Raw genomic sequence first — 278,694 nt, forward strand, 5'->3', positions numbered from 1 at the left:
AGGTATAGCCACCAAACCTGTGTGTTTGTGTGTGTGTGTGTGTGTGTGATGTCTTTGCCTTAATCAAAGTCTACATTACAGGAGGAATATGAGCAGTATACAGTAGTAGAGTTGAACGTGCAAAACGGCATCAAGACACAAAAATAGCTAAATATTTCACAAAGTTTCTCATTTTAAATTATAGTAATAATAACAAAAATAATAAGAAGATTAACTGATGGAAATTTATTTCTGACATCACATGGAAGGCACTGCATTACAGCATATTTTGCATAAAGGGCAACTTTTTTATTTTTATGAAAGGAACTGAAATTAAGGCAAATAAAAATTACAGTGACTTTTTTCTGACTTCCTATGCAATCTGCAATATCAAACTATCTTTACATCCACCACAGTACATAATCATTTCAATAATTGCATTATTATCAATATAATAAAATTCATGTAAAAAACAAAACAATTATTAAGGCATTACATTTGAAATCTTAACACTATGAATAAATAACAGTTTAACATGAAAAATCTGACAGAAATCCAGTAAATTGGTCATAGTTTTCCAAAACATTAAGCATGTTAGGAGAAATTATAATTAATTGTCCAGAGATATTCTTCCCAAATGACTGACCAAAAAAACGTAAGATACACATTTACATGTTTATAGGTTATTTAAACCTAAATACATTCCCTGGGTTAATGCCCTTGCGTTATCTGAAAAGGTAGAGCGATTTTTTCTCTCTCATTTAAGAATTCAAAATCAAAGCACCATATTTAATTTGAAGTCATTCTTGTCCAGCATTATCACAAACATCCTTTAAGACAGGTTATTTTTACTTGCTGTATATACAGTATATACTATAAATAGTGTATATGACTACACAGGATTTAACCTAAAAAGAGCCCAGTGCTATATAGTTCATATGAGTTTCTGAACTATTATTGCTATAAAAAACAATAGTTTTTTTCCTTTCCAGGGCTGTTTCCTGAGTACAGATTAACCATAGTACTAAACTAAATTGTACTGGCAGTGCAAGTTAGTTCACAACTAGACAAATCTATGACAGATGAAACTCATTTGCTCCCATTTTCCAGTTCACTCTGTGTACTGTATATAATATACAATGTTACTAATGCGTGCACAAATCTACAATTCATATTCTTGTTGCAAGATATTCTTTCAGATGTCCCATGCTCTTGTTGGATTATAATGCCATACTTCATAGTTTTTTGTCATGTCCTTTCTCTGAGGTTTTGTAATAAATAGGCGAATGTAACATATGGCACAGGAATAGTGGAACCGCACCCCCTGAAAAACACTGAAGTTATCCTTAAATCTGTGTTCAAGTCAATAAGGCAGACATCACTTTGAGTGAGGCAGTTTGATTGGTCACTCTTAAAGGTGCAGAGCTGATCGATGTAGCGCTCCAATGAGCTTCACTGCAACTCAGCTCTTTCCAGAAACTTCCCTTTGGAACCTAAAACACAATCATATAAAGTATTACTCTTTAATATATAGTTTTCACGTGACATCACACCCTTTAAGTAACACCCACCTAGTTTTTACTAGTAAGACCATGATATTAAAAGACCAGATTCAATATACACCTTATTACTGATGCATATATACAGGCACCCAGAATACAAACGCACTGTGCAGTTTCTCAAGTGTTTTCACATAGAAAACCATTATAAAGAACACGTTTAACCATTGAGCGCACCAGTCATGTGACTGAAAACTATGAGTTATTAATTATGACTATAAAAAAAATATTATTATTGCTAACAGTGTTTCTTTTCACAGTATAAAACTTCCTCCTGATGATTACCTGACGTTTTGGAAGTGGCCAGTAGGGGGCTTCAGATTGGATTTCCCTTTCTGCAACATGACTGGTGCCACTGGCAGGACATTCTTAGGCAGCGTCTGGATGAAACACAGCGAATATTTTATAATGTGCACTTGACATTCACATTTTTGCTCACCAGCCACTGTGGCTAGTGGTTTTCTAAAGTTACTAGCCACTCAGCATTTTCACTGGCCACAATTTTGACATCGATACCATGGGGAAAAACTGCCATATAGATATTTTTAATAGAATCTCATAATTTGATAGCAGGTATATTAGGCTGCCGTCACTTTAGGACCTGACGCATGGATCCATTATACCGTTATACATCCCACATATTATACATCAGCCCACTTTGTTACTTTCTCAACCTTTTACGTTCACAAAACATATCTGACTGTGTTTACATGAATACTCGCCAAGACTCGCCACATTTTGACATTATTTTGTGTGTATTTGACAGTTTAAATGCAATACGCAGCAAAGAAGAAATTCAAGCCCTGTAACATCAATTATATTCATTCATGTGTCAACTCGCTTTCGGGGAGCGGGGAGAGCGAGAAAGCGCAGCTGGTGTCGTGTCTATTCTGCGGAAAATGAGTATTGGAAGCTTTTCAGGTATTTTAGTATCGATATGTATCGAAAAATCACTATTTTTGACATTGCACTTACTGTTTATTATTTCAGATAAAAGTGGCTAGTAGGAGTGACTGCGTTACACGCCACTGCTGGAAATAATGTTAAGCCCTGGATTACACCTGCATTTGCTCAGGAGGACACATCACGAGAGGAAGACACTCACCTCTGCAGTCTGGGAGGGTTTGGTCATGGGACGGGGTGGAGGGGGTCGGTTGGGGGGTTGCGGTCTTCTTTTGGGAGGTACTGATGGAGACGGCTGGGATGGCTCTGAATGCTGTAGACTCTGCTTGTGTGGAGTGTAGGCTGGGACTGGAGGTGGTTTCTCAGTGGGCCGAATGATAGAATGTCTAGATCTCGATGGACCTGTAGGACTCGCCTGAGGACATGAAAAACTATTGTTCATATACATCTTCTGTCAAAATCAATTGCAAAAATCATCAGTTTCACTTATTTTCCACAATACTTTTTGCAAGTAATCAAGTCTGAGCCGTTTGTGTAGACGGTGCAGTCGATATTCTGTATTTCTACATCAGTTGCTAATAAATGAATGCCTGAAGAGACATAAGAGAGTTGCTGTCATCATGGAAAGAAGTTTTGAAATTCCACCAATGTCAATGAACATTTTTATTAAGGGTCAATGTTTAACTCCTGGAATTGATTTTTACACATTTAAGTATATTAAATGTTATTAATTTTCACTGTGTCCAAAATTACAGAAAAAAACGAATTGAAATCAAACTTGGCTGTTCAGACTGAAGTGCATTCCTAAAAATCTGATTTTAACTGGATTTAAAAACACACATGGATCAGTTCTATAGGATTGTTTGCATTATTATAGTATATATTAATATTTTGAATAAACTTTTATATTTTATGTTTTCAGTTTTCATTTCAGTTTGTGGTAATGTGCTTTTGTCATTTTTATTAGATTTTGTTTTATTATTATGTATATTTTTATTTTAGTTTTAGTAATTCAACTTAAACTTATTTCACTTGATTTCATTTTCATTTAAGTTTTTTAAGATGTTAATCTAATATTCATAATTTATTTCAGCTTTATTTCAATTAACAAAAACTATTTTCAATATTTTTACTTTTGGTTAACAATAATCTGGATGGGTTTAGGTTCCATGTGGTTTTTTGATGTCCAGACAACATTCAGCTAAACCCAGTGATGCACAGAACCGTGCTATTGGATGGACATGCTGCGAACACACGCTGACAACAAAACAACTTCACACCTGTTCATCAGCGTGAGGTTTCTTTGGCTGGAACACTGGGTTGGCGTGACCTGTCGTGTGACTTTTAGTCTCAGGGGTGTCTGGAACACTGACAATAAGAGAAATAACAACATTTTTAACACAAGAACAACCTAAATGATGAAGATCATTGTATGCGTTTGCATATAGCAGTTACTTGATGCATGTTTGAGTAGCAGGAAGGGCGGAGTCTTTGTTGGGGAGGAGCTTCTGTTTGCAACGCCACCAACAGACGCCAAGGATAACCAGTACCAGAAGAAAAAAAAGGATAAGGAGAACCAGTAGGGAAAGGCTGCCTGCACAAGATAAGACAAGAACATAAAATCAACAAAAGGACATATTTAAAACAGGACGTATCACAGATAACATTAGATGAAATATTCAGTTTATTAGGTGTCTGTTGACGTACTGTGCGCGATCACAGGCCCACTGTCCAAACTGCCTCCTGAACCCGTCATCTCACAAAATGGTGGTCCCCAACCCGGCTTACAATGACAGTTGTGGTTATTATTGCAAAGCTGCAGGGAAACACACAACAAAAAAACAAACATTTGTTCCATTGCTTAATTTTTTTTTCTCCAGTGAAAAACAATCTAAAGAAATAGATGATCTAAAAATGAAAACCTGAATTTTAATTCGGACATATTTCTTTAGTCACATACTGTCTTTCGGATGCAGCCATGGTCTTTAAACTAATTATTTAAACCCTACTCGCTATACAGATATTCATTCTGTATTGTAAAATAATACAATGCCTTATAAAGTCAGACATAATAGCGAATGCATTTAGTGGAAATGAAGTCACCACTGAAGTCTGCTGTAAGTTTAGCACATCCAAAAATAGTAAGGGATTTTTTCATTGACTGTTATCGAAAGTATATGGCCACTGCAGAGCTACTTCCTGTTTACATCATTTTGCAATCACTAGGTATCATTTTTTTACCTCATATGGTATCATAAATACTTTATGATACCATATGGGGTAAAAAAAATGTATACCTGATGATTACAAAATTATGTAAGCAGGAAGTAGCTCTGCAATGGCCATGCATGCATAAAGCTCAGCCAGCTCTCTGCAGAAATAAGCAATATGAACTTACCCCATGGCCATGACATTTGGCATTGCATTCATCTGCTTGCAGGAAGGACGCCTCGCGGCATTCCCCTTCGAAACAGATCTATTCAGATAGAAGTGAAATGAAGTGAAATGTGAATGTAAGAAGAGGTCCTCCTATACACTCAACGATATAAAGTGACTAAAAAACCTACCGCATTCTCCCCACATTTGGTCCCTGGCAGAACCAGGCCCGGGTCTAGGGTGTCATTCTGGTTGTGCTTATCTTGACCTTGCTGGTACACATGTGTCCCTCTGCACAGGACCTTCTGTTGACCAATATCGACATTGGTGTCTATGGCGACGGCGTTGTATTCTATTGGTTTGCTGGCAGTGCTTTGGCACTGAATCTTCCCACATTTAGCATTCCTAAACAGAGAACCAACAGCACGTATTTGGATGGCTCAAATGATGATTTCACACACCACTGGAATAATTTAAATTAATTTAAAATTATTATTTTTTTCGTGCTTTTCAAAGAAGTCTTGTATGCTCACTAGACTTGTAGTCAAGACCGCCTAAACCGAGACCAAGACACTACCAAGACCAGAGGGTATCGAGACCAAGACAAGACCAAGACCGAGACCAAGACAGACCAAGTCAAGACCAAGACCAAGTCGAGACCAAGACCGAGACCAAGTCGAGACCGGAGGGGAAAAAAACAGACTAGTGTTGAAGCTAAGCAATAACTTGTATGAATTCAAGAACAGCAGCATAGGGTTCAGCCGCAGTTTACATTCAATGCATATTAGATGGTATTACTTCAACTACACAGGCAGAACAATACAGAGACAGACCATGTCATGTGTGTGACTGTGAGCTCACTGTAAATGTTTTTGTAGACTGGGTGAGATCAACTATGTGTAGCAATTGCATGACGGCTGTTACTGCACTATTAGAGGATTGAGACTCCCTTAACTTTTGTGTACTGTTGAGGACTGACATGACTGGTACTGACTGGTTCATCTGACAAAACATCAAACACCTCCAACACCATCTTGCTCCTCCAACAACTGTCTAAAGAATGAGAAATATGTAACCAATTGAAATTATAATTAATGTGTAGATGAAAACGTATAACATCAAATTAAAGATACACAATTATAAACTTGGATTAGGCCTAATGTTTAGTCAACACAACGGAGATATGCAGATGATATTTAAAAGACCATTTATTTAGTCTAACACCAACAACACAACATACACACACACACACAGATATCAAAGACACAAATTCATCTAAGCAAATACCTGCCTATCTCTGCCGATTTCGGAGTCTGAGACTCCAAATGAACCCATTCTGCAACTTTTAAATACTTAATTACATTTTTAAAAACGAAATTATAGGCTTAAGTGCGGGATCCGAAAGTTGGTCGTTTTGTCGCTATGGTTACACACACACACAATACACACACACACACACACACACCGTTGGCGGTGCGCTCAAAGTCATCTGTCAGTTGTGTAGTTGTGCAGTTACCCAAAATGAATGACTCCTAAATGAAGTTAAAACCCATCATGTTACTGATATGTGTTTTTTAAACCAAGTGATCAAAGTGCTCATTGCCGCTGCGATCAGTGGCGCGGATAAAGTGTTTTCTCGTGTGGCTCGAGCACACGCCGCACTGTCAGCACTCGGACGCGCGCTTCAATCCGTTCCGTTGCGGATAATAATGTTGCATTATCGAACGTTGTGTCGTCGTGGATATTGTAGTATTGTATTGCTAAATCCCCCGACCACTATGTCGGTCTGAGACAGCGAGACCTAGACAAGACCGAGAGGTCCGAGACCAAGACAAGACCAAGACCAAAGACCGTCAAGACCGAGACCACGTAAAAGTGGTCTCGAGACCAAGACCGGTCTCGAGACATACATCACTAATGCTCACCAAGACTGCATTCTTTTGATAAAAAATACATTAAAAACTAGTAATATTGTGAAATATTATTACAAATTTAAAAGAACTATTTTCTAATATATTTTGATGACAAAAGCTGAATTTTCAGCATCATTACTCCAGTCTTCAGTGTCACATGATCCTCCAGAAATCATTCTAATATGCTGATTTAGACTTTTATGTCGAATTATTAATTTCTTTTTTAATGCAAATTATTTTCTTAATGTGTATCACGGTTTTCACAAATATGTTAAGCAGCAAAAACTTGAATAAATTACATTTTAAAATATACTACGATAGAAAACCTTTTTTGTAAAAAAAATTATTATTATTTGAGTAAATTAATCTCACCTTTCAGTGCATTTCCTGTATGCGCCCATGGGGTCTTTGCCACAGTTTCCATAGGAATCACCTGCTTTATTTACTTCAGTGAAGCAACGATCAGGAGCAAGACGAGCATCTAAGAAATAGAGACAGAAAATTTGCAGCTGAAACAGAACAGAATAGAATAGAAACATCTACTCATGTCACAAGTTACTGGTTGTGTGAATGCTAAACTCTCAGCTGGACTCGAATGATTTCTCTGATATCTGCAGCGAGCAGCAGATGGCATCACATTCGGAGACTGAGATCACAGCCAAGCACAGTATCTGTTCTACTGTAAACTACAGTACATTGCCAAGTGGATTTCCACTGGAAAATGTGATAGAAACATGGTAGAAAAAATAGCCAACATTACTCAAAAATACAGTAAAAACATTACTCCAGTCTTCAGTGTCACATGATCCTTCAGAAATCAATCTAATATGCTGATTTGCTGCTCAAGAATTCTTATTATTATCACAGTTGAAAATATTTTTGTGAAAACTGTGACTCACTGAATATTGGGTGCTTGGATTTATGGTGTTACATTTATATTGTGTTACTTTTAGCAGACAGACCTTTGCCCCAGAGAGAGATGCACTGCTGCTCCAGCGTCAGACACATGCCAGTGTAACAGTAGGCACTGCCACCCGCACAACTGTTGCCATCTATCAGGTAGAAGTTAGCAGGGCAGGACTCAGATTTCCCATCACAGTACTCAGGCAGGTCACAGGAGCCTGACGGTGGACGGCACATCACTCCTGGACTCTTCAGCTGGTCAAGAGTGGGATAGAACAAACTTGTATTCATTTAGTCACCTTTACTGACATAGCGCTTTATGAAATACAGATTGTTTCAAAGCAGTTTTACAGTGATTACAGAAAAACGATTTAATGATGCAAACAGAGTTCATTTCAGCTGTACAGCAGCTCTAAAATTGTTCAGCTGAAGTCAGTTCAGTGTTGATTCAGTTTCGTTGTAAAGATAATAAATTAATAAATTAGTTCATTTAAACTAAAGCCAGACACTTTCAACTGTGGACATTTGTGAGAAAAAATATCCTAAAATGCACATCTATGTTTTATTAATAGTATTATTTAAAATTAATAATCACTGAAAGCAAAACATTTAGCAGATATTTGAGTATAAAAGCTTTGGTGTATTAGTTGTCGAGGTGGATTAATAAAGGTAAAAATATATATATATTTAAAAATACTACTGTAAATTGCTTTTAATTTAAATTTAATAAAAAATATATATATTCATTTATTAAATTACACTTAAAAATAATGAATTTATTTAAACCTACCAATTAAAGGGTTGGTTCATCCAAAAATGAAAATTCGAAAAAATGATTTACTTATCCTCATGTCATTCCAAACCCATAAGACTTTCGTTCATCTTTGAAACACTAATGAAGATCTTTTTAACGAAATCTGAGAGATTTCTGTCCCTCCATTGACAGTCCATGCAACTACCACTTTGACGCTTCAAAAAGTTCATAAGGAGATGAATCCATATGAATTAAGCAGTTTAGTCCAAATCTTCTGAAGAGACTTGATCACTTTATATGATGAACAGATTGAATTTAGGCTTTATTCACATATAAACATTGATCAGCGAACATAAACAGAAGCTCAACCGAACCTGCTTGACGCACAAGAACAAACCTCATTGGTTCTTGCAGAAGCTCAAACATGCTGTGTAACACGAGAATGAACCTCACCGGCTTTTTCTGCGTCAAGCGAACATACTTGAGCTTCCGTTTGAATGTTTATATGTGAATAAAAGCCTAAATTCAATCTGTTCATCATATAGAGCAATCGAGTCTCTTCAGAAAATTTGGACTAAACTACTCAATTCATATGGATTCGTTTTATGATCTCTTTATGAACTTTTTGAAGCGTCAAAGTGGTAGTTGAGTAGCTGTCAATAGAGGAACAGAAAGCTCTCAGATTTCATTTAAAATATCTCACAGGTTTGGAAAGATATTAGGGGTGAGTAATGACAGAATTTTCATTTTTGGGTGAACTAACCCTTTAAAATCACCACTTTTTAAAAAAAATCCCATTTATTTATTTAAATTCAACACTTATTAATTAAATGAAACAGTTTTTCTGATGCCGCACCACAGGAAACAGGGTCGAGACAGAGAAAGCGTGAGATGAGTTTGGCAGGGATTCACCTTGCACTCATGACAGCAAACTCCGTGTGCACACTCGGCGTCAATCTTCAGCGTGCAGTTGTTGGCATTACAGCAGGGACTTGAGCACTCCTTTGTAGTAAAGGAAACAGAAACGGAAATGTAAGCGTGAAAGATGAACCAGGATAACAGCGTGGGAGAAAACGAGACAGAGGAAGCAATGAAACTCTCTCCTGACCTCCACTTCTCCACAATCACACTCTTCTCCTTCCTCCAGGTATCCGTTTCCACAGCGCTGGCCCCCGTACATGAGCCTGGTGTTGGGAGGGTTGAACAAACACTTCCCCCCACCGGAGCTCAGGTAGCGTTTCAGCTCCTTCTGATTGCAGGGGTTGAAGATACGAGGGAACGGAGCCCTACAGAACACGTTTGACTTTTATTTCATGTTGATTTTAAATGAAAATTCTGTCAGGTTTCATGCAGGTTTGTAATTATACAGTATTTTTTCTTTGGTTCTCACCCTGTGGCAGCAGCCATGATACAGCCTCCCTCCTCGGCCGGAGCACGACAGCAACCTTGACTGTCATGGCTCATCCCAAAGTTATGCCCCATCTCATGAGCCATGGTGGCAGCGATCCCCACAGCACTGTAAGAGTGGTCCTACAGAAAGAGGCAGACAAAACAAAAAGTGAGTCCAATAAAGGCAATAAAAACACAATGGAATAACAATGCAGGTGAATGTACCGAATTGACTCCACCAGACTGGTATTCAGAACACATGGCTTTAAGAGGTGCAAGACCAATGATGGTGCCATGAAACGACACTCCCCTACAAATACAAAAAAAACCTGTTTAAATACCAATAAAACTATGGCAGAATCAAATCAAACCAATGCAACCAAATGGCTAGATGAACAGATGTAGACTTAATGGGCCGTATCACACACCCGGTGCGATGCAGTGCCGCAAATGTTTTTTGCTCGTTTTCACGTCCTGCGCCACGTTGTTTAAACAGCAAATGCATTTGCGCCCATCTGTGCACCCATGGGAGTGCTGGTCTGAAAACCAGGTGTGTTCGGGCGCATTGATGGCACGTTGCTATTTTGAGGCAACTGAAATAGACTGCGCCATTGACCAACTGATACCTAGTCTAAAGTCAATGGTGCAATATTTTTTTTTGTTATTCGTTAGTAATATGCGCCTATAGGCGGGTCCACAACACACGTACACTTTGTCCCATTCTCGCTAGAGAAGCGTTCAGTTTTTCCGCTTGCAAATGGGAATGGGAGATGAGACTCTGATTGGTTTATTGCACGTCACGCCCAAAACACACCCATTACTCATTAAGAGAATAGGGACAACCCTTTTAGACCGTGTTCGCCAACCATTTTTCTACTAGCGAAAGTGTATACGGACACGCCCTAAGTGCACTTGCGCCGTGCGCTTTAGATCATGCGCTTAAATTGTTAAAATAGGGCCCATTTAAAGGGATATTTCATCCAAAAATGAATATTGTGTCATTAATTGGCGGGTTGGCGGGAGTTAAGGTCAAGCCCATAATTGCTACACTTGACAATAGACCATTTTTGACCACTGAAATGTGTTGCTCAGTTTCGGAACGTCAAGTGGGTGAGTGAATGATGACAGAATTTAAAAATGATCCTTTTAAATCCTTATCAGCGATCATTGTTATCTGCTCACGCGTTATTTAGGTGGGAGGAGCAACAGTGAGACTGACGTTACGAGCTGAGCGTTGTCATTGGGCAGCTGTGGCAGCTGTTTCCTCCTCCAGGCCAGAAACGCACTCAGGGTGCTGTAGGGGTTGTCGCTCACACTGATCTTGTCTTGATCGTTCCAGATCTCCAACCGGATCAGAGCCACACGGATGTTCAGTGTTTTATAATACTGGCAACATAAAGTCACATAATATATTAGTCCAGATGTGTGGTAAAAATGTGCGTTTAACGGTAGAATTCACAACAATCTCACCTTATCCACAAAGTTAGCTGCTTCAATCAGAGTCATTTTGGTCCTTTCAAGGTCCCGACCGTGATTCACAAACTGAAAAAGAGACACGATTAGGATGTATCTTTGATTTGGATGGCTGAAATGACCTTAGTGTCATGTAGGTGGTGATTAGAAATGCAGAGGACAGTCATGACAGGAAACGAGCCTTATCTGCAGAGGTACCGTGAAGTGAGTCTTCAAACAGACAAGACTCAAGACACTTTACAAGACACTTTTATCCAAAGAAACCACCTGGCACAAAATCTTGTTGATTTCTGTGATAATAAGAACGCGCTGCAAAAATATGCCTATAAAAACCAAGGACAGACTGTCTGAATCCTATAATCACAAAAATAAATACTGAGATTATTATTAGCGGTGTTTGCTAAAGAGCTGTTTGTTTTTTTTAAACACCTTGGCAAATGCATATCAACACTTTATGGTGGCAGCTTTTACATGGGAATGCACATATTCTTCCGAAAAAATTACAAATTCAGTTGCATTTATTGTTTAAAGATACATGACTATTCAAAAGTTTGTGTATTATACAGTAAACCTATTTATATTATCATAAATATTATAATTTTAAATAACTGTATTTTACTTGAATATATTTTAAAATGTAATTTGTGGTTGCAAAGCTCACATAATCCTTCAGAAATCATTTGAATGTGCTGATTTGCTACTCATAAATATTTCTTATTTTTATCAATGTTGATTTTTTGTTGTTGAAACTGTGATCCATTTTTCAAGAATCTTTGATGAACAGAAGGCTCAAAAGAACTGCATTTATTTGAAATATCTGAAATCTATTGGATTCTTTTGTAACGTTATAAATGTTAATAAAAGTATTAATCACTTTCCAAGGGAAAAAATCAGTAGTGTACATTTGTAAAGTATCTGTCAAAACTACATGGTGCAAAACACCAACTTCAGCAGTTTACTGAGTCTTGTCTCTTTTCAGCAGATACCTGAATTTAAGTGATTTTACCTCTGCATGGTCGGCCACCACCATCAGCTCCACGTATTTCATGCTACTGCTGACATCCCTTCTTTTCTGCAGGAAGAGATAGATAAGATATGACTAAGCATAGGCTAATTTGATATACTACAGAAGAGTTTATGAATATAAATGCTGTGAGACACTAATTGAGACATCCTGTGTCTTCAGTTAGGGACAGACACTCTATTCATGTATGCAAACGCAAAGAACAATGTGTCCTTAGTTTAGTACCACTTTAGTCAGCTCTTCACATTTATTTAAATAACAAGTTTTATTATCTGGTACTTTCCATGAATAGGGTACAAAATAGAGTCTGAACTCTGAAAAATAGCTATTTTATTTTCTTTCTTTTTCAACAAATTGTCAGTGAAAGGAGGTGAATAATCTTTAGGAAATGTTCACTGACAAGTTTAGGAGGTTGTACTATATTTTAATATGGGCTGTTTTATTTTACATTCATTTTAATAAGGTTTTGCAACACTTAGCCTATATCAAAATTGGGGTCTAAACACAGTTAAAAGCATGATTTTTTGCAAATTTCTAGCTAGAAACATTAAACAAATACAGAAAAAAAATTTACTTTAGGAAATACTTAATTTAAACCTTAAAAAGTCAAACATATTGCAAAATGTACTTCAAGGGCCAAATAAATGCCAATTTTGAAAGAAAATATATTTACATACATTAAAAATGTAAACAAACGGCCAAATAATATATATGGGAAAATATAAGTAGATAAAAACTCTCTGAAAAATATGTAAGCAAATATATTTCAAAATCCATTTTTGCTACCTTTCATGCTAGGTTCATTTTATGTTACATATAAGTTTCTCTAAAATACTTTGCACAACAAAAAACATAGGAAATATGCCTTCAATGCTTTAAAAAACACCATGGGCACCAAAATGTAATGTACCATATTCACACCAAGTGCTGTTGGAACTTTTTTGATGGTGAAGCAACAAAAAGTTAGACAATGAGCTTCTTTAAATAAACGTACACTGATCCGAGAGGATCTCTAGTTTGACTTTGGGTGAATTGTTCTTGCACAACAAAACCATGATCTCACCCTATTGGTCTGCTGAGGCTCTGCCATGACATCAATCAGCTCTTGAAGGCTTTCCGTGTGATTCCCGTCTCCATGGTGGTGTCCGCAGGTGCCCGCTGGCAGTTTCAGGCTCTGAGCATTGTAAACGGCATGTCCCTGAGAGTGTGTTTGGTTAGCTAGCGGTTCGATCATGTAGCTCACGCTGTTATTGACTGTTATCATGCCCCTGGGGATTGAGAAGACAACATGTCAATCACAAGAATCTTTAAACTTTAAATTTCAATGATCAGTTGGAAAATCAGAGTCATGGAAATTTAACCAGGCCTACAGGATGGAAACCTCTCAGATGGGTGTTGCACGGGAAGCAGCTTCACCACACAAAATGATCTTTATCCCGGATGGGAGGGGGGAGAAAAAAGGGAAGAAAACTGAATTGATAGCCAACTTGTGTTTATGCTGAACTGGTTTAAAGCAAAAACAGATTTCCTTGCTTCCTGGATATCCAAGTATTCTCCAAACACCAACCTAGTTACACACAAAACTTCACAGATGTACAGGGACGCCCAACTATCAATGAAAATGATTCCACTGCAGAAATGCACAACAATATGCAAGGCACAAAAAGAACCCAAACCAAATATTACGACGAACTAACAAATTTACAGTTACATGGCAATATTATGTGAATGTTAACTGTCTATGAATGGTGAAAGTTGCTACTTTCTGTAGGAACAGGCATCCTGCAAAGATAAAGAATACTCAAATAGTTCTTGAATGGCAACTAAAGACATGCAAACACATCTGTTATATGATACATAAAACTCTAGACAAAATGTTTTCATGGTGCTCATTTAGTGGAATTCATCTGGAAGGATGAATGAAGGAAGGATTCTATAAAATTCTCCCATCTCCAATCAAACCCAACTCACTCAAGCTGTGCTGGCTCATCGATCTTTTTGGATATCAGTCAATGTGTGTCTGTTCAGACAGGAAACGGAGTCTCTGAACGAACTGGAGCTCAGCAGGACTCTATACATCTACCCTCGGCCCACACAGAAACCCAGAGACCCGGCCACGCTGCTACAATGAACTCGCTGAACTCACTCCCTGGGCTAATAAACTGGAACTTCTGCGCAACAAAGACAAGTTCTCATGATGCAAAGTCATATCACTAAAGCTGAAGTTTCTAAGAGTCTGACAGAAAATGGAACTAAAAATGGTTTTGTGAAAGTCGCAATTACTAACCATAAAAGACAGTTTTGCATGATAATAATAACACTTTAAAATGTAAATTTGATGAACTAAAGAATAAAATGAAATATTTTTTAAGAAATCTGTTTTTGTTCAGATAAATATCATGAATTAATAAGACAATTAAGCAATAGCTCACAAGAGGCCATGGGTTATGATTTTACCTTGGTTTAAGGTGGAGAGTGTCATTTCAGAACCACTAGTGACACCAAAATGAATTGCAAAAATGTAAAAAACAAAAAAACCTTTTCAAACTCCCCACATCTTCCAATGATTGGAATTATAATAAAATAAGCCAAGTACTGTGCATTTACATGTGGCTCTTCCAATAACAATGTGTCTAGTTACAGTACAAGCATTACATTACAAGCCTCTAAATTAAAGATCCATTGAACATGCAAAATAAAAACACATAATTAAATAAATATATTTTTTCACACAATACACATGCAGATCTGCCGTGGTTCTTACCTGAATCCAGCACAGGTGCTGATGACGAGACTAGACCCCTGGATCCCCTTGACTGACCCATGATAATAACAGTGATCCTGAAACCAAGATAACATATTTATAACATTAGAAGAAATGAGGTTTTGAAGTACTATATACTATTTAAGTAATAATACTATAAATATATATACTATATATATAAATATATATATAGCATTGGAGGTTTCACACGTTTATATGCGTGGCCTCACTGGCCTGGTGGCCAATCTTCACTAATTTTACATTCCATCAGTAAGAGCAGCAATAGCACAGCTGTACATAAAATATTGCAATTCACACAACATAATATGAGTACAAAGAGGACAAATTGTAGGAGCGCGTCTCACTGGCTCATCTGTGACCAGGACAGAAAATCCCTGTGGTGTATCGAGAGCTATGTTATCCAGGGTAATGTCGGCATAACACCGGCACCAAGTAGGACAAACCACATCCAACAGGAGTGACTGTTGACGCAAGAGGAAGCTGTCTGAAAGGGATGTCTGGGTACTAACCCGAATTGTGTCAAAAAACATAAAACCACAGCTGCACAAATCACCGCAGAATTAAATGTGCACCTCGACTTTCCTGTTCCCACCAAAACTGTTTGTCAGGAGCTCCACGGGGTCAATATTCATGGTCGGGCTGCTATAGCCAAACCTTTGGTCACTCATGCCAAGGCCAAGTGTTAATTCCAATGGTGCAGCAGAGGAAATCTCGGGCTGTGGACAATGAAAAACAAGTATGTTCTCTAATGAGTCCACCTTCACTGTCTTTTCCACATCCGAGAGAGTTACGGTGTGGAGAAACCCCAAAGAAGCTTAACACCCCGACTGTTGCTGTCCAGAGTGAAGCACGGGGTCGATCACTGATGGTTTGGGCTTCAATATCATGGCATTCCCTAGGCCCACTACTTGGCTTGATGGGCACCGTCACTGCCACTACCAAACCATTCTGGTCATATAGTCACCAGATCTAAATATTTTTGAGCCACTTTGGGGTGTTTTGGAGGAGCGAGTCAGAAAATGTTTTCCTCCACTACCTGATCTAGCCACTGTGAGGAAAGAGGAATGGCTCAAAATCCCTCTGGCCACTGTGAAGGACTTGTATCTGTCATTCCCAAGATTAACTGATGCTGTATTGGCTGCAAAAAGTTGGCTCTACACTATGCTAATAAATTATTGTGGTCTAAAACCAGGTGTTTTAGTTTCATTGTGCAACCCCTGTATGTATATATGACAACATAGTTTATCATAAGATTACTATAACAATATGAACTATTCACATACTATTTAGAAGTGAATGATTCTGGAATGGCTCTTACACTCACCCTGTTGGAAGGCCTGGAAAACTGACGGTTTCCATTTGGATCATACCATATCTCCTGATATTCAGAGGAGAACAGCTCCCTTAGAGAAGAACACACAAAAAAGACAAAATAATTCAGCTATACATTTAATATGCACAGCTGGTAACCAGACAGTTTCTGTCACTTCCAAAAAGGAATAACATAAACACTTCAAACTTGTTTCCATTCCTTCTCTGGGGTCAAACATGAACCAGGATTTGGTACTTATCAGATGCAGGTTATTTGGAGAGAAGAAACCAAGAGGCCTTACTGGTTATATTGAGTATTTCAAAGGATTTCTGCGCAGAAAATGGCAGACAGTGTGAAGTCTCTTTCTCTTAATGACCTTGAGCTCATTAAAGATTCATCTAAAGTGGCTGAATGCTTTGAGAATCAGAGATCCACAGTAAGTGTGCTTACACAGTCTGTTTATTGTGTATACTCTTTCTCCTTAAAGGTTTAAACATGACCACTAAGTCCTAAATATTTAATTTCTCCCAAGTCTAACAAACAATTTGATGACTGCATCACACTGAAATCTTTTCTTAGCTACAGCGTAGCTATATACTATTAAGAAATAGTACTGTGTCATACAAAAAGAAAAGATTATGTTGATTTTCTTGAGTTATGTTTCCCCCACATCCTAATTAAAAAGGCACGACTACCCCTTCACAGACACCAGCAACAAATGTGTTCCTATTAGCATGATACTGGATATTGGATAACATGAAGTGGATACACTTTACTATTGTCCCATTAGTTATCATTAGTTAATGCATCAACTAAAGTTAACAAATAAAAAATTATAGTGCTACTACAGTATCATAAATATCATTACAGACACTTAAAAATGATTAATACTGTCTACAACCCATACATTCATATTCTGATTTATGGGTTTAACAAAGCAAAATACAAATACTTTCCTTCTCAGGAGAGTAAAAATGGTAAATGGTAAATGGACTGCATTTATATAGCGCTTTCACAGACCTATGGCCACCAAAGCGCTTTACATTGCCTCACATTCACCCATTCACTCACTCATTCATACACCGACGGCGGTGTCAGCCATGCAAGGCGCCATCCAGCTCATCGGTAGCAGCTGGGGTTAACCGGGGATTGAACCACCAACCTTTCGGTTTGTAGACAACCTACATGAACCACTGAGCCACTGCCACCCCTAAATTATATTTTGTATCACACTGACAAGTGCACTGTCATGTGTTGTCTGTGTTGTTTTGGTTCTTTCAGTTTAGTTTCATTACCTGTGTTTAGTTGTCATACTCATTTGTTAATTGATTAGCCTCACCTGTTCCTTGTTTTAATGCTCATTTTAGCTGCATTCACACCATGTCGCTTTGGATAAAAGTCTGCTAAATGATTAAATGTAAGTGTCGTAATTATGAGATTCCAACTTGTAAAGAGCGTTCTTCTCCTCGTAGAACTCATGACTTGTAATTTTCAGAGAGCTCCGACTTGTACCACGTGAGCGCTGTACAACATGACAGATTCATTTTTGCCATTGATAGTCTTGCCATAGAAATGCATAATTGGATGTGAGTGAGCAGCTCGGTGTTGTCATTTCACAATTAACGCAGCATTAGTCTGTGTATTTTACCCCCTGTTTGATTAAATTCTTTGTCTTTTCTCATTTTTGTTTGCTCTACTCCTGCAGGTTTAGAGTTTTTTGTTTTCATTTAATAACTATACTTCTTTGCAAATAGATCCACGCTTCAACTCTCCTTACCTGCAACCTGCAACCATGGCACGCACAAAGAAATTCGAAGTCATTATTTTCAAACGAGAATTTTCTAATTTCTGTCAGTGCGTATGTTCCAATAGTGTGTTTGCAACACCTTTTTTTTATCCTTTACATTAAAAAATAAAGTGATGCATTGTGAACACCAGTAAAATCATTTACCATTCAGTTAAAAACGGGAACTGAAACAGTCTGTTACCACTGAAAATATTTTTGATCTGACAATTTGACTTGCTCTATCTATATCTAACCACATAGATGGTCTCATTCTTCCTCTTCTTCTCTTTTCACACACACACACACACACACACACACACACACACACACACACACACACACACACACACACACACACACATAAATCTAAAGTGTCTGTCTCTCTTTGTTTACATTAGTGGGCCCAACAACACTTGCTCTGGACACAGTCCAGACCTACTGGGCTGCGACCTCCATCACCCCCCCACGCAGGAACACCCACTAGACTGCACAAGTCTGTACTGGCCCTGCAGGACCCTGGATCTCTGCCAGGGAGTAAAAGTGTCATGGACGCGAGTGCAAAGAGCCCCTCAGAGACATACCGGTCATACGGGCATTCTGATATATGTAGCCTTTAAAATAAATACACGCTACAAGTATAAATACTAGCACACAGGGTCCTTTAAGGTCATATGAACATATTTAGTAGCATCAACATACATTTTAACAGTTTAAATCCCATTTCCACTCTTTTAAACAGGTAAAGACTATTATAGACACAACATTTACTGGAGGCACACTCAGTTTTTGATAGACAAATGATGAAGGTGCACAATATGCCATGTCAGAACTTTTCATCTCACAGTGAACACCCGCAAGGCCATTTCTCTTCAAGATACAGTCCAAGAGGGTGGAAAAGCACTCAGGACAGAATTAGGGGCTGTAGGATAGGGGGTTCTTGAGTGTATCTGACACCCTCTCAAACAATGCATGCCTGTTGATCCAATCTGCCGAGTAGTCAGAGGGAACTAAAACAAGGCCCGCACTTAATCTGCCACACTGCCGCCCAATGACCCAAAATGTGTTGCTATATTAAACCCAGCCACAAACAGCCACTGGGCCAACCAGAAGACTCATACATTAACAATAAACTGACTCTGGCTGTGCATGACGCTATAGTGCCTTAGGCTCTGGAAAAATTGAGTGAGTGAGACAGAAATAGGTAATATTTTACAGAAAATAAAATTCTGACAGAAAGAAGGATGTTGCACATACTAGGTGGGCGATTAACAGAAATTTTAAGTGGCGTCTTGGCCACAAACACTACAGGAAATTACAAACACTTACGGAAAGACACCTATAAAACAAAAGCTGGCAAAAATAGACCATGATTAACTGTGGTCCAAACTAGCTAACTAACTATACAAGGAGTCAGTGAATAATGTTTCTCCTAACTTGCCAATGGTCGTGAACGCTCATTAATATTTCTTACCCAAAATGATATTGCATTTCACTTTATCTTTAACAAAAATATATTCTTTGTCCCTATGAAAATGGGATTATTTAACATATTGTTTTTATGCTGTGAAATATTTACTGATTTTTATAAAGCAACCATTATAATAACGTTTATAATGTCAGTAATATTTCAAGATGAACACTTACTGGACTAAAGCAACTTAGGCTTGCTTGATTATTCATCATTATTAAAAAATAATTTTAAGTATCGATACATCAGGCTTTTGAGGAATGTTTATTCTGTACATCTCTCAATCATTGAAATGCACTGCATAGGAAATGCACTTTGATTATAAAACAAAGCATTTAAATTTCATCTTACTCAGACATATTATTGGAAGATATAGAGCAACAACTTATATTTATGTGCATGAAAGTAGTCTGCTATACTTTTATAAGAATCTCATCGAAATTAAGAATGACTTTTTGGCCATATAAGCAACTGCATAAAATTGTTGATAAGTTTGAGACTCTGAATAAAAGTGAAATGTTTTTTCCTCCTCAACTATGAGCGACATATTCTCCTATATCCTACTAGTCATAAAAGCCTGATGTATCAAATATGATACTCACCAAAGGTTTTTGGGCTATTATTTCATATGTCAGGCTTTACAGGGTTAAATCCTAGGCTCAGAATAATAAAAGCCCTTAGAAAAAATATAGTGTTCTGGAAAAGCAACGTGGCAAACTTTTAGTGAAAATTGATTGAAACACGATTGTATGAAATTTAACATTTTGTTCCCTAACTTCACATTTATAATGTTAATAAATAATCTTTCTTTCTCTTTCCCTCTGTATAATAAGGGAAAATAATTGTATAAATTACCCCACAAAGATGCAAAATACCCACACAGAGCACTAAAAGCTTTGGCAAGAGGCCCGACAGATGCAGTGATGAAGAGCTGTGTGTGTGAGACACGGCTGTCTGGCAGCAGCAGAAACAAAGAGCTCATTTCAGTACAGAAGAGCTGCGTCTCAAGGGTCAGCGGGCCGCATTTTCTCATATCAAATGACATCACTATAGATGGAGGAGGGAGAGAGAAGGATGAAATAAGGACATCACGAACAGAAAAGAGAGGAGACAGGCCGGAGGGGAGGATGATGTAATTGGCCTCGGCCATTGCCGTAATGGAGGAGCATTTATTGCTCTGTTTCAGAGCGTATCAGAGCCTAAAAGCCTGTCTGAACGCTCTGCCCTCTAACTGACAGCCCGTCAGCCTCCCAGAGGGGTAATTTGAAAGTCAAACAAGCCAATGCATGTATAAGAAAATAAACAAAAGCAACAGAATCCAGAAGGCACACATTAGCACATAAAATCAACATTGACCCTATTTACTTGGCCTACTGTATAATATTTGATACTCAAATTTCTAAGGCCTCTAAATTATCAACATGATCAAAATTTTGCTGAAAAAATACTGTTGCACACAATCTAATACATGCCTTCATGCCTTTTTTTCTTTTTTTTAATAGATTTAGACACACCTGACACTGACAGACCTCATTGATATTTGTATTATAAGCTATCAGAATTTCTTCTTACTTTTCAACTATATAAATATTACATCTTCACCAAATTGCATATTTTTACTCAGTTTGGGCCTCTGATAAAACCTAAGATGTTTTTTCCCCTTCTCGAGTATGAGCTCCATATTCTGATATATATCTGATATATATGAGCAACAAAAGCCTGATGTATCAAAAATAATACTCATCAACAACAACAACAACAAATTTGTCTAAAGGTTCAATACTGTTTTTCTGACTATTATTTCATATGTCAGGTTTTACAGGGTTAATGCACATTCCCGGACTTGTTTCACCGGTGCACAATTGTTTGTCTTTCTAATATTTCATCAAAATAAACCAAACTGCCAATCACCTGAGTCAAATTTTTTACCTAACACCCACTTTTTATGATCCAATTAACTCCAGATGGATAAAATCAAGTCCTGCTCTAAATCATTTCCATTTCATTCAAAAATATGTCACATTACAGAAGTAAAATGGTTGTGAATGACATTTCATGTTGACTTCAAATTAATCACCACTAGTAACCTATAATCCCCTGGTTATGTATCATTCTGATGACACAAGCCAACATTGTGACTGAAAATATTAGGGAGGACATGGCGTCAGACTCAGACCATAGACTAATGTTTCCTCTGAGATCTGTTAGCACTCCGGAGAGAGAAAACGGACAGAAATACAGGAGGGATAGAGTAAAAGAAGCTTCACCGACAGGTCAGCAGACATAGTCTTGAGTCTGTCAAGAATCATGCTTATGCATATGAGTGCATGAATGAGGAATCAGTTGGGTTGTGGGGTTCCCTGCTACTTCAGAAAACCCTAAATGATATCTCCCCAAACAGTCCCCTGACACTCGAGTCACAAAACCCCAGTCTCAACAACGTCAGAAGACCTGAATCAGCAGTGCCCTGCCTGGATCTTAATCCCATTCCCCTCCTCTGGGTCCATTAGGGCAAACATTCATTAGGATAAAAGCCAGGAGTCTACGGCAACACACACACACAAGCTTTCTCCTTCAGACTGTGATGGATCTATCCTGGAAGACGGCCACTGACTACAGATGCCTAGAGACTCACAGCTGCTTTTTGAAATTCTATGCATGAGCGCTTTTTAAACAGGGAGAAGGAGAAGTACAACTAAACAAGAACGAGAAAAGCAGAAAATCACTGACAGCCAGCTATTCCCCTGAAATCAAACATACTACAGCTACAAAATCCTTAATAAGCCAAGAAACTCGTTAAGAGACCATTATATACACTCTCAGAAAAAAAGGTAGAAAAAGAAGCTGTCACTGGGGAGGTACCTTTTCACACTTTTGTTCCTTTTAGGTATACCAATAAGTACACTTTAGGTACTAATATGTACCTCTTGAAAAGGTAACGCCCAGTTTTTTCTGGCAGTGTATCAGCATTAGTAATTTAATAATAATAATTATAAGAAGTTATAACCTACATTATGGAGCATGTTTCAAGATTGTGGCTAAACGTGCTTTACAAACAAGTGAAAATTGAATTCTGTGTGATTTCTAGGATGTTCAACTTCTGGCTGGCTTAAACTAAAATGAAAACTAAAAATATAAAAACAAAAGCAAATTCAAAATATTAATAAATACTATAACAGTAAATCATTTTAAAACACTGGTTGTTTGTGTTATTGGTCTTTCTATGACATTCTGGTCTTTATGCAAGTACATTTGTTTTTAATAATACTTCTGAATTTAACGTGTTATTTGTAAAATACAGATATGATGATGAGTAATATAATATGCACATAAACATAAAAAAGTAAATAACTGGCTTTAACTGTTAAGATTCATCACTTCAACGTGTAAAAGATTATAAATGACTGCGCAGTGGCAGTTTGATGTGAGACAAGTGGAAATTTCTGGCAAAATTTTCCTATAGTCAAAATCATCTGTCAAGAAACCTAATTAGCATGGACTGTTTTTCCCACTGGGTGACCCATGGGGTTTAGACGGAGGTTAAAAGTGTAAAGAGAGGGAGAAATAACATGAGAAAGACAGAAAAATAATTAATGACTACACTTGACCTCAATTAGTATTAACCCGAGCCTTTGAACTGAGATGGATATCTTTGAAACCATTTTCCTTGCTTTTATCTTGTCCCACAAATACTGAAATTATCCACAGGAGACAATTAAACCCAGCTTGTATTAATATTCATTGCTCAGACATGAATGCAGGGTCAGCTATACCTCCCTCATCCCTGCATTCATGTCAATGCAATGAATTCATTTTACAACAGCCTTAATCGATAAACAGTCCACATGAAAGAAAATCATGCTCAAACCCCAGACATACAAAAATTGTGCTGTCGAGACACTGGGACCACAAAAAGAGAAATCTCATTTCAGTGCTACTTAAATACTGAATATACTCTTAAAAAGAAAGGTTTCAAAAGGGGGTTCTTGGAGTGATGCAATAGAATAACCATTTTTGGTTCCCCAAAGAAGCACTTTTTCTTAGTGTGAAGAATATTTTTTATAATTTAAAAACATTTTTCCACTATAAATAACCTTTTGTGCAGTGTAAAGTTTCCATGGATGTAAAGGTTCTTCATAGAACCATCAATGCCAATAAAGGACCTTTATTTTTAAGAGTGGTGGCTAACCTTTTCTTTACATATGCATGCATTTCAATGCTGAATTTCCAGTTAATTCTATATTTCCGAAGTACTATATACTAAATATAGAAGTACTATAATTACTATAGTACCTCCCACCCACACAACAGAACTGATCAAATATTACTTTGTATGGTCATCAACTATCAATACTACTGTTATTGGTCAGTCACCATGACTTCTGTTAGTTTGACATTACATCAGATTGAAATCCAGAAACAAAGTGTTTCTCTGAATTAGGATGTTGCTCAATATTATTTTTTGTGAAAATGACAACATTCTTGGGAAATATAAACCACACACTTCCCTAAAACAAACTGACACAGTGCTTGAGAAACGGTGCTGATTGTTTTCACACTAAAGGCTAGATCATAGTGACAAATGACCAGCAGGGTGCCATTCCCTAGAGTTATCTCTGTCAGACACCATGGAGTGGTGCTCTGGATGGATCCTCAGTTGGCAGCCTATGGCTATTCCATCTGCTCTGATTTCCTGATAGGACCTTCACTAATGTGACACCACTTAGACCAGTGTAGGGTTGCACCAGCCATTCGTAAGTTCTTAAAGGGTAAGTTCACCCAAAAATGTAAATTATCTTATAATTTACTCAACCTTAAGCCATCCTATGTGTATATGACTTTCACCTTTCATCCAAACACAATCAGAGTTATATTAAAAAATATCCTGGCTCTCAAGAACCAAAAAAGTGCATCCATCCATCATAAAAGTAACCCATACGGCTCCAATAAGTTAATAAAGATCTTCTGAAGCAAAGCGATGGGTGAGTAAATTATGGGATAATTAAATTTTTTATTGAACTAATCCTTTAAATTGGATTGTAAAGTCCACACTAGAGGCTTAGTAACCACTAGCTAGTTTGTAACTAACTCTGTACTTTATTCAGTTGCACCATTTGTTCTCTTTGTTCATATGATGTTAACACTCAATGATCCAATAGCAGCCTTCGAATAGGTGAGTGGAAGTTGTGTTGAGATGCCGGGAATTTCAGTTAACACTCGGTTAAAAATAACGGTTCTTTATTTGGCATTGATGGCTCTTTAGATTATTAAAATGCTCTTCACTGGAAAGCAATGGTCTTCTTTTAAGACCAGTTCACCAAAAGGTTCTTCTATGGTATGACTGCGAAAACCCGTTTATTTTTAAGAGCACACAGCTGGTGTAACCGGCTCCAGGAGGATTGTGCCGGTTGCACTCTGGCTTTTCCTGAGGCATCCAAAACAATCCTTGCCACAGAACAGCAAAGCAGGATGTCTTTTAAAGTCCTGTCACTAGCCACTTAATGCCAATGATACAGCTCAGAAATAATCAACCTGGTTTATTCGGTTGTCAACCTGTTATCATGTGCACTTATCCCCTAATGGCAATGCACTCCAGGGGCAGAAACTAAACCATGTGACACGCTCAGCTTCCTGTGTCCTGGAGCATGAGTATCAAATGTCATTCCCATATGGTTTAATGCTCGTGCGGTGCAAACGCTCTCCATCAACAGATGTACATATGCTTGTGCCAAAATGAAAAGGGAAACCACATAGATGTGTATTTTTGGTGCAGCGCTATAAACAGCATTTCATATATAACGAAACCTCCAGTTGTTAGGTGATATATGGCTACAGTAAAGCTGGACTGCAGGGGATGAAACTGAATGGAGATGGTTATTTATAAGACTACATGCACAAACTCACTCATTTCTCTGGAGTTGTAGAATCAGATCTTCTCCTCCCACAGTTATCTTGACCTCTGCCTCAGACGGATGCTGGGAAGGGAAATCAATCAGGTTATCTAGAATTACCCAATAATTTCCATTATGCAAAATTGGTGATTGGTGATATGCAAAATACTTAGTTAAAAAGATTATGAATTAGGCAAGTGGTATTATACATACAGTGGGGGCCAAAAATCTGGCTTCCATATAAAATCAAGATTCTCTTTCAATCTCAAATCATTCTTGATAACATGATCACAGGATTTTACAAAAAGCTATGGAGTTCATGTAGCAGTGCTGGGCAATATAGCAAAGACTTAAAAAAAGAAAATCAGTTCAACTTTTCACTGGAATATTACTTTATTGGATTAGAAAAGCAAAATGGTATTATAGGTTTGCTCCCAATATGAACAAGCCATTTGATGACAAATTAAGTTTGCAATGTGGAGTTTAAGAATATAAGCACAATTAACCTATTGGAGCAATAGCCTAGCCTACTACTATTCTCAAAACTGCATTTGCATTCGACATTACCTTAGTGGCCACATGAGATCTTCTGTATCTGGTTGGGCTGATCCACTCTGGATAAGTGATAAAGTGCTGCAGGTTGTCATGGATGCGATATGAGTCTCCATGCCAACGTTCATCTAATAGTACAATAAATCAATCACGTGATCAATAAATAATCAATTAGACACAATTTCCAGCGAACGAGTTCAAGCGCGCAGCATCTTCAATTCCACTGCTTAGAATCAAAGCAACACAATAACGGTATACTTTTATTGTGACTATAATATAATAAGACTCACCCGTCTGTATGTCGTCGCCATGTGCAGTGCATCTTAAAGAGAGATGTAAACATAAAAAACATAACAATAAAAACAAACGGAACTGCACTGCGCCCGCGACCATGCAGCGATTCAAATACACGCCCTGAAGCATCATACATTAAATTGAATGTAAAAATGCACGAAATAAACGAGCCGTGCAGAAGGAATTATTATCGATTATGAATAGCATTCATGATGAACAGCACCGGTATGTGTGACTGTAGAGTCCGACAGAGGCTTTGAGGACTGGAGCGCATCTTTACAGCCTTTATCACCCTGGTCCAAGCACCTCCCCCCTTACAGTGTGCCTCAATCATTCATAAAAACATATCTATCTATCTATCTATCTATCTATCTATCTATCTATCTATCTATCTATCTATCTATCTATCTATCCATCCATCCATCCATCCATCCATCCATCCATCCATCCATCCATATTCGATTAATTAGAAATTTGTTTAAAAATAAATTACCAGAACTAGTAGAAGTCACGTTAAACAGAAATAATATAAAAAAATATTTCAAGTACAAAATCTTGCATGCTTAATGAGCAATAATACTGACCTTTGCTAAAATAATAGTGGTAGAAAAAAGTCTTCGAAGGCATTTACAGTTGTTAGTGATGGAGTACATTCACTGTTATAATTTAAGCACGAAAACGAGGTCAGGGATACCATATTACACACTACACGCAACATTGTGTCACTGTGTGTAATAATATACACCTTGGCTCTAAAACAAGTGTAGCACCGAGAGTAGTGCAGAGGGAAGATTTGGTTTCACGATCAGCCCACAATAATTCTGTCACTACACATAATAGCATCCGACATCAAAGTACAGGAAAGACCAGCACACACACACCATCCTATGGGATGTTCAGATGTGTCGAAACTTTGATATTCATATTTGTTAAAGGAATATCTTGATCTCAGTACAGCTTATTCGCCAGCATTTGTGGCATATTATTGATTATCATAAAAAATGATTTCCACTCGTTCCTATTTATTTTATTATTTTCAATATGGGTTACAGTAAAGCACTTACAATTGATGTTAAAGGCACAATATGTATCTTTTTTGCTTTAAAAATAGCAAAAATCAATATATCTAAGTTATTTTTTTTTTTTTTTAGTTGTGTACTTACATTATCCCGACTGTTTCCAACAACTTTCAAACCAGGAGAAATTTGTAATTTAATTCAAGAAACGTCCCGTTTCTTTATTTCCGTTTTGTCGCCGCCAATGCCGTCATATCCGCGTTGTCCCTGGTTTCCGCTCGTGCTGCCATGGCAACCAGAGCTATGAACCAGAGCCCTCTGATAGTAACCAGAGCCATAGCAGAGCCCGTCTACGGAGAGCCTGCCCACTCCCTATTAAGCCCTATTGTACCGAATTTTGGTTGTAGTACCACCATAGTTCCACTGGGGGCGATCGCCATGAGTGCAGAATGAATGGGAGTCAATGGGGCTAGATGGCTAAATTTGTCTCTTTCACCCGATTGCCGTTGAGAAATCTCAGATCTGATTGTAGATTTTGCAAGTTCAACATGGGTTTTAGGTCGAAAGTTGAATGAACGAGTACTTATGTCGTTTTGATTTCTTAAAGGTTGAGTTGTTGTTGCCCATAACACGCTAGCATTCTGCTAATGACGTCAGCATTCTGACGTCATTGACATTTTGAAAGACTTTTTAAAGCAAATAAGTGACTCTAAAAAATCTAACACCCAGCAATGTGTAATTTCTTTGCATCTCCTTTCGAAAACAACATTCAAATTACTAGACAAAAAATTATATCCTGAGAAAAGTGGATTTTGAGGAGTATACCGCCATTGACCTCCATTCATTCTGCACTCGTCCTGTGAGCGCCCTCATATGGAATCAGAGTGGAACTGCAACCAGTTCAGAAGCCGGAAGTGTAGTGAGAGTGAAACTTCTCGCCATATTAGACATTCTCTGGCCATAGAGAGAGACGTTGACGACAAGATCCATAATTCTTAGCAAATGTTGCGCCATCAAACTACGCCTTTGTTGTAAAGAGGTTAGCGACCCCTAGTGGCGAAAAATTCCATACTGTACGTTTAATGGGGCCATTTTGAATACTGTTTTAAAAGTATACCAACATGAGTTTGTCAATAAAAATTACATGCTAACTTTTTCCATGTAATTTATATTAAATTTGTACAACTTTTGTCAGTATGACAATGTAACATTGCTTTTAAATTATCCAAAAACTGGCCCCACTCACTTCCATTGTAAGACTAACCTAGAAATTGGCTCTTTGTGATCAACATTATGAATGAATGAGGCATGAGGCATTATGCCACAAGTGCTGTGGATTGAGCTTAATTTGTATTGAACCCAGGATAGTTAACCCAAAAATGAAAATTCTGTCATCATTTACTCATTCTCAAGTTGTTCCAAACCTGAATTTCTTTCTTCTGCTGAACTCAAAAGAAGATATTTTGAAGAATGTAGGTAACCAAACCAAACACATTGACTTCCATGGTATTTTTTTCCATACTATGGAAGTCAATGGGGACCAGCAGCTGTTCAGGTACCCATATTCTTCAAAATTTTGTGTTCAGCAGAAGAAAGAAATTCATACAGATTTGGAACAACCTGAGGGTGAGTAAGTGATGACAGAATTTATTTTTTTTGGGTGAAACATCCCTTCAAAGTACTGATTTCATGAGCACGTCATTAAATGTACCCATGTTGATTCTATCGTACGGAATTCATAAAGACACTGAAATCTGGAGAAAACAGACTTTTAATGTCATCAGCACACAGAGGGGGTGAGGTAAAAACAGATGCTCATCCCTGCAGGAGAGAATAAGATCCCTCCTTATCTTGACTAGGAATCTTAGGGGGAAAATAACACGGCAACATCACTTGGAAAATAACACGGCAACATTGGCTTTCCGTCACCTTCTTTTCCTCCAAAAAAGACAATAAATATAAAACATTGAATTTTTTTTATTTTTTTTTATTAAACACCAAAAGGAAAAATAAACTCGCATTTTTGGTCAGAGTTTTTTAACAGTGTGATCAACACTGGTCACTTTCCAGAATGTCTGCATGTTCTTCCCAGAACTGATCTCCAATGATATCACAGGAATGACTTGTAACCTTCTTTCTGGTCCGTGTCACAGTAACTTCTGACTCTCCTTCATCTGGCCGCTTGATCTGTTTAGTTGAGGTTTCAGTCACCTGAAGGAAAGAGTTTGAGAAAGAAAACAGAGTTATTTATTTCATTAAAGAGATGAGAGAATAAAAAATAAATCCAGCTGCCTCTTACCTTTTCCCATATTAAAGTTGTGCCTTTTTTGTGAAATGACGATTCATTATTGTAATTGATATTGAACTCAGAAAACAAGATCTCGTTCTTATCCGCTGCTTGTGTTCCCTGTGTGTGGGGAAAATTATGCATCTTTTTAGTTTCTTTAAGTAAATTACACTATAGCTATAGAACGTAAATATACAAAATAATTGTAATAGAATTAGGCATGTTTAATTAAACTTATTAGTATTAAATATTGCAAGATTATGTATCTGGGTAAAAGTGCTTACTGGATAATATTCCTAAAAGAGATGTGACTAGACCTAGTCAGATTTAAATACTGCCATGTTTATATTGTTTTGGGTGGAAACCTTCCTTGTACTTTAGTGACAAGCATCCTTCAAATCTATATGATAACAAATGTGGAAAAAAAACTTAGAACATAAATATTTGAGAATACATTGAGTCTCTCTTCAGCCTGTGTTGTGGTCAATCCTCCTTTCTGCACCAGCGTCCAAAACGTAGTGTTGTACAAATTGTTAATGTGACCTGAGAAGATACAACACGTCAAAAAAATAAAAATAAATAAATTGTGAAACAATTCCAAATCCTTGTCTAGCTACATTTTCTAAAATCGATATTTTATGCATCAAAGTAAAAAATATACAATAGTATGACAATAACAAATAGCATGTGTACTTTTTAAAGGGATAGTTCACCCAAAAATGCAAATTCTGTCATCATTACTCACTGTTGTTCTAAACCTGTATGAGTTTCGTTCTGCTGTTGAACACAAAAGAAGATATTTTGAAGAGTGTTAGTAACCAAACATTTTCTGGTCCCCATTGACTTCTATGGTATTTTTTTTCCTACTATAGAAGTCAATGGGTACCAGGAGTTGTTTAGTTATCAACATTCTTCAAAATATCTTCATTTGTTTTCAACAAAACAAAGAAACTTCAGGGTGAGTAAATTATGACAGAATTTAGATTTTTGGGTGAACTATGCCTATAATGCAAGCAAGCAAGCATGTTATTATTACCATATTCTCACAAGGTTGTCATGAAATTCTTAGTTGTAGTTTTGGGGTGACAATCACAGTAAACTGCAGAAGTCAAAAGTGCAAATAATAGCCCAGATCTATCTAGTTCATCCTATTATACTGTTTTGTACATGTTACACAGTCAACCCAAATCTGCAACAAAACACATTAACTTACAGTCTGCCTGTCTCCAGCTTAGATAGTCTTTAAGGTTATGGTTGGTAGGATACAGCACCACCCTGCCATCAAAGCTGGGCGGGTACAGCAGCGGCTGCTCCCCGAAATACTCCTTCCAATAGAAAACAAAGCTAGATGAAAACTGGGATGTCACATGGGTCATCAGTTTACTGTAGAGAGAAAAGAAAACATTTAATGAGTGATTTTCAGGGTCAAGGAATGCCACAAGTGTTAGGGGGTCAATGGAAATGTGTATAAGAAAAAAAAAAGAAAGAAAAAAAACAGTGTAAAAAATGTTAAAATAAATAAATAAATAAGATTAAAATACACATTTGATATAAATAAATGAAAAATATAAAAAATATTAGATTAAATGAATTATAAGTTCAATTAAAAAACTAAATGTTAAAAAAAATATAAATAAAAAATACACTGTACAGTACTATAGTGATAGAACATTTTAAACTAAATACACTGATTATTTTAAATAGGCAAATACTTAAGAGTCTATGATTAGATCATTATTGCAGTTATTATTATGCTTCTAGCAGGTTATATGTTTGATAAAAGTTATTCCAACCCTAATTGATGGAGTGTATAGCTTCCTCTTGATGGAAATAAATGTTGTGATGTTATTTCCATCAAAAGGTACATCCGTTTTTGGTCAGGATCTTGTTTTGATAATGCAAGAGTCCAACACTCACATAAAATCTACTCCAGCACATCCCAAAGACTTTCAATGAATTTAAGATCTGGAATCAGAGGAGCCGATTCATTTGTGGAAATGATTCTTCATGCTCCTCCCATCCATTCTTTCACAGTTTGAGTCTGATGAATCTTGACATTGTCATCCTGGAATATGGCCATGATGTGTCTTCCTACATGGCTGTTTAGTCAATTAGTGTTAGAGGAACTGTTGCCAAACATATAACATGCTAAAAACATAATAATCACAGCAGTAATGATCATTTCATAGACTTAATTACTTTTAAGTAATTAAGTCTATGAAATGATCATTACTGCTGTGATTATTATGTTTTTAGCATGTTATATGTTTGGCAACAGTTCCTCTAACACTAATTAGAAACTATTTAAAGCAGTTGCCTATTTAAAGCCAAACAGCGACTTTCTTTTTTTTTTGGCCGGGCAGTGTATTTCACACATTTATAATATTTTCTTTTTCACATTATAAACTGAGTCTTTATACATAAAAATATGTATAGCTGCCTTTTAAATTTTAGAATGGGGTCTTTTGCATAAGAATGATCATATATGGAGGTTCGTGGCATCTAAAATCTTGAAAACCCCTGTCCTAGACTGCATTATCCTTGACAACCATTGTGGTGTTTGACATCAAGATGGTTTTGAAATGCATTGCACAGTTTCCAAGTTTATCTACGGCACTGTGTCAGCATATAATTATACCTTGCCCTTCTTTTGAACCAGGTGGTTGATCTTTTGAACACAAAGCTGAACTCGTCACTCTGTCCATAGGCTATAGTGATGTCCTCCAGATCCTCCATGACCGAACGGGCACTGCGGCTCATCAAACCCAGAGCTCTGTCATCATTGGGTTTAATGAAGTTATGCTGATCAGAAAACCTGCAATCAAGGGGATCATGTTGGAAATGCCTTCAGTCATCACGCATGTTCTACCCTCCGTGAAACACGGCCGTACAGTTAGTTAAATGTTTGACATTCGTCAGATATTCAGTTTCATACCCATAAAACTCTTTTGCGCATTTCATGTTTTGAGCCTGAACAAACTCAGATATAAACAAATGTTCCTTGCATAGCAAAAGGCTAAATTTAAGAAATGCATATATTAATTAGCACTATAACTCAAATAAACAATTTAACTATATGACATTATGGTATTAAACTAATAGTAAAATGTTCAGAAAAATATCCCTTTATAGCACAACGCTATGTCTTTAGAACTTATAATGCATGCAATACTGTAAACCACGAAACTAGACAGTGTTAGTGCCTGTACAGCAACAGCATGTCGTAACTGTACCTATTGCAAGCATTACAGAATCACTTACTTGTGGAAGTTGCGTCCATCTAGCCGAACAACAATATAGCAGTTTTTCAAACATTTGTCGTCAAGCTCAAAGTTTCTCACGTATTCAAATTTGCTTTTGGCCATGACTGATGATGTGCTAAATTTAAGACTTAAGAGTGTCTTGTGCTTTATAAGCCCTCCAAAGTTCACCGACAACAGTCTCAGCATAAGGATATCAGAGTTACGAGTTATTTAATTGGTTTAACTTAAATAATGTTGTTAGTTCTGAATATTTGTGAGGCGTAACTCGTTAGCTGACATCCAGAAAGCGCATTTTTAATATTCATGTCTCAGGAAAAACTTCAACGAGAGATTATTGGTATTAATCTTAAATCTCAAAACGCGTTGTATTATTAAATATGTAACGTTGTATTGTTTACACAATATTTATTTCTTAACCGGAAGTATGTTGTATCAGAACTCACATGTGAGTGAGCGGCACTGTCTATGGTGAGCGGTCATTGTATTGGTACGTCACCTTAAACAGTCCCTCAAAATACAGTTCTGAAAATTGTGTTCCGCCATATAGCCTACGAAACATCAGGCTGCTAAGATTTAAAAGCATAAAGCCTGGAATCTGATACAAAATGAAATTAACATTACTGTACATGCTATTTTGAATGGAACGAGATGTTTTGTTGGTAGTTTTGAATGAGAGTTAAAAAAAAAGATGTGCAAGAATGTGCAGTGTGTCCAGTGTGCAGAAACTTTTTGTTTCTTTTTCAGTATAATAAGTATGCTGCAAAGAAAAGCAAGACATAAATGAAGCTGGTCAACCTGTTTGGCTAAATATGTTTTTATTTTATTAGCAAAAAAAAAAGAAAAAAAAAAAAAGAAGTAAAATCAAGGTGTAAACGGTATAACACAGTTTGTCATGTCATCATGTCACATTTCCAGTTTTGATTTTTTGATTTTATTTTTTACATATTTAGAAAAATAAGCTGTAACTAAAAAAAATCACTCTTGAAACATTGCACTCTGAACAGTTCCTAAAAAAAAAAGAAAAAAAGAAGAAGAAACTTAATGGAAGAGCTGAAATATACCCATCTAACAAAAATATGTTCTAAGATGTTTTGCAAATGTTCCCATTAAGTTATGAAAACGTTATTTCTGAATGTTCACAGAACCTTCAAAACGTCCAGATTTTTAAATGTTTTAAAAACTTTTTTTCTTGGTTCGTGAACGTTAGAGAAAACATCAAGAGAATGTTTCCTCTATTTAAAAATGTTGCAAGTATTATGGGAACATTACTTTTGAATGTTCTCTGAGGTGTAATGTTTAAAAAGCATTAGACTTACATCCAACTAAAATTCATGAATGATGTATAATAACACTTTTGTGCTAATATTTTGACAATGTCATTTAAGACCAGATAACTTTGAACATGCATTCTATTAATGTTACTGGAAGAACATTTGTTCATAACTTTGAGAGAACCGTGCCAGAATGCTAAAGTTCTGAGAATGTTCCCTGTTATCTGGGAAAGAAAGACAGGACAGTTTTGATGTAAAACAAACTAAGTAAATAGAAAATCAAACACACTGCACTGTTCACTCAAAGTCACTTAAATGCGATAAACTGAAACATATTATTCACATCAATACTAGTATTTATCATTTTTAACATGCAGTAGGTTTTCACACATCTACTGTATAGGTATACTGATAAGTGCAAAACCTGTCTGGATGAGCATAGCAAACAACACTCTTAAACAAACATAGATATGAAAAGCGAAGTGATGATATCATAAGGTCCTCCACCTCAGCAGCGTCCGTCTTTCACAATCAAAATGTCTGCATTTGTGTGCCTAAAAAACAAACACCCTTTCAGTTATCCAACATCAATACTTGCTTACTAACAGCCCTTAACAATATGAGTAATTACAGGCAAGAATCATACTGTAATGCTGTTATCCTAACAGAAGCAAATGAATGGACTCACATTCTCTGCACACACAGGGTGCATTCATTGACGTATGTGATGCCATCATTACCGCACACAGGAGAGTAGTTGAGAGGACATGCTTGGTTGACACTCAGTCCTCCACATGCAGGCTGTCGGATTAAAAACACACGCAATTTACAGTAAATGCCTGTTATGCATCACAGTTTATCTTCTAATGCATAAATGGACTTACTCTGCGGTAGAGTCTTGATTTATCCTCTGCGCCTGGAAAAAATGGTTCTGCTGGATTAATCTCAATCCTGTTGTTAATTGCAAATGGCACACCTCAATGATTAAAACAATTACAGAGCTCTTTTAAAATGACAGATGATGAGACTTACCCACAGAGAGGATGAGGACCAGGCTCATCAGAACCACTGCTGTTCCAGTCATGATGCTCAAAGGAAGGAAGTCTGGATTTCAAAACAAAAATCTGGATTTGTAAGTTCAGGCTGAGAGCTTCTAACAGTGACTGATGACTTCTAACTCGCTTCTGAGAGTTGTATTGTTGATGACCCTCAACATATAGTTTGAAAGTGAGGAGGAGGAGGAGAGGTGCTGATATTTTAACGGCCATCCGCCCCACCTACCCACTATCCCGCGTCAACACCAGTGAGAACAGAGCCTCTCTATTGTCTCTCTCTTTATTAAGGGATAAACATTCCAGTCTGTCCAAAAATTGCTGAGCACAATCCAAAAAGCATTGGCCTGTATAATATCCCTCAAAACAGGTCTGGCTGGGGAGGTGTGTCCCTGTTTATTGGCCCCAAGTAAATGGAATTCCACTAAACATGGAATGCAGTAAACGATAATTATGTAATGTAATAATTAACTACATAATGCAGTAGGGAATATGGGCCTGAAGAGACTTTTGAACTTGAAAAAAATGTATACGGGTCATTGGTAAATAAAGCTTCAAAAAAGATCAAAGAAAATCTTTTCAAAACTGATGTCATGCATATTATTGTTATGAAAAATGTGTTTAAACAAGTGTCAGTTGTTAAATAACAGTGTTTAAAATCATTTTTTTGACTGTTTTTATGTCAGGCGGTACAACCAAATAGTTGTATGCATATATACTGTAGTTGTACCACATGACATGGAAAGTGTACCAAACCCATACTTAAAATTAGCAGTTTTTACCAGTATTTGAGAGAGATAAAGGCCTACAAACCTTTTCACTCTGCCACAAGGATCAGTTGAAGGATTCCTCTGGATAATGCATTATCATATTTACTGTTATTACCTTGTCTATTCACAATAAAAGAGCCATGTTTGAAGTTGTGCCACCCTGACATTTGAGAATATACAAATTGCTGGACAAAAGTTTTTTAATTGTCTCAACAGCTTTAAACTACTGATATGTATTAAATGTGTTTATTTGAAATGTTTCAAACCTAAAATGATACCATTTAGTTTTAAATTTTGTATCATTTAGACACAATTTTAAATAGTTTTCTTAGTTTGTTCATTTGTTCAGACATATTGCACCACATTTTGGGGGTTTAAGATAACAAAACATAAAATAATATGTATTATTGACATGGTCTAAATGAATTCAAACTAAATAGTTTTTATAAAATAAAGTGATACATGTCATGAATTTATCAAATTATTTTAAAAGGAAATGCACTTGGACACAAAAAAATAAACACATCATGTCATTGACCCATATAGAGAATTTTCTCTTAAAAATCTCAGTGCAAAGGGGAACTTTCCTTATTTTAACACTTGTCATGTATGTGTGAAGTGAAAACTCTGGCTTTGGGGAAAGATTCTGGCAAACCAAGCTAAAATTGCATTAAAGTAATTAAAGAGACATAATAAAAGTTTAAATGTATTATATTCTACTTGATTTTTTAACAACTAAATTTAAAGTAGTACAAATAGTAGGCTAAAATTATACAAGAAAGCATGGCATATATAGGAGAGCTTCATATCTAAGCTATTCAGATGTTTACAAAGGTTGAAAACCTGTATCTAATCTTTCTATCTATATATTTTATTATTATTATATAAGTAAAGTTTTAAATGTTAATAATTAATAAAAATGATGAACGCATACTTTCATGCAGCGAACATGAACGATACATTTCGGCTTCCGTACTACTGTCTCTGAGTGAACTTCGTGCAGGGTTGCACGTCTGATCTGGCACGTCAGTCAAGCTGCAGGTACAGTTGCAGATTCACGACGAGAAAAATGATTCAATTACGCGGTATTTTCCGGAACGCGTCATGTCACGCAGCAAAACACTGTCTGTCTGTGAAAAACCGACCTATGGTGAGTTTAATAGTCATTCACAAGTTTTGTTTAAGACACAGTGAGAAAGATTCATCAATGTAGGTTTACAAATTTAATGATATTGAATCTTTGTGACTTTTGAATGGAGTTAAAAGACAAACGCCAGTTTTTGTTTTTGAAGGTGCGTCAGTGGACGCCCCCATTGTCAATCAAATGATCATGTAACTCCACTGTTACATTGTTCAGGACTTGGCAGTGTTAGGAATTACAAAAGCATGAAATCACTGCAAAAAAGTTTAATAATCCAAATAGAAACTAAGAGGCCCATGTTCTTCATGCATATGTGGGGTCCAAAAGTCCCTCCTCGAGAATGAGCTCCATATTCTCCTATATCATACTATAATATAAGTTAAAAGCCTGATGTATCAAATATGACTGCTTCATTTCAAAAGAATATTTTTTTCTGACTGTTATTTTGTATATCATGCTTGCAGAGTTAATGACAGTAGCACTTCAGCTGCATAAACTCCAAAGAGTATCTTGTGAAAATTAAGAAAATCTGACCTTTTGTGCAAAGGGGTTCACATAATTTTGCTAGTATTCCATGTTTAAATGTCAAAACCAAAACAAAACACATTTCCAATTCAGACTTTTTGACCCTTCTATATTTATACACAGTGTATCTATCTTTTTAGTTTTTAACATGCCATTAATGTCAATTTCACTTTAAGTGTAGAGTTGTCTTGTTAAAAAATATATATATTATACAGTATTTGGGATGTATGGACATTATGGGTATAGGGGGGTTTGATCTTTGTACTTAAGTGGGAATCGGCTGGTCTGAACTTATAGAACATACTGTAAACATTTGTAGAGTTAATCTTTGACATGATTGACATGGCAGTTTCAAGGTTTTTAAAATGTGCTGATGGGTTTGGATGGGGGGATGTGCCTAAAAATGACTTGAATTGAAATTGAAATTGAAAAAGCAGAAAGCTCAAGCTGCCATTTCTCAAATGAGTCCGTTTCATGAAATCATATAGATTCAGACAAGTGTAGACGTAGAATATGATTTATAAGTTATATACATGACGTCACTAGCAGTTTGTTTTACATTTGCCGAGCAGCCCAGGGCATCGATCTCCACCGGACCGCAGCAGCAGCACAGAAACTTCTATGAGTTCCGCACATATTACATCAAGCCGCATCTCAACGCTGCCTTCCTCAAGCTGACCAATGAGAAGATCCACCTGCGTACAGCCCACTCAGAGCTCGTCGGATACTGGAGTGTGGAATATGGGGGTCTCAATCAGGTTTTCCACATTTGGAAATATGGTGAGAAAGACTTCCGAATTCTTAAATGTCCAATCTGCACTTTAAAAACTTGACTAATAAATAAGTAAAATGCAACAAAACATTAAAATTACTTACCAAAGGAAACTGACTCTTTACTTCTAAGGGTTGCGAGGTGTCCCTTAGTTGCTGGGACATCCTGTTTTTTTCCTTATATGATTTTTAGACATTCTTAGTAAAATTGACCCCAAGATGTTATGTGTATATTTTAGTTAAAATATCTACATGCATAGTGCTGCTCCACATACAACTCCACAACAAACCCTTCTTTTCTGTCTTTGCTATAATGTTGTTTAGACAGCTATGCCCAGCGTGCATCTGTGCGGGCAGCCCTGGCTCAGGACCCCAGCTGGATTGAGCAGTACATCTCTAAAGCGATGCCCATGCTGAGCACTCAGGATAATGAGGTGACGTACCTCGTACCCTGGAGCAAAATTCAGAAGCCACCCAAAGATGGAGGTGTGAACCATGTGCATTAACATGTCATGCATCGATTTTTTTTAAAGGGATACTTAACCGATTAGCATTAAGCTTTGTAGAAACCCGGTAGTATTTTCAAATGACCGTGCTTCCCTCCCTCATGTCCCCCTGAGACGAGAGATTTCTGTTATTGTGTGTCTGGAAAAAAACCTCAGATGATGCAAAAATCATCATTTTGGGTCATCAGAGGCTTTTTTGGCCAGAGGCGAGAGACTCCAGCCAGTAGGAGGAGCTAGTTCTGCATGTTTTCAACCCGCCCATAGGGGGATCTCACGATAAAACGGGATCTTTTCAGTTTCGAGTCAACTAAGTAGACTAGTTGTATCATTTCTTCTGATACTGCCCTCTGTAACTGGTAGGCGTGGCTTGGGAGTGGCCTCGTAGGGCAGCGAAGCAAGTGCATTCTGGGAGTTGTTGTCTTTCATCCACATTCTCCAAAAATAATTTTTTTGGCTTTTCTCAGTCTAGAAGGCACCAACTTCTAAAATAATTTCACATTTCTACTACATAAATGACCCAATTTAAATACACATTCATCTTTCTAGCGGTGAAATATCCCTTTAAGGGTCACCAATTCCTGCTCACTTGATACTATAGGAGATATGAGACATAACCAAAAAAAACATTCTTAACAACTTATTGATTTGATTGGAACTGCAATCATAATGGTTTCCTGAATATTCCCCCTTCTGTCATTACAAATATGCATAAATTGTTCACAGAAGAAGATATAAAGATTTAAAATACTCCAGGCGTACTTATCTGAACAGGTTTTGTTAAAATGTGTTGTTTTCTGAAGGAGTTTTCGAGTTAGCCACCTTCCAGATGAAGCCGGGCGGTCCGGCGGTGTGGGGTAAAGCGTTTCAGGCAGCAGTGGGCACCCACTCGGGATCAGGATACACCCACTCAGTTGGGGTTTTTCACTCTGAATTTGGACTGCTCAATCAAGGTGAGTTAGGCAAGAAAGCGATTATGTTTTAAAACAATTACCAAGTCATATCATTATGATACATTTTTTGAGTTACAACCTGTAATTTAAATATACACTAGCATTCAATAGTTTGGGGTCAGTACCTGTTTTTCTGAAAAACTTGCTTTCTATTCAGCAATGATACAGTAAAGACATTTATAATGTTATTTAGATCTCAAATAAATGCTCTTTTTTTTTAACTTTCTATTCATCAAAGAATTAAAAAGAAAATCAGCATATTAGAATGATTTCTGAAGGATCATCTCTCTCTCTCTCTCTCTCTCTCTCTCTCTATATATATATATAATATATAATATTATATTATATTATATTGTAACAATATTACTAATTTAATTGTATTTTAGATCCAATAAATACAGCCTTGGTGGGCAGAAGAGACTTCTTTTTAGATCATTAAAAAATCTTACAGACCCCAAACCTTTAAATGGTAGTTTATGAATAATACCAAACAGGACCAAGTGTATTGACATTGCTAAGTTTTAGAATTAGTAAAGATTTACTAACAGCTTGTACCACCAAAACCCTCTTTTGCTGTTAAAAAACTACTGTCAGGATTTACTAAAGACACGCTGTTGAAAAATTATCAAACGAAAAGATGTGGACAGGGTTTTATTTTTGCAGCTGAAAAAAATTATGGGTGGAGAGTATTTAAATGAATCATGTAACTTGATTTACTAAGGTCTGTGCTAGTCATTTTACTGGTATTTACCCGTGGCATTATTTAATGCCCCAAGTCTTAAGCCACTTTGCGCCTGTGTTGTTATTAGATCACACGCACCTGATTATCATCGGCTGTGCTTGTTTGCGACCCTAAGCGGATATGCGCTGATCTTGATAGACTGTGTTGGTCATTATAGAAATGATCTGACAGCGTCTGTGTTCTTTAATGTGCGCACTGTCAGTAAATCCCCTGCAGAACTTTCCGCTCCCATCAGCTCCCATTGTGGTTTAGTAAATCTGTTTTCAAATTGCTTTTTGTATATACAGTATATTCTGATATTTCTTTCCAATGTGCAGTGCATGTTTTATGGTGGTATGAGAGTGCAGACCAGCGTGCAGCAATACGCCATAAAGCTCATGGAGATGCCAGAGTAGTGGCGGCAGGTATATCTTACAACTTATTACAGCAGACAATATTGTACTGTGATTATGAGAGCATTTTGTTGTTTTACTGTTTGCATTTTTAAAATCATATTTCTTTTTTACTTTTGTATTTTTTTCTCCAGTAAGGGAGAGTGCAGCGTACCTGGTGTCACAGAAGAACAAACTCTTGTTCCCCTGTACCTTCTCACCTATCAAATAACATGGCCTCGAGGTTTGAATCCACAATCAGGGAAATGTGGAATGAGATTTAATTAATGCAGCAAATTAAATAAGTGGCCTGATAAACAGATTTAATTGTAGCAAGTTCCTGGAAGTTTTTGCAGATGATCAAATAATGATAGTGGGTCAAAATAATGCTTTGCATCACGTTAAAAGACTTCCAACCTCAGACTGTTGCATCGGTGTACATGTCAATTCTTTTCTACAATAAATTCTTCCATGGCAATAAAAATCATTCTAAATTCAGCAATGTTATGTTGCATTTTGCATAGATTAGATATAGTGATAACATTTATGGTGCCTTTTTTTGTTAAATTGACACTGAATGACACTGAAAATAATTCATACATTTAAATTGACGTCATAGATCAAACAAATATTAGGGTTGTAGATTGTCATGTTTTATTGTGTAAATACATACAGTGAATGTACAAGGCAAGTAACAGACATTCCACAGCCATAAATTTGAAATGTAAACAGGTATTAAATGAGGAACATCACTGGTACTAAGACTTTTTGTCCTTTTAGGTTTTTGTTTTTTAGTTCTATTAATTTGAGAGAACCCAAACCAGAACCAAAAAGTAAATGAAAAATAGCAAAAATATTGTCTGTGGAAAATCCAGTGCAAAGATCTTAACACATTGGCATTATATAATTTGTTTTAATTAACATAGCAAGTAAAGTGCTTGGATGAAAGGCGAAAATCGCTATCACCTATTCCAATGAGATCCAAAATACTGATTTAACAATCCAAACTGAATGCAGGGATAGTTCACCCTTACTGTACTGAACGGCTGTGTAATTCAGCTGGAAATTGTTTGTGGATTTCTGTATTTAATGGCCAGAGATCCAATGAAGGACAACCCAAATGCCCTTTTACTAAAGAAGGCACATGATCGGTATGTTTCAATTGATTTCCTTCTAAGTTGTTCATACGACTCTGAGGTATTTGTTACATAGTGTAACTTTACAGCTTACTTGTATAAACTTTATTTTATTTAAAAAAAACCCTACAAAATCAATCACCTTGCTTTGTCCATGCACAAAGATTCTTATATTACAAGAGAACGTGAGGCACTCTTGGATAGAACAGCCTATAAAATAATGCCCCTTTTTTAAACATCTAAAACAATCGCTTGTTTATAAATAGACATATTAAAAACAAAATCATTTTAACAATGTACAATTTGCAGTTTTGCAGTTCAGCCTTTGGCCACGCAAACAATTCTGATTCTTCAGCATGTGATTCTCAGTCTTCTATTCTTAAGAAAAAAGTACGAAGACACTGACCCTGAATTATTAATCATTGGCATTTTTCCATCTGCCCTATTATCTCACACAATGAAAATTAATCTCTGTCAACGACTGCGCAAAATACAGTCCATGCTGTCTATACCAGAAATTATGGCTTCAAGTTTAACACTGTGACTGACACGGTTGGAATTCAACCATGCTAGAAACACGAGAGAAGTCTTTTCAATTTCTTTTGCATTGACTTGCATTGAGTGTCTCGTCTGCAGTGTCTGCCTCTCAGCTGACCGGTGAAGACGTTTATCTTCAGACAGAGGTCAAAACAGCAGACTGCAGCTCAAAGGCCACAAAAACATTGTGAAACATGTGGAATCCACTGGCTCCAGTTAGCATGTAGTGTAAAGAGAGACTCCGGCTCAGACAAAGCTTTCCATTGGCTTCTCCATGTTCTCTTTAGTAGACAGAGGGCTCAGGAGGGCCATGTTGACCCCTGTCACATTACGACGAATGGAGCTGTCTGAGTGGTCGTCACTTTGGTCCTTGGCAAAGTTGACAAATACCTGTATATTGAGGAGAAGAGTACTGAGTAATCACATCATGAGAAAAATATACTATACTAGTTCATAATATTTAAAGAGGACCTATTTTCAACTTTCTTGAGTCATGAAATGTCGCTCCAAATGATTTTCTCTAGATCAGTAAGCACTGTTTCTAAACTCCCTGAAACGAATGATTGATTGATTGAACATATACGTCACAATATTTAAATAATTCATGACCAAGGCATATGAAAAAATAAGGGGGCAAGGCCTGGTTGAGTTGAGGAACAACACTTTTTTTGCAGAAACAGTTATTTCTGTATTCTGGTGGTTGGGGGCAGAGTGATTCAAACTAAATTGTAAAATGAATAAAAAATTTTTTTATATCATTAGGAAGTGTTGCTACAACTCAATGTTTTTCTCCCTCGACATTTATATTTAGAGATCACGTTGACGTATTGAGTTCCCTTCAATTTATTTCTTAAATTTCTTTTTACTTGGTCTTAAAAGGTCTTTAAAAAGTCTTAAATTTATCTACATATAACCCTGTATAACCCTACATATAACAAAAACCCTGTTTTTTTTTTTTGCATGAAAACCTATTCTAGTGCCCCGAAAACTAAATTCAAGAATTTCTAGAAGAACATATTGCCTCTTTAACAACAAAAAATTAAACATGAACTAAAAATGATTGACTTTATAAATAAATGTTCTTGCTTATATTGTGCACATTGTGTCTGTGTATGTCACTGTAAAGTTTGTTTTTAATCAAAATGTAATTCTTTACTTTTCTGTCAAAAAAATAATATTATATCAGGCAGCACACATTGATTGCACCAATAATGTCATAACACACTTTTCACAATCCAACTCCCGTACATTATTTACTGCTAAATATTCTCTTTCCCTCTTCAAGTGAAATGTGCTGTGAATGCCATGTGTTAACCGTTGACTGTTTTTTAACTTCCTCTTTATCTTCACTCCACTACATACACAAAATGTGCCTGTGATATTTGTTGGTTGGAAATGCCCTCTCACCTGGTCCAGTGTGGTCTGGGACACAGAGTAGTCCTCTATCCTGAGAAACTCTTTGTTCTTGGCGAGAATGCTGAAGATGTGAGAGAGGGAGGTGAGGGAGGAGGGAAGCTGGTATTGTAGCATGTTTCTGTGTTTCTCTTTCAGTGTGCTGCCCGGCAGCTCGCTCTCAATGAACTTCATCACCGGCTGCAGGTCAGGATCTGGCCCCGCAACCCTCAGAATGATGGTGTACCCATCGCCAAATCTGGAGGAAGATGAGCAAGTGATATGTATCAAATCTAGAAATGTCTAGAAACTAATGTTTGTTTTATTCTTAATGTTCTTTATTTCAGTCATTATGCATTTTGCGGTTCTGCTTGACACTGCTAGTGTGCAGAAATGAGACACTGTACTTTTAAGTAATTACTTAGCGATTTGTATATATTAAGTAACTTGTTTCAGTTCTCTGATTGGTGGAGATTTCTTTGCAGAATCATGGGTAATGTAGTTTTTTCTCTAGGAATTCCACTGTTAAGCAAAGGTTATTTAAAAAACATAGTTGGAATAATGTGGACTGATGGCTTTAAACAAAGCATTGATTAACTTCCTCGTAGCTCACAGTAGGTTTGTCTTTTATGGTTTTTAAGTTATCTTTAAAAATCAATTCCCCAGTGAAGAAATAGAATTGATTTTTAATTCTGGAACCTGACCTTTGCACTCTGTATTATTGGTGATCTTACCTGTTCTTCAGGTGCTGGACACTACCCAGACAGCGGAACCTGCCGTTCACCATGATGGCCATCCTGGTGCACAGCGCTTCACATTCTTCCATGCTAGGAGTGGACAGGACACAGGTTAGTATGGAGGGAAATCTATGAAATACTGCCTCCTAGTGATAGGTGGAAGTCTAACCTAAGCATGAATCTAAGCTAAACTAAGTAGACATTCAAATGAACACATTTTAGTCGAAAACAAAAAAGTATCAGCCCTGCTGTCTAGCAACATGTGTTCTTGTTTAGAACAGGAGTTTTCTGGTAATCTTAGACTTTCAATGGAGGGACAGAAATCTCTATTGACAGTTGAAAAGAGATCATAAAAGAAATTCAGTTAATGATTTAATCAAAATCTTCCGGAGATCACGCAATCCTTTATATGATGAACATTTAATTTAGGCTTTATTTCACATCTAAACATTGATCAGCAAACATACATGGAGCACTCAAATTTTAAACAGATGTTCTATGTATGTTTGCTGATCAATGTTTATTATGTATAGTTCAGAGCATCAGAGTTTTGGGTGAATAGACTGTCTATGGAGGGACCAAAAGCGCTCAGATTTCATTAAAAATATCTTCATTTGTGTTCCTAAGATGAAAGAAAGTCTTATGAGTTTGGAACCACATGAGAGTGAGTTATTAATGACAGAATAATAATGTTTGGGTGAACTATTCATTTTAATAATACCTCTATTAGTCCACTGTTAGTGTTCAGTTTAAGAGCATAACGTTTGATGTTATTAGGAAAATTCTGATAAATGCACCTGTGAGAGGTAAGCACAACAGAGCGTCCCTCTTTGATGACGCTGTGGATGCAGTTCCACAGAGCTCGTCGTGCTTTCGGGTCCATTCCTGTGGTGGGCTCGTCCTGTAATCAAAAGCACAGCCACACTCAGATTTGCCCACAGGTTCAACAGGAAACACACACTGAACAGCAATATAAGCGGGAAGAACGCATCTCTTCCTCGCGTGATAATATTCAGTATAATACTCGGTAATATTATTGATTTGATTGCACTGGCACTATTGGATCAGAACTGAATTGAACTGATTGACCAATTTTGCAATATCGAAATTCGACACTGTTATTGAACTGAATTGAATCAACATTGAACGGACTCAAAGTGAATAACACTATTGTCTTCTGTAGAGCCGCTTATAGCTCAATTGAACTTGGTTCATGATTGATGTACTTAACACAGTACTGAAAACTGAACTGAACACACACTGAACTGACTTGAGCTGAATAATGACCCGGTTGTCTTTTCAGAGCTGATTTAAAGCAGATTTTGAATTCCATCATTGATTCTGTTATTTTCTACTGTGAAGCTGCTTTGAATCAGTCTGTATTGTTTAAAGCGCTTTATAAATTAAGATTACTTGATGTGTATCGCACACTCAAGTGAACCAAAACGCGCCTGTTCTTACGTGATCTTTGTGTAATCAACCCCTTTATGAAGCCTCTCTGAAGGCAAAGGGAAAAGAGTTCAGGGTAATTTAACTCTAGGGGTGTTATAATCCTGAACTCCTTATACAACCAGAGCAAGAAAACCAGCTGAGAGAATAATCAAACAGTGGTCATATGATCCTGACTTATGTTGTTTTTGTTGATCAGTTTGCAGATATTCACCCAAGGAGGCACAAGACTTAGAGCCAGTTATGTAAGTGTCTTTGTGTGTAAGTGTGTGTGTGTGTTTGAGGAAATGCACATACCAGGAAGACCACTGGAGGGGCTCCAATGAGTGATATGGCGGTGGAGAGTTTGCGCATGTTGCCACCACTGTAGCTCCCTGCATTTTTGTCCACGTACTTCACTAGACCCAGTTTACGGATTCCCCACTCTGCCACCTGCCAAAGGTACAAAACATAATTTAAACCAATGACACTTTAATAGTTCAAAACATGTATATATATTGAGGTAAATCTAACCTCATCATTATTATATAATATGATAGAGGAACCAAAAGACCAAAAGGTTTTATTCTAAATGGTGATTTATCATTACTATAATACAGTATTTTTATTTTTTTCCTTTTTCATGTTTTTTTTTAAATCAGCATAAATTGAAGACCGTATAAATACTCTTTTATGCACAATAATGCGAAATGTGCTTAATTGTCATGCCAAAATGCAAAAAAAGTTTTTTTTCTTCTACATTTTCTTAATGCAAATAAATATAAATATTTGTATTGTAATTCACTTTCTTTTCAGTGGAGATTATTACTGTAATATAGTATTTCTTAAAAATGTTTATATTTGTGTACAATGTTTCTTTTTTTAAATTAGCATATACTGAAGGCTGTATAAATACTTTTAAAAAGTTTTTGCATTTTGGTAATGAAAATAAAAAACTTAATTGGCATGTCAAATTTAGGTATTGGGAGGGTGGAGGTGAAATATGGCCCGGGTGTGTGAGATTCACCATAAAGGTGAAATGAAATGATATAAAAAATTGTAAATAATTATTTAAATATGTGTGTTAGTTTATAAGCTCTGCCCACCTCACAGACTTCATTCTCAGGTACACCGCGCAGGATAGCGTAGAATTCCAGGTGTTCCCGTCCTGTCAGCAGATCATTGATGGCGTCAAATTGAGGGCAGTAGCCCATGTTCTGATGTACTTCATCTATTTCTCTGAGAATACTGAGACAAGAAAAAACAGCATCGTCAAAAATAAGCAACCACAGAAGTATATATAGACTAAGCTGTAATCAGTAGCGTCTGTTCTCATCACTACATTATTTGAATGTCTGTACTCTGTACCTTTTTCCAGCTAAGAATGCTTCTCCTTTGGTGACCACAGAGTCTCCGGTCAGCATTTTAAAAGTACTGGTCTTTCCAGCTCCGTTGACACCAAGCAGACCAAAACACTGAAAGTAGAACAAAACAGACATCAGTTTGTAGTCGTACTGTTGCTGTGAAGAAGAATGACTCGTTTGGATGAGGCTGATCATGAGGCGTCTGTCATGAATTACCTCTCCTGGAGGAATTCCCACACATAGACGATCGACAGCGGGCTTCTGTTTCCGCTTGTACACCTGGAAAAGAAAAGGATGAGAGATTGATGAGGGCACAATTTATTATACATCATTTTAAGTACTAAAATTGGTGTCTGTGATCATCAGCTGAGGTTTTCTGCTGACCTTAGTGAGTTGTCGGAGTTCAAGAATGTCTCCTTGTTTAGTTCCATTCATGATCCTCTGCCTCTCTCTGGCCACATCTTCATCTTCCTCTCCAATCGGGCTCAACTTAGCACTTAGAGACCTACAGAAAATGGACAACCCATCACTTTAGATCTTCTAAAATTATAAACTATGTTCAACCATAATTTCATTAGCAATTCATGAAAATGCAATTTGTTTCTTTCGGAATATCATGTTGTGATGATGCTTACTTGGGTTTAAAGAAGAAACGATACTGGATAAGGACTGTTATGGTGAAAAAGACCGCTCCTTCCACAGCCATAGCAAAAAGATTCTTGCCTACCATGTCCCATTCCAGTGGAGAACGGAAACGGTTCTCACCTAATGCAAGGAAAGAGAGCATTCAGCATCTATAACAATTACCCTTCCAGTAGTTACAGTTAAAGGTGCAGCAAGCGATTTCTGAGAAACGCTGTTAAAAGTGGACCGGACCGAGCAGCACAACACACTTGTAGCCAATCGGCAGTAGGGGGCGTGTCCAATCATGATGGGGAAGGAGAGAGAGTGAGCAAGGGGGAGATTTGAACTGAAGAAAGAGAGATGGCTGAGAGACATTACAAAAGCGAAAAGGTCAGAGGAATATAACTGGACAAAGAAGGGTTATGATCAGGCAAGAGCTTTAGAAAAGCTAAGGCCTGATGGGCGCAGAGGTTGCGTTGTTTCTGTTCCATATACGAGTAACGTCGTTTTTTCATAAACGTTTGTTTCACAGAACCAAGATATGGTGTTGTTGTAATGTTAGCTATAGTAACAGGACAGTTTTGAGTGTCATTGTTAGTCTGGAGCTGGTGTGCTGTTGGCAACTAACAACTAACTCTTGATTGTAGATACTCTTGTGTATTGTATGTTAATTCTTTGCTCTTCCTTGTCGTTTGTTTGTCAACTTCGCTTTATTTTCCTTCGCTTCAGCTATGATAAAGAGACATCCACTCTTGCATTGTGTGTTTGTGCATTTTGGGGTTGGAGCAATGAAGCGAGGGGTGTGTTTGTTTGGATTGATTTAAAAAAAATCAACAGTGTTTCTCAGAAATCGCTTACTACATCTTTAATACACAGACCAGAGAACTCATATACTTGTCATTTATCAAGTTTATGAGGTCAGACTATAAACTTCATTGATCTAATTCTCATAATCTGTCTGAAAAAATGTTTAATTTAAAGTGGAGCAAGCTACTTACCAAATCTCTCCATAGCGTCAGCCATGGCCTGATTCTTCACCATGTCGATGAGACCTCGACCCAGGCAGAAGTGTGGGAAGATGAGCAAAACGTTCTTCAGGATGTCGTTAATGCCTCCAATCTCCTGCAGAAGAGGATGAGAGGCGTCAGAATTACCCCTCAACAACACAAATAGCAGGACTGCATTGGGATGAAATCAAAAAAGTAATTTCTCACATTGTTTCCAAATAACTCCATGACAAATGTGGAGACGCTCCCATTGATCCCAATGAGGATGTTTACGCTAGTGAGTACCACATAAGCAGTGCTGGGGATTTTGAAGAGGAAAGAAGCCGGGTACATGAGAGGAGTGATGGACCATCTGAGGAGAGACAAGAATAATTATTTATCATCAGGGAAAATGCTATACACATTGGCAGTGTATTCTGACCCCATGTCAAGCCCTATTAGTCTATCTTAGAGACAGATTTTGAAAAAACAAACACCATTCACATACCTAATTGTACATTTATGTTTTATTTTTCTATTTTTTTATTCAATTTCTTCAGAAAACATACCTAACATAATTTCGTTCTACCCCCCCCCCCCAATGTTCTTCAAAAAAGTACTTACATTAAGGTTTTTTTTTTATTCTTTCATATTTTCATCAGATTTTTTTTTTTTTTTTTACTATTTTGTATTACATTTATTTCTTGTTTGAAATTTTAAGTTTATAATCCATTTTTTCCTATTTTTATTTCACATTTTCTCCTAAAAACATACTTTATAATTTTTATTAAATTTCAATGATGAATGTAGCTCATAGTCTGGTTTTTCTGTTTCTATTTATGTGATATTATCAGTATACCTATACATTATCGCCTTGTTGAGGTAATCAAACTAACTTCATATGAATGTCTTTATCTGTCTTACCCATATAGAAGCAAAAGAAGAGCAAGAACAGGCAAGTTGGTGGCGGAGACGTAGGCTTTTTGTTGGAAGCACACAAAGATCAGGATCACCAGAGTAGCAGGAACGACATAATTGCACTATTCCAAAAAGCAGACAAAAATAAGATAAGAGATTTTGGGTCAGCAGCCAAGTAGGTGAATGCATATGAGGGATATGAAAGCAAAACCAGACACTCACCATATCCCAAAGAAAGTTGGCCAACCAATAGAGGTATGGCTGAACTCCGCTGATAAACTGCATATGCTTGGCCTTATTCACTCGTTCCTGAATAAGAAAGACAACAAAGCTGGCGGGAACGAAGGACATGGCGAAGATCACACAAATGGAAACCAGCACGTCCACTGAGGTGGTCATCCTGAAATGGCATAAATTGAGATAAATTGAGAGATTAGAAAAACATTATCGTCCTTAAGAAATGTTATTTAAATGTAATCAATGTTTCAATGCTTACAGGGCCACTTGAGAAAGCTGTTCTTTGGTCAGATTGAGCGGATGGTTGAACGCAGTGATGCCAAACTGACGGGGGTCTTTGCCAGGTGGTAAGTTGGCACGCAAGATGCCATTGTTCATTACATTGAGGAAGGATCCAATACTGTGCCAGCCCTTGTTATTGAACCATATCTGAAAATAATAATGAAACCCCAATAAAGATCACTCCAAGTAGACTTTAAATATAAAATATATTGTCTGTAATGGATTTAAAATAGCAGTCGTCCAGCTGTCACTCACCTTGACATTATTCTTAGTGTCCAGCCCATTGATGAAGGCAGACAGGCTTTTCAAGAAACGGTCGGGAGCTGATCCGGAGTTCTAAAAGAGTAGGATAAGAAGAAATACTTCAAGCACTATTCCTGAAAGCTGTTTAATTAATATCGTAAGAATCAGCTTTTTGGTTTACCTGGCCCAGTTGGAAGATCTCCCTGACTCGAGAGATGGCGTCATCGATCTCCTCAGCAGGAGGAAGTACCTGAGTGCTTCTAGCGCCCAATGAATATCCTCCATACCTGAATTCGTTCACCCAGATCTTGTTCTTTAAGCTTTGAAAGAAACCATTTATTTACTCATTGAATGGCAGTATTGAACTATTTCAGTTCATATAGATACAAAATCAGCCCATACCTTTTTCCAATGATCTGTGCGTAAGTCTTCACTAGATAGTCTGAGATGTTTCGTCCTGTCAGGTTCTGGAGAGTCTCAGTTTCACTGATCTTAATCTGAGGAGGTGGCAGTCCACCAGCACCGGCAGGGCATTCTGGGAGCATCTTCTTTTTGCCATTACAGCTGCACTCACAAGCTGGCGATGGGTTGTCCATGGTCCAGTTTGTCATTGTGAAAATGTCCATCAAGCTTTCTTCCACTTCTGGTGTAGACCATTCCTCATCGCCCATTGTACAGGGAGCCTCACTAAAACCATGGGAGAAGCAGGCTTAGTTTTCTCCAGAGTGAAAAAAAAAAACTTTAACAGTTGCAAGAAAATCCTGGTGTTTCATATACTCGAAGTTACTTACAGAATTGGTTCTCCTTCCATGCATCGTGTTCCAAAGCCAGGATCACCTAATAAGGCGTTGAGTAATTTTTGTGTGCTTATATCATGTGGAGCATCATCACTATAACAAAGAATGACCGTATTTAATCTAAATGGTTCCCTGCAAGCATTTTAAATTTATGTTGAATAACACATGTTGTCCTTACGTACCTGATGAACATGATTTGTTCTTCATACATCCAGGGATTAAGAGCCAGGCTGGGATATTTTCCAAATGGCGGCACAATAAGACTGAATACTAGAGCGATGCACACAAACACAGCAGGAAGAACAATCTGCAAAGAGAATCAAAGTGAGTTGATCAAAACGGAACTTTACTGACATGGGCTGCATTTCGCAAAAGCCTAAGTAGATCGTAGAAATGGAAAGTTTCTATGATCTACTTTTGGGAATCATACAGTAGAAACCATTGACACCAATAGTCTCTATGATCTACTTAAGCTTATGTTGTTTTTGGGAAACAGAGCCCAGGTTTAGTTTTTTTTATTATATTTCCCATTCCTACCTGTCCAAAAAAGCCTTTCCTTGAGCGGCGAGCAATAAGAAATCTCTTCCATAATAATGCCACAAACTGCTGCCTCTTTAAACTCCAGCCTTTCACCTGATATGATCCTTTTCCATCAGTCACGCTGAAATAGTCTGTCTCTTTGGATTCTGGCGATCAAATATATCAACAGGAGTTGGCAACAACACATTTAAAAATATTAAGAAGACATTTGTCTGTCTCTAATCTAATGATACAGTATATATTTTAGGGCTTTAAAGTTTACCTGGATCACCATAAGATTCGGTACAGTCAAAGTCATCGTCTTCGGTCAGGGGTTTGAGGCAGCTCTTGTGGTCACTGCCAAATGCATGTTGTCTATGTCTGCGCACTGGCACAGTTCCATCTAACAAAGTTATAAATACAATATGAGATCTTAACTGGATTTTTTTTTTTTCTAGTGTTTATTCAGGTTTCTAGAGAGCTAAAAATTTACCAGAGATGATTTCTGCATCAACTCCACTGTCCTCTGCCACTTTAAGGAAAATCTATATAAAAATAGAAAGATCATTAAGAATAATCACAGCTAAAATCCTAAAGATTTTTGTTGACAGATAAAACACAAGACAAGCTACTCTGTACCTCTTCAAGTGTAGTATCTGAGACACCATAGCTCGAAATTCCAAGGTCAGCGAGCCGATCATCCAGGTCATGGAAGAGTTCAACAAAAGCACCATCTTTGGCAGACTCATACGGCAACACATATGTGATCTCATGACCGAGGTCTTCCACCATGCGGGCAGCGGGAACATACTTCAGGATTAGACTGGAGATGAGGGCTACATCAACAGGAACAACAGAAGATTCGGGCCATGTAGTTCCTGCAGAACATATAAGTGAAGATTCAGTTAGAATATGATGAAATCAACAGTTACCCATCATTTTAAAGTTTGAGGTCAGGTGTTGCCTTACCAATCGCTGTGGCAGCTTCACTCTCTTGGTCGCTACCAAGACCAGCATCTGAACTGCTGACCGATGCATTGTCTTCCTAGAAAACCAATGAAACAACAGTGTTTAGCTATTAGCTTACCAACAAATCAACGTGTTCACTGATTTTTTAAAAATGTTTGCAACCTGAAGTGTACTTACTTTCTTAACGAAAGACACTGTGCTGCTCGAGTTCCTGCAAGAACTGAGAGAAGGTTCAGAGTTTTTCTTCACCAAGGTAAGATAGTATCCGGTTCCCAGTTGAGTCTTCAGAAACAGCGAGGAACCCACACAACAAAGCTTTCCATGGGAAATGATGGCAATACGATCGCCCAGAATGTCTGCTTCATCCATATGATGGGTAGAAAGGAGGATAGTGCGACCTGAAAAAAATACCCACAGTCTTCTATGATTAATAAATGAGAGCTGGTTGTATTTTCTTTATATATAAATACAAAATGGACTCATGTCCAAATGCATAGGGTGGTTACCAGCACGGTACTTCAGAAGAAGGTCCCAGATGCCTCTACGAGCGTATGGATCCACACCAGCGGTAGGCTCGTCCAGAATGACAACCTTTGACCCTCCAACAAAAGCAAGGGCTACCGAGAGTTTCCTCTGCATACCACCTGAAGAACACAAAAATTGTAAATTTGCAACAAATCAAACAACCAACATATCAAAATTTCAAAGGTCATAATGCCACACACCTGACAATTGGCTGGTCCTGGATTTGCGTTTGTGTGGAAGGCCAGTATCGGTCAGGATCTGCTCCGTCTCAGCCTTCACTTCCTCCTCAGACAGACCCTTCAGACGAGCATAGAACCAGATGTGCTCTTCTACTGTCAACCTGAAATACCCCAGGCCAAGCAAGAGTGGATTATCTTCCACAGAACTGATCTATACAACCTTGACATCAATTAATATGTGACTTTTTTCGAATTATTTTCCTTGATCGTTTCTTGTAGGTCTGAGAAAGGCACTTACATGCTGAAGAGGACGTTGTGTTGTGGACACACTCCGAGGCTCCGCCTGATAGAACTCAGCTCTGAGCGAATGTCTTTGCCCATGATATACGCAGTGCCAGAGGTGGGAGGGAAAAGGCCAGTTAGGATAGACCTAAAAACATTGAAGGTAAATTGAAGGGTTAGATATTATAACCAAAATGTAAAATAACTCTTTTCTATTTGAATATATTTTAAAATGTAAGTTATTCCTGATTTGGTGCTCAAGAAAAAAAATCGTATTATTATCAATAGTGAAAACAATTTGTGCTGTTTAATATTTTTGTGGAAACCATGACTTTTTTCAGGATTTTTTGAAGAATAGACAGTTAAAAAGAACAGCATTTATATTTTTTTGACATTATAAATATCTTTACTGCCACTTTTGATCAATTTCATGCATCCTTGCTGAATAAAACTATTAATTTCTTTTAAAAATGAACGTTACTTTGAACTGTAGTCTATTTAACTTTTAATAGTAAGATCTTCGTTGACAATAATAATATTTTATACTAATTTCAGAATGTGAACTTACATGGTGGTAGTTTTTCCAGCTCCATTGTGACCTAGAAAGGAGGTTATCTGCCCCTCATAGAAGCCAAGTGTTAAGCCATCGACCGCTAGCTTTTTGCCGTGACGGTAGACTTTCACAAGATTCTCAATGTAAACTCCCAGTTCAAGGTGAGTGGGTTCCTCTTCAATGCAAACGGCTTAAAAAACAACAACACAAAACACAATTAGTCCATTTTGTTACTCTTTTTAGTGAATAATATGTCTAATGAACAAATTCCCAGCTGCATTTACATGCTTAATGTAAAAAATAAAAGTGATGCACAATATTTATTTCTCCTATTTTTACATTTAGATTACCTTTGCCATCATCCAACACTCACTTAGAGTTAATAACCCTATTACATTTAATCTGTAGCAAATAAATATAAACTTTTCATTCTGTATAATGTACAGTATGAAAATTTTATATTTATTTGCTATGCTGTGATGCCTAAATTCACCTGTACCATTTAAAACTATGATTATGTCTAGTATGTTTTATCTTTTTTTGTTGTTGACAAAATTAAATAGATTTTTATTATTTATGAGTAATCATTCATAACATGAAACTTCTCATCAGTTTCTCATTTTGGCCAGAATTCTAAAAAACGTTAGTGATCAGAAAGGTTTCTTACCCCCAGCATTGCCTTTCTTTCCATGTATTGCAGTATTGTTTGTGTTTTTCTCTCCAAACCAGTAAGATTTAGTGAAGGGGAAGTACCACGGCCTGGGAATGCCATACTGCCCTGGGAACACGGTCTCAATGTACCAGGTCATGACCCCATACAGGAAGGCATCAAAGTACATGAGGATGAGGCAGGTGGTGAGGTTGTATTTGTCGTCTTCCAATGGGCTGGAGAAGAGGTTATTCCATTGGATGCCCACACCCTGCTCCTCAAACAGTGCAAAATACTCACAGCCAAACCCAAACGCCACTGGAGACAGTAAGCTCTGTGGAGACAACCAAATTAGACGTAAGTAGTGTTCTGTTTTTTTCCCTCCTGAAGTCCACTTAAATTTTTAGTCAAGGTTTCTTGCACCAAAATAACTAATTTAGTTTTACCGAATAAGTTTCCACCCTCCATAATGCAGTTAAATTATATGGGTCTGTTAGTCTGGTGTTGCAAAAATCTGACTGGTATGATTTCTGTCGGATTAAATTGTTTACATTACTTTTTAAAATATTGTTTTAGTTCGAATGAAATCATACTGTTAAAGTCTTGATTTTGTTTTTGGGGTCTACTAGAATAGGTTTTCATGCTTGAATGTATAAAACACATTACTTTTAGCATATTTTACTTTGTTGCAGCACCTCTCTTCCCAGTCTGTCAGTTCCTGTCTCTATGAAGCCCCTCCTTCTGAAAAGAGCAATGTGCTCTGATTGGTCGGCTGGACCAGTGTGTCCTACAGTAAGTCACTTTAATTACAAGTAACTAGGTAACCATGCAGGATCAAACCACCCTGTAATAACCCGGGGTTAAGTGCCTTGATCAAAGTAATCTCAGTAACTCTTCACTGCTTGCTCACCTTTAACTGAACTCTTGTATTAGTGTCCCAGATCTTTATTCTATCACTTTAATCTAGTGTAGATTCCTTGTAATCTAGTGTTAGCCTACAATGGGTTTAAAGTGCAATTTTACAGTTAAGATATTGTCATCGCCCATGTAAGTCATTTTAGATAAGGGAATCAGTATAAATGTGTTTCCTTATGCAATAAGGAATTATGTATCCTTATACTGTACAATAACGTAATGCACTTGGCCCAGCACAGCAACAACCGATGGCGCTACACACACACACATTTGTAATTGTAAAGTTTAGTTATTTTCCATAGGTGGTCGTAAAACTCACAGCGATGACTTTGGCGGTGAAGCCCACGTAGTCTTGCCAAGCCACGCACAGCACATAAGGCAGGTACAGGGTGAAGTAGATAATGCCACCACAGGCCGCTGCCAGGTTGGCACGTGCGAACGCAGTACTGATCAGGAAACACTGCATGATGGTTACCACAGCGAATGACCCGAGGAAGAGAAAGACTACGCCAGGGTCACTGTAGGGCAGGAGATTTCCCATCTGAAAAGGTAAAAGAAATCAGGTTGAATTATTATTATTTAGTGTTAGTAAGATATCACTGGTAAATAAGTTTATTTGTTACCATTATCACCATTATTTTAAGGTGACGTAGTTACACATTACTACATAAACTTACTATAGAATTATGCATAATTACAAGTTGCTAACCCTAAACCAAACCCTAACCCTAATGGTGAACTCTATGGTAAGTACATGTAGTTAATTAATATTACTCAGTACTTATTTGAGTAAGTACAATGTAACTAAGTCACCAAAAAAATAAAGTGTAACCACAGATCTTAAGACAGAAGTGAGATGTAAATTCAAACTCTTAAGTCAAATTTTTAAGTCAAGTTGATTTTGAATGCAACACCCCAAAAAATGTAATGCCATCTAAGGTTAAACTTTATTTCGATGGTCCACTTAAAACATTCTATTAACTGTAAATAACTTTGCAACTACATGCCAACTAACTCTCATTAGAGTATTAGTAGACTGTTAGGTTATGGGTTCAGGTTAGGAGAATATATTGACATGTACGTAGTTTTAAAGTTACTTATAGTCAGTAGAATGTCTGTTGGATAGCATCAAAATAAAGTGTTAGCAGATATTAAGCAGACAGTCTACTAACACTCTAGTAATGACAGTTAATTGATATGTAGTTGCAAAGTTACTTATAGTTAGTAGAATGTCTAAAGTGGACCATCGAAATAAAGTGTTACCAAATCTAAATAATCTTTGATCATTAAATTAAGTTTTTTTTGTAGGGGAAAGGTATGCTTCTCAAAAAGGAAATAAGATCTGCTGATGTCTTTTTAGTACCTTGAGTAGAAGAACCAGCAGGCTTGCACTGACGAGAAGAGGGATGAGGCTGCTAATAAACCAGCTGAACCACAGGATTCCGTTGTCTAGTCCCATAATCCTCATGGTCTCTTTGAGTCGGGCCTCTTTCTCGTAGACGACGCCTTTGATGATGATGGCCACCGAATACATCCAGGCCAGAGTCATGAAGAGAGGCATGGAGCGGCTCATAATGCGAAGGAAACTATGAGAAATGAAAAGAATTTTCAATAATTGTTCCTGCTGTTATATAACATACTGAAAGGCAAGCATAAAGCAGTCAGGACAAGCATGCCAGACTAGCGCTTTGGGTTTTAGAAAAGCGCATTATAAAATGTATTATTATTATGCTATTTTTTTCTGCAGGAGAAGTAGTTTAAAGATGATCCTTGATAATTTGTCATCTCTGTAATTTCTCTAGGTTTATGTGCGGTGCAGTGGAATACTTACATATCATCTACATAACATGGATAAGGCATCTGCTGGATATAAACACCAGTCTTCTCTTTGGTCCCAGTAACTGCTCTGATGATGCTGTGTTCAACTACATCCTGAAGGTAAGAAAATCCTCCCCAAATATACCGCATATCCTCAAAGGGATCAGCCCTGGGACCAGGATCCCAATACCTGCCAACAAAAAACACAATAAGCACCTGATTTCATAGCAAGCATACTCGTTAAAATGGAAATTTCCATCATTGACAGCTGAGAAAAGCAAACTTACCCATCTTTAATCTTGTTTGTGCGTTCCACGTTGTCGATATCCATGCGGATCTTGTAATTGACGTGTGGTGGAAGTTCCAAGGTGTTGTGCTGTACGTCCAGGAACACAATTCCTGCCCAGAACTTTCTGTTATCCAGGAGACTCATGGACTCATTCACCAGTTTCTCCTCTGTGCTCACAGGTTCAAGTTTATCCAGGTTTACACACTGTAAAAAACACCATCATTTAGTCACAATGTGACTTTCTCTGTCTAGTGATAGTCAATTGATTTTTATTTGACCATATTAGACTGTAAACAAGCTGTTGTGTGCGGTTTAATCAATAACTTTTATAATAACTCAAATAATCTATTTGACCTGTAATAATCTTTGGCTTGTTTTTGTATTACTGTAAAAGGGAACTTTTGACCCATTAAAAATGGCGATGGCTAGGGAACAATGTCTTTAGCCTTAATAAAAGTTGATTTTCACTTCCTTTTTATCTTTCAGATCTCCTTTTGTCAAACTAACAGACATCAAATTGCTGGAATAGACATATAAAAACCCCAAAACCCACACAATTCATGCAAGAGGTCATCCAAGCATGTTTCGCACGTGCCTTTCTCCCAAAAAACTGGAAATCCTGGTGGTTGTGACATGCGTGTACTATTTAACTGATGATAGGTTGTTGACGTGTTTAATGTGAAAGTATGTATGTGGGAGACAGATGGATTATGAGATAGAAAGGATGTGTGTGGGAGGAGAAAAGAAAGGAAAAGGTAGTATGAAAGAGAGCTGTTCTGACCTCCATGAAACGGGATATGCTCATAATGGCCTGGTCCGTCTCATTGAAGACATCCCGCCACGTAAATGCCGTCCCATGGGGACGCGTGTCCTCGGAGTGCTTAGACAAGAAGCTGATAACATCCTCCACGTTCCACTGAGTCCCAGCCAACTGGGCACTAAAGAAACTAGCAGTGACGTTGTTTCGAAGAAGCGTCTGTGTTTGGAAGAACAAAAAGATGGACGTTGACATCAGCTTCAATATCAGTAATATTGACTAGTTCTAGTCCTGCACCGCAACCACCAGCCACATAGGGGCAGTAATGAGAGTAAGACATAACTTACCCGCATCAGATCCATTTCTTCACTATTCTCCATGAAGTTCCAAAACTTCGGTCTGGCTTCTTCCCACATTCCTCCTAAATCTCGTAGAATTCCGAGCTCCTGAAATGTCTTGTTGACCTGGGAAAGAATTAGGAAGTTGCTCCAATTACACTGCAGATTCATGCATGCATCATGCACAAGTTTTTTTCAATATGATTACCTCATGAATGATCTTCTGGGTTGCAGGGCTATGTGGCGTATAGAGGATCTTCCCCATCAGAAGAGGTTTCAATGCCCTCCAGATCATCCGAGAGATGGGACTGGCTTCCATGTTCCTCATCAAGTTGTTACAGTATGGAGCTAGAAACACAATGCATGAGAATATGCATTAAAGGACAATTTAGCATCCGTTTACTGCATACTCTGTATTGTATTGTATACTGCTAGTATGTTATTTCCAATGCAGTGCATGCTGTTTATGAAAAAGCATGTTAACTGCTGTTGTAGGTCAGGGTTGTTATTGTTAACTAAAACTACATAAAATTGTTTTTGTTAATTAAAATAATACTGAAATAAAGCAGAATATAAATATTAGATGAAAAACAAACTTAAACCTAAACAAAAATAGTACTGAAATCGCTAAAACTAAACAGAAATAAAAAAGCTAAATATAAAAATCACAACAACGACAAAATTACAATTTTTTTACAAAAATACAAAATTAAAATGAAAATTGAAAATATAAAAGCTAATTCAAAGTATTAATAAATACTATAATATTATATTAATAATACTAAAAAAGAAACGTACTGGTGGTATTGTCGTAGACTGAAGCCGATTCGTCATCACTGTCGTTGTGGCTGCCGAACAGCGCCTGGAAATTGCTGTCCTCGTACCAGTTGAGGGATTTAATCTTGAGGCCACCTCCTTCCGGGTGTCCACACACAATACGGGACACAGCCTGGTACATCAGACTCGGAGAGCCGGTGGCGTTTTCGGTCAGAAACAGGATCTCATTTCGCAGGTCAATCCAGCTCCTCATACTGGCCAGCTGAAAGAATGATGAATGTTACAATTTTAACCGAGTCAAGAAGAGTCTGATTGATATGTAATCACACAACAAATTTACTTAGTGGTTTTCATTAGTTTGTTAAACAGGCATGTCGTTTTCTATATTAAGTTGGTTTGTGTTTTTAATCAATTAGTTGACCCAAAATAGAAAAATTCTGTCATCTTTCTATCACCCTCATGTTGTTCCTAACCCATACGGTTTTATTTAAAGTCTCCCTCGGGTAAAAATCAAAGTTTTAATATTGTTTATACGTCTATGTGGTGTTTTTAATTTGCTTTAAGACAAACCATGTGTAAATTCATGTCAGTATTTTCTCCTTAAAACTGCAGTGACCGTCTCAAAAATGCGTTTTGAAATCGATGGTGTTTCTGACGTCACAAACTACCTTGTAACTAGTCATGTCAACATGTGATCGTCAACGAGTGGGTGTCTGAGCTGGTGTGAGTGAGTGGAGACGAGGCTAATTTGCATATTCATAGAACCGCAAATACTAAATGAGGCAAGGGTGTAGAGTTACATTCAAGATATTTTTTTTTCTAGGAAAAAACATTTAAATATGTAATTTTGCTGATCGAATATGAGTTTTAAGGGATAAAATGATTGACTACAGGCGGACTTTAAGAACAAATGGATTTATGTTGAAGAATGACTAGTCACTCTATCCTATGCAGTTTCAAGCATTCAAAAGCACTATAAAAGTAGTTAATTCAACACTATATCCAACTGAAGCCATGATAGCAATTTAAGCAATTGGTGTATGTAAATGGTTGCGACCAGATCACTGAGACTGACACATGAGAACTGGTTCAATCCGATTCATGAATTTATCATTCAGACATCATTTTTTATGATTTGAATCAAATAATTAACTGAAAACATTCAATTCAAAAGAGTGATTAGTTCACAAACCCATGAAATCCTTGGAACATAATGCACAAGTCGTTTGAACTACTATCATGATCCATGCTTTTGTGTCCTTTTTAGAGAACGAAAGCTCCAGTTTCTAGTCATTGTAATTGAAAAGAGCCTAAAAGAGCGACTCCTTTTGTGTTTCCTTGAAAGAAGTTATACGGGTTTGGAACAACATGAGCGTGAGTAAATAATAAAATAATTTCAATTTTGGGAGAACTATCCCTTTAACAGTACATCGAAGAGAAATTTGACAAGCATTATAAGGAATAATGTTAGTGTTTCATTATTACGCCAGTGCAGGCTATTTTTGCAAAATCCTTAAAAGCTATTGTCATTGTCTAACTCCTGTTTGGATGTTTAACCAACAATCCTGAATCCAGAGAGCAGATGCCCCGAGGGCCTGTCAAATTGAACACAACTATCATTAGACAAATAAACCCTCCCATGAAAAGCTGGTTCTGCTTTTTCAACAAACAAAGGATTGTCAAAGAAAATCTAACATAAATGCATGTCTAAACTGGGAGGTTTGCTTTTGGAGGGTGGCTGACAAGAAGAGAAATGTTATTCTGTGCTGGTCAAGATATTTCACGTTAAAGCAAACCCAAGAGGAAACTTTCATTTTTATTATAAGACTTACGAAAAAGTCTCCAGAGTGTTCCCATTTAATCTCATTGCTTTCTAAGAGAAGCAACTGAGACATTAAAGAAATCTCATTAGTGATTTTTCTTTCACACCTGGCTATGTTCGGATAAGCACACTATACACTTACTATTTCTGTAGTATATAGTATGTATACTGTGCACATAATGCATACATTTAATAAAAAAAAAATAGTAGGCAGTATGCAGTGTATACTGAATAATATGCAGTAGTTGGATAGTTTCAGGATAGGATAGTTTCACTGAGTAGAGAATTGTGTCTCCTGGTCACTCATTTTAAACCAGGTGTGGTGCACAGCATAAAGCTTTGCTGGTTGAAACCACGTGAGCCTTACGGATCTGACTCAGCAAGCATGCGAGTCACTTGCTGCTATTTTAGTGTAAAAGTGCCAAGAGAATGGAGGGCGGAGAGTCCAACAGATGTCTACCGCAAAAATACTCTCACTGAGGGAGGGAGGGATAATGTCCCCTCATGTCCCTTCTAAAACAAAGCTGTACAGAGAAAACTCCTAAATAACTGCACTGCAACAGCAAAAAAAAATTGAAATCAATATATATCATTTGAAACAAATGCATTGTAATGTATACAACTTTCAAGGTTTTCATATGTCTAATGTATTGTTTTTGCACTTTAATCAGCATTCATCCAGTCTCATACCAACACAGTAAAAGGTTACTGGAATTCACCATCCGTCTCAAACATGAGGGTGAGCCAGATTAGAGCAATGGGTTGAGTTTAGTGTTCCATTCAGTTAGACTTGTAGCCAAAGGTTTCCCTTTCAGTTAAGCAGAGAACAGAGAGGCTTTTGTATGGGCAAACAGGTCATGAACGCCCATCTCTCTGTGTAAAGCAAACGTCTTTATTGCAGTCTTTAGATACTGACTGCTGAGTAGATTGTGTGACTCTCTCTCTGGATGCTTGTTCAGCTGTGCTTGGTTGTATATCTGTCCAGCTGGGAGCTGAAACAACTTTCTCTTCCTCCCACTGTGCACCACTACAGCTGGCAAACGAGACACTACCGAACTCATCGACACATGCAAGCCCAATGTGACACCTTTACTCCTGCGTCACAGGCCCAGCAGTTGTCCTCGCCAGTAAATGTCACTTTCACTCTCATGGGACGGTTTAGAGCCTTACCGGGTTAGGTTTGAATTATGACAAACAACTCTCATTTGCAGTTGATGGACAGTTCACAGAACAGCTCAGGATTGGTTTACATTGCCTGTAGTGATAAACTCTTAATAAATAATATGAGATCTACCTCCACAGCCAGTGATCCCAGGCTCTCCAGAAGATTGTCTGTGGCTTTGGAAACTTGACGGACATCAGTGGCATTAGTCCTTATGTCCGACTAGTAAAAGGCAGAGAAAAAATTATTATTGTAATAAGTTGTAATACAGTTATTGAAAAATAATAGTGTATATATATATATATATATATATATATATATATATATAATTTACATGGAATATGTCTAAAATACATTTACATAGTTAAAAGTTTCATAGTTCAGTTTCAATCAGTTTATATGGGTGTTAAATCAAATCTAGGCGCTCATGTTAGTGCTGACTCATTCTTAAGGCATCTAATTTGCATGATTGTAAATGATCAAAGAACCATAAATGCTACACATGGTCACATTCATTCCATGCATTCTATATGCCAACAGCCAGCGAAATCAAACTAAGATGACCCATTCATCTGGGTTTCCACAATCCCAAGAACGTTGAGTCAAGATCATCTTTCATTAACCAACGTGATCTATGAGTCAACCTGACATCTTGACATTTTTTGGAAATCATAGGAAGAAGCAGAACAGAGGAACTGAAGCTGTCATGACGTGTTTTAACTTCCAGCCGTGCCTTCAGGTTGTATATTAAGGTAGGTGTGTAGGGCAACAGGCAACAACATGCATCCTCCCACGCTCTTCATAATCCGCTATCTCTTTCATTCTTTTCCCTTTCTCAGTCTCTTTTAGTTGACTTTTGAGTTGTTTGTGTCTTGGCACAATGCATGCCAATGATAAAGTCGCCTGGTTTTGTTTTTAAAACCACTATCAACAGCAGTGGAGGAGGAGAGGACACTATTGCACCGGTTTGGAAGATAAGATGATGACCTCTGTCACCCTAAGACACACGGTGGGGGTACCTTATTCAGCAACAGTTTAATTTACACCCTTTGCTAACAATAAAGCAACACCATCTGGACACCCCTCTTACATTAACATGGTTTAGAGATGGTGTCAGATAGTAGAGTGAAAAATGATACTTTGCATAAAGACAATGTAGTCTGTTTTAGGACCTTTTTTTGCACTGTGACATGTTGATAATTAAAAATCAAAAAGCATTCAGAGCTTTTTGTAATTACTCTCGATGATTGTCACAGCTGTAAAACAGTTTACAGTTAACCCCCCCCCCCCCCCAAAAAAAAATATATATATAAACATAATTGTAATATTTAAATACATTAACTAATTAATTGCACTGAAATAATAATATGTTATTGTTTTCATGTTTTTCTTTTGATTTTTGTGTGGAATTTTATTATTCTGCAACACTACAATAATGTCCCATTCGTTAACATTATAATTAATGCATTAGCTAACATTAACTAACAAAAAGGAATATATTTTTTTACAACATTTATTTATCTTTGTTAATGTCAGTTAATAAAAATACAATTCTTTGTTAATGTTAGATTACAGTACATTAACTAGTGTTAACAGATACAACTTTTATTTATAAAAATGTATTAGTAAATGTTGAAATTAACATGAACTAATATTAACAAGTGCTGTAGAAGTATTGTTCATTGTCTGTTAATGAAACCTTATTTTAAAGTTTTACCAATAGGTTTTTATTAGAATATAATAATATATACAATGGTACTGTTTGATTACCATATTTATATTCCATAGAAATTTAATAGAGTACTTCAGAGAATACCATGGTTATATCATGGTTCTTCCATTGAATATTTAAGCATAATGCCATGATTTAAAAAAACCCCAAAACAAATCTGTTCATTTTGATTCACTGTACTATGTTTCTTACCCTAAGAGGTTTGAGGAAATCCAGGTTGGACTTGAAGTGTCTCTCGGCCTGGTCTAGCCAGCTATTTGGAGACCTGCAGATGATGTCCTGGGTGAATCTCGCCACCCCTTTGTCTGGGATGGTCACAAAGTCCTCAAGTGTGGTGGAGCTGCACATATCTCTCAGATGGACGCCAAAACCTTTGATCAGCACCTAAAACATGAAGAGCATCGGTGATAACCGGTAAGGTTGAGGGCAGATAAGAAGGTGTTCATGTGATCCGTGAGGGGTTTTGGAGATAGACGGGACAGAACTGTTCATGTGACCCATGAGTTTATTATCAGGAGAGGGTCATTATAAAGTACTTAGACTAGATGCCTTGAATACACATTCTGAGGGTACATTAGGGTAAAACTATAGGCTGCCTATGGTCATTTATGAGGACTGTAGATTGTTTAATGCCCTGAGGGCACGTCACACCGCTAACAGCTGTTGATTTCCAAATAAATTTGAGATGCATGCTGGTTTCCTCTCTTTAACTGATTCCCAGGGGTAGTTTAGCAGCATGTGTGGTGTAAACTAATCAAAATGGACCTAGAAACAATGACCGTGCCCTACGTACTGTATGCACTGTAATTACTGTACAACAGATGTGACGTTTGGGTCTTTGTTTTAGCTTGAGCATGGAAGAAATGGGTGAACTTGGGTCATCTTATGGTCACCATTGTTTTTTTCCCCCTTCAAAATAATGCTTTTCGATGCTCACCTTTTCAAGATTCACATCAGCTTCCAGAATATTCTTCACAGAATTCTGGGGAAAGGAGGCATTTTGCCGGAGGAACGTTGAGAGGGTCTCGTTTTCACGCAGGAAGTCCTTCAGCTTGAAACCTAAGGACAAATATGCCACTTTAGTGTGTGCATGTTAAGGAATGCTTTAAAAAACCAACATACAATGGCTGTAGTTATAGGTTTTTCAGCAATTTGACCAGACTTTCAATTTGAGCAGATCCACCCTCTATTTTAGGATTAATTATTTTGGAAACGCACCCCACTTTCCATCAATTTACATTTACATCACATTCTTAGAAAACCTCAGACTTTTGTTCTGAGTACATGCGCTCACTTGCTGAAACTTAGCGCTGTTCATTCAGGCGTCGAGCCTTTGAGAGTGTTAACTACACACCCGTGTGCTCTCCTTAAATTTCATTCCTCTTTTTAAAGTTCAAGTACATGTCGGAGCAGGCCAGCGGTTCACCTGGGCGTGGAAAGAAACATTGACTGATTCATCGCGTGATTCCACAAACAACACACGGGGAGTCTAGTTGCCTAAATGTTCTGGAATCTACAAAAGGGGATGAAGTGGCCCACAAAAATCCATAAAAATGGAACAGATTTACTTAAGACTCCCATTCCTTTCTTAAATGTGTGACATTACACTACTGTTAATAAGTTTAGATTTTTTTTAAAGAATTTTTTTTATTCGGAAAAGATTAATCAATTTCTGAAGGATGATGTGACACTGATTAATGATGCTGAAAATTCAGCTTTGCATCAGAGGTATATATTACATTTTAAAATCAATATAAATAAATTCAGCCTTGGTGAGCATAAGATAGTGTACCTCTTTGATGATATGAATCTTAAAAAAATAAATAAAAAAAGTACATTTTTACATTATCTGATGGAAGTGATGAGTCCCAAACAAATCCCTATTCTTGATGGAAATACTTCAAGTCTGTAAATTTGGGGATCGCAAACAGTCGACACCCCCTCCTCCAATCCATACGCATAAAGCCATACCTGATGTGTTTGGGTAAAGTTTAGTCATTCACACCTAGCTAACAACTATCTGGGATAACCCTCGGCCAGAGCAGCCCTACTGTCTCCCTGTCTTCCTTCTGTGCTGTTCATGGAAACAAAGGCTGGAAGTGTGTCCATTGCAAGGGAGGGGCGAAACCCCCAGGAGGTGGCAGATTCCTGAACTATTCATTCGCTTCCACACTAATCAGTCTTTTGAAAAGAGGGTTAAGGGTGTAGAAATAGAGGAGTGCAATGGGGTCTGAAAAGACATGTGCACGGACCTTCTGTAAAGTCATGGCTAATTACATCTGTTAGGCCTTTTTAGATTGGACAGGTATATGCAAGCTCAAAATGAGAAAGTCTTAAAGAGTATAAACGAGGTGAAATCGGGATAAATTACATGTTGAAATCAGGATACTTGGTATATGTAATGCAGGGGTTTCCAAAGCCTTAATCCAATTCTTAGACAGTTGTAATTTATGTCTGACATTCACACTACCATTCAAAAGTTCGGGTTGATAAGACCTTTTTTTTCTGTTTTTGAAAGAAGTCTCTTTTGCTCACAAATGCTACGTTTATTTGATCAAAAATATGGTAAAAACTGTAATATTGTGAAGTGAACTATTACAATTTGAAATAACTGTTTTTATTTTAATATATTTTAAAATATAATTTATTTCTGTAATGCAGTTGTATTTTCAGCATCATTACACCAGTCTTCAGTGTCACATGATCCTTCAGAAATCATTCTGCTGATTCGCTGCTCGAGAAACATTTCTTATTTTATTATCAATGTTGAATTTTTTTTTGCTGCTTAATGTTTTTAAGTCATTAATTATATATTTTTCAGGATTATTTGATGAATAGAAAGTTCAAATGAACAGGATTTATTTGAAATAGAAATCTTTTGTAACATTATGAACATCTTTACTGTCTCTTTTTAACAACTGAATGCATCCTTTCTGAATAAAAGTATTCATTTGTTGCAAAAAAAAAAAAAAAAAATCGTACTGACCTTAAACTTTTGAACGAATGTTTTTTTTGTTGTTGTTTTTTTTGCAGGAAGTGCACAAACCATTTAAGTGCTATCAGGACAGCCAGGTATGTGAATATACAAGTCAACTAAACCCTCAATAGCCAAAGAGAACACCATTACATTTCAACAATTGGCGTAAATTTTTAAGCCTGAATGTTTTTAATGAACATTATAACCCATTATGTGGCTAATTGTAAAGCAGATTTTTAAAGCTCTTTGTGAATCCAGCATTACAGCTATGATAGCAAATGATCTAGGTGTGAATGAGTTTAAGCTTTAACTATAACCTAAACCCAACGAACTCAACTCTTTCATGTCTGTTGTCATTAGTTGAAATCAAAAGAGGAGAATAAAGACAAATGAATGAGATCGCAGCATGCGGATGTCACGATAAGCCCCACAATGACTGGATGGTGAGTTCAAAGCATTCCTGTTGTCATGCACGACAGCCGGAGACACAATAATGAAGCTTTAATTTGAACAGGTGGGCTGACGTGGCTCTTTTTCTTTAAGACTCTTCTACTTTGGGAAAACAGGAAGGTGTATTATGGTTACATATTTTAGCTCAATTTTGGTTTTATTTTATTCTCTGTCTGTATAGCTCTGAAGGAAGCAATTAAAAGTCATCTACCAATTTCACTAACTGTAAAATGTTACTCCAGACGTTCTATGATTGCGTCTGTACAACCTTTCCTCCATTAGGCAGAGAAATGCGATTAAAGCTCACTTAGCGTGAGAAGAGAAGTCTGTGAACAGGAAGAGACAGTTCACGGTGCTTACCCAGCACACGCTAAGTGAATTGAATAGAGAAGGTAATGCTAGAGGATTGGATTCTGGGATGTTTGTGCGTATTTTACACCCACACTAGCCCTCAAACCGACTTGCCATGGCTTGTATGAAAGGCTTGATCTTTCATTCAGCCACCCACCTTTTCCTCTCCCAGTGGAAAAAAATCACAATTCCAACAAATCCTCAAAGACTGATGGGGATCAACCTTTCACTTGTATATGTTTACAAGGATTTACTGATAATTCGAATGAGTCACTTCATGTTAGGAGAAGTATTAGGACGTTTCAAAACAAAATCTTAGTGCTTGCATCTCATTTTGGTCATTTGCATACTTGATACTTGATATATAAAAAAGTTAAGTTTATGATGTTAATGATGCTGAATGCCATTGGTTCTTGTGGGTCTCTAAACTGATTTTCAAAGTTTGAATATAAATTAATATGTTGTCATATTACAGCAATGCAAAGGTTATGGGTTCGATTTTCCAGGGAAAGCAAGGAAAAAAAAAAAAAAAAAAAAAAAAAAAAGTACCCTGAATGCAATGCAAGTCGCTTTGAATAAAAGTGTCTGCCAAATGCATAAATGTAAATATGGCTTTAGAAGACTTGGAGTACAGTGCACAAGTCATATCACTTTTATTGTACTATTATGTCTTTTTTTGTCCTTTAAGAGCTTGGTCACTGTATGCATTCACTTTATGGAAAAGAACAGCTCAGGCATTTGAAGTTTGGAATGATTAGAATTTGGAAAATTGACATTTTCAGGTGAGCTATTTCTTTAAGAAAATGTGAAATGTTTTTATTCTAGGCCACTGTACTGTACTCACCAGCTGTGTTTTTTTGCATGACTTTTACTGCACTGATAAGCTCCTTGAATCCATCTAAGCTCTTGTCATTTTGACTGTACAGTAAGATCTTCTTGGCATCAGAAAACAGGCGTGAGAGTCTAATAAAGAAAGCAGAATTATTACCAAATTGCACTCAATGTCTTATATTACATATGCTAGGTCACATTAGAGCTGACAACCCTGTTATTTCAAAGTCTTCAGCTGAAGGCAACAACTTACATGGAATCATTGAAGTTTCCAACGACTCCCGGAGATTCCCCAGGGGTTGGGTGTCGGAAGCACGGATTGTTGGCATTGCAGACAATGCCCTGGATCCATGGCAGGGTGCCTGCTGAGGGCATGGCTTTGTTGGGAAAGTGACCTGCAACAAATAAAGGGAGACGAAATGAACTACCTTATTGAAGAGGATTGAAAAGAGTTTCCACATTAAGGCTTTCTACAGAAGAGAAGAAAGTGTACACGATAAAACCAGCATAATCAACACAATGGCATAGAGTGATGATGTCAGAAAAAGTATATTTGTATTTATATTAGTATTCTTGTAAAATCATTTTTTTCCCAGATACTGCATCATTTGACTTCAAAAGCTCAACTACTTCATGCATGATGACTGATCATGATAACAGGGAGCTTTTAGATACGCTATCAGATTGACATCCAATGGCATGGACATGATGTGCTGGATGAGATTTTGATTATTTATACCTCCCAGTGCGGCCTGCGGCCAATCCCCATGCCCATATACACCCATATACAGATAATGGACAACGTGCAGCCTTAGACTTCCTTATCTTCCCAGACCGAAAAAAAATTGGCAAAAATAAGACTCCCCATCCCTGGAAGAAGCGTACTCTACGAGGAGACCTTATCAAGTGATTACCTAAGCAGTATATGTGACCTATGCCCCCCCCCACGCACACCAGAGGCTCACTGTTATTTCTATAATGAGTCAAATGTATAGGTCTGCTATCAGTCAACCTTAAGACTGCCAGCTGCTCCATTGCTGAGCACAGCAAAGATAAGATAATACTTTCAGCATGAAGTAATCAATTCAGGGGATATTTGTTCAATTCCATATAATTATTTAATTTTAAATAATTTATAAAAGGGTGAATCTGATGAAAAGCATATATGGGTCATACTTAAACTTAAACTAAAAAGAAAATTAAGAAGTTTTGTAACTTAAGAATATGAAGCCTATTTTTAGGAACATTAAAGTTTTTTTTTTTTTTCATAATAATCAAGCACATTTTCCCCAGTTCTCATGAAAGACTGAATTTTCATTATTGATATATGTGTATATATATATATATACATACACACATATATATATATATATATATATATATATATATATATAAACCATACAGATTTATTTTTGTATTTTGTTATACAATTAAGCATATTCTGTAAAAATACTTTAATAATGTATATACAAACATGTAATAATGTTAGTTCAGCATAAATTAAAAGACGTACAATATATACTGCCAGGATATATAAAAATGCAACTTGTATATTATAATTATGTATGATAATAAATGACATTTTTATATATCCTGGCAGTATTTGTTGTACGTCTTTTATGCTGAATTTAAAATGAAAATATCATGTATTACAGTATTTTTACAGAATGTGCTTAATTGTCATAACACAATACAAAAATTAAATTATTATTCATTTTTGTATAATCAATTTCTTTCAAAATAAAATGTTATTCATTTTTTTGTTCTTTTTTGTGGTGAAATATTTCTTGGAATTCATTTATCCACATAATTTGTCTACAGCTTAAGGGACTTAATACTGCTGGTTTTTGAAGTCCTAAAATTGATTATTACCAACATGATGGACATTGTTCTATGTCCATTTAATCACTTCAGCAGGAGAGGTTGCAACATGCCTGTACTCGCATATGACAAATCTACTCATCCATCCTCACACAAATCCAGACTTTAGGAGAAGTGAAATTCTGCTCAGTACCTCCTATATCCTGTTTAAACCAAAGCGGTAGCACACAGACACATTTGAACGTCAACAAGATCTCATGACCAAGGCTCACAGATCCACAAAAGAAGAACAGAAAGTTCACAATCTCACAAAATCGTATCCATTAAGATACTACATTTAATGTAGTATGTCTTTTCAAAGGCTAATAGCCAGGCATTGTGTTTTGAATTCATTAGTAGTTTACGCCCTGGCATGAGTAGCATTTCTTAGGTCATGGTGACACTCCTTATATATAAAATTTTGCTAATGAGTTTAGATAAACCATCAGGCACAATAAAAGCTCAGGTGCTATTAAACAAGATGTAACGATACACTGAACAAACCAGCTAATAAATGCGAACATCAATGTCACTGTACTATCAAATAACAGCTGATGATAAAATGTAGAACATTTTGTCCATGTTTAAATGTTCTCAAAAATGTTAAATCCCAGCATGCTCCTGATAACATCACATTATCTTTCTACATCTGTGACTGACAGAAGACCAATTCCTCTAGTTATTAGCGAGAACTCATAAACACCCTGCGAGCTTGACACATCTGATAATAATGCACCATAAAGAATCGTGCAATGAAACAACGTGCATTTTCACCCCTTGCTTACACCATGTATTTAGGTTATGCAATGCAATTAATATGCACGTTGAAGTGCAAAAGTTGTTTTCCGAGCAACACGTGCAAGCCATTTCGTTTTCCAATGGCAAGTTGGGAATTTAATGTTACAAAACAAGCTAAATCTTGCATTGTGCGGACACAGCACAACCGCATCACTTCTAAAAATGCTTTTCTCTCTATTCACAGGTTAAAAAGTCCACAACTGTGGAGTATACTTACATTCATGTTGTTCGTAAGGCGGGTAATTCAACCTCACGGCGATCAGGATGAAGAAAATAAAGAGAGGCCACACAATCTCCGTCAGCAGCTGGAGCTGCACAAGTCAAACACATGAGGACAAAAACAGTCAGCGTTTTCTGAAGTGCAGACATTAGAGACCAAACATGACTTATAGAGCCCTCAGAGAAAAAAAGCTCTCAGTCTCCAATGTCTAAAGTAAGGGCTACTGGTGAGTAATGTCATCAAGGGTAAGTTTTTATTAACAACATTTATTATTAATACATGACAGGGAATCGATCAATCCCTCCAGATATAGAACTACATGGCATGTCTGCATCGACCCAATAGGGAATGAAAGCCATCTGACCACTCTTTCTCCATTTAGCACTTTTGTAGGTAATGCTTATTTGTTTTAAAAAATACACTCTAAAAAATTCTGTATCAGTATTCTACTGTTTTAAACCATTAAACTGTAGAAAAGTAAATTAAGGACTGTATTTTCATGCAAGTCTTTAGATATAAAAAGTATCAGTTCCCAACATGTGTTTTTGGACATAACCATGTTTTAAAACATGTTCCATGGTAGTACAATGGTAATCTTGTGTTTAAATATTTTTATTTGGAATTTCACAAAAAATCCTTTGTAATTACCATATTCTTGGTAGTATCTTGTAAAAACACAAATTTCAGTACCATGTTATATCACAATACCATAGTATGGCATGTCACACTCTTAGGAAATAACCCTAAGGTTCTCGACACAATTTTCAAGAATGCTTTATGACAAAAAGTTTCTATAAAAGAGGAAATGTCTTAAATGATTGCATAATACTTTCATGTTTAAAGGGTTATTTCAATTTTAACTTGAGATAGAGTATGTTTGCAAGCTGTTTATTTAATACAATTTAATTAAAACAAAAAACTAATTAAAATGAAATTAATTAATTAAAATGAAATCATAAACATATCTCATGATGTGATCCCCGGCCTAAAAGGTTCTTTATAGAACACATCATGTTTTGTAATGGTTTAAAGAGTAAAATATCCTATTTTAAGGAAATTTTACTGTATTGAATTGAATTGAATCTGTATCACTTTTAGGAGAGTCACATAAAAGTGGTTTGAATTTGCATTGGCCTGAGAATATTTATGTAGCAGCATTCTGCATTGAAATGACGTTAAAATAACTGAATGTGGGTTGTTATGGGACATAAACGTCCTCAGATTATAGAACTTTCCAGAAATTAAAAGCTTATAAAATTAAATCTAAAGTGACTAAAAAATCTCAAGTGACAATTTTGATCTCTAATAGCAGCATGATGTTAAATGAATCATAACTGTTACACATTTTACTTTTACCTAAACATAATGCGTAACATAAATGATATTTGCATTCGAATAAATGTTATTCTTGTTAGTGAAAGCAGATGGAAAAACAACGAGAAAACCAGAAAGATATATACAAAATAAATCTGTTGTCCTCACCGTTTGTCTCCTTCTATAGGTGAAGTTCTTCCAGAGCAGCAGACCCAGCTGAGTGGAGACAGACATCTTCACTCGGGTCCCTCTTCACTCTCAGCTCTCAGCTCTCAACTGCAACGACACAACGGAGGAGCGCAGAGTGAAAAAGACATCCAGCAGCGAACAACAGAGCAGCTCAAAAGTCCAGGACAAAGTGCAGCCCTCCTATCTGACTCTCTGTTTCTCGCTCACGTCTTCGCTTTTCATCTCTCCCCTCATGACCCGTTTTAGGGAAGGCTAGCATTTTCTTTTTCCCATAATTCCTGGAAGTGGTGGACCTTGTAGTGTCAGAGTATCATCAAGCAAGGAATTTCACAGGCCATTAGGGGCTCTGGGGTAGGTAGCTTTATTCCTAATGGCCATGTTTGATCAAAGAGCTTCATTTAAAATGCACAGATTTGCTGGAAGTCAAGGAGAGAATCGGTGGCCTTGCTCTATGCTAATGATTCTATTCAAATGCGAAAAGGGTCCAGACATTCTTGAGTGATCTTCTAATGCTCACATTGTTTTCATTCTCTGTATCCTTTCAGTGATTTAATCAGCTATCCCCAAACAGATATGATCAGGTTTGTGTCAGATGGGATAGGATGGAAACAAAACTTAACCCTGTAAAGCCTGACATATGAAATAATATTTAGGGGGGAAAAAGCATGCATGTTTTTGTTGAGTATCATATTTAATACATCAGGCTGGTTGGCTCATATATTGTAGAGTGATAGTGAGAATATGGAACTCAGACCCAAGGAGGAAAAACACCTTAGTTTTATTCAGAGGCTCAAACTGAACAAAAATATGCAATTGGATGCAGTTGCTGATATTTATATGGCCAAAATGTAAGATGAAATTCTGATAGCTTCTAATGTAAATCAATGAGATCTTTGTAACAGTATAGCAGACTACTTAAATGCACATAAATATCAGTTGTCACTATCTATGTCTCCTAATAATATGTCTTAGTAAGGTGATATTATAAATGCTTAGTTTTATGATCAAAGGTCTGTAGTTTTTATTGTGAGGGGGGTGCATAATGTAATAAAAGCCTCAAAAGCCTGATGTATCATATTTGATACTCACATTTTAACATGACATATGGATAATCAAGTAAATCTAAGTTGCTTCAGTCTAGTAAGTGTTCATCTTGAAATATTACAAACAATATAAGTTTTTCCTATGTTTACTTTATAAAAATCAGTGAAGATTTCACAGCAAAAAGCATGACCTGAAGGAGGACATTTTTTGAATTGCACTAAAAGGCCTTTCGCTTGCTAAGTACAGTAGGATTTATAGGGTTAATCATCACCCTAAGGAAATAAAATACATCTATAATATCTCACTTCTTTCTCCTCCGCAGCAATGAGATATATTGGACAGTTTTACTTTAGAAAATGACTCTCACAAGACAAATCAGACATTTCCCATCAAATTTTCATTGAGATCAAATGATCTGACCTGCTATCCACATTAATTGTATAGCTCTATACAACAATTTACACATTTATATGTATTTTCATCTCTTGTAAGGAGTTTTAGGAGAGGCATCTAAGAAATTGTTATCCACAATTTTACTACTGATGCAAAACGCAAGTTTTAGTGTACTCAATACCTGCGTCCCAATTCAGAGGCTGCATCCTTCGAAAGCCACGAAGGTCGGACTGAGCGTTGTTAAATGGGACGGTCTAGCCTACAGAGGACTGTTCTTGTCACCAAGCAACTGTGACAGATGCCGTTGATGGCGTTTGTACTAGATTTTTTTTTAAAGTTATATTCAACTGTCTAAAAAAAATTGTTCACATATGTTCACCACGGTCCATTTCTGTATAATAAAGAGTACAAACTATATATAATCGCATCTTAGTAATATATAAGTCAAAATTTGAACTGCTTTAAAGGTTTTTTTCTTTTATTTCTATTATTGTATTGTTTTTATTTCTTTTATTGTAATTGTAATTAGGCAATTTCTCTCAAAAAAACCTCTTGTCACTGGCGTGCAATGAATTCTGGGTTGGGCAAGGCCACGAATGATCCATCTGTTGTATCCTTCATTGCACGGGAAACAAAGGACGCATTTGGAGGCCACATTTAAAGGAGCCTTCGATTTGGGACAGCCTTTGTCGCACCGCTGTGATGCAATCGGCCTTCAAATGCGGCCTTCGAAGGATGCAGCCTCTGAATTGGGACGCAGCTAATATATACACTTCAGGCAGATCCATAGAGCACAATGCATCGTGTTGTGACGGCACAGCAGATTATGCTTCATTTACCCCGACCCCACAAAACTCTTAGTGTATGGTATTGGAGTTATTTTGACATTTAAACACATTTTATTCTACCTTAAGCTGACTGTTTTTACACAGTTATAGTTTTGTTACACAGTTATTGTATTGTTATCATTTTCGTTTGTTAACTTCTTTATATTTTCTCTAACAGCCCAAACATACTATAGAATGGTGCATAAAAAAATTCAGCTCCTTTGTGGATTCAAAGTGATCAAGGGCTTAAGGCGTTCCATTTAAACTCATTGCAAGGTTTCCGCCAGTAGTGGGCACTGGTGCAACGTAAGCAATGACGTACAACGGCGTGAATGAGACAGAGGGAAGTTAGCAAGGAAAATTGGACTTAAAGGTGAACTAAGTAACTTTTTTACCTTAACTGAACAGCTTCGGAGTCATTGGAATGGTTACATTACTTATTTCGGGTTGAATGGTGGTCGTTTCGCACCCCCCTGGTGCCCGTGAGCGGAAAATACGCACTTGCAACTTTGAGCCGGCGGGCCGCCGGCCGCCGCGTCAGGAAGTCTCGCGTGATATCAGGTCTCGCGATGTAAACAATTGCTTTACGGCCAAAAGAAATCTGCTAAAATGCTGTCATTATTGCGCTCCCTCACGCTGTTTGAACCCGAATGAAGAAGACGTTTTAAAGAATGTCCCATCTGCTTTGATGTCGTTGATCTACTAGCCTCTGGTGTCCGAGAATCGCCTACGAGTTTTTACAACAGTGTTGTCAAATATCTATTCCGAAGCTGTGGGGGGAGCTCTAGAGAGAAACCTGCGAGCAAAGAGCGAGAATACAGCGAAGAAATCCCGAAGTTACTGAGCCCCGCTTTAAAGGTAGCCATTGAATTACTCGCTCAATCGATTCATTCGCTCAAGTCTCGGATTCATTCAGGAATGAAACACCACTTTGTGCGACTATGCTGTGAGTCAGTAGCACAACGAGTCAGTGACTTTGCTTTGGAAGTTTAGCTGACAGAGAAAATAAAACACACCGCTTTGAGTGACATCAATTAATACTCAATATCAATGAAACAAACTCTGCGCATTGCCTAAAAAAAGTTATGACTGCAGCAGCGACTCTTAAAAAGATACTAATGTAAATGTATACTAATACTAATACTAATGTAAATGTCAATGTACATTCAGAACTGCAATAATATACATAGAAAAACATACAGCTGGTAGGCAAGTAAATATATTAAACTAAGGACTCGCATGTGGATGACTATTCTGTTTGGTTGACCAATCAGTGTAAAGGGGCGTTTCATTCCCACCCACATATTTTGGATTTATTGTTTTTCCATTTGGGAAAAAAGAACAAAGTGTGATGAAAACAAGAATAAAAATATGAAAGAAAAAAAACATACACGAGATGGGATTCCCTACCTGGGAATCACTTCTCTTGTCATAAGGAAATTTAAAACTCATGTACGATTAACCAAATTAATCATGTATAAACAGTGGCATTGATTAGCTCTGTGTGTTCATGAGAAGGGTCGAATAGGCTATGTGATAAATTAACGGTGTAGGCTATTTGTCTTACCGTTTTGAAGACAAAAACGAGAAAAAATGTATCCGAAGGTAGGACCATGCACCTTTGTCTGTCTGGTTCACTGTTCTAATGTTTCTGTTCTCAAATAGCAATCCTGATCTTTCTGTCCACTGATAAAGAACCACAGGTTGTCACTTTTGCTATTTTCTGTTAGCCTTCTGTTAGTTTTTTACAGTTTCTTGTCAGATTTTGTTTCTGAAATTGTCATGTCACATAATTTCATGAAGCATTACTTCGATGGGAGGAAAAAAAAAAACTTGTACCAGTTGACTAAACTTTCATTCAACCATTTCTTTTGACAACTTTTACTCTCTCTCTCTCTTCATAAATTCAAAATTTTTGTTGTTATAGCGCTTAGCCTACTATTTGTATTGTTTTCAATTTCAATAATAGGCTACATCTAAAACGTTGCGTTTGCGTTCATTCATTAAAAAAACATAAACGTTGTTAAAGAAAACGAAGCATAAATGTATCTTACCCAGATGTATCTTCTTTGATGGACATTCGCTGTAATCCCTATGAATCAGATGTATATTGATTCACTCCGGTGACGCCGGTGGTGCTCGTGCGAAGAAGCATCTGAAGATTTTGAAGTGGTTTTATAGCGCATCCGCTCTGAGCGCCGGGGTTACTATCGGTCATCCAGCGTACTGCTCCTCTACAAGAGGAGCCCAAAACAGCTCTTAAACTGCATAACTGCTAACATCTGCTGTCGAATGAATGCTATGAAAACAATGCAGAGGGAAACGTGCCCTCTCCACTGTTTTTCGGGAAACTATGACATTTTGTTTGCTTTTTAATAGCCATTGATAACGGAATCCAATTTGAACTATTTATATAAATACTTTGCCTTCATCTGTATTTTAAACAATACAGATGATGGCAAAGTATTCATATATTTATATGAATGCAGGCAGAACACTTGGCTCATTCCCTTTCACTTTTCACTTCAGTGAGATCCATTTCTTTGGAAATGGTTGATGGGATGTGATACTCTTATGTAAAGTGTGTGTGTGTGTGTGTGTTTATGTATGTATACACCCCCACCCATATATATATATGTATATATATATATATACACACACACTTTACATAAGAGTATCACATCCCATCAACCATTTCCAAAGAAATGGATCTCACTGAAGTGAAAAGTGAAAGGGAATGAGCCAAGTGTTCTGCCTGCCTTCTTTTTCACATGACTATATATATATATATAGTCATGTGAAAAAGAAAGTACACCCTTTTTAATTCTATGGTTTTACATATCAGGACAATAAAAAATTATCCGGTCTTTAGCATGTCAAGTCATATCAAGTCAAGTTAGATTGTTTCAAAGCAGCTTTACAGTGTTAACAGGAAAATTATGCATTTCGGCTGTTTTTTAGCTGAAGACAGTTCTGTGTTGATTAACTTCCTTTGCAAAGATCATCTATTATTAAATCAGTTCATCTATAGTCATCGATAATCTATAAAGCAGTTCTGCAAAAAAAGATGTCACTGTCCAGCTCAGTTCAGTTCTCATACAATAGTGTATTAAGTGTCCCCTGCTAAGCAAGCCAGAGGTGACAGTGGCAAGGAACCCAAACTCCATCAGGTGACAGAATGGAGTAAAAAACCTTGGGAGAAACCAGGCTCAGTTGGGGGACCAGTTCTCCTCTGGCCAAAAATGAGGTACCTCAGATGAACAACACCACATGACATATTACACCGTGTCATGGTTTAACAAAAACTAGGCCAAAATGGAGAATCCATGTGTGACGAACTACACCCTTACTGTTTCTATAGGAATTAAGAGAGTAGCAGTCAGGCACTTCTAATGTCTACAAATGTCTTTGATTAATTGATTATCAGCGAGTGTGATCAGCTCTATAAAAGCAGAAGTTTTGGCTGTTTGCTGGTCAGGATCATGCATGTGTGTCTTAACAATGCCAAGAAGGAAAGACGCCATGATCTTAGAGAAGCAATTGCAATCTGGGAAGGGTTATATGGCCATTTCCAAACAATTTGAAGTCCATTATTCTACAGTGAGGAAGATTATTCACAAGTTCAAAACATTCAAGACAGTTGCCAATCTTCCCAGGAGTGGACGTCCCTGCAAATTCACCCCAAGGTCAGACCGTGCAATGCTCAGAGAAACTGCAAAAAACCCAAGAGCTACACCCCAGACCCCACAGACCTCAGTTAGCATGTTAAATGTTTAAGTTTATGACGGTAAAATTAGAAAAAGACTGAAAAATTATGGCTTGATTGGAAGGGTTGCCAGTAGAAAGCCTATTCTCTCTAAAAAGAACATGGCAGCACAGCTTAGGTTTGCAAAGTTTTATCTGAACAAATCTCAAGACTTCTGGAAGAACGTCTTTTGTACAGGCGAGACCAATGTGGAGATGTTTGGGCCATAATTCACAGCGCCACGTTTGGCAAAAACCAAACGCAGCATATCAGCACAAACACCTCATATCAACTGTGAAGCACTGTGGTGGAAGGGTGATGATTTGGGCTTGTTTTGCAGCCACAGGACCTCACAGTCTTTGAGTCGACCATGAACTCCTTTGTATACTAAAGTATTCTAGAGTCAAATGTGAAGCCATCTGTCTGACAGATAAATCTTGGCCAAAATTGGGTAATGCAACAGGACAATGATCCCAAGCACTCCAGCAAATCTCCAAAAGAATGGCTGAAAAAGAAAAACATCAAGGTGTTTCAGTGGCCTAGTCAAAGTCCAGACCTCAACTCGATTGAAATGCTGTGGCAGGACCTTAAGAGAGTGTGAGATACTGATAAAGTCATATGGAAAATTATTACTTCAAGTTATTGCTGCTAAAGGTGGTTCTAAAAGCAATTAAATCATAGGGTGTACTTAGTTTGTCACACATGGCTTCTCCATTATGGCCTAGTTTTTGTTAAATAAATATGTCGTGTTGTTGTTCACCTGAGATTGTTTTACCTAATTTTAAGACCCATTATTTTTTATTATTATAATTAAAACCATAGAATTCAAAAGGGTGTACTTTCTTTTTCACATGACTATATTTGGGAGGACATGTCTTCTCAATTTCTATGCTCTATCAATTTTATTCTAGCTATTTTATTCTCTCAGTACAAGAATGTAAATAAAACTGTACAATAAATGACATCAGACTAGACCAGACTTAGATGTATTGACCTGTTTGACACTTAAAATGATTGAGTTTATGTTCTTAATGCTTTGATCCTTATCTGGAAAATATTTTTTTCCCATAGAACATTTAAGTAATCTCAGCTATTCAGGTACAAACAAAGCAACAATATTGTGCCATGGCATATGCCAAGAAAGATGTCATTTGTGTGTGTGTGGTGTTTGTCATGGTGTTGCAATACAGAAGCAACCGATATTGTGAAATTCTGGGAAATCATGGCCTTGTTCTCAAGCCAGATCCCGTATTCTAGCATTGTGAGAAACACAAACACTGCCATCTTAATTCCCCAAAATACTACAGAGCTCATTTTCCAAATTAGCCTATTAATGATATCTTAATGGATAATATTAATACAATTGCATAATACTGGCAGAACAAAACAGACTATATTGAAGTTATACTTGACAACCCTCTGATGATATCGTTTAAAAATAATAATGATAAATGTCCCGCTTGCTCACGTCCATTAATGGTATGACTAGCATCAAGATTTTTAAAAAAGACACAACAGTATCACTGACTGATCCCATGAGACGTGCTGTATGAAAGAGTTTAGTGGAAAAACAAACCAAAATTGAATGTATTATTTATTTAACAAAATTCTTGACCTTGGCTGTTGGTAATCTGTGCACGGCTATGCGACGCCCGTTCGTGAGACTCATTAGCGCCACAGTTCACTCCATTTCGCCCAAAAAGAGCACAAAGCTGTGACATGAAATACAACGCATAGGAATCCCAGAAACATTATCGGTGTAGGCTACTTTCTTCACTGAGTCAAATATCACTCCTGTTTGTCTGATAACAGTTGACAGATGTGAACGCGATAACTTCTTGTAACGACGAACACACTAACGTAGCCTATATATTAATAAATGTAGGCTACATTTTATGTCGCGTTTTCGTTGATCATTCTTGATCAAGAATTTCGTTAAATAATAGGCCTACATTAAAAATGTGGTTTGTTTTTCACTAAACCCTATCATAAACCCCCAGAACACTTGGAATATACGGCACATGTCACATGGGATCATTCTGTGATATTTTGCATCTTTTTTAAAAGCTTGATGCTGATCACTATGGCTGAGCACGAGCGGGACATTTAAAAAAACAAACGAAAAAACAAACTCCTTTTGTGGTCCATAAAAGAAAGAAGGGCTAACGGCAGTAGAACAACAACACCAGGTTGAGTAAATGATGACATAGGCTAATTTTCATTTTAGGGTGAACTATCCCTTTAAGTAACCTGTGTGTGATCTCACTATCTGGAGGAAGGGTCAGCTGATTACCGCTTCATGTATTGCATCTTCTGCAGTACAACTGTTGGCACGTACAACACACACCGATGTCTGCTCCTCTGCTACGGGAAGCTGTGTAATATTTCTGTCATTTTTAGTGGAAGAGGGTGATGAAATAATGTAATACATTCCCAGAAACTCAGACACAACATGTTCTACACAATCTAATTATAGGCTATGTGAAGTTTCCTAGCAATTGCTAAGTGAAAATTGTTTCAAAGTATGTAAATGCAACACACAAAAATATATATATATTTTTCAGTGAGCATTTGAGTAATTGAAATCAGATTTTTAGGTAAATACACCTTTGGCATGCTCTTGCATGGTTTCACGTCCATAAAGAGCAGGTGTTATGCTTTCTAGAAAAAGAAACATGGAATGCTAGATGTACAGAGCTGGTATATGAAACACAAATATCACATTCCTCTTTGTCAGAAATAGAGTAAAGGCTCTTGTGGTACAATAATAACACCTAAGCTGAGAATTGACTGATGAACAAGGAAAACTGTGCAAATCTGCTGAATAAGGAAATGTGTGACAGACACGTCAATGCTGTTTTATCACATTTAAGGGGAAAGTTCAGGCAACATGGGTTTAAGGAGTAATAGGCCTGATTTGTTTATAAGAGCAAAGCCAAACAGCCTCCTACATATGTTGCAGAGACTTCTCTTCTAAAAATGTGTTGAGGCATTCTCTAAAACTGCTGAAGATTGCACATAAACATGAAGTAGGAAAGCAAATTGAATGTTCCACCCAGCTGTGAGAGATAATTTTGGTTATATGGCCCTTGTATTTACAGTGCCACGCACTTGGAGAGAGATAATAATACCTTCACATACTGACATTGACTACCCGAAAAAATAAATAATGAATACTTTAAAAAAAAAAGAAAACTCTGAATTGTATTATTTTATAATGTACAATATACTTCATGATATACAAAACAGGGGGTCCAAAAGTCACACCAAAATCTTCGAAAATCTGGAAATAAACAGAACGCAATGCTATTTTTTTCCACATTTTAAAAACTTTATTATATAAAATTATTAAATATGTAAAATTCTGCACTGTTAAAAGTTTTTTTTGTTTGCTCAAAAATACAGTAAAATTGTGAAATATTAATTTGAAATAACTGTCTTCCATTTTATCATATTTATAAGTGTAATTTATTCCTGTGATGCAAAGCTGAATTTTCTGCATCATTACTACAGTCTTCATATCACATGATCCTTCAGAAATCATTCTAATATGCTCAATTGCTGGTCAAGAAACATTTCTGATTATTATCAGTGTTAAAAACTGTTGTGCTGCGTATTTTACTTTTATTTTTTGTGAAAACCGTGATGCATTTGTACAGGATCTTTAGATTAATAAAAAGGTAACATAAAGAACAGCATAATCTGAAAAATAAATCGTATCATAAATGTATTTAACGTGCTTGCTGAATAAAAGTTCATTTTTTAAAGAAAAATCTTTGTGATCTTAAACTTTTGAACTTTTGTATAAATCTGAAATATAATGATACATGATAAAATATTATCTTGAAATTTAGCAATCCAGTAGAATTGGTCCGTTTTGATCAGACAGAATGGGTTTTGATTCATACTGTATTTGTTGTGTCTGAGCTCCCTCTAGTGGACAGACACATTAAAGTACAGTCAGTTTCGACAACCAAATCACTTATGTTGTTTACAGTAATCTGTGAGGAGTTTCCCCCTCCTCTTTCTTTGTCTTTTCTCCCTATCTCTCTCTGTGACACACACACACACACACACACACACACACACACACACACACACACACACACACACACACACACACACACACACACACACACACACACAATAAGTCACTATGTTCACTCTCTCCCTGGTACTACAGAGAACAATGGAACAATGCAGCTGTTCTGTGGCTGAGGCTTTACCCCTCAGACAGAGCGCTGTGATGAGCGAGGTGAGACGGTCAACATCCAGCTCCTATCGCCCGAGCTCCAGCTGGAGGATAAAGGTGGGACAAAGTTGTTATGATTGACGAGTTTAGAACTTCTAAGATTAATAGAACTTCTAAGATTAATAGAACTTCGAAAAAAATAGTTCCTCTCTGTTTTGTGCTAGTTTCTTCTAGGGGGGTCTGTCACACAGCAATACAAATTAATATATATTTGTTTATTAATCCTGTCACAATAATTTATGTCAGTTCTACTCGATTACGGAATCAACTCAAAGTGGTCAAAAAGTGTAATGACCTTGCAAAGCATGTTGTGACTTGCACCACTTAGATTTAGTGGAAATTAAGGCAGCAATTTAAAGTGTTGGGAAACTTTGGAAGTTTGTATAAAACTTTACTGGTTTGACATTTTCACAATATTGAGAGTTGTGTTTTCAGGAATTCTCAAACTATTCTTAAAAATACTATCAATTATTGCAGTAGGCTAATGGTAATTTACTATTATTCTAATAATGTTTATTGGTGTTCAAAGCCAAAATTGTGATAGGCAGATAGTCTCCAGTTAAAGTGTATGAAGAGTTTGGGTGTTAATAGAGTGCCTGTATTATAATACAGTGTGTGTTTTAGGGTAGTTTCTACAGTGACTAGCACACTGAGAGGCAGCAGTGACGCAGATTCCCAACTGGGTGGTGATGATGACCATATGGACTGACGTTTGTGCTTTTGTGCTGCTCATAGTGGTCAAGCAGCAGTGAGCTTTTGCTCCTGTTTTTATAGCAATCTGTTGGAAAATGCATTGAGGGTTGGGGCCACAGCCAAATCTTTTTTTCTTTTTTAATTTTCAGTCAAAGAGAAATATTTATATCACCAGAACCAGAATATATTAATTCTTATGATTAAATTTTTATTTTTTTTTGCTTACACACAATTTCTTAAACTAGGGCTCATTTTCTCTAAACTGCAAAAGCAAACACTCCATTCAAAACTATTTTATATTTTCTAAAAGTTTCTTCTAAAACATTGAGTTTTGATTTCTAAGTGATCAATTTATGTACAAGTGTTTTCACACGTGATCATGGGTGTAGTAGGTAATCGGGAAATGATTGTGGCATTTAAATGGCAGCGTTTCCTGAATGAAACACAAGAGCTGTTAGTTTTGAATCAGAATCAGATTTGGCTTTATTCGCCAACTGTGCGCAAACACACAGGGAATTTGTTGTGTTTTTCAGGAGCTCTTTGTACAAAAATACATACATACATACATTCATATATATACAAGTATGACACGAGAACAGAAAATAAAATAAGGAAAATAAGAAAGAAATAATACTAAGAAAAAAAAAATTATAATGAGGTATAAATCTGGAACAGAAGACTTATGTACAGATTTGTGCATTATGTACTGTATATACAGCTGTATAAATAAAAGTGTTTTTCAAAATGATTTATTAGAGATTGCACTCAAAGATCTGATAAAAATTTTGGTTGCACTTTATTTTACAGTACATGTACTTACAGTGTACTTACCTAAGGAAGTAATATAAGGTAACTACATGGGTTAAGGTTAGGGGTAGGTTCAGGGTTAGTTATTACCCAGTTATTGTAATTACTATAATAAGTACATAGTATATGCATGTGGAACAGGACTGTAAAATAAAGTGCTACCGAAATTTCAATGCCTTTAAATTTCTACAATTTTTTTCCACGCAGAAACCCCTCTATTACCAGGTTTTCCATGTGAGAACCTGTAGTAACTTAAAGAGGCTACATGCAACTTTTTCCCCAAAATAAACGTAACAATAGCCTTTTTATTTGACCATTTATGACTCAAACATCTCCTGATGAGCATACTGACACCTTGTCTATGGGTGCACGTGCACCTATAAGCCTGTATCCTATTTTTACTATTTTCTGTCGGGTCGGATTTTTCGCGCGCTGTCTGCGGATGTGACGTCAAGCGCGTTCACGTTAAACGTTTCAGATCACTCTGCCACCACCGCTAGTCAGCAAACAAACTTAGTTTCTCAAACAATATATGTATTTGACTTTTCTTACCTCTGTAAACATAATGTTGACTTCTTTGCAGCGGATGACTTGTGAAGTGTGCACGTACGAGAGCGAGCAGAAAGGAAGAGCAGTTCCGTTTTTTGCCCACAGGTGTCAGTCGTGAGTTTAACTATATTGGAAACATAATTAAAAAAGGATGAACAATAATTCTGAATTCATTATGATATTTTAGTTGTGCTTAAGGTCAGAAATGTTGGCATACAGTTTTGCATAATGTTGTATCATTATTTCTTAAAAATACGCAGTGAAGCTGTTTTAAAATATGATTAAGCTATTATGTGAATAACACAACATTAAATAAAAGATTATTAATAAAATACAAATACATAAATGTAAAAGCCCATAAAAAAATAAAAAATTCTGTATTCCCGAATGAAAGCAGCGCGGTTTAAAGTTCCCGGGTTCCTCCAGCATCCCTTCATTCAGCGCGCGTTCCGCCTCATCCAGCTCGTGCTGTGAATGGACGGCTGCCGTTCTTTTCCGGCTACACCTGCTCAACCCACCAGGAAGTGCTGGGCGATAAATCCTAAAGTAATAATCCCTTTTACCTGGAGCGAGAGGAGCGAACAAATATTATTATGCAGTGTATCCGGGGAAAGCCCTCCGATTAGATTCATGTGATCGACGCGCGCGATTAATGCAGGGTAAAAAACACCGTCAACTCCCTGCAAGTTGGGGTTATTGTTTTCCTGCGGTGTAGCGTTTAGTTTTTTTGCGGTCCTAACCTCCCTCCGGCAATGGGATGCTGTGAAAGCGCAGAGGTAAGCGATGCTGGCCGCGACAATACGCGATACAGTGTGTCGAATCTCGAGAGGATGTGTTGATACATTGTTCCATTGTTTCACGGCTGATCGCCTTTGACGGGCTAGTGAAGTGCTGGACTGTCTCTTGCGCTGCATGTAATCCTATTATTATGTCCTATGCGGCCGCACATAGCAATGAATACATTTGACCATGACATTTATATGTTGATATCGCCTGTGCGTGAAAAGACGAACCGTTAGACCTTTGTCAGCAGCAGCACACTGATGGTCTTCATGACACTGTAGTGTGTTATAAACATGTTTACAGGGACTGCTGTCCTTTACAACACACTGCTTACACAAAGGTACTTATAATTGGATATATGGCCGATGCTCGTTTTGTGAAATTGATTTTTGAATATGTACGTTTTGACAGGTTACATTTGTTACATTCATATGAAATGACTAATTAACATTTGGAGCGTGTTAAATAGTTATGTAAAGAAGAGATTGACTGATGTCATTTTTTATGATTCATTTTATGTTTAAATGTTTCATAACCGATAAATAATACAGGTTTTATTTATTGTTCTATTATTGTTTTTTGATACAACAATAGATGTATTATTCATTACTAATCTCTTAAGTATAGACAATAATAAGATAATAATAATCAAATAATACAATTATTATTAATCATAAAATAAAAATGTTCTTCCCAGTTTGGTAATGTTTTTTTTTTTAAAAGACTTACCAAAAGGCATGATTTATTAGTAAACACAATTTTTACTATTTAAACCATTCTTAATCACCTTATGTTTATAATTAATGTGAAGGCATTTCATTTGAATCATATGATAATCAGTTTAAGCATGACTGAACATGAAGCACTGTGTTTTTGTATTGCAGAGGACAAAAAGAGAATGGAAACCTTTGGAGGACCGAAGCTGCACGGATCTGCCGTGGTTCCTGTTATTTACGTTGTTCCTTGTGGGAATGGTAAATCAACAATTCACTTTATTCATAATTTATATACAATATTATGTTCGTATATGCATGTTATGAAGGTGCTTCTGGTCACACGTGTTCATGTTACTGTGTATTTCGGTATATGGGTACTAGTGCTGCACAATTCATAATTAAAAGATTGTGATCTCAATTTAATGAGGCTGTCTATTAAACCTTTTACATATAAAACTTTATAAACACTGATGTCTATGGTAGTGAGTAAAATGGAGTAAATCACCTTTTGAAAGTAACTTGACGTTTCAAATACAGATTGCATCAATTACATTGTTACATCAGTAAGTGGCGACAAGTGGCTGTTAAAAATGCATTTGTCATTGAATCATTCATTCCAAAATGCTGATTCATCCAGTAATGAATCAAGTCTTGATGAGTGACTCATTGAATCATGCATTCAAACCTTCAATCAAAAAATAAAAAATAAAAAAAAATAATCAAATGAATTAAACATGTTTTGAATAGACTTCATCAATTAAGATTTTGTCAGAACCTCAACCTACGTCATTTTGTTTTGGGAGAATCGTGATCTCTATTTTAAACAAAAGAATCTTTAATAGAATTAAAGAGAATAGAGTTTAATAGAATAGTTCAACGAGACGGTGTTTTCCGAAGCCACAGTTCCAACGAACATTCTCATACAGCATTGGTGTGGTTGGAAGTTGGAGTTTCTTGTTTTATGACATGTAAACTTAATAAATCCTTATCTGAAGCAAAATAAGCAAGCTGACATTCAGTACAATCTATCTTTCATTTCGAATAGACACAAATTTAAATTACGTCTTTTAGTTTGTCAAGAGATTTAAAGAGCCGTTTTTGAATGGTATGTAAGAACGAGTCTATGATTGAAAAAAGAGAATTAGTCCTCAGATGCCATGTCCGTAATTTAATTCATTCATTCTCAAACGAATCAATTAAAAAAAGTTATTAACCTGCGTGACGTTATTAACCAACGTGGTTGAACGGAAAAAAATCGCGACAGTCCGGTTTCAGGAAACAGTCATGACTAGTTGATCTCTTCAACGATGCATCATACTATGGTAGTTAAGCAGCGAGTTACATCGTTGTACAGGAACCCCTGATCGGTTAGTCATGGGATTCAACAGTCAGATGTTAATGACAGGTGTCCAGGGCACACGCCACCTACTGGTGTAACAATGAAATCGATACAATCTTTATTTGAAGCTTCAAGTTACTTTCAAATGGTCATTTGGTCTAATGTGCCCACTGCCGTAGAGATCAGTTTTTATATACAAACTATTAACTTTTATCCCAGTACTTCAGTGATAATGTTTGTAAGACAGAAACAGTGAGACTGTGTGGTTGAAAAAACTGTTTGTGAAGCCGTTTGGTATATATGTCAACTGCTCTCTCTGGGTCAGCAGCAGCAAACGCAGATTTGAATGTTTGCTGTGATCGTGCTTGTCAAAGGTTTAATAGACACAGGCGAATTGTTGTCAATTAGGAATAATATCGCGTGGGTGTTTGAATCGAGATTGCAATCTTTTAACGAATAATCGTGCAGCTCTACTGTATTTCATGCATGTATTTCTTATTTTTGATATAAGCAGGACAGTGTACAAGCAGATGGTCATTGTAACAATCAGACAGACAAATCAGGACTATGATGTGAAGCAGAAGTGGAGTTCAATATTCCTGGACACTAACTCGACAGTCTCTTTCTTCTCTTATAATAAAACAATAAAATTACTTAAAAATAGAATAAATAACTGAAAGCAATAATTAATGGCAATTCATTTATTTAGTAAATGGCCATATAATACAACATTCTACCATACTAATTCATTCAAGACTTTTTTTCAGGATGGCGCTGCATAAATATTTTACAGCCCAGCTTTTTTGCTTTAAATGACCTTTTTGATAATGTAGGGTTTTGTCACCTTGTGATTTTTTTTCTTTTTTAATTCATCTGGTCTTCACAAACAATTGGTAACATTATGGAAATTCATTGGGTTAATAGTATGGGAACATTTAGTTTAGCTCTACACGTCCCACATTGACACCGAACTAGATGTCCTAACCAGTGCAATGCAATAAAGCTATTAACGCAACATCTCTTCAAAATGAAAATCTGAGTTTTCATCCAAACCAGCCACGATGAGCGTCACTTGGTTTCTATTTTTGTGGTGTTTTGCAGTGTACCTCCACCCAGTGTGAAATCTCACTGCTTCAAAATCCTGTTCCACATTACTGTATAGTGCATCAAATATTTTCTGATTGGTTGCTGACTTTTGACCAAATGAAGAAACTCAGTGGAATCTCTTCATTTAGTGGTGAAACTTTTGTAGGTTTTGTATTTTTTTAGCCTTTGCTGCAAAGGAGCTTTTCCCACATCTTTGCCTGTAGTTCTTTTAAACAAACACTTTCCATGATTCCTGATAATTCACTCTCATTCCAGTGTGGCATCTGTGGGTTTACCATCGCAACTGGAGGGGCGGCGCGGCTCGTCTTCGGATATGACAGCTACGGGAACACGTGCGGCCAACGCAACGAGCCCATCGAAGGGGTCCGGCTGAGCGGTCTCGACCATCTTGACAGAAAGTGAGTCAGCTCGCCTTTCATCCCGCTCTCACCTGTTTTGTACACTTAGCCCGCACACACCATCCCCTCACCTCTTCCTCATCCTCAATGCACACCCGTTTTTCTCCGTCGTAAAGTGGTCAGCATTGAAATCAGAGCGCTCCAGCTCCTTGCCCTTTGATTATCACATCAATGCAAATGTCAAATGGCTGGCGTTTCACCTCGAGATGGCAGAGGACTATCTGAGCTACACACACAGTGCCTTGAATAATTCAGTACTGGCCCTGAGGACGGGTACTGTCACAGTGTGCAGCCCTTAATGGGTGCTAGCCTGCAGGAAAGACAGGTATTGCAGGCTATTTCATTTGTAGAGCTGTCAAATTACGTTTTTTTTGGGCTCTCCTGTGTGGTTGAACTGAATTGTATGTAGTTTTTTAGAGATGGGTCTGAGATCTGACTCATCACAAGGCAGAGTGATTCATTTGGTGGAGTATTCACTGGCTTGTCAGAGAAGACGTGCAGTTAATAATGGCTTGAAAATGTCTTGCTGGAGCTGTCAGAGAGATGGCTGTGGAGGGCATGCGGTTCACCTTTGTATTATAAGACGTCAAATGAAATAATTCAATTTTCAACATAAACTTCTATTCAAAAGTTTGGGGTCAGCAAGATTTTATTTAATTTTTTATATTTTGTATTCAGCAAGGATGCAGTAAAATGTACTTTATTCATGTGATGGCAAATCAGAATTTTCAGCATCATTACTCCAGTCTTCAGTGTCACATGATTCTTCGGAAATCAAAATTCTGAATTCTTTGATGTATAAAAAGTTCAAAAGAACAGCATTTATTTGAAATCGAAGTGTTTTGTAACATTATAAATGTATTTACGGTCACTTTTGATCAATTTAACGCATTCTTGCTGAATAAAAGTATTACTTTATTCAAAGAAATAAATCTCACTAACCCCAAACTTTATGAAAACCAAGTTGCAAAAAGTGCTTGTTTTATTATAATTATACCCATATTAACATGTCTTCCCATGTTTACATATTCAGACACTTGACCCGATATAATGAACTAAAGTGTGGACTGTGCTACACTGGAATTTGCTATCCAGAGGTCTTTTACATATATCTTATACAAGTCTTATGTACAGTTTTTTTTACTGTACTAAAGCACAAATTTATCATAATTTATATGAGATTTAGGAAACATGCTAAGTTCACATACTTGTTTCTCCGAAAAACAATGCTACAGCCAGTTATTCTACTTTGAAATGTGCGTTCCGTGTCGGAATGTCTGTTTTATTTTGAATTGTGTGATCGCTTGTTTCTGCTTCTCTTTCACCTGTATTTTGACTGGAGATTCTGTACTCTTTCAGAAGATGTGTAATAGCGCCCCCTACGGTATAACAGTTAAAACACAGATTGCCAGAAATTTCCATCAATGGCGGGGAAACAATGTGTCATAAATTATAGAAGATTCCGTAAAAAAGAGCCAATGTGTTACCACACACTATACTTGAGTGCTAGACAGTAGGAACAGCATAATAAGCAGACTTCCGGGATAAGAACAAAATATTAGACCTGTAAAATATATAATTTTCATGTAGACAACAGAGGAAACGAAAATAACCACTGAACCTAATCTAACCCAAAGCTTGCTGCACAAAAACTACTGACAACCTTTACAGCATGCAATAAACACAATGAAATACATGAGAGGAAAAGATGGGGAACCCCATTAAACAGAGATGTATAAGGGATCGTGGGTAGTGGGAGCGGCCTGCTGGATCATGGTATTAGAAGCTGAGAAAGTAAAATTAAACTAAGTGCATTAACCAGATGAACTTTGCACTGCAGTGCTAACAACATTAGCTTGCTAACTCAGTCTGTCTCCTGACACACACAAAGTCACATCCCAAGCAAGTACTTTAACCAGTACAGCAATGGTCTTTCTAGTAGGGTTTTTTTTTTTTTTTTTTTGAGAACCACTGGCCTAAGGTGTTCATTTCATCTGGAAACTGCAGTGAATTGTATGTATAGGTACGTTAGGTAGAGGCACGTATTTCCAATGAGCCTAGGTTGGCGACGTGTGTGTCTGTGTATAAAGAGAGAACGATATGGAGGGTATGTAGTGCTGCTCAAGGGTGATTGCACATCTCTAGTGGTTCTGTATTTTGAGCCAGAGATTAAGCTGTAATAAGAGGAAGATGAGAATAAATAAGCAGTCACACTTTCCTGTAGGAATAGCTCACTCTAGGTGGTATTTACCACATCTGTCTCTTTTAAAACAAGAATAAATGAAGCAATTACTCCAAGCTATATGTTGTAATAGGATACACAAACACCTGGACATGTGCTAAATCACCCTCATGAAAAAACTACTAATGTGAAACGGATACATAAATCGCTGCTTGTCACAAAAATTATTCTGTAAATCGGCAACTGACATAATTTTACTGTCCTCGAAGGCTATCATTTTTAACTCATATTTTCATCAAGGCTGAACAGCAAAGAACTTTTTTTTATCATAAACATAGAATTATCTATTCAAATGTGAAAATTGTAATTGTACCCCTGATGAATTGTGAAACAGACACATGTCAAAATGAGTTTGGGGTCTGTAACAAATTATCATGTTTCAAAGTCTCATCTTCACCAAGGATGCAATAAAAACAGTAATATTGTAAAATATAAAAATTTAAAATAACCTTTTTCTACATTTACATTTTTCAGCATCATTACTCCAGTCTTCAGTGTCACATGATCCTTCAGATATCATTCTAATATGCTGATTTGCTGCTCAAGAAACATTTCTTATTATTATCATCACTGTTGAAAATAGTTGTTGCTTAATATTTTTGTGGAAACCATGATACATTTTTTCTTTGCTGAATAGAAAGTTTAAAAGAACAGCATTAATAAATAAAAAAAGTCTTTACTGTCAATTTTGATCAATTTAAAATATATTCAAATAGAAAACAGTTATTTCAAGTTGTAATAATATTTACTGTATTTTTGATTAAATCAATGCAGCGTTGGTAAGCATAAGAGACTTCTTAGAAAAAAATTCTTACCAACCCCAAACTTTTTTTAGCGTATGTCTATGTAGTAAATTAAGCCTTTATTATAAAACAAGAAATTCCGTTTTTTCATGTTGTCCCTGTAAATTTTGTTTTATTTTCATGATTCTAGAAAAAAAACCTATAACATTAATTCTGTCTCCATCTATAATCTTATATTGTAAAATCTCAACCTGTTCTAGATGGCTGAAGTTGTAGTTGCATATCTAAATGCTATTCCTGTCAAATCTTTTCACATTAGACTTCCACGAGGACAGGTCTGAGCTCCGTACAGTAAACCTCTTCTGTGGCCAGGCTTTTTTGACAGGATCTGTGCTGATGCTGAAGTGCTCTTTCCTCAAGCGCGTGCGTCCCCTGCTACTGACAGTCTGTTTTTGTGCTGAGCACACAAGACAATGGGTCCCTCGTCCCCGCGTGGGCACCGTGCCCACTTCACACCACAGGAAAAGATGAAGTAAAGCCACAGCAACAGAGGAGGCTTGGCTCATAAACAAACTCTCAGTTCCCTTCTGCCAAAAAACTGGGCTGAACGGTCCTGTGACCAAAAATATCTGCTGTTCAGAGTTGATCTTTATCGCACAATGCTGTGTTTTAAGTCCCACTGTGGTCTCAGACTCCATGAAATAAACATCTTGTTTTAGTTTTTTTATTTGTCATCAGATTTGAGGTTATGTACTTTTCCTGTCTTGAAAAATGAGACTTTGTTGTGGTTTTATTCACAGCTTCGTCTTTTTCCTGGATCCATGCAACATAGACATCATTCAGAGGAAGATTAAATCCATGGCGCTGTGCGTGTCACAGTGTCCTACCGAGGAACTGGCGACTTACTACGACCTCAAGAGGTTTGCCATGATGAATGGTGAGTTGATCACCCAGTTAGCTATTGTGGGCATGTAACGTCATCGTCACAGATATAATGCCAGGACACTGACTGGACATCTACCCATGGGAAAGACAAAGGCGTTTATATATATGGTCATGACCCCCAGTGTGTGTCTTTTCACATTCTTCTTTTCTCAGGGGCTCCAACAAGAGCAACACACACACACACACACACATAGATTTAGACATATGTTCCTGTCAGGCATAGCCAGTAAGACCCGGTTGAGTTGCCTAAACAAAGATTCCACTGACCCATCTTGCTGTTTACAGTCCAGTCTTGCTGTCTGTAGGGTTTGACACGTTCCATCTGACACCAAGCGGGAATATGAATGACATCATTGTTTCCCACACAGAGACATGGACTTTCTCTGTCCTTTCTGTGCATCTGCTTATGAGGACAGTTCATTATGTATTTGGAGTTCACGTTCATATTAAATGCGTAGTGAGTTAACAGATTTAATTAGCGACCTTAATATCTCATTTCACATTCCTGCTGAAAACCATCTAAACCAATTTCTGATCATAGCTGATATTAGTGCTATTTATATACTGTTATATAGCACTTATTATTTTTTTTAATCACTTTGAACATTATAAATGTCTTTACTGTCACTTTTAATCAACTGAATGTGTCCTTGCTGAACCAAAGTATTAATTTCTTTCAAAAAAGAAAAAGAAAATGTTATTGACCCCAAACATTTGAACAGTATGTGTTACATCACCATATCTATTTTTTTTAGAGCAATGTTTATTTTATTTTTTTTGCCTGACCATTATGGTCAACCTGATTAAAGCTAGTCAGGTCACCTGGTGAAGCTTGCTTCCTCTTATTGAGAGTAATCTCAATTTATTGTTTCTACTTATTGTCCACCTTAAAGGGATCGTTCACCCCAAAATAAAAATTCTGTCATTATTTACTCGCCCTCAAGTTGTTCTAAAAAATGAATGGAAGTCATTGGGGGCCAGCAACTGTTTGGTTACCAACATCCTTCAAAATATCTTCTTTTGTGCTCAACAGAACAAAGAAATTCATATAGGTTTAGAACAACATGAGGGTGAGTAAATGACCATTTTTATTTTTGGGTGAACCATCCCTTTAAGTTAGCATGAGCTAGCATTATAGGGGTGATGTTGTGTGTATAATGCATCTTTTTGTTCTCTTTTAGGGTCTGAGCTTTGTTCGTATGAGTTACCTGGTCATAAGTACCCACAACTTCCCGAGCGCTTCGAAAAGTGTCCCAAACTTCCAGTACCAGAGAGGTATGAAACAAACTCTTGACAAACAAACTCTCCCTGTAAAGCGCAGCTCTTTTCCCCCTTGATCTGTCCTCTATCCTCTGGCCTTTTCTATCTCTGCAGCAAAGCTCTTCCAGTGTTTAACCGCTGCACGCCTGTGGATATCTCCTGCTATGCTAAGTTTGCTGAAGCGGTGGTCACGTTTGTCAGTGATAACAGCATGTTAAACAGGCTGATTGCCGGGGTGGCGGCCAGCAAAGAGATCATTGTTGGGCTGTGTCTGCTGGCGTTAGGTAAACGTCTACTCTCTCTGGCTGCTGCTGCTGCTCAGATTACATTTTCTTAATATGTTTTTATCTGTAAAATGAGTTGAAATGGATCATTACGGTCCCTGATATCCATATAAAATCAAGGATACTATACTATTAAGCATTAACAAACAAGCATCTAAATATAAGGCTCACTATTGTAATTATTGCAGTGTTCTGAGCCACTATCAGATGAAGGCAACATGAAACAACTTTTGCAACATAATACAATGTTTTAAGATTAAGAAAATCTGATTTTCCTCTAACGGCTGATCCTGTTTTGTGCATGCTGCAGTTTTGTCTATGATCCTCATGGTGATCATTCGTTACATCTCTGCTGTCCTGGTTTGGATCCTCACTGCAATGGTGGTTCTGGGTTCTTTGGGCAAGTCTGCTTTCTCTGATCTTTTCTCACCTCCTGAGCTGAAAATAACATTCTTTCTTTCTTCATTTGCACGTACTATTCCTGAGTGCAAAATAGCACAATAGTGCAATCTGATTAATTAAACAGTTTAGCCAGTTGTCATGGATAGTAGGGATGCACAGTACATTTGTGACCATAAGAGCATCACCCAAAGTTAGCAGTTTTTAATGATCATGTCGGTCTGATATTTTATTTTATTTTATTTTATTTTATTTTATTTTATTTTATTTTATTTTATTTTATTTTATTTTATTTTATTTTATTTTATTTTATTTTATTTTATTTTATTTATTTATTGTTTTACTTGGTTCTATTTCATTTTGTTATATATTATTTTGTATTTTATTAATTTGTTATATTTTTATATTCAATATTGCTATTTTACATTGTTCTTTTCTATTGTATTTTGTTTAGATTTTTATTTTATTGTTTTATTATTGTACTTTTGTCACATTTTAATTTGTTTTATTTTATTTTGTTATTGTCTATTTTTATTTTATTTTATAATTTTGTTATATTTTATTTTATTTAGTTTTCTTCGGTTTTGTTTTTAGTTATTTTTCTCAAACAATATATTCTTTGGCGGTTTCAAAAGTACTATTATCTATATCTATTATAAGTACAATTATCCATCTTAATACTGTAATTTACTTATAATTCTTATCGTTTTTGATGTCTGATTTTACTTCCATTTCCAAAATTTAGTGCGAGTTGACTTTAACGGTATAGATTTATAATATTTAATTATTATGAATAATACCAAAATTATTATGATGTATCTGTTTCAAAAGGATGCACAGTAATCTAGCCCCAAACAAAGGTGAATCACCATTAACACAGTGTGTTTTATTGTAGGCTTACACCTGTGTTTGCAGTGTTGAATGTGAATTTGGCATGCGTTCTTTCTCAGGAGGCACCAGCGTTCTGTGGTGGTTATATATAGACTACAGAATGACGATGAATGAGACCATGTCTAAGGACCTGAGGGAAACAGAAGAACCCAACGGTGGCATGAAACCCACCAAAGACCACGCTCAAGGACTGCTCATCTACGCAGTTTCAGCAACTGTGTTCACTGTAAGCTCTCCAAGAAAAGAGGATATGAAATATGGCTGGTGTTTTTGGCTGTGTCATGCTGCAAATTTCCCTCTTTCTGCTCCTGCAGGGAATTTTGTTGCTTCTGATGTTGTTTATGAGGAAGAGGGTTGCCCTGACCATCGCCCTGTTCCACGTGGCAGGAAAAGTGTTCATCCACCTGCCACTGTTGGCACTGCAGCCCTTCTGCACCTTCCTCGCTCTTTCTCTTTTTTGGGTTTACTGGATCATGGTCCTCCTCTTTCTCGGCACCACTGGTGAGATGAAGATGTCTGTGGGTTATTTCACAGAAAAAGTCATTTAACTACCCTTATTTTGCTCCTAAATTTCTTTTACATGCTTCTTTCTTCCATAATTTTTCAGTGTTTAGGGAAAAATCAGCATTAATATTGTTTTAACTTTTTCATTTTGTTTTCCAAGGAAGAAAGAAAGTTAAATAGATAATGGTATCATATGATTTGAGGGTGGGCAAATGTTGTCAGACTTCTCGGTTTTGGTTTAAATGCTAACTTGCAATGTACTAAAACCATTTTTATATTTTGCTCTGCTCTGTTCTGTTTTAATTTTTGTTTCTATTATATTTCTTTGGTTCTATTTTGTTGTTTTATTGTTATTTTACTTTTTTATTCTCAAACAATATATTCAAAAGTTTTCAAAAAGAACTAAATCTGATTTTACTTAAACAGATTCCATTTAGTTAAAATTATATTTAAGCTTAAAAACAGATTAAACAGAATAGATTTATACTGTCACTCATCATATTATTATACAGGTTATCCCTTTGAAAAGTATTAATGTGTACTTTGAACTGCAGATATGGAAAATGGCATGTTCATTTAATTTTACAATACATAAAATACAAAATACATCTTAAAAGTCATTTTGTACAGATAATGTGGGACATTTACGTACTGCTGCACAAATTAGCCGACTTTGCTTGGGCACCTTGTTTTCATTATGAAGGTGTGTTATTATTGCACAAAGTTCTTTAAAAGCAAAAATCTGTCCTGTCCACAGGGAACCCGGAGAAGAATGAGGATACTGGGCTGGTTGAGTTCAGGCTCACAGGAGGGCTGCAGTACATGACCTGGTACCACGCAGTGGGACTGATCTGGATTAGTGAGTTCATCCTGGCCTGTCAGCAGATGACCGTAGCCGGTGCTGTGGTAACCTACTATTTCACAAGGTCTGTATTTTTAGTGGAAAATGTTCTCAAATGCCACTGCTCAATATTTTGTTGTTAAAGGTGCAGCAAGCGATTTCTGAAAAACGCTGTTGAAAGTGCATCGGACCGAGCAGCACGACACACTTGTAGCCAATCAGCAGTAGGGGGCGTGTCCAATCATGATGGGGGAGGAGAGAGATTTGATTTGAGCAAGAGGGAGATTTGAACTGAAGAAAGACTGTAGAAAGAGAGATGGCTGAGAGACATTACAAAAGAGAAAAGCTCAGAGGAATATCACTGGGAAAAGAAGCTTCTTTAGAAGAAGAGCTTTAGAACCCGCGTTATTAGAAAAGCTTTCCAGCGCTGGAGAGACCCAAGTGGGAAAGCCTGTGAACAGACGCAGAGGTTGCAACTTAGCCATTAAAACAACAACTATTATTACATTATTTGAAATTACTTTGAATAATCTGGAATAAGTCTAAATCTATAATTGCATTTTTCTTCAACTAATCCTGCATTCATGGTGTTGTTCTTAAAATATCTCACAGCTATAACCTTGAGAGATGAGTCATTTATTTCATATCCATTCAGGGACAAAACCAAACTCCCGGTGACACCCATCCTGTCATCAGTGCTGCGTCTGGTGCGGTATCACCTGGGCACTGTGGCCAAGGGCTCCTTCATCATCACCCTCGTCAAGATCCCACGCCTCATTCTCATGTACATCCACAACCAACTCAAAGGCAAGGTAAGGTCACAGCTCACTTTACGTGTCCTTCATCTAAATTGCAAATCTCTGTTGTTGCAAGAATCTTAACTGATGTCATGCATGTTTATGCTTATAGCAGGCAGTTTTCATTAGCACGAGAAAGTGCTTATGTTGTGCTTGGGACGATTACATCGGTGAATAACAGTAAAGCCGGGTGCACACTGTGCGATTTATTATCGTCCTTTACGATTGCTGCTTGTCAGACTGTACGGACATGATCCTCGCTGTAAGCCATGTCACACTGTAAGATCTCAGCTGTCATAAATGTCAGACTGTACGACAGTCAAGACGCGTTAAAAACGGACGCACTCGTCCAGAGTTTTACATCATCAATCAATGACGCGTTCGGTGATGTGAGCTGCATTACACGCGGGATTGAAATGGTTGCTACAAAGAAATCTCAAATGTTAATTTTGGTCACAGGCTTATCTTGAATAACAAAGACAATTTGACGGTCGTCTTAGGAGAAGTCACACTACTGGACTGTGAGTCAAATCTTCTGACACTGTCAGAATTTCATCGGAGATAAAATTTGATCGCAACGGTCATTAATCAGCTGTCGGTGAACATGTCAAACTAACGTTCAAAGACTTCAGATTTTAGCATAGGATCAGAGGAATCTTTTAGGATTTGCTAAATTTGTCTCAGACGGCCAAATGGCAGCCAAAATCGCACAGTGTGCACCCAGCTTAATGTTGTCTAGGAGTATTATGCTAGTATTAAATACTAAAAATAGTAAAAACACTTTTTTGCATTTAAGTCCTTTCATGGTGTTCTTTCAGTTTTATTCATATACTATTATAGTTTTTGTTCATATTATTTTAAATTAGATTTTATTTTTATATTTAAATTTTTACTTTACTTTTAAAGTTTTTGCAATTTTGTGTTGAGGTTTTTTGTGTGTCATTTTTAATTAGTTTTTTTTTTTTATGTGTATATGTGTTTTTTTGTTAATTATTATTTATTAATTGTAGTTACTTCAAGTTAAACTAAACAAAAATGATAAATGTTGCCTTGGCAACTAGCTGAAATAAAATGCGTTTTAAAAAAAAATTGATTTTATAATTTATATAATTTTAGAATTATATTATATTTATTTTTATATAAAATTATATTTTATAATTTAATATTTTATAATTTAAATATTGTATTTCAGTTAAAGGGATAGTTCACCCAAATATTTAAATTAAGCCACTATTTACTCATCCTGGTGTTGTTTTAATGCTGTATACCCTTTCTTTTTCGGACCACAAAAGGAGATTTATGTTTTTTAAATGTCCTGCTCGCACTCGTCCATATAATGGTACTGAATAGCGACCAGCATCAAAAAGACACAAAAGTATCACAAAATGACCCTATGTGACACGTGCTGGATATTCCAAGTGTTGTGGGGGGTCTAAGTGTTAATTTACTGATAAATCATGCACAATAAAACCACTTTCGGTAAATATGCTCAATTTTGACTTCATGCAGTCTTGAAGATTACTAGTTATATACTTTATATATACTGTAGAATGGCTTAAACTGAAAAAAAAGTTTTGCTTTGGCTTTTTGAATCAGCAGTCAGATTACTTTTCTTGTCTGAAAATGTTTTTCTAAATACTTACTTTGGTATTTTCTAGTGTTTTGGGTGGGTATCTTTTGAAGTTAATGCTGCAAGCTATTTATTACTGTCCTCTCGGGGTCCGCTTTGGTGAACTATCATTTACTTGATATATGGCTAGTGATCTTGGGAATATAATGAACTCTAACAGATATCAGCACCAGCTTTATAGAGACAGATTTGGAGCATTAAGGTAGTGGCTGACAAATGTGAAACAGACATGCACTGTGGGTAACATCTGCGCTCGCCCTGATTCTGTTCCATGTTACGCGCCCCACAGGAAAACGCTTGTGCACGCTGCATGCTGAAGGCCTGTATCTGCTGTCTGTGGTGTCTGGAGAAGTGCCTCAACTATCTGAATCAGGTAGGCCAGTTAATGGATTACTGCAAATTGAGGTAGAAATTGTCTATGTGGTGTTTTTAATAAGCTTTAAGACAAACCATGTGCAAATCGGTTTGAAATCGTCCCTGTTCTCTATGTCACAAACTACCTTGTAACCAATCACTTCAACGTGCTGGCGGGCATTAGCATATCATTAACTATGATGCAAAGTAGGGGAGTCTCAAGACAAAATATTTTTCTGTTGAAATGAAAATCGGGTGAATTATATATATGATGTATATTACGATGTTATGATGAACTATATGCCTTTCTCCACTGACTCTCTGAGTTGTTCAAAGTGTTTCTAAGGATGCTGATTGTTAGAAGGCAGCTGTCTGACTCTGAGATGGCAAATTGGAACATGGTTTGTGTAACATTAGCAACACATTATTAGCTGTTTGATAATGTAGTCAAGCCGAAGGCTAATCATATTAGTTACCGTTATGTGTCTGACGTTGTAGAGAGCGATACATAAAACGCATTACTATTCTGATACATCGACTTCTAGAAGAGCCTGTATAATTCACTCTTCCACTTCTTCTTCTGAAACAGTTTCTGGTTCAAACATATATGGCTGAATTAAACTAGTATTTCCACTTGCCATTGTGCAGCGTTTACTACAGTAAAGTTGACCGAGTGGATCTCTGAGCTTGTGTGATTGGAGGCGGGGGCTAATTTGCATATTCATGGTTCCACGTATACTAAATGAGGCAAGGGTTTAGAGTTACATTCAAGCTATTTTAAGGCATGAAGAAATTATTTTCACAGGAAAAAACATTTCACTATGTAATTTTAGTGATCAAAGATGAGTTTTAAGGGATACTTTTTTTGACTCCAGGGGGACTTGAAAAGAAATGTGATCTATTAATTGTTGTAATCTGTTTCTAGAATGCTTATGCGGCGACGGCCATAAACAGCACCAGTTTCTGCACCTCGGCCCGTGATGCCTTCATGATCCTGGTGGAAAACGCTCTTAGGGTGGCGACCATCAACACCGTTGGAGATTTCGTTCTCTTCCTGGGCAAGGTGAAAGACAGATGAGTTTTGATAGTAGTAGTTGAATATTTAAAGAACTATAAATGATGCAAGATAAACTGTTTCATTCTGTGGTTTGAGGAGTGCCATTTTCTTTTGTATGTTGACATACACTACCATTTAAGTTTGGGGTCAGCAAGATTTTTGAAAAAAATGTATTTGTATTTGATCGAAAATACAGTAAAACATTTACATGTGTTAAATATGATTACAATTTAAAAAAAAAAAAAAATTTTTTTTTTATATATTTTAAAAGGCAATATATTCCTGTGATAAATTATTCAATTTTCAGCATTATTTCTCTAGTCTTCAGAATTCAGTGTCACATGATCCTTCAGAAATCATTCCAAATTTCCGATATGCTGATTTGGTGCCCAAAAAACAGTTCTTCTTATTATTAATGTTAAAAACAGTTGTGCTGCTTAATATTCTTTTTTTGTGAAAAGCGTGATACATTTTTTTTCATGATTCTTCAATGAATAGAAAGCTCAAAAGAACAGCATTTATTTGAATGCATGTAATAAAAAGTCTTTACTGTCACTTTTGATCAATTTAACGTATCCTTGCAGAATTAAAGTGTTCATTTCTTTAAAAAAAAAATCTTACTGACCCCAAACTTTTGAATTGTAGTGTATATCCTACATCCAGCATAACTCTTATTTATTAATAATAACAATTCAGTTAAAAAAAGTTCACTCATGAAAATAGTTTTAATAATGAGGCCAGATTTAGTTTTAGGTTATAATTCATTTTAAATTTTAATTTTAAATTGCTGCTAAAAGTTTATTTGTCAACTTTTATGGCCTCAAACAGACATGAAAAAAAAATGTAGATCTGCATGAATTCTCATGGTAGTTCAAGCTGGTTATGCTGGATGTGCTGGTGTGGATGGATATCCAATCCTGCTCCTGGAGGGCCACTGTCCTGCAAAGTTGAGCTCCAACCCCAAGTAAACACACCTGAACCAGGTAAACAAGATATTTTAGGCATACTAGAAACTTCCAGGCAGGTGTGTTGAGGCAAGTTGGGCAGTGGCCCTCCAGAACCGAGTTTGGACACCGATGGGCTGGACAGAATGTTATCGGTTAAGCCGTTTCACCATCTTTCTGGTGAAGCTGGTTTACCAAGAACGCCTTGATGGTTAAGCAACCCATGCTGTAAACCAAAATCTTTCCAGTAGGATTTCTTTCTTGGTTGTTATAGCTGCTAATTGAGCGTTTGGGTACCGTGCAGATCCTGATCGTGTCGTGCACGGCGTTCGCTGGGGTGTTAGCGCTGAACTATCAGAGGGATTACACCGAGTGGGTCCTGCCGCTCATCATTGTGTGTCTGTTCGCGTTCCTGGTGGCACACTGCTTCCTGTCCATCTTCGAGATCGTAGTGGACGTGCTCTTCCTCTGCTTTGCCATCGACACCAAATACAACAATGGCACACCTGGGAGGGAGTTCTACATGGACAAGGCCCTGATGGTGAGTCGACGCTGAAGAAAAGGTCGCAGACTATCTGTGCAATCTCTCCTTCTGTCACCATAAATAGTCTCAGTGTTGAGAGCGCACTTGCCATCTGAGTCACGTTTCTGATTTGTGTTGTAGCTTCGTTCGTTCTTTTGAATGCAGGCTCTCTGCTGGCCTGGATACGTTAATATTTTAAGATTCAGATGGTGTCCCAGATATTCTCTCTTGGACAACTTTCACCTTTTGTTTTGAAAAGCTGGTTGATTTTGCAAGGGGGAAAAAACTCACACAAGGCTGGTTTCTTGTGCACTCTTATGAAAGCGTTCTCCTTTTCACATAGTCAGCCAAATCGTGTAGCCAACAGCTTTGTGAAATCAAAAGAGAAGGCTTGAGCCTTGAGGTGCTGCACAGAATCACAGCCCTTCAGATATGCAAAGTCACTAACCGTAAAGGTTGTAGCACAGCAACTGACTTTGGAACTGCTTTCCTTCTGAGAGCTGCTTTGGTTAAAAATATGTGTTCAGTCTTTCAATCACTGGCATCAATTCAGAACGTTTTTATTTTTGGCTGGAAAGCTGTTTTCCAACTGCACATTAAGGAACTGTGCCCTAGTCTGCTTGAAAATGGTGTAAGAAATATGAAATACTATTTGCAGTTGGTTTGAAAACAATCTGACAATTCGTGGAAATGATCTGCTATTGGTTACACATCATTTACTTCACAAAATCGTCATTCAACAAGGTAAAGTGGAAATTATGATTAGTTTTACTGGAATGTAAATGTTTTTTAGAAGCAGAGCTGAGCTGGAAAACAACATTTTCAACAGAGATTTTCAAAAGTATTCAAAATTGTAAAAAAAAAAAAAAATGTAGGTCCATTATTTTGGTCCCATTTGCATTTGGATAATATTTTCATTAAAAAAAAGCTTTTTTAAACAAATTTTTAGTTGATCATGCATCCATATGTTTTATAATTAAATTATAATTCATATTATTCTCAGTGGTGATTCTCATTACTGTCATGAAGTAATTTTATTGTATTAAAATACTGTGAAGATATTTTTAAATCAGTATTATAAAGGCAGAACAACAAATACTGTGTAAATATAATTTATGTGTGTTTGTAGTATTTGTTGTTCTGCATTTAATTTACGCTGATTTAAATACAAAAATATTGTATGAACCTAATATCTATCCATCTATCTATCTATCTATCTATCTATCTATCTATCTATCTATCTATCTATCTATCTTTAAAATATATAAAAAGAGGACAGTAATGAGAATTTGGGAATTAAAACATGATAGAATGTCTTTGCTTCTTACATAAATCAAACATGAATTCAGACTGAGAAATCAAACCTAGAGTGAAAAGGCCTCTAGGTGTGCGGGACTGTAGTCTGACTTCTTGCTCTCATCTCCTGCAGGAGTTTGTGGAGAACAGCAGGAGGTCAATGGCGATGGAGGAGCGGGGGCGCAGCAAGCGCGCCCGTCCCAAGGAAGAGGTAGAGTTGACGGAGGTTAAGGCCATGGTGAGTGGTGACGTGGGTGAGGCAGGGGCGGAGTGGCAGGAGCTCCAGGAGTTCCACCTGTACTATCTGCTGCTGTGTGTGCTGGTGGACTGGGCCCTGACGGAGCACAATCTGGTGCTGTGCCTCACACAAGACATGATCATCTTCCTGTCTGTCTGCCTGCCCACCTCCACCCTCTTCTTCCTGGTCACATTGCTCCAGAACACACCCGTGGCTGTTGCTGCATGCTGACTAACGCTTCCTCCCCTCCTTCTATCATTTCATCCATCTTTCTATGCATCGCACTAACAGAGCATGAGCATCTATTTTTCTATCAGTGGATTATTATTTGATTATTTTTTTTTTTTTTCATTCCATTTTTGCCTCTTCTTTTTTTACTGACTGTCTTGAACTCATATGGCGGCTATTAACTCTACTGATATATCCGTGGCCTTAAAAACACCATGTTGCTCTTCGGAGGAAAGATAATTGAAACTGCCCGGCTGGAAAAACAAGAGGAGGAGAGGAAGGGAAAGACTTTATCTCTCACATATAAAAGGATTCTCCACAATTCTTAGTTAGCAATTTAGCTGGTGACACTTAACTCTTGGCTGACTGGATAAACCACTGCAAATCGTGAGTTTAAACACTAAAGTATCAAAATACTATTGGGTCAGTTTAGTTTGTTTAGTAAGATAATATTGGGACTGACTGTATATGGGTCGTTGACATGAAACGTTAATCCAGGTTCTTTTGTGTGACATGCTATTAAAGATTCTCAAAATCGACTAGTCAATGTGTTGTAGGATGACTAGTTGATGACTTTGTTTTTCTATTATTATTTGACATGCAGTTTTCCTGACACTAATTGAGAGATGGTACAGAATATTTATTTTAAAGTGCTTTTTCGGATATTCCCTTTTTTGTAGTGTGTAATATAACTGTTTGTGAATGTAAAAGCTCTGCAAAGTCTTAAAGATCAAAGTTATTGTCTCCCAAAAGAAAGAAAAAACGATTCTGAACTGCCTGTAACGAGTCGTCAGTAATTCCAGTCATATTTCATTCTCGAACTTATGTAGGTTTGAAACAAATTTGCATAATTCCAGCCTATGGCTTTCATTGGCTGCCCGCCGCGAACCACGTCTACTTTGACCTTCAAACATTGTAGTTGTAGCTGAGACTGGAAGAGTTTGGTGCGCGTTGTCGACATGTTTTCAGCACTGCGAAAGCAAATCCACATTCACTTTCAAAGGATATCTGACCAATCAGAGAAGAGTAGTCTCTCGGTAAGGCGGGTTTAGAGAAACTGAATCCTTTATCGAACCATTTCACTGTGAGAAATAAGGTGATGCTGCAATGTATATTATGAGAAAATTCAATTTATTTTTTATTTTTTTGGATTCATTGTATTGTAGGAGACCTCCAAAACAAAATTAGGAGCCTTTAAAATAGCATTTTAGGGGAACTTAAACCCCCCCCCAACTTTTTTAATACCACTAAAATATCATTTGTCACTCCACAAGATTATTTAAAGAGATAGTTGGCCCAAAAATTAAAAATGTCGCATGTTGTTCCAAATGTGTTCATATTATGAAAGTCTCTGACTGGGCAAAAAAACAAAAAAAAAGTACATTCAAAATGTTCGTTTTTGGGTCAAACATCTTTTTACATGTACTGCAAGAAAAATATAAACGTTTCCTTATAAATGTCCTTATTTAACCCTAAACTCTTCGCATTATATTTAACACTAAAAGTTTGCATTATTTGTCAACTACCCATATACTCTCTGTGTTCCTGAAATCTGTTGTTATTAATATCGTTGGTGTGTTTTAGAGGGGAGAATCTGGTTTCAAGACAGCCTTTACCATCCATCATAACACCCTCTCAATAAGCATGGCTTCTCACACCTGCTTTTTGCATTTTGCAATGCTATTTAATGGCATTCTGCTCCTTGAAAACTGATGAAGTGGACTAACTCCTCCAGATCCAGATCAGATGAATGGTTGTTGGTTTGTTTGGGACTAATGCCGTCTTTCTTTCCTGTAGGCTCCCGGGACAAGCTCTGCTTGACCAAAATCAGCCCATGGGACTTTTTAAAGACATTCCAAAATGTTTATTTTTACCAATGTGTAACATGTTTACTATGGTTTCACTCCAGGGAATACAATATTTTAATAAGAAACTGTAAAAAAAAAATGAAATAACAATGTAATGAAGCACTTTATATTGGAGCGCTGCATATTTTAAAAAGCCTGATGCATTTTTCGTAGTGATGTCCTTTTTATAAGACTAAAAAAAAAAACAGTTGCCATCTAGTGAAACACAGTATTAATAATGTCTAGAATCACTGTTTTTATTGTCAATTTTTTCATAACAAAATTTTCTTTGCGTTTATGAGAAACCCACATACTGCAGTGCAGCACTTGTTTTTTATTTTTATTTCTTTTAATCCAAATACTGAAGCATCTATGCTTTTTATTTCTTAATTTAAAAAAAAGAAAAAAAAAACAGAGAAAATGCTTGGTTGTGTTATTTTACTAAAATAACGTTACCATGCTTGAGAATGAAGTCTGAGGGCCTTTCACTTCTGTGTAAAAAGATTGGTTGGTTGCTTTCCCTCCAATGGTGGTGATTTTTAGTTTGTTTCTGAGTTGTGATAAAACTGGTCAAAAGGTCAATTTTTTCCTGCTGTGTCTGTTAGTACTGGAAGAAACTGGGTTGGGTTACCTTAAACTGGGAGGAAGATGTTAATGGTTTCTAACTACAATCCACAGTTGCTGTAACTATGAGTATGAGTGACATTTACAACAAAAAGCACATACAAAAACAAATATATTACACAATATGGTGACTTCAGTTACACTACCAGTCAAAAGATATATATATTTTTTTATGTTTTTGAAAAGTCTCTTATGCTCACCAGTGCCACATATATTTGAACAAAAAAATACAGTACAACAGTAATATTGTGAAATATTATTACAAGTTAAAAAAAACTGTTTTCTGTTTGAATATATTTTAAAATGTAATTTATTCTTGTGATGCAAAGCAGAGTTTTCAGCATCATTACTCCAGTCGTCAGTGTCACATGATCTTTCATCATTCCAATATGCTGATTTGATGCTCAAGAAACATTTCTTATTATTATCGTTGTTAAAAACGGTTGTGCTGCTTAATATTTTTGTGGAAATAGAAACATTTTGTAACATTTTAAATGTATTTACTGTAACTTTTAATCAATTGAATGCATTCTTAATATGGATAAGAGACTCATTTCAAAAACATAAAAAAATTGTAATGATTCCAAACTTTTGACCGGTAGTGCACGTAGAAATGGTTTGTTAGCTTAACGGCTAATTCAGAGCAATTCATCCTTCAAAGAAATGCAAGGCTACTCCTGTTCGTAAATCAGCAGTGGGGCTTTTCTGGTGCTGTAATGTGGCTTGGACATTGTCTTTGGTTGTTAAAGGTGTTCATTTGACTGAAATTGAGCGCATGAGTATCTATGATGGTGATCCACAGCATAAAGCACTGATCTCTCCTTGGGTGCAATTCCTTATCAAACCTGTAGGAGTAAAATGGCACAATGTTGCCTTTTCTACTTTGGGAGACATGTACTAATGTTAGCTTTTACATAGTTTTGTAGATTTATCTTTAGAACAAGTCATTTCAGTTGTTGTCTTTTGCTTTGCAACCCATGGAGAGTTTGGTCGCTTTAAGCTAGTGAGAGTTCTAGGGCCACCGACTTTCATATCTGCATCAAACTTAAGTCTTCCTACTTGTGTATCCAGAAAGGAATCTTGAGAGGAAAAGTATCTTGAAAGGAAACGTCATTTTATTTTCTGCTAGACAGTGGGAGAGGAGGAGAGTCACACAAAACTTGTATTTTGCCTTAACCAACTGAGTGAATGTCGCCCCCTGCTGGATCACATTGAAAACTCGGAATTGAAACGGTTCATAAGCCTTAAAGAGATCTAGATCTAACCATTCACAGTAATTTAACTAACCCATCGGATGACAGAACGTGGTAGATGTGGCTGAGGATCTGCAGTCTATTGTTTTTTTTTTTTCTAACAAATGTCAGATTTAGCAAAAATGTCTGTGATGTGTGCAGTTTTTGTATGGATGTTTTGAACATGTCATGTTACATATTGATAAATATTGACTGAGGAATAGTTTTTTTTTTTCTTTATTATTTTCATTCCATGTTTTCGTGTCTTGCATTGGAGGGAAATGTTGTGAATTGTGTTAAAATGAAGAGTTGGGTTTTTTTTTGGGAGGGTTCTGAAATGTACTTATGAGATTTTAAGAGCATGAATTAAGAAAAAAAATCTAGGAGATTTAACATTTGCCACACAAAACTTTATGCTGAAAGCATGTTAAATATTGCACTAAGATGGCATACATTAAACACAGAGATGAATTAAAGATATCTGTAAAACATTTATAGTTCAAATCGTCTTATAGCGCATTCAATATAGAGATGTTTCATAAATGTTTAAAGAATCTTCTCTGTCAACAAAATTGTCTTTTAATTTGCTTGACGTTGCAGTTTCTGGTTACGCAACCAACCCACAGTTTTATCAGGTAACATTAACTTGATGACTGAACAAGTAGGTTGTGATTAAAGATGAACGGTGGAACTTGCCTTTTAGGGTGAATCTCACAAAAACATCACCCCAAATAAAAAGAAAAAAGAAAAGAAAAAGAAAAAAGAAATGATTTTGCATGAAGAACATTAGAACCATTAAGGTTATTTGTAATTGTGACACTATTTTCATGAGAATTCCGAGGGAAAACGTGCTTAATTTTAATTTCTGTAATGCATCTAGATGTTTTAATTTTAAGATGTTTTGTTTTTTATTATTATTATTTTACAATAAATTTTTATTGAAATCAGCACAAGGGCAGGCATATGTGCCCTTATATGAGGTATAAATGCAATTTAGTAAACTTATTCCATTTTATTATTATTTTTATTAATAATTATCTTGACAATTGTGCTTAATTGTCATACAATAATGTCACAATGCAAAAAAATGTTTTGTTTATGCAAAAAAAAAAAATGTTTTGTGAGATGCGTCATAATTATTATTATTTTATTTTTTTTGGACTCAAAATTATTGAACTTAGGGATTTAGGCCAGAAAACTGACCTTACACTGGGCATTTACTGCCTGAGAAAGGTTTTTTTTTATGGATACCAGTGTCATAATCACTGGAACAGGATCTTTTTGGCCTCAAACATGGTCTTTGGCTCTCCACTTTATATTGCCAAATGTAAGCAGTGCACAAACTCTCTCTTACGCTTCCTGGTTGAAAACCAGTTAGCTTTTGTTTTTGTTCATAGCCTTTTTCTTTCTTTAAATCAAAGAAAGCATCTCAGTAACAGCTGTGACATCGCTAGTCCTGTCAGTGTGTATTAGAAAGAGACAGACGAGCTGTGCTTAGAGGCAAGCTAGTAAAACCCATAACCACTGCGCGCACACACACACACACACACACACACACACAGATGACCTGCATGCTCCTGACAAGGGATTTTTCTAACTCTTTAAAACAATGAGCCATTTTTGTAGGAACGTGAACTGTTTGGCATTAGAATACATGTGACTTAACACTGATAGAACAATAGCTTTATTATGCGACAAGCCACTGTTTTTATTTTTCGAGGTGAGATTGTGAGTGTTTCTCCTCTTTATTTTGGGAAACTGTGCTTCTGTTCTCGTCACACGGGGGAATAGGCCGATTCTGTTATCAGATACAGTCATGGATAGGCAATACATCAGTTTACTCTTCTGGTGTGATATTAGCTATTAGCTCTTACCTGCAGTAAAGTTGTTTGTAACATTGAACTAAGTTTTTGTTGATTTGTTTGATTTTTATATTTATGATTTCATATGTATCCTGTTTTTTAAAGTAATAAAATGGGGGAAAAAATGACTGTTTCTTCAGTGTCAGCTGATCAGACAAGACTTTACACTGGGTTTTCACCAAATATAAAGACAAACTGGAGTGACAGAAAAAACAGTTTTATATTTATTATGTGCATGTTTTCGGGATAATATCATTTTGGTTTGTAAACTATGCGTGAGGCTGAGAATATATGCATGCATGTGTTATATACAGTAGCAGCACAATACAAAATCTTTAAACAAAAAACATAAAAGCATCAAATTTAAAAACAATTCTTTGCTGAAGGGGTTACATATACGCTACTGTTCAAAAGTTTGGGGTGTTTTAATTAAAGAAGTCTCTTATGCTCAACAAGGCTGCATTTATTTGATCAAAAACCACAGTAAAAAAACAAGTAATATTGTGAAATATTACAATTTATTACAACTATTTCCCATTTATTCCTGTGATGCAAAGCTGAATTTTCAGCATCATTACTCCAGTCTTCAGTGTGATTTGATGCTCAAGAAACATCTATTATCAATGTTGAATTCTTCGATTATTTGAGGAATTGAAAAAAAAAAAACAGCATTTATTTGAATTTTTATTTATTTAAAAAAATGTAACAAAGTAAAACTCTTTACTGTCGCTTTTCAATTTAATGCATCCTTGCTAAATTAAATTTATTTCTGTAAAATTTTGACCCGAATCTTCTGAACAGTGGCATAGATATGCATCTGTGCAAATATGTAGGGCCTGGAAATGCCCAATACTGAGGTCAGCTGCTGATCGACTCCTTCGTTCAAGCCATTTGTGCATTGTCATTGTCGCAAAATGAAATTGTCATGATTTACTCACCTTCATGTCATCCTGATAAAAGCTTTTTGGTTTGTTCTTCATGCAACCTATTATATGACTTTTGAAGACTTGGAATATAGTGCATATAGAGTTTATAGAATAGAGTTTTATGATTACTTGTATGGTGCTTTTTTGGACAGAATCCATCTCCATTCACTTTTACTAAATGGAAATGGCTGATCATATGAGTTTGGAACAAAATGAGGGTGAGTAACTGATGAGTTCTTTTTATGTAGTGTTTCTCATTCAGCATTCAAGGCGTTTGCACATGCATCAAGAGCTTATGTTTGACTACTCTATACCTCCTCTTCATCTTCACTAGCCAGGGTGTCCAGCTCTTTGTCTTTGCACCGGACGTGTTCAGCTTTGTATGCTTTCTGTAAGTTCTCCAGCTCTCTAATCTCAGCGCGGAGGTGTTCCAGATGCACGGCGCGACGGTTCCGTAGCAGCTTCATGGGAAGTGGGTTCATGTCATTGAAGGCAATGCTTGTCAGCTTTCTGTGAAAAAGGAAGATGAGGTGTATCGACATTATAAGAAAACTATACAGTAATGAACTAGCTGATATGTTTATTTCCTGCAGAAACATGTGATTTGGAAAGACTCTCCCAAAGCAAGCTTTTCTTTGTGTTTTTTTCAACTATGCCATCCATGCACTAAAAGCAGGAATGAGCAGGTGCACGGCAGACATGCAGAGTATCAGGGGCGCATGTTTAAAATAGCCACACCACAGACGCATCTGACCCATATTCTGTTTCTATTTGTGTTACTGCTGCTCAGACAGATGCAGGCTGCTTTATTTTACTATGACTCAATGAATTGTATATATATGGTGATGTCTGACTGTAGTGAAAAAAGCTACACTGTCACTGTCTACAATACCAGGAGCTCTTTTGAAATTAAATGGAAGAGAGAAAGAAACAGACTATCAGTTTCACTTCACTTATCCCGTAGTCTTCTGGACCGTAGGGGCACCACTGAAGACTTGGCAACCAGCTTCTTCCATTCCTCCCGGTTCTCTGCTTTCCGCACTGTCACTCAGCTCTAGACCTGTCCACTCTCTGATGTTGTCTTCCCATCTCTTCCTCTGTCTACCTCTTCGTCTGCTTCCCTGTACTGTGCCTTGCAATATTATGTGGGCAAGTCCTGATGATCTTGTGGCAGACTATATAGCTCTCTAATCTCAGATATATTAGAGAGCTCTCTCTCTCTCTCTCTCTCTCTCTCTCTCTATACACATATATATATATATATATATATATATATATATATATATATATATATATATATACACACACACACACACACACACATAGTTACTTACATAGTTAAATATATATATACATACATACACTACTGTGCAAAAGTCTTAGGCACATTAGTATTTTCACACAAAAATAGTTTTAAGTCAGTAATTTATATATTTTGCTGTTGTGTGTCAGTAGCAAATATCAGTTTACATTGCCAAACATTTTGACATTAATTGTAATAATCCAGTGAGATTTTTGTATGCACAATGAGCCTGAGAACAGCAGGTATGATCCTCACAGAGATCTATTGCAATTAATGGAAAAATGTATGTTTGGAAATGTAAACTGATATTTCCTACTGACACGTAAAACCATTTTTTTGGGGTGAAAATACTAGCGTGCCTAAGACTTTTGCACAGTACTATATATATATATATATATATATATATATATATATATATATATACATATACACACACACACATTAAAAACAACAAATGTAATGGTATGTCCTGTGTTAAAATTCATCCTTAAAAGATGTAACCATGAATACTGTTATATGATATAGTGTAAGGCTTTATGAATACATACATTTATTGTATAATGTCTTAATACCTTTAAAATGCATCAACTACAGAAAATATTACTATTCTAAGCTGTAAAAGAACTTCCGTTGCTGTACATTACTCTATATACACACTCAGTTTATAGTACTTTCTTCTCTATCCTTCATCTCACCTTCCATCTGCAATGGTGATGGGGAAGATGCGGAGATACTGGTACATTTCGACACTGTCTTGAATCTTTAAGATGTCTTCCTCTCTGTATTTGAAAAGAGCCAGTGCATATCGGAATATCACCTATGAAAAAGATGAATTGGGGATTTAGTCCACAAAACTATAGCAGAATGTTCCGCAGAGTATTCAGAAACATCAAACTATTATTAGTCTGTAATCTGTTCAGTAATTCTAGAGAAACCCAGTACTGATCCATACACTATTTCTAAGAATGCTCTGTCATAGATCCAAGGTACCTTGATGCCCTCATACAGGAAGGTGTCCCATACTTTAAACAGTATGCGGGAAGGCAGACTCTCAACGAACAGCACCAGGAACCATTCAACAGTGATGAGCGACACGTCTACTTTTAGCGCTTCCAGATGGGCTGTGAGTCGAGGTAGTTTCTCTGACATGAGGTCCTTTAGTACACGCTGGTCAGCCTGGATAGATGAGAAGAAGAAAGATGGGTGAAGAAGTGTGTGAGAGAGACAGTAAAATGAAGACGGACCATGGGGCATTTTGAGGAATATACATTACTGCTTTGAGATCAGTTTTTTGTTGTTATTGAAAAAAAGAAAGAAAAATTCAGCAAGGATGAATTACATTGACCCTAAATATTTTTACATTGTTATAAAAAAAATTAAATAAATGCTGTTCTTTTGAACTTTGTTCATTCATTCATTCATTCAAAAAAAAAAAAACATTTAAGAAGCAAACTGTTTTCAATCGTTTTTTCAACATTGATAATAATTAGAAATGTTTCTTGAGCATCAAATCAGCATATTAGAATGAATGATCTGTGACTGAAGATTGGAGTAATGATGCTTAAAATTCAGCTTGTCATCACAGAAAAATAAAATAAAAATTAAACTTAAAATATAAAACAGTTGATTCAAATTGCCATAATATTACAGAAAATTACTGGTTTTACATCAAGTTAGGATTAAGTATTAAAGTAAAACAAGCGCATTTTAAGATTCACAAAGATATTTAAGATTTTCCAAGTTCTCACCTGACAGCCCAGCAGGTCTTTAGTGTAGTAGTTGTGAGGCATGATGTACTCCACAACCACTACCAGACACCAGAAGGCATCTTCCTCATCCTGCAGTACCAGCAGAGCGATGGCCGCCAGTCTGAACACAGTGACATAGATGCTGGTATTTACCTTTCTTTTTGCATAGAGGTGTCATGATAAACCTACCCCTAATCTGATGAGCCTGTAAAATGCCCTCTTCAGCAAGTTGTTGATCAACAAATGACCACTAGATGTCAGTATATAACATGACATGGTCAATATAAGGTCAGCATGATGTTAGTACTAAATAGCTAGTTGGCACTCAGTGTTCAGCATGGCAGACAAGACAACAAACATTTTATATGTAGATGGGGTGTTAAAGAGGTGTAATCAATTATGACATTAAATGTAAAATTAAGCACGTAAAAAAGCCTTTTCTTTTTATAAATGTATAGACATTTTTAAGTAAATCTGGCACTTTTTGGTTTAGTAACGTGTTATACACATTTCCCCATTTATTTAAATTTTTAGTGGCCAACATTCAGCTAAGAAATTGGCTCTGCACCAATTACCAGTTGTCGCTTGGATTGTGATTACCTGTTGAGTCCCTGCACGTAGCCGATGGTGGGGTTTTGCCATGAGAACGCTTGCAGAACTCTCTCCAGCTTCTGAATCAAGGGGCTCGAAGGAGGGGAAAAGTATTGATTGGTGGTCAACGTACGTTCCAGGTCCAGCTGTATCTGTCTGGGCACCAGGTGAGGTGAGGTTCTGCTCTTCTCGCACAGCTCCTGATAGCGGTCGGGATGACGCTCTCTTAACGTCTTGGTTCTAGTCTGTATCATAAAACGCCAAACCCTCACGCGGTACTCGCGTGGCAAGCCTGTCCGGAGTAGACCCTTCAATTCTGTTGATGAAGAGAGTTCAGCTTCAGGACGTCCGAACAGGAGCTGAGCGCAACGAGCCAACAGCGGCCCATCGCATTCCTCGTTATTCAGCAGGTTTTGGGATCGGATCTCCAGGGCCTGGATCTTAGCAAGGAGCTTCAGGTCCTCAACTTTGTAGTCTACCGCGATCCTAAATCCATATTCATCGTACTCACTGTAGAATGTTGGGAATTGTTATTGTACATTTATATGGCAAACTGTTGACTGTTTCCTCTAATACATGTTATTTAATTGAAGCTCCTTCTTCTTCTACTTTCTTTTAGCAGGGGCCTTATCTAAGCAACAACTGAGCTATTTCTTTGTAAATCTCAGTATGTCTATGAACCTGGGTCATTTATTTCCATCTAAGTCTGGAATGGTTTACTATTCCAAGTGTGAATGAGAATTGAGAGCTCCAAAGAAGATATGAACGGGTGAACTAATGGGACTGTGTACCTGATGGGGTTTATTTTGATGGCTGCTTTCAGGTCTGCCTGAACTGCATCTTTAAGCACCTTCTTGATTGCTTCCCTCAGCTCCGGATTCAATTCCTCACTCTCCTGGAGTTTCTGGAGGATTCCCAAATATCTGCTTTCCATCTGACAGTTATTGGCCTCTAAAACAGCACACTGACACACACACATAGTAAAGCTATAGTAAACATGGTTTCAAACACTTTTTTTAGTGACATTTACCAAACAATCATGTCGCAAGATTCATTTTCTAAAAATGGAATTTCCCTTAAAGTACACTCTAACACTCTCAGTTCATAAAGACCTATTCAGTGTTCAGATGAAGAGGTTAGCCAAGCAGAACAAAGTGTAAAGACGTCTTTAAAGCACAGCAGCAAGAAAATATGCCTGTTTTGGTGCAAGAAAACTTGACAGAAAAAAATTCACCTTTACTATCAGACTTTGCTCCTGTTCTGAACTTTTTCTCCAAAGAGTCGTCAGCTGGTAGATCTCAGAGTTTAGGTACTGGTTCTGGGTTTTATATGCTTTCAAATCATCCTGAAATAGAGATATGATCATGATTGTGTTTACAGTAGAGCTGTAATCATGCTTGGCACAGCCATTTCAGAATCGGACAAACTATTCATAAATAATGCCTTCAGAAATCATTCTAATATGATTCTTTGATGAATATAAAGTAAAAAACAAACAAAAAGTCTTTCCTGTCACTTTTGATCAACTGAATGCATCCTTGATGAATAAAAGTATTAATTTCTTCAAAAAAAACAACAACAACTTACTGACCTCAAAATTTTGAATGGTAGTCATGACTGCAAATCATAATGGCGAAAATAATTCTGCTTAATATTTTTGTGAAAACCATAATACATTTTTTTTCAAGAACATTTGATGAATAGAAAGATCAAAATAGAAAACTTTTGTTACATTGTAAATGTCTTAACTGTCACTTATATATGTGTGTAAATGAAAAAAAATATATATATTTACTATATTTTTATATATAGTAAATATATTAAAAAGTTTATTTTCTCACTTTCAAATGCACATTCTCCAGTGTTAGCTGTTTGAAGGTCTCAGTTTCTAGCCCATTGGTGCAATGCTGGTCTTCCCCACAGGCTGCTAACTTCTCAGATAGCTTCAGTATCACTTCCTGTTTGGCCTGGTTCTTGTGCATCAGGAGCTGGACACTCTCTTGGAGTTCAGCGATATGAGAGTCCCTCTGGTTCAGATCCCTCCGTAGGATCTCGTTCTCCTGCTGCAGGGACTCCAGATGGTTTCTCAGTTCGGCTGCACGCCGTTCACCGTGTCTGAGGAGCTCCAAGCGCTCCTGCTCTCCCTCCGCAGCTAGAAACTGAGCACAGGTTCGTTTCTCCAGCTGAGCATCTTCCAGCACTTTATGTAACAGCAACACCAACTCCTGACAAATGATACATATGCAGCTTTTAGTAGATTATATGAGTAATAAATAATCCAGCAGGAAGATGAAGGTGGTGGTTAATGTCCTCACTTTACCTTCTGTGCTTTGACCTCTTCAGCCAGGGAAAGTTTTTCATGTTGAAGTTGAGATCTGTCTAGTTCTAGAGGTTGGAACTTTTCTTTGCAACTCTTACTGGATTGTGACACTGTGGATAGACGATTTTTTTGCAGGTCCACACGCCTGGCATTAGAAGGGGATTCTGGGGTTTGAGAAGATCCGGGTGTGGGAACTGATAAAGCTAAGGAGGAAGGTGATCATGAGCATTTACATTTAAAACAATTGTTTATTTTATTTTTTCTGGTGAGAAAGTAGTAGCGCTTACTGTGTGTCTTAGATGAGGGTGTTTTTTGGGTGTCATTTTGGTCGTCAATATGGAAAACACTTTGTCTAATTTCCTGTGACTGCCGGTTACGGAAACTGTGCATTGTGTTCCTGTTAATCAAACACAGAGACACCTCTGAAGAAATTACTCACAATAACAACTACATTTTTTTGAAGAAAAAGGCCAGTGTAAACATTGCAACATGAAGCTAAGCGTGTTGTGGATGGTTGCCAGGGCATTGTTATGTGGTTGCTAAGGTGTTCTAAGTCTGGTTACAAGGATGTTATTAGGTAGTTTTTATGGTGCTCTGGGTGGTTGTTTACTGGATCAAATTAACAGAGCCCACTCAAGTATCTAGATACAGCTTGGATCCCTCCAATTTCAGTCTGAAGGGTTTCATTGCCAATTTAATCAACCATCTGGTGACATTTGTAAGTCAAATAACTTAAAAAAAGTAAAAGCAAAAACCTCATGATTTGGATCATGTCCATAGCACAGTTGGTGCAGGACAAGTTGTGCTGAAGTTTAATACTTATGATTGGTAAGTTTCAATATCAATACTAAGTAAGAGCAATAGTAAAAGATTGCCTTAGAATTTATTCAGATTCATTTATTAACATCCTCCTTTGTGGGTATATTATGTGATCAATTTAATGATTTTTGACATTTCAGATGATGATGAAACAGTGTTTGTCATGATGTGTTTTATTCAGACATAGAAGCAACTTACCACATCCTTATTGAGACAGACGTGAAACTACAATTACTTCCTAATCTCATATTAGATAGACTATACGTTGCAGTGCCTACATAATTCAGCCACCAAACAAGCAGAGGTGGACAAAGTACACAACTTCCTTAATTGAGCGAAAGTACAGATACTACTGGTCAAATATTACTCCGTTACAAGTAAAAGTTGTAAAGAGCGATTTTTACTTAAGTAAAAGTGCAGAAGTGCTTGTTTATAAAAGTACTTAAGTATCAAAAGTATATAAAAGTAAATGTCAATGCATTGTTTTATTATTGTTGCACTGTTGTATGTAATACTTACAGTACCTTATGCCTCTGAATCTATGCCTGCCTACCTACCCTCATATCAATATCAAATGTATTTCTAGAACACAGTTCCAGTAGTAGGATTGAATGTGAGATTGAATAAGTGCACTCAATAACGTCCACGATGGTTTCGGACACCCAAAGGGCTGTTCCCTCAAATACTGCCCTATTTAAAGTGTTTTGGCTTTTAGAATGAATATGTTAGCCTTACTGTTATCTATAAAGCTAGTCCAAAACAATGACAAAATTCACATTTAGAAGACCAAACCCAACGTTGAAAATGAAAATCAGGTTCTGACGTCAACCCGACATTCATTTCCAACGAAAATGCAACCCCTGCAACCAAAATCATCCCCTGACTGATGTTACTACTTTCTACTCAAGGACCTTGACAGAATTGTAGTGGAGTAAAAAGTAAGATATTTGTATTTCCAATGTAGTGAAGTTTAAGTAAAAAGTTTCCAGAAAAAATAATACTCAGGTAAAGTACAGATACTCAAAAAGTGTAAATGTACTTTGTTACTGTCCACTCTCATATAAAATGTCAGGAAGCGTATGTGTGTGACAGAGTAATGATAACTTCCCTAAAATAATCATTCTTGAGAAATTTAGATAACACCGCTTACTTGGTGCTGACGCAGATTTTCAGTGTGATGCATTTTTAATTTTACCCTAAAAATATGCCATGATGCCAGTGTCCATTTTGTGAATTTGGCAGAGAAAACATAAGTACTCACTGCAGCTCAATTAGCGGATGTTTGATTGACATATTGAGGGGGTTGTTTAATCCTGGTGCGGGCAGACTGGCAGCTTCTTCACCCACCAGGCCAGAAGGAGTCTTCACCATGGGCAAGAAGTTAGCTGTGTAAAAGAAAGCAGAAAGTATGTTCAACAAACCCATTGTGTTAAATACATCTGATAGTCCAGTATAACTGTCACGTGTGGTTGAAGCAGATGAGGGAGTAGGATCCATTTGCAGTATTTCTTTATTACACAAACTCAGACTACACAAACGTAAACTCAGACTCAGGAAACAAGGCGCAGGAACAGAACAACCAGCAAACAAACATTAAGGATTGACAAAGACTGAACTAGACACACAGGCTTAAATACAAGGGCAAACAAGCTAAACAAGATAACAAGGGGGTGTGGTTAATAGGAAGCACCTTTGAAGACTAATAAACATAACTGGGAGCTGCTAAACATGAAACAAGACAGAAACACAGACTAGACTTATGACAATAACAAGATGCTTTCAGAAAATGAAACTTGTTTTTTATTTGTTTTGTAAGAAATTCTTTCTTTCATGTTTTCGAAAGAAGTCTCATACTCAATAAGGCTGCATTTATTTGATCAAAAACAGTAATTTTGTGAAATATTATTACAATTTAACACAACTGTTTCCTATTTCAATTATTTGAAAATGTAATTTATTTCTGTAATGCAAAACTGAATTTTCAGCATCATTACTCCAGTCTTCAGTGCCACATGATCCTTCAGAAATCATTCTAATATGCTGATTTGCTGCTTAAAACATTTCTTGTTATTACCAACTGTTGAAAATAGTTGTGCTGCTTAAATGAACACGCAACTTTTTGGGACTTTAGCTTATTCACCGTATCCCCCAGAGTTAGATAAGATAAATAGGAAAATGTTGGCGTTATTTTGTCACTTATTGGGAGCAGTATGCTAGCTGGAGCCGTTTACCTCCAGTCTTTGTGCTAAGCTAGGCTAGCGGTGGGTGCGTCAGACAGAGTTACGGCACGCACGGAGATGAAAAGGGTATGTAAGGACTCATCTAACTCTGGGGGATACGGTGAATAAGCTAAATTCCCCAAAAGTCGGCGTGTTCCTTTAATATCTTTATGGAAACTGTGATATTCTGCTCTTTCTTGCTCCACCTAGTTCTTTTCTAATGACACAACCACACATTCTTGTACATTTACATGGTGAGGTACAAGTCTCAGCATGCCTGAAATTCCTGATAATAAAAGAAGTGCTGTTTAAAAGATCCATATGCTAACCATAGCTAGCACAGAGTGAAACAAACAAATATTATTTCAGTCTCTGAGAATATTTTTAGGTTATATTTGGCTGGTGGTGCAATATTTTGGATTTTCTACAGATTCAGCTGCTCAGACATTCATTTCCTGCATTTGACTCTCATCCCACAGCTGTTTCCTAATGCCTGGATTTCAGAGCTTGAGGTTGGAAGGGGGTGTCTGTGTAAAAGGAATGAAAGTGCTTTTAGCACAATGACAAGCCAAACCCTACTTGTATTCCTGGAAATAATGCATTTAAGCATTGTAAATTAGAAGAGATGGAGATAAGAAGAGAAGAGAGCAATTTGCAATATTAATAAGTCATATAGCAGATATACATTTAAAAGCAATTTTCCATTAAATTACTGCTGTCACACATCTACTGTAAATCCCAAAAGGTTTCTGTGCCTCATAAATCTGTTTAAATTAAATGTCAGACTATAACATATAACATATTTTTTGATTAATTTAAATGTTAGTACATAGTAGTTAAAGACACTTAATGTAAAGCTAGACCACTTTTATTTTTATACTTTCAGTTTTCATTTTAATTGTAACTTTAGTATATTTTGTTATGTGCTTCTGTCATTTATTATTTCATTATTTATATTTACATATTAATATTTACATATTAATTTATAAATTCTTTTTCTTTATATTTTCTTTGATTTATTCTTTATATTTTATATATTAATTTACATTTTATTCTATTTCTGCCTTATTTCAATAAATGCTAATGAAATCGTTTTAGTTAAAAATAACAACATTCCAGCAAATATGCCAAAAAGCTAATTTGCATATGAATATGTTATAAGTTTGTTATATGTATATGTAATATGTTATATGTTATAAGTTTCACTGGGGTTTTCACACAGCTCTATATTTTTGTAACTCAAGATGTACTAACGTTTCTGGTAATACTTTATAATAAGTATATAAACTATATTTGTGTCATGAATTAGGCCTACTGATCTGCGAAAGCATAGAAATAGAAAAGGTTTCTCTCACAGATGAGAGTGGATAATGGCTTTTTGCTCAGTCATTTAAGTGTCTCCTCTTAGGTTAAGTGCACATGGAAACTGAGCTCAGAAGTCATTTTGTGTTCAGCTCACTTCAAACCCCAGATTGTTAGCTAAGTGCCATGCAGCCCTGATATTGTCTGCAGTGCAAACCAGAGTAAGTTGCATAGCTGTCCTGCGACATAGTGAATAAGATGGATATCAACATCCATCCAACCATTTTCCAGAATTACTAAACGTTTAAAACATGCAGATGATTAACATTTCCTTTCCCGTCACACCCTCCTGCTGTGACAGATAACAGAATGAGTAGATCTGCCAGACATAGTTGACATGCACAAACATAGTTGGAGACTGTATGAGTCCTGGTTAGCATTCTACAAATAAGCCCCTTGGGCAAATGATGACTAAACTAAAACAATGCAACCAGCTGAGTAAAGTGCTATCTGACTGGTCGCTCTCAGCTGCTCCCCTTGTGCTAATCTTGTGCTTTCCTCCCTCTATACTTGGCTTTTCCTTTATCTGTCTCTGGCCTGTGCTCATGCTCAGAGCCTATGGTTTAGTAACATTGTTTAGAAACAATTGGGATGTTATCTTGAACACCAAATATAGGTAGCATTTAGTAACATATAATAGACCCAGATTATCATCTTACTGAAGGATTTATAATAGTTTGAAGGTGAAGAAAAGTTAAGCCAGTTAAAACATTATTTTGATGCACAGATTCCAAGCATTCTGTTCTGACTGGGCTGATCTTTCACTTTCTATTAACTTAGTATCACATGACTGGCCAAACTAGACTTTCCTTTGAAAAACGAAGTAAATTCTCCCTCAGATCATATTTCATAGTGTAATTTCCAAGGTGTAGTAACTGCTATTTAAATTTAACTGTTTTAAAATAAATGAGGAATTCTAGGTTTCGTATTGTCTTCCTCTTACCAGGGCAGTTTGCTGATGGAATGCTTTCCACAGTTAGGTTGTCTGGTCTTGGCATGGACTGATGTTCAGCATGCTGCTCCCTGAATAGGGCACGTTTCAACTGCAGCTGTTGCAACCAGTACATCTGGGTATCCCTGTTAGCGGCCTGAAAACAGAATGATGTTTGAAGACACACTGTTTGGGCCGGTTGCATAAACCTCTAAGACTCTAAGTCTTTACAAGTTACACATACATTTATTTTCTTTAAGACTGTTCACAGCTTTTTTAAATCAGTTAAACGTAGATTAGCCTAATTTGATATCGAAAACCAAGACTAACTGCTAGTGGGTCACACTAGAACTTAAGACACTGACATAAAACATAATGGCTGTGTTTATGCAACCGGTCACTATTAAGAGGAAGTTTTCTAAAGCAATGTTGTCTTACTCAAGATGCTCATCCGTTATTCCTCCACACTTAACCCCAATGTTAAATAATCAAATGCGGAGGAGAGACCCTATATCAGGGGTGCCCAATCCTGCTCCTGGCGATCGACTGTCCTGCACAGTTCATCTCCAACCCTAATCAAACACACCTGCCTTTAATTTTCAAGTGATCCTGCCCTGCTCTGAAGACCTTAATTGGTTGCTTCAGGTGTGTTTGATTAGGGTTGGAGATGAACTGTGCAGGACAGTCGATCGCCAGGAGCAGGATTGGGCACCCCTGCCCTATATGGAAGTACCACATTATTTAATATTCTGGCAGGCCATATTTTAAAGGAATCACTCTGCCCAAGTAGCAGTGCTTCGCCTTCTGAGAATATAGTTCCTAGTATATATACGGTTAGACGATGGCTGTGTCTCATGTGACCTTGTTATTTGTACACGCTGTGACTATACACATCACAACATGTAAATAGGAAAATGTTGGCATTATTTTGTCATTATTGGGAGCAGTATGCTAGCTGGAGCCATTTATCTCCAGTCTTTGTGCTAAGCTAGGCTAGCGGCGGGTGCGTCAGACAGAGTTACGGCACGCACGGAGATGAGAAGGGTATGTATGGACTCATCTAACTCTAGGGGATACGGTGAATAAGCTAAAGTCCCAAAAAGTCGGCGTGTTCCTTTAAAGATTTAAAAAATAAAATTCTGTTCAGAACACACTTTATCAAGGTATGTACAGCAAGCAGCCTTTTCTCTCTGACCTAGTTTCAGCACAATTGATACTCAAGAATGTGATGTGTAAGGACTGTCTGACTTGTTACTGATAACAAGCTTTTTGGAGACAAGAAAGAAAGAAACAGAAAGTAATAATATTAAGTAAGGCTTTATATTCATCCCTCATTTGTACGCCTGAAGCTTGTTATTTGAACAGCAACTGACCTTTAGAATCTCCAATGTTTTAAATCATGAACTGTCATTAGACAATGGTTTCACTTTTGTTTTTTTGTTTTTTATTTCTTTCATTTTAGTCCAATAGATGTTTTATGAACATTCCCAAGTCCTTAACCTAATAACATTTTATATTTAACAGAAGATAGAACAAATGAAAGGCATTGACATTTATTCATTATTTTCACAACCACATATTCCATATTCCAATTTCATATTATTTTCCCCCCTGTATAGTTGCCATGTTCTTCTCATTGATTTGATCTCAATTACCATCCCATCCCAAGCAGCTCATCCCCCTTTTTTTGCTTCAAAAATTACAGTTTATGGAAGCCTGTTATTTCAAACCAAACCATATGATAACATTACCTTGAGAATGAAAGTGCGCTCTGGTGTCTGTATATGAAAGGTTCCCTCCTCTCCCTGCAACGGGTAACTGAACGTGGCCCGAGACAGATCCGCCTTACCCAGAGGATTGATATCCTGTGCCATGCGGTAGTAAAACAGCTGACAGCTCTTCTCCTCGTAGGCAAACCAACGGGACTTCCAGGCTTTGAGAGGTCCACCCTGCTTGTTGAGGTAGCCACATAGTTTACTGCCGGACTGAACGGGTGTCCTTCTGAAGGTGGCAGAGGTCCCATCAGGCTGAGCAGTGTGGATATTGGTGTCCTCTTTAGCCTGTGCCCCATCTGACTGACCCAAACTCTGCTGTTGGTTCTCCTCAGCGCCGACACACTCATCCACAGGAGATACGTACATGTCTGGTGGTGGAGGTAGAGTGCTGGAGCTTCCCTTGCTCTCCATCTGCTTATCTCAACAAAGAGAATCAGTGACATCAGACAAAATGTTGTCCAAGTAATTAAATTATGTCCATCAGCATAGCCACACCAGAAGAATATGATCAAATAGAGCTTCAGTAAAATATATGCATACTATACTAATACACTAAACCGGGGTAGGCAAGTTTGGTCCTAGAGAGCCTTAGTGATCCTGAAGAAGACATTGATTAACTTGTTTAGGTGTGTCTCTGCAAGACAGCGGCTCTCTAGGACCGAACTTGCCTACCCCTAAAGAGTAAGATGTCCGCTTAGGAACAATGTGCATTAAGTGCATTTACTATTAAATTAAACATATTTAGAAGTTTAGCATGTGCTGGATGTTAATATATCAGCCTATATTTTATTAAGGGAAATACATAGAAACATGTGCTAATCTATCTATAAATTACAGGAACGTCTGTCTGTCTGTGTGTGTGTCTGTCTGTGTGTCTGTCTGTCTGTGTGTGTCTGTTAACCACATATCTCTTGAACCGTTAGTCCGATGGATTTCAAACTTGACAGGTGTCTCGCTATGGGCACGAGTAAGTGCAGTGCCAAGTTTGACGTTGTTTGGATGAGAAATGCTAAAGATATCGTTAAATATATCATTTTTAAAAGGTTGTGGTTTAAAAATAAACATTCTGACATAAACACTCTGTCAGCTACACTGTTTACTTCTGAATATTATAGTTTGGTTCCTTCTGAATATTATAGTTTTCTTTACCAAGAAACCAACAATTACTAGTAAAAACACACACAAAAACTGATTTTGCACGGGCACTTTGCACCGCTCCCTGAATCGACGGATGTGGATGTAATTCATATTCATTTGTGGATGTAAACTGAATCTGTAAGTCAGCTATGCTGTTTAGTGTTTACTTCTGAATATTATATTTAATTCTGGTGCGCTTAACGTTATCGCTACTGTGTAATAGTAGCCTATGCTATTCACCAACTAAACATATCCTATTCAATGCGATCACAGTCTCTTTCACGGGCATCATTTGTAGTTGCCTATTCACAAGCTGTTTGCTCAAGCATAAGCGTTTTCTTAAATATATCGGTAAAAGAAGCACTTAGAAGGTTGTGGTTTAAAAATAAACATTCTGACATAAACACTCTGTCAGCTACACTGTTTACTTCTGAATATTATATTTTATTCACAGCCATCATTTGTAGTAACCTAGCCTGCTCCCTGAATTCAATGCGTTCACAAGTCTCTTTCACGGGCACCAAACCAACAATTACTAAAAACACACACAAAAACTGATTTTGCACGGGCATTTTGCACTAGTTTAGTACTAATAGCACAAAATGTAAAATTATTTTTTTTATTATTATTATTATATCTTACCCCACTGTTGTCATTTATAGATTCTTATTAATATATACTTCAAATATATATAAAGAGATTTTCACATATGCATATGTTTAATTGCCAATATTATCATTGAAGATGTCATAATAGCAAGACAAATTGAAATTAAATCACTTACCTTAGTCTATAGTCTATAAGTTTTAATGAATTGCAAAGATGTCTGAAATGTACATCCAAGCATGGAATTTAATAATAACAACCCCCATTAATTACAAAATCTTTTTACTTCAAAATAAAAACAATATTTTTCTCCATAAATCTAAAAACATTAATGTGTCCATGAGTCCCTAATTAATACATAGACACAAAAAACGTTGATATTCAACATAATTCAATGTCACAGATCACTATTTTCCAAAGACAAAATAAATTAGATCAAATAACCATAAAACTGACTGAGTAAATCTTACAAATTTTTCTATGTATGGTCAAGGGAAAATATTAATGCGAGGAGGTCATCTTGGGACATCTTACCCCATCTTATCCTACTTCGAAATAATTATACATTTTAAAAAAGCATGGAGAATTGTTCGTCATACAAAATACCAGTGTCAAACGAATTGCACAATACAGTATACACAGCTAGGCTATCTCATTTCAGTTTCAACCTAAACAGATTTCACAATTAAATATTACCAGCATTTATATACAACTCTCGGTAAAGTAGCCTGTGTTAATAATGTATTAACAAACATTATGCTTCATATCAGTAAACCACATTAATATAGCAAATTATTTTAATGTACATTAATAGACTGTTAAACATTATATAATGTATTTTAATATTATTAATGAAACAATATATGGAAATGGCAACCCAGTCGTATCTTAGTCAACACCTGAGGTAGTTACACGCGCCCATTCGCGCTGTCAGTCGGAATAAATAAACTGAAACAAAACACACACTAACATATTACCCAACAATTGATAATATTCACCAACCTTGTCTTTAAAAAGCTTAAAGGTTCTTTAGTCCATGTGTTTGTCCAGGGCGCGTCTATATGGCACTATAGATAAACAACTCGCACACTGCAACACTTCCTTCGTGAATGATTCATATTTCTCAAAGAGAGTTCCAGCATTAAGGAAATCAGGAAATGACACACATCAGAATGATGTAAATGTAAATGTCGGTCGTATTGCAGACGTTAGGCAGGCGTGTCATGAGGCAATAGCATCCGCCTTCATACACTGATTTGAAGCACTGCTCCTTTCAGTCCAGGCGTTTTAGGAAAAAAGGGTGAACAAATTGCAACAGAATCAAACTCAACTGATTTTGTATCCTCCATATGTCCCGAGTAAGGAAAAGTATATACGGGAGAATGACCGATGTAAGACTTTAAATACAATGTTGTTTGTTTTGTACATAAAATACTATATATAATTTTACTCCAACCATGTCCGTCCGACTCGTAAACGAATCGGTTTGGTCGGATCTTTTCATATTTTTAATGAATCATTTGAACCGGTTCACAAAACCGCCTTTCAATCATGTACAATTAATAATTAATATCCAATTAATCAACCAATAAGTGATCTCATCGTAAGAGCATTTATATTTACGCCTTGAATGAATGACAGTTTTATCAATATTTATTCACAAACACACACATGATGCAATAGGCCTACGTTTGCAGCCAAAATAAATAAATTAATTTTAGTATTGTTTAATAATTTAATGGAAATGGAAACTGTATTATTTACTAAGATTAATCATGGCTTCAACAAACTGGCCTAGGAGTCATTGCACCCTTTTTTTATTTCACTAAATCGAATCGCTGGATTGTTTTTTTAAACGATTCTTTGAAGAGCACAGTTCAAAAGAACCGATTCAAGGAAATGAATCTTAAAAAGAAGCACTCAAAGCAGAACAAGTAGAAGTACAGGTTCCACTCAGCAAATCAGAAGTGAAAATAATAATTAAAGATGGTATTCATAAACTCTGGCAAGATAAATGGGATAAGGGGGAAAAAGGTAGGCATTTATATAATATTCAAAAGAATGTAACAGTTAAAATGATCAGCTCACTTTCACGACAGGAGGAAACCTGGTTCATCAGGCTAAGGTTAGGACATACAGGACTGAACAGCGGCGGAAACATGAGACAGGAATGTGCCCATACTGTACGGAAACAGAAACCGTGAAGCATGTACTTCTGATATGTAGGCAGTACTCTGAAGAGAGAGAAATATTTAAGAGGGTAACAAAGAACTCTGTTACTTTGAGAAACCTGTTGAGTCTACCTGGTACACAGTCTACAACTAAAGCAGTGATAGAGTTTCTAAAAAAAAACACAACTAGCAAGAAGACTTTAGGCCAATTTATTTATTTTTTTATTTTTTTATGGAGGTTTGAGCTGAGGTTGAAGCTGAACACGCAGCGCTAGCTGAAGCTTGGGCTCTGATCTTTTTTTTATTTTTTTATTTTTTTATGACTCCCCAATGTGATCACACCTCAATCCAGTAGATGGCGGTAATGCACAAAGATTGCAAGCTGCCAATAAAATTCATAGAAGAAGAAGAAGAATGAATCTATACTCTTTGATCTGACCCTATGGATCTGACGGATCTGACCAGCATCTGACACTGTTTCCTCCACGCCGCTAGGGCGCGCATCTGTTCATGTCACCGCATAGCGACACTTTTTCTACGATGTCAGACACTGCACTGACAACAACGTGCGTGTGTTGTGAATTGATATTCCACAAATGATAATTTACCTCATATAGAAAGAATAGATAATACAACAAGGTAAGTGTAACTTCTTTTAGACATACGCTGACTTGATTGTGTGCCATAATAAAGACAGACGTTTACTTTACCTTTTATAACGTTAGTCCTATAAAGTTATTTATTGGATAAATAAGAGCCTGTTGTCTATTTAAACATATCTTTTTTATCCAATTTAGTGACACTGCATTGAGAAATTATGATACAACCATATATTGTATTTGCACCATGACAATAACGTGTTTTTTTAGACATATACCATGTCCCGAGTTACCTTGTAACATGAATATAGTAATCACTTACCATGGTATACACTACCAGTCAAATGTTTGGACAGACTTTATTTTGTTAGTAAAGGGAAGGACCAACAAATCTCTAGCATAAATAGGAATGTGTTTTAAAAGCATTTCCAGGACGTCATGAAGTTGAGGTGGAGAGAGACAGTGCATTTTCCACTATGTCATGCTAGAACATTTCTTGTTATCAAATTAAATCAATCAGTAATACAAAAAAATGAACTATTGTTTCAGATCTCATCTTGTTGAAAGCATCCATCCAAAATGAGAAACCTCAGCCTGCTGCAGCGCTTCAGATGTGTGGATCTTCCTATCCCGGGATCCCCGCAGTGTTTCACCATCAGAAGCGAGGACGGAACAGTGCTGGTGGCCTCCGAACTTGCCATCACAGAGTACGACCCACGGACCGGAGAGGTATTTCTAGATTAAATTTAAGTTTCCATATGGGTTCAAACCCCAGAAGATTGAGAGACTGACTGACTTAGTGTCTAGTACCAAATAGCTATACATTAATCTTGCTGTATAATGTGCTTTTATAGGTTTATAAAGAGGTTTCACTGACGACAGATGACTATCTCCCAGAGGATGGTAGTGGGCTTGTGGTGGCAATACAAGATCTGCCAGATCAGGAGTCAGTGTGTGTGGCCACTGCCAGTGGTGATGTCATTCTCTGCAACCTCAACACCAGTCAGGTGATCATTCATTTGATCTTAATGCTCTTACATTAAAGAAAAAGATTTTATAAAACATATGTGCTCTAACTGTGCTTTAATAATTTCTCTCTCACAGTTGGAGTGTGTTGGCAGTGTGGACAGTGGTCTAACCGGTATGACTTGGAGCCCAGACCAGGAGTTGGTGACTCTGACCACAGGTCTGTATCTCTAGCAATGTTATTTTAGAATCATTGAAATACTCTAACAATGTTAACTATGGTTTTAGTTAACTATAATAACCCTACCTCTCATAAAATGTCTGTGTAACTCAATTAGTTCTGTTTAGAAGTGCATAATAATGACATTTTGCATTGTGTCCTTTTGTGTCTTATATGGCATATCAGGTCAGGAGACCATTATCATGATGACCAAGGACTTTGAGCCAATAACGGAGGTTGCAATCAATCAGGATGACTTTGGCGAAGGTATAGTTAATAAACGTTTTCATTTAACGCTCGGTATCATTAGGATTGGGTTATCGTTTAAATGTTAACAATCCCAATTCCGATTCTTCTTATCGATTCCTAATTTTGGATGTGAAAACAGCGGTGTGATGTTCTTGCACATTAAAATGACTTTTTTTGTGTGCGCTTTGGATGAAAACAGTGCACGGGTCTTCTTGCGCTTGAATGGTTTCAAGTCATTAAAATACACACAAAGGAGTCAATAAGAGGAATCAAAATTTTAATTTTATAACAAGTATCCAATTCCTGACCTTAAGTATCCAATTCTAGAATTGGAATTGATTTTTGATTCCCAACCGTGAATATCATGCTTTCATGCAGGTGACTTGTGTTCACTGCATATGAGCAGATATAGTGCCTGATTGGTTATTTTGCTTCTGTGCATCAGATAAGTTCATCACAGTTGGTTGGGGGAAGAAGGAGACTCAGTTTCATGGCTCTGAGGGCAAGCAGGCCGCCCAACGGAAAGCAGCAGTAAGTTTTTGTTCTGTTTAGTATTGTTCTACTTTACCAAACCAACCCACTGCAGCCAGCAAGTATGATACCGAGCTGAGGATCACCAGGAGACCATTGGCATTTCAACCTGGTTTGAATATGATCCTTCTTCTCACCTAGTTCTGATCCACTTTCACAGGAAGTGCAGCCTGCCCTGCCGTGGGACGACAGGAAGCCAAGGGTCACTTGGCGAGGCGATGGGCAGTTCTTTGCCGTCAGTGCTGTTTGTCCCAAGACTGGTGAGAATTTCCCTTTTTACGGTTGTTGTTGCATAAAAAAGTTTGTGACTGTTAAAATATAGCTGCATTTTTGTTTCAGGTGCTCGAAAGGTTCGTATCTGGAACCGAGAATGTGTCCTGCAGGCCACCAGCGAGGTCGTTAACGGTCTGGAACACCCTCTCTGCTGGAAGTAAGACATCCTGAACGTCTTTTAACTTTTCAAACTATTTACAGAAAGTGAAATTATGCCCTTTTACCCGTCATTTCCGTTTCTCTCTGCCTTATCATTATCACTTAAAGTGCTGTTAACATTGAAGTATATTTTTCTTGTAGACCCTCTGGCAGCCTGATCGCTTCCACACAGCGACACCCTAACAAACACAGTGTGGTGTTTATGGAAAAGAACGGACTGATGCATGGAGATTTTACACTGCCTTTTGGAAAGGACCAGGTCAAGGTAGATATTAACTCCTCTAGTGTTGTCAAAAGTACCGACTTCGGTACTATGTCGTAGAGGTCGACCGATATGGTTTTTTTCAGGCCGATGCCGATCTTTTGAAATCCGGGTCTGGCGAAATGCTGCTGATTTATTTCGGCCGATTATGTGCTTGTGTTTAATCTCTATTTGAAAGATAAAATGTAACACAAATAATTACTTAAGATAGACAAGATTTCTCAACAAAAACATTTATTGAACACTTGACCAATCTGCACTTGTACAAAAGTCAAAAAGACCTTGAGATATGTTTGGTAATTGTACCTGAATGAATTGAAAATTAATTTGCTACATTTCAGATTAATATATTTGTTTTCCTTAAAATTTTAATTAATAGTAACTTAAACACTTTGCAGTTTGAATGATGTCCTGTATAAACAAAATGACGGAGTATGTTTTTATGTTTCCACTGTTCGATCGCATCCGCGCCTCTCACACACACACACGCACACAAATATAAGTAAACACTTTGCGGCTTTAAATGCAGGCGACTTTTCAATCGCGCCCGCGCGTTGTTGAACAGATTCTTAAAGGGATAGTTCACTTTGAAATTAAATTTTGGTATGTTTTAGCTTACCTCAAGGGCATCCCAGATGTAGGTGTCTTTGTTTCCGCAGTAGTTTCAATTTTGATATTTTTACGTCAAACCGTTCTTGTCTGTCAGTCATATAATGCAGGTCTATGGTCACCACCTCAAAGAGCATGCACAGAGAAGTCCAAATTAAACAATTCTCCATCGTAAGTACACATTGATGGCCTAAGACACGAAACGAGCGGTTTGTGTGAGAAAACGAACAGTATTTATATTTATATTTATAATTTTTATATCGGAAACAAAGACACCTACATCTGGGATGCCCTTGAGGTAAGCTAAAACATACCAAAATTTAATTTCAAAGTGAACTATCCCTTTAAACACCTCTGATTAGACATTGTGTTCACACGCTCAACATATATATCTCTGATTGGCCATTGAAGTCGGTACTTTTGACAACACCAAACTCCTCTCTATATGATTTTTTTTTAATTTAAAAGATTCAAGCTATAAATCATGGGGAATAAATCTAAAAATGGTCTGTGTTTTTCAGGTGAAGGAGCTGCTGTGGAACAGTGACTCTACTGTACTAGGGGTTTGGATGGAAGACTTGAAGCCTGGAGAGATCAACCATCCCAACACATACAGTAAGATGCAAATCAAACTGCTCTGCATATTCAGTGATGGGGTGAGTAATAATCAGTGGTGCTGATTAGGGCTGCATGATTAATCAAAATAAAACCGAAATCGCAATATGGCTTTGTGCAATTATCAAATCACAAAGGCCGATATAATTAAATTAATATATGTGCTGTTTTTTCATGTTACTCATTATCCGCCAGTGTTTTCATTCTCACATCATCACTTTTGAGTCGCTTTTACATGCATTTGGGAAAACATGTTCCAATCAATCTTCCCATACTTGTAATGAGAAAAGTTGTAATTAACAAGAGTCAGATGTATAACTATTTGTTTTGTAATGTAATATAAAATTATTATTATTATAATATTTTTTTAAATACCGTTTTTTATTTTACAATAAAATATTATAGTAGTTTTTTTTATATTATATTTCTTTTGTTTTTATTTACTATTTTTATATATTAAATAATAATAATAATTATTATTATTATTAATTTTATATTATTGTATTGTTTCTTTATTATAGTGATATATAATCACAAGATTTTGGCCAAATTGTTCAGCCCTAAAAAACAAGCACAGCATACCTGGAATTTTATTTATTTTTTAAATCGCGATCGATTTTTTTCATCAGGAAAATCACACTTACAATCTCTCACCCCGTACCTAAACCCCCCTCCCCCCCCAAAAAAATGATTAAGTCCTGGTGGTCATACTCATTATCAAGTTTAGGGCTTTTGTTTTAAACCTGAAACCTATTTCTTTCACAGTTCAGCTGTGGACTGTTGGGAATTATCACTGGTATCTGAAGCAGAGTTTGCATTTCGGCAATGAGCCCCTCAGGGCTCCGGCGTGTGTGTGTTGGGATCCGGAGAAGCCCTTGCGTCTCCACCTCCTGACTCGAGGACGGGCCAGCTACACCTACGACTGGGGCTGGAGCACTCAGCGCAGCCATGGCAATGATTCCCATGACAATGCCAATGTGGCAGTGATTGATGGAGGTAGGTGTGGCCATTGTCCAACTCTTAAATAATTGACAAATCTCTGAAATGTTGTAAACAATGCACTATTTGTCATTTGTGTTGTAAGTAAGGCATTTTATCAATTGATGATTGAAGTGAATGGTTTCAGTGTTTAACTAATGTGTTTTGCAGATAAAATTCTGGTGACAACATTCCGCCAGTGTGTGATCCCTCCACCTATGTGTGCGTTTGAACTTCAACTTCCTGTTCCTGTCAACTTGGTCACCTTCCATTCTCAAGCCCAGAGGACCAATGAGCTCGCAGCTCTCACAGCCGATGGGCATATTTATGTATACGGGGAAGGTGAGTCACACTCGAATTTTAAACTTTTATCAGAATTTAAAACATCATGTCATGTAGGATTTAATCACTTGTGTTTCCTGTATTCAGGTGGTGGAGTTGAAAATGGAGGTGTACCCAGGGTTCTTGGCTTTAAAGTCATCTCAGCACCATTAGTCTTAAGAAAGACATACAGGTACAGGATGATTTTGAGTTTCTCCAATCTTTATTTAACAATAAGATGCCACTGAATAATGAATATTTTTTGATCATCTTTTATTTCTATGTAAGATAAGATAAAAAAAAAGATTTTGAAAGTCTCTTATGCTCAACAAATCTGCCTTTATTTGATTGAACATACAGAAAACATACAATTTAAAATTTAATTACAATTAAAATAAATAATAATTTTAATACATTTTACAATGCAATTTAGTGATGCAAAGCTGAATTTTCAGCATCATTACTTCAGTCTTCAGTGTCACATGATCCTTCAAAAATCATTCTTAAATGTTGATTTGGTGCTGAAGAAACATTTATTATTATTATCAGTGTTAAAAAAAGCTTTCCCTGCTTAATGTTTTTGTGAAAAAATTCTTTAATGTATTCTTCAATGAATAGACAGTTCAAAAGAACTGTCACGTTTTATCAATTTAATGCCTTCTTTGTTGAATAAAATAATTGTTTCTTTAAAAAATTGTTTTGATGACAAACTTTTGAATGGTGGTGCAAAATATATTGCATTTAATGTATATTTTAATGCAGCTCTAATAAAAACATTATTGATAAATTTATGTGAAATAACCTTTCAGAGCAAAAAAACCCAAATATATTAAATGTCTTTTTCACTGTTTTCTCAGAGACATGTGCTTGTGTAGAGTTTTAAGTTTAGTTATTTTCTCAGTCAGGCAAGCAGATTGATTGAGCACTACTGTGTGACTATGAAATGCAGCCTGTATTCGGTGTGCTGATGCAGATGTGTGTGCAGGGTCGTCGTGGATCATGGGGAACCTCTAACGCTGCGCTTGCTGCTGTGGTTGAGTGAAGATTTGTTTTTGGCTGTGGCCCACGGAGTGTGCTTGACACGCCTGCTGAAACTGACCCCATCAGACAGCCAGGACCCCAAGGACACACTGGAGATCAGGTACTGCCGCTAAAATAATGAACTCCTCCGGTCTTGTTCACATTTGTATTTAGTGTAGCTCACACAAAGACAGACTGATCTAACGAGCATAGACATGAGCTCAGGGGCTGAGAATTGTTCAAACTTGTGAATTTTTTAAACTCTGCACTTTTAGCAGTGTCTCTTTTTCTTACATTCTTGGTGTTGGTCATTTCTCAGGGCAGACGTTCCTGTGGATGGTCATGTGATCAGCTTGTGCCACAGCCTCAGAAATGGCACTGTGGCCCTGCAACTTGAAGATGGACAGATCCGGAAACTTCTTATGGGTCAGTCAGTTCATTAATTGTAACAGGAACTGAAAATGGCTACAACACAATGTATGTTTAATCATGTTTTAAGTCTTTTTTTTTTTCATATGACATATATAAAGGATATTAATGATAGAACATTCCATACAGACACTTCAGAGCTCAGTCTAACAGAATGGAAGGATTCAACTGGCAATACCATCAACTTCCCCCGGCCTTGTGTTCAGACGGCACTGTGTTCCCTCAGCGGAGAAGTAAATATATATTCTCCAGACAGAACTGAGTTGTCGGTCATGCTTTGCCCTTAAATTACAATAAATGCTTCATATGAATTTGTCTTTTAATAGGAATACTTGATAGGCCTCACTGAGAGATCACACCTCTATATCGGTGACTCACTGGTAGGTGTGAGGACCCCAAAAATGAGAACAAGGATATAAATGACATTACATTTGTTGTGTTAGTGACAAAGTCTTGGCTGTTATGCTCATTAGAGTTTCTCTTCCACAGGTGGCTTCCAATATATCTTCATTTGTAGTTTATGATGACTTCCTCTTGCTCACCACACACTCTCATATGTGCCACTGTCTCAACATCAGCACGCTCTCTGTTAAAGGTACATGTGAACGCATCGAAGACATTAAATATGTAAATATACATAATATAAATATACACTACTGTTCAAAGTTTGGGGTTGGTAAGATGTTTTGTTTTGAAAGAAGTATCTTATGCTCACCAAGGCTGCATTTATTTGATAAAAAAAATCAGTAAAACAGTAATATTGGGAAATAGTATTACAGTTTAAAATAAATATTTTTTTTTGTTTGTTTGTTTTTTATTGTAAAATGTCATTTATTCCTGTGATGAATTTCTTAGCATCATTACTAAAGTCTTTCAGAAATCATTCTAATATGCTGGTTTGCTGCTCAAGAATCATTTAAAAGTATAAATGTTTGGTAGCATTATAGATGTCTTTACTGTCACTTTTGATCAATTTAATGCATCTTTATTCATCTTTGATGAATAAAAGCATTAAATTAAGACCCCAAAACTTTTGATCAGTGTTTTATCTAAATATAGGTGTATATATAAATGTAAATATACATGTATGATGTTATTGGTGTCCCTGCATAGGTCTGCAGTCAGCTCTGAGCTCAGATGCCAATCAGAATGATGAGACTGTAAGAAAGGTGGAACGAGGCTCTCGTATTGTTTCTGTGGTTCCCCAGGACACCCGACTCATACTGCAGGTGAACAGAAAGTGATTAAGTAATTATCTTTCTAGGAAAGAAATAATTAATTGGGATCTGAGCCACATCCAAGCATCAGAATGACATATCATGTTCAAGTCATGTTGAAAAGATTGTATTTACGAGTTGAACTCACATAAATGCCGTAAATAAGTCGTAGATACGAGTGAGAAGCTCAGGATTTTCTTGAGTTGGGGGCATGTCAGTGAGAAACATGGTGGAATACCACAATATTTATAGGTATTTAGCAGTGACATTGTCTGGCTTTTTTATTTACAACAAAATAAGCTAATTCCCTGCACAAAATATAGTAGCGTTGTAATATATCAATACAATATGTAACAATAAAGTTTATTGTGGCAATGTGGCTTCATAAATTAATAAAGAAAAATGAAAAAGCAGCAGCATCCTGGCATTGTGGTGTTTTTCATAGGCAAGCACCATTCACATTTTCTCCAAAAAAAGTCTATTTGTATTGAATTTGTGGTTGTTTATTTCAGAATATTTGGTGGTGTGTGTTTATATATATCGTCACCTTCCTAAAATAATTGCCTAAGTCATTTCCTCATGATGCTGGCCACCTCTGGTAAAATCGCCCACATCCTCAGTTGAACAGATCATGCAATTCTACCTCTGTAGTATAATGGCCTATGTTTAGAGTGTGAGTTAGGCCATTTTATTTTGCCTAAGTCAAAAGACAACGAGACTAAAATCTACTCAACCTCTGAAGCTATTTTTCAGTTTTTTGTGTTTTCTGAGAAACCGGAAAAAATTACTTGGGCAATTATTTTAGGAAGGTGACGATATATATTTTTCGTTGTTTCTTTTTAGATGCCACGAGGGAACCTGGAAACCATCCATCATCGGGCTCTTGTACTTTCTCAGCTCAGAAAATGGCTTGATGGGTATTTTACATTTACAAAAACTTCAGACAGTGCTATGTAAACAAAAGGCATACTGATCTTTTTAAAAAATATTTGTATTTCCACATCGAAAAATGTATTTCATTTTTATTTTATTGTATTAGTATTTTAAAATGTAAATATATTTTATTTTACATTTCTTTATTTTCTATTAAAAAAAATAACTTCAGATAAAAAAGATAAATGAAGTGAACCTGGTTTGAATTGATTTGAATCATTTTAATGTGTTTGTTTCAGTCTCAGATTTAAAGATGCTTTCGAGAGCATGAGGAAGCTGAGGATCAACCTCAACCTCATTTATGACCACAATCCATCTGTGAGTGACCTCACTCTGATTTCATTTCCTTTTACAGTAACATCTAAATGCATTCTTCTACACCATGGATTGCATTTCCTTTCAGAGAATAGTACTAAATGAATAACACCACTGCCGTCCACCTCCATCCCATGAATCCTCTCACAGGTGTTTCTTGACAACATTGAGATGTTCCTGAAACAGATTGATTCCATCAACCACATCAACCTGTTCCTCACTGAACTTAAGTAAGTATTTAATGCAAAGGCATTGATTAAATCTCTGTTGATTTATCTATTAATTTAAGTATTTTGCCATTCTTAGAGAGGAAGACACCACCACAACAATGTACCCGAGTCCTTCACGCTCAGCCTCCAGTACAGCTTCAGGAAAGAAGGTGGACATCGTCTGTGATGCTTTCCGGTCCACAATGGAGACTCTCGACCCACAGAAGTCAGTTCCTCTGTTATAAATTATACATATGTTTAAATAAATTTCAGGAAGTATAGTATAGCCCTTCTACTTGCTTTTTTTCGATTACAAATAAGATTACCGGTGTACGCCAAGCCCTTTTCTTCCTCCCCTGACATGCTTTAATCTATACACAGATATTGTTTATGTATTCTTACATCACACGTGAGAAAAACTACACCAGAACTGGAAATCGCTCTACAGAAGGTCCATGAGTTACGAGGTGAGCCTCAATAGACACATAATCAAACATGTTTGTTTACTGGGCTTGAGTCGGTTACATCTGTGTGCTTTTGTGCCTAGTGAACCCCCCCAGCGGCTCCAACAGCGTGAGCGCAGAGGAAGCTCTGAAGTATCTTCTCTTCCTCGTCAATGTAAACGAGCTGTATGAGCATTCCCTCGGCACCTACGATTTTGACCTAGTGCTCATGGTGGCTGAAAAATCTCAGAAGGTCAGTCAGAAGATTCCCACTCTGATATATCTTACATGTTATATTATATCTTGTTATATTTTTTATTATATTGTAAAATGAACAATTCAATGCAATTCTTTAAATACATAATGAATAAGATTCACCTTTTCACAAATAAGCAGCCCTTTCAAATATTTGTATTACTACATTACATTATTTTATATTATAAGAACAAATTCAGTTATGTAAATAAATAAATTCAAATAAATAAATAAATACAATTCATCATTTCACATTTGATATTTATATTATATTATAGTCTATGATACTACACATAATGAATAGTTTTACCTTTCCATATATAAGCAGCCATTTCAAATATTTGTATTACTATATTATGTTTTAGATTATATAGCAGAAGCCATTTCACATATAATATTTGTATTATATAATAGAAAAGAGCAAATACAATTCTGTAAATATAATGAATAAAATGAATCATTTCATATATAAGCAGCCATTTCACATATTTGTATTATATTACATTATTTTATATTATAAAATGAACTAGTAGTTAATAAATACATAATGAATAATATAATATAATAATAATATATAATAAATACATATTTGTATTCCTATAATGTATCATATTGTATAATTTTATATTACATTTTATATTATAAAATGATGTAACACAACAGGCACTTCCAGCGTTTTTGATGATGAGATTGATCTAGTTTCGGCACACATCTGTTGTAGACGCTGTTTTGCAGTGGTTTATAGGCTTCTTCTCAAACATGTAGGACCCTAAAGAGTACCTGCCCTTCCTGAACATGCTGAAAGTCCTGGAGCCAAACTACCAGCGCTACACCATCGATAAACACCTCAAGAGATACAGGAAGGCCTTGCATCACCTCAGCAAGTGTGGTAAGGGCCTTGTAGGATGTCCCAAGTGAATACAACACCAAATATTCACTGTTGTCTCCATGTTTATTTCTCCTGTTCTACCTCATGTTTTCCAGATGAAGAACACTTCACAGAGTTGTTAAACTTGGTGAAAGATCAGAAACTGTACAGTGATGCTCTTGAGCTCTATCCTTCAGACAGTGAGCAATACAAGGCAAGTTTTACAGATGGTCCATATTTTTATATTTGTAACATTTTATTTTTCCCTGAAGTCCGTTAGTCAAGGTTTGTCTCACCAATATATATATACATATACAAAAAGTATCAAAAGTTTGGGATCGGTAAAATTTTCTCGGTCCTTTATGCTCACCAAGGGTGCATTATTTGATTAAAAATACCACAAAAAAAAAACAGTAATATTGTTAAATATTATGACAATTTCAAATAACTGTTTTCTATTTGAATATATTTTAAAATGTAATTTATTCTTGTGATGCAAAGCTGAATTTTCCGCATCATTACTCCAGTCTTCAGTGTCATGTGCACTGCATGTTCTCACTCTCTCACTCTATCATAACGGGGATATTTTGGGGATATTTAATTTAATTTAATTTTATCAATCAATTAATTCCACTAGAAACAAACCTTGTTGTATTATTTTAATTTAATACTGTGAAGCTGCTTTGATACAATCTGTATTGTGAAAAGCGCTATACAAATATACTTGACTTGACTTGACTCTCTCTTCTCTCCGACGGCGGATTGACACACACCCGCTTCCTGTCACTCGTCTCATTCGCTTCGGCTGAATAGTGCTTGTTGTATTGCGCATAATTGTAGTCATTCCCGCAGTGGACATAAAGCTTGCACATAAAGCCGCCTCTCAAACAGCTTGCGAGTACCAAATTGACCTTTTAAGCTTATTGTGCTTAAATGTTTAAATACATCCAAAATTATGTCAAATGCCCATCTTGCCAAGTATTCAGGTAAATACAGTCAGTTTTGGAATGTAAATAGAGAAAACGCACGTTGTGTAACAGTATATTAGATCTGTGCATAAGCTCTTAAAGTGACAGCAGCCTAATATAGAGAAAATCACTCGCTGCTCTTGACTGGATAACTTTTGTAACTTTAATTGTAAGCATTATGATTACTTCATTTCTGTAGTATTTCTTACCTGAATACTACTGCTAGACCCACCTGAAGAACTTAAAGCCATGTTTATTTCATTTGTTTCTTTATTCTATTGTATTTATTTGTGATATTGTTTGCAATTTGTTTATTTGTTCTTATGTTATTACTGACTGTTTACTTTTTTTTATTTAATTTTTTGTAAATGTAGTTCAACGATTCAAATAAAGCCTCCCTGTTCTGTGTGTAAGCTATTACAACAAAAGTACCCAACTTATCCAAAAATTCTGAGAAAATAACAAATTATCTGTATGGCGGTATATCGGGCAGTTTTCCCTATGGTATCGAATATCGATATTTTTTAAGGTATCGTATCAAAGTTGGAAATTCCAGTATCATGACAACACTAATCTGAATACTCTATTCTGATTGGCTGGAATGTATGCATTTAAACCTAATGCACAGGTAGTTCTAAGTCAGTTGAATCACCGTGCTGCTTTCATTGAAGCACACACAAACACACACACACACACACACACACACGCACACAGAGATCGGAGATTGTCAGACAGAAACAGGAGCAGAAACCCTGTGACTTTCATTAATCAATTAACTTAAAATAGCAATGTTGACATGATCTTGACCCTCGACCCCTGTGATGTCATCAGACCCTGAGCGTGGCCTATGCAGAGCATCTAGCTGAGCAGCAGCAGGCGGAGCTGGCGGGACTTCTGCTATGGAGATGTGGAGAGACGGCCCGTGCCCTGCAGGCCTTCGTCAGCTGTACGAGCTGGAGGCACGCCCTCGCCGTGGCAACACACATCCCGTTGCCATCCGAACAGCTGGCACTGCTCGCCAGAGACCTGGCAGGTAAGACCTTTCTGTTATGTATCTATGTTTCCTGCTGAGATTACGAATGTCCGTATGCCATCTTGTATGTGTGATGTTTTCAGAGAAACTTCTAGAGGCCAGAAGGCACACAGAAGCCGCCCTGTGTTTGGAGCAGTATGCTAAGGTACACTGCATATTTCATATTCGTCATAGTTCTGCTCTCCAAGATTGTGCTGTGCTAATGTCTGTGTGTTGTCAGGACTGTGAGGAGGCGATATCCGCTCTGATACAGGGATCTGCATGGGAAGAAGCGCTGAGATTGGTGAGCCTGTTCTTTTATGTGTCTTTCTTTACCTGTTATTATTATCAAGTTATAATGTTTATTATTGTTGTACTGGATTACTTGATTCTGATTGCAGCATTGTTGCTAAACTGTATAAAATAATCTTTGATATTCTACATAGCTGTAATTAACAACATACTGTATACCAACAAATAATAAATGAACTACATATATGCTCTATCATTCAAAGGTTTGGGGTCAGTAATTAATAATTCTAAGTTATTCAGCAAGGATGCATTAAATTGATCACTAAAGACATTTATAATGTTACAAAAGATTTCAAATAAATGCTGTCATGGAATCATGACACTGGATCATGTGACACTGAAGACTGGAGTAATGATGCTGAAAATTCAGCTTTGATCACAGGAATAAATTACATTTTAAAACATATTCAAACAAATTTAAATTTTAATAATATTTCACAATATTACTGTTTTTGCTGGGTTTTTTAAATCAAATAAATGCATCCTTGGTGAGACTAAGAGACTTTTAAAAAATCGTATCGACCATACTCAGTAGTGTACGATATATGAATTATATACTGTACACTACTGTTGAAGAGTATGGTCGATACATTTTTTTTTTTACAGTGTAAGTCTCTTATGTTTCTATGTATCATAACTTAATTTCTTTTTTATTTCTCATTTCAGATTTATTTGTACAACAGACAGGACATCATTGAGACAAATCTGAAGTCTGCTCTTTTAGATGGTAAACCATCATATTTTACCTGTCTTGGCATTGACCTGTTTATTCATATTATATTTTGTGCTGCATCTTAACTGTACACTTGGTTTGCCTTTAGCTCACAGTAATCAGACATCCTTCCTGGAGTCCCAGAAGACTTTGTTCATCCGCCACAAAAACCGTCTTGCTGTGGTCCGAGAACTTAAAGCCCAGGCCAGACTTGAGTTATTTGGTAAACAGAAGTTTTAATTATATCCATTTCACGTTTGATCTCATCAAACTTATTTTAATGAAGAGCTTTAATGTTAGTGTACATATATTTTGATAATGTTTCTGTCAGGACCACTATTGTCAAATAAGATTGACCATTAGCATAGAGTTTGGATTGGCGGTATGGTTCTGTTTGGTTCTGGTTCAGAGCAGCAATAACCCCCCTTAGGGTAAACAGAACAGAATCAACTTAAATGTATTGAATGTATTAACTTAAGATTTTAAGTACAACATAATTCGAAAATTTATTCTGATTCAAAGGGCACTCAGAAGGCCGAATACTGACTGCACGAGAGGAGGAGCAGGGGAGGGAGGAGGGCAATTAGCTCCTGAGAAACGCGATAGCTGCTGATAATACTCAAGTCAAGTCAAGTCACATTTATTTAAATAGCGTTTTTTACAATACAGATGGTTTCAAAGCAGCTTTACAGAGATAACAGGAAAATGCAACAAAGTTTGTTTCCAGAAGAAAATAGCGTCACAGTCCAGCTTAAGTTCAGTGAAGTTTCATTTTGTTGTAAAAAAGTTATTAATCAAAAGCCACTCAGGAGAAAACTGTAATGTCATCGTCCAGCTCAGTTCAGTTCTCATATAATGGTGTCAATGCAGGCAGATCAATATTATTGTTGAATATTAAATTAAATGTTAAATTTATTGTCCCCAACTAAGCAAGCCAAAAGCCAATGGCAACAAAGGTGAAAAAGGCGACAGTGGCAAGGAACCAAAGGTTCTCCTCTGGCCAACAAACAAACAGTGTATGATTTTGATTCAGGCAGCATTACAGGTCAGGGGTCAGATTAAAGAGTCAGAATAAAGGAGCTTATATACAGTGATAGATGTCGTATTCCTATAGGTAGACGTGGATCAACTGAGAGTCAGCTGCTGTGAGCTTGACTAAGGTGACCTGCCAGAACTAACGCTATGCTTAATATTCCTTAGTCACATGCAATGTTTATCAGTACACTTGGTTTTAAACTATTTCCTGTTGCTCACTGACAGTCTCTTCCTGTTCTATTTCAGATGAGGATGGTGCTGACTGTGCAGATGCTGAACTCTACTCTGAGGCCAGCAGCGTCCTGACCGGCAGCCATCTTGGCTCAAAATACTCCCGCAGCAACTCTCGCATTTCATCGTGAGTGACATCACTGCTACCACTTCACTTAAATTAGTGGTCTCAAACTCTGCCCAAACCTAATTAAAGAAACCTAACAGGAAAGATTACATGGAACTTCCAATAAAGTTTGAGACCACTGATTGAAATGTTTCATTGTCAAATGTCAAGCCAAGTCTGATGCAGAGATTGAAATTTGTCTGCAGGAGGTCGTCTAAGAATCGTAGGAAAGCAGAGGGAAAGAAACACAGTCTGAAGGAGGGAAGCCCATTTGAGGACATCGCCCTCCTGAACGCACTTATTCAAATGATCACCATTGTTGATGGGATGAGAGGTGAGCCGAAGAAAAAAACATTATACATGCATATACTGTATATGTGCATGGTTCAAGTAAAATCTGGCATAAACAATTGTAAGTCAACAACTGTAAGCAATACATATGCATATATGTAGTTATACATACATGCATACAATAAAAAACAGCATTCACACTAAAGTTTGTAAAGGAATTGTGAATTGTTCAAGTAAAATCAGGCATCAACAAATGTATGGGTAACAGTTTAATGCTAAGCTTGGCGTAGTTTGGCTCATTATATCTTTAAAATTGTAGAGAATTGACATGATTAAGATCATTTTCATTATTAAGCTGTATTCTGTGTGTGTAGAACATGTGATTCACACTGATGATTGTTGTTGTCTGACCCTGCAGAGGAAGTTCACAGCCTGCTGAAAGCTCTGGTGCTCTTCCAGTTTGACGGTCCGGCCAGCAGCCTGCAGAGAGACTACAGTGTCCTGCTGCAGCTCATAGAGGCGGCCCTTCCAGAGATCTGGAGTGAGAACCTGCAGCAGGGCCAAACTCCAGTGAGTCACACACAGGCTCTCCTTAACAGCTTTTTTTTTTTTTTACAGCTTAGCTCAGAATTTGTTTGTGTATTGTTTGAATACAAAATATTTTTGAGATTATTGGAACTTTTATTTTATTTGGAACTTGAGGTTATTGGAATATTCTGATATTCCGCAAAGAATGTTACATTAAAAAAAATATATTTTTAAAAATCTATTTACTATGTTGTTCAAAGTTACGTCTCTTATTTCTCTCCGACCCTTAGAATTGTGGTCTAAAATGTTCTTTTATTTATTTACAAAAGCCCTTTTTTTGCACTTGTGAATCATGTTTCTTCTCTCTCCAGCTCACGGGTCCTAACTCAACAGCCAATAGCATTACGGCATCATTTCAGCAGCAGAGACCCGCTGTGCCTCAGCAAGGTAAAGAGTAACTCTGTACTTTCAGTGAGGATGTTTCATTCATGTCACCTGTTTTAAATCTACACTTATCCTTTTCACTCCTCAGACACAGAAGCCCTGACTGCTCCCAAGATGAGAAACACCATCAAGTGGAAACTCAACATTCTCAAATAGTTTGCATGTGTCTTTAGGCCTTTTTTTGTTTTGTTTTAATTATTGTATTTTATTCAAATAAAATGTTTGCATTGTTTTATGGGATATTATGGATGAATTAAATATTATAAAATGTTTTTTTTTGTCTTGTGAGCTTGATTGGATAGCTGTAGTTATCATTTAACATAATTATTCATCGTTTACAATCAATTATATTTGGTCTTATTTTTGGTATATAGAGTATTAGACATATTCAGTATGAGAATCGGTGCAAATAATTTTTTTTATCATTAATACAAATCTACTATTTTAATTTCTTGTTATCAAGCCCCATAATCTATTCTAAACTAACCATTGTTACTTTTGTCAGGTTAAAATAAATTTGATCAGTTTGTATGAATCTGAAGACCTGGTTTATAATTTTCCTGTAATGTTGAATGGCTATAATTGCAAATTCTCAGTATTGCAATCAATGATACTGGCCTTCATCATGGCACTTAGAAAAACATTAAACAAATTTGATTAAAAATATCAAATATTTAAATTGATGTCTTTGTGTATTTCAACATGAAAATATTTTTATGATTACAAATTTTAATGTCACTTGAGATTAATCACAAATATTGGTTAGGCTATTTTTTTAAACAATCTACAGCTCTAGCTTTTCAACAGTCAACAGATACAGCTACTTGCAGTCAAATGTTTTAATGGACAGAGAAAAAAATGACAAGAAAAAACAATTGAAAATGATCTACTGTTGGATCAAAAAAACTTGTTACTATAAATTACAGATGGTTCCATTAGCCTAATTTGACACTGTAGAAAAAAATGAAAAAGTTATCCACTGCACTTAAAAAAACAGGTATATACACAAAAAGGGTTAAAAATAGGCAACGTATTCTATTTGTATTCTCCCGCCCCATCTAATCAGGATCCGCATCTCGATGCCACATCTGTTGTTATGGCTTCCAGAGTTTGAGGAGCCCATCCTCACTGTATGTGGAGATTAAATTCTGGTGTGGGTGGTGGGCAATGCCAATAACATCCTTCTCATGAACCTGTCAAGACACAGATCAAATAATCAGCATCTACAAATCCTTTTGTGCATGTTCAAAGTGATTTTTTTTTTTTTACATAAATATTTTTGAAATAAATATTAAAAATAAATGTTTTATACTTTTTTAAAGTAAATAAATAAATATTTTAAAGGTCCCGTTTTTCCTGTGTTTTTGAAGCTTTGATTGTGTTTACAGTGTGCAATATAACGTGTTCATGTTTCGTGTGTAAAAAAACACAGTATTTTTCACACAATTTACTCATCTGTATACCGCTGTTTTCACTGTCCTAAAAACGGGCTGATGACTTCCTTGTTCTATGAAGTCCCTCCTTCAGAAATACGTAAAGAGTTCTGATTGTGCCAGCTGTTCCTGTGTTGTGATTCGACAGCAGCTTAGCGCACGTTGCCCGGAAAGGTCACGCCTCTTACCATAACATGGAGATGCATGCGCTCAGTGTTATTGTAAACATGTCTTTAATATTACCTTATCAATTTGAGCCGGAATCAGACCCGGAGAACATAGATGAAGAGGATCGATTAGAACCTGTTCAAGCACGACTTTTGCAGGATGTGTCACAATGGTAAGCTGTTTATTTAGTAGTTGTCATACTTTTACGTTTGGCTGTTACCCTGAATTGGTTAAATTGTAATGTTAAATGTTACAAACTGTTACGAAAGCTTGTGGTATATGGTTTTGTCCGTCTGTCGAATTAACGATGGTGTTGTTGAATTTTTAAAATAAGTGCATTGTTTATTCCTACCTTAGTTACACGTGAGCAGTTTTGATTAGAAATATATGTTTTATAGGTGTACATGTGGTAACTGTGACAAAATGCCAATGGAGGTTGAAAACATCTGCTGCAAAGAAATACAAAAAGTACTGTAACACCTCCTAATTAAATAATTTTTTGTTGTGTATAGTTCTTTTGAAATTGTTTTCATCCAAACAACTTTGTATAAATAAATACACTTTATTTTCACCATGAATATAGCCTTAAAAGCTGCCATGTTGTGTAAAAGAAATCGTTGCCATGCACAATAATTTATTTATTAAAAGTTGAATGTTACGTGACTGCACATTAAATTATGGATGAAAATAACAGCGTCTTGACGGCATGGCGACAAACACACTCTACAAACGCAACTCTTTCTCTTCTCCGTGGGAGCGCAACAAGACCACGCCCCCTTTTTTTGTGTATTCCTGTGGGCGGAGGTTAGTCAAAAAACTGTTCTAGTGACGTCATTAAACGTACAGTATGGAATTTTTCGCCACTAGGGGTCGCTAACCTCTTTACAATAACAAAGGCGTAGTTTGATGACGCAACATTTGCTAAGAATTATGGATCTTGTCGTCAACGTCAAGCCGACCGATCTAATAATGTTTATGGATGACTGAATACATCGATGTTTTTATCATGACTGTGATATGAAGCAGTTCGGGATTGCTAAGAGACAGCTATCAGCTCCACACGCGACGCGATCCCGCGGATATAACAGTTAAAAGGAATATGGACATTTCATTCTACCGAACTACACGCAAGTGCAGAATTACAACTCACAGGTCAGTTTATTAGACAAATTAAACTTGTGAGGTAACGCAGCGCTGTTTCACTTGGTCTAACTTTACACTAGCACACTAAACTGCATTTGAATGTGTTTAAATGTATGTGTTAGTCTGTCTGTATGAGACTAGCAGTAAACTAGATCAACATTAGAATAACATACAGATCATATTCTGACATTTTATCATTGTTGAACTATATAACATTGATTAGTTTTATGTAAATGTGCTCACCTGTTTAATAAAGTAACGTTACATGTAAGTTAGGAAAGGTCGAAGTCTCGGACGTGGAGCTCTCGTTTATATGGGAGCTCTCGGCATCTCGAAAACACCGCGCTGATATTGATTCTCGTTTTAGTTCTCTTTTTTATCCAAAGTCTGCTTGCCATGGTCCGTAATGTTTGAACGAAACAACAACAGCGTGCAGATAGACATTGCGAACTACAAAGTTGTCCGCGTCAGTCGCTTTGGTTACTATCAGAGGGCTCTGGTTCATAGCTCTGGTTGCCATGGCAGCACGAGCGGAAACCAGGGACAACGCGGATATGACGGCATTGGCGGCGACAAAACGGAAATAAAGAAACGGGACGTTTCTCGAATTAAATTACAAATTTCTCCTGGTTTGAAAGTTGTTGGAAACAGTCAGGATAATGTAAGTACACAACTAAAAAAAATATATAACTTAGATATAGTGATTTTTGCTATTTTTAAAGCAAAAAAGTTACATATTGTGCCTTTAAAGAAGGAAGTAGAGGGATGTAGTCCAAACCGGCCGTTCGCTGTAGGCTTTGAAAGGGGACTTCTGTTAAATAAAATATCACGCTTGGCATTGAACTTTGAGCTTTATAATTTTACAGGTATTATTTATGCTCTAACAGCAACATTACACACTAACTAAAGTTTGAAAAATGGGATCACGAAGAACAGGACCTTTAAAACAATACTAATATACATATTACTAATATATTATTACTTTTTTTATTTTTATTTTTATGAATGACTGAAAGAGGGCTTACGGTCAAGGTTCTCTCTAGTTTGCCTGTGACTGTGCTGAAACAGTAAAGCACAAAGTCCTCTCCGACACAGTAGATCCACTCGCCACGTGGAGACAGAGTACAGCACACAAAATCACCTCCCTCTCTCTTACCAGAGCTGAAACTCCTCACAATCTGCAACAGGAAAAAACATAAGGAGAGTTCTCAGAGATTCATAATGCACAGACGGACACATAATTTCAATTCTGTCATCTCTTTCATTAGCATTCATGAGTCTTGACATCCTCACCTGGCCTTGCATGTTCATGATGACAACAGTGTTGGATCGGTTACACACAACAAAATGCTCTGGGTTTTTGGGGAGCTGGATGACATTGTTAACAGTGATGTCTGTTCCCGCAGAGGTGCCTAGAGACTTAAATGTGCTGGTGCATTCTGAGGTCTTCACGTTCCAGATCTGGGAGAAAGGAAATACAAAGCCAGAAGTTAGATATTCACCTTTACATTTTATGAGATCTTTACTTGAGAGATTTGAGAAAAGACTTGACTAAATAGGTAATAACTTCAACAACATTACCTTCACAGTTCCATCAGATGAGGCGCTAATGACGTGATGTCCGTCAGGAGTAAGTGTGGCTTCATTTACAAATGAAGTATGACCTCTGAACTCCTTCAAAGACTTGCCTGATTTTAACCCATGAATCCTATTCAGAAACAAACACAAGTCAATTTTGCTGTGGTTTTTGTGAAAGCTGAGGACAGTGATAACAGATGCTTACCTGATAGTCTGGTCGAAGGACGCGGAGAGAATCTGAGTGCTGTCTTTACTGAAGCTGAGACAGGTGACTCCTTTACTGTGAGCACGCTCAAACCGCCGCAGACACTGACCGCTCTGAATCTTCCATACCTGGACAAACAGCAAAATAATCAGTACATCAGCATTCCTACTGTAAAAACAAATTACATTTTCATCATGCTCAGAATTGGTTCTTGCGGAAGCTCAAACGTGCTGTGTAACAAGAATGAACTTCATTGGTTCTTGCTGAAGCTCAAACATGTTGCGTAACAAGAATGAACCTCATTGGTTCTTGTGGAAGCTCAAACGTGTTGCGTAACACGAGAATGTCTCGAGTCAAGCAAGCATGTCTCTTAAGACGACTTGGATAAGCATTAGATTCATATGGATCTATTTTACAATCTCTTTATGAATATTTTGAACAGTTAAGAGTTTTGGGTGAACAGACTTTCAATAGAGGGACAGAAATCTGTCAGATTTCATTAAAAATATCTTCATTTGTGTTTTGAAGACAACTGAAAGTCTTGTGGGTTTGGAACGACATGAGGGTGAGTAATTGATGACAGTAATTGATTTTTGGGTGAACTAATCCTATAATGATGGTTTTATTTATTTGTCCGATTTCAATAAAGTATGTACGAGACCTTAATCTTGCCGTCTTGGGCTCCTGTGGCCAACATCTCAGTGTCCCGACTGAAAGACATGCACAGCACTGCGTCATCCATCATCATGAAGTTATCCTGAGCCTGATACTTCAGATCCTGTCCAACAGAGACACATGATCCATTATGAAAAACATGTACATAAACCGTTATTACAAACGCAGATGAATAAGTCTCAGGGTAGATTCACAGACCTTTCTGATTTTTCCAGTAGTGAAGTTCCATACTTCAATAAATCCGTCCACAGATCCAGTGACCAGATACTGGCCATCAGGAGAAAAGCGCGAACACTCAACATGAGACTTCTGACCAAACTACAAAAAAAAAAGAAAAAAAGGTGAGAGACAAATTCATCTTTTGTCACTGTTGAGGACAGAAGCTGGTCAGTGTACCTTGATGTGTCTGGCCAGCTGTGTGGGGAATCGCTCCTCCTCTACATCCTTCACAGCTGCTTTACCTCTGAACAAATCAATGGTCATACCAGGAGGCAGAAGACCCTGATGCTGCTGCCACTTCAGAGACTTCAGAGAGAGAAACAGACAATTACCGTCAAATATAGTAATATAAACTATTCTTTTAAGTGTAATTCTCAGATCAGTGTACGGTAACACGATGAAGGGAAGTTTTGCTCACCTGTCCAAGCAGAGCCATCAGACGGGACGGCGGTACCACACTGACCTCACCAGCGAGAGCCTGAGCTATGGCTGCTCTACGCTTCTCCTTACTGCTGCCGTCAGGATAGGCCTACAAATAAACATAGCAGGTCACAAATCATCCAGAATGGAGGTGACTATTGTTGCTGTCAGGTGGAAACCTTGTATGTTCAAAACTGCTACTTTTCAGGAAATTTTTAATAATTAAATACTGTGTTGTTAAAGTTGTTTTTTGACCAGTGAATGTCAGACCTGTTTTTTTCTGTAATAAGAACGGCCGTATCTGAGGCTGTAAGTGCATCACATTATGTTTTCATCAACTTACAGGATATACAGCTTATTGTTGCTAAGTGGCTGCTCAGTTTTTAGTCATTTGGCCAAAATCTCATGTTGTGACTTGACAAATGATCAAGACACTCTTCTCCGCACCTCAAATACATAAAACATTAGCTTTATACAGTGAGGAAAATAAGTATTTGAACACCCTGCTATTTTGCAAGTTCTCCCACTTAGAAATCATGGAGGGGTCTGAAATTGTCATCGTAGGTGCATGTCCACTGTGAGAGACATAATCTAAAAAAAAAAATCCAGAAATCACAATGTATGATTTTTTAACTATTTATTTGTATGATACAGCTGCAAATAAGTATTTGAACACCTGAGAAAATCAATGTTAATATTTGGTACAGTAGCCTTTGTTTGCAATTACAGAGGTCAAACGTTTCCTGTAGTTTTTCACCAGGTTTGCACACACTGCAGGAGGGATTTTGGCCCACTCCTCCACACAGATCTTCTCTAGATCAGTCAGGTTTCTGGACTGTCGCTGAGAAACACGGAGTTTGAGCTCCCTCCAAAGATTCTCTATTGGGTTTAGGTCTGAAGACTGGCTAGGCCAGTGGTTCTCAACTCCAGTCCTCGGGACCCACTGCTCTGCACATTTTGTATGTCTCCCTTATTTAACACACCTGAACCAGATCATCAGCTCATTAGGAGAGACTCCATGTCTGTGTCAGATAAGATAAGATAAGAGAGACATACAAAATGTGCAGAGCAGTGGGTCCCGAGGACTGGAGTTGAGAACCACTGGGCTAGGCCACGCCAGAACCTTGATATGCTTCTTACAGAGCCACTCCTTGGTTATCCTGGCTGTGTGCTTCGGGTGGTCTTGGCCATGTTAGTAGTTGGATTCTTACTGATTGTATGGGGTGGACAGGTGTCTTTATGCAGCTAACGACCTCAAACAGGTGCATCTAATTTAGGATAATAAATGGAGTGGAGGTGGACATTTTAAAGGCAGACTAACAGGTCTTTGAGGGTCAGAATTCTAGCTGATAGACAGGTGTTCAAATACTTATTTGCAGCTGTATCATACAAATAAATAGTCATATATTGTGATTTCTGGATTTTTTTTTTTAGATTATGTCTCTCACAGTGGACATGCACCTACGATGACAATTTCAGACCCCTCCATGATTTCCAAGTGGGAGAACTTGCAAAATAGCAGGGTGTTCAAATACTTATTTTCCTCACTGTATATATATATAGAAAAAAAAAATAGAAATATGGAGATACAAGGTTTCTGCCCAACAGTGACAATATTATAGTGTACTGAAGAGAAGCCTGAGGCCCATCGGTTTCATAAAGAACCGAAAATATTTTTACAATTATCATAATATAAAAGCTCTCTAATGTTGTGTTTTTATCTGCTTTTATCTGTCAAAGGAACTAAAATTAAAATCTTGATATGACAGTGATTAAACAAATTGCAAAAGGCTGTCATTTAATGAAATAATTATATTGACTGTTGCGTGTTTCAGAGCAAAGTGCGTTCACACGAACAGCTCATGACACAGTGTTTTCAGTGCGTTGTTTCAGATCCATCACCTCTCTGGGGTCAAAGTATGAGCGAGCCAGAAGGTTCTCCAGGTGGATGTATCGCTCAGGTTGGGTTTGTTTGAGCATGATCATGGGGTCCGTCTGCCTCAACAAAGATCTGGCAGCTCCCAACTCTCGGAGCTCAATCAGCTCAAGAACGACCTGTAAAAAGACCAAAAAAACACTTATGATATGTCCAATTATCCACTGATCAATCAGGGTTCCAAACTTATAAAACTGACTTATAAAAGTCCTGATTTTCTCTGCCTCTCACCTGTTCGTAAAGGTCAACGAGGGTCTTGTCAGGGAGTTTGAGGGACTGTATAGCCTGAAGTACAGTGTCCCAGTGACCGCTATTGATATCGGCCACAAAACTCTCAATACTGTCCACCGTGTTGAGGGACACTGTCGTCTCCTCCTGGAGTGTCACTAAAGTCTTATGCAAGTTGTTTTCCTTCAGGTACTGCATGATCAGACGGATCACGCTGGAGAAACATGACAAAAAGAAGGCATTTCAGTAAGAGTTACTTTGAAAGACAGTAGTGAGTGTGTAGCCTATATATTAGTGCAGAGAGTTGAATTAACTAATGGTTTTGTCTGGAAAGTCATAAGCAATGCTTACATTGATATGTGAAGCGGAATTTTTCACCAAAATATAAAAAAACAGCACTGTCTAGAAACATAACATTATACATAACATTATATATATATATATATAATGTTATGTTTCTAGACAGTGCTGTTTTTTTTGTTTTTTTTTTTACATATCACTGTATTGTAATATTGCAAAAAAGACACATATGTTATCTACAATACAACACTAAATTGTTCTTCTAAAATCGCATAAATCAAGTGGTATTGCATATGGTCTGTTTGTTTCTAATTAAAAACAGAGAAATCTAGAGCTGTTTTTGCTACTAAAACCGGACAAAATACTAAGCAGGCTGAGCTTCAATACTTTAAATACCAAAATATAAAAGAGAAAAACTATCTAATATATAAACTTTGTGCAAAACCTAATCTCCTCATAATGCTAACACAGTTAGCCAGAGAAACAACCCAACACCTAAACGGTGCACAAATCAGCCTGCAAAAATGGTGCTCGTTTAAATTACACAATTATGCATTCATGTCATGTTTTGAAACACACAATTTTATTTACTTACTCTGCTGACTCTATTTCAATAGACATGATTAAAAAATGTTACTACTGCTGTGCGGAAAGAGAGAGGCTGAAGACACAGGAACGACACACACGTCTTCTTCTACGGCTCTGAGTTCATCTGAACTAAACTCAAACAGCGACACCTAGCGACTTCAAAAACATCCGTCACCAGATATTCCCATGGATTTTCCACAGACAATGACAAACTATTTGTTTTGAAATTATAATAAGATTAAATTTCATATTCACAAATGTTAATTTGATAATTAAATGTTTTATAGAGCGATTCAGTGAAACCAGGCAGTACATTAACACCGTAAGAGACTAATTTAATAACAATAATAAAAAAAACATAAAAAAAGAAGGTATATAGATAATTTATATAGGGAATATAGGAAATTGTAAAGAAATAAAGGGAACAGCACTGGTACATGACCCAGCTTGAACCTGAATTTGAACCTGAATCTCAATTTTGCAATTAACAAACAATCTCTTCAACATCAATCCTTGCCTGTAATTTGATGTGGGGCAAACCAGAGCTGTTTCATGTAAATTTATACAATTATTTTGTTTATTTAATTTTTTATTAATTAAATAACTCTCTTTACAATTATTATTTATCATGTATATACAATTAACAATATAGGCTACAATGTTGTTATTATTATTGTTATTATTATTATGTGGTTTTTTTACTTCAGTATCATCACCACAATATTTGACATACTGTATCTCAGTTTGTCCTTTACATACAGTGCCGGTCAAAAGTTTGGAAACATAACTATTTCTAATGTTCATCAAGCCTGCATTTATTTGATCAAAAATACAGAAAACAAAATTATTACAATTTAAAACAATGGCTTTCTATTGTATGAGAAAACGTTTGACCGGTACTGTATGTTACATTAAGGTTAAATGGTTATTGGGTCATTATGATGATGTCTCATCAATCCAATCCATGCCATTTAATCTTTCTTCCAAGCATAGTCTAAATTAGTCTGGAGTAAGAGTCCTCTATCTGAACACAGGCTCTAATGATTATAAGCACTTGAAAAATCCTGCTGTGATTGCATGTTTTGTATTCCAGGCTCTGTCTAGGGCCGGTGTGTCATTAGCATCCTCTCCACGCGTCGCTTCTGACTGTTCATGTAATGAGCTGCAGTTCTGTGTTTGTCTGTGGAGGGCGTCAAAGAGACGTCTTTATTCCAGATCGCTCTATGAGTGAAGGTCTCCCAAGGTTAAAGTGTTTATTGCTGCATCAGCCTCATATACTGGTCTCTTACGCCATGGGCATTTAACTGCCCAGATAAAGCAGCTCACTGCTGCAAATCTAATTGCCCACCACGAAACAGCACTTACTTGTTCATTCTTATTAATGTGCATAATTTGGGCCTACCTCAGAAAACAGACCTGCGTGATTTGCACCTAAGTGCATATGCAATGCGTTCATAACCGATTACAATTTCAATGCTTGCCATTAAACACAGAGACTAAAAGTAACAGGGCTCTGACATTTTGCAAATAGCAACAATACCTCAATACCATATTATAGTCAATTTGAGGTCAAATAGATTGAGGGCAACAAGCGGGCAGTTTTTTTTTAATTATGAACCAACACCAGAGGTGTTTCTAGCTAATATGTTATTCTGGAGCTTGTTCATCGTTCACATCCTGAGAAAAGATTATGTGTGGGAACGCAGACTCGTATATTATTGAGGGCCTATTGGCAGGTGTATAATTTCCATGGTTCATCAGAGGAAAAAGAGACATTAAATCTTAATTTGCTTCTACTATGAAATTCATCATGTGCTGTTTATGCTAAAAACATGAATGATAACTCAAATCGTGCAGCATCACTCTTAAAACTTTTTTCAGTTGGGTTCTATATAGAACACTAGGGTTCTTCACTCAATTTTAAAGAACCCTTTATGCCAAAAAGGTTCTATAAAAGGAGAAATGTGAATTCAGACATACTTCTTTTGTCACACACTGTTTTTCACCTACTGTATTATATTATAGAAGTATGAGATTATGGATGTTTAGCTTCTAGCATCATTTTGGCGACTTTTTTTCAATCGATCTTCACTTTTCTTGTGTAACCGGTCCTACTCAACTTGCTCCGAGTGGTATTCAAACTGGGGTCTCTGGCATGGGAGGCGGGCGCTCCAACAAGGAGGCTAAAGACCGTAGCCTCTAGCGTCAGTAGCTAGTGCGCCTCTTGAGATCAGGGGAGTGAGGTTTACATGCACAGCTTTTACTGGCCTCTCTTACACTTGCAAGAGTAACTAAAAAATCTAGCCAGCATCTTATTTTCGAAGAAGGTTTTGTTTGTAAGCGTGTGATAAAGCAGCTGTCTCATTGCACAAAGAGAAAGACAGAAAGTGTGTTGATCTTAAACTACAAGCACTATTTTGTCATCTAAACACATACATAAAAGCCTAAAACGCTGACACAAGCAAATGCTTTGCTCATATCAGGATCATTGTCTTGAGTGCTGTTATTCTTTAAAAGCAGGTCATGTGTGAGACTGAAGAGTTTGTGAACGTTACTACACTGTATCAGGTGGTTTACATGAGGACAATTTGTTCAAGATAAAAATGCTCTTGAAATAATGATTTATACCAGCACTGTTGAATTCTTGATTCTGATTAGCTGGCAGAGCTATTAAGTAAGAAATAATTGACGCTGGAACGTTGAATTGCTGAAAATTAAGTGCTAATTTAATAATTAAAGATTATTTAAATACTAACATTACAGTCCAGAGTCAGTTATTCCAAACATAAGCACGCTTTCTGACCTCACACATTCTTACAAATATCAGATATCACAGTGTGGCATTACAGTGGCACATACTGAAGGACTTTTCTCAGCCAATAACTGAGATTGCACTTTCTTTTTTTTCTTTTTTTCACCTCTCAACCACCATTTAGGGATATGCTAGTGGATATAACGGCCACCAGAATTTAATTACAGGTAATTGAGTTTGTCCACCAATTATGTCTGCTGCCTTTACACCTCTGTCATGGATATTGAGTTAGTCCTCTTCATAGACCCTGTTTGTCAGCATCTTGAGTCACTGTTTATTCCATTAATATTATTATTATAGGAAATTTAATATCCAGCATAAACTCATCAAGCAATTAGCGAACTCTGAAAGTCAGAATTTGAAAAATAACTGGACAAAATGTATAGAGGTGTGTGTTTAAGCTTTGAAATGTGCTACTTAAGAACAGAAGAAACACATCTTGAAGGTCCATAAATTAGCTGATGTCTTCTGGTTTTAGTATACATCAGATGTGTTGCCTTTTCCTTTTCCAAAGAGCCCATTGATTTCCCTGAGTCTTTCACACTGCACCGGCAGAAAGGCGATAATAACTTAATCCATCTTCCTCGGGCCTCGGTGGGAGCAGACGCCTCCTCCTAATGGGGCACTAAACAAAGCACAGCAGCCAATCTGGAGTGGAAAGGCTGACACATCACAACACTGCTGAGAGTCATTCAGCGGGGATGTTCAAATTTCAGACTAATCAAAGACCAGCGGTTATTATTTAAAGGGTTAGTTCACCCAAAAATAAAAATTCTGTCAGTAATTACTCGCCCTCATGTTGTTCCAACCCCGTAAGACTTTCGTTCATCTTCGGAACACAAATTAAGATATTTTTGATGAAATCTTAGAGCTGTCTCACTCCTCCATAATTGAAACTTTTTGTGCGCAAGAAACAAACAAAAATAACGACTTTATTCAACATTCATTTTCTTCTGTGTGGGCCTCTGATTGAGTTCACGTAGTGTAACAGCGCAGTGCTTCTGGGTTGTACATCAGAACGTAGGCTCATTATTGGCCAGCATCACACGCATCACACACATGACCAGCGTCGGCCAATAGTGAGCCTACATTCTGACGTACAACACAGAAGCGCTGCGCTGTTACATTACGTGAACTCACTCAGAGGCCCACATACTATTGGACTATATTAACAATGTTTTTACTAACATTTCTGGGATGGCAGATATCAATTACCTAGAAGCCTATGAAGGAGTGAGCCAGCTCTCAGATTTCATCAATAATATCTTAATTTGTGTTCCGAAGATGAACGAAAGTCTTACGGGGTTGGAACAGCATGAGGGTGAGTAATTACTGACAGAATTTTCAGTTTTGGGTGAACTAACCCTTTAAAGGAATAGCTCACACAAAAATGACAATTCTGTTACTCATCCTTATGTCTTGTTAGTGGCCGTTTACACAGAATGTATTTATTTTGACAGCATAGCGAGACCAACTTGGTTACATCATTTGCGGTGCTTCATGAAGAGAGGGCGATCCCTGTAAGATCTTTTGCCCCAATTTGCTTGCCGCAACTTTCTGATTGGTGGAATTTTCTGAACAGCATCATGGGTAATGTAGTTTTTTTTATCACAAATTCAGCTGTTAAACACAGTTATTTTTAAAAATAAGTTGAAATACAAAGTTCTGTCATGAAACTCCAGATGGTGCAGGCTGATAGGTCAACTCAACCTGCTTGCGTCGTTATAGGGCACTGCTGATTGGTTCCTGATCAGTAGCCAATGAGCTCACGTCCTCAACCTTCAAATACTTGTTAGCATTTGCCTTAGCAGTGCAGTGTGCTTTCAGAAACCCTCCACCTTCCCCAGCTCCACCTGTATAGATCTACTACAAGTAATAAATGTACGCTATATTGTACAGCAGCAGCATGTCTTACTTACTCACAGCAGTGTGTGTATTGGCAGTAGCAAGCGTAGCACATCTATTCCACCAAGACCAAATATATCAACATTGTCATATTGGCCATTTGCCATTACCAAGCCAAAAGAGTTGTCATGACAGAAATAATTTGAATGGATAGTCTCAACAAAAGCATATACCATCAAAAAATTAACAACTTCAGAACTCACTGTTGGTCTATATATAAAGGTTTATAAGTTATATTAAAAATCAATTTCCCTACAGAGAAAATGAATGTAGTTTTTACTTGTGGAACCGGAATGTTGCACTATTGTTTTTCTATGTAAACATGAACACGTTTTTGCGTTAAAAAACGAGAGGCTAGCAGTGAAAAGTTAAAAAAGCAAATTCTCCAGATGCGTTTTCTAAAAGATGGGCTTATTTTAACTTGATTTTTAGAACGATCATGTACAAGACGTTGCAAAAGATGTGAGATCCAAGTGCAACAGTCAAATATGTCCGTAGCGCATGTTTACATAGGAAAAATGGAATAGCAGGGAAGTGAAATGCACAAATGCGTTCTGTGTGAACGGCTCCAGCGATGTAGCCACATGATGTGCTCAATTGCAACTTAATACTTTGCATTTGTGTCATTAGCATTGTAATTTCCCATTATTTGGACATTACATCTTAATTGGTCATAACCTGTCCTTGAATGTCCTGATTTACTGACACCCTGTCTATCATTATATTGGGCACTATTTGCTTTTGTCGGATGATAGGCCTATTATAAATTATATCTGATTTATGTTTTGAGAATAATCATTGATAAACTGTATCTACATTAATACAAGTGTGATATCCTGATGAGAACAGTAAATGGGTTTCCTGGGTTTAAATATGAATTTAATCTTACTCTTTTTTTGTGTGTGCAATTCTTTGTGCAATTATGGTAATTATACGGTCTGGATGTTATATAACTTATTCTTTTTGAAAAGGAATTTGCCTTTTTTATTGCTTTGATATTTGATATATACAGCTCTCAATAAAAGTATGAAGAACTTGAAAATCAATCTTCATCTAAAACTTTGAGATTTAATTTCCTCTTCATCTGAGCAGCCGTATCTTTGTTCATGTGCAGCGTCTCCTCAAAACCAGGCCATCCAATCAAATCTGTGCAGGTCCCAATACACTCTGCTGTTGATTCCAGTAAATAGAGGATTGAATAACCACCCATCCCTCAAAACATCTGCTGGTTCTTGTGAATGAGCAAAACATTGGCATGCTGTCTCTGTGCTACAGTGCAGTAAGCAGCCGTATCGATCAGTCTATGGCTTTCTGGTGCCTTCTCACTAACATGCACTTACGATTTCGTAGGTTATGTTTCCATGTTCCAGACACAACAATTCTGACTTACAGGCTTGTTCCACACCGGCGTAGTCTAGAACCACTGATCCAGTCAATTAAAACCAATATCATTTTCTGCTTTACTCTGGTGTTTACTTGCACTAAAGTCTGATAGAATTCTTCTAGACATAAGTGAAACTAAATCCATCCATTATTTGGAGGTTTCCAAGAACATGTAATGTCAATAAGGGTGGAGAAACCCATTCTTTTAGAGCTGAAATAAAGTCACAAAGCGACATTATTTTCTGGTATAAAGGCATATTATATCAATCATGGGCTGCATTACGTAGGGTATGAATAAATCATTTTTTAATGTGGGCTTAAAAACGTCACAAAAGAGAATTATTCTTTATGAGAGCCAAGGGGATGTGTACATAAAAGATCATAATTTTATCGTTAAGTCCCATAACCATGAGACATACAGTATGACTGGGGCTATTTGGGCTGTATCTCTGTATCTCAAAATGCAAAAATGCAGTGGTTTTGCATGTTGGTTTCAAACACCTATAGTGCAAAACGGTCTTTAATTACAATATTTTTTTCAATGCAATTTTTAAAATCCAAACTAAAATTCCAATATTATCATATTTTTGCTATATCTGCTGAATAACAAGTGAATAAAAAAACATAAAAAAAACAGGACAAGTATTTTTCTATAACTGACAGGTCAGGGCAATTTTATTTGAAACCAACTTATTCCATGAATTTGACCACATATTGTTATTGCCTTTAGTTTATGTGTGTTCAATTAACGGCATCTTTTTTCTTGGACAAGCCAGATTTTAAGGTTTTTCCTGTACAGAAATTGACTTTAAAAAATAAACCAATTCTGAGAAATATTCATTGGAATTAAAAATTGTGGTTTCTCCTTTGGATGCCTTTTGGTTTGTTCCTAACCTCCTTGAAGTGCCACCAAAGACAAATCATGGCCTTTCATGTTCATTAATTTAGTATTTTAAGTTTGGTGGTGCTGCACTAACCACTGGCTCAACTAAACCCAGCAACACTTTAATTGGCGCGTTCATGAAATCACAGTGTGGAGATTGTTGTTGCTGCTCTACTGAACCTTCATAGACGAGAGCTCAGTTTCCGCAGCGCTCTTATGTGGCACACATTCATCCCGACTCCTCAGAATAGATTCTACCTGACAAAGAAAATAACAGTCCTCCACTCAAACAGATTAGTTCATGGTGTACATAAAGAACATCTCCGCCTGAGAGGGCAATGCTCCATACTTAGCATCTCAGCTTCACTTTGTGATAAAGGGTAAAGCAAGCTGCTCTAAACTTCATAGCATGTGATGTCTATACCGGGATGTATTACACGTGACTGGGTTAAATCACAGTTTGACAGAAGCTCAATAATTGAATTAGTTGATGGTAATGGCTTCAGTGTGAGAGACACTTTTTAGAGCCAATGACGATAAATTTATGAGGACGTCATGTGAGGAGAGTCAGATAAAGGAACAGACTGAATAGTAATTTTGTTATGTGCTTTCATCATTTAATAATAATAAAAAAGAATATATTTAATGGAAGCTTTTCCACCATGGAATAAAAAATAAAAAAGGTAACTGACTTATCTCACAATTCTGACATTTTTTTCATAATTGTGAATTTATATCTCACAATTCAGGGTGAAAAAAGAAAAGAAAAAAAGAGTCAGAATGTTTATAAATTCTGTGGCAGAAACAAGCTTCCATACTATAGCCTTAATTTTTTTAATTTCAATTTTAATAGTTTAAGTAGTTTTAGTACAACTCCTTTTATTTTAGTTAATTGCCAAAGCAACGTTTACAGCAATTTACATTTTTTTAATAGCTTGTTTTTATAAGATTTATATTTTATTCCATTTTACTTTCAATTAACAAAAACTATTTTTAATACTTTTTTTTCTTTTTAGTTAGCAAAACTGCAGAAGTGGGAAATGAGTGAAAAGTATAATTGACCGTTCGCAAAGACCCGCCCCCCTTAGTTACTGTCGCTATGTCCGACAAGCTACGCCGTTCTCATGCCACACCATGTTCTCATGCAGTGAAAAATACATCGCGGAGTAGAGAGGAGACTGACAACACGCTGACAGACAGGACAGAGCAGGTTACTTTTCGGTTACGTTTGATATTAAACATATTAAACAAAGTCTCACCTTTCAAATTTGGTCATTTTTAAAAAGAAATTTTAACAATAAATACCGTTTTGTTGCTCTTTAATGTGCCGTGACAGATCGCTGTAGAGCATCAGTTAAAGCTGCTCGTGAACCGATCATCTCTTCCTTCTAGTTAATTTATAGCCTCAAATAAACATGAACAAACACAAAAAGGAATGTTGTTTTAACCACAGAAAGGCGTCAGTACACTCCGTTTTTCAAGTTCAAATCCTCCTATGTTAATCTACTAACTCTCCTGACTGCTTTGTCGGACAAAATGGCGGATGGCGAAGTATGATTGGCCAGATCACCTGTCAATCAAGCTCCCTGCGAAGGGTCAATTGCCCCACCTCAAAAACTAATTTTTTTTTGCTTGACAAAATGGCACTCAAACCAATCAATTAATCTGAACTTGGGTTTTCGGAGTAAACAAGCCATTTTACATTTAAGTTAAGACATTAAGTAAAGGAACAACTGTTGGATTTTATTGCACTTGTAGCATAAAAATGACTGTTATTACGGTTGCACTTTATTTTACAGTATGTGTACAGTGTACTTACCAAAGAAACTACTGTAATATAAGGTAATATAAGGTACATGGGTTAAGGTTAAGTTTAGGGGTAGGTTCAGGGTTAGTACATACCAGTTTACTGTTTACTACCAGTTTATTGTAATTACTATAGTATGTACATGGGGAACAGGACTGTAAAATAAAGTACTAGCATTATTACTATAGTAAGTACGTGTAGTAACGTGTAATTACGTCACCTTAAAATAAAGTGTTACCCTTTGTGCTTATAAAGTGCTTTGTGCTGAAATCTATAATCTAATACCGGTCTCATATTCCTTTCTTTTCCATTTGAGACCTTTGAGAGTGTTTTTAATCTGTCTTCCTAAAACATACACCACATTACCTGAAATGTTTTGAGTCCTTCAGTCTCTGTCTAGTCTATCACCTGTACTGCCCTTTGCTTTGCTCTGAGAAGTGGGCCTATTTCCCACAAGCCTACCAAAAGATGACAAACAGAATTAAAGCGACTGGAGGGAATTTCGGGACACATTGCTGCTGATATTAAAGGCCACCAAATCTATCTCAGATGATCTCTCGCACTGAGAGAGAGAGAGAGAGAGAGAGAAAAAAGAGGGATTCGGAGATATCTGCTGCCCTGGACCAGACAGGTTTTTACCTACAGACTTCTGTCTCCTCTTTGCTTTGATCTTGATGTGTATTTAATTCATGTGTTGTTCTTTGAAGTGAACTTCCAAGTTCTGAGATATTTTGAGGGAAGATGCTGATTATATCCGCTACTTTTGGAAGTATTAGAAACAGAATTAGTTTTAAAAAAATCCCTCTTGTGTCATCCCTAAAGGCCGCAGGATGCAACGGGCCAGCCTACGATTTCTTCTGATCTATCCGTGAGATGTGGACTGCATTTTCAGTCCCTCTGTGGAGGAATATTAACAGAAATGTTTATTTCTCTGAACATCGACTGCAGCACATCGTACATTTACTGGGTTAAACTCCAGTTTTCTCACGGCCTCACAGGAAACAATCAATAGCAATTTCAAGACGCCTCAGTTTATGAGAGCAGACTGAGTTTTCATTGCTTTGACTGCTGAGTTTGTGTTTCAGGAGAGTGTCTGTTTTAGAAAAAAAAAAAGATGCTAAAAGACTCTAAAATGGATTAGCCTGAGATTTTCTTACTCTAAGAAATTAATGCAACGTAAGAAGAATGAAGAAAACGATGCAGTGACATTTAAAACAGACGATATTTTGCACAAAAAAAAAAAGAAAAAAAGTTGGCTAGAAAATTATTTATAAAAAAAAATAGAAGATAAAATATTTTAGGTAGGTGGTTGCCAGGGTGGTGGTTGCCAGGGTGTTGCGTAGGGTTGCTAGGTTATTCTGGGTGGTTGCTTAATGGACCAACTTAAAAGAGCTTTGAAGTGGAAATAATAATAATAATAATAATTTGTAAATGGAACAAAATGCACTTATATTGTCACAGCTGATGTGGTAGTTCTCAGAATGAAGATCAAATGTTAATAAACATGAAGATAATACACAGATGAAGGCACAGCAAATGATCACATCATAGACTACTCACACAGACGAGAACCAACATGAACTGGATGAGACAGGGAGTATAAATACACATGGAAACTTAATGAAAGACAGCTGAACGTAATCAGTAACCGAGGAGACTAACTTGGAGGTAATTAAGAGTAAAGTGAACTGAAGCACATAAAACAAACATAAAACACAACATAATCCTGACGATATAGATGATGCCGTGTTGCTTCATGTGAATGCACATGCCGTTCTAGTAACATAAACATATTTAATTTTTTATTTTCTATTTAAATATTTGGAAATTGATGATGACAATGATGATGATGATAATGATAATAATAAAAATAGTAAATAAAAAGATTATAACATGAGAAAGAGCTATTAGAATGAACAAACTTTTCCGCATCAGGTCATTAACACTGGTAAGTTGCTTCATTTTCGATTGGAAATTTTGTCTTTCGTTTTAAAAACAGATACATCGAAACAAAAAAAAATATTGAATGTTTTATTATATTAATAACAAAATAGCTGCTACACTGCATAATAATAATAATAATAATCATTTTAATTAATCATTTGATAATAATAATTATTATTATTATTCAGTGTGTCTGAAGGAAAAAATGGCTAATGCTTTAAAAATGAGAGTAACACTTTAAGGTTCCATTTGTTAACATTAGTTAGCCTAAATATATGAGAAAACTTGAATTAAGATGGAAAAATACTTCTGAAACATTTAGTAATCAACATTTACTAATACATTATTAAATCAAAAGTTGTATCTGTTAATATTATTTAATAAACCTGAGCCAAAATGAACAATAAATAAAATCTACTTTTATTACCTAACGTTAACAAAGATGAATAAATATTGTAACAAATGTATTGCTCAGTTAATTAATGTTAGTTAATGCATTAACATTAACTAATGGAACTTTATTGTAAAGTGTTACCAAAATTAGGCAGCAGTATTTTACCCCGTCAGTGAATGCTATAACCTAAAGTCACGAAGAGATCTGATGCAGAATTGTTGGTTCATTCTTTGGAAGATGCAGATTCTCACAGCAGGTCTGTAAATCTGCAGCACATTCTGTTTGTGTTCAGTGTTCCAGTGTTGTGCATTAGCCGAGCTTCTGAGAGCTCTTTCATGTTTCATACGCATCTTTTCAAACTACTCGAGGATGAAACAGCATTCACTAACAACAGTGGACGCCATGATGTCCTTGAAACCCATTTCAGATTTTTGAGTCAATTCTTTTGTGCACTTATTACAGCAAAAAAATACTATAAGAAAGACAAATCTTATAGATGTCTAGGATTGTTGTGTACTTATTCCATTGATCCAAACAGCCCAGAGAACAGAACACATGAAGAACATTTGAATATATTTATCATGCTGTTGTCTCTGTGTGTGTTTTGTAACATACAAATGGAAGATGGAATGCCGTGGGTAATTCCGCAGGCATGCAGCAGCTCTATCTGTTCAGATGTGCCCGTTTGATTGACAGCTCTTATATAAACAGAGACTCAACAAAACAAGGGTCTCTGAATGGTAAAGGTCAGCAGAGGTCAAAGTCATCTTTCAAATGTAGTTTTGCTTCCTAGGCATACATTGCGGTGTGTTGCTGGAAAATAGGCTGCCAGAAAGACTACATTCCCTTTTTAAGGGAATATCTGACATTAGACGTGACGTTTTGTAACAGGGAAAATACAACTAAAAATCACATAGACTATTAAGCAAAACTAAAAAATGTAGATTGCACAATAAATTATGCTTCGAATAAATACATGATACAAATTATGAATGTATACAAAAATAAATAAAAAATGTAATTTACATTAAGAATGCATTATGCAACAAAAATAATGATCTGCCACACTCAAAAATAAAGAATGACAAGGAACAAGGGAAACACAAAAGCTATATAGCCTACTGTATGTACACAAAGGAGCTAACAAGACAACAAGGGGCTAACATGAGACAGGTGAGGGTGATTAATCGTCATGTAAACAAACAAGGGAAACTATGGGAACAAACAATACACAAAGCAAACTGGAAAACACAGGAAGTGAACACAGAAAAAACACTTCAACATAAAAGTCCTTAAACACAAAAGCATAATCATGACAAAAATAAATTGTTAATTTGATATATATATATATATATATATATTTGTTCATGTAAACTGAACAAGCAAGCAAAAAGAGTTTTGCATCATATCTACTACTGCTGCAGATTATAAAACATGGAACTGACCAATCAGCAACCAGAACCTGCTAATTAATCCTTTTTTTCAATGGAAGACTTGGACACTTCCATTGTTCCACTTCCATTTGCACGGGGTTCTGTGTGATTTACAATAAAAAGACAGATAATTCACAGATTATTCACAGATAATTTGATGAGGTCCTAAAAATGACTCTATGCTACCACAGACCAATGATCCTGCCCTGATCTCTAAAAATAAAACCTTCATCAGTCAAAATGATTGATTGAAATTAAGACCTGGTGGAAATTACAGACGAAGTTGGACACATTTCCTGAAGAATGTTCTGGAATGTGAAATTCTATTAGCATAATTTAACATGTATTAATAATGGATCTTCTTGGGTACAAACGAGTTCTGATACTCCAGGGCAGAATCTGAGTTTGAGAACACTTAATCACAGACTTTGGTCCAATCTGTGCCACAGAACTGCTGGCATGGGAACTTTATAACACACCACAGACCTTTGACTGAAATAGTTTGGATGGATGTCACAATACACCATATTAACAGTGAACACAGTGGCCATAAAGCAGTTGGTCCCAGATATCACTGGAGCCAGAGCCAGCGGTGCTCATTCACGTCCTGGAGGAAGAGGTAGAATAATACAAAAGCTCTGTGTGTATGCTTGTGCCAGATCTGCGGTGAAAGGGAAAATGGCATTGTAACAAAGACACTGGTCTGCTTGGTAAGGTCTTTTATAGCTCGCTCGCTGTCTCTTCCTCTCTCCCCTCGCTGAGTAGTTTCTGCACTGCTCCAGGCTTTGATCAGAGATGCCATGCTGAAGGTATAATGCTGTGTAAAGTCTCTTCTCCTCAGAGTCCAACACTTTCATCTTGTCCTAACCTCCAGATCAGTCTGTCACCCTGCTATGATGCCTTTGCTGTCCGATGAGGGGTCTGATAACATGTACTGGGTCCTGTGATGTGATGACAGTCGGGCCATGTATCTGTTGTATATCAGTTGTCAGGGCTACATATTCCTATGACAGCAGAGTTGAGGGAAAACATATGTGAAGAATTAAATTCAAAAAGCCACATGCAGAGTGAAATGCACATGAAAAGTGTGTCAGAATTAATAAGTTCATACATTAAAATGCCGATAACCATCAGAAAACATTTTCTTTACATTATATAAACCAGGCAATGAAAAAAACAACAGCTTAATTTAGACAAAAATTTAAGTAGGCACAATCTTCAAAACTATTTTCAAGAATTTTAACATTTAAACCTTTTTAGATCAAAAGGGTTTATGTGCAACGTACATTGTCAAGCGTGTCTAAACTATTGACTAGAAGAGTATTTGTTAGTAGGCCTTGGTATTTCAAGATTTGATTTGAATCGATTCTTAGTCTTCTTTCATCTAGATTCTTATTCAATTTGATTGTAGTCTGATATTGATTTGATTAGGAATGTTTCAGCTTTGCTTAGATACAAAATACATTTTATCTGCACAGTCAAGTGTGTTGATTGTGAAATTTCATCTGATTTGTTTCTGTTCAAATCAAAGTGTTAATTTGAGTAGATTTTGATTCATTTGCTTTCAATTCATTAGAATACTGATATTGACTACATTTACATGCAGCCTCATAATGTGATTATAATAAAATTTAGTTTTTTTAATCAGGGGCAACACACAAAAATACATGAAAAGATGTCAAATGTGTCAAATTTAGCCAGATTGGCTTCATTTTCATTAAGTTGCGTATGCTGAATTTAAATGACAAAACCCAGGCATGTAAACACTAATTGCATGCATTCCACTCTGACCAAAGTGCGCATATGCTTGTGGCGTACATGGATGACGCTGTCAGACGCAGATTCGAAAACATAGCATTAAAGAAGGCATCACATTTTTGGGTTGCACAACATGAATATAATGCATGGTCAAAAACATCAAAATGAAGAACTTTTTAGGAGCGCCACCCCAAAAAATCACATTATTGATTTCACATTACCAAAGTTTCAGTAGTCTGTAGCAATTCCAGATTGTGAATGGTTAATAAACAGAAAGCTAATAATCACTAAGTCTGTCAATCTCTAAAGCGCAAGCTCACTGAATTTTGCAGTCTTGCGAAAACTCTCGTTATAACAAAAATGAATGTAATAATCAATCTTTAATTTACATCATGTTTACGCTTTGTTGGTTATAACGAAAGGATTTGCAAGCGTGCGGCTCGTGTTGAACAAAACAAAACCTTTTCAGTGTTATACATGCATGTTCAACTTTTATTGCACCTCTTTGATTTCTCATTATATGATAGCATTATATATGTCTCATAAATCCTGCATACAAAGGTTAAATTCACCCCACATGTCATGTGAGATTAGTTTATATTAATGATCTGGGAATCATTCTGTGAGAATGCGGACGGTTATATAATCTGGTGTAAAGCAATGCAGGGTTAATATTCTCTGTGTAAAGTTATGCACAGTAAGTTCTTTCACGTAAAGTTATGGAGGGTTTCCTCTGCCTGAAGTGATGAAAATCTTCTTATGACATTTCTAGATGGGGTTAATTCTATATCCTTTTAGTATTACCTTCTAGGTGGAAAGTTATAGAGCTTTCAATACTCAGTTTCCTCAATACACTTTATGAAATAAGGAGAATCAGGTGACTTATTCTTTTTTTTTTGTATTACTGAAGAATTATATTGAATAACTCACCATATGTGTATGCAGCACACTGTTGTTGCACAATGTCCATCCATTTCTAACTGAAAAGGAGAAAGAATGGATGATTAGAGAGAGCATTGTGGGATAAATGAAATGGGCTCGCTTAATTAGAATACAATTAACATGCTAATTACTTTGCTTTCATCTGAAGAAGGCACAATGATATGGAGGGAGAATGGCCAGCAAAAGCCACACACAAACTCACACACGCACACACACACACAAATAGAGGAGAACAGAGGTGGGTTTTGCTTGTCGGAGGTTCCCCGGTCAATATCTGTGGACACTGCTGGGATAAATAGTCACTCAGCATGGAAAACAAACCCACACATATTCATTCAGTATGCAAGACACATCACACACACTCAACATGCAAGACAAATCGATATGTCAGGAACAGCCTTTAGCAGTGTGCTAAATCAGATTCTCTCTCTCTCACACACACACACACACACACACACACACACACACACACACACACACACACACACACACACACACACACACACACACACACACACACACACACACACACACACACGTTTGCTCTAGCATGTGGAAGAAATCTTTAAAGGACAGCTGAAACCATGTCAGTTTTGAATGTTGGATGTTTAAGTGCTCCATGCTTTGAGCAGTCTGTTCAACAGACATGTAGTGCATCACCTAAAGAACACACAAAAGAACACATGCTTTGTTCAGACATGTCAACTAATGATTGGCAGGCTCTACTGAAGTACATGATTCTGGAAGTAGGAACAGAGTTGGTTCATTAATTCTCTGAATCACTAATGACACACACATTTACAGTTTAGAAGATTTACAAATGTTTAGAATGTTACGTGCACTTAAAGATTAATGAATGTGTCACAACACAGTGTATCGCACTCTGCTGTATATGGGGCTGCATGGCCGCAGACCAGTCAGAGTGCTTAAGATGACCCCTGTCCATCATTGAAAGTGCCTACAATGCAATGCGGGCATCAGAACTAGACCTTGGAGCAGTAGAAGAAGGTTGCCTGAGTACCGTTTTCCTGTACATCACATGGACTGCCGTGTACCTGGAGAAGAGATTGCACCAGGATGCACTGTGGGACGACGACAAGCTGTTGGAGGGAGTGTGATGCACTGGACAATGTTCAGCTGGGAAGTCCCCAGATCTCAATCCAATTGAGCATTTATGGGATGTGCTGGACCAACAAGTTCGATCCTCTGCCACTCCACCCTGCAACCTACAGGACTTGAAGGATCTGCTAATGTCGTTGTGCCAGATACTAAAGGACACCTTCAGGGGTCTTGTAGAGTCCATCCAATTCCAGTTCTGACAAGTCTTTAGAGGGAGATTCAGTTAAAAAAATTGTGTCTCTGAAGTGTAAAAAAAAAAAAAAAAAAACCTGGAGCATTCTGGGAAAAATCTGAACACAAATCTGCTGAGCAGAAACCAGGAAGCTAGCGGCCACAAAAAAATTAAATCCTTTACACTGCTCTGCTGTCCAGCCTAAATGCAAGCTGGGTTGATCCCCTGCATATGCTGAAGTAGAGGCAGATAAATGCTTACCCATGCATGCAGCAATAGCAAATATGGTGCGTGGGAGGAGAGGTTCTGGCTGAGCACAAGTGTTTATAACCCAGCGTGGATAAATGGTTTGTGGGACGAATTCTGCATTGAGAAATTCTGCCCTTTGACATCATTTTATATTGCACATTCCTGGTTAGTTACTCCGGTTTTCATTTTGGCTGTATACTCTCAGCAATTAAATGTCAGCTTACCAAACCACCGAGCACCTAGAGAAGTCTTTGCATAATTTAAATCCCATTTTCTGGCATCCAACCATTTGTGAATTATGTGTCACCTTCAGTTAAATATGATGTGTGGCGATTCCTCTTTAAGAAAACATTTATTCACAAGGACAATTAGGAGCAAATGCACGGATGCACGATCTCTCCTAACACGCAAATGAAACCAAACAGAATGTCATTCTGACAGGCTTCCCGGCATCACCCTCAATCACATACACAAAGGAAATCAATTTGTTTTTATGCAATATTTTATGACAATGAGACTTCAAATGAGTAAGCTCTAGCAATTTTAATATGTAATTTGCTTGTTCTCTTTACACTGGGACTGACTGCAACATCCTCAAATGAAGATCAAACTTAAGTATCTTATTTGCAAGCTGCTTCTGCAGCTGATAACCCCCTTATGGTAAACAGAATAGGACCAACATAAAGGTATTGCTGACATCATTTATGTTCTTCCTATTCTGTGTCCATATAACCGTAACACTTATATAGGGATGCTGTGATAGGCGTCATATTCCTACAGGTGTAGATCAGCTGATGTGAGCTTGACTGACATGACCTGCCAGAGCTTGAAAAATAAAATAACAAGTTGAGTTAACTTAAACAAATAAGGCAATGAAGCCGCAAAGCATTTTTGAGTTTACTCAACTACAGTGTTCAAAGTTGTGCCAATTCATTTTTGAAAGTTTGCTAAACTTACTTAAGTTAATTATACCTTCCTCAGTAAGTACATCTAACTACCAGTCTAACAAAAAAACAACAAAAAAAAAAAAAAAAAAGGAGTAAGCACAACTACTGAGGCCTGAAATTCAGTAAACTAAAACAAACTTTGCAGCTGGTTGCCTATATTTTTTAAGTTGATTCAACTTACTTTCTCCAAATATTTCTCCCAGATACTTCTATTGCTCATCCAATGGGAGAACAAATCATACTGTAAATACAACACAGTACAAAAGACATTGCCATCATTACTGAAATGATTTAATGACAATTCTGCAAAACAGCACATTTTCTGTCTGCATGAGGTACAGATACTTATTTAAGATTTATATAAAAAGATTATGCACTTAATTAGAGTACACACTGGAAGAAATAAGTGCTCAATCTTGGAAGCGGTTAACGTGTCATCCCTCAGTAAGAATCAATGATGCCACAATATTGCGCAGCTTCTGGCCGTGAAACCACCCAGATTTAAATTCCTGAAGAAATGGTATAACCTTTCACAGGAATGTGTTGTTTTGAGTTTTTTTATGTATCATAAATACATAAAAAAAGGGGTGGTGATGGCGCAGTGGATAAGACACATGCCTTTGGTGTGAGAGACCCGGGTTCGAATCCACTGTGAGACACCAATGTGTCCCTGAGCAAGACACTTAACCCCTAGTTGCTCCAGAGGCGTGCGACCTCTGACATGTATAGCAATTGTAAGTCGCTTTGGATAAAAGCGTCAGCTAAATGAATAAATGTAAATGTAAATGTATCAAATATCAGGTTTTTATGGTAACTTTTCAATGTTGTGTTAGCCACGCCTTTGTCTTGTTTATTGTGTAAGTTAAGCAAAATCACCTGCTGAAGTCTATTGCAGATTTAGATAATAATCATACATGCGTCTAACTACGGTTGCAGACGCACAGTCTTCGACTGTTCCAATATGGCGGACGGCTTACGTATCGTGCAGAAACAGACGCTAATGAGTATATTTCAATGGTGCTTGATTAGTGTGAGCTCTCCAATTGGGTCAGTAACCCAAGTAATGTTCTCAGAAATTTGGGCAAGGTTGTTTTAAAGTTATGAACAAACATTCTTCCAGTAACATTAATAGAATGTTTGGTAAAAGTTATAATAATTATATTTTAATAATTAGCGATTAGCGCAAAAACATTATTTCTCTATTGTTAATACAATGATTTGTTCTGAAACGTTTAGTAACACGTTACTTATTTCAGAATGTTCAGAGAACATTCAAAAGTAACTTTACCATAATGTTTGCATTATAATAAAATGGAACGATTGCATAACCAAGAAAAAAAACGTTTTGAACGTTAAGAGAACATTCACAAAAAACTTTTTCATAACTTAAACAGTAGCGAAATATTCTTAGAAGATATTTTTGTCAGCTGGGAAGCAATCACTACATCCAACCTGAACATCCTAGCAACCACACAGCACCACAAATTAAATATGAATTCATAAAATGACAGATGCCTTCCCAAATATGCAGTGAAACTAAAGAAAAAGAACAAATGTGATGTATTACTGAATCTCAAACAGCCATCATTCACATTTTAATGCAAAATATCTAGGTAATTTTCGACTCTTCGAGTGCACAGAGAGTGTGTGCAATGAAAGAGACAAAAGAATTTGTAAATATAAGATTATGCTGTTCCAGTGCTGTATTCAGGTAGAGATGAGATAAGGTAGGTTGACATGTCTATGTTGAGTCTGAGTAGTTTTTATAACAAGCAAAGTACATATAAGATTGTAGTGCTGAATATAGTGTGGGAAAGTATAAGCAGGATAAATCATCAAAGAGCTTTTATATTTTTTACTTATAATAAAAGTGTTTTCAAACAACACCTACAATGAATCAAATGTGCACAGAAATATTTGTACAGAGCAGTGGTATTTTTCTGCCTGTCCTGCGGTTCAGCACGCGTCCGAGCATCAGGGCATCAGCAGGATGAGAGATGGCAGATATCCCAGGAGAGCTGCCCTTTAGCAAACATCTCAGCGTCCATCTGGGTGGACATTTCGCTGATCCTAGACCAGCGTCAGACCCCGTTCCACCCGTCTTAAAATATCACCACTGCTATAGTAACAACAGCATAAAACTGATTTCATATCAGCATCAACAACCTCTGCCCACATTGACATGCTGTGACATTTTCTGACTCCTTTCAAAACTGTCACTATGACAAAAACTAAATGTCACTGATGGAGAAAATAAAACAGAAAAGTGACTTTTGTGGCCTGTAGTTTTTTCTGTTAGATTTGAGGTCATCTAGTGTTCTCCTAAAATTAGAAAATGACTTATAGCTGAATTAAACTAGCATTCAAATAGGGTTGTAAAGATTTTTTATGTGTTTGAAAGAAGTCTCTTATATTCACCAATGCTGCATTTATTCAAGCAGATTTTTTATTATTATTGATATACTATTATACAGTAGTTTTTATTAATATTTTATTTATTATTTATTTTAATTTTATTTTAAGTTTTTGTAATTTTATGCGTTTCTGTCATTTTATATTCAATAGTTTTTATTTAAAAAAATATGTATTTATTTTTATTTTATTTTCAGTTTTAGTTATTTCAGTACATCAAGTTAAACTAAATTAAAATGAGAAATGTTATCATGGCAAATAGCTGTTTTTATATTTTATTTTATTTCAGGTAATGTTTATTTTATTTCAAGTAGCAATTTTTTTTATGGTTTTACTTTCAGTTTTAGTTCATTAAAATATAATAACCCTTTCAAAAACAAAGTAAAAACAGTAAAATTGTGAAATATTATTACGATTTAATATAATGTTTTCTATTTTAAAGAATTGTAAAAATGTAATTTATTCCTGTGATGGCAACGTGGAATTTTCAGCATCATTACTCATATACACATATTAGAAATTATTCTAATATTTTCAAGGAAACAGTGAGAATTATTGGATTAAAAGTAAAAAAATAAAAATAAAATAAACATTTAATTTAACTAAATATTTTTTAAGCTTTAAATTGTATTTGGCAGCCATTTAAAAAAAAACACAGGCCTTCAGAGAAAATGCAAGAACAATTACCATCATGCATTATGAACACATCTCTCCTTCTCTATTATGATTTCAAGCAGATGTTTGAAAACAATAAACCATGACCTCAACGGGAGCCAGTTCTTCAGGGGATTCAGCGCTGTATGGTGGACTGTGTCTTTAAAGGGGAGATCTGGATTCAACAGCTCCTCCATACACACAGTCACAGGAGAGTGAAAGTGGGCCATATAGGCTACGGAGCGGGAACATAACGTTACTGCAAAGGGAAAAAATAATGAATTACAGCCCACATGCTTTCTAAAAATAATGCGGCTGAGGTGAAGAAGCAAAGAAACAGAAATATTAGTAAATCATGAGAGAATGTAATTACATTTCACCTGTATGAGAGAAAAACAAAAAAACTGTCTCAGCATATAGAGTATTGAATTTATTACAGCAATAAAAAACACTCATAAGATGTAAATTAAGAATGCGTAAAAGGAATATAGACATATGAATTATTTGAAGGAATAAAGAAAGCAGCTGTTCACACACTTTCATGCTGTGAATTAATTAAATGAAAATGTGCCTGCTTTGAAAGCACGTCTATAAAAGTCAGCAAACGGAAGTTAAGATACTCCTTTCTTCCCTTTGTGACATGAGTGAAACGGCTTCTCGAATAAGAAAGAAATCAGGAATTGACTGGATGGTTAATGTAGGTTGTCCCGCCCTCACGCTAGTCAGAGAAGAGATGTCACTGCAAGAGAGAGGGGAAGTTATTTTGGTTAAAGATTGATTAAAGAAGGGCACACACATTTAATGCTTAATATTATGATATTATGATAAATGCTTCAATATTTCATAACAAACAAGATTTATCTATTTGGATTTCATGGTGAATTTAACCTAACCTGTATGATAGGACACAAGTGGCACAAGAAAAGAAACCCCACAAATTGCATGAATGTCATTGTATCAGATAACAGAATGCCACAAAAGTTTGCTTTTTTAAAAGAAAGATCGCATAATCGTATTTTTCAATTAACTTTTCCCTAAAATGTGGTTTTAAGTTTTCAATAAAACGACAGATATTCTGTTCACAGTGAAGAATTTGACTCATCACAATGGTGGATAATGATGTCAAACTTGCATTGCAGGTACGTATGTTCTAAGAAAAGATTTTTCAATGTTTTTTTGTTGTTGTTGTATAATGCAATAATTTATTCATATAATTTTAAATGCAATTTTAGTGTTCGAATATTTTTCTGGGGGGCACTATGCTTGTAAGCCTTATTAGTGAAATTCACTTTTGTACACTCACAATTTTTCCCATAATGTGCATTTAGGTTATTGTCTGTTCCTCTGAGTGCAAGCCAATTTTGTTTGCTGTTCATGCCATCATTTTAATTGCGTGTTAAAAGCAGAATTCTCATTCAGACGCGCTCTTCTAGCGTGATGCTGAGCTCGGGGGTAAATGCTTGTGTGTGTTTTTAGAAAGTCTGCAGACACTAGTAACAAACTTAAAAAGAGGCTAAGGAAAAAAGACAACTGTATTAGGGTGCAGAGATTACAGTTTATAGCTATGAGGAGGTGATGAAAGAGGTAAAAGCAATTGTAGAGGAACGATTCCCGGGCGAGAAACATCTTAGAAGGAGTAGAAGAGATCACTTTGATGCGAGATGCGTAGCCTGTTTTATTAATGCATCAAGAATGTGTTTGCATTATTACGTAAATATTCAAAACATGATCTCATTTAATTGCCCTGACCACAATATTTATTTTACATTTATCATACACACAAGGTTCTACTCCAAGGTGTTTTAGTCTTTATCATATTGTCCTTCTTTTATGTGATCTTTGCACCTGTGCAGAGTGAAGTGACCGCTGGTGCAGTAATTAGCGAGCATATGTATTTTGACAGGTCTCCACAGGTGGTTCTTCTGCTGCTGATGTCCTGTGGGTGTGAATAAAGGGCAGCATATGATCTCTAATTCCCTCCAGCAGACTTTTAACCCAGCAAATCATTACAAACTTGCACGCGTAAAATTAATGATTCTGCCATTAGAAAAATGGCAAAAAATTACTCTTGTGTTGCGGTTGACACATCATTTTGCTAAAGTGTCAAATCTCTGAAGAAATTAAGCAATTGTTTATAAACGAGAATGTCATTTTACTGAAGCATGACAGTGTGCAGATGGTAGAATTATTTTTTCTTATAAATTTTTGACATTTTCACAAGATACAATTAATTATTGGAGCTTGCTAAGCGCAAACATCACTGTTATTTTAGCTTTAGTCTCCCATAGCCAGACATTTGACTTACAGAACAAAGGTCATCACTGCAGCTTTTTCCTAACCAAAAACTGCCCACTTATATAGGACGAGAATGTTTTGTGTTTGTGTCTTGTTTGGGTTAAATAGACATTTGATCTAAACCCCAACCCCAAACTTTAATTTGTAATCTGTTCTGCATTTATGGACGTTTATCATGCATCATAAATGCTGTACCTCTCTAAGCAATCTCATATGATGTGACGGGCAACAACAAAATTCCCATAGACTTACACTGAAGGAGGGATCTGAGCCATATCTAGATATTACAGAGGTATAGCAACACTCTCACAAACAGTGTTGGGGAAAGTTACTTTTAAAAGTAATGCATTACAATATTGCGTTGCTCCCTAAAAAAGTAACTCATTACTTTTTGTGGAAATGAATGCGTTACGTTTCTTTGCGTTACTTTTTCTCACCTGGGCTGGGCTTCCTTGTTTGTTTTTAATACAAAAATAAATAAATAATTAAAAGTACTGTGTATATATACATTGCAAATGTAAAGGCCCTTTCAAACCAAAAGTGAAATGAATAAGCCTCAGGCTGACAGAAATGCAAAATTCATGCATGTACAGTAAATCTTTCAGATGTGCTGCTATTGTGGATTGCATAAGAATGTGAGACAGGAGAAGAAGGTTAAACACTCTTAATTCAGCAATAAATAAAAAAAAATGTAAACACAAATGTGATGTTTATCTAAATTATGGTCTAATTGGACCATCGAAGGTCAGCGGCAAAGTCACTGGATAATAAAGTGAGATTAAATACATAAAGTATATACGTATGGAGTTTTGTGTAATAATATCTGTTTTGACTGAATCTTTTTTGTGCAAGTAAGATGAGTAAACGCATGTTCACATTTAGTCTAGAACTACAATAACCATAATGTTTACACGCAATGCCTCGGCACACACTCACGATTTCACTCAACGTGGGGACAGGAGAGCTGTCAGTCAATAAAACTTGTTGTGGGAAAACAAAGTAACTTGCATTACTTATTTGAAAAAGTAACTTTAGTATCTTGAAAAAAATAATCTGATTACATAACTTGTAATGTGCAACTACATGTCCTTGTAACCATCCACGACACTCTAGCATTGTTGCTAGGGCATCATTCATATATTTTTGGAAAATGTAAAGTTTTAGTTTTCATGCCATACCACTGCAGCCAACAGTGAGTGTCTTTTTTATTGCAGATATAAAGGTAAATTGTAGGCTGATAATCTCCTGCAATCATCCCTTCATAAAAATCCCAAGTCGGAGATGAAAGTTAATATCAAATAGATTTTCTGTTCCCTGTTGTTCTAAAACAGCCCTCACCTTTCACTCATTAAATTTTTCTCTAGCAAAGTCGTGTTGCAGAGCATTTGAAGAGGAAGTTTGAGGTCAACCACTCATAAAGTGAGTTTCACTTTTTTGTGAGTTCCAGTTACATGGATGTAATTCAAGTTGACAGCATCTTATAAGAAGCCACTAGTTGGATTGGCAGAGGGACACCCAAAAGCATTTTAGTTAGATACACACTGCTGCGTTGTTACATAAACAGCTTTACACTGCAGAATGCACGAGCAATAAGTCATTAACTAAAGTTGACAGTGTATGATGCACCAAATATTCCCATATATTAAAGCTAGGAAAATAATTAGAACATTATAACATTTATACAAATCTATCTTTACAATCTTAACTCTCTTAAACTCACTATTCTTAGCAAGCACAAATTTCTCATCTCCTGAAAGCTACCACCTTTGTGGCACTTCCAAGAATAACAAATAAACCCCACCTAATTGTAGCCTGTCTGCCTTAAATGATTCACTGCAACCCTACATTTCCTCACTCAACTGTGAGCCGACAACACCGCAAGCTCACCCGACTGCTTCCGTTACCAAGGGACAACCTGAACTTCAGGAGACAGGGCAGAGATAAGTGTTTCCTTATATGTGCTTAAATCAGTGAACATGTTGAATGGTGACATGAAACTTGATTCCTTACTCTCTGGAGTTCTCAAGCACATGCAAAAAGTCAAGGAACCATGAGAGAATATCCCCTGTGCATGCTCTCAAAGGGTGGGCTGCGACACAAAAACAACAAGTCTGTTAGGTCATAGACCATAGCGAAAGCAAAGATGCAAACAATACAATAAAATTAACCAAACATCCACTCTTAAAAATAAAGGTTCCAAAAGGGAGTTTTCATGGTGATGCCAAAAAAGAACCATTTTTAGATTCCTCAAAGAATTCCTTTAATAAATCAGTTCTTAAAAGAATATTTTTTTCCCCCTTAGTGTTAAGAACATTTTATTATTTTAAAGAACCTTTTCCATTCCAATGAATGTTAAAGGTTCTTTATGGAACCATTAAGGGCAATAAAGAGATTTTATTTTTAAAAGTATAGTTAAAACATAAAGGCTCATCAAATTGAAGGAGAAACGCTTACTACATATTCTGTTGCTAATGTCAAAGTTCATGGGTCTAATCAAACAAAAGTGCAAATTCACCTGGCAAAGAAACAGACAGGTTCTGTGTGTAACACTGTATAACTCTGTATATAACACTGTAATATTCAATTTTTTCAAACACAGCACATGACAACTGATTAGTGGTGGGAAACTAGAACAAAGGAAACAGTAACTGAAGAGAAACAAACTAAAAGTCCATGAAAATACTAAAGCTAAACGGAACATATGTTGACACTTTTCTAAATGGATGAACTTCTAGTTATTAGCCACCAATATAATTTTTGAATGTTTATTTACGAATTTATGAATGTTGTCAGTACATCAACAGAGGAACGTCATGCACCTGTCCTGGTGTCAGGTAAATACACAGCAGATGCTTTTGTTTAGACCTTCTGGCTGGTTTTTATCATCACACAATATTAACATATGCAGACAACTGGAAGGAGAACGACATTTGATCTCCGCTCAGTTTAAGGACTGTTAAGATTACCAGATGGTTTACATTTAATTGTACAATTCACAGAAAAAAGACTTTTACCAAAGATGAATCTCTTCTAACTCACTCTTTTCTATTGATGTAGTTTACATGCATGCAGTGATGAATGGCAGGTTGTTTATTCCCCTATGTGTCGAGAAACCACTGACACCACAGACATCGCTGATCAAATGTAGCAGAGGAGAAATATTAACTGTTGAAAGCATCTTCTACTGTATATATATATAGCTGACTCTATAGCAGAATTACAGTTGCGCTCCTGCAATCATGTGAAAGCAGTGACTTGTTTTGCTTGCACAGACATGAATTCATGATGTGTTTGCGTATGTGTAATCCCTGCATATATCTGAATTAATTCCATGGATTGGGGTGTCATAGTTTGACTTGCCTTTGCTGGAATACAGCTGCACTGGACTGCTGCGAGACAAGAACTGTTTTAGGGTATGGTTACATGACAGCAATGTACTAAAAAAAGAAAAGTTTTTCCTTTGCGTTTTTCACGTGACGACAATGTTGTCAAAACGATCATCATTCACAGGAATCCGTGTAAACAATTAAAAACGCTGTATTATTCATGCCAGGCCAGTAGTTGGTAATGTCACTTTGTAAAGATACATGCACCAATATCCTGAACATGTAACATGCATGCACATTTCAAAAACTTGCACTTTGCAACCAGTTTTCAGAATTTTGAGTTTACAGGCCCCAAAATGGCGTTGTCGTGTAAATGAATGGCCAAAACATACAAAGTTTTCCATTTTCAGTTGAAAACAGCATAGCGTAAACAGACCCTTGAGTAGTATTCTACCAACTCAAAAGTTATATATATATATTGAAAAATATGTTCCATGATTTTGTCCATACAATAAAAGACCAATCCTGGGAGCGAAAACATGCTTTTTAATATTAAAAAAAATTTGGATCTTTTTTCTTTATGTTGATAATAATAATGATGATGACACTACTAAAAATAATAATAATTGTTTTAACATTATGTCGTTACGAAGTTCCATTTCATTAAAAAATAAAAACAGCAACAAGCAAAAAACTAGTAAACATAAAATATTTAAAATGAACAGTATTGAAACAAAAGATTCAAAACAAGCAATAAAGTACAAAATGGGAACAATGGCATAATGGGATGATATATAGTGTCAAGAATGGACACCACTCCATGTTATGGAGAATGTACACTAACTAGTTTTGCTAAACCCTTAAATGACCAAGAACATGCACAATACAACAGATTTATGTTTGATGTTAATGTTCTCCAACAGTCTATGGCTCAAATAATACAAATTAATGCCAGTAAAGAAAGTCCAAAAATACTCCAAATAAGATGTCTATTAAAAGTTTTGGCACCTAAAAGACTCCATGAGCTTTCGACTCTCCTGAAAGTAAAGAAAAAAGATAATTAAATGAAAATAAAAAAGTCCTTTTATAATTCTGTCATTACCGTTGACAACCTCTCAGTGGATGCCCTTCAAACCCAGCGGCTTGAATGAGAACAGAATAATCGCCTTTCAATTTGAACAGCGTCATTTTTCATCCTATGTGTCTACTAGAAAGTAAACACTGTTAACCCCAGGGGCCGGGGCCAAAGCTCCCACCAGCAGCTGTCAGCAATTCACAAAATTCAATTATGCATCATACCTTCACTTGTAATGGAGATGACATGAAAGAAAGGCCCTTGACACTGTAGAGACTGTCAAGTAACCCTGTATGTATTATCCACCCCAAGGACTTAATTGCATAGCAGCACATCCTCAGTTACGAGGATGAAAATGCCCTGAAATCATGAGTGATACTTTAGAGTACTACAAAAATACAAGGATTATTCATTCTGTGACGTATTCGTAGAATGAAGCCTGATGTGTTTATAAAGACTCTAACTATACATTTCAAAGCACATCTGGATAATGTCCTGTCTGTGCGCAGATCACATGGTTTGCAGAGGCTGTATTACATTTATTTAGGAAAGGAAATGGCACCTCTATCTCCATCAATCAGTGGCTAATTACAGGCTGCACATAATGGGCCACCATTGCTGGAAAGAGTAGAAAACAGATCTTTTGAATGATTTTGGCTCTCATGGCTGCAATACAGGGTGTGCGTCTTCCCATGCATAGAATCAAACAAAAGCCAGAGAGTGGCAGCAGCTGCAGAATATCTGCCCGGCCATTAGCAGGTTTGTCAATGCGCTCACCATCTTCATTACAGGAGCGGGGCAGAAATCAATATATGATCCAAGCTGCTTTTCTTTCAGCTGTGTCTTGAGATGCCACTTCAGATTCAGCTCACACATGGACGAAGCACCATTATCAGACGTTACATTATTAATATCAAAATGTACGATGGAAAATGAAACTGAAGGAAGTTGGTTAGGCCTGTTACACACTGGAAGCATAAAAAGAAGTTGCAGCATAAATACAGGAGACACTGAAACTTACATGATTTGCATGAGTTCCCATTTTGAAAATTGCTGCCATGAATTATGCACATCGACATCGTCTTGCTTGATGGCAGTTACCAAAATAACTCAATATGTTTTCATGAAATATTGATTTGAGTTGAAATTACATTAGAATTTTAAATGTATATTATCATGAAGCCTCACTACGAAAAAAATAGTATGTCGTCCTAATATTACCTCTTATTTCCAACCTGACAGCTGAACATCTCCAGCGCTCAAACATCAAGTCAGTCACTAAGAAGTAAAAAACAACTGAGTCCCATAAGAGCAGCCATGTACTGATAAGCTATAAGAAGAATCTTTTCAGACATTCTTTCCTTCAACCTGTAGAAACAGAGACAGAACAAATGACACAAAAGCCCGACGGCGCCGCTCACCTCACCATACAACTACCGCAGGGAGCGTCACCACCCACGCATGAACCACCACTTTAAACACAAGATGGTTCTTACAAACAGGCACAACCTCCTCTAGTATCGAAGCACATCACATACACAGCAAATCCTCAGGTTTATAGCTGTGGCAGTGAGGTGAAGAAAGTTTGACCTCATTTGCATTTATCCAAAGCGATTGCATTAGGTACACATTTACATTCTTATCAATTCTTACTTTCCCTGGGAATTGAACCCATGACCTTGGCGTTGCAAGCGCCAACGCTCTTCTGTTTGAGCCACAGGAAAGTTTACGCTTTTGTCAGCAGTGTGTTTCACTGTAGTTCTATTGCTTGGTCTGACTCTGAACTTTAGTTTAATTACACCGCTGGTATCACAGCGTATTCTAGGGCATTAACTGTGTTCTTTTTCATTGTGCCACCGCGATTTATGACCGATTGCGTTCAAACCAACTGCGACCTCTAGATGAGTTCACATAACAAGTGATGGCAATTTCGATTCATTTCCGCGAGTCCGTTCTTTCGAAAAGTTATTTTCTAACTAGTGTAGGATTGAAAATAATCCAAGATATTTGAAATGAACCAAGACATTTGCTTTACTGTTTTCCGCCCCCTTTTTCTACCACAAGGACCATTTGGAGTTCCAAGGCACAGATGGGCTGATAGTGATCAAGACCTGTAGGCCAAAATGTTTGTACTTTGGGGGTCTGAATTATCACACCTTTAGTACAATGGGGGAAGTTGGAATTATCTGATTGGTCAGTTTGAACGTCTTACATTTGAGTTAAAGTCACATGGTCAGGGAAAGGATAAAAGAAGATTGTAACTCTTGCTCTGTCTTTTTGGTGCTCTGGCTCTCTTTCTTGGGGCTCTCTTCTTATTCTTGGGCCTCTCTTCCTTTACCTCCTTTTTTCTTTCTCTCTCTCTCTCTCTCTTTCTCTCTCTCTCTCGGTATTGACTTTGAAGTGCTACCTCTTGCTATACAATATTGTCACTCTCTATAGCAACGCTCTCCCACATATTAAGCTATTGTAACTGCGTTTATTTCCGTCGTTGGTATAAGTGGCAATGGGTAGAATAGAAATGTACAGTTTTCTACCATCTTGCTGACAACTTTTCTTTAGTCATTAGGCAGTCTTGCAGACTGAACCGCTGCAGGAAATCCACCCTTACACTAGTTTAAAACACGATTCAGCGATCTTGGTCGTTACCTGCACGACTCTAGCAATGACATAGATTTATAGCTTAATTTTAATTGTAATTTTTGTGTGACCATGAAGTTCTTTGTTGAAGCCACACAAATTTTCGTCCAAACAATCAGCCAAATCCACGGTTCACTCCAAATGCTTGCTATTAGCACACTGCGAATCAATTCTCGGTTCAAAGAGTTGGTGAGCCAATCAGTCAATCTGATTCAGTCCAATTCGTGAATCGTTCTGGCTGGTTTTATCAACCGATTCAAATGATTCATTGAAAATGATTCGAGTTTTATTTTATTCTTGGAATATTGCAGCATTCATTATAAATCATTTGATGATGTAATGATAAATGATGTAATCGTTAATCAAAATTTTTAACCTTACTAACCTGAAGTCTGTCATCAAATGGACTCAGGTCCACCCTTTTGTGGAGCTTGTGAAAGCACCTGAGAATATCTGCATGCAAATGCATCAGTGATTGCTGGTGGCTGGCTTCTCTTGCTCTGTCAGACTCAATTCTGCAGAGTAAAAAAGCACTCCCTCCCAGGCTCACCGTGGTAGATATCTCTGCCTCGAAATAGAACTGCACCCTTTATCACTTTAATATACACTGTGCATTCATATATTCATTGACTGCTTTTCCCTGGAGTAATTTCAACAGAGCTTATTGATGTTTTTCTTCCTAATGCATTCACATAGACATACATCAGAATTACCAGCATTTGAGTAGATGTGTAGTCATCTTCAAAAACCTGTCTTTTCTCTTTCATGTAGATCATGCAATCGGACATTAATTAGCTTAATTTTTAATAATTAAATGATGTGGAACTGAAATGCACTCAACATATCTAAAGACCACTTCATGTCAATGCACTTATTGAAAATAAATCAACACTTTTGAACCTCTGTCAACCAATCAGAATTAATAATTCAACAATGGCATGATGTAAGAACAGGCCTGTATGGAACTTAAACAATACAATATCTTATACCATCAGTTATAGCATGCATTTAAATAATATTGTACAAAACTTTCATGTTTTACTAGACTTTGCTCACAGTTTAACATAATTGAATTGTAGCATCTCAGAATATTTTTTGATGGCACAAATGTGCTAGCATTCCAGATTTCTGTATGTCCAGCTTTTTGTGTTTAACTCTGCTATTTTAATGCTTGTGGTGCTCATCTTTTATCTTTACTGTACGAGTTCAATCTGACTCAGATTCCATGACTTTGGCACAATGAGTTATTTGTCAGACAGGGAAAAGAAGAGAGACACAGAGGGAGGGAGAATGAAAGAGAGAGGGAGACATGGGTCAGTGATCGATAATTTTCAGAGGAAACGAAGGCCAGTGTGATGAGCAGCTCAGTGTTCGGCCGATAGACATATGAAGAGCCCTGCTGACACTTCACTCAGCCTACACAGATATGGCATTATAAACTATAAGGGAAAAGTTGAATTATAACAGCTTCATCAAAACTCTGCTCAGTTGCAAGAGTATAAGATCTGTATTCATAAGCTGCATTTTTAGGTCTGCAGATGTTTATTGTTTAACCTAAGAAACAATCAGTTCTGAGAAGAGGCAAAAGGGATGTAAGAATAGCAGAAGGAATGGATAGAAAGGCAAATCTGCCTAAAGCAACCGACTAGACTATAAAAAATGAGTCATCTTTGAAATGCACAACATACATACATCTACTGTACACAGCTCAGCTTTCACACAGTTCATGAACATAGATGCATACAAACAAAAACATTCCTGTCTTTTTTTACAGAAAAAACACTGAAATAGACAGAAATATATGCCTCAATGTTAATATAAATAAATAAATAAAAATAATTGACAAGCCCTTCGATATGTCAAACCATTTTATGGGATATTTTAATATATGGCACTAAAAAAGAGGTTTTTGTTTTGTTTTGACTGTATATTTCCTGACATATTACATTACTTACCCAATAAAAAAAATAGACATGAAATATGGCTTTAAATTGAGATTATTTTATTATGTGTAAAGAAGGAGATCAGTTCTCTGGAACAAACAGAATCACTGTACAAAAAATAAGTGACCACAGATTTACCAGAATGATCAGAATAAAGTATTGCATGTATGTGGGAGATAGAGGAGGCAACTTTCTAAATCCAACACATCCACTCAAGGTTCTCAGTCATCAACACTGTGTGTGTTTGTGTGTGAGGGGAGAGTAGGAGTTGAATGTTGACGTTTCTCAAACAAAGCGGAGGTCTCCCCATGAGATTCCAACCCTCCTCTCTATCTTCAGCAGTGCAGAATGAAAGGTTCCAGGCCCATTTTCATCTGAAAACTTCTGCATGTGAAGGCGGTGTTGTCTAACCGACCACAGAACACTGACACTGATAAAGAAAAGGCACAGCATCAAAGCTTACGAGCACTTACATAGGGAAGCAGAGGAAAGATATGAATTCATGATGTAACATTCATGGTTGGTTTCTCAAAGTAGAAGAGCTGAACCAGAAAAATTAAATTATTAGAATATTCTACGTTAGTCTGGCATAGAAAGTCATACAAGAACTCAGAGACCTTAAAATATACATGCTCTAGTATAACTTCTGCTTAAAGGTTTGTCAGGATCTCTAAAAAAGATTTTGCGTAATGACAGGCTGTCAATGGGATTTTGTGGCTGAGAGACTATATTAATAACTGGAATGGAACCACCACATTTAGGTAATTATGGGTTCCATGCTTGTATGAAAAATAACGTTATGCATAATGGCTATGAACAGCTTTATGTCACATATTGTTAAAGGGACAAAAGGTTTCACCTTTTTATGTAACCCACTAATAGAACCGAAGAAAATTACCACATTCACAGAGATCTTAAAGCTGCAGTCCGTAGTTTTTCCCTCTTTGTCGCCATCTCTGTTCGAAATCTGCAATTGCAGTTATTCGCGGAATTATCAACTTTACGTGGGTTGTGTCTCGGTACGGCACAGCGCGGATGAATCCGATGTTTTGAGAAGAATATGCAGCTGTTAGTCACCGGGCCGGTGTGGATACTGTCATTCGCAATCACAGATTCTACTTTTTGGAAGTATGACCAACATAAGAATTTTCACCGGAAAATGTCGTCTGAACAAGTAAGTAACATCCACTTTTGTTCTGACCAACTAAGGGGAAAAAAGCATTGCAGTAAATTGCGCTGATTAAATCTAACGATTGCTTATCATATCACGTCAAACCGTGCAAATTATACTTTGTTCTCAAATTGTTAATGTTAACAACATCAGCATTGCATGACTACATTTAATGCCCTTCCAGTCTCTTTTTTTCTGTAGCCACTCCAAAGTCCGAAGTCTTTTGCATTTTACAACGGATGAATCTCTAGTTGTCAATGGTGATTGTCGTTTGAACCTTTCTTGTTCCGCCATCAAATTGATAAGTTTAATTATATCAAGTGCTGTGAGAAAAGGCTATAAATCTCCACCTCCAACATTCTCAAACGCAATATAGTCTACACTCTAAAAAATGCTGGGTTGTTTTAACCCAATTTTGGGTCAAATATGGACTAACCCAACGTTGGGTTAAAAATGCAATTTAAAAAATGGACAAATTGCATTTTGAACAAAATCAAAAATGGACAAAAATGTAATTTAAAAATAGACAAATTGCATTGGTTACATTAAAAATGTAACCCAACGGCTGGGTTTGTCCATTTTTAAATTGCATTTTTAACCCAACGTTGGGTTAGTCCATATTTGACCCAAAATTGGGTTAAAGCAACCCAGCATTTTTTAGAGTGTACTAGCCGAGACACCTTCTTTATGTGTACATATGTGACGTAATGACGCAAAGACACTGCTCGAATTTCCAGCGGAAATCCACCAGTACCACTGGAATTAAAAACATTATTACAAGCTTACCGTTTTGAATCGAGCTAAGGCACGCAGATAGTTTTGAACACTGGCTGGTTATGTAAAGTTACGGACTGCAGCTTTAAATTTGGACGTTGTTAATGTGAATGTGAAATTGTTTGATACATGAGTTAAGTATCGCATCCAGAAGAGTTGAGTATGTTCTTTAACAATAGCATGTTTTACAGAATAAATAATGAAACTTTTCATTTTGGCTGAACTATTCTTTAAAGTGCCCCTATTGTGCTATATTAAAGATTCCTAATTTTGATTTGGAGGTCTCCTACAATATATTTTTTTTCTACATGCATCCAAGAAAAAAAAGAAAAAAAAAACACTTTAATGTTCTCATAATATACACTGCAGCATGACCACTTTTCTCACAGTTTCTGAAACAGTTTGATAAAAGATTTTGTCTCTCTAACCCACTCCTTTCTGAGAGCTTACTCTGCTCTGATTGGTCAGATGCAATATCTGAATTTCAGCCGCGGAGGCTTCCTCGGCACTTGAATTCAGAATGAACCATATGTACTGTATCAATTCGAGCCCAAGTCCGAGAGCTCCATTTATCATGCACTTTGATCTTTGAAACTTTGCAGACTTTTTACATTCACAAACAGACAAATTTTATACACTACATGAAAGGCAATGTCCGAAAAAGCACAGCCTAATAGGGGCACATTAAACTACAAACAGAAAAACCTTGAAACCAAAAACTAGAGTTTTCATCTTACCCAAACTGAGAAACGTGTGCAATGTCTGTCTCAAACTCAGCATTGAACTGCAGGATGTGAAGCCAGCAGGAGTTTCCCCACAGAGCCAGTGTTGCTGTAGAGCTCCCAGCACAACTCATACTGGACTAAACAAAATGTGAAAATCAACCGGCTCCCAGAAAAGCAAAGACTTTGCTCATTTTCAATAAAACATTTGAAGCTCAGGCAGTAATATGATAACCAGACTTAATCAAAAAAGTAGGAGGCCCCATAATGTACATGTTAGCTCATGATTCCTGCATTTTTAATGCTGATGTGACTCTTACTAAATATAGCCCTCATGCTCTTGATATTCTAGATTTCTACATATTACACGAGACAGTGAAAGCACATTAGTTAAGTGCATTAGCTTTTACCTTGTCTTTTTTTTACCTTACCTTGCCTACAACATACAATACACTACCATTATACTCTATCTATCTATCTATACAGGGTTATACAGGTGTTACTTGTTACGTTAATTATCTCTGTGTGTACATTAGCCCTCAGCTGATCCAGTTCTTTGTTACGTGTCGTCAGTATTTTCGTGGTTGTGTTCATTGTATCTCCTGTGTTATATTGCATATTGTAGCTTATTCTGCAAGTTGAAAGCACATTTAAATAAGGATGGAGGTGTCTATTCAGATATCCCATATCAGAACTCACAGACAGGGAAAACACTAGTCTATTTCACAGAATTATTTGAGCCCTCTAAATAAGAGAGGACTATATACAATGAGAAAAATGCATAACTTTGGGCATGAGGTTGAGAGGTTTTGTATACTGTAGCTCTAGTAATACGGAAAGATTTCCATCATAAAATCAACTCCTCATTGATATAACATTTTAACATTTATTTTAAAGTGTATCATATTCTAGTATTACTTCAGAGGATGGCCCACAGATGTTTGAGCTGAATATGCACTGACCCTTGAACTGCCTCTGGCTGTCATTAACTGAAGTGTAAAACTCTAATGCAGCCAATGCAGATACACAAGCCACTGCTCACCAGACGCCACAGGCCACAACTATGAAGAAAAATAAACTGAGCTTTGGAGTTTTTCTTTATTCTGTTCCGTTATCTCGCCTCTCATCGGAGGCTTTGTTTTCATTTGACATGATCCGTATATTAGATTTTCTGTCTGATACCCTGTGGCTGCTCAGTGTCATAAGAATGACCACTCTGAGATATTGTACAATAATACCAAGCTATCAATTCTGAATATTATTGTTACTAAGATTTGTTTTTAAAGGCTTCTTCAAATCAAGCATGATAAGATCAAACTGTTGATTGTAAAGTCAGTACAAACCTGACCTCAGGACTGTGGTGTCGATTGATAGCATCATGCTAAATGTGACGAATGTGATTTTGGCTGTAACAAGACGCCAATAAGCAATTTTAAGCAGACCCATAATGTGTTTGAAATCCAGAAGACATTATGCAAGTTGAGAGGATCTGATCCTTACATTTCATTTTTTATGATCCTTATAATGTATTGCATCTAAGCATAGATTTGTATTCATAAGCGTGAACACAATGACCGCTCTAGGAAATTCTACACCAACAACAATTTATTCATTCTAAATTTATTTTAAATTGCTGTAATTTGTTTTGTTTCTTTTAAAGTCCCCTAGAGGAACATTCCGTCCTCTTCAACATTACAGCAGGCAGCAGTACCCTACAAATGATTTCTACAAAGACTTATAGTGTCAATAAAAATGTAACATTTTCAATGAAACAGAGACTATCCAAGCCTAAATAAGCTACTAAACATCGTTGAGAGAAGAAGGAAAGCACTTCTAGAACTAACAGCAGTCATACTTAACCTGCTGTGGTAGAAGCATGGCACTGGAGGAAAACCAAATGACAGGTTTGAGTCAAGTTCTGACAATTCAACAGAAGTATTTGTAGTGCACTCAGGATGTTGTGCTGTAGATGATTGCAGGTGGGTAATAATAAACTGTAAAGATAGGTCATGGATGAGGTTGGATATCGAGAACCACTAAAAAAATGGAGCCAAATAATGTTCGGTTGTATTATTGGTACTCGCACTTAGGCCTAATAATCTCACACATGCATTTAGGACCAAATTGCCTCTAAGGCTTTTCTGCAATGATTAGGCTATTCAACGCAACACAGCTACTGAATACAGCGCGAAACTAGCATAACCAATGTCTGTTTCCCAAACAAATGATTTTAAAGAAACGGTTCTTTTATTTAATCAAAACATACATCGTGATCAGTGTAGTCCGATTCCCTAACAAATTATTTTTTACAGTCGCATCTTTCCAGCATAGTCTAATTCCCAAATGAATAACTCCAATGTTCAAAAACATGTAGTGAAACCAGTAGCTATACTGTGGTGCGTTTCCTATACAATGACATAACTCGCTGGTTCACTACAATTGTATGATGCATCATTGAAGAAATCGACACTGAGAGAGTTTCCCGACACCGCATTGTCACAAATTGGTCGTTCAACCACGCTGGTTAATGATGGAGTAATAACTTTCTTTAATGAATCTGTCTGAGATCGAATTAATGCTAGATGTTTTGCTATAAATTACGAACATGGCATCTGATGACTATTTCTCATTTTTCTATTTTTCTTTATTTCCAGATTCAATCATAGGCTCGTTCTACACTCTCTTAGTCTCGTACATGCACACTCTTCAAAAACAGTGCTTACAGTAAAATCTCTTGACAAACTAAAAGACGTAAATGACATTTGTATGTATTCTAAATAAAATATACAGATTGTAATGAATGTCAGCTTGCTTATTTTGCTCAAGACAAGGATTTATTAAGTCCACATGTCATGACACATGAGTTGTATTTTATCCAAAAAAAAAATGTAAATTTTTTTTGAATATATTTGTTTGTTTATTCTTGTTTAATAGGTTAGGCCAATTGGATTGCATTTGTGCTGCCTTTAGAAAGACTGTGAAATGTCGATGTAAGTCTACAGTAGGCTATGTAAACTTTATCTTACTGGAATAAGCCTATCTCATCATTTAGCAATGAAAATGTATTTCTTTTTACATTGGTTTTTATTTCTTATTGTTTTATATTCTTATTGTTTTTTATTGTTTTAAAATTCTTTATGATTCCCATCATTATTCAAGATACAACTAGACTGAATTAGTCTGGTTTGTTAAAGGTGCTCTAAGCGATGTTGGGTGACATCACTTCTTGTTGACGTTCGAAGTATTGTCAAACAAAACGGAGGCTAGATCGACCCTCCCTCTTCCTCCTCCTCCTCCTCCTCCTCATCCTCCTCCTCCTCCTCCTCCTCATCCCATCCCCTCCCCCTCCCTTCCGTGCTTCCTGAATCATGAACCATTTAGAAACACCAAACTGGATTTACCCACCTGTCCAGCAAAAACAGAGCCACCTGAATGTCGGATTGGAAGCCCTTCTGCCGGCGGAGTTCTCGCCACCTTTTGAACGCTTTTCTGATGTAAATTCAGGACTTTGCGCGTTCCTTCTCCTTTTCCCTCTTCTTAATTTAAATTTCTTTATTGGTTTTTCTGCTGGGAACATCAAGTCAACGTATAATAACAATGATTTTATAAAGTAATCGTTCCACACTGTTAATACCCCATTAAAACCCTCCCTGTTAATACCCCATTAAAACCCTCCCTCAAGTAAACAACCTACAGCCTCCAATAAAAAAAAATAAAATAAAATAAAATAAAATAAAACATATACATATATAATAATAATAATAATAATAATAATAAATAAAATAAAAAAATAAAAAAAAAAAAAAAAAAAATACAATATTGATATCTTAAAGCATTTTCAAAATAAAATAAATAAATCATCAGAGGATGCTCAGCTTAAGTGTCTTGAGAATTAGCTAGTAAATAGTCTAAAAAGGGGCGCCACAGTTTATCAAAGGTCCTTAAAGATCCCGTCTGTGACAGTCTGATTTTTTCCAATTTAATGCAAGTGAACACTTCTTTCAGCCATGAATCAAAAGAAGGGGGTGAGGCATGTTTCCACTTCAGAAGTATGAGACGTCTTGCTAGCAGAGTAGTAAAGGCTAGAGCCTTTTGAACCGTTACAGAAAGGTTAACTTCAACGGTCATCCCAAAGATGGCCAGAAGAGGATTTATGTTAAGATCTATGGCGAAGGCTTCTCTCAGAATTTTGAATATTTTAGTCCAATAGTCATATAATTTAGGGCATCCCCATAACATATGAATGAGATCTGCTGGTGATTGCTTGCACCTATTACATGCATCGCTGACAGATGGGTATATTTTAGCAAGTTTAGCATTTGTATAGTAAACCCTATGTAGAATCTTACACTGTATCAGGCCATGTCTTGCACTTATAGATGATGTGTGTATGAGAGCAAGAATGCGCTCCCAATGTTCATCAGAGATTTCAAATCCCAAGTCTCCCTCCCATGCCGCTCTGGCCCTACTTGTAGAGGCTGGATTATTATTGTGAATCAAATTATAAATTACAGAAATACTTTTCCCTCTTCTTTGTTATTTGTTCATCAGAACGTCGTCTCTTTGGTCGTGTGTCGGCCATATCAAAATTCTCAAGAATATACATTTTTAACGTTAGGACATCTCTGCTCTAGCTAACTTCCCTCTTCATGCTTCTCTCTCCTCCACTCCCCACACCCCCCCTTCATTTGCACGCGCACTAACCCCCCAACCCCCACCCCCAAATCATTCTTGTTGGTTATTGGCTGGAACACTGTTCCAGTGTGTTTGTGGCCAAGGCTGGGCCAGTTTGTTTTTCTTGCCGTTTGTGGAGCCTGGGCTGTCTACAGAGATGGCGTTTTTTTACAGTGTGTTCAGGGGACAGGCAGCTAGCGGATAGTGAGGAGATGTTTGCTGGATGTGACAAAAAATGTTTTGGCCTAAAAAACGTGTGACATCGCTTAGAGCACCTTTAATACAAAACATTGGCAGCATGGAGTAGCTTTCAATTGTCAATTGGTTGTCCAAGACTTACATGTTTTTTACACTCTGAGAGCCAGCAGCAATGGAGATAGACCTATGGGGGAGATCTTGAGTAAAAAGGTGAGTATGCTGCACTGAGAGGATATACAAGCTGAGCTTTCAAGCTGGGCTCTTCACTTTGATCAGAGAGCTGTTAGATGTAGAGCTCAACAGAAAAATGTATGCATCTCTTATGCCAAGTGACACACATGTGATGCAATAAAAGTTAAGATCAAGGACAGGATCTTATATAGCATCGCATAATTTCCTATAGAGAATTTCATAGTGTGAAACCCCCATCTGTTCTAGTATTTAACCAGCATTAATTTGATAAATAATAGAACCTCCTTGTATGAGAAACATGGGGGGAACAGAATCCAATAGCGAACAATCCAGCTGTCAGAATCCGTTCCCCCATTCCCATGATGAGAGATGTATAGTGGCTTAAAATATGCTGATTCTATCCTCTATGTGGATGGAACTTAATGGTCCTGTATAAGGATATTAAGTCTAACTCGCATCTGCTGTGTTGAATTTAAGTGAAAGTTTCTTCTACATTTTAAGATGTGACAAAAACACATCTTCTTCAACATGATACGTTCTCTCCTTTCAAGGACAGCGTTTTATTTTAATTGATTTGACCTGCTGTGGATGCTGTTCTTATTTTGTGAAGCACAGTGAATCAATAAGTAGATTACTAGTCAGAGTCTGTTTGGTGCACAGATTTCACAGCCTTAATTTTTTATATTATTTATAGGGAGGGAATGGTGTAAAAGTTAAATTACCAGTTCAATGCCATCATGCAATATGTCTAGTACTTTTTAAGTAATACAAATGCAGTATATTAACACATTAAGTATCTAAAAAATATGTATACATTTTTTAAAAATAAAATATTTGGGAATTGAATTAAACAGCAGACCGTTTAAATAATTATGGAGTCAAGATTATTTATGATTTATTCATACTTTTTATAAAAAAGCCTTATATTGTTATGCATTTGACAACTGTTTTATCATTCTGAAATATTTTAGAGCATTTCAAGCTACTGTAGTAATCTGTTATGCCACTGAAAATCTTCTGCGGAAATACACAGAGCAATTGAATAATATTGTATTTTTTCCTGACCACAATCCATTGAAGTATGACAGCACTCGCTTCTGTCCTCAGGTCAAATGCTCATTACAGTGTCGATAGAAATGTGTCATTGTAAACCAGCGTTTAGATACTGTTGTTTGTAACACAGGTCTGTTTCACGCACCTGATTCCTTCTAGGAAAAGGCTGCAAGTTGCAGGAGAGAGTGACAAGCTCATTAAACTGGTCATCAGTGTCTGATCCCATGGTGAAACCATACGAGGTGTCCCACTGAGACCGTGAGAGTCTATCACACAGACCAATTTCAGTCCTGAGAGAGGTTTCCTGCTTATCTTTGTCTCAGCGAATGTGTATGTGAATGAATATGCAAAATAAGAAGAGGAATAGAGAGAAAAGGGGAGTGAGGAAAAGAGCATGTGTGACAGGCCCTGTATGTGTCGCAGAGAGAGAGAGACAGAGTGCCAGACTCTGACTCTCTCTGAGGCTTCAGGCTCTTCTCTCCCTCATTAGAGAGCAAAACACCATCATGTCCTGCTTCTCAAATCAGATGGAGCTTTGTGATGACCTTGAGGCTTTTAACAAGGTTTTCTGAGAAGTGACCCCTCCATTGTTTTCCTTCTTGTGAGTTTTTTCACTCTCTCGCTTTTTCTAACACATGGGCTCTTTTCCGAAGTCCCATGAGCTGCTTTGCTGTTTATCTATATGGGCAGTAACTAAAATGCAACCTCATACATAATTTAATTCATAGGAAGCAACTTCGCTAAATGTTGCTAAGCGAAATAACATTACTCTAAAATGAATACAAATACATCAGACACATATTTATTAAAATATGTATTTATTTTCTATTTTATCTTACATTTTTAATTAGATGTAACTATATGTATAAAATATGTATATGTATAATGTATAATATTTTGGTAACACTTTGTAATAAGTTCCACATTGGTTAGTGCGTTAACTAAAATTAGTGCATTAACTAACTAACTTCACAAGCGATACATTTGTTACATTATTCATTAATTTTTGTTAACGTTAATACAACTGTTTATTGTTAGATCATGTTAGCTCAGTAACTTAACAGTAAATTAACAGTAACTTAGATTAATAAATAATTTAGATGTATTTTTCATTGTTAGTTTATGCTAACAAATGAAACCTTGTTATAAAGCGATACCAATATTTATATGAAAAAAAAAAATGTAACAGGACAAAACTTTCAGAGGCCAAAATACTGACATTTTTCCAAAAACTAACGAGATGCTGGAGCATCTTTAAGTAGCAGGTCATTATTTCATATTGGGAATATGCCTGTGTCTTCTATATGATGCACATGAAATGACTTTTTGAATATGTTTTTTTGGATTCTGCCAATCTACATCCTCGTTTTCTTCCTCTTTTGAGAACAGAGATGAATGGCTCACTATTTCTCGTTGTTCTGTTTGATCTCATGAACCACAGTTTTAGCCATGCAGAAAATGAGCAGAAGGCTTTTTCCTTTCCACTTTTCCTCAGCATAATGATGGCAGCTGCACTTTTATGGTAACTTGTCATCACCCGGACATAATATTGCCAGGAACAGGCCTATTTCCCCACTAGCCACTTGCTGCTCTAAAAATGTATCAACTATTCATTATCCTTGAATAACTTCTGAACATAATTAACTTTTTTCCCCTGTTGGCCTTGATATTTTTAGTCTTGCTCATATACTACATTGTAAAGCCATCTCATCTTAACATTTTACTTCTTCTGGGGAAAGATAATTAATGTTACACCACTGTGAGTGGGTCAACTGGCCACCAGTCTAGATCACACTGCCAAATTTAATTTCAGCACCTGTATTGGAATTAATAAACCACCCTCCTTAGTCACAGTTTCCTTCTCTTTTTTATTTGTTGAGTTAGTGCTATATCTGAAGTGTTGGCAATGGCAACCCAAATACCATCTGGATGGAATTATAGGCTAGTTGGTGCTGGGAAAACAGCATGGCTAAACTGGTCCACCTGATATACCAGCACTAACTAACATAAACCAACCTGGACCTGCATGGAAATTCAGAAGGATTTGGGAAGTCAGAAATTCTTTAGTTCAGTTTTACACACAGACCAAAGAAGATGGACTCTCCTCTTAGCATTTTTAGCTTAAAATCTTTATATAAGTACACTAAAAATGAAGTCTGCACTGCATGTGGTCTTTTGCTCTGCTAAAATTGAGATTATGCTTGGCTTGTGTCCTCAGACTGCTACTACACAGAAACAGAATTAGACATTATGGTGCGCAGCGAGAGGGAGTCTGCTGACGTTAACTGAAAACGGCACTGTTAAAGGTTCCTACGACTCCCCAGAGCAGTGATTCTTATTCTGATTATGTAATTACTTTCAACAAGCTGCAATGCCAACAATTTTCATCGACAAGTGCAAGGCACTTGGTCAACTTATTTTGTTATTTTGTTATTTACAGCCTTTTTCAATACTGCATTGAAAAATATTTTATAAAAGTTGTGCAACAATGTTTTTTTTTAATACATATTATTTTAAATAAAGTAATTATACTGTCTTTACTCTGTGCATTTACTTGTTCTGGTTTTGCTTTTCACAATGAACAGTGTGACCCAACACAGTACCACCAACACTGTTTATTTGGCAAAGACCAATGCTCAAAACACATAGGCTCTCATTCACTAAAGTGAACAGGCACATATTTGTGCCTAAAACAAATGTTTTCATGGATAATTCATGATTTAGGTGGCCTCAGAAAAGAGGATTAAAAAAATATTATAAATTGAATAACTAAGTGACAAAAGTTTAAATTTTATACAGAGTACACTCTCGGAAAAAAGGTACAAAAGCTGTCATTGGGGTGGTACCCTTTCAAATGGTACATCTTTGTACCTAAAGTGTGCATATTAGTATCTCAAAGGTAGGCTACATATTGGTACCAATAGAGTACATATTAGTACCTAAATGGTACATATTAGAACCTTTTGAAAGGGTACCATCCCATTGACAGATTTTGTACCTTTTTTTTTTGAGAGTGTAGCAATAAATAAATTAAAAATAGCATGACAAAATGCAACCTGTAAGTATATGTGTATATATAAAGCTGTCGAATGAGTGGTTGAAACTGTAATCGCGTGAACTCTAGACCTATATAAAAACCGTTATGAAAATGACAGTCCTTTTCTCAATGTTGCTGAGTTCAGGCATGTTTTATAAAGTTTCTGTGTGCATGGACATTTAGAATCATTTAGAATATAACACAGATTAATCTTCATTAGAATGATGGTAAGCAGTGCCGGTCCTAGATTTTTGGGGGCCCTAAGCAAATCTTTGTCAGTGCATTCATAAAACCACCAAAATAACCCTCAACCCCTTAATCCAGGGTTCACCAATCTCGGTCCTGGAGGGCCGCTGTCCTGCAGAGTTTAGCTCCAACCCCAATTAAACACACCTGAACCAGCTAATCAAGGTCTCACTAGGCATACTAGAAACTTTCAAACAGGTGTGTCGGAGCTGGTTGGAGCTAAACTCTGCAGGACAGCGGCCCTCCAGGACCGAGATTGGTGAACCCTGCCTTAATCTGTTCTTTCAGAGAACAACACTGACTACTGTATGAATTAAATATACATTGATTCTTATTAAAGTTACTAAAATTATTCAGAGCAGTGAATTATTCTCTCATTTTCTTGAGATTGTTGTTTGATTAACATTAAATGAAAGAGACAGCCGGTTATTTAGGCTGCTGTCACTTTAAAACCGAATACACAGATCTAAGCATTCATTAGTTTTCCAACTGTTTATGTTCACTTAAGTCATAACTGACTGCGTTTAAGTGACGGACATTTTGACATTTTTGTGTGTATTTGTCTTTAAGCACATGCTTATATAAAAGTATATAAGCAAAGTAGCTCATACTTGTCTGTGGGTTGCTCTGTCTCGGATCGCACACACAGAAAACAGCGTCTCTTTCGCAGTTCAACTTGCTTTTAACTCTCTTTTTTTTTGGTGTGCTTATCGACCACGGCAGGAGACTGTTGGCTATATTACGACAGTCATGTTACAGGATTTGACTGATTTGGATGGGCGACAGCGAACAAAGCAAGGAAAGTAAAGGAACGGAGTGCGGCATCACGTTTTCATAATTGTTGGAAGCCAAAATCAAAAACAAATTTATTTATGAATTTTATTAACCGCACAGCCCTTCATTAGATCATATTTGAGAGCAATTTGCCCCCCTGGTGGTTCAGGGGCCCAATTTAAGGAGTATAGGGATGGCAATTAATAAATAAATATAAGAATGCACCTGTTGTGAATCCCGCGTATATTTTGCTTGATTTTTTTCTGCACACGTATTGGCCCATTGTTTAATGTTCTTCAGAGAACGTACATTCTAACAGTAGAATCTGCATCAAAGCAACATTGTCTGCTCGAGGTTTAGCTTGTTTAAAGTTTCATATTATAGGCTGCTTAGTTATGACAGCATAAATGAAAACAAATGGCGGTTTGTGTCACAAGCACAGCCTTGATCCAGATATAATAAGTAAGAAAGAGAGAGAGGGAAAAAGAAAATAACTGAAAAAAGAAAAAGACACAAGACAGCAGAATACACTTATTATCTCGGGACATGTTACAACAAAAACCATGTGAAGCTCAACACTGTTGTATTTCACTATTACAGAGATAAAAAAAAAAAAGTTGTAGCAGTTGTGAAACCGTATATTGTTTCAGTACATAGCAAAGGGTGCACAGAAATGTGTTCACACTAAAACGTTTCAACATTAATATCTTATGATAAAATACTGTATTCAGAATTATACATCAGAACTGTTAATATAAATGATACAACTTAGAAAAATTACTGTATAATTACAGCAACTATAGCTCCAAAATATAGGATTGAATGTGAACCGATCAGGCTTGTTCTGAGACAGAGAGACACAAAGCCACCTGATCAGAGAGTAATGTTCTGTCCTGTTGTAAATAGATAGCCCAATTTTGTGTGATTGACCTGAATTGGGTTCTATCAATAGAACCATTAGTCATGACAAAAAAAAAGTAGAGAGAGCTAGATATTAGGGTCTATACTTAGACATTGTTATCTGAATAGCTGCCTATGGAAGAATGACAGTGTTGTGTGGCAACTGGATCAAACAATTCATTGTTAAAACCAATTCAATAAACTGATTTACTATGATTTAGATTTTGCTATATTTCTTTCATGAACTCTTATATACAGTTTTGATAAATAATGACTTCAATTTGGCCTATCAAACAAAGCTCTCATGTGGTTTCAGAAAACTTGGAGTAAAGTGCCTGGGTTTATGTACTTAAGTTTAAAGAAACAGTCCACAGTTACTTCCATTATACTGTAAAGAATGAACAGGGCAATCTTCAAACATTCCACAGAAGAAAGAAATACAGGTTTGAAAATGGCACGAGGGTTAGTAAATGATGACAGAATTTTCCTTTTTTTTTTAAGGTGAACTGTCACTTTAAGAATTAGTTCAGTTGACAGTCAGCAAGTTGATGCATATCACAGATAATTTCCATCCTCATTTCATTTATTAGCAAACAAAGTTTTGACGGTTGACAAGTTTCCATCCTCTTGAAATTGCAGGTGGATTCAATGTGCATCTGAAGACAATACATACTGTACATCAGTTCAGAGTAAACTAAAGGATTGTCAGCACTGTCAGGGTTCTGTCACTTCTGTTCACTTTATTCTTGGTTTGGTGACGGAGCTCGGACACTCCTATAGGCTGTGTCCGAAATCACATACTCTCTTGAGTAGGTACTTATTTTGAATAATTACCTTTCGACCGTTAAAAAGTATGTTCTGTATAGTATGAATGAGTGTAGTATGAATGTTGTCATTATCATGTGACCGACCATCATGAGTTATTTCGCTTCACTGCCATTCATGGCCTCATGGGATAGTAAAGTGCACACTTCAGAATCTCGCAGGACGTAGTTGGTCACCCAGGTACTTTATACCTACTCTTTTATGAGTGCGGTGAATTTGGACATACTTCTTTCGTCACATACTGTTTTTCACCTACTATATTAGGGAAGTATGCGATTTCGCATGCAGCCTTTGTCTTGTCATGGTGAGGGTGCGGATCTGAGTTTGCTCAGGCCGTGCGCTCCTCTGTCCATGTGTGTGTTCTGTTCTGTGTAGCACGCAGTTCGTGTTTGTATCAGCCGTGTGCTTTCTTGTTGTCATGTTTTGTGTGGACATGCAGATGAGTCGGTGAGAGCTCTCATTGCTGCATGTTGGTGTTTTGTTTGAGTGCATGGCTTGTGATTGTGTCTGCTGGCCATGTGCTCTTGTTTTTGTTTTGTTTGGTGTGAGCACATGGCTTGTCATGTTTGTTTCTTTGTGCCATGTGCTCCTGTGTCTATTGTCTAACCCCGCCCTTCTTGTTAACTGAATATTGGTTCAATTGCCCCAACTGTCCTCCCTCATTACCTGCTTTGTTTGCTGCCCTATCTTTTCTTCATGTGTTTTCAGTCCTGTGCCAGTTTGGCAACATTCAGACTGCAAATGTGGCCCAAATCTGTTTTTTCTTTTGTTTTTTTTGCTCATATGTGACTCAGATCTGTTTTTCTCATGACAGTGTGAACAGCACAAACCACATGGATTCAATTCCAATTCGTGCCACTTCCATATGTGGTACTAAATCCGATACAGGTCGGATGTTTTGCAATGTGACCGTAGTCTGAACAGTCATATTGGAACTCATGCGAATGTTACATATCTCTAGATCAACATTCGTTACAATTCTGGGTTCATGGGAGTCACTTCAAAGATTTTACATACCCGAAAGTTATCAAGACAGTTGATAAAGGTAGTCAGTGAAGGACAGTGATGTGTCAGCTTACAATATTACAGTATTACAGTAGCCTGGTTTCCATTACAGATTTGCGCAAAATGTTTGTGATTATTTTCTAAATAATTTGTTTCCATTAACCAATGTTATGTGACTAAAACAAGAAATTTTCCCCTCTCGCGATAAGTCATTCCCAAAATCATGGTGACGGATGTTGGTAGGATTACGTATATCGCAGCCACCGCACTAGCCATTATTTTTAATCAAAGGAGACGTAGGCGTGTTATCCAAGCATTAATGTAGGTGAAATAAAGGTGAAAGCCTTATACTCTGGAGCGGCCACGTGTTTCTGGGAGGTTAAACGTGATTTCACAGAGGAACTGTGTCTTTGTTGTTTAGAATCCAGTATTCCAATAATTATTTTCTTTTATGAGTTTAATAAAGAACTTGCCCTAACTTTTTTGAACTTTGTTTCATCTTCCGTCCAAACATACCACGCCATCTTGAATGATCATGTGACTTTTTTTTTTTACGTAAGCCAGGTGATCTGTAAACCTCTACCATTGCAGTTTTGCAAAATATTCCTTTTTAGAATTGCCTGAAAAACCACCTGATGCGACCGTAAAAACTTTTTTGCGATAATGTGAGTTTTTGCAAAATTGACGTTTTCATTGGTCGCATTTTCAATTCGCAATTTCAATTTGCGCAATTTGAAGGTTAATGGAAACGCAGCTAGTGACAGCTCTATACAAGCAGAACACGAGGGCTTGCATCATGAATGTTTAAAAACTCTGCCAGCCGAACTTAGCCCCGCCCACAACATTTTTAGGTCGGGAAGTTCGGTCTGGACTCGATCCGTTGAGGAGCTATTATGCCCGAACAAAAATTGTTCGGACCAATCAAATTGTCAGGGCGGGCTTTATACGATGATGGACAGATGAGCAACGGTAACGTAATCATCCACGTCATCAACGAGCGCTTGGGTTGAATTCAAATGACTGCCGCTGGAGAATTGAGATTTCACGAGTTCACGCTTACAAATAAGTCAGATAGAATAAATGCATATTTGGCGTGCTGTCCGAGGAGAGGCTTCAGGATCGGTATTCGGCCCGAACCCAAAGTACTCCCCTCGTATTCCTGGCTGTGGAAGAACAAGCCGAGAGTGAGTGGAGGGATGCTGAAAACTGTCAAGGCATGTTAGGTGAGTTGACAGACTGAACAAATATATGCTTCCTCTCATGCTGATAGTGTAGACCGTAGACGGTAATTGTTTGATGACAAGATTGGATTGATTATTTGAACGTGCTCCTCCCGAACTTTGTTTATGAAACATTCCGCCATCGCGTCTGTTATAGAAGATATCAACAGCGCATTAATTTTAAAAGAGGAACAGAGAACCGCGATCAAGGCATTTGTCGATCGGAAACATGAATGAAGAACATACGTCACTTACTCCGTTGCTCTGATTGGTTGTAGGTCTATCCAATTGAGTGCAGAGGCATTTTCTTTCCTGGTTCGGATGAAACACGCCCCATAATCAAAGCTCAATGGAGCAGTATCAGACTCACATTCTGACTAGAATCTGAGTATGACGACGTCAGGCTATAAATTAGCTGGCTTTCGCGGCAGATCACACTATAAATAAAGCGTAATCACTTACTTTAAAGGCACACTATACCAGATTTGTACGAAATCATTTCGATGGTAAACGAACTCGTAGTAGGGCGAATCATCCCGATAGCAAAGCGGGGGAGGGGACGCCGCTGGCAAAATCAGCAATGCAAGTTTGAGAGGTGGCGCCCCGTCCAAATCTCGCGAGAATCACGACTTGATTTACAGCACGACGTCACATACATCAACAACAGATGAAGCAGCCTCTATGAACGCATTTCAGACGTGAATCATGGCAGAGTCGACGAAGAAAACGAAGAAAGCGCGGTCGGAAGAGAGCGGAGACGGCTCTGCGTGAGTGCTATTTACGACAGTACTCCACAGCGACTCTAGGGGTCGCTGTTTGAGAAACTGCATAGTATGCCTTTAATGTTCTCCCGTATGACTCGCAGTGTGATCGTAGCCTTTGTCATCGTTATATACCTACTATTGTGTTCTGTCCTGCCTTGTCCAACTGCCTGTCCTGTTTTCCCCTACGGGGTAGATTTGGTTTGCTTTTGTTTTATTTTTTATTAATAAAGCTCATTGTTTCTGAATATTGAGTCCTCGTCTCTTCCCTTAACCCCAACCCATGACAATCACAGCCTCAAGGACGTGAGCAGGTTTGTTTACTACATCCTTCATATTTACCCCAGGGGGTTTAATTGAACATAAGATCTTTCATAATTAAAGCAATTTTTACTAAACCCTTGAAACGCTCCAACTTTCATAAACGCCTGGAATCCAAAGGAAAGTGCAGTGGGGATTTGTATCTAATTATCTCTTACCTTAAGGATACTGTTTTACATTACATGACTTGATAAATGTTTAAATTCATGGTCCAACTTGTTTTTCTGACCACGGCGCTTGATGATGCTGTTAATGAAAAAAAAATCAGTCTCTCAATCAAACAGGAATCTTATCACATTATGGAGTTGTAGCCTGGAGGCAAATTAAGGAAAATGACCCTTTCTTACCCATTCCTAATGACGTATAGCTCTGAAATCCATCCTCCCGGAGAGCAAATAGAAGACACCGGGAGGGATGGAAAATTATCCTATTTAGGGGTCTCTCAGCGTCCACTTACCCATGGTCATTATTGCAAACCTGCACACCGACTACCAAGAAATAACAACGAACACAAGCGCAGATGGAGTACAGTGCTTACTCAGGGTAATTCAGTTCATTTTTGGAGCAAGAAAATTGCTCTGTATACTTACTCCTCACTGTGTGTTGGTTTGTTTGTGCTACATCCTGTTCTTTGTTGGGATTTTTTACATTTACTTGCAGGGTACCATTAGACTGCTTGTTTGCACGACACATTACGTTCATTCGCATGGTGCATGAACACATTTAGTACAACCCCAATTCCAGAAAAGTTGGGACATTTTGTAAAATGTAGGCTAATACAATCAAGAATTTGTGATTTTGTTAATTCTCTTTAACCTTTATTTAACTGACTAAATACAAAGAAAAAAATCACGTGTTCACTGGCCAAATTAATTAAATATAAACTAATTTTGATTTTAAAGGCTGCAACACACTCCAAAAAAGTTGGGACAGAGGCAAAATAAAAGTGAAAAGATTATAGAATATCGAAGTTAAACTGTTTTGAAATAATCCACAATTAACGGGTGAATTGGTCATAGGTGAGGGGATCGTGTTTGGGTATAAATGGAACATTCACCGAAGGCTCAGTCAATGCAAGCTAAGATGGGTCATGGGTCTTTCATGAGAATTGCCTGGGGTTGTAGTATATTACACTGGCACTGCAGACACAATTTCATATTTAGGACACAGAAGACTCAGAAGACTGTTGAAAATATCCTGAGTATTAGAGCGTTTTATAAAAGAGATTAACAGCCAGGATCGGTGTTGTTTCTTTGGAACGATGAGTCAGAACGTCCATTACTTCAGTAAACACTTTTGTCTTTTCTGCCTCGCTCTATTTTTCATTTTCTCTTTGAAGGGTGAGGATGCGGTACCTGCCATAAAATACGATGCGTGGGTGTTTGGGTTTCTACAGTTCATGATTCAGACAATTTTGCAGCCTAGGATCTTTGTTAGTACCAATGTAAGGTACAGGTTGTTCCCTTAAGCGTGATTAAAAAATGAAAACAATACAGCGGGCCTGGCTACGGCTCATGATGAAAGACACGAGAGCTTTAATGAAATGATACTCATGTTGTTTACCCAATAATGAGTTAATCCTGGTTACTTTTCCATTATTTGGCCATGGATTGGGACATTGAATAGATGCTACTACTTATTAAAAATGCTACATTTTAAAAATGAAATGGATTTAAGGTGGCAAAATCAATTGAATGCTGGCTAAAAACTAATTCTGAATTCAATCAGGATTAATATCAGACTATTTTCAGTGTCTGCTATGAGAAAACGTGTGTCGCTGAAAAACCATCATCATTAGACAAAAACGACAAAGATGGATGGTTTGGATAGTGACTGTAATGTCACAATTTTCAAAAGCCATCTCCAATTCTAGGTAGCAATAACTCGACCAATCGAGACAAGAAATCAAAGGCTGCTAAAGTGTGACAGGCTGTTTTTATAATGCTACTCAATTCAACCCCAAAGCCATTTTACATTTTAATGTATTTAGATTGAAGTGAGAGAGACAGAGCCAACAGATAAACACAGATGTGGGGAATAAATCTCTAATTTAAGCAGCGGATTTAAGCATGCAGCATTCATTAATTCATTAAAAAAACAATGCAAAAGCACAGCTGTTCGCAAAATAAAACCACATAGCTTCATCGTCATCACACTGCAATAGTCCCAGTCACAATTGTTTGCTTGCTTTTGGTCAGAAAGTGAAGTATTTAGGCAGTGTTTAGCATTTGTGAGGTTCTTGTGTGGGCGACAACGCTGATTGAGGCTGAATGCTCCTTCACTGCTGTTTGTAACAGCGCGGTGGGAGGCGAAATGTCTCAAAATGTCAAATTTAAAATTCCCAGGGAATCTGACACCCACTGCTGTCTGTAATCCAGGTTATTACCAGCCTTCACTCCCCCATATGTGAATCATTTTCTCTTCTCGCATCAGTACAAATCGGTGTATTTGAATACAAAGCTAAATAAAATATTGCAGTGCAGAAGGGCAGAGAGGAAGGTCAAATCGTAAATGATGATATATCACAACTGCGTGCGCTGTAAATTCTGCTGCGATATGTCACTTTACCTGTAGCCTTCCGGATCAAGTTTGCAGGGACGTTTTCAGTGTGAACAGATATAGCCGTGACAATCTAATGACAATTTCAAATTCACGTCTGTGTACTTAACACTTGATGCAGTTTGTTTGCATACACATTTAAGATTAGATGGAAGAATGGATTTTCTCTCTTGTCATATCATGGAACAAAAGGCAGTGTGACTGATCTAACAGTCAAAGCTTCACTTTAAACCTTGGATCAAGCTTCACCCACCTCACTACTTGTTCTCGGGTTACATGAATTAAATGAAAAACTTTTCTTGCTACACACCCACAGATGCCCACTTTCCATTTACTGACTGTCTGATGGAAATAAATCTGGCAAGCCGTTTCAGATCAGCCGTTTCAGTCGAATTGGCAAGAAATTGGAGAGAATTTGAGTGTTTATAAGTTATGTTTATAAGGCATTGGGTTGATACAATAATTTTGAGGGAGAACTGTATTCACTGAATTTGTAAAGCATGCCAAATCTATTACTGTGGTCTCAAATATTTCAGCCCCTGCTAGATGCCACAATTACACCATTTGGACACAAACGGCATCTTTCTCCATTGATGGCCATATACACAAAATATATACATATAGGTTACACCTTTCTTAGATACTTAGCTGGATATGGTTCTGATTTCATATTTTTACAGAATTTACATTTTGTTGACCTCACCGTATTTAAGATTTGTGTGTTGACGTACAGTATATGTGCATTTTAATTTATTTATCCATCAGAGTAATATGTTTGCCTCTATAGTTTTAAGAGGCAAATAATGACTTGCTCAGCTTTGAAAACCAAACATAATGATGGCAGAACAAGGTTTGTTAGCTCCTTGCCTTGCTAAATACTAAACAATCTTTAGTCGTCTAGACAAGAATTTTTAAGTTCATTAGATGAACAAAAGTTTTTAAATTTTCAGTTGTTAGATGAGTTAACTCAACAAACAGACTGTAAAATAGGTTGCTTTATTTTTTTAAGGTCAACCTCTAATGGCGAATGTGCTTCTGCTACTGTGTATTTTGCAAAATATTCCCAGTTACTGTTTTAATAGTTAATCAAGTCTATATAAACATAATACCACCTCATATATATATATATATATATATATATATATATATATATATATATATATTAGTATATAGATATAAGATATATTATGGTTTATTAGATATAGATGGTTTCATTAACTATTATGTAATTGCACTCAACACAAACTGCTAATTGAAGCCAGAAGCACATCTGTACCACTTCACCAGCACTCATAACGCTCACGGGGTAAACATATCGGTCACACTTTCTTAAATAATTCTTCAGGGGAAACACAGAGAGTCGCATCCAACAGCTTCAAGGACGAATCGAGGTGAGGCCGAGCAACCGGCGGCTTAATCGTTCAATCATACTGTAGCACTAAAAGCATTGCACCGCAGCCTATATACTGTACGTAACCTTCCATGCATTTTCCATTTGCATGCTACAAGACTTTTGCATCTTAAGGGAAGGTGCTTTAAATAAGCTCATCCCAGCTGGAATAGCTTTGGGATTGCACAAGCATATAATGGGCACATACAGCAGGACACCTACCCACGACGACCACAGTCGTTAAAAATTGATCGCTCAGAACATGGGACGCTTCAGATGGGAGCTCTCCATGTGATTCGGTGAGTGCCTTTATCAGCAGCAGCTGCAGTTCCCCTCACAGACACTCACACACTCACACTGCCTCTCTGAACAAGAGAAACAAGGACGTCCTTCTTTTGCCTGGAAACTAGAGATGTTAGGAACGAGCAGTTAAAGCCTCGCTGTATCATCATTACTGCTCAACTTTCATTTCTGAGGAGTTATTCAGCTTCTCGAAACATTTGAATTCGCTCGTGCAGGTAATTATGACCTTTATGTGTGTGTGTGTTTGAATGTGGAACGCGAGCGTTGGGCTTTTGCTCTATGTGGGATGGAGCGGGAGCTGTCCGCCAACAATGGTGCTGAAATCAGCTTCAATGAACGAGGAAGTGATTTTGTTTTCGGCACCTATCGGGAAAGGGAGTAAATACTAAAGCGGGCTATTTTAACGCATTTATAAGCGTACGAAGATACTAGGAGCACAGTAACGTACGAGATTCACCCGGACTCTTATCAGCCGATGAGTCGGTGCATTCGGACTATAAGCGTGTGGGTTTCGATTCGGATGGACGAGGGAAAGTTTACACACAGATTAAGGGAACGGGGCCATGCGTTGGATCATGATATTCATTAAATTTACATTCTAGGATTCACAGTCTTAAACTCTATCAATTAGAGAAGATCATCACAACACGGCTTTTCCTCAAATGTTATTTGACATTCAGGTTGCAATGTAATGTTGTCATTCCCCGCGAGAAGAACAAACGCTCCCTGCAGATTTATTTCAAATGTACACGATGTATGCTTGTCCCGGAGCTTGTCATTAACGCTATTCTTCTTAGTGAAGATTAAGTTACATGCAGGCACCGATAAGCCACTAATGGTAGCCCGTGGTAATTTTACAACTCTGCACTTTGTGTGAACTGTATGCGAGGTATATTGACCTTTACTGTCCTTCATATGTCGCATCTTGAGAATTGATCGACTGGATATTATTGTATATGCCATGCAGTCATTGTTATTACAGCCTTTAGTAATGTTTTGTCGTATAACATAAAAATGCATTCATGTATAACAGCAAAGATAACTGGTTTTAATCAATTCAAACACACTATTTAATGACAAAATCGCTATATTATATATATTGAGGTACACTAATAATTTTGTTGTTGCTTTTTTATAGTGAATATCTCTTTATACAAACTAAGGTTGTTTTTTTGTTTTTTTGCAATTAAGTAATTGTCTGTTTCACATTGTAGATCTGGCGACGAGGAACTACTTGAAAAGCTTAACCTGAATGTAATATTTGGTTGAAGAAGGCAGGAATAAAAAGCCATCATCATGAATTTTGTTATGAAGCAAGCGTTGGGAGGTAAGTTTCAGATTGTCCCGTTTCTCCAAACATGACACACACACACACACACACACACAGAGAGAGAGAGAGAGAGAGAGAGAGAGAGAGAGAGACAGAGAGAGAGAGAGAGAGAGAGAGAGATGACTAGGAGCAGTTTAGTTTTACCTAACCTATACACTCATGTATGCTTGCATAGCAGTACCAATTATGTTTAATCGTTTTATACATTACTTTTCTCTTGCTTGTCATGCGCTGCTTTTTATTTTCATGCACATATAGAAAGAGAACCAAGTGTTGCTTTTTCCTATACCTATCTCAGTCTAGCATAACTTATTTTATAATTCAAACAATGTAATTTCGAATAATCTTGTGATGGGTTGGAAAGCAGTTGATCTGTTGGGCAAGTCAGTATCATCACAGATAGAGGTCGTGAGTCTTTGCGCATTTCAGAATCTGCCGCAGCACCCGCACACTGCCTGTTGTTTTCTTGATAAAGGGGTTTGTTTTCTAGCTGGAGGTCACTTATGTTATTTACTATAACATTTTGTTGATTAATCTTTTTGCTCATTATTATTATTTCCATTTTAATTATTCTTGCAAGACATATTTTATGCAGACCCACTAAAATCACTATAACTAATGACAATGCGCTCTGCCTAGCCTAATCAAAAAGATAATAATTCCATAAATATTGGCATTAAATGTCCAAACAGAACTGCATCTAAATGTGGTTCATTAATTTCCTTTGCATTCTTAATGAGGATTGTATCCGTCTCACACGGACTTCCGCTCGTCAAAGCACTTAGAGATTGTCCAGTCCCGAGGGATGTCAGGAGAGCAGGACTGATGGTTTATTAGCATGGATGTGCTATAAAAAGGTGGCGTACGACCTGTTTCATTAACCAGCTGCAGGCTGCTTTGCCCATGAGGGTCCTGCCCTAGTCCACTTGCTCCGTCGATACAGAAAATGAGTGAAATCCACTGAACTGTACGGAAAGGGATTTCACCCTTGAGAAGAAAGAGTGGTCCCTGGCTTCTTGTTTACTCCCAACTTTCCTCTCTCATCCTCTCACGTCCTTTTCTAAGAGTAGCAGTGCGTGTCTAATATAAATTGATCCTGGCTTCAGATGTTTTTGGATTATTATGTTTTAAAGATTTGAAGTCGCCTATAACTAGATTTGCATTTCCTTCAGGAATTACCAGTACTTGCAAAGCAGCAAGAGAATAAGTCTTAGATAAGCTTAGTTTCAGGCTTCGGTTCTGCGCAAATGATGATGACACTCATAGTTGTTTTCAGTTGGCTGCACAGAAGAATCAGATATAAATTGCTAGTGCCCATTTTATGCTCATTTACAAGTTAATCATTAAATTTTTGGGGTCTGCTAGAATACATTTACATCATTAAAAGTTTGAAAAACACATTATTTTTCTCTTCTGTACATAGACACTAGCCTGGCAAGCCAGACCTACATCAAGATGTTAGGTCTGGCAACTCACCATAGACACGGCTCAATCCGAGGGGCGGGATAAACGGCTGTCTTTCAAATTCCCTCTGCACGCAATAGGACAGCGCTTCAACCAACCAGAGCGTTTTCCCAACAGCGGAGCTAGTTGATAGATTCAACTTTTGCCATATCTGGCCGGCAAAATTACGAACACATCTTCCTTTTTTTAAGAATGACTTAAGTGCCGTTCTTTGCTCTTTTCTCAAAGAAAAGCTTAACTCCAAGTGCTCCAGAGTCGCGGCCAAAGCCGTTTCGAAAGACCGCTGTTCTCCAGCAGCCGCCATTCTTTGTTTTCAAGTAGCAGGGAACCGTCACAACTCTGTCGTCATTATGTTAAGCCCGCCCTGCCTACTCTATACACGACGTGATTGGCCTGACCAAATTTAGGTTTTTGCAGCTCCGAAAGTCAATGGAGAGTTGCTAGACTACCCTGGCTGCAAAATACATTTTGCTGCCGCTAGGGTGCGTCTAGATTTCTAGGCTACATAGACACACCATCTGCAGGAAATGCTCTGCTTTAGTTCCTGTCTCTTTAAAGCCCACCTTTCTGGAACACTCAGTCTGCTCTGATTGGTCAGCTGGCTCAGTCTGTTGCGATTGGTCAACTGCTTAGAGAGTGTGTCTGAAATATAACGTAATCTGGTTTCCGCTCCCAAGACTTTATGAGCAGCTGTAAATGTTATCATGTCTGTGGTAATAATGGCGTCGATATTGGCTTCTCTTTTTTTTGTCTTCGCAATGAAAAAAAGTATCTCCTCAACATGATAAATCACTTTTCCAACTGTTCTTTAACCCTTAAAGGAGCTGTATGTAGTTTTCAGCGGCCTCTAGCGGTGATGTTTCAGATTGCAACCAATAAGTTTACAAGCGCGTGCTCTTACGCGTGCTCGAATTTATGAGCGAGCACTGTGGGTACTGGCCAGACTGAGACGCAACACACAAAGCATCCCACAACATGCTGGAAACTCAGGTAAACTCCCACTGCAACGTTACAATAATAGGCTACTTTTATCAGCTTGACGTTGAACTAATGCTCCATGCTCGTACCATGATAAGTATGGAACCCTATCAACCGTGCCGAACTTTGCCACTGCAAGCACTAACGTTACTTCACATTTTCTTCAGGAAATGTACATTCTAGGTTTGTAGATAAGGTTTCTCCATGATTCAAATGCCCTGCCGATGTTGATCCGTGTTTTTTACCCGAAGTTCATCCGATTCACGTCTGGCCTTACGAGCTTCAGCAGAAATTTTTTTTTTTTTTTTTTTTTCAATATGTGGAGTTTGTGTTGGAGTCGGTGTTTTGCTGGGCGCAGGTCGTTTCTTAGTGTTATCAGACATGTCATAAGTTGCATAAGTCATAAGTCCATGTCATAAGTTGCAGTGTCGTCACTGTTGAGTGCAAAGTCAGTAGGCTAGATGAGTCGAGAGGTTCGGGAGCGCGCATGCAGGTGACGTCACTGGCGGTAAATCCGACCCGGGACCTTCACATAAAAATAAGAATACTTGCTTTCAGAGGTAATAGCAAAACCCGCAAAGTGGCTAATTTTAATGTGAGATTACAACCCCTTCACACACAGGCAATAAAAAAAGGATTCGTTTTGGTAAAAAAGCTACATACAGCACCTTTAAATGCATGAATGTTTCCCCAGTCATTATTACAAATTCGGGTCTTTAGCGACCCGGATCTATATCTAACACGGATGGATCTCTAACTGCCGCAATAGTATAAAACTCCCCTGATATTTGAATAACAATTACAAAATAATAAAATAAAGCATATTTTATTACCTTTTGAAACTTGGAAGGGTTCAATTTGAGCAGATGCTTTTAACCATCATCACTGTCATCATCAGAGCTCTTTTTCCCAGCACATTCAGGATCTGGCTCATATTTGCGATCTCAACCAGATTCTCAAAACTATTGGTTTCAACGTCTTCAAAATTAATATTTTGATCGCTGACAGTTTCTTCACCAGATCCATCATCAAGTGATAATGACACTAATATTTGATAGCGTTCAGTACTTGCTCTGGAGTAAATCGCTGAGCCATTGCTAAATTTTGCTGATTGTACTACTTGTATTCTTTTAATTTATGCCTGCGGTAATTATGAGTGAAACATCACGTCATCATTGTGTATCAGGCATTGAGGAGAATTGCACTTATTGAGTCATCAGAGATTCAATTATTGTTTCCCAGAAAAAATATACTTGCACTATTAAATACGTTGGGTTGCTAGTGACCCTATACACTTTTTACCCCAAAAATATTAGAAAGAATACATTCTTTTACAATTTTTTTCTTGTTATATTGTTATAATAAATAGATTGAGGATACTAAGAAGGTTGATGTCTAACTTTAAAGGGGACTTATTATACCCCTTTTCACAAGATGTAATATAAGTCTCTGGTGTCCCCAGAATGTGTCTGTGAAGTTTCAGCTCAAAATGAGAAGATTTATTAGCTTGTCAAATTTGCCCGTGTTTGGGTGTGAGCAAAAACACACCGTTTTTTTGTGTTCCTTTAAATGCAAATGAGCTGCTGCTCCCGGCCCCCTTTCTAGAAGAGGGGAGAGCCTTTATAGCTTGTGTTCCGGGGCAACAACAAAACTGGAGAATGTCACACAGCCAAAATGTCCGAAAATGTCAGTAGCAGTGTTCAGCCTTAAGTGTTCGAACCAGAGTCAGACACTGAAGGAGAGACTCCTCCAAGTTACAGTTTAGAAGTTTAGAATGCAACTGAATCTTTCTGAATGGTTAGTGGATAAATGTATGTAGTTGTTGCGGAGTTAAGTTGATTCAACTCATCGACTTGCATGTACCGTCATGTTAATAAAAAAAATCTTTCAGAAACAACTATTGTGCAAATCCAGTGTTGAACTGACCCTCGTTTGTGAAGCAGTCCGGCGTAAAATGATTTGCACAAATATATAAAACTTCCTTCATAAATGAAATTCAACCACAGTGTTCTCAGTGGCTCAGATGCCTGGAGTCTATGGAGACTTATGTCCAATGGTACATCCAATAACAGAACATTTGTAGTGTTTTTTGTGTGGTTTTTTTTTGGAACAGACAGTATATCTCCAGCTGCTACAGCAAGGAAACAGAAATGGCAAACTGCTGCGGCTCACTCAGTGCGGGATCTAACAGAGCAGATCGTCACCAAGCTTCCGCGGTGCTTCCGAAATCAGTGACTGTTTATGATTTATGGGGATTATAAAAAAAGAAGTGGGTGGTTTACACACACAGTGGACACACATTTGAATTTTGCATAATAGGCTCCCTTTAAAAATCAGTGAGAAGGAGGGTACAGTGAATGGCGTCCCAGGGGCAATAAAGACCCAAGGTATGTGTTTAAGGGTTAAGAGCACGCCAAGGCAGCCAGAAGTCAAATGTGCAACGTGGTAACATTGCTACATTAAGTCACGGAAATAATGGCAGGACTACAAAGTTGTAACTGAAACAGAGATTATTGGAGTACATTTTACAAGAAAATTATAAATCAGTTTTTCTATTTCAAATGTCTTTTGCATATATATATATATATATAATTTACATAGAAAGCTATGCTACACATTAAAGTCCACGTGAAACGGAAGTTGCAAACGACTTTTCTCCAGTGTTGTGACGTATTTCCCAGTGAAAGGGAATATTGAACAGAGGGGTTTTACTCTAGCGCTCCTCCTCTCCATCTCTGCTCATAGCAGACTAACGGTTTGAGGGGAGTGGTTAAGCGTTTCCCAACCCAAGCCGTCAAACCTACATCATCAGAGAAGGAACGCCATTCCAGACCGGAAGTAACTTTTCAGACTTTGATTACGACGATTACGACGGCAAACATTTTTTTTCTGTGTATTAACTTGCACGGATTAATTTTTCACCACAAGACTAATATGTGCTAACAAAGTAAATAGGGTCAATTTTGATTTCAGTTGGACTTTAAAGGAAAGGCAAAATCGAAAAAGCATTTAATTATATGCAAGGAAGATGAGGACAATCACAATTTACTATGCAAATGGATGCTGGAAAGAAAAACCAATCACTTGCAGCATCTTGGAATACCAAATAAATGGAAGTGGTTGTATGTATTTGCTCTAAAGCTTTTATTGTTTCCTTTGGATGCATACATAAATGCATCTATAAATGCTTGGCTATATTGGCCCAGTGAATGTGGGTTTATTGTGTGCTTGGAGTCTCCACTGTTGATTGATCCTGTAAATCACAGAACAGGCAATCTCCATTTGCTAGCAGCCGTTTTGACAGGCCCCCCACACACGGTTCTGACCGACATTAGATAATAAAGCTCAGGCTGAAGTGAAATAATGGGCCTGTCTGGCTCAGTAAGAGATTTAGAGGCAGCAGGTCAGCATGTGGTGAGAGAGTTCGGTACTAAAGCTCACGGATGTAAGACTAATCACGGTTATGTGAGAGAAATCTCCTGGGCATCCCTGCAGCATCAGCCAGAATGCAACCGGAATGGGAGTTTACCCTTATACACACACACACTCTCACACTTACTCATCTCACTTTCCTGCTGAATTTCACACACATTTGCTCTGTCTTCTTTTCTTCCAAATCTTTTGCTCAGTATCGCTCACATGCACTATACACATTTGCAATGTTTCCTTCCACTTTCAACCCTGATATTCTTGACCACTTCCTCCCTTTCTCCCTCTCTTTGCGACTCTCCGGCTAAAGCAGCTTGTTGGAGTGGAAAGAGAGTCCTGCGTAGAGTTGGTCAGCGTTGTTAATAAGCTCGACATGCCTGGCTGTGCTTTAATTTTTAAAATTCATTGCCAGGTTTAAATTAAGACAATCACAGATTTAAATGTGCTCTCAGACCTCACTGTATATATATAATTTTCATGATTAAATGGGATGCTCTCATTTGTGTTAAATTAACACCTGTTGTCATTAATATGCAGGAGCTGCTCGCCTGAATCCAATTTTAACAACTGCATGCACTGAGGCGTTCAGACCTGAATCAGATCACCTTCACACTAGCGCCAGCGCTCTCGCACCTCCTGCGGGGGGGCTGGCGGGCCGCTCAGACAAAGGGTCACACATTAACATAGGTCGTGAAAATGCTTAATCTAATCAAATGTCCCTAATCAGAAGCACAAAGCAACTTCAAGTCAACTGAAATTAACTAAATTGAGTTCTATTGAATTGATGGCTGTGCAAAACTGTGCTGTAATTCCACATCACGGCTGTCACTGGGGTTAATTAGATTTGCATTAATGACAGAACAAATTAATCACGTGAAAACAAGCTATTACTTATGTCATGTTTTCCCATTTTAAAAAAAGTCCTGTGTTGGCAGGGCATATCAAAAGCATCATGCCTTATAGCCAATAAATTAGCATTGCGGTTGCAAGTGGTGTTGAGGGAGTGACTTAATTTACTCATTCATTCTGTTCAGAGCATTATTGGACACAAATGAGTCAAAATCTTGTCTGGGCCCTTGCACTAGCATATAGATGACCTAAGTCATGAGATAAAAGCCAAACCTTCAAATGACCGCAGTAACAATTTGCATCAATGATAATGAAGTTTGTCTCTCTATATTCCTGTGTATCTTATTAGGCTAGGGGAAAACAAACCCTGTGACGCCAGGACGCTCAGCTCGGTGCAGCACCAGAGCTGATGCCTATTGATTTATGTGCTGACCTAGAAACAACTGATCACTTGCGCTCAGTCGGCATGATTTTTAACTATGTAATGAGAAGGACGGTAAATGCAGTGTGCTGAAATCAATACAGCAGCTGAGATTGGGCCAGGGGCCGATCCCTCTGCAGGGAGGAACGAGGTTAGCGGCCAGAATCAGACAAACTTTAAATTGATTATGAGGCTTTTAGGAGCTCTTAGAGCCGGACTCATGGACTAATCTGACAGTCGTCAAGTTTATAATTGTAATGTGAGCCTCTAAGGTTAGCGAAGGGAGGGAAATCAGGGGCTGAACTATATTTATGAAACGCCCTCAAAGGGATGCTTTGCCCAATTTTGTTATATATTGTCATTTTGTAGTTTACTGTAGTTTACAGCATGCGTTTTCAAACTCAGGTCGGCAGAAAACTTGAGAAAGGTTAACATTTACTGAATTGTATATAATTACTTAATATTTACATGACATTTACCTAATATTTCGTTCTGATTTTTAAAATTATGAAAGTTGTTCAAGTTATATATAATATTTGCTCATACAGAATAAATGGGTCTTGATACGTTAAATAATAAAGCTGCCTTTATATTTTAGAAAGGGGGGTCTCGCACAAAGGTCACATCAGACTCTGGTCTACAGTAAACCTATACACACACATCCACAGACAGTAATGACTCACACACTTTCACACCTGTTTTAATGGCTCTCTAGGACAGGATGCAATATGTTCTCCTGTCCCTCCTGTTGCGTAAGAAACAGTATTGCTGAGAATCGTGCCTGACCTTAGGGCACCTTTGAGTGGAGCACAGCGCTCTCTCTGTTTCGTTCTCTCTTTCACTATCTCAATTCATTTCTCTTTTGGGTCAGCAGATGACCACATGGTAGGACACATGGGCAGGTTTTCCGGCTGTAGGTTTCTGGCTCTGAGCTGCAGGGACTACATGTGTGCAATGGCCCTTTCAGTTCCACACAGAGAAAACACCTGCTATCATGACACACACACACACACACACACACACACACACACACACACACACACACACACGCGCACACACACACACACAATGCACCAATGCATGCATCAAATTGATATTGTGATCTGCTCATCTGCAAATGATGCCATGTGGACACCTTGTCACAATCGATGTCCTTTAATTGCCAAGTCACATGCAGTGACACATTTGCACACGCACTATATAAGCACACATACACACACAGACACAGCACAGATGGGCTCTGTCCCCAAAATGACTGCCGGTTCGATATCTGGTCAAGCTGAATCCATTCATGTGTGTTATAAATGGATGAGTCATGACTTTGGACCGGCCCATGGACCTACATGGTGCCATGTGGCTTCAGAACGGCTTTGCCAGTTCGACATGGCAAAGCGCACTTTACTAGAGAAAAAACTGGAAGTGAAATTATCTTCATTAGCAAGCAGGGTTTTTTTTATTGTTGTTGCAGGTTTCTCTAAAACCAAATTCCTTCTTTTATTTCTGCAAAATATGAATTCTCCTAAAATAATATGAAATATGAACTCCTAAACTAAAATTCTACCCATCCCTGTTTTCAGCTACACTCTTAGTAATAAGGTTCCAAAAGGGGGTTTTCGCAGCCATGCCATATAAGAACCATCTTTAGTTCCCCAAAGAATGTTTAGTGAAGTTATATTTTTTCTTAGTGTGAAGAAAATTTTTCTAAAGAACCTTTTTTCCATTATAAAGAGCCTTTTATGCAATGGAAAGGTTATATGTATGTTAAAGGTTCTTTAAGGGATAGTTCACCCAAAAAAGAAAATTAGCCCATGATTTACTCACCGTGAAGCCATCCTAGATGTATATGACATTCTTCTTTCAGACGAAAACAATCGACAGTTAACTAACAGTATATTAAAAAACGTCCTGGCTCTTCCAAGCTTTATAATGGAAGTGAATGGGTTTTTGTTTTTGGAAGTCTATCAAAGCGCATCCATCCGTGATAAAAGTGCTCGAAAGAGCTCTGGCCTTCTGAAGTGAAGTGATGCGTTTGTGTAAGAAAAATATCCATATTTAAAACTTTATCGACTAAAATAACTAGCTTCCAGCAGACGGCCGTACCTAAGTCGACCTACGCCAAATGAGTAACACTTGACGATGTATGACGTAGGAGTAGCGTAAGCTTTGACACCTCTCGCGGTTCAAACAGGGCTGGGCAACCGCGTTCGTCATTACATTGTGCGGCAAGTTCAAGGGTTAGTCTTTTGCCGTAAACCGATGCGTACAGCCGTTTGCTGGAAGCTAGTTATTTTAGTCGATAGTTTTGAAATGTGAATGTTTTTCTTACACAAACGCATTGCTTCACTTCAGAAGGCCTTTATTAACCCCCGGAGGAACCACCAATGCCATTAAAGAACCTTGATTTATAAGAGTATACCAATAAGACTGCAACACTTTCATCTTAGTAAAAATTTTCTTTCTGCAGAGTTTCCAACCAAGTAATCACAGAAAATGCAACAAAAAAAAAGGCATTACATAGATTCCATCTCGGCCTAATGATGATCCTGCTGAAAAGACCAAGATTAGTCAGCTTAGACTGGTTTAGACTGGTGCCAGTTACACCAGTTAATCCTGCCATGCTGGTGTCGTGGGTGGGCAGCATCTCATGCTGCACTGCTAGAAATGTCTTCTCAATGAGTTTTTAATTATTCTTATTTTAAACTTGTTTTGCAAAAAAAAAAAAAAAAAAATTAAAACAAAATAAATTAAATTAACTTTTTAACTTGTTTATCTTAAAATAAGTGAAAAAAATCTGACAGTGTAGTAAGACAAAATTTACTCGTTTCAATATGCATACTCTGAAAATAAATCTTAATATCTTATGAAGTCTTGCTTCTTAAGTTAATTTATCTTGTTTTAAGGATTTTAACTGGAAAATTTTGGGGGGGCCAGCTATCCTGATCTATATATTCAACAAGTTCTATCTATCTATCTATCTATCTATCTATCTATCTATCTATCTATCTATCTATCTATCTATCTATCTATCTATCTATCTATCTATCTATCTATACGTCATCCTTCTCCTCGTCCTTACATTTGTCATGGCAACTTTACAGCATCATTAAACATTAAACCATCTCTACTTACAAACTGATATTTGATAATCAGAACTCAATTGAAAGAGTTTTTACTTTTATTTTAACTACATTTTATAAGAACCTGTGTAAAAAATAGCTAATTCTCTTTTCCCGATGCACTCACAGTCATTACTTCCTCGCCCGACATTAAAAAGTTAAATTAAGGGGAAAAAATGATTTAGTACCTACTGATCTGGCTCGACGTTGTCCAAATGGCCCTATTAAAACCTGTTTGACATTTCATTTCTTTGATTCATTACAGGCAGCTCTCAAAGCTCTCTCCTCAACTGTTCCTTTCCTCCTGCAGTCGGCCTAATATTAATCCAGTGTCATGATACCATTGCGAGGTTAATCTCAGCCATAAAACAGCCCCGGCCCAGGGAACAATTATCATACGCAGCATCCCAGAGCTCCTCTGTGAAGATTATTATATGTCTGCCAGCATGACAAAAACTTTTTTAAATGTCCTTGTTTAAGATTATTTTTTTTAGCTTCGTGAATTTAGACGTCTGACCTAATTTAGGAATATTCATGCGTAGAAATAGATCCAGACCCAATAAACTCTGGATGTCTCTTGAGAATTGAACAGGCTCTAAATAAAATCTCAAACTAATGAGTGAAAGTTAACTCCTTACACCCTTAATGTTCTCATTGCGATGCAAATTACGTAAAGGAACCTCGTCAAGCAAAAAATAGGTTGCTGACGTCAGCTGTTAGATAACCTTGACGTGCCACACACTAGCGGTTGGGTCTCCGAGCTGCTATCCGGTATCCCTGCGAGAGAACTCCATCGCTCGCTGGCACGGGGCAGAGGACTTTTGGCCGATACAGTGCTTGCCCTTGACCGCTGTCCAAAATGGCGGTCACGGCCCAGCAAGAAACTCTGGCAAACTTTCTATCCCTAGCAGAGTTGATCCTACAGCAGGGCTGGAAAGGTTGTGAGCCGATCCCTTTTCGTGACTGCGGTCACAGATGCTACTTTCTGTCTACTTTTTCTCTAGCGCTAATCAGTTATGACCCACAGGCTGGCATGGAGGTCTATTAAGCAGTCTGGTGCTTTTGTGATGAACTACTAGACCATTTGTCAGTTTGTGTGTGTTCGATACAGAGTGTACGTGTGAACGTCAGTGGACGTTTGGACTGCTGGCAGTGATGTGATCACACTCTTTAATGGGATGTCTATTTCAGCCTCATTACCATAGAGATGAAGTCAGTCCTTTTATGAACAATACAGAAACATGCTACCAGAGTGAATGCCCATTAATGTGAATTATTCGGTTGAGTCTTCTGTGTTTGATCTCTTTGGAAATCCAATCTGGTCTAGTTGCTTTGGATTCTCTTTGGGTGCCATGTTCAAGCGAATACATCAGCAATAATGTGGTAACACATTACTTTTACCTGTAGTATTTATATCTGTCAGGTCAGATCCAAGTAGCCAATGTTAAACAGGTTAGCATGCTTCAACCCCTGCTGGTTAATGTTGTAACTACACCATTCTATGGGTAAAAAGCATCTTGCAACACATAAATCATATAAACATAAAAGTATCACCTCTAATTAAAACAGTATTTCATTAAATCAGTATTTCATTATAACCGATTATATTTAGATTTCGAGAATATATATTGTTAATAAAAAATATAGAAATTAATTATTTTAGTAAGCAAGGACAGGTTAAATAGATCAAAAGTGACAGGGAAACATTTATAATGTTACAAAAGATTTCTATTTAATATAAATGCTGTTCTTCTGAACTTTCTATTCATTGAAGAATCCTGAAAAAAATAAAAAAATGGTTTCCACAAAAATATTAAGCAGCACATTTTTTAAACATTGAAAATAATAAGAAATGTTTCCTAAGCACCAAATCAGCATATTAGATCAGATTTCTGAAAGATCATGTGACACTGAAGACTGGAGTAATGATGTTGAAAATCCACCTTTGCATCACAGGAGAATAAATTACATTTTAAAACATATTCAAATATAACATTTATTTATTTTTAATTGTACTAACATTACACAATATAACGCACAATATGTTTTTGATATATAAATATTAAATGCAGCCTTGTGAGCATAAGACTTCTTTCTAAAACCTTTTAAAAATATTATCGACCCCAAACTTTTAAACAGTATATTGTGCACACTGACAGGTCTTGATATCTTATTTATTGAAATATCATCCCACAATATGCCTATATGGACTCTTAAAGGTGAAGTATATGATTTCTGTGCCACAGCCCTATACCTAAATGCTAAAATAATGATCGTTTCCAAACAGGTTTCCCAAAAACAGAAGCTGGTATGTCAAATATAGTTCAATCACAGGTTTTGTAAGGGCCACGGAGCTGCAGTGTTCATCAACCTATGAACGGTTTACTTATAGTTGCCACTACACATCAATGCACTTTAACATCAGAATAATTACACACTTCACGTTTACAGTCAAATAGAGTATAATATAATGTCACCAGCAGTACATATCACTCCAGATTTTAAAGGCAGAAAACCATGATGCCTTCAGTGGATTCAGACAGAACTGGATCCCAGCATTACCCCAGCTTCCACTGGTGCACACAGCAGGCTACATCATTCACCATCTGTCACGGGGAAATTCCTTCCCCCTCTTGTGAAAGTTGTAATACATTTTTTCTATGCCTTAAGTGGCTTAAAGGAGATGGGCTGAACTGAACAAAGGCGAGTATCTACAGTACGTTTTGATCATTGCTAGCTATTTTTGGCTTCACGTTTGCTGGCAGATGGAGTCCAAACCACTTCAGAAAACACTCCCTGAAATACTAAAGCAGTAGTAATTCATTTCTATTTATGTTTACACTGCAAATCCTCAAAAAAGTCAAACTCACTTTTTACTAGATTTGAAGATTATTTTAATATAGGCTATCTGAAATTAAGTGTATGGGCCAGTTTTTGCTGTTTCAAATGTGAGACGCAGGTCAGTATAATGAAAAAACGCGTGGTCTAGAGATGTGTTTTTAAAAGTTGAACTTCTTGCAGTGCCATGCGCAAACGCTACAAAGGATCGGACGTAAGCGCAACGGTCAAATGGTGTGTTTACATTGAAAAACAATGGAAATTTAGTGCAATGGAATGGAAAAACATTCAATTTGTTCTTGTGTTATGCTTCAATATAACAAAATGACCATAATTTCGTACACCTAAATAAATCTCAATAGCTGATGTAATTTTCTTAAGTTAATTTATCTTTTTTAATGAAGTTTAGATATTTTTATTGGAAAAGGCCAAAGCCTTGAATCCTAAAGCACATAAAGAAATAATAAATAAAAAAACGTTCTATTCAGCATCTCTCACCACTTCCTCACCTGGCCCCACACACCCACTAAAATCTATTCCTGGAGAGAGAGAAAGCGGCCTTGCTTTTAACAAACGGTGTATATGAAATTGTGCAGCATATGCAGTCACTGTGGTCTTCGTGACACTGGTGGAAAGTTATGGCCTACGGTGACACCATTTTAAAATCATTCATCACAGTGAGCTTTGCGCTGTGAGCAACCTTAGGAATATAAAAGGGGAGTCCATGGCCTCCAAACGTGGTTGTGTGTACAATGATAACACAGCTGCAAAAGGTTGCATCCTTCCAAAGCATGTGCCTTTAACATTCTTTCATACTCTTTCAAAGGCCAAACAGTTATTCACCAAACTTTTCCATTTGGTGAAAAAATAAATGTATGTGATCTTTAAAATTACTTTAAATACTTTGATAGAAAACGCTTTTTGTGTGATGGAGGTTTTTTTCTCCATATGAATTGAAGTTCTCAGAAGTAATCTTGTGTTTCGGTATGCTTTTGGAGCGGTACCCACATGGTGAAGGTAGGCGTCAGAGAAAAAGGGGGTAGTGGGCGTCTGGAGAGTCCTCTGCTGACCCACCAACACTTTACCGAGTCCCTGCAGAGCCCCGCCAGAAAGCACCACCTCCATCCAAACAAACACATTTAGCCAGCACTCAATGCCAGGGAGAGCAAGAGCTGCCAAACACACTTCTTCACTTACAGCTGACTTTTTCTTAATGCCTGTCTTCTGAAATCTAAAACATAAAATGCAAGGAATTCTGCATGTGACATTTAGTTTTGTTCAAATAAACTATAGGAAACTAAAAGCAGAGAACTACTGTATATCTTGGTTAAAATCTGGATAACTGTAAGGATATACAGTGGGTTCAAATGAACCTACAGGTTTGAGCTGTGAACTATAAGCATTGTGCCCTTAGACAAGGAGCTTGTGCCTGTAATAAATGTGCTGTATGTTGCTCTGGATAAAAGCTTCAGCAAAATGACAAATTAGTAACCAAAATAGGAAAACACACATAAATCCCCAGTTGTGGCTGCAGCTGGTGTTTTGATGAAGCTGCAGATTTGCTCAAATATATTGGCTTGCCAATTCAATGTGTTTTACTAATAAGAATAATAAATCTGAACACACCAGCCTTATTAGATCTGCAAGTTTACCTCATGCCACAACAGCACTTATAGGTGCAGAGTGTTAAAGGGATGGTTTGCCAAGAAATCAAAAATATCTTTCTTCTGTAGGAGACAAAAAAAAAAAAAAAAAAAAGTATTCTAAAATATTTTACCCATAAAGTGAGTTCAATGGGGTCAAATGTTGTTTGAACCTCAAAGTTATCTTATCTCTTAAAATATCTTTTAGAACAGGTGAGTTTTAGGAAATAATTTACATAATTTTAGGTTAAGTGTCACTTTAAGCGTACTGTAGTACTGGGAGATGATGGGACTTGTTTTAACTGATTCACTAAAAATGAACTGGACTTCGCAATGCTTTTTATGGGTGAGAGAATGAACATGTTAGCCTACTTTTGTGTCACACTAGCATTTGTACAAAGTATCTTGTTACTGGAAAATCTATTCTGAAATGCCATTAAAATGTAGTTAAGTTTGTAGCATTGCACAAAAAAAGTGATAATTCATCATAAAAAAAAAAAAAGACAATTCTAAAAATGTAAGAGTGAGTAAAATATTACAGAATTTTCATTTTTGGGTGAACTATCCCTTTAAATGGATCCATCTGAGAAAGAAATTGATAATTGTCCAAATTCTAAGATGCAAAAGCTTGGTGAATCGCTTTAAAGCGATTGTTTTCTGACAAGCTGAAATAAAGAGAATATTTCCCAATTGATCAGAGATGCCTCTAAAATATTAGACAGGCCTGCTTCCAGGAAAATAAGAAAGGTGGGTTCAGAGGGCAAATGAAACATAGAGAATCAATCTTGTGTCTACAGTTCCTTCCATGACCATAATATATGAGTCCCTGAACATTTTTAAAAACTAAAAAATATCACCTTCGAGAGGGTCAAACCAGCACACGCAGCTCAGATCAACTTGATTTCAAAACTCCAGTCTGTGTTTTGGAGACGACAGGGTGGTTTGTGTCTTTGTAAATGCTGAGCTCATCTGGATGGCTGGCAGACAGGTGGACTTCTGGGACTGACATCAAACGGTGGCATTGTCCTTGAAACAACAGCTGTAGTGATATCTGTCTCGTCCATACACTCCAATGCACAAATACATCTGACTACACGCCAAATCCACTGGACAAAACTGACCAGTCCTGGGAAAGAAAGATAACATGGGATCTGAAAGGCAGAGTCGATTCATTTGAACCTGGAAATAAACAAAAAGTTTTAGAAATGCTTAAGATTATTTGATGCACCATGGTTTGTGTTGCATTAGATTATCAAATGAGTATGACAGAAGGAGGAACAGGTGGATGGATGGAGATAGAGAAAGACATAGACAGATAGTGTGACTCCTATAAAATAATAATGGGAGCAAAATCAATTGCAATCTACCAATTCTGCAGGTGAACAATTCCAGAGTCATGCATGGCTACACATAGAAAGGTCAGAGACGTGAATGGAATTGCACAGCAATATTGTAAACGGCATTTACGTTGAAGGCACGTCTTAGGAAGTGCACGACAGAGTACTCTATGAAAGAAAACATCAGCAGAGGGCCGAGCACCAGTGTCATTTGCTGTTATTGCAAGTCACAGCAGACAGTGGACGAGCAAAGCTAATGTAAGAATGTAATTAGAAACCCATTTGTGGCTAATGCACAGACACAGCTGTGTAAGAGCTGAAAATGGGGGCCGACACAGACACCATCAGCTGCATAATAACAGACCATTCAAAGGGGAGGCTAGAAGTTCCTCTGTTACTTTACATTAACAGGTCAAAGGTAACTGGGTTAGGATTAGGGTTAGCCAGAAAATAATGCAACTCTTGCTAATGGTGGGTAAATCAATCAATCAATCTATCTATCTATCTATCTATCTATCTATCTATCTATCTATCTATCTATCTATCTATCTATCTATCTATCTATCTATCTATCTATCTATCTATTCACGTTTAAATAACACAGACTATTCACGTTCAAACAACACAGACTATTCATGTTCAATCAACAAAGCAAATTATACTAAATATAAACTAATATCTTTATAAACTGATATCTTTTCAGTGCATGAACCAATCTTAAATGCTAAGTTTACACACTCTTTCAGCCAAAGCATTTACTATTAGTGTTTTCTGAATCAGTCCACAACCTAACCAAATGCTCCACTCTTCTCCACAATGGTAACCCCCTGTAATTTAAATGGTTCTAATAATTTGAATGTAATTGAACATTAAACACAATTACACACTATCAAGTCTTCCCCTTTTCTAATTTTCTCAAAAACACATAAAATAACACTTAATTTCAACATTTATTCTCTCTTAATTCAGCCATATGCAAAGCATGCTGGGAACTAACAAGCACCGCCCAGTTTCAGTTAATGCAACACAAATCATTCATGTAATCCAACACAAATGGATTAAGTAAATTTAAATTTTACCTATATTTAAGCAGATTGAACACAATCAAATTATGTTTGGACAAAATGTATAGCAATTGTGTTGCTTAAGCTCATTTTAATCAAGCAATTTGAACAAGCAGCAAAAATCATTTTTTTTCAGTGTAACCTAGATGACAATTTAATTGGAAGATTAAATATAACAATATTTTCTGGAGATCCTGTGATAGCACTGTAACATTTCTGAGGAATTACAATTTTCTTGTTTTCCTCTGCAAGCTGTCAACATGTTTACATAGCATTCGTAGTGATTTATGTCACTATTACACCTCTGCCAGGGATGATTAATTATTTAAAAAAAAAAAAATTAGCTCATTTTGAGCATGAAAAAAAATCACCAAGTTGAATTATCACGTCAGAATCCACAATCAACGAGAAGAGGAGGTGGTTCTGGAAGTGCATTCATAAAAGCAAACATTATCTATAGTACAGAGGCTGTCCCATCACAGGGCATGATGTCACCATGGGCTATGTTCCATGTCGAGCTGACATCATGCTGAGCTTTGTTAATGAGGGGGAAACCAAAATGATATGCTAGGCTTCAGGGGTGAGACAGGGACAATAGTGGTGCATGCTTGAAGCGGTTAATTGCTAATGATGGAAGAGGGATGCTGGAATGCAATCAGGGTGAAGCTGATTAATTAGAATCTGCTCATTACATGATAAGATCTTAAAATAGATTATTTAACCAGGAATGTGGGTGTAAACCCAAAATCAAAGCTACATGTTTGTAGTTCCCACAGTGCTAGAATCTCTCATTTACGATTTCCCACATTTAAATCTTCTACACACTGCAGAAAAATTACTTAATGAGTTAATTAGTATTTTTGACTGGTTTTCCAGGACATCCTTCAAACTGAACACATTTACTTGAGAAGCAACACCGCATAAGATATTAACACTTGATTGTACCTTCACTATAAAGTGTACTTGCAGATTTTTGCTCTTGTACACACTTAAAACAAGTGGAAAAAAAAATCCACCAGTGCAGTAAGAAAAAATGCATTGTGCCACCACTTACCCATCATGCATTGTAACTGGGTGACCCTGAGCGCTGGACAGGTTTGTCGTGCACTTTGAATATAAAAACACTGATTCTAGGTGTCCAAAATCTTCTAAAACGTGAACAAAAAAACAAAATGCAAAGGATAATTTGCCGTCACTGTTGGACATTTCAGCTGAGCCATTGAAACTAAGCACAACACATGAAAGTTTCTGCGACTACAAAGCGCATGCATAATTAATGAGGCAAGCGTTGAGGCATTTCATGATCGGGTGTCTTTTGCTAAACAACTCGCTTTAGCATTCTATCACTGCATTGTTTCTGTATTCTCTTGGCACAGCAATTTGGGGTTAGCGCTGTGACATAAAAACACAAAGCGTATAGTCTGAAAAGCCCTTAAGATTTCCAGAACTTTCTTGACACATCTAGTCGGACAAAAAACAGATGCACGCTAGTTTATCGCCAGTTGTCCTACTGGTGCTGTGACTGTTGTGGGCTTTTGTTTGCATTGATTTGAGCCTACTTTTCATTGTACGGTTCGGCCCCAGGCTTTTTCTACAAGTGTGCGTACAACCCAAATGGTTCTGGCACCAGATAAATCAACGTTCATGTTCATTCTTGCTTTCTTTAGCATCTTGCACAGAAAAACACAAAACCAGGCCAGTCGCCAGTCTCCCCTAAAGGATAAAAAGGTTAATCTTCCAAGTGAGCAGGTCCTGTCAGATGCATTACAGTAATGACAAATGTAATAGATCCAGACAATGGTAGTGTGTACACTGACTGCATCTCTACAATGACTGTGTGTGAGTCTTTGAGCAACGGCCAGAGGGTCAACACACTCACCGTATGGCTCATTGAGCGTTGAGTCAGATAGCTTTCCGGGCCTATCGTGATGTACAGTAAATGCGGTGTGTAAGGCTTCCATCACTTAATGTGCCTGCAAGACTGAATGAAAAGTGAGTATCTCTGGTTAAACAAGTCACGAGAGGTTCATATACCACAGTAAGTGTATTATTTTATCCATATATAAAGCATTCAATACTATCTTAAGTACATTCCCTGAAAGACATAGATAGAAACATAGATAGACATAGACATAGACATAGACATAGACATAGATAGAAACACTTCATTCAGAAAAAAATAATAATAATTTCTTCCACAGTATTTTAGTCTTGTTATCCAGTACAAATATCTATCTTTCTAAACACTCTTGATACATTTACTTGAGAAGCAAAATAACATAAGATATTAAGTCTTATTTTCTGAAGAAGAAAATAATATATTATAATGAATTGAGTTAATGCTTTTAAAAAATCGGTCAATGTGGGGTCAGAAAAATAATCTTGTTTTCTCTTTAAATTAAGTTTATTTTTCTGTCCCCATTGGCAGATATTGGTTCTTGTTTTAAGCATGAAGTCTTTAAGCATTTTACTTCTCAAGCAAATGCATCTTGATTTTAGGATGTTTAGATATTTGTACTGGAAAACAAGACAAAATGCTGAGTAAGAAAATCTATTTTGCAATGTAGAGCCTTCGCTAAGCTCCGCCTTAAAACATTACTGACCAATCATACAATAGCAGCTGTTGTCATCTGCCAAAGAACCACTTGCTCTTTTCTAATGCAAGTCTATGGAAGTTCTGTGTCTTTGTTTTATTTTAAATGATATTTTACAGAAATTATACAAAAATATCATAAAATTTATGTGGCTGCACTTTTATAATAATATATGACAATGTGATAATATGATATATGATAATATTTTTCCCAAATCGTTAAATAAATTATATTTGATTGTAATTTTACTGCACAATTTAACGATTTGTTTAAAGAAAAATGCTTTGCATTGCCTCAATTCATTTCAGCTCACTTAAGAATAATAAATTGTTATCACTTTATGAACATATTTTGTCCCTTTTGAACATTCTGTTGACTATAGGTAACTTTGCAACTACATGTCCTCTTATTTTAACCCTAACCCTACCAGTCTACTAATACTTTACTAGCACTCTAATGAGAGTTAGTAGACATGTAGGTGCAACGTTACTTATAGTCAACTGAATGTGTTAAAAGGGACCATCAAACTAAAGTGAAACCCATACTTTACCGGAAAAAAATCACACTGTTGATGGAAAAGATTCCGAAGTGACAGTCTGTAAAACTTGTCTAAGCTAGCAATAGTAACCAAGGAGAATGGGTCTTAGCGAAACATCAGTTGCCAGATGTGAACATGTTTTGAAATTCTTGTCAAAACATCTTTTCAAGGACATCACCAATAACATTGGCTAACAAAGGAATGAAGTCTGCAGTAAAGTTTTTGACATTCTCCTTAAAACCTGACAACCTTGAGAACAAAGTTAAAGTCTGAATACAAAAGGGGAGAGCTGTTAAAATAAGACCTCCCTCTTGTGCCTTTTGGGTATTCCTGTACCATTGCTGCAGTCCTTGTCTAAAACATTCTGTGTGAAAGATGAGCCAAACGAGGCAATAGCAAACGGAAGCTTGGAAACCTGGGAGAAGTAAACAGCCTGGCACTGCAAGATACAGCTATTGATATTTCTGGGCATGCCGGGAGAAGGTCGTCATGGTGAATGAGTCAGCATATATCAAAACCTTCAACGTATTGTTTGGCTCTCATTCTCATTGGGGAATTCTTGATATTTAGAACACCAACGCCTCAGAGTCTTGGCAAACGGTTATAGAATCTTCACTTTCAACTCGCTTAAGCAATGAGACATTTGAAATAACACTGAATAGCTGTAAGGTCACCAACTGTCCTTGAAACATTTGAACATTTTGTACAATTTGCAGCACAGCTCGACACATAGAGAACTGAGATAACACTAGTGCATGATGCGGATAGATTGGCTTATATCACCTATTATATTCCATTGCATTATTTTGTTGTTCTACCATAATTTCTAATTGTCTACTTTTTTAAAGCAACTTGTGTGTCTGATGTCCATTAGGTTTTGAATACAGGGTTGAATTCTTGAGTTTAAAGTGAGGTAACAAACAGAACGCATAAATATGCATATTCAAATGTGACTTTAAGTTGTAGGTTTTAAAATAAATTGAAATTCAAAGAAATTCTACTTTGAAGTTTATATCGTTCACAGGCCTTAAAAATATTTAGAGTTATATACTATTCAATATATATTCACATTTATATATTGTCTGTAAGGCCTGTGAACAATATACATTTTCAATTTATATAATGTAAATATGATAAAATAAGATATGAAAATAGCATAGCTTAAACAAATTGCTCTAAAATTTAGTTTAGACAGAAATTCATCAAGATACTTGACATTGGGCTAACTGCACATTTTAATAGATTTCACATCAACAATACACTCTAGAAATGCCCTTTGACCCTACACCTAACTGCATCTCGATTGTGTAATTTGCACTTAGATTCAGACTTTCAATTCAACATCAGGCTAAACACTTGTTCTCATCAATTGCTTCCACAATGTGACAGTGTCACAAAATGCTAAAAACAACTCATTATCACCAATCAAACATTAGACATACTCTTCTAAAAAGTACATGCTATTTAGAGAACAAGAGATTCTTTTGATCAACATGCTTGTGAGATGTTTGTCCATTGCTGTGATTTCAAGGGCTAGATTGGCTGACAGGACAGACCTCAAACACTATTACTGTCATATTAACACTAGATTAATGGACTCAGAGAAGAGCGACTGCTGAATCATGCCTTCATTTAATAGCTCTGAATCATAAGCAAACAATCAGGACAAGTTCCCGTCCCTCTGCAAATACTGGACATCTCAGATGGATGAATACATGAACACACTGAAAAGAACAGAAAACCAGCACACAAAAGTGCAATTATTTCGACTTTTTAGAGAATTCTGGGTTGACCATCTTCACCAGATTATTTACAATGGCAGCAAAATATAGTTGTGCTGTGAAAAAAAATGGTTGAAAAACCTTTAACAGATTTAAAATTGATATTTAAAAAAAACTCTTCAAGGACAACAGACCAAAAATGACTCTGACCTACACATATTTTTGTCCAGTCAAACGCCCTCTTGAATGAGAATGCCCCGCCCCAACATGCGACTGACTGGAAGTACTGTACCAAGTCATGGTCGCTGTGACTTAATTAAAAAAACATCATGAAAACAATAATCAATACATTAAAGAAACAAGCTCATCAACTAATGATCATGAATTTCATGCTGGTCTTCCAGATAAAATATACACCTGTAATGTAAATATAACTATAAATACCATTTATGCATTTGGCACAGACACTTTATCCAAAGGGAATTACAATGCATTAAAGGTACATTTACATTTAATCAGGGGAATCGAACTCATGACCTTGCTGTTGCTAGAACCATGCTCTAATGTTGAGCTTCATAAATATAAATATAAGTTAAATATGGTATAAATTGGTATAAACTAGCTGATTGACAAACAAAGCCACGCAATTCACCTGTCAAACTGGTGATACTGCATGTTTCTTTCTGGTTATGAAGCCAAGTGGTGACCAGCTATCCTGATCAATTCAGCAGGGCAAACAGCACAGCTTCACCTAATGGTGTCAGCAAGATAAAGTGAGTCTAATCCTCTGAATCGACATATGACGTGACCTGCATGGAGTGCAGTTGTCCTTGAACTTGGCTTATTGGCTCAATGCATGCTTCAATGTCTCGCCGAATGGCTTTTTTTTTAAGGCTGCTGGGAGAAAAGCAAGCCGCTTAACCAACACTGTGCATTTGAATAATGTATTCTGATGAGACTCACTCGAGAGCGTTTGGTGTGTGCCTCTGACCCATCCGTAGCGTTCTCATGAGCGTCATGCTGGGAATGGGATTGTCCTTGAATGAGTTTTCATAGATCTCACGATTAACTGAATACAAACAAATTCCATCACACACTGGCAGAGGCTGGGAGGGACGTAGGCGAGCCCAAATTTGAATAATGTTAGTTATATTGGGAATCAGAACGGCTGTGAGATCGATGGCTGACCTCTGGGAGTCACAGTGATGAGGCTGATATGTTTACACAGAATAAGAAAAGGCGTATTTAGACGGCTAATACTTTACCATGCCAAGTCAAGTGCCAGTGAACAACAGAAGAGAATTTGAGTGCTTAGATTTTGCTCATTTTATAGCTCATGAACATACATGGAGTTCTCAAACCTGTTGCATTGAACTGTTTAGGTATCAACTGTTTCAGATGCCTCTCCTAAAACTTCTTAGGGGAAATAAAAACAGAAACAAATGAGACAATTGTTGACATGCAATATAAGAAAATAACTATAAAAATTGGCTTTTACAGAGTGTCTATTTACACTAAGTGCAAATAGCCCACCTTGTTGGCAGAGGCTATTTACACCAGGCGCACTAACGTCTGGTTAGGCCTTTTCTTCTCCCTTTTCCCATCACATATCACATCGGAAAGGCCTTTATTTTCAATTAAAATGAAGAAAATATTGGAAAAGTGGAAATAAAGTGTCTAATGTGTGTTTAATAATAGTGTTTATCGGTTAGGGGTAGGTGTAGGGAGGGCTTTATTGTTCCTATAAGGCACAATTAATTTAATCATTTTAATAAATATAATAATTTACACTCTGTTATTATTGCATATTGTTTATTTTGTACAACAACACTGAGGTGCAAATACTATCTGCCGCTATTTACAGTATAAGTACAAATAGCATCTGACTACTACACTTATTGCACATTGTAAATAGAATCTATATTATTTCTATATTTACACTGACACAGTGTAAATAGCATATCGCTAAGAAAATGCTTATATTTTATCTATTGCTGTTGCCTTAATTTTAATAGTATAATCTTTTTATTGATCTTTGACAAATTTGATGAGAAATTTTTATATTAAGGAAAACTGAGCACATTGAGACATTATTGAGATCTCTTATGTACCCTCCAGCAAATCAGGACTACTGGTGAACATTGCCACCTAATTAATATGCATGAGCCAGGCTAATAAGGTTTAAACTGTGTCCCTCCCCAACCTGGAGGCTGGAGGAAAACACCTGTAGTGTGATGAGGAGTTTACACAGCAAAAACTTTTTGCAGTTTATGGATAACCGTCTTGTATTGCTCCCGCATCATATTATGTAAACTGTATTTATAAAATACGGGGAGGAGCCGAAACTTAAACCTATACATTTTAGCACATCAGGACTACTCGGTAAACATTATGTCGGCTAATTAATATTCATGAGCCAGGCTGATTTATTCATTTATAATGCATCCCCTTCCACACATATGAGATTTTTTAGTACCAGAGAGGCTGGAGGAAAATAAAATAAAAAATTGCTTCACATTTAATTTCACATTGCTACCTCAATCCCATTTAATCCCATTAAATCAATCTCATTTGTGATTTTTCTTTAATACGATATGGGAAGGAAGTCGTGGCATTTACATAGAAAATATGTGTGATGTGATATGGTGCTTATGTCAGTGTTTGTGTGTGTACGTGTTATGCCTGGAATCACATACCAGAGAACAGAAGCCGATAGCTAGTCTTGCTTTAATATCAGCACCATGGTGATGGTTTCTTTAGGGCTCCAGTGATTCTGTCCTAATGGCAGATCATTGAGACTGACCTTTCTCTGTGACCTTTATTTGTGTCAGACAGTGGACCTTAAGGCTGACCTTATTCAAGCTATTTTGACATTTACCAGGCCCAGTAATGAGCTATCAGTCACTCTAGCCCAATACTGACGTGACAAGCAGTGTTGGTTTAATATTGCAGATAACTTAAGACAAAAGGCCATTTACTTAAAGCATTTATGTATAATGCTTTATAAAGGTATTCATAATGTACGTTATAATGCATTATATATTTTCATAAGCAATTGCAACCAAAGTTTAAATGCATTAAAACATCTACAGATTCCTTGTTACATCTGAAATTGGTTGTCTGTTGTTTTTTTAATGCATTATACTTTCTAAAGGTGTATTATAATGTATTATAACTGTGGTTACAAATATTCATGAGACCACACAATGCATTATAAGGTGCATTATAAGGCATAATTGATGCATACAAAATACTTTTATAATGCATTATACAAAAAGGGTTTATGTAAAGTGTTACCAAAAATTCTGCTGCAAAATTAAATTAAAAATGGGTAAAGAAAAAAACAAAAAAAACAAAACATGGGCCAGTGGCCAGAGCTAGAAAACAAAATTGATTTAGTGTGATTTCTGTTTGAATACATTTATGCAGCCTACAGTATGTGCATTAAAAAGCCAGTATAAATGCACAGTGATATTGCTTCTGTACACCTGTTCCCCAGCCTTTCTTTTTCCTCAAAACACAAACGTTAAACTCCCTCTATGATAAAAAAGCAATTTCCCCAGTACAATTTTGTATCATTTAGAAACCATAGGTTAATAATGCAATCTAATATATTCCAGGGTAGAAATAAGAGCTCCAAAAAACAGAAATGATAAAGGACAGAACTCAGCAGAGAAAAAAGCAACACGGCCTCCAGTCATGAGGAAAATATGATTTTAGTATATGCCAATCAGATGCAGAGAATAGAACTGGCACTATTGCTGCTACAGCACACAAACCTACTGTAAATCTGCCGAACACACATCAGTGTGCTTTATAATGCAAACTCTGGTTCTGGTTCTGTTAAACGCTTCATATAGACATTTTTCACAGGATCCCATCATTTAGTTTTAATTAATTGTGATTAGTTTTTGTTTTTTTAAATTCTGATTACATTTTATGAATTAAACAGCTTGTAAGCATACTTTATCACTAGAAAAAAATAAATAAATAACCCATTAAAGTATTATGCAATCATTTAAGACATTTCGGTAACACTTTATTTCAATAATCCACTTTAGACATTCTACTAACTTTAAGTAACTTTGCAACTACTGTACAGTACATGTCAACTAACTCTCATTAGAGTATGTGTAGACTGTTGGTAGACAGTTTGGTGTTACGTGTTAGGGTTCTGGTAAGTAGAATAAGTTGACATGTAGTTGCAAATTTACTTATAGGCTGTATAATGTCTGTTGGGGAACCATCATAATAAAGAATTAGCAGATATCAAGCAGATAGTCTACTAATACTCTATTTAGAGTTAGTTGACTTGTAGTTGCAAAGTTACTTATAGTTAGTCTAAAGTGCATCGAAATAAAGTGTAACTTACATTTCTCCATGTATAGAATCTAAAGGGTTCTTTAAAATTGAGTCAAGAACCCTCGGGACCCCACTGAATCTTTTTGAGTGTGAGACAAACTTGATACCTAAAACATAAATGAGAGCTTGAGTAAGTTTATTAAGGGGCATCCCTAGTGAAAAAAACCTACTGTATACCAAAATGTACTTAAAATACATTTATTTCAGAACCACAGTGCATGTTATTAGATGACATAAACCTGTCGCTGGGCTTTTAGCACCACCCTGTTGCACTTAGTTTAAAATATTCCAATTAAAATCTACTCTAAAATATCAGCAGTTGTATTTTACAGCATATATGTGCAATTACAAAAGGTGTACGTATGTCAGGACAAGCGCACGCAGACAGTGCAATGCACAGGTATGTGTTAATTTGCACATCTGAATCTATTCTCACAGTGTGTTAGGTGTCAGCACACCACACATGAACACTCACACCACAGCACAACACTAACGAATAGCTGTTTTGATATTTCCAAACTTGTCTTTTCACTCTTTGAAAAGACACCCTATTAACACTTTACCAGCAGCGGAAATAAGAAGTCTGAAAAGAAAGTTGAAAAACCAACTTACAGTAAACACTTCAGACTTAAAAGTCCAAATAGCTGGTCTAAAGAAAAGTTTTAATTGCATAAGACAAGGACAATTAAGAGACCACACAATGCAAACATGCAGCATGTAATTTGTAAGCGAGTCAGAACCAGTTCCTGGTTAGCTGAATGCTAATGTGTAAATGTGTTAGAGTAGGTGTTAATAAGCAGCGTCATCTCTGTGACCCTGCCAGAGAAGAGTTTTTAATTGGCTGCCGAATCCACAATTAGGGGTATGTGTAGCTGCACCTGATATGCAAATGTAATGAGCCTTATCTCATTATAGTTCATTTGCATGGGTTTCTTTAAATTATAGAGTAAATAGGTGAGTTAGATACCTTAATTACACTGAGTAGGCTGGCTTATTTTATTTTTCAAATTCCTGTTTTGTTCACAGATGTGGAGAAACATCAGAATGCTTTCAGAAGATTCTGTGAAACCTGTTGCTAACTGCAATTATCAAAGCACTTTTAATCATACTCTCACTTTAATTTCACATTAAAATGCACTTAACAATTAGTGCTAACTCTCATTTATGTGGCATATCATCTGTTCAGTGGTATTTATAGCTACAATTAGCTATAGTTATGATTAATACAGGCAAGTGTTACATTTATATTCCATTTTTGCATTTAATCATTATCGAACAAGGAAAATCACAAAAATCATGTGCGCCCTCTTCCTAAAATTCCAATTATAGTCTGTTTCTTCAGTTAAATTCTTAAAGCAGAGCTCTGTTTGACGGCATTGTACATTGTAATACAAGACACAGGCACAGCTTGCCTGTGTGTGTAAAAATCTCATGAAAAAAATAATATCTTATGAAAATGCTCAAGGTCACAAATGACAGAAACATGAAAGAAAATGGCATAATTAACCAGCTCCACATGCATTTGGCGTATCCAAGGCAACATAAATAAGAATGTGGGTGTCATCTCATAAATGTTTCTCTCTCGCGCTCTCTCTCTTTTTTCTTTTTTTTTTGGAAAAAGAAAATGTGGGTTTTTCTTTGGCATTTGCAAAGTTGGTCGAGATGCATTACTCTAGTTCCTAAACATCAATGTGTAGGATCTATTCTTACAACCTCCTCGGGAGAGAAGCAAGTCTTTCATATTGAATTTCAAGACCCTGAGACCCTAGAATGTAATTCAAGAATGTAAATTTTTAATCTTGTTCTGTACACTTTCAGGGCTTCCATCATTTATCTGAGCAGACTATTTTTAACCCTTCGAATCTAAAATTAATCAGCTTTGACATATCCCCCTATGCCTTTAGACACCAGAACAGAGGACACTAGGTAGGAAGTGTCATTGAGCTTCTTGGTAATTGGCATGCAAGGTTACCACACTAGATTTGTATTACAAGCTCATCATAGACCCTCCAAAGAATCTTCAAAGTTACAAGAACATAAGCTCCTCTGATGAGACTTCCATTACTGAGACAAAGTAGTGTCCCTGAATCCTTCAGCTGAAGATTAAATAGGCCTATCCCATGGATGCCAGTCCCCAAAAGCAATCCTCTCTCTCCACTTCCTTTCATTTCCCTTTGCAGTGCCTTTACGCATGACACAAGCATCTGCGGTGAAGGGTAATCAGTGGGCACTTTGAATTTCATTGGAATAATCCTTTCACCCCAGGTTAAGATGCTGTGCAGTGGTTTCCGTCTGTTTCTCAGTATTGAGATGGTCTCGCCCTCCTGCTATAACTCTGTGCCCAGCAAGATGAAAGCCCTGGAGTGTGAGAGAGGCGGCTGCAGTCGTATGATTTCTGGCAGCCCGAGATCAGCATGCTGAGCTGCCCAGGACTGCAGTATTCCAGCACGCACGACTAGAGAGGTGGAGGATCTGCACGAGAGAACAGACGCTACAAATATGGTTTACAATGCAAGAAAGCCAGTAATTCTCCAGGCAAATTCAATTGACAGTCAGACAGGCAGATAGACACTGCAGCTATTAAATAGGATCAATAGAGTGGTGCAGGGTTGATGCCAGAACCCGAAAGTTGAATTTGCAGCTTGTTCCTTCGAGATTTTCCTGTAGGGATTTATATTGGGTGATTTATGTATAAAATAAAGCCTGTGGTAAACATAACTTGACTATACTTTGACGTTTTGTTCTACAACATAAATTACATACACCCATAGTGAAAACATTCATTTTGAAGCAGTCGTGTTCGTTTTTTAAAACGTATGTTTCTAATAAGTAACTATATGGGCCCTATCTTGCACCCAGCGCAATTGACTTTGTACACCGACGCATGTATCATTCCTATTTTGCACTCGACGCACAGCGGACTTTTCCCCCCACAGACGCACGTCGGTAAATTAGGGAATGAACTTGCGCTCCCGGGGGCGGTTCAGCGAAAAGAGGAGGCGTGTTCCGGTGCAAACGTTCCCTGGTGCTATTTTGCAGTTTCAGAAGACAATTCCGCCACCGACCAGGAAAAACCTAGTCTAAAGTCAGTGGCACGTTATTCATTACGCTATTTTAAGGGCGCATGCTTGGCCATAATCAATGTAGCGTGTGCACAACGCACATACACTTTGCTTTTCTCATCTACACACAGACACAGCAGTTCTCATTTTTAGAAAACCATACATTATTACAAGGAAAAATATTAACACACGAGGGAAATCATTGTGGTGTCCACTGTCCATGAAGATGTGAAAAATAGGCATAAATCTAGCTTACACATTTACCCACATTTTTATACGCCTGTTTAGCCTAAGCTTATTTGGGTGGGTTTCTCCCATCCCCATACAATGTCACTCTTCTGTCTTTTACGGCCCTGACGAGAACGTCGGTCTCCTCGGCTGTGAACCGCTCCTGGCGTGCGTCTGGCAAATCCGCCGTTATAATAGAAATCTGCCATGGAACAAGCGCGCCTGCTCTTAAAGGAATGTGAGATGTCGCTCTGATTGGTTTATTTCACGTTACGCCCAAACCACACCTATGAGTAATGAAGCTACTTCAGACCAACCCATTTTAGATTTGCGTCGGGCGCAAGAGTCATTTATCCCGCCGGTATAATAGCAACAGCGCCCGAGATCCGCCCACAAAGTTACTTGCGTTTCGCGCTTGTTACTTGCGTTTCAGATCATTAAAATAGGGCCCTATAAGACAGTTTGGGGTGTGAGTGTGTGCAGTTGTAGAACAAAATGACAAAGTATCGTCAAGTTATGTTTACCACATGCTTTATTTTACTCATAAATTGAAAAAAAACATTATAAAACCCCATCGGAAAAAATCTCAAAGGAACCAGCGGCGAATAGACTTCTGGGTTTTGACGACATACCTGCACCACTCTATTGACATACAGTATAATTAAGGTAGAAATAATTGATTTTTCTTTTGTTATGAGTCAAATTATTTCCTAAACACGCAACTAAACACTGGTCTAGATAGATGGTGGCCAGTAAAATGTCCCAGACGGTGATGGATCTATCCAGCCCTGCAAAATCGGTCCAATTTCCTGTCTCTTCGCACGCTGGTTGGGAAGATAATGGCAGAGAATGGGTGATAAAAGGCTTTCGTGATAGCACTCCTGCCACCTTCTCCTATCTATTCTTGGGAGATTTAGGAGATACACCTCACTTCCTGTAACCCAGTCCCTAAGAAAAAAAAAAAAAATCCTCCTCTCATTAGAGCATGGAATACTGACCAAATCCTTCCATTTTGGCTCCAGGCTTTTGCACAGTTCTTAGTTACCGTGACCTCTCCTGAAAGACATATATCATACCGCTCTTCTCTTTGTGGTGTGTGTGTGTGTGTGTGTGTGTGTGTGTGTGTGTGTGTGTGTGTGTGTGTGTGTGTGTGTGTATGCGTGTGTGTGTGTGTGTGTTAAGCAAAATAGTAAAAGCTGTCTAACACAATCTGATAGAATTCAGGAGCACATGAAGTTTTATGATCAAAGATGATGACATTTGCCTGATCATAAATTCGAATTTAAGGAGTTGTTATTGATATGATCATATAAAACACACAACTGCTATCCTATATAGTCAACACACCCCCAAATCCCTTCCCTGCTGTCTAAATATGAAATTGCTAAATAATTACAAATAAGCAGAAAATTTCAAATAAAATAAAAAGTTAGTGCTTGGCATTGATAGTGATTTTTGTGTGATTTTTTCATTCAACTTTTTAAAATAAACTTTGTAGAAAGAAAAAGGAAAATCACAGGCACTCATCAGACTCATCATTATTTTGGAGTTATGGAGATAATCAAGGACAAGTTGCCAAGTCTTAAAAAATCTGTTTACAAAGCCTTAAAGATAATTGTATTTTTTCAAGATGAGGCACCTTCACCATAAATCATCACTTAATTGGGATGGATTAAGTACGTCACACGAGACACGTGATTACCGCTACCATATGGAGAGTAGTGCAGAGGTCATGGCCTCTCTGCTGCCTGGCACTGTGGAAAAGACGTGTTTGTGGGTGTCCTGTGTGGTATCTGGTCTGTTGGTGGACATTAATGTCCTCGCAGAGAGGAAGGTGTGCCACTGGGCTCTTGCTGTTTAGCAGGTGCGAGATTAAGACAGATGGAGCAAGAAGGGAACACAGAGTCCTTGAGTTTGCGCTCTCTCCATGTGCCCGGGCTCCACGGGGGACTTGATCACCCCTCTCACAGTCCTTCAGTGTGTAGATGACCTTCACACACCCAGGCACAGAAACACACACACACATACACACGCACACACACACACATTCACAGAGAGGAAAAAGAATAGAAAAGAATAGCTGAGAAGCATCATTTATGCAATATATTGTTACTTTTGAGGAAGTATATTCAGTGAATTAAATGCCTTACACATAAAAAAAACCCTCTATTATTATAAACTTTTTCATTTTCTCTGTTAAGAACGCAAACTAATAGATTCGATTATTCATAAGAAATAACCCCACATTTTGACACTTTATGTAACACTTAGCAATACTCTAAAGACTAAACTGTTCCCTGAAGTGAGCTAAATCTGACAAGACATCCACATCCTTTGGAGACATCCAGGGACATAATTTTAAAGTCCCGCTGTGATAATAATCAAGCTTTTAAAGTTTTGTATATGTCTATGTGGTGTTTTCAATATGCTTTAAGACAAACCATGTGTAAATTCATGTCAACTACATTGCTGAGTATTTTCTCCTTAAAACTGCAGTGAACCAAAGACAGTCTCAAAAACGTGGTTTGAAATCACTGGTGTTTCTGACGTCACAAACTACCTTGTAACCAATCACGTCAACGTGTGATCATCAACGAGTGGATCTCTGAGCTGGTGTGAGTGAGTGGAGGCGGTGCTCATTTGTATATTCATGGAAAAAAATGCTTAAATATATCATTTTGGTGATTAAAGATGAGTTTTAAGGGATATAATGATTGACTACAGAGGGACTTTAAATATATTTGAATGTAATAAATTTGTATATAAAGCAAAATAAACAGATACCGGCAATCGAAGAACAAAATATGCTTTTGGTGCAGCTATGGCAACTAATAGGAATCTAAGTGCTGAAGCTAACCATTTTAACTCCTGTCCACTAAAACATATACTGTGGTTTGAATGGTTTAGCAAAATCTCCACCAGCTGGCACATTTCAACTATCACACGATATATACCGCACGGCCCTACGGGCATGTTTTCCTTTTCTACACAGGCACTCGGCTAAAAAGTGGCACATTTTGTTCTCATCTACCCACACTTCCTCTCACAGTAAGGACACAGGCACACACTGACAGCCACACAAAGGAATGAGGATACGCCACCTGTCAAGTACGCCATATCCATCACTTTTTCCGCTACAACAGACACATACTTAAGCATACACACTCTTTTTATATAACACAGTCCATTTCCAGCCCATGTGACTGTACCATTTTCAAAATTCAAGCATCACTTTGCAGTCTTTCAAATCACACAGGGCTTCCCGGCCGACAGGCGTACCATGACACATGATGAGGAAACTCTTGAACAGCGTTAGCTTTAGCGTGGTTAGCTGCTTGTTGTGAAGAGATCTACTTCAGGGACTCTGGTCTGGTCTGCACAAGTGGCTGAGCAGTAGAGAACGCTACGCTGCACAGAGACCTCGTAAAGAGTTTGTGTGTCACGCGGAGACTTTGTCACGATCAGATGAGCTAATTAGCCTCTGGAGCGCAGATTAACAGCGCGTGAAGCAGAGGAGCTGAGACAAGAGCCAGTGCCAAGCCGCTGAAAACAGCTCTAATTAAAAACAGACAATGAAAAACACTAGAGTTCAAACGGGAGAAAAGAGTGACGGCTCTCGCCTGTGATCTTCAAAAACTTTGGGGGAAAAAGGGTTAATATTAATTGGACTGGAAGTTGAGTTGAGTTGAAACAAGTTTTTTCATCAAATCTTTGGTTAGGGCACATGGTCCAAGGTTATTATCCATTTTAAGTTAATTATGTTTCTTTTCTTTTTTCTTTAGATTCAGTATAGTCTAAAATAAATTCCCAAAGGATATAATCAAGTCTTAAGGCACATTCAAATTCAAATTCAAAATGCTTTATGGTCTATCCTCACAGGGGGAGAAAATTGTCTTCAAACAATACGTTATAACTATAACCATAATTATATTAGCGTCTGTTCATTATAAGTACATGTTGCAGTTTTTTCATCTGCTGCTCTGATTACTCAAGCTCTTTAAAGTTTATCGTATTCTGGTAGGCTGTCAATGTTTTTATCGTTCATCAGCTGGAAAAAAATTGTTCTGAAAGAAAGTCCAACGATTTAGTTCTTCTGTGTCGTTGTTATTATAGTTATTATAGTGTGGACTTCTCTATTCTCACAGAATTAGAATGATTATTAAAACGTTATAGCTATAGTTATTGTCCTTGGTGTGAATGGACCTTTACCCTAGAGTTTTTACTTGTTGAATATCCTCATGCACTCAGAAATATGTCACATTTCAGAAATAGACCGGCGTAAAATGGGTTGTGCATACCGTCTCATGTTGACTGAATAAAATAAAATACAAATATTAAAAAAATAACCACCGAATTAATAAAATGTCTTTGGCTAGGTCTTCTTAAGATAGTGCCATGCAAAATTCAAACCTCAAATATCAGGCATTACTTTATTCTCTCCTACATTGAAATTATTCAAACACAGCCCATGTTGAGCAATTTAAAAATATACTTTGCAGTGAGAGAAGCACTGTTTGTACCTTCAAGACATTCACCTACTAGAGCCAAAGATATTCTCAGAGACCAGCTATACTCATTTCAAACCCTGAGTTTGCTAAAGCTGTTCACTACAGGGATATATACTCTGCACTCGACTGGTAATTCAGGATGACAGCTCTCTACAAAATCTCTCGGTTTCAGCAAGTTTTCGGTTATGTCAGCTAATCCTTCCCATGGATGCCCTAGTGGGTAGTTTCAGTTCAGTTGCCTCTGAGTCATTTTTCATAGGTTAATCCTACTCTAAAATTAAAACCCCAAATCAATTGTTCTAAAATTTTAAAGATGAAGACCAATGTTTCTTTTCATTTCCCCATTTTCTTTCCAGAAGTCAATTTAAGAACAGTATTAAGCCTGCAGTGCTTGTGGGCATGCTTTGTTCAAGTTCGTATAGTTGTACAGTTCTGACTCTTACTAAGCTATTGATTGTGCTGACGCTGAATGGCTGGGTCCAGTGTAATGTGAGTGGGGATAATTGTTTCATTTTGTTGGAATTACAGCAAGACAGAAGTGAGTCACTTACACTGAAACGTCAATTGGTTTGTGATATAAATTTATGTTTTGACCCCACATCATGCAACTATTTCCATGAAGAAAATCTAAAAGTAGAGCTTGGATTCATCAAAAATGGATTGAATTGATAGGGGTTCTTTAACAGAGTCAGACTGAATGTGAGTTTGCAGTTGATTGTCAAGTATTTTTGAGCTAAAGACCTATGATAATGGTTAGCATTTGCTAGCCTGTGTGGTCTAGATAACAACCAGTGAAGGGGGTAGTAATACATTACAAATAACGCAAGTTATGTAATCAGATTACATTTTTCCAAGTAACAAGTGCATTACTTTTACATTTACAACAGAATATCTGAGTTACTTTTTCAAATAAGTAACGCAAGCTACTTTGTTTTGTATTGACTGACAGCTCTCCTGTCCACATGTTGAGAGAATCGTGAGTAAGTGCTGAGGCGTTGTGTGTGCTGTGTGTGAACATGATGGGTATTGTAGTTCTAGACTAAATGTGAACATGCATTTACTCATCTCACTTTCACAAAAATACATTCAGTATTCCTTTAAAAAAATGCAAACTCATAATATTACACAAACCTACAATAATTAAATATGTTAAATTACACAAATATACTTTATGTACTTAATCTCTCTTTATTCACCAATGTCTTCGCTTTTGACTTTAAAGCATGCTAATAAGCAAAAGAATAAGCAAAAAATAAACCTCATTTAATTATTTTTGTTTGTTTGTTTTTATTGCTAAAATAAGATTGTGGAACTTTCTTCTCCTCCATCCCAATTCTTCTACAATCCAGCAGAAGGCTTATTCATTTCACTTTTGGTGTGAAATAACCTTTACATTGGCAAAAAAAAAAAAAAACTTTTGTTTAGTCATTAAAAATCAAACAAGCAAGCCTAGCCAGGTGAGAAAAAGTAACGTAAAAGTAAAGTATTGCATTACTTATCATTAAAAGTAACTAAATAACGCAATTAGTTCCTTTTTAGGGAGTAGGGACTTTTTCAATACCTTTAAAAGTAACTTTCCCTAACACTAGTAACGAAACAAAAAAATGTTTTCCTCGAAATTACATAGCATGAATTATACACAATAAGACCAGGAATATGCAAGCTCAATTTGCTATTATGTTAACTTTAATCAGTAAAGTGAAACTTTTTTTGTAGCTGTAACTTCCGATCTAGTGGTTAGCAGCTTTTTCTACATGTATAAACTCTTTCAGGCACTAACTGTAAATCTGGGTCTCTCATAAATGCCTGATAAAAAGCAGATGGCTATACGCTCCCCAACCCTCTCCAGAGTAAACACAAGCCTGGTCCTCTCAACCTTCATGTAGATATGATGTGTACGAGCAGCCCAGGCTGAAAGAGAAGTGAATCGTCAGATCTAAGCTGAAGTCTTCACACGTCTCTGCTGTCAGAGAGACCCAGTCCTCATTAAAATCAATTTCTAGAGAGCAGTAAATGCGGGACCATGTGTCACGCAGGTTGAACGCAGACCTCATGGACTGGTGGGCAATGGCAGTGTGCCGCCCTCAACTGCTGATCCAGGGAGAACAAAACTCCTGGACTGAAAACAGAACCCTTCATGCATTTACATGGAGCTCTGTCTCCCAGCATAAACCTACGTGACATGAATACATATTGCATGAACTTGGATAACTTCTGTTCTGCTATGTCAGCCTAACTCAGACACAAAGCTGGCAGAAATTCTGGTTTTGAATGCGGCGAGATATGTGCTATTATTTGAGCTCAGCATCTGCGAAAGACTTAATATATCATTAGAAACAAAAGAGTTCACAAGAAAAATTCATCACTTTTTATAAGGTTCAATGCAATTTTACATTTAAAAGTAACGTTCCCCAATCCTAAAGGGCATGACATTAGCTGCATACTCACAAAGGGTTATTCTGACTTCGCCATGTGTGATTTTAAGCACTTGTCTTTTGCTAAATGCTAATTACTCCCTCATTAACAGACACAGCCTAACAACGTGTTCGGGTTTGACCAACAGTGGAGAGATACACGATCTCACTGCGGAGCGCTAACAAGCGACGTGATGACAGATAAATGTGAGCTGCGGATGCAATCAGAACTTATTATCTGCTTTGTCAAAATCCTGTATTCTCATGGCCCTAATGGAGCCCTTTTGTTATAACAATCTGACCCATTGTGCTTTTCTTGGCGATTGTCCTACTTGCATCTCCTGCCGACAAAGAGAGCAGTCGCCATTGAGAGTATTTATAAAAGAAGCTGGATGACTGTGAGAACTAATTTATCAGCTTTTCAATTCACCTTGTGAGAGGTTATCCTCCAAATGTCTTTGGAAATTGGAAGTCCCTTTTTTGTGATCCAGTATGTATAGATCGTGGACTGTTGAGTGATTTTCTGTTCCTGATTCTCTCCTTCTTTGTCTCAAAGGAGCGACCAAAGACATGGGGAAAATGCTGGGGGGCGAGGAGGAGAAGGATCCTGATGCTGAGAGAAAGGAGGAAGAAAGACAGGAAGCCCTCAGGCAACAGGAGGAGGAGAGGAAGGCAAAGTACGCAAAAATGGAAGCGGAGAGGGAATCGCTTCGACAGGGCATCAGGGACAAGGTAAATCTATCATGAGATAATTGACTGTTATGAGGTGTCAAGATGTTCATATGATCGCTCACGGTAGTCTAGGCCAGGGTTATTATCGTTAGCTAAACCTCAAACTAAAACCATGAAAAATGAGAAATGAGAAAACTTGAACTTTTTTTATTTCAGCTACTTGCCAAGGCAACATTTATCATTTTCATTCATTCATTAATACATGCTATATAGACCTATTAAAATAATAAAAAATGACAAAAACTTTAATTAAAGTGAAAACAGAAAATATATATTAAAAAATCTAACTATAATTGTATATCAGTGATACTAAAAATAACACTGGCCAAGACCAGTGATTCTCAAGCTGTGGTAGAATGCTAAAAATATTTACATATGTACATTTTATTTTACTCTTATAAGAAAAAAGTTCATATACAGTATACAACCTTTTAGGGGGTTCCCGTTTTAATTCATTTGTTTTAATTCACAATTTGTTTTATTTCTAGAAAAACATTAAATAACCCGTTAAACCTGGAAGCATTATGCAATCATTTAAGACATTCCTCTTTATATAACTGAGTCAAGAACCATAGGGTTCTAAATAGAACCCATCTTTCCCCAGTTAAAAAAAAAAAAGAGTGTATGATCATGTTTTGTTTTTGTTTGAGAATCACTGATCTTTGTATTAAGAAAATAATATAATAATACACTGCCATTCAAAAGTTTGGGATCGGTAAGATTTATAATGTATTTAAAATAAGTATTTTCTGCTCACCAAGGCTGCATTTATTTAAAAAAAAAAAAAAAAAAAAAACAGTAATATTGTCAAATATTATTAAAATTTAAAATAACTGTTTTCTGTTTGAATATATTTTAAAATATAATTTTGAAAAGCTGAATTTTCAGCATCATTAATCCAGTCTTGATCCTTCAGAAATCATTCTAATATGATGATTTGATGCTCAAGAAACATTTATTATTATTACCAATGTTGTGAACACATTTTTTTTCAGGATTCTTTGATGAATAGAAATTTCAAAAGAACAGCATTTATCTGTAATAAAAAGTTTTTGTAACATTAAACACTACCGTTCAAAAGTTAGATTTTTTTTTGTGAAAGAAATTAAAGAAATTAATACTTCTGTTTAGCAAGGATGCATTTAATTGATCAAAAGTGACAGTAAAGTCATTTATAATGTTACAAAAGATTCTATTTCAAATAAATGCTGTTCTTTTGAACTTTCTATTCATCAAAGAATCAAAAAATGTACACAACTGTTTTCAACATTGATAATAATAATAAATGTTTCTTGAGCAGCAAATCAGCATATTAGATTTTTTTTTTCTGAAAGATCATGTGACACTGAAGACTGGCGTAATGATGCTGAAAATACAGCTTTGCATCACAAGACTAAAATACATTTTAAAATATATTCAAATAAAAAACAGTTATTTTAAAAAATGTAATACTATTTCATAATATTAAATATATATATATATATATATATATATATATATATATATATATATATATATATATATATATATATATATATATATATATATATATATCAAATAAATTCAGCCTTGGCAAATGCAAACTTACCGATCCCAAACTTTGAACGGCAGTATAATGTATGTTGCAAAGTAGTGATTCACAGTGAATGGTGAATTATACAGACCACATAAATACATAAAGCAAATGGTATTTATTTTTCTTTGTTTGTTTCACTCTTGGGGAGGCTGAATGTAGTTGAGTGGTGTGTTGCGTATGAGAATGGAGGGCTCTGAGGGTGCATGTTGTGAACCAGAGGGACTGGAAAAATAACAGTCTAGCTCTGGCAAGCATTCCATTACTGTGGAGGCTGTGGAGATTGACTGTGCTTGAGTCCCTGCGCTCATACTGCCATATGGCTTCTTTACTGTGCAATAATAAAAGAAAAGAAAAAGGTGTCATGGAAGGGAAGACCCAGGGATTACTAAAATGAAAATGTTGTTCTAATAAAAGACAGTGATATTTCACAGCTTCATCACATTATTACAAATATTATTACGTTATGCATTGCAGAGTATTAGTTCATCTACATTCATATACTGTAGAACTGCCATTAAAACTGCGATTAATTTGCTGTCATTTAAATGTATATGAGCTACTGTTTGTTACAGAATGTTTTTTTAATTATATTTTAATGAAAGTTAATTTATGAATTGTTAGATGTAGTCTTTAGGCAGATTATATTAAAGATTATATTAAATTCTTTTAGAATGACTTTAAAAATACCACAGTATATAGACCAGTTTACTTCATCATACATTCTGCAAACCACAACAGCTGAATTGGAAGATTCCTGAAAATGTTCTTCTTCAATATGCATTTACAGGCCGAAAACTTGTATAAATGACATCAAGAACATTTGCTTCATCAGATGTACTAAAGTCAGAGCTAAAAATAATTATTCTGCTTAACAGACTTGGCATTTACGAAGTTGTCATGATAATTTACCTTGGGCTCCGGAGTCTCAGAGATTGAATGGTTGCGCACAATAGAGAATGATTTCAAACTGAGTTGGAGTAAAACAGATATATTTTTATGCAAAGCCATGTTAAGAGAGGATGGGAAGCCAAAGAAAGCCTGTCTTTTTTTCTGCTATAAGCCATCACCCCATGGGTCTAATTTACCACAAGGATTAAGGCAGAATCTTCATATTCTGTACAAAATGTGACTGCAATACTGATGGAAGTCCTTATGTCTTGTCCACGATGGCTGAACTTCAGGGTTTGCCATGCCCTCCCTTCAAGTAACCCATTTAAGTATTTCTCAGATTAGACGATTTCATGTCTACATAAGGGATGGAATTCATATTATTCCTAATTATAGATAGTTTAAGAAAAGTAGAAAATCATTGTTTATAAGGTCAGCTGCTGATTGCACGAGCTAGTTTGTGACCTCAGTATAGTCAGAGGAAGAAATCATCTATTGTTTAGTCCATTTATTGGCAAGGGGGGGGGGGGGGGTGGGGGGGTGGTACAGGAAATAGAACCCATCATTTGCAGGTTGTACGAGTTAAAACAAGCAATGCATACACACAGTATATACATGTGCACCTTCAAAAGTATTTAATTTTTAGCAATTTGATTCATACTTTTGCTGGTTATTCAGCAAGGAAACATTAAATTGATTAAAAGTGACAGTAAAGACCTTTATAATGTTACAAAAGACTTTTATTTTGAATAAATTCTGTTATTTTGATCATCAAAGAATCCTGAAAAAAACATGTATGATCGTTACCACAAAAATATTAAACAGCAAAAACTGTTTTCAACATCACAGAAATGAAGGGAATCAGACACTGAAGACTGGAGTAATGATGATGAAAATTCAGCTTTGATCACAGGAATAAATTACATTTTAAAATAGAAAACAGTTGTTGTAAATTTCGATAATATTTCACAATATTATTGTTTTTACTGTATTTTTGATTAAATAAATGCAGCCTAGGTGAGCAAAAGAGACTTCTTTAAATAAATAAAAAAACATTAAAAAATTGTAACAACCTTATATATATCTTGAGCACATAACAGCAAGAGCACAATTAAAGTGGAAGATTCCTTCATTCTCTCTTTGTGGTCTTATAGTGTAGCCAAAAGGGTAAAATAGTTGAATGGGCAAGAATTAACGAGCCTCAGACCCTTTGGGGGTGAAACAAAGACGAAATGGACCATTTGTCATCTAAGTACTTCTCTAATGAAGTGGATTTCCTTGCCAATATTCGGCACACCATTTAAAATCAGGGCATTTATTTGTAAATGAGAAAGTGTCTCTGATCTAAATGAAGCTTCTGTGAATCACTAAGCTAACTGCCAAGCCCAAATAATTACATTGACTTGCCAAATGGCAGTCTGCCAAGGTTTTATGGACATACACCATCCCAATTTAAATGTGTCTAACAGTCATGTCATGAGACAATCTAGAACTGAGTGTAGCGAGAATTCCCCAATGCTCAAACATTTGTATGCTAATCAACAGGAAATAGTCCTGAATGTGATTCATCAAGGAAATTCCTTTCCTTTCCTTTCCTTTCCTTTCCTTTCCTTTCCTTTCCTTTCCTTTCCTTTCCTTTCCTTTCCTTTCCTTTCCTTTCCTTTCCTTTCCTTTCCTTTCCTTTCCTTTCCTTTCCTTTGTGTCTACATGCATAAATAGATTCATTTATGCTTTGCAGCAGGAATTATTTAAATGAGGAATTTTGTGATGTGTTTATTCCCGGAAGAAAACTCAAGACTACAAGGCTTTTCAGGGAGTTCTGAAATCGTGCGCACTGATATAGAGAATAAATCCCTTTGGAGAGGACTTGGCAGACCTTTTTCAAGCTCAAACAGCAACATTACACACTAAAGAAAGCTGAAAATGTATATCCATAAATTTAACAATTTAAAATTTGGGGTTTCTTAAAAATTATACAGCAGAAAAACTGCCAAAAACTAGTTTAAAAACGAGTTAACAGCAAGAGGTGACATTCTAGTGGAAAGGCCTAACATGCTGCTGTGTATTTTTCAGTATGGTATAAAGAAGAAGGAGGAGAAGGAGGCAGAAGCCCAGGCAGCCATGGAGCAGGCGTCAGAGGGCAGTCTGACCCGTCCCAAGAAAGCAATCCCCGCCGGCTGCGGGAATGAAGAAGAGGAGGAGGAAAGCATCGTGGACACCGTCATGAAGTTCCTCCCGGGTCCGCTTCAAGATATGTTCAATAAAAAGTAACAGCATTCCACGACAAGTCGTGATAAAACGGGAATCATTAATGTCATGAAAGCCACCTCCTCTTTCCCCTTCCCCTCTCTCTCTCTCTCTCTCGCATTTGTTCCAAGATCTCTGGACTCAAATCGTGTGCCATAACATCTGTCTTTAGCTGCGATACAAGTGACTTTTTTTTATTATTATTAAAAGAATGAGGAAAAATACAATTTGTGCACTAGAAATGTTACATTGCAAAAGCTCTGCTTAAAGACAAATTGAATGCCCCCTGAGTCCAGACCTTAGAGCAAGAATATTCCTCATGCTTCATTCATTTTGTTTGTAAATAGCAAATGAAAAAATAACTGTATATGACTTTAGGATATATATATATCAATATACCTATATATATAGATATATATATAAATATACAATGACTATGAGTACAAGCCATAATTTATCTTGGAGGGATTTCTCCAATCATATCATATTTTTGATTGTTGCTCTATTAATGAATCCATGTGGTTTACCTATATATATATATATATATACTGTATACAGATTCATTTAACATCCATACTTCAAACTAGTATACAGTTCCTGCCATCATGAATTGTCACATTGTATCCGATTTAAATGACTGAAAACTGTAATATGGAAGAGAACGTACATGGTCTGGCTGTTTTGCTGTTTCTTTTAAGCATGCTACCATTTTTTTTTTTTTTTTTTTATCAGTACACTATATCCAATTTCATTTAGCATTTTTAGCTGAAATACACTGAAATTTAAGGCAATAACTGTGGTTTTGGATTTTGTTGTCCGACACTGTACACCAGTGTTAAATGGCATATTGCTCACAACTCTGTAGATCATCGTTTGGAGAAAAGCAAACTATACGTCCCTCATTACGTTGTCACGCACATTCACATCACAATCTTGTAAACTGGATTTGATTGATTAAAAAGGAATCACAAAAGTTAGCTAGCCACAGCGAGAGAAACCATAGCGCTGTGTTTCTTGAATTGACTTGTTTGTGCTTTTACAGTACTTAAGATTGTGGATCGATCACATACAACTACAATTGGATCAATAGGGCTATGCATATAAATAATTATATAATCTCTTCATCTTCACTGCTGTACAGTAGAATCTAGTTCTTTAGTGTCTACATTTATTTACGTTAGCTCTCACAACATGGTTGTGAGCACACGTTACGTAAACAGACAGTGACAATGGTGCAATATTTGTTTCTAAATGAAGATGTCCTGTGTCCGTTGGTTGTTTATGGGACTCTGATCCCAGATCAGCAATAACAGACAATCTTCATGGCTATGTATTCAGCTTATTTGCTAGAGAATGTTTGTGTGCAAATGCCGTGTCGTCTTCCTAGTATCAGTCAAGCGAGCTTAGTAAAAGGAAACTGGAGAAGGACGTTGCGCGATTCCTACTTTTTAGAGTCTCTAAACAAAGCCTGGCTCTTATTTTATGAGCTGCGAACGGATCCGACTTGTGCTTTATGCCTGCTTGTTGCTAGTTTATGTATGACGTTATTTCTCGTTGTTGTAACTGCATTGACAAGAGGGAAAACAGCGGAACTGATTTCAGATTTCAGAAAATCAGATTTGAAAGACGCAACGTCAGATTGTATTATCCATCCTCTCTTTTTTACTAAGAAAATAAAAAGATAAGCTACTTGGCCGTGGTTTGATAGCGTGTGCTTGTATTCTCATTAGATTATGTCTGCAATTACTGTAAATAACAACGCGTTCAGGAAAACCCGTTAGTCGCAGATGTGTATGTTTAAATTTTAAGAACATTCAAGATTCAGAAAAATACAACTAGGAATCAGGCTGCCATTCCGTTGTTTTGAACATTCCGAATATTCCAGACATTCCACCCAATCCATGCTGGCCTGTGAATGAAGAGAGAAAAGTTTTTTCAGTGTCTCTATAAAGCATACGATAAGCCGTAGCTTTGAGAGTAAAATAGTGTCGTTTTAAAGCACATGGGCACATTGATGCCATAGCTTTCCTGCCATGTACCACATGAAACAAGGGGTTAATTAAATTTATATTAAAGTTTATTATATGAATGTGCTACAGTTTAGAATGGCATCCTTCAACAGCTGAACTGACTAATGCTAGCGGTCAATCATCCTGAATGTTGTCAGATTTTACTGCCACTTGTGTTTAAGGCCTTTACTCAGAAGAAGTGACGATGTCAGCTGTACCACTTTCAGAAAGATTACATAGCAGAAAACATTAGCATAGCATTAGCACAGTAAGCGAAATACGTGCAACCTTCCGTGCAAATGACTTAATATCTCACATTTCTGCCACCCAGAGTGTACTTTACAATCAACAGAGGCCATTTTTGGAGCACAAACACAATTTTTCTAGATGAATATCAACTGCCCTCGATCCTGCCGCTCTTATAGTGTGATCGGTGTGACGTGGTGAATTGTCATCAGCTGCACTGATAAATAAATACTGCCCGAAACCCATCAATCATCCTATATCATAACCTGTTTTATTAAACCAAAGAGTGTTCCTGTTTTGTGAGATTGTCTGCTGTTATTATTTTAACTTTTTTTTTTTTTCTTCTTAATTTTAATGTTGTTATTTTACGTTATTTTCTAAAGTGGTGTAATATGCGACTACTTGTCAGTTCTTTGGGCTTTGGGTTTTGTGATTGTCTTAAACAGATTCCTAAAACAAAGAACAAAAGAAATGATCACACAATTAAATTTAAAGTTTAAAAACAATCAACAACAAAACATTCACCCATTCCCTGAGCATCTTTTGTATGTTTACTTCAGTACTGTATAAGTAAAAAATTGCATACTCACCATGATGTTCTCTAAATGTAAATCAACATTTGACATGCATTTACTCAAAGTCATTCCGTGTCTCTCAGATGCTAATGAAGATACTGCCTAACACAGAAACGTTATGAAATATTCCATTGTTGTTATATGAATGTACGTGTCTACTGTTCTACTGCATTGTCCTATGTGGTAATCTTGGTTATCTTGGTGTGATTTTCAGTCTGTAATCTGTTACTGTCTCTAGGTGGTTGTATTTTGGAAAAATTCTGTTTCTTATTTGGTGCATTTTTTTTTTTAAGTCACTGTAGATTCACCTCCCTCTCTCTTTGTTGATGAATTGTATGCATGCATATGATGTGCACTGTAGGTGAGGTTGTAAATGATATTTCTGTGTGTCCTCTGTGTTTTTCGAGCGCTCCACCTGTAGGCCTCACTGCATGCCCGTTATAGACAGATTTTAGACTGTAACATTCCTGCCAAATGGAATCACCACACACGGATAATAAAGTGATTTCATATAATTGTTTTATGGTTGTGTGTTCCTGCTTTCGGCTGGGCAGCAAAATCTCCTGATATTTGAGGTTGAAGGAAAACAGAAACAGACATTCTAACCTTTGAAACAAGATTTAGTTCAAAAGCAACAGTTGTACAAAACCGTAAGACTTGCTCAGAGTATGTATCTTTAATACAGCTGTATTTTGACTTTACTGTGCTAAACCAGTGCAGTAGGACAAAATACATTTGTTTTCTTTGAAAACGAGTCATAATATCTTATGCAGTGATTCAAGGGTTTTTAGAAGTTTTACTGGAAAACAATTAAAAAACATCAACAACAACAAAAAAAATTGCAGTGTGACCCTGTTTTACGTAGAAAATTGTATATGTCGATCCAAAAATGTATAATTTCTGCATTAATTTCTCGTTTTACATTCTTTCAATGCTGCTCTACATTTACACATAAAAAAAAAATATATATAAAAAAAAATCAATAAAAGTTAAAGGGCTTTGAAATGAATAATCTGTCTCATTCAAATTATGATTAGATCCTCTTTTCCAAAAAATGAAACTGGTAAATCTCACTGCAAAAAAAATAACAGTAGGGATGCCAAAGGAATTAAAGTAATAGTCCTCTTAAACAAAAGTTGTTTGCCCAAACGATAATGGTCATGACGCATACTTTAGTTGTTCAACTCTAGAACATCAGAGTTGTAATGCAAAACAAGTAATAAAAACTCGTTGAGTGTTTTAGCGCAATTTTCTGACCTCATGGGATCACAACACTAAGAGATAGTAAATCTTTTCCTGGATTTTTTTTGTGCGTTCCCGAGATTAGACCTTCCTTAACATAATGCCGAAAACCCGAAGTCTCTAGGTGGTCTGGTTGAGGAGTAGATAGAAGTGCAAGATTGGTGCGCACAGACAGAACAGAAATCATGAGTTAACAATCGCAATTTTGTCCGGTGGAAAATTGCGCTAAAAAATGACAGTGATTTACTATTATGACTTCTGGATTGTGCAAAAATATACTTGCACCTTTGGATTAATCAGATAATATGAATTAATTTATGTCAACATTGACATAACCTAGTGCATGTTATTAGTCATCACATGCCTGTATACTTACAGAATGACTCTAAATCATCCTCTTTGTACAACAGTTTATAGCAGCGCCAACGTCTAGCTATATTTTCTATCTTGATCAATAAAAGTACAAAAAACATCATTGTAGGTGCTCATAAAAACAAAGTAAATCCAGAAAAAAGTGGGTGGTCTGATGAAAAGCTGGCTGGCTCGAAACGTTACCATTGTGGGAAATGTCTTAATAAATGAAGGGAAATTTGATTTGCAGTTGCAGTGTGCCAACTTTCTTTCTTTACTTTATGTCCTCACCTATAGACATGAAGAATGCAGGTAACCATAGTGACGCTGACTAAAGTAAACATTCAAGATGATGACTTCTATGAGAACAGGATGACACAATAACTGCGTCTCATTTCGAAGGCTGCGTCCTCAGGAGGTCGGCATACAACACTGAGGCGTTTTTTAGAACCTTTTTTTTACCTAAATTAGACCTTTTTAAAAATTGCAATCAAAATGCCCTGTCCACAGTGAAAAGTCACATAATTTAAAGTCTTTTGCCATTGATTGCTAGTTTAGAAAACATATTAGACGTGAATTTTAAGATGGCACCCCTTCACCCATTCAAGAGCTAAGTGATTTTGAGATTTAATATAGCATGATAAAATCTATATGCGATATCAGCACATACATGGGAAAGTTGTTTTGGTTCCCTAAATTCCCATTGGTCTAAAACCTGTAATGAAAGTAAACCACTTACAACTTATGACTCCTATGTTGCTCTTTAAACTGCACAAGGGGGAAATCAAGAGACTAGAGCTCTAATTGTGTAGTATAGTGTATTCATGCATATCCATTTACTACCATGCCTGTGCTTTTGTCCCGATGCACACACTCCACTTCCTGCTCTACAAAAACATGAGACTGCTGGAGAAAAAAAATCAATTCCATTATCATTTACGCTCAAGGGTGGCCTTTTCATACTCAGCTGCTTTCTTCGTCTCAGAACAGCTCTGTGCTGGTAGGGGAGCAGGCTTCAATTGGCGTCCTGCGGTCATGAAAAGTTTATGTCAATTAAACGGTCTCTATTGAGTCCTGCATGAGGAGACCCTTATCCCATCTTACATAAGAAAAGTTTCTGAGGTAATCTCTCGAGGTGGCTTTCTCCACAACCTGAATTCAGCTTATTTTAAAGGGTTAGTTCACCCAAAAGTTACATTTCTGTTATTAATTACTCACCCTTTTGTCGTTCCAAACCCAATTCGATTTGAATGTGTCTATGTGATCTCTATATGAAAAAGTCATACATTTTTGGAACTTAATGAGGGTGAGTAAGTAATAATAGAATTTTGTTATTTTTTGAGTGAACTATCCCTTTAAGGAGGACACAAATATAAACAAAATGCCTGTCGGGAGGCTTGAATATGAACTTGGCTGTAGGGCCACTGCCAGGGGCCTCTAATGCCTCAGGCAGCTTTCAACACAATTTTCAGCTTTCATCGTTTGTATTGGGAATTTATTGTTCCTGTCATACCGGACAAAGTAAAAGGTCCCTTTCCATCACTTTCCAGCCCTAAATCACACGTTGTACCTACTTTCAAAAGTCATCGAGAGTTCGAGTATTTAATACAAGACCAGAAACGCACTACAAAGTCCCTAAGCACTATGACATGCTGTTTGCACTTTTAATACTAGTATGAATGTCTCCAAGAATCACATTACAGTATATGAGAAATTTAGCATTGGCAATAAATTATCTGACTAAATAAACTATAAATTCCAAGAATTCTCTAAAATCTGCCTATGAACATATCAGTCCAGGAATATAAGAATTCAATCACCTATCCAGACTGTCTTCCAATAAATTTGCATGTCTGTCAGTCAGGACATATCTATTTGCATTCAATAGATTCTGAGATTAGATGTGTAAATGAGGCTGAAGAGGAAAGATTGGGGGGGGGGGTTGTATCATCAAATCTCCATCTGAGCAGCTTCACACTGAGAGATGGAGTTTTTGGCCCCGGAATTGAGATTCATCCTCTGAAATATGATAGCCATTTTTTATGGCCTGGGGAAACCATGATTGACAGCTCCATTGACACGCAAATGGTAAAAAATAGCATGTGATATGGGATGGAAGAGCAATGATTGAAGGCAGCTCTTCTGGGACCTGCAGCTTTTAGGGACAGGTGAGAAGATGTCCACACATTCACAGACACACACACACATATACAGGCCCCACCTCCTAATGACAGGCACTGACACATTATAGTAGAATTATGGGCTATTTCATTTCAAAGGTTACCCCTGGAGGACTTCTCCATTTCAGCATGTTATAAAGAGCGAGACTGAAGCCTATGGAGATTAGAAAAGCACAGCTGGAGAGACCCTATGACCTCAATTAATGAGACTGTGTCCTTAGCCATTTTACAGATACAGAGGAGCAGGGACGAAGCACTCTCAGTCGGAAACCCAGATGCCAGAATATTCCAAGTTGATGCATTTAAGCAGTAAACGGCATAAGATAAAGCCGGTTATCCTCAGCTGACGCTGCGATGCACGGTTTATGGGCAATAGAGAAATAATAGCTCTGTTCCAATGCCTAGTGAGCTGCCTACCTAGACAGTATTTTAAGGCATTATAGGCATTGTACTGACACAAAGTCTGTTCCAATAGGGCAAATTATAAAGCAGCATTGAATGCATTCTAAGTGGAGAAGGCAATCCCACAGTGGCGTGTGGTCAAGACCCTTCAAACCCTTTAGAGAAGTGTGTGTGTCAGCCAAACCCCTTAGATGTAAGATACTTACTTAAAGTACCCCCTGAGATTTTAAATTAATATTTCAATAATTTAATGACACAATCAAAGGATCATGGTTCTCATGTCAGTTAATGGTTACATGACATGCAAGTAAACATGAACAATAGCTAATCTTTTTTATCTTGTTTTATTTGGAATGTTTTTTATTTTAAAATCATTTTTAGGGCTGTGCGACTTGGCCTAAAAATTATATTGTGATTATTTTTTCATATATTGCAGTTGCGGTTTGAACTGCGATATGACAGATATTAAATTATGAAATATGAAAATGTCTCATATTGCTACTGCTGAGACATCCAGACACAAAGAACAAAGACTACTGGAAATAGTTACTTTCAAGGGTGTTAACACTTGGGTTCATATTTACAACAATACAAATGTTTATTTATAAAATTCTTCACTTTCAAACATTCAAACCCTCAAGATTTTAATATGTCAAAAACTTGATCTTTTATATTGGTAAAATGCTGAAATTTCATTTGCATTGCATTCCCAAATGCTCATTAAACTCACTGTGCTTGCAGAGATTGGAGTTTAAATTAAATGCCAGCCTTTGATTTGATGATCGCGATTTGCTATTTTAGTTTTATTTTTACATTTTATTTTATTAATTATTAGCTTTGATCAACTCACAAACCCCTGTTTGGGAAACCCTGGGTTAAGTGATAGAAATGATCCAAAATGGTAAACAAGTTAAAAAAAAAAAAAAAAAATGTTGATTATAAATACATCTGAAAAAGTATCACTAAAATCGTTTAAACCAATTAAAATGAACAACTTTACTCAATATTTGTGTGTGGTATGTATTGCTATGCTCTTTAGATTATAGTGTTGTCAGCTTAGCAACATGCTAACATCAAACTCTATTAGACTCTCCTGTAGATCTGCTGCTGGCCTGCTGCATACAGAAAGTTGAGTTAGGACGCTACTTAGCATGCAGTAACACGCTGACTGTATGCAGCCATGAAATCAGACACCCTCTTCTTGAAATCCGATCACAAGTGGTCACAGGAGATGAATTAAAAGATGCATGTTACTATCAATGCAAACAGCGATCTCTCTCGCCTTGCTGCTTGTGATCGGATCACCTGAGATGGATGTTAATGCCAGGTGTAAACAGAGTCACATTTTTTGTCACACAGCAGATCTTGGTGCACACAAACAGGCCTTACATCTGTACTCTTGGGTGCCTTGGTTTACATAATGCCTTGTTTTCTGGTGTGTTTGCAGCCCCGAAATAACCTTAAGATACAGAAGGAGCTTAGCTGTGCTTCATGCAGTTTAACGCATCCAGACAGCAGATAGTGCAGCCCCAGTGTGCATTGAAAACATATTTACACAAGCTCTGCTGCCATTGAATATGGCGGTGCTAAATATCACAGCCCATTTTTCCCAAGCAAATCCGCTCTCTTACTTCACACACTGCATTTCTTTGGATTAAGCTCTGCTAGGCTGCAAAATTGAACTGCCAACCACCTATAGAAATTTGATAACTGAGCCTAATGCACTGAATCCAAATTTCTTTCTTTTTCCGTGGCCCCTGAGAAGAGTGGCGTTAAGTAAATCAGATTTTCATGCTTATTAAAGCAAGCCATACATGAAGAAAGAGAAGACAAATTCAAGAGTTGGTGGAGCATCACCAATATCCCAGAGGGGCCCTTTGATATCTTATTATCTTACTGATTGATGAAACATCTGGGCCACTTAAGTTCAACTCTCTATGGCCAACGAAGCCACCCACATGTAGTCCATCAGAATACCAATTACTTATTGTGGAAGACCTAATTGGTTCAGAATGAAGTTAAGATGTTCGGTGCACTCAATATGTGTCTAGACAATATTTATGCAAATGAGAGAAGGTAAATGAATGAATGCCTTTGAAATGGTAATTCCCCAGGGTTTCAGAAGTTGTTGGCTAGGCTGATGACTCCACAAAGTCTAATTTTGCATTCTTATTAGGTGCTGTGAACCAAGCCTTTATCAGTGAGGCCACAGAAATACAGAAATACTTGTAGCTTGGCAAGATACAAGTTACTTTTAATTTAAAGAAGATAAACAACACCTGGGACAATTAGTTGTGCATATGGAGCTGGTTATGTGATGCAAACTTTAAAATGTATTAGTTTATAAATCATGGTCTACGGTAAAATTGTTTTGAGGGCATACTCATAATATAGTAATATGCAAGGAACCGCACAAAAATAAGTATTTATTAATCAAAAATCTGCCCCTTGTGTTAAAGGGAATAAAAATGGGTGGTGTTTTACTGCCACTAGAGTAAATCTGGAATTTGCAGTGAATTGTATGTATATTTTTTTGGAGTTTTGCCAACATTTAGACACAGTAGAGGCACGTTTCTCCAATGAGCCTATGTTGGATGAGGTTTTTGAATGAATCTTGATTAGGGCGACAACATTAAATCTTGAAGAGGTACATTTACACATACAAAAAAATATATATACCGTATTAGAATGTGTAAATGATGAACATTAGCACTGACCTAAATATTTTACTATTTATTTTTTGAAATATTAATGTAAATCCAAATATATGAATACAAATACAAATTTCCCAATGCTTTAGAGAAAGGGGATGTTGTAGAGCAGCTTTTGATTATAACTTCATTAAAGCTGTGTGCACAATTCAATATCACATAAAAATGCCATCTATGTCACTGTTGGAAAAAGTATAGTTTGTTACTGGAAAAGCAACACTATAGAAAACAGAACTACTGTCACACACGTGAAAAATGTAGCTGTTATATGAAGTGCACACTGTTTTCACAACATACATAGCATGTTTTTACAGTAATAATGAGACGTCATCAAAGCATATTTGCAAAAATATTTCCTCTCAGAGATCAACACTCTAGAGCTGCTCTTAATTACTATCTTGATTAGATTAAAAGTGCTGGTAGATATTCTACAGATCACAGAATGCAGGGCCAACCAGAAGACAAGGACAAGAGAGGACATCAATTATTTGCATGAGGAAGACACATGCTCTGCAGTGAAATTGGCTATTTCATAGAACCCAGAGAATCATCAAAGGACACTATTAATCCCGGGAGAGATTTTACTCAAATTCATTTGCACAGTTTGAAAGGAGCTATTTTCATATACAGTAAAATGCCAATAGGAAAAAAAAACGACTTCAAACTCATTTCATTTAGAATTTAAAAGAATATATCTTTGGAGCCTCTTTGTTCATCCAAACTATAGTGCTGTGAAATAATGCACTCTTTATTATAATCTATTATATCCATTATAATCTAGAACATGTTCACAAGGATGTAATTTCTGTGCCACTAACCGTAATTGCACAAAACCACAAAATGGTTTCCCAAACACGCCTCCCGTCTGCCATTGGCCAATCAAACATATTTCTGCTGTAAACTCATGCCATTGGTTGAGCCAATCTTTCTGTGTCAGGCTAGTTTTGAATGTGCTTACATTTTTTTAATGGAATCAGCCTCCGGCATTCTTGTCTCTGCACGTTAAACTGGAAAAACGTATTTTAACAACATCAGTGTTTAACCTGATAAAACTCTATAAGAGCAGGAAATAGATTCCACTCTGGACTGTATATATGGATATTCAGTTTCCACAACATAAAATATTTCCATTAAGACCAGCCATCGCATAATGTAATGGAAGTCTGGCTGTTGCCATGGCTCTTGACCAGTAATGGAGGTGAGTGGAGCTACACTGGCAGCTCATGGTCACAGCTTTTGGCATCAGTTAGGCATCGTAAATCACTCTGCCCTCGCCGTTCGAGCAGATCCTTTACAAGGACAGATTACAGTTCCCAGGCAGAGACCCCGGGTACCAGCCTCTTCAATATTGCAGGCTTCAATATTGCAGTTTTGATATATTGTTTCCAAATGGGAAATTACATCACAAATATGACAAACATGCCATTGAAATAATGTTAAAAGAATGTACTGTACATTCTATCTATCTATCTATCTATCTATCTATCTATCTATCTATCTATCTATCTATCTATCTATCTATCTATCTATCTATCTATCTATCTATCTATCTATCTATCTATCTATCTATCTATCTATCTATCTATCTAGAATCATGTGTTTCACCAGCCCGTTCTCATCCCGAGGCGTCATATACTGACGCTTTTGACATTTCGTCTACACTCAATGCACATTCGTCAATATGAGACGCAGATTGATATGAGCCAGAAGGCGCCTCCTAGCGGTCTAACCATAATCCTACCCCAGACCTAAACCTACCCATAACCGAACAAAGCTCTGTGCGTCTCATATTGACGCTAAAAGGTGCCATGTGCATTGAGTGTAGACGAAATGTCAAAAGCGTCAGTATATGACGCCTCGGGATGAGAATGCGTTGTTTCACAAGAACTGTAAATTCATTGAAACACTAAGAGGCATGCATTCTTTATAAAGGAAAGCTGCAACTTCATCCACAATGTTTCTTTTATAGAGTGCTGCAGGCGTGACGTCAAAACTCGAAAAAGTAGTTCGCCAGTGGTTCTCTTGAAATTTGTCTATGGTTTTTATAATGGGGGTTATGAGTAAAATAAGATCTGTGGTAAACATAAACTTGACGCTTCTTCAACATTATGTTTTACAACGTAAACTGAACACATTCGATCACACCACAAACTTATCAAGTTACTTATTAGAAACATTTTTTTTTTTTTTTTAATGAACATAACAGCTTTGAAATTCACATTTTCTATATAGGTGTGTTTAATTTAAATTGTAGAACAAAGCGTCCAAGTGTCGTCAAGTTACGTTTACCACTGACCTTATTGTCCTCATAAATAGGGTTGGGTATTGAGAACCGGTTCCAAACCGTGAGATTCAATGAAACGTGCATTTCGATTCCGCTTCTCGATTCCTGTGTGCGCATTTTAATTTGTGATTTTAAACCATTTAAGAGCACTTAGTTCAGCACACGCACATTGTTCTATGTGCTGCACACATATCCAAAGCTTACGCACAAAAAGCTGCCTCTCATTTACTGCGTGAATACTGAATTGAGTCCTCTTTCGCGTCTTCTTGCACTTGAACAGACAAATACACACAAAATTATGTCAAAATTTTCTTGTAAACACAGTTGGTTTTGTCTTAAAGGAGCGTAAATAGTTGAGAAATAAAACGCACGTGTAACAGTATATTGGATCTGTGCATTCGCTCTTAAAGTGACAGCAGCCTAATAAACCTCCTGCAGTCTGCAATATTAATGTAAATCAAAGAACAAAAGAAAAAGAAAATCACTCGCTGACTGAATAACTTTTGTAACTTTAATAAGGATTAATCTATTTATTTTAGTTATAAATAGGAGTGCTATTTTACATTTGATTTCAATTTCTGTACCTGAACTTTGTTTAGTTGAATTTATTTTTTTATTGCTAATTTGTTTATCTGTCCTTATTTTATTACTGACTGTTTACTTGTCTTTAATAATGTTTGGAATTTATAATAGTTAGTCAATTTGTTTTTTCTGTGGTATTTTTGTTAAAACCATAGGCAAAAGTTCCTTTGTAAGTGTTCTTCTCTTCTGATTTTTGTTCTTTAGGCTGCAAAAGAATGTAAATATGTTTGATATCTAAAAGTTTGTCTTTTTTTTTTTTTTTTTTACATTGAAACTGGGAATCGATTAGATCAGAATTAATAAGCAGAATCAGAATCGGAATCACTAATATTCAAATGATACCCAACCTTACTCATAAACTGAAAACCCCCATTGTAAAAAGCCATAGGAAAATCTCCAGGGAACCACTGGCAAATTATTCTTCCAGGTTTTGTTGTTACTCCTGCAACACTCTATTCTACTGTTTCACATGTGTTTGTAGTATGTTGATTTTATCCAGTTTACTTAACACTGATTAAATCACAGCTAGCAAGTTACCATAATTATTACCATTAATCAACACATACTCTTTAAGTCTACTCTTCAATCAATCTATCTATCCATCATCCAACCATCCATCCAACCAAATCATTGCAAAAAGAAAAAAAACTGACCCTAAAATAACAAGAAAAAAAACAAGAAAAACACCAATAGGATCTAAGACATAAAGTCAATATTAATTATGACATGCATATCATTCACTGTCACATAAATCGACAATAAAAATAACAGAATGTGTAATTTTCAAATTCCCCAACACATGCTCTCTGGTTTTACGTTACACAATTTGAGATGCATGAGAGCTGTGCAAATAATGGATTTCCGTGCCTTGCTTTATTTTAGGATCCAGCGGCGCACGTCTCACGTCACATGCGAAGAAAAGGTATCATGACTCATTGAAAACAAGCAGATGCGATAAGCACCTTGGCGCCCATTTTGCTTTGCCGAGCACCATGGTTTGTGTCCACTTTGAACCCTTGCTCAAAAAAATAATAATAATAATAACAATACACGTCAAACCTCAATAGCAGCAGACCGGGCTGTTTTTCATTTATTTATTTATATATTTTCCTAACGTCTCCTGGCAATGCAGTGAACAAATAACATTTTGTACGAAAAGAGACGCAGACAAAGGGAACACTGCTGGTGTTTGCCTCTTTATCTCCCTCGTTTAATTGGATTTCTTTGAAAGTTCAGATGAACCTCATGGGGCTCTCCTCTCGTTTTGCACCTTCACACTCGTTTTTTTCCCCCTGCCTCTCACTGAAGCTGATTAAATCGCAGAGCCTTGCTTTAGGGGCCAATTCATGTGTCTCATGTCAGAGATGGCTTTGATTGATTGTTATTTCCACAAACACAAAACTATAGGACCTTTAATGGAGATTCAATAACATACATAATGAATTTACTTCATTACAATATTATTTGAGAAAGAAGTATATGCATTTTTCTCTTTCCCATGAAGATGAAAGGCTCAATTGTATATAGGCCTATGTAATATAAACATATGCACATGGCTCAAGGCAAAAATGATAAATAAATATAGAACATACAGTACTAGAAACTTAATATAAATTTTAACTAATTCAAACAGGCTAAATTAAAGCCAACGCATATTATGTTGTCTTCATATGCACCTCTAAAAGCCTAAAAGTGACAGCACAAGTTTGTAAGACAAAGTTCTCATGGCTTTTAAATATTCAACATCTGTAATTATCTTGATCATAATTAAGTGTTGCGCACTCATTTTTAATTTAATTCTGTTGGGAATGAGATTCATCATCTTTTTATCTTTTTTTTCTTTGTCTCCCTCCCTTTTTTTCCCCGTAACAACTGCATAACTCTCTGAAGCTATTAATCTTCGTTGATTAGACACGAGTGTCTCTCAGAGCCATCTGTAGAAAACAAGCAAGCTCCTGAGAAAAGTTGTTCTCTACTTCTTTCACAACTATCAAAGTCAATTGTGAAATTGAGATATGGGAGGTAGAATTGAATACATGGCAAGCCAGTGTTATATACAGTACACTAAAAATAATTATCTTAAAACTGGTCACACATATCAACAGTTTAGTTGATGTTGTATTTTTTCATAATCCCTGTCAGTATACTTTGTGATTATAGTAAAAGAGCAAAGCAAATGAAAAAAAAAAACACTTTAAAGAAAAAACATTAATCAGAAGTCTTCCACTGCAGTACAGCATGGGGTTCAAACTCGAAACATTTTTTTGTGAGGGGAAAAAATAAAATGTTATATTAATATCAACCAAAAATCAGAAGAAAAATCTTCAACCAGAGCTAAAGTTTCATTACATTACATAAAATGTAAAGTGCAAGTGTATAACTCTTTACATCAATAACAATTACTGTAGTGGCTTTTCTTATATTTAAAAGAAATTAATACTTTTATCCACCAATGATGCATTAAATTGATCAGAAGTGACTGTAAAGACTTTTACATTATTACAATTAAAAATGTCTATTCATTATTTTATTCATCACAGAATCCTGAAAAAAATGTATCAAAATATGAAGCAGCACAACTGTTTTCAACATTGATAGTAATAATAAATGTTTCTTGAGCACCAAATCAGTATATTAAAATGATTTCTGAAGGATCATGTGACACTTGAGGACTGGAATAATGGTGCTGCACTCAACTTTATGTATAAACGTCAGTCTGTCAGTTTAAGACTGATTCTAGCTCATCAACCTCCAGTTTTGTACGCCGCTGATATGAGTTGATTGCTAACACCACTCCACACTAATTTTCCCACGTCCCATCTGTCACTGACATTTCAACCTGGTTGTCACCTCAAGCCCACCATCGACAAAACTGAACTCCCTCCCCCATCACTGCCACCAACCAATTCACCTCTGCTGAAAGGCACAATGTCATAGCCTCCTGCTATATAAAAAACCTGGGAGATGTCCAAGATGACCTATTGACCTTCACCGAGAGCATGCACAGTCAGGTACATTATTACTACTGACAAAGTTTGGTTCACACTGCAGCTTATTCTGGCCAAGAATGACCAATTTAGATGAAATTGAAAATGAAAAAACAATCTGAGTGACATATATAGTGACAAACTGGTGTTTTTAGCATATATGCGCCTTGTCTATATACACTGTCAGAAATAGGGGTACAGTAGGAGTACATTTCTGTCCCCCAAGGTATAATCTACACTAACGTACCCCATAGGGCTTATTATTGGACCTCAAGGTACATATATGTACCTTTTTGAGGGTCAAAAAGCTTTAAAGGGTACATATATGTACCGTTTCTTTTAAAGGTTAAGGTACAATATTGTACCCTTGAGGGTACAGCCCCAGTGACAAGCCATTGTACCCCTAAAGGTACAATTATGTACTTTATTTTCTGAGAGTGTAACTGAAATCAGTCTTACTATAATAACAGACCATTCTGTTATCTAAAGCTATTCTCCATGATAACTCGCAATGCCACTCAAGTCTCCATTAATGGTTGTAGAGAAAATCAGACTTTGAGAGAAGAATATCTTTTCACTTAAAAGTATTATACCGTGGGTGTTGTCTGCACTGAAATAAAAAATAGCACCTGTAACATATTTTCATCATATAGTCAGAAAACACTCAACAACTGGCTAAAACTGAGCCCTGAAAATGTCAAAGTGGTGACATTTCATCCAACAAGTATTCTGGGAATGCTGATTGCTTTTTAAAAAAATGCTTCCTTGGAGCATACAAGAGAGTGCAGGGATTACAGCAGACATGAAGGTCACTCAAGAGGTGAAGCTTTGTTTTAAAAGCATTTCCTCACATAGCATGCACAGGAAGCTGATTGCACCAACGCAATTGCGACAGCTCTCCTGTTGCTTTGCCTTTAGAAGACTCTGTGGTGGTCCATCAGAGTCGGAACAATGGCAAGATTGGCTCTCTGGGGAGCAGGCTGAGAGACACGGAAAATCCTCAAACATTAAATGTGAAACGAGCTCACGGTGGCCTTGTGGTAACCTGCTCTCTGAGATTCACTTTAAGAGGCAGCTAAGGGAAGTGGGAAACCAAGCTCTATCTCTTTAGCCCAGAAAGCATGTCTCTCTCGCAGCTTTTGTCTTCTTCACAACTCCTGACATTCTTAAAAAGCAACTAACAAGAGCAATTGGATGAAATGCAACTATTTTTACCATGAAGCAATGCTCTATAGAAGCTAAAACATCAGAGCTCATGCACGAGGTGGTGAAAATCAAAAGTAATTTGCAATGCATACAATCGGCACTGTATAATATGAGAAAAGCCATTTAATTTTCAAGCAAAAACTTTCTAAAGAGAGCAACTTTTCACATCATCACACAACTTAATGTTGTTCAACAGGGGATTTTCTAAGTTCTGCCGCTGTGGAACGCAGACCTACTACGTTAATGTGTTGCTGTATCTCATTAATGTTGGAGCATCACGCTTTGGTGGGCGCCCATAATTCATTCTGTTCTTCATGCTGGAATACGACAGCTGCCAAGCTCTTGCAAATCACAGGGCGGTGGAAATCCCTGCGCACTACACTTTCAGTCAAAAACACAGCGAGAGCAGGGTGGATGGGGGCAGGGGACACATAACCCAGCCCTTTTCTTGTGAGCTCTAAAGCAAGGAGAGGGAACTCAGGCGGGAAGTGGGAGAAAACACTGCAAAGGTTATGAGAATAAATATATCTTTCTCTGACTCGGGCCCTTTGTGACATACTAATGGTGTTCAAAACAAAGCGTGCGAGGATGAGAAAACATTAGTCTACACTTTTGAGGAATGCCATTTGATACATTTTAGTTTTTTTTTTAAAAGGACAAATCCCATGTTTTATTTTGTAGTAAGCACTATTAGATATGTTACTATAATCTGTCATAAAATGATCCTAGAATGAAATGTGGGTGGTTTTATAGCCTACACATGAAATGTTTGTATCTCCACTTAAATGGTGATTTTGGCCTGTCACAACTCTTGACCTTCTTGACTAAATAATTTTGACATAATCTGTTGATTTGATTTTCAATTAATAATAATAATAATAGTTTTCTAAATTATTAACTAAGTTATTTACCAAAAACATTTAGTTGGTCCCATATTTTGTACCACGTTACAGCTTGATTTATTTCATCCATTATTTAAAAAAAAGTGACAATCAGGAAGTGACAATTTATAAATAATCTATTTCCTTTCTCTCTTTTAATTTTAATTTTCATGATCAGTGATCAAACAAAACAATTTCCAGTTTGGAAAATATTCTGTCAAATTTATGATTAAAATATTGTTGCATTATGTTAAAGGTGCTTTATGTATGTTTTTTTTTTTTTTACTGTACTAAACCACAAATATACCATAACATGTTTGCAGAGATTTAGGAAACATGCTAGTTCACATACTTGTTTCTCCGTAAAACAATGCTACAGCCAGTAATTCTACTTTGAAATGTGCATTCTGTGTCAGAATGTCTATTTTTGTTTTGGACTGTGTGATCCCGCCCACTGCTAATTTACCCAATAGTATTTTGACACCCCGGGTTGCCAGTTGGTGAAAAACACAGCTTATTGTTGCCATGGAAGCCAGCATACAAGCTAGATCAGAGATCGCAGATTCTACCTGACCTAAAAAGCCTCAGGATGCATCTAAAAACTCCAGAGACATATTAAATCAGCTCATCAACTTACAATAAGGCTTGTCGCCTTCCATTGTCAATTGCATTCGTTCTTGTTGTGTGTTCTCAATCTGGCAACCCGCGTGAGAGTGGAGTCTGAGGAGGAGCGTGAAACAACTCTCTCCAATATTTTGAATTTGGACTGCATTATCCATTTCAACCACTAGCTGTCAATATTACATATTGCACCTTTAAATTAATCTGCTAAATCTCTTATTTGAATGCTCTTAATTAAAGGACTGAATGCAGATAATAAGTCATTTACACTGTAGTAACTGCAAACACACACCAGTGTTTTATGGGGCTCTAATGAGATTAGGTGGCTTTACTGGCTTATTATTCATGAACAGCATAGAACCACAAACAAACAGAGCAATGTTCTCAAAAAGTCAACATCTGTTCTGGATGCTTGATTTATAGTACGAAATTCCAGGTTCAGTAGTAGAATAAAAAAAAATAATAATAAAAAGCCTTGAGCAACCAAAGGAGCAATTCACTTGCCATGAATCAATCTCCTGAAAATCATCCAAATGTTCCGTATAAAAGTCACTGTTCTGTATCATAGGCTGTTTTTCTATTTCAGTCAAGTGCTCTCATCTATAGCATGACACACACTCCTTCGCATTTACTGCGGGTGAGTCCACATGAGATGCATGCATTAAAAAATCGTCAATAAAATATGTACAGCCTCTATATATGTCACTAAGAAAGATCTACCAGAATAGCTGTTTGTAAATCACTCAAATGCATCAATAATTTCTATGTAGCTATTTAAAATGGATGGGGCAGTCCAAGGATTTTGTTTTTCAAATCCAATCCTTTGGACACAATATGCCCAATGTCATTGCGCAAGTAATCAAATTGGACCCATTTGTTCAGACACTGTCCCCAAGGTTGAGAACCTCTGAACTAAACGGATTGTGGACGGATACGGAAATATCGGAATTTTGCTGGAACAAAGCCTAAGTGACAGATCGTAGGGGTCTAACTTAGTTTATTCTTAGCTCCCTGATTCCTGCCTCTCACTCTCGGTCCCTCCTCTGCTGTGTGAAAACCAACTACATTCATTGCCACCAAAGTCAAAGCAATGACTTTGAACAAAAGCGTCCATCTTAAAAGGGGTTTTGAGGTTCTTACCCAGACCAGCTTAGAAAACTATCTCAGCACACGAGAGAAACTCTAAGCAAGGAATCACATGAAGTTTGATTTGAAAATCGAATTGCAAGGAACAAAGCTCATTTGAATTTAATCTAGAACATTGTGACATGACATAACGAAGCTTTGAAAACCAGTCTGAAACCTATGGAGCCCCTAAAGGGACATGGTGGTGGAAAAAATATGGGATGGGAGAAAAAATATATATTTATATTCTTTTGCATTCTCTTGCAAAAGTGTTGCATTCCCCTGAGAAACTTTGTGTTCGCTCTTAAAAGTTGTGTGTCTGCCCGAAAAACTTTCACTGACAAAACCTAAGAATCTTTGCGTTAGCTCCCATAGTTACCCCAAAAATGAAAATCATTCACTCACCCTCATGTTCATTCCAAACCCATTTCCTTCTTTTGTGGAACACAAAATGAGAAATGTTAAGAATTTTTTTGAACTGTTTTTGCTCATTTGAAAGTCAATGGGTTCCAAAAATGACAAGTAACTGACAGAATTTTCATTTTGGGCTGAAGTATCCCTTTAAGAGACTGAACCCCCAGAATGACACAGACACACTTATACATATGACCCCCAAGAGCCTTTACGGACTTGTTTGAAATGATTATTGTGAAATTCATTTTTCATTTAGATCACAACAGATTAATTAAAACAGTCAAAATTAAAAATAGGCCTTGCCTTAGGGTGGTGTATTATTTACTTCATTTGCATAATTCAAATGTCTCCTGATGGAGAACCACTCAAACCTGCTGGTGGGAGGTGAGAAACACGGCTGAAAGAACTCAATAACGACGGCGAAAGTGAGTGAAATATCTGCAAAAGTGCAGTTGGTGTCTCTCTGAGGTGACATTTAGAAACGCATGTAGCCTGAAAATATCATGTGGATTTTTAAAAGTCACAAGAAAATTAACTGCTCAAGAATGAACTGTAATATTCAAACTCTCAAACATTTTTTTTTTTTTAATCAAGCATTCTTTTCTTTCTTTTTTGTTATCAACACTTGAATGTGGCATGTGAGAAAAAAATGTTTTATATTCTTTTGCATTCTCTTGCAAAAGTGTTGCATTCCCCTGAGAAACTATGTGTTCGCTCTTAAATTTGTGTGTCTGCCTGAAAAACGTTCACTGACAAAACCTTTGTGTTTCCTCGCAAAACCTTTACTTTACCCCAATTATCTTTGCGTTCGCTCCCATAGTTACTTTAAATGGAACTTACCCACATTCAAGTGGTTTTATGAGCACACAGCCAATGTCTGAAAGCAACAGTAACCAGGGAGGTGGAGCACAGCAAAACATCAGTTGGATAAATGAAAAACACTCCTTTTTATATTAAACTGACAGTGTTGTGAGAACAGAGTGCTGTAAGATAAAGCAAGGTCATTGGTACGCTTGCCTGCAGCCTGTTAAATCAGTACTGAAAAGATGCCACTGTGAATGTAGTGAACATCTCATCCATCATGCAGACCAGCTTCAGTGGGGTGTTTCCATTAGACAGCGAGGGCAGACTGTGCTGTTAGAGAATTTTTTTTTGTTTCAGAAGTCAGTCTCCCAGGAGCTTCGCTCTTCTCCTGCTGCCACTCAGGTGTGAGTCTGATGAGCGGGATTACCAGTGAGGCGAGGAGGGCAGTGGATCTTGAAGGACAGGAAGGCATTATTTCACTTCTTTCTCTCCATCGTGAGCACTTCTCTTCCTCACTTCCTCCATTCCTGCAGGTGTGCCTGAAAAATGAATGCTTGAGGGAGGAAGGGGGAAATTTCTACTTGATATCCTCCAAATATTTTATTTATTTTTTATTTTTATTTGATGCTAAGATATAAAATGAATTTTCTTACAACACTGCATGGAGTCCGCTCTACTCTAAGAAAATTCACAGCCTGGTGCTAAAGTTAAAAACCATAATCTTCTTCATATGACCTTCAGCTGTTCCTTCTGGTCTCAGCAGACCACCTAAAGACAACACCCGCATTCCCAGTGGACGCTTTCACTTTAAAAGCTTTAACTAATACGACAGAAAGTTCAAACTTGAATGAGAAGTTCAAGTTGGCAATTTGTTAAACTAATAAAGGTTAATTACGATGTCATGGACGCAATAGACCCAAGAAAAATTCCAGCTTGTCTGTGCGATTGTGACACAATTGCCGCCTTTTCCCCCATTATATATTTACAATCTCTAATATGCGTTAATGGGAAATTGACAATTAGCTAAAAATGATAGCCTTGAGGGGGTTTCAGCTAATTAGCTTAATACTGTCTATGAAACAAAAACAAAACAGGGTTTTACCTAGAATATGAGTAATTTAAAATAACCTATATCCCACCTCTGACATACACTCACCTAAAGGATTATTAGGAACACCTGTTCAATTTCTCATTAATGCAATTATCTAATCAACCAATCACATGGCAGTTGCTTCAATGCATTTAGGGGCGTGGTCCTGGTCAAGACAATCTCCTGAACTCCAAACTGAATGTCAGAATGGGAAAGAAAGGTGATTTAAGCAATTTTGAGCGTGGCATGGTTGTTGGTGCCAGACGGGCCGGTCTGAGTATTTCACAATCTGCTCAGTTACTGGGATTTTCACGCACAACCATTTCTAGGGTTTACAAAGAATGGTGTGAAAAGGGAAAAACATCCAGTATGCGGCAGTCCTGTGGGCGAAAATGCCTTGTTGATGCTAGAGGTCAGAGGAGAATGGGCCGACTGATTCAAGCTGATAGAAGAGCAACTTTGACTGAAATAACCACTCGTTACAACCGAGGTATGCAGCAAAGCATTTGTGAAGCCACAACACGCACAACCTTGAGGCGGATGGGCTACAACAGCAGAAGACCCCACCGGGTACCACTCATCTCCACTACAAATAGGAAAAAGAGGCTACAATTTGCACAAGCTCACCAAAATTGGACAGTTGAAGACTGGAAAAATGTTGCCTGGTCTGATGAGTCTCGATTTCTGTTGAGACATTCAGATGGTAGAGTCAGAATTTGGCGTAAACAGAATGAGAACATGGATCCATCATGCCTTGTTACCACTGTGCAGGCTGGTGGTGGTGGTGTAATGGTGTGGGGGATGTTTTCTTGGCACACTTTAGGCCCCTTAGTGCCAATTGGGCATCGTTTAAATTCCACGGCCTACCTGAGCATTGTTTCTGACCATGTCCATCCCTTTATGACCACCATGTACCCATCCTCTGATGGCTACTTCCAGCAGGATAATGCACCATGTCACAAAGCTTGAATAATTTCAAATTGGTTTCTTGAACATGACAATGAGTTCACTGTACTAAAATGGCCCCCACAGTCACCAGATCTCAACCCAATAGAGCATCTTTGGGATGTGGTGGAACGGGAGCTTCGTGCCCTGGATGTGCATCCCACAAATCTCCATCAACTGCAAGATGCTATCCTATCATTATGGGCCAACATTTCTAAATAATGCTTTCAGCACCTTGTTGAATCAATGCCATGTAGAATTAAGGCAGTTCTGAAGGCGAAAGGGGGTCAAACACAGTATTAGTGTTTAGTATTAGTATTAGTATTGGTGTTCCTAATAATCCTTTAGGTGAGTGTATTTTGTAAGGAGTTAGAATACTCAAAAATTAGGGATTATTGTTTCATGGTCTGAAGTATGTTTTTTCTTCTAACTCATTACACTTCTAACTTAAAAATTATGTCAGATAGATAGTATAAAAGTAGGTAAATACATATTTATATATAGGTTAATTATATATGTGTATGTATATGTAGAGAGAGAGAGAGAGAGAGAGAGAGAGAGAGAGAGAGAGAGAGAGAGAGAGAGAGAGAGTTACCAACTAATGGACCCTTGAACATAACTTAATAAAAATAAATATTAAGCAGTATTCACTATAAAATCTTGATTTGGGGGTTTCTTGTGGGGGTTAGGTTTATCGGCTAGAAAATATAGTCAGCAAGTCTAGGAAGTCATAGGAAAATCCCTACAATAAAAAACAAATGTGTGTGTACTTAGCAATATTTTAAAGACAAAATTGTTCCCATAAGTGAGCTAAATCTGACAGAACAACCCTTGGGGGACATCCAAGGACATTCTTAACTGGATAAACAATTATAGAAAATAGAAAATAGAAAATTCCTTTAATTCATAAAATGCATCATAAAATGGCAAGTACATGGTTTTGGTTTAGTTCTAGTTCTTGTACCTGTTTCCATTGTTCTCAATTTCCCTCCACTAATTTGTTGTAGGTTACTATTTTGAGTTTCACACCTGTTTCTGTTTCCGTTAATTAGCATCCAATGTGTATTTAAGACCTAATTTTTCCTTAAATCCCCGTCTGGTGTTCTCAAAGTTTGCGTTTCATGTGGTTAAGTACAGTAATTCTGTTCTCCTGCATTTTCCTGGTGGTATCTGGATTAAAGACCATTTGTTTTTGTATACTCCATTTGTTGTGCGCTTCATTTCAGCCACATATGCTGAATGTCATACTTGGGCCAAATCTTTTTAAAACGTCCTCATAAATGTTAACGCCAAATCGCCTTGTGAGGACATTTTAACTAGTTCTCTTTATTTGAAATGCTCCAAATCAGCCAAAAAACCTGTATAATAATGTCAACAAGGTTCATGTAGTTACGCAGTAAAGCAAATATCATTATCTTAGTTTGAAAATCATCGCATCTATAAGAGATCCTGTCTAATATGTCTTCAAAAGCATGTGTGGGTGGATGGGTCTGATTTGATAGATGCTCCTCATTCTTTAATTTTATGCACCAGCACCTCCCTGAAATTGGATATGCAGACAGAATATGTCATTCTTCGTGATCGATGCCAGTGGGAGTTTGCTGCCAGTTAAATATTCTCACGTAGCCAGACCTTCAGCCTGATGGCAGAAGGTTTGGACTCCATAGCAGCTTTCATTGGCCAAGGACCACTCAAAGGCCGTCTGATTGACATGTAAAGCAACCAATTACAGTTAGTTTTGTTTCGCGTCATGTTTAGGGGCGTGAAAATGTATCATTGATGACCCTACAATAACAGACCGATGTGTAAATCTCTTAGACGTATTTTAAAGAGTTTATGCAGCAAACTTTATATACTTCACATACTTTGAAAATCCAGCATTTAGTTGATCCTGATAAGCGCTCAGTGTTACAGTTGTAAACACGACTGTGTTCTTCTTCCATGGGGGGTTTGGCCTCACGCCATCTTTGTTTCCAGGGGGAACGTTAAAGAATGCGACACACACGTCTCCTGGACATCTTGTAGAATTCAACTAGTCAGATGACGACTTTGAAAATTCTGAAGTGTTTCGAGTTAAGTGTGCTATTCATCAGAAGTTGGGCATGACATCTGAGCCTGAGACATCCATTTAAAGCTCAGTGGTGATGTCTGCAAAAACACCCATATCAAAACCTGATGTGATTCAGCAACTGATGGCCACATCACAGTATTACTTATCTCACTCTGACTCAAGCTGTGTTAATCACTTAACAACTTTTTCCAAAGTATAGATCTGAACAAAAACAAAATGGATGATGCTGTAAATAGTTCAATCAAAAATAAAATAAAATCTACCATCAATTACTCATCCTCATGTTGTTCGAACCTGTATCACAAAACAATTTTAGCATACAATGACAGTGAATGGGGAACGATGCTGTCAAGCTCCAAAAATGACATAACACCGTAAAAGCATCATAAAAGAAGTCCATTATGACTTGCGCGTTTCAGGCCTGAAGCAAAACGATTGGTTTATGTGAAAAACTAACTGAAATTTAAGTTAATAATGAGCAGTATTGTTATTATTTATTATTATCATATAAAGGAGGCGTGTTTGTGCTGAAAAAGGACAATTTAAATGCAGCATAGCACATTTAACATCTGGATTGCAGGTGATTGGTGATTATGACAAATGTTGTTAACCCGAAATATAATAACTTTCAACATTGATAATAATAAGAAATGTGTCATGAGCAGCAAATCAGCAAATTAGAATGATTTCTGGAGGATCATGTGACACTGAAGACTGGAGTAATGATGCTGAAAATTCAGCTTTGCATAAAAGGAATAAAATTACATTTTAGAATATATTCAAATAGAAAACGGTTATTATAATTGTAATAGTATTTCACAATATTACAATTTCTACTGTATTTTGATCAAATAAATGCATAACATCCTTTCAAAATCATAAAAAAAAAAAAAAAAGAATTTAAGGACCACAAACTTTTGAACAGTAGTGTAGATTAGAAAGTAAATCAGTCACAGGCTTATTTTCTCTAGCTCAAGACTACAATGAAAAAGTGAAAAAAGCTTTTCTATGACCATCATGATCAATAGACCTGCAACAACCAGAAGCAGCCAAAGGCTTAAAGCAGCAAAAAAACATCACTCCGAGTCACATCCTGCCAAAAAGTGAACATTCAGGGCATCACTCC

At 36.9% G+C, this 278,694-nt stretch overlaps 10 protein-coding genes and 1 long non-coding RNA gene across 19 annotated transcripts; 5 read left to right on the forward strand and 6 right to left on the reverse strand.

Annotated features, from left to right (window-relative positions):
• Positions 1 to 206: 206 nt before the first annotated feature.
• adam19b (ADAM metallopeptidase domain 19b) lies at positions 207 to 26,632 on the reverse strand. Its single transcript, XM_084132515.1, has 23 exons — positions 26,358 to 26,632; positions 26,083 to 26,195; positions 25,529 to 25,599; positions 16,383 to 16,461; positions 15,038 to 15,114; positions 13,337 to 13,541; positions 12,256 to 12,321; positions 11,247 to 11,318; positions 10,996 to 11,162; positions 10,002 to 10,086; positions 9,778 to 9,917; positions 9,496 to 9,673; positions 9,300 to 9,389; positions 7,693 to 7,888; positions 7,103 to 7,211; positions 5,009 to 5,222; positions 4,840 to 4,917; positions 4,149 to 4,257; positions 3,897 to 4,035; positions 3,722 to 3,809; positions 2,644 to 2,856; positions 1,824 to 1,918; positions 207 to 1,472 (listed from the first exon to the last, which is right to left on the reverse strand). The coding sequence occupies exons 1-23, from the start codon at positions 26,491 to 26,493 to the stop codon at positions 1,442 to 1,444; spliced, it is 2,751 nt and encodes a 916-aa protein (XP_083988641.1). The 5' UTR covers positions 26,494 to 26,632; the 3' UTR covers positions 207 to 1,441.
• A 2,704-nt stretch (positions 26,633 to 29,336) lies between these two features.
• On the reverse strand, positions 29,337 to 33,430 carry thg1l (tRNA-histidine guanylyltransferase 1-like). Its single transcript, XM_084132770.1, has 6 exons — positions 32,926 to 33,430; positions 32,303 to 32,479; positions 30,878 to 31,047; positions 30,119 to 30,207; positions 29,677 to 29,784; positions 29,337 to 29,588 (listed from the first exon to the last, which is right to left on the reverse strand). Exons 1-6 carry the CDS (start codon positions 33,111 to 33,113, stop codon positions 29,427 to 29,429), a joined length of 894 nt encoding a protein of 297 aa, XP_083988896.1. The 5' UTR covers positions 33,114 to 33,430; the 3' UTR covers positions 29,337 to 29,426.
• A 280-nt stretch (positions 33,431 to 33,710) lies between these two features.
• On the reverse strand, positions 33,711 to 35,520 carry LOC311095546 (putative pancreatic secretory proteinase inhibitor). Its single transcript, XM_084134076.1, has 4 exons — positions 35,231 to 35,520; positions 35,083 to 35,114; positions 34,887 to 34,999; positions 33,711 to 34,752 (listed from the first exon to the last, which is right to left on the reverse strand). The coding sequence occupies exons 1-4, from the start codon at positions 35,280 to 35,282 to the stop codon at positions 34,707 to 34,709; spliced, it is 243 nt and encodes an 80-aa protein (XP_083990202.1). The 5' UTR covers positions 35,283 to 35,520; the 3' UTR covers positions 33,711 to 34,706.
• A 1,445-nt stretch (positions 35,521 to 36,965) lies between these two features.
• Positions 36,966 to 41,524, forward strand: nipsnap3a (nipsnap homolog 3A (C. elegans)). The gene is made up of 6 exons (XM_084133257.1): positions 36,966 to 37,170; positions 38,259 to 38,466; positions 38,782 to 38,943; positions 39,764 to 39,913; positions 40,973 to 41,059; positions 41,182 to 41,524. Exons 1-6 carry the CDS (start codon positions 37,090 to 37,092, stop codon positions 41,256 to 41,258), a joined length of 765 nt encoding a protein of 254 aa, XP_083989383.1. The 5' UTR covers positions 36,966 to 37,089; the 3' UTR covers positions 41,259 to 41,524.
• Positions 41,525 to 41,657: 133 nt separating this feature from the next.
• abca1b (ATP-binding cassette, sub-family A (ABC1), member 1B) lies at positions 41,658 to 78,442 on the reverse strand. The gene is made up of 47 exons (XM_084133256.1): positions 78,302 to 78,442; positions 73,963 to 74,070; positions 72,478 to 72,571; positions 69,856 to 69,997; positions 69,616 to 69,734; positions 65,931 to 66,052; positions 65,186 to 65,377; positions 63,394 to 63,483; positions 60,299 to 60,539; positions 59,709 to 59,848; positions 59,510 to 59,626; positions 59,187 to 59,381; positions 58,404 to 58,609; positions 58,130 to 58,306; positions 57,662 to 57,884; positions 56,618 to 56,839; positions 55,402 to 55,717; positions 54,750 to 54,924; positions 54,198 to 54,329; positions 53,921 to 54,060; positions 53,702 to 53,839; positions 53,373 to 53,593; positions 53,196 to 53,271; positions 52,866 to 53,104; positions 52,720 to 52,771; positions 52,510 to 52,629; positions 52,245 to 52,393; positions 51,890 to 52,014; positions 51,702 to 51,800; positions 51,313 to 51,597; positions 51,092 to 51,230; positions 50,923 to 51,003; positions 50,645 to 50,814; positions 50,371 to 50,548; positions 50,155 to 50,270; positions 49,459 to 49,603; positions 49,243 to 49,366; positions 48,256 to 48,385; positions 48,005 to 48,125; positions 47,837 to 47,899; positions 47,625 to 47,731; positions 47,363 to 47,504; positions 46,575 to 46,709; positions 45,626 to 45,729; positions 44,826 to 44,918; positions 44,107 to 44,350; positions 41,658 to 43,089 (listed from the first exon to the last, which is right to left on the reverse strand). The coding sequence occupies exons 2-47, from the start codon at positions 74,026 to 74,028 to the stop codon at positions 42,946 to 42,948; spliced, it is 6,849 nt and encodes a 2,282-aa protein (XP_083989382.1). The 5' UTR covers positions 74,029 to 74,070; positions 78,302 to 78,442; the 3' UTR covers positions 41,658 to 42,945.
• LOC311094986 lies at positions 65,283 to 72,576 on the forward strand. The gene is made up of 5 exons (XR_014608748.1): positions 65,283 to 65,407; positions 68,027 to 68,065; positions 68,331 to 68,413; positions 69,460 to 69,553; positions 72,445 to 72,576. It is a non-coding gene; the product is annotated as an uncharacterized lncRNA (long non-coding RNA).
• A 5,673-nt stretch (positions 78,443 to 84,115) lies between the features above and the next one.
• Positions 84,116 to 110,019, forward strand: slc44a1b (solute carrier family 44 member 1b). 8 transcript variants are annotated; one of them, XM_084133594.1, is made up of 16 exons: positions 84,116 to 84,301; positions 87,961 to 88,050; positions 90,494 to 90,636; positions 94,422 to 94,558; positions 95,748 to 95,841; positions 95,941 to 96,110; positions 96,421 to 96,510; positions 97,460 to 97,626; positions 97,715 to 97,901; positions 98,662 to 98,830; positions 99,401 to 99,557; positions 101,462 to 101,545; positions 102,452 to 102,589; positions 103,832 to 104,068; positions 105,480 to 105,584; positions 107,610 to 110,019. In XM_084133594.1, exons 1-16 carry the CDS (start codon positions 84,149 to 84,151, stop codon positions 107,631 to 107,633), a joined length of 2,145 nt encoding a protein of 714 aa, XP_083989720.1. In that variant the 5' UTR covers positions 84,116 to 84,148; the 3' UTR covers positions 107,634 to 110,019. The 8 variants fall into 8 exon arrangements, 7 of the variants coding, with proteins under 7 accessions (XP_083989720.1, XP_083989721.1, XP_083989718.1 ...); XM_084133595.1 differs by having other exon boundaries at positions 105,480 to 105,557; positions 107,610 to 107,825; XM_084133598.1 differs by lacking the exon at positions 84,116 to 84,301 and adding an exon at positions 86,778 to 87,069 and having other exon boundaries at positions 105,480 to 105,557; positions 107,610 to 107,825.
• Positions 110,020 to 111,578: 1,559 nt separating this feature from the next.
• tbc1d2 (TBC1 domain family, member 2) lies at positions 111,579 to 128,367 on the reverse strand. 2 transcript variants are annotated; one of them, XM_084133590.1, is made up of 14 exons: positions 128,117 to 128,367; positions 125,348 to 125,785; positions 123,609 to 123,753; positions 120,346 to 120,469; positions 118,553 to 118,662; positions 118,266 to 118,468; positions 117,787 to 118,170; positions 117,180 to 117,290; positions 116,737 to 116,909; positions 115,955 to 116,455; positions 115,355 to 115,475; positions 114,597 to 114,782; positions 114,302 to 114,423; positions 111,579 to 112,813 (listed from the first exon to the last, which is right to left on the reverse strand). In XM_084133590.1, the coding sequence occupies exons 2-14, from the start codon at positions 125,780 to 125,782 to the stop codon at positions 112,612 to 112,614; spliced, it is 2,817 nt and encodes a 938-aa protein (XP_083989716.1). In that variant the 5' UTR covers positions 125,783 to 125,785; positions 128,117 to 128,367; the 3' UTR covers positions 111,579 to 112,611. The 2 variants fall into 2 exon arrangements, with proteins under 2 accessions (XP_083989716.1, XP_083989717.1); XM_084133591.1 differs by having other exon boundaries at positions 125,348 to 125,782; positions 128,117 to 128,266.
• Positions 128,368 to 129,755: 1,388 nt separating this feature from the next.
• On the forward strand, positions 129,756 to 146,667 carry elp1 (elongator acetyltransferase complex subunit 1). The gene is made up of 37 exons (XM_084133958.1): positions 129,756 to 129,924; positions 130,434 to 130,613; positions 130,739 to 130,891; positions 130,989 to 131,070; positions 131,257 to 131,337; positions 131,765 to 131,850; positions 132,011 to 132,110; positions 132,190 to 132,280; positions 132,424 to 132,547; positions 133,675 to 133,768; positions 134,534 to 134,764; positions 134,918 to 135,088; positions 135,176 to 135,260; positions 136,053 to 136,208; positions 136,407 to 136,513; positions 136,646 to 136,749; positions 136,843 to 136,896; positions 137,006 to 137,111; positions 137,630 to 137,745; positions 138,577 to 138,650; positions 138,906 to 138,984; positions 139,132 to 139,211; positions 139,288 to 139,416; positions 139,572 to 139,657; positions 139,738 to 139,886; positions 140,654 to 140,777; positions 140,873 to 140,970; positions 142,556 to 142,757; positions 142,841 to 142,902; positions 142,978 to 143,040; positions 143,715 to 143,775; positions 143,870 to 143,983; positions 145,042 to 145,153; positions 145,339 to 145,466; positions 145,842 to 145,993; positions 146,323 to 146,398; positions 146,484 to 146,667. The coding sequence occupies exons 2-37, from the start codon at positions 130,464 to 130,466 to the stop codon at positions 146,549 to 146,551; spliced, it is 3,948 nt and encodes a 1,315-aa protein (XP_083990084.1). The 5' UTR covers positions 129,756 to 129,924; positions 130,434 to 130,463; the 3' UTR covers positions 146,552 to 146,667.
• A 552-nt stretch (positions 146,668 to 147,219) lies between these two features.
• Positions 147,220 to 155,419, reverse strand: smu1a (SMU1 DNA replication regulator and spliceosomal factor a). Its single transcript, XM_084133959.1, has 12 exons — positions 155,296 to 155,419; positions 154,404 to 154,614; positions 154,139 to 154,291; positions 152,235 to 152,345; positions 151,994 to 152,122; positions 151,796 to 151,915; positions 151,584 to 151,700; positions 150,923 to 151,050; positions 150,721 to 150,847; positions 150,433 to 150,600; positions 150,165 to 150,317; positions 147,220 to 147,588 (listed from the first exon to the last, which is right to left on the reverse strand). Exons 1-12 carry the CDS (start codon positions 155,319 to 155,321, stop codon positions 147,490 to 147,492), a joined length of 1,542 nt encoding a protein of 513 aa, XP_083990085.1. The 5' UTR covers positions 155,322 to 155,419; the 3' UTR covers positions 147,220 to 147,489.
• Positions 155,420 to 209,536: 54,117 nt separating this feature from the next.
• Positions 209,537 to 253,059, forward strand: cplx1 (complexin 1). The gene is made up of 4 exons (XM_084132676.1): positions 209,537 to 209,718; positions 210,718 to 210,830; positions 247,956 to 248,131; positions 252,669 to 253,059. Exons 2-4 carry the CDS (start codon positions 210,800 to 210,802, stop codon positions 252,864 to 252,866), a joined length of 405 nt encoding a protein of 134 aa, XP_083988802.1. The 5' UTR covers positions 209,537 to 209,718; positions 210,718 to 210,799; the 3' UTR covers positions 252,867 to 253,059.
• The last annotated feature ends 25,635 nt before the right edge of the window (positions 253,060 to 278,694 follow it).

This window comes from Abramis brama (genome assembly GCF_963993115.1).
Source record: "Abramis brama genome assembly, chromosome: 13".
NCBI lineage: Eukaryota > Metazoa > Chordata > Actinopteri > Cypriniformes > Leuciscidae > Abramis > Abramis brama.

Bases quoted from the DNA above. Each gene is read 5' to 3' on its own strand.
- adam19b (XM_084132515.1), bottom strand. From the start codon at position 26,493: ATGATGCTTCAGGGCGTGTATTTGAATCGCTGCATGGTCGCGGGCGCA. The intron at 15,115-16,382 runs GTGAGTGTAAGA...TCTTGGTTTCAG, and splicing joins TTTCCAGGCCTTCCAACAGG to GATCACTGTTATTATCATGG. The intron at 10,087-10,995 runs GTCAGTCTCACT...TTGTATTTGTAG, and splicing joins GACAACGCTCAGCTCGTAAC to GGGAGTGTCGTTTCATGGCA.
- thg1l (XM_084132770.1), bottom strand. From the start codon at position 33,113: ATGCTGAGACTGTTGTCGGTGAACTTTGGAGGGCTTATAAAGCACAAG. The intron at 31,048-32,302 runs GTATAATTATAT...TTCTCTCTACAG, and splicing joins TGGTTCAAAAGAAGGGCAAG to TAAACTGATGACCCATGTGA. The intron at 29,785-30,118 runs GTATTCTCAAAT...CCCCACACACAG, and splicing joins AGGCTGAAGAGAGACTCAAT to GGAACACAAGCAGCGGATAA.
- LOC311095546 (XM_084134076.1), bottom strand. From the start codon at position 35,282: ATGACTGGAACAGCAGTGGTTCTGATGAGCCTGGTCCTCATCCTCTCT. The intron at 35,115-35,230 runs GTAAGTCTCATC...CATTTTTTCCAG, and splicing joins GGTCCTCATCCTCTCTGTGG to GCGCAGAGGATAAATCAAGA. The intron at 34,753-34,886 runs GTGAGTCCATTC...TTTGTTTTTTAG, and splicing joins ACCCTGTGTGTGCAGAGAAT to GCACACAAATGCAGACATTT.
- nipsnap3a (XM_084133257.1), top strand. From the start codon at position 37,090: ATGATTCAATTACGCGGTATTTTCCGGAACGCGTCATGTCACGCAGCA. The intron at 39,914-40,972 runs GTGAGTTAGGCA...TCCAATGTGCAG, and splicing joins ATTTGGACTGCTCAATCAAG to TGCATGTTTTATGGTGGTAT. The intron at 41,060-41,181 runs GTATATCTTACA...TTTTTTCTCCAG, and splicing joins TGCCAGAGTAGTGGCGGCAG to TAAGGGAGAGTGCAGCGTAC.
- abca1b (XM_084133256.1), bottom strand. From the start codon at position 74,028: ATGTCTGTCTCCACTCAGCTGGGTCTGCTGCTCTGGAAGAACTTCACC. The intron at 63,484-65,185 runs GTAAGAAACATA...GCCTTTTACTAG, and splicing joins ATTTCCTCAAACCTCTTAGG to TCGGACATAAGGACTAATGC. The intron at 52,394-52,509 runs GTAAACTTTAAA...TTTGATCGCCAG, and splicing joins CGAATCTTATGGTGATCCAG to AATCCAAAGAGACAGACTAT.
- slc44a1b (XM_084133592.1), top strand. From the start codon at position 84,149: ATGTTCACTCTCTCCCTGGTACTACAGAGAACAATGGAACAATGCAGC. The intron at 88,051-90,493 runs GTAAATCAACAA...CTCTCATTCCAG, and splicing joins CGTTGTTCCTTGTGGGAATG to TGTGGCATCTGTGGGTTTAC. The intron at 95,842-95,940 runs GTATGAAACAAA...CTATCTCTGCAG, and splicing joins AAACTTCCAGTACCAGAGAG to CAAAGCTCTTCCAGTGTTTA.
- tbc1d2 (XM_084133590.1), bottom strand. From the start codon at position 125,782: ATGGAGAGCAAGGGAAGCTCCAGCACTCTACCTCCACCACCAGACATG. The intron at 118,171-118,265 runs GTAAAGTGAGGA...ATCATTTGTCAG, and splicing joins AAGAGGTCAAAGCACAGAAG to GAGTTGGTGTTGCTGTTACA. The intron at 117,291-117,786 runs GTGAGAAAATAA...TCTCTATTTCAG, and splicing joins TGGAGAATGTGCATTTGAAA to GATGATTTGAAAGCATATAA.
- elp1 (XM_084133958.1), top strand. From the start codon at position 130,464: ATGAGAAACCTCAGCCTGCTGCAGCGCTTCAGATGTGTGGATCTTCCT. The intron at 137,746-138,576 runs GTGAACAGAAAG...GTTTCTTTTTAG, and splicing joins ACACCCGACTCATACTGCAG to ATGCCACGAGGGAACCTGGA. The intron at 143,041-143,714 runs GTGAGCCTGTTC...TTCTCATTTCAG, and splicing joins GGGAAGAAGCGCTGAGATTG to ATTTATTTGTACAACAGACA.
- smu1a (XM_084133959.1), bottom strand. From the start codon at position 155,321: ATGTCTATTGAAATAGAGTCAGCAGA. The intron at 152,346-154,138 runs GTGATGGATCTG...GTTTATTTGTAG, and splicing joins CATACTTTGACCCCAGAGAG to GCCTATCCTGACGGCAGCAG. The intron at 151,051-151,583 runs GTCTCGTACATA...CTGTTTGTCCAG, and splicing joins CCCAAGACGGCAAGATTAAG to GTATGGAAGATTCAGAGCGG.
- cplx1 (XM_084132676.1), top strand. From the start codon at position 210,800: ATGAATTTTGTTATGAAGCAAGCGTTGGGAG. The intron at 210,831-247,955 runs GTAAGTTTCAGA...TTTGTCTCAAAG, and splicing joins TATGAAGCAAGCGTTGGGAG to GAGCGACCAAAGACATGGGG. The intron at 248,132-252,668 runs GTAAATCTATCA...TGTATTTTTCAG, and splicing joins GACAGGGCATCAGGGACAAG to TATGGTATAAAGAAGAAGGA.